The 255,132-nt window shown below is 40.1% G+C and overlaps 1 protein-coding gene, 1 long non-coding RNA gene and 1 pseudogene across 3 annotated transcripts; 1 reads left to right on the top strand and 2 right to left on the bottom strand.

Annotated features, from left to right (window-relative positions):
• Positions 1-19,396: 19,396 nt before the first annotated feature.
• TRIM33 (tripartite motif containing 33) lies at positions 19,397-140,160 on the top strand. 2 transcript variants are annotated; one of them, XM_513668.8, is made up of 20 exons: positions 19,397-20,050; positions 68,744-68,862; positions 69,576-69,720; positions 69,896-70,028; positions 99,320-99,436; positions 102,130-102,244; positions 105,161-105,307; positions 105,761-105,878; positions 107,328-107,602; positions 108,298-108,462; positions 111,387-111,587; positions 122,647-122,779; positions 124,227-124,290; positions 125,868-126,027; positions 127,211-127,560; positions 130,083-130,206; positions 131,508-131,582; positions 133,346-133,498; positions 134,949-134,999; positions 135,079-140,160. In XM_513668.8, the coding sequence occupies exons 1-20, from the start codon at positions 19,525-19,527 to the stop codon at positions 135,289-135,291; spliced, it is 3,384 nt and encodes a 1,127-aa protein (XP_513668.3). In that variant the 5' UTR covers positions 19,397-19,524; the 3' UTR covers positions 135,292-140,160. The 2 variants fall into 2 exon arrangements, with proteins under 2 accessions (XP_513668.3, XP_003308352.1); XM_003308304.6 differs by lacking the exon at positions 134,949-134,999 and having other exon boundaries at positions 19,398-20,050.
• LOC107967887 (eukaryotic translation initiation factor 2 subunit 2-like) lies at positions 63,853-64,850 on the bottom strand (annotated as a pseudogene).
• A 14,111-nt stretch (positions 140,161-154,271) lies between the features above and the next one.
• LOC107967888 (uncharacterized) lies at positions 154,272-177,590 on the bottom strand. Its single transcript, XR_008548608.2, has 4 exons — positions 177,493-177,590; positions 155,331-155,452; positions 155,084-155,257; positions 154,272-154,417 (listed from the first exon to the last, which is right to left on the bottom strand). It is a non-coding gene; the product is annotated as an uncharacterized LOC107967888 (long non-coding RNA).
• Positions 177,591-255,132: the final 77,542 nt, after the last annotated feature.

Raw genomic sequence — 255,132 nt, 5'->3', positions numbered from 1 at the left:
ACTGCAAGAGAATTCAGGTAGGCTGAGGGGATGTGGAGTAGGGTCTCACAACATCTGCTTCTCTCTCCTTTTGATATTACTATGAAATCATGGAATTAAAAGTTTTAAAAAGCAAGTGTGTCATAATCCTTTACCATCATTATGCATTTTGATCCTCATATTGACCTTTGACCCTGGCTCCTTTGTCCTTTCGCAATGTTCCCAAGAGTCTTTAACACTTCCTTGTTTTCTGGCACAACCAAACATTCCAGGCTCACCTTGTACTTTTTCTACCCCTGATCTGGACTCACCTATTCCTCTAAAGAGTTCTGATTCTACAGCTCTGTTTTCCATGGTGATGAGATGTCACCTCCCCATATTGTACGATCCCTTCTTACGGGATGAGGGATTGGGTATGCTGCAAGCATTGGGCAAAGAAAATGAGGTGGCTTAATGTTGCTGTGTTTCAGCAGCTGAATGTTTTTATTATTTAGCTGTGTCCTTTTTGGTGTGATTTTTTGGGGGGTGGGAGGTAGGTATTTGGTACCATGTAGTGTTCTCTCTTCTCCCAAAAGGATGTGTATGTAACTTTTTTTCTTTTTAGATGAAGTCTTACTCTGTTGACCAGGCTGCAATATAGTGGTGCGATCTCGGCTCACTGCAACCTCTGCCTCCCAGGTTCAAGTGATTCTCCTGCCTCAGCCTCCTGAGTGGCTGGGATTACAGTTCCCTGCTGCAATGCCCGGCTAATTTTTGTATTTTTAGTAGAGATGAGATTTCCCCACGTTGGCCAGGCTGGTCTCAAACTCCTGACCTCAGGTGATCCACCAGCCTCGGCCTCCCAAAGTACAGGGATTACAGGCATGAGCCACCATGCCTGGCCAAGGATGTGTATATAACTTAAGAAAAGAAAAATGTAAAGTGTTGTAAATAAGATGGCTCATGAAGGTACAGTGAGACTGACCCCATCCTATATGCAGGGCTAGGCCATCCCTTTCTGCATGGTGAAGAGACATACATTTATTTATTTATTTATTTATTTATTTATTTATTTAGAGATGCAGTCTCACTCTTTCGTCCAGGCTGGGGTGCACAGTGGCGCAATCTTAGCTTACTGCAACCTCTGCTTCCCGGGTTCAAGTGATTCTCCTGCCTCAGCTTCCCAAGTAGCTGGGATTACAGGCGTGCTCCAGCATGCCCAGCTAATTTTTTTTTGGTATTTTTAGTAAAGACAGGGTTTTATCATATTGACCAGGCTGGTTTCGATCTTCTGACTTCGTGATCCGCCCACCTCGGCTTCCCAAAGTGCTGGGATTACAGGCATGAGCCACCACGCCTGGCCAGAGAGACATTTTTATACTGTAATGCCATGTAGGGCTAATGCCTTCCTGACCCCCAGCGGGGAATTGTTACCCAGATCGAATATATTTTATTATTAAATCTTGTGGCTTGACACATCTACTGATTAAAATGGATATCTTAATCTAGACTATTATTTTTGTCATATGGAATTAAATAAAATGCAAGATGTACTATTTTTTTTTTAAAGACAGTTCTGGGTCTTTAGAGTGAAGAATGGTATTTATTGTAGAAATTATTCTGGATTGTCCTTGCTTGTAGGCCTTTTTAGTGGGCAAAACTGGTTAACACACTTAAAAAACAGAACGAAACAAAAAGCATGAATTAACACTGACCTCCAATTCAAATCCAACATCACAAGGCCTTTCCTGACTTCCCCCATTCGATATTTGTATTTTCCATCTCCCACAAAATCCTAGCTCTCAGTATCAATCATTTGTTCTTTGATGTATCACACATGCAAAAGAATTTCAGAGTTGCAACACCGAAATCATTACCAGCAACCAATCTAAGTAACATTTTAAGATTTCACTGTAGTTCTTTTTGTCTTCAAATCCTATTTCCCTAAATGTGTACAGTGAAAACCTGTGCTCGAAGTTATTGAATTAATTCTTTTTCTCTCTGAGGTTATATTATCTAATATACAGCTAAGTTTATTTATTTTTTCAAGACGGAGTCTCACTCTGTCACCCAGGCTAGAGTGCAATGGCGCGATCTTGGCTCACTGCAGCCTCTGCCTCCCAGGTTCAAGCGATTCTCCTGCCTCAGCGTCTTGAGTAGCTGGGACTACAGGCACCCGCCATCATGCCTGGCTAATTTTTGTATTTTTGTAGAGATGGTGTTTCACCATGTTGGCCAGGCTGGTCTTGAACCCCTGACCTCAGGTGATCTGCCCCCCTCGGCCTCCCAAAGTGTTGGTATTACAGGCATGAGCCACCGCACTCAGCCTTTTTTTTTTAATTCAAATTTGGGGTACGCTTTTTAAAAATTCACACAATGAAGTATTATGTGGCCATAAAAAACAACAAGGAAGATTTCTAAGTACTGATGAGGAGTGAAAAATCCAAGTTGCAAAATGGTATACATAGCATGCTTCCTTTTGTGTAAGAAAGGAGAAATATAAATATGCACACTTTTTTATTTCCCCTAAAAAACCTCAATACATGCACACAGCAAGGATAAACCAGAAACTAATGAAAAAGGTTATTATAGGGATTGGTGGGAATAAAGTTTAGCAGATAAAGATAGGAGCAAAACATCTCCAAATATACCTTTGTATATTGTTTTGATTTCTGGATCATGTAAATGTTTTTTTTTTTGTTGTTCTTTTAGTGTTTTTTGTTTTTTTTTTTGAGACGGGTCTTGCTCTGTTGCCCAGGCTGGAGTGCAGTGGCACAATCTTGGCTCACTGCAACCTCCGCCTCCGAGGTTCAAGAGATTCTCTTGCCTTAGCCTCCCTAGTAGCTGGGATTACAGGCACATGCCACCATGCCTGGCTAATTTTTGTATTTTTAGTAGAGACAGGGTTTCCCCATGTTGGCCAGGCTGGTTTCGAACTCCTGACCTCAGGTGATCTGCCAGCCTCAGCCTCGCAAAGTGCTGAAATTACAGGCGTGAGCCACAGTGCCTGGCCATAAATGTTTTATATATTAAAAAAAAAAATCATAGACTGGGCTTGGTGGCTCATGCCTGTAATCTCAGCAATTTGGAAGGCCAATGCAGGAGGATTGCTTGAGCCCAGGAGTTTGAGACCACCCTGGGTAATACAGAAAAACCCTATCTCTAGAAAACATTAAAAAATTAGCCAGGTTTGGTGGCTCATGCCTGTAGTCCTAGCCACTTGGGAAGCTGAGATGAGGAGATTGCTTGAGCCTAGGAGGTCGAGGCTGCAGTAAGCTGTGATTGCACCACTGCACTCCAGCCTGGGTGACTGAGTGAGACTCTGTCTCAAAAAAAAAAATTACAAATAATAAAAATGGTATTGAGTCATATCTACTGACTTGGGAAGATATTTATATTAAATGAAAACAGAATGAACATTATGATCCAATTTAAAATATATATATTTAAGGTATATTACATATATGTATATTTGGCAAGTACATACCAAAATGTTAATAGTGGTAATCTTTGGCTGACAGAATCACCCTATTTTAATTTTTATTCTTTTTATTTTTCTGTATGTAATCAGTTCTATGAAAAACATAGTTTATGTGTAACCAGTTTCTCTATAACAAACATATTACACTTATTTATTTTTCTTTCCCGAGACAGAGTCTTGCTCTGTTGCCCAAGCTGGAGTGCAGAGGCACAATCTTGCCTCACTTCAATCTTTGCCTCCCAGGTGCAGGCAATTCTTCCTGCCTCAGCCTCCTGAGAAGCTGGGATTACAGGCATGCACCACCACACCCGGGTAATTTGGTATTTTTATTTTTATTTATTTTTGAGATGGAGTCTCACTGTGTTGCCCAGGCTGGAGTGCAGTGGCACGATCTCGGCTCATTGCAACCTCCGCCTCCTGGGTTCAAGCGAATCTCCTGACTCAGCCTCCTGAGTAGCTGAGATTACAGACACGTGCCACCATGCCAGGCAAATTTTTGTATTTTTAGTAGAGATGGGATTTCGCCATGTTGGCCAGGCCGGTCTCAAACTCCTGACCTCAGGTGATCCACCTGCCTCAGCGTCCAAAAGTGCTGGGATTACAGGTGTGAGCCACCGTGCCTGGCCAATTTGATATTTTTTAATAGAGATGAGGTTTCACCACGTTGGCCAGGCTGTTCTCAAACTCCAGACCTCAGGTGATCTGCCTGCCTTGGCCTCCCAAAATGCTGGGATTACAGGTGTGAGCCACCTTGTCCGGCCTACATATTACACTTATAATCACAATTTTTTATGACATTGTGTAACACAGAATAATATGATTCTCCCAAAAAATGTCCGTTAATAAATCCCTGAAACCTGTTCTATTACCTGGCAATGAGGAATTAAGGTTGCAGATGGAATTAAGGAACTGATCAGCTGGACTTAAAATAGGGAAATTCTCTTGGATTATCTGATGGACCCAATGTATTCACAATAATCCTTTAAGTATGGAAGAAGGAGGCAAAAGATCAGAGTCAGAGAGAGAGTGGAAGATGCTCTATTGCAGGCTTTGAAAATGGAGGTAGGGGCTAGCATCCAAGGAATGCAGGTGGCTTCTAGAAGCTGGAAAAGCTAAGAACATGGATTCTCCCCTAGAGCCTACAAAAAGAATACAGCTCTGCTGACATCTTGATTTTAGCCAAGTGAGACCCATTTCAGACTTTTGACCTCCAGAACTATAAGATAACACATTTTTATTGTTTTGAGACCCTGTTTGTGGTCATTTGTTACAACAGTAATAGGAAACTGATAGAGACATATACTGGAAGCAGTAAATAGATGTATAATATCATGTTATTTGAGATACACACTAAGATTTTAGAAGATTTTTAAGAAAAATCAAGCCAGATGCGGTGGCTCATGCCTGTAATCCCAGCACTTTTGGACGCCAAGACAGGAGAATAGCTTGAGCTCAGGAGTTTGAGATCAGCCTGGGCAACATGGTGAAACCCCGTCTTTACTAAAAATACAAAAATTAGCCAGGCGTGTTGGTGTGTGCCTGTAGTCCCAGCTCCTCAGAGGCTGAGGTGGGAAAATCACTTCAGCCCGGGAGGCAGAGGTTGCAATGAGTCATGATCGTGCTACTGCACTCTAGCCTGGGCAACAGAGCAAAACCCTGTCTCAAAATAAATAAATAAATAAAAATAAATCAAAACAGCAAAAATTTGGGAGTTATTCCTATGTTACTAAGAAAACTCAGTTACCAAAATATACTTCACAAGCCCTCTAATGAACGAAGTTTCTGCTTAACTATATTTTAAGACAGCAAGTATAGTAATTTTTAAAAATTACTTCCTTAATTTTTATTTCATTATGTTGTGACTTTTGGATTCCAGGTTTTGATGTTCTTGATTTTCTATCCTTCTCCACAAAATGTCCCATAGCAAAGACAATTCAATTTATTTACTAAACCAGTTCATTTTCCTCCTGCACAGGTAGAAAGACTACATTTCCCAGTGACTCTTTCGGCTAGGTGGGGTCATGTGACTAGTTTTGCCCTATGGAATTCAGGTAGAAGTGCTAAATAATCCTTCACACACAAGCCTATTAATCTGTCTCCCCCTTCTCTGGGGTCTTGGAGGACAAATGTTGATGGCTGCAATATGAAACCAGGTGAATGTACTCCTACTTCCTGCCTTCCTGTCCTGCACTGTACTGAGATATGAAAGAGGAGAGATGCATATTTTTTGAGTTGGGCTATTGAGATTTGGGGATTGTTTTTTACAACAGTTGGTTATAATCTATATTCAACCATGCTAATCTATATTCTAGTATTATTTTAAATTCTTTAAAATATATACCATACACATGTAACATTGATTTATAATTTCTATATTAGTCAAAACTTCATTTAACTGAAAGTTACCAGAAAATTTTTTAAATGAGAAAGAGGTTGATTTGTTTGGTATGTCCATCTGTAAATAGTTCACAGCTGGTATTGGGAGTTTAAATTTTGTCCTCAAAGACCCAGGTTCCTTCTACTTTCCTGCCTTGCTTTCTTGCTAATGGATGCCACACATCAAATATTTTATACATTCCAAGCCATCAGGAGGAAAAGGAAGAGGCAACAGCAGCTGACTTCCAATTAAGTCTCATTAAGACAGAATTGAGTCACATGGTCACACTTAGCTACAGGAGAGTCTGGGAACATACTTCTCTATGTTAGAGTAAAGCAAGCAAAAAAGGGTTTGGAATGAAGGCTGAGTGAGCCAATCTACTGTATCTGCCATTATTTATGCAAACAGACAAGAATTTAAAGAGCTAGCAATAACATTTTTCCAAGTTGTTAAAGTAGTTGTAATAAAATCAGCCTATTTAGGAAGTAGAAGTCAGATAAGAAGAAAATTTGATATACTATATTTACTAGACAATGGATATCTATTAAAATTATTGTGTGACGTGTCTCTAATCTTATAAAAATTGATCAACATCTCTCTAGCTATATAGTTATCTATCTGCTTCATGCTTCAATTTATAACTACTAATATTGATGTCAATTAGAGCTGTTTTTCTCCCTCGAGCATGTTAAAAACATGGTATACATAAATGACTGCATGCCCTGGTTTTCCTAGGACAATCCCAGTGTAATTATTAATAGTATCCCCTTTCCTTCTGAACTGTTTTGGTTTAGATAATACATTATATGGTTTTCCTCCATATAAAGACCAAGGGCAGATGAACTGGTCCAGGTAGAGCTGTTATTTATGGTCTGAAAGGCTAGGTGTAGTGGCTCACACCTATAATCCCAGCACTTTGGGAGGCCAAGGGGGAGAATCACTTGAGGCCAGGAGTTCAAGAACAGCCTGGTCAACATAGTGACACCCTCATCTCTAAAAAAAAAAAATTTTTTTTAAATTATGACTTGAAATGGTTTAATAGTCTATTCTCCCAAAATGAATAAATCATACTTGCATTTCATCTGGAGCCCACAAGGATGCCTCTTGTGCATTACAGAAGATCAGGAGGAATTCTTCTGCTTGGGCAATCCTTATAGCCACAAAAAAAAGTCAAAATTTCTGGAGACTGAGAAATCTCAATTCCTCTCTTTGCTTTCCTTCTTCCCATTCAACTTTGATACTACTTTCTTTTGTACTTGTTAAGAATAGTTAACTGAGGCCGGGCACGGTGGCTCATGCCTGTTATCCCAGCACTTTGGGAGGCCGAGGCAGGCGGATCACTTGAGGTCAGGAGTTCGAGACCAGCCTGACTAACATGGTGAAATCCTGTCTCTACTAAAAATACAAAAATTAGCTGGGCATGGTAGCACACCCCTCTAATCCCAGCTACTAGGGAGGCTGAAGCAAGAGAATTGCTTGAACCTAGGGGGCGGAGGTTGCAGTGAGCCGAGATTGCACCACTGTTCTCCAGCCTGGGCAACAGAGTAAGACTCTGTCTCAAAAAAAAAAAAGAATAGCTAACCAAATTTCCTGCAGCTGAGGCATAGTTGGGGGTGGAAGTGGGTGTTGGGGGCAGTGGATGACCTTCTAACAATATAGGCATTAAACAGGCAATCTTAGAACTCCCATAAATGTGGAAGGCATAATTAATCCACTGTATACTTGAATCATATACATTATTTAACAATACTCAACAAAAGTTTTCATCTTTGGGAATTTGCCCAATTATTTCCTTATTTTTGTATTTTTTGGTAAAGACAGGGTTTCACCATGTTTGCCAGACTGGTCTCGAACTTCTGACCTCAAGTAATCTGCCCTCCTCCGCCTCCCAAAGTGCTGAGATTACAGGCATGAGCTACTGCGCCCGGCCTATTTATTTTCTTAAATTAAACAAATACACCATTAATTTTGTATGCATAATGCCAATTTGTTGTCCCTCTTACAGAATATGGAACTACATGTTTTCTCACATCTTCTACAACAATAAATAATGTTATCTTCTTTGATCATCTGATCTGTGACACATGACAGCCCTTTTTATTTGCATAGTTTTTTTGTTACTAGTGCATTTTAAACATTCTAAATATATTTAATGGTCATTTATTTTTATTCTTCTGCATTTGGTTAGTCACACTCTTTGTCCGTTTTATATTGAATGCTGTTTTTCTCCTTGACTTTTTAAGGAGTTCTTTCTATACTAGTGTAACCAGTATGATCTGCTCCACAAACTTAAGGAACAAATGTGGTCAGTTACAGCTGTTAACTTTCTCTATTATAGTTTAAGCCTCCCACATACCCTAATCAGAAGTCATTTTTCCCACTTGTGTTTTGCCCTCCTCTCCTCTGAATGTCCAAGAATCCTAGTTGTAGGGGGTGGGGCTGGGGCTTACTCAGCCACAGACTTCTCTTCTAAATGCAGAGAGAACTAAAACTGGTGTCCCCTCAGTCCTCCTTTGCCACTGGGCCTTAAAGATAAGATAAAGTCTCCTTCTTAACTTCAGAACTGGGTGAGCAGAAACTGGGGTCTTGGTCCCCTTTATCCTATAAGATTGAGCCTCCTGAGGCAAATGATCCACCTCCTCTCTGGTGACTAACTAGACCAAAGGATGAGGCAGTTTTTGCTAATCAAGAGAGAAACACTCGGTTGGGTATGGTGGTTCATGCCTATAATCCCAGCACTTTGGGAGATCGGTTGAGGTGGGAGGATTGCTTAAGGGCAGGAGTTCGAGACCAGGCTGGACAACAAAGCAAGACTGCCCTCCCGCCACCAATTCTTAAAAAAAAAAAAAAAATTAGCCAACTGTGGCAGCGCGTGCCTGTAGTCCCAGCTACCACCTGGGAGGATAAGGCGGGAGAATCACTTGAGTCCAGGAGTTTGAGGCTGCAGTGAGCTATGATCATGCCACTGCACTCCAGCCTGGGCAACAGAGCGACACCCCAACTCTAAAAAAGAAAGAGAAACACACACATTCTGCAAAAGGTTTTATTATTGTAGACTCTTCTTGCTAGGTTTGGTGAAGTGGATAGTCATGGAGAAGTATGATTGGATTGAAAAAGTATGACCTAATAATAAACTGGAGAGAAGTTACTGAGGTCTGTTTTGCTCAGATTCTTTTCTGTGTCCCTGTGTTTTCAGAGATAAGGATGTTCCTTTTTTCCAGGAATAGGGACAGCACCTCTTAAATGAGGTTCTTATGAGCTGCTTCAGGGGAGAATGAAGAAGCAAGAGTGACCTACCTGCTTTTGCTGTTTTCTCAAATGCTAAGGTGCTGTATTTGGGGGGTATCATGGCCGGAATCCCATTACTTTCAAATTATTCATTTGTTTTTATCAGCTTGGACTCTTTGTTTCCTGTTTTATTCACTGGGTTATAATCCATTAGAATCACTATTTATTTTGATACTCAAATTGTTCCAGGTTTGGCTAATGGGAATCCATTCAAGCTGACTTCTCTGACCTTTTAACTTGTTGTTATCATTCTATAAGGACTACCTTACCTTCTGTCACAACAAGATATCCCAGGCTCATCTTGCATTTTCCTTGCTCCAGACTTGGGATCAGTTATTTAAGCAAAGGGTTCTTTTTAAAGGAGGATAATATTTAAAAGCCAAGATCTGGGTACTGGTGTATTTGTTGCTATTGGGATATTGTTGCCCCTAAGCCTCTCAGTGGACAAGCCTAAGGAATATATGTATTTACATACATACAAACATACACATACATACGTTTACATCTATATTATTTCTATAACTATCTATCTATATATTGACAGCCATGAGGACACAGAGATACCACAATTCCAATCCAGCACTACAAGGTTCATTCTTTTTTTTTTTATTTCTGAGGCAGAGTTTCACTCTGTCTCCCAGACTGGAGTGCGGTGGCACAATCTCGGCTCACTGCAACCTCCGCCTCCCGGGTTCAGGCGATTCTCCTGTCTCAGACTCCTGAGTAGCTGGGATTACAGGCACCCACCACCATGCCCAGCTAGTTTTTGTATTTTTGGTAGAGATGGGTTTTTGCCATGTTGGCCAGGCTAGTCTAGAACTCCTGACCTCAGTTGATCCGCCCGCTTCGGCCTCCCAAAGTGCTGGGATTACAGGCATGAGCCACTGCGCCCGGCCTTAAGGTTCACTCTAATTTTCTCTTTCTACATTTGTACTTAAGAAGAATTTTTGTTTGTTTGTTTTGTTTTGTTTGTGAGACAGAGTCTTGCTCTTGTCGCCCAGGCTGGCGTACAATGGCTCGATCTCAGCTCACTGCAACCTCTGCCTCCCAGGTTCAAGTGATTCCCCTGCCTCAGTCTCCCAAGTAGCTATGATTACAGGCACCCGCCACCACGCCTGGCTAATTTTTTGTATTTTTAGTACAGATGGGTTTTCACCATGTTGGCAAGGCTGGTCTCGAACTCCTGACCTCAGGTGATCCACCCGCCTCAGCCTCCCAAAGTGCTGGGATTACAGGCGTGAGCCACCATGCCCGGCCAGGAGAATATTTTTCTTAAATCATTTGTTTATTTGATCAATCTGCCTGTGTGTAAACAATCCCCCCTTGTTGCTGCCACATCTCTCCCTTTGTGGATGTCCTTCTCATTGTACTGGGATTCTGATGTGTAATGAAAAGTCACACCTCTGCACTGATGACCTACTTGACCTTCTTGGGCTATCCGTGCTGGGTAAACCTTTCCCATGAAAGGCTGTTCCACTGGGCATCTTCCTTATCCTGTTCTGTTTCCAACACCCTGGAGGCAGTGATATTCTTCCCCTTAACCAAGGCTAATCTACTCATCTGTGTTCTACAACCCATTTTCTCCCAGATTCCTAGGGAGTCTGCTTTGTTAAAAGTTTCCTTTCTTTATTTTCAAATTCTGTATCATTGTTGGTTCTTTTTCTTAAGCAGAAACATGGTCAAATCTTTCCTGTCTTTTAAACAAAATAAACTCTCTTCAGAGGACTTGCACAATGAGTACAGAAAACATTTAATATGTGCAAACTCTTTTATCCACTTTAAAGAGTCTTTATTGTGGCTTGGCATAGTGGCTCATGCCTATAATCCTAGCACTTTGGGAGGCTGAGGCAGGCAGATTGCTTGAGCCCAGGAGCTCAAGACCAGCCTGGGCAACATAGGAAGACCTCGCCTCTACAAAAAATACAAAAAACTAGCTGGACATAGTGGAGTGTACCTGTAGTCCCAGCTACTCGGGAGGCTGAGGTGGGAGGATCACCTGAGCCTGGGGAGGTCAAGGCTGTAGTGAGCTGTGATCTCACCACTACACTCCAGCCTCGGCAACAGAGTAAGACCCCATCTCAAAAAAAAGAATCATTTATTAATTTTTTGAATATTTAATAAGCACCTATGTGCCCAGCACTGTGAATTTTATTCGCAGTAAAAGTAGATATCATCTCTGCTTTCATGGTGAGAGAGACAACTGTAAATCAGATAATAACACTTATGAATGCATTATTACAAATCTAGACATTAATGATAAAAGAAAATATTATGTGCTTCTATGTGTAAGGCCTTGTTCTAAATACTTTCCATGTAGTAATTTAATCATTAAACAGCTTATTATATATACTATGAATATAGTTGGTAACTATTATATACACTTTATAGATGATGAAACTGAGGCAGAAAGAGTTTACGTTTTCCAAGGTCTTGAAGCCAGTAGGTAACAGAGCTGGAATTTAAACTTAGACAGTCTGGCCCCTGCTCTTAACCACTAAACTCTACTGCTTCTCACAAATAGCTCTGAAGGAGACAAACGGGGATCTATGAAAACATCTAACAAAGAAAACTGATTTAGACAGGAGCTTTTCTGAAGGAGTACTACTTGAACTGAGACTCAAAGTTTGAGCAGGCATTAATTCTGTAACGTGGGTGATGAGGAGGGGGAAGGGGTGGAGAAATGATCATTCCAGCTAGAGGACAGTATGTGCAAAAGGCCCAAGGGAAGAGGGAACATAGCACAGTGAAGAAACTGAAGGCCAGTGTATCTAGAATGTAGAAAGCAAGTGGACAGTAGGGCTTGGTGTGGTTGAAGAGGCAGTCCAGGTAAGATAATAAAGTCATAAAGCCTTAAGGATTTTGTTCTTCGTCCTAAGAGCAATGGGAAGACATGGGAATGGCGGTTGGGGGAGGAGGGATCAGGGAGTCACAGTGCACTCAAAGATAAGGGGGTGGTATTTTGAGGGTGTTAAGTTGACATAGGGTGGTGATAGTGGACATGGAGACAAATGGAGAGATTTGGACAAATATTTAGGAAGTCAAATTGACAGGACTGGGTAATAGATTAGATACAAGGGGTCAGAAGTTGTAGGTTTCAAAGATGACCCATCCTATATCCAATCTGCCAACCTATATCCAAAAAGCCAGTTGATTTTTTTTTTTTTTTTTGAGACAGTCTCACTCTGTTGCCCAGGCTGGAGTGCAGTGGCATGATCTTGGCTCACTGCAACCTCTGCCTCCTAGGTTCAAGTCATTCTCCTGGCTCAGCTTCCAACGTAGCTGGGATTACAGGCATGCGCCACCATGCCTGGCTAATTTTTGTATTTTAGTAGAGATGGGGTTTTGCCACGTTGGCCAGGCTGGTCTCAAACTCCTGACCTCAGGTGATCCACCCGCCTCAGCCTCCCAAAGTGGCATAAGCCACCATGCCCAGCCCAGTTGATATGTTTTCTAAATATCTTTATTTCTAGTGCTGCTAAGAGAATGTAATACCATCCACTGAGGTAGGGAATGTGGAAAAAGATCAGGAGGTTTGGGGGAAGATTATTGAGTCTTGGACATGCTGAGTTTGAGATGCCTTTAAGACATCCACATGGAAACATTAAATAGGCAGTTGTCAAGATGGGCCTGGACCTCAAAGAACAGCCCTGGGCTGAAGATATACACTTGGGAGTTTTCATTGCATAGATGGTAAATGAACCTGTGGCATGGATAAGTTTGCCAGCGAAAGAAAATTGATTAAGAGAAGCGAATCTAGAGTTGAGAAAGCCCAACATGTAATAAGTTTATGCTCAGGAAAGGGTTAACTGGATTGCTCAAACCTTGCACATTCCAAAGAAAGGTTTGTCTTTAGAACTGCCTTTGACTAACTCCTGGGAAATAACTTCCAAGTCCCTGGAATACTCAGTCTAATGAGTATTTTTGTATGCCTGAGGCCTTGGGTCACATCGTATCAGTTTGACCTCTGAGGCATGGAGTCTGAGTAGCTGAGGTGAATCATGTGGGTGTGGCATGCATATGTGACTGACCCCCAATACAAAAACTCTGGACACTAGGGCTTAGGTAAGTTTCCCTGGCTGACAACACTTCATGCATGTAGTCACATGTCTTTTTTCTTTTTTTTTTTTGAGACAGAGACTTGCTCTGTCGCCCAGGTTGGAGTGCAGTGGCATGATCTTGGCTCACTGCAAGCTCTGCCTCCCAGGTTCACGCCATTCTCTGGCCTCAGCCTCCCAAGTAGCTGGGACTACAAGCACCCTCCACCACGCTTGGCTAATTTTTTGTATTTTTAGTAGAGATGGGGTTTCACCGCGTTAGTAGTAGATCGGGGTCTTGATCTCCTGACCTTGTGATCCGCCTGCCTCGACCTCCCAAAGTGCTGGGATTACAGGTGTGAGCCACCACGCCCGGCCGTCACACTTCTAATTAATGAGAATTAATGCTCATAGAGCTCTAATGGGAAGGGACATTTGAGTTTGTTTTCTCCTGGATTTTGCTTCATGGGCTTTTTCCCTTTGTTGATTTTAATCTGTATCCTCATACTTTAATAAACATAAGCACAGCAGATTTTCTGAGTCCTGGGAGTTCTTCTAGAAAACCATTGAACCTAAGTGTGGTCTTGGCGACACTGACAGTGCGTAAAAGAGAAATAGCAGTCCAAGGGACAGGAGGAAAACCAGGAGACAGTGGTGTCATGAGAACCAAGGAAGTGATTCCAGAAGGGGGAGTGGCCAACAGTGTTAAATCTCCCAAGAAAACAAGTAAGGTTAGGGATAAAATATGTTCACTGGAGGCCAGGAGCGGTGGCTCACACTTGTAATCCCACCACTTTGGGAGGCCTAGGCAGGTGGATCACCTGAGGTCAGGAGTTCAAGACCAGCCTGGCCAAAATGGCGAAACCCCATCTCTACTAAAAATACAAAAATTAGCCAGGTGAGGTGGCGGGCGCCTGTAATCCCAGATACTCAGGAGGCTGAGGCAGGAGAATCACCTGAACCCAGGAGCCAGAGGTTGCAGTTAGCCAAGATCGTGCTACCGCACTCCAGCCTGGGGGACAGGGCGAGATTCGACTATTAAAAAAAAATAATGTTCACTGGATATAAAATTATGGAAGTAATTAGTGGCCTTAGCAAAAGCTGTGTTGGTAAAGTGATGGGAGTGGAAGCCAGGCCAGAGTGGACTGAGGGATGAATGGGATGTGAGGAAATAGAGATTTTTATTTTATTATTACTTTTAGAGACAGGGTCTCAGTCTGTCACCCAGGTTGGAGTACATTGGCACAATCACAGCTCACTGCAGGCTCAAACTCTTGGGCTCAAGAGATCCTCCTACCTCAACCTCCCAAGTAGCTAGGACTACAGACAAGACATCACACCTGTCTAATTTTTAAAACTTTTTTTTGTAGAGATGGGGGTCTTGTTATATTGCCCAGGCTGGTTGCAACCTCCTGGTCTCAAGTAACCCTTTAGCCTTGGCCTCCCAAAGCACCGGGATTACAGGCATGAGCCACAGCGCCTGGTCATGGAAATAGGGATCTTTAGGAAAAAAAAAAAAGGAAAAAAATTGCATGTTAATTTCACTTATTTATTTATAGTAGCAAAATACATCAGAACAATTTAGTAATCCATATGGAATACTTTAAATTTACATATTAAAAACTTTTACAATGGGCATATTCTTTGAATCAGCAATTCTTTTAGGAATATTCAGAAGAAATAATTATAGATATGCAAATAATTATGCATCACAATGCTTATCACAGTATTGTTTATAATAGTAAAAAATTGAAAACCTTATTGTCTATGAATAGATAATACATTACAGTACATTCACATAAGGAAGTCTATTTATTGTTGAGCTATATTTTACTGGTTGCAAAAATTAAGAGATAATGTGTGTGAAAGCACTTTGTCAACTGTAAACTGCTGTTCAAATGTGGTGTTTATTACTAGAATTACAATGTGCCCCTGAAAGGCCTTAGAGACACAGAAAAGCCAATAGATAGTAATTAGACTCAGAACTCTGCTATCTGTCCTGCTTTTCTTGGTACTAATAGTTCTCATTCAGACAACAGAGTACCTAGAAGTCAAAGTGTACTTGGTACACCATGGAATGATGAGAACTAAACTTTACATTATTTTTAAAATTTGTATTAATAAATTTTTTTTTGTAGAGATGGGGGTCTTGCTATGTTGCCCAGGCTGGTCTTGAACTACTGGCCTCCAGTGATCCTCCTGTTTTCCTCCAAAGTGCTGGTATTACAGGTGTAAGGCACCACACCCAGTTGAGAAGTGAACTTTAAAAGATAAAATGTCACCTTTAGATCCTCTGGCCTCACCCATTGCTGAGTGCAAGTATTGTACATTTACAGAAATATCCCAGATTTCAGCTGCAGCTCAGCATCCTTCTGCTGGTTCTCATGTACTCTTCTGTTCCTGCTGTTCAGCATGGCTGCTCTGTCCAGAAGGTGCAGACCAGCCTTTGCAAATCTTCACGCTACCCTTGGGCTACTGCCTTGCTTTTGCCAACCTCCTGTGCCCAGATGATGGACACACCGTGTTCTCACCATTGCTTACCTACCTGGGTCACTCACCTCCAATGCCCTTTCTCTTTCCTAGACAACTGGAAAATTCCTTCCACTATTGTTTACCAGCAACTTAGAGGAGTTTTCTTCATAGCAGAACTGCTATGAACCTCCTAAGAGCTCTTTCCTTTATTTCAGAACTGTGTTTTTCTGATAATGCTCAAACCAGAGGAACAAGGGATAGTAGCCTATGTCAGGAAAATGGCTGGACACAGCCTCTACCTATACCTGCTGCTCAGTTTGGGCCACAGCATGATTCCTCTTCTTGAAATTTTCTCTCAGTGGCATGTGTTTCTCCTGCCAGTTCTGTTTCCTTCAGGCAACTTTGGGTCTACTTTAACATCCATGTTCACCATGTGCTGGGTGCTGTTATTAACGTTTTACAAATATTGTTTGTGAGGCGACCTTGAGGTAGGTCCTACCCATAGCAAACACCCTTTCATGACTGAGGGAACTGAGGCAACCTAAGTAAGTTTCCCTAAATCACATAGCTAGTAGGTGATGGAACCAGATTCAAACCAAGCATTTTGTCCCAGGGCATAATGAACCCCATGCTATGCAGTCTATTAGACAGGTTTGTGCATTATCGTATCTCAGCCTCATCTGTGGACTTATTTCATAGTTTCTCCTGCAAGATTTCTGGGCTCCCACAGAAAATCAAGGATGTAACTGGGTCTGTTTCAATGATCCTAAATATTTCATGAGTTATACTCCAGGCACTGCCTTCTCAGAGCACACAGTGAACTTCATGGGGGCTGTTTCCATCCTATACAAATTATATAGTTTTCAAAAACAACACTTTTATTCTAGATTTTAATAAAGGCAAATGTAGCAGGCATCAAAAGGTTAAGAAAACTCATGGAAGCAAAACTTTTGGTTGAGAAATTCAGTTCATTAGCTTATTTTTTTGAAGTGAATTTGAGAAGAAGTGTTTATGATTTATACTCCATATTTTTCACCACCTTTACAGATTCTAACCTGATCCAACCAACCGAGTTATTACCCTATTAGCCCCCTAACTGGTCTTCCTTATTCCACTGACCATTTACAGGTGATTCCTCTAAGAAGCAGCCACAGTGACTCTTTTCACAATTCTGCTTTGAGTCTTTGCTCAAAACCCATCCAAGCCTTCCTATCTGACTCAGTGGTCCTAAGACTAGGGTATGAGTACTCCTGGGGTACTTCAGTGAAGGAAAATTTTCCAAGGGGTACATAAAAAAGTAAGGGTAGTTTTAAGGGAATTAATCCATCATATATGTGAGTGTGTAGATACATACATGTATACATATATAGTTTTTAATGCAGTAAAGACTGTGGCAATGAAAAATGGAGTTGATACAGTAGGACCTTATCTCATTCTAGCAATGTTATATGCATTCATGCCTACTCGAAATAATTAGGGGAAGGGGGAAGACTCCCAGCCATATCATTAAAACATTCCCAATACTTTTCCATGTTTAAAAAAATATAACATTTTAATATACTTTAAAAAATGGATAGTATTAAGCCACTTTAGTGTTTACTTCCCTATTAGATTAAAAATAATTTTTAAATGTCAGTATTACAGAATGTCACAAATTAAACTCTGCAACTATTTAAACTTCTGAAAAAATTTAGTCAACTTACAATGTTTGAGGAAAGAAAACAGCCTTCCAAAATTCTTTCAAAGGGCACAAAAGTTAAAAAAAAAATTGAAGACCATTTCTGTACATGACCTGGCTCCCTTAATAACTCTCTTATCTCATGTCCTACTATTCTCTCCCTTGTTCAAGCCACTCCAGCCACACTGACTCCTCCTCTAACAAGCCAAGAATCCGTTTCCCTCAGGCCCTTTGCACTTGTTATGTGTTCCTCTCCTGCTCTTCTCCAAGACAGGTTCCTTCATCTGATCAACAGGGGCCTTCTTCAATCACCTCTAATCCCTTTTACCCCACTTATTTTTTTCTTCACAGCACTTACCACTCCCTGGCATGTATCTATTCTCAATCTTTCTCTATTAGATTGTAAACCCCTTGAATGCAGGGAGCTCCTCTGTTTTGTAATCCCAGTGTATCTCTAAAACACTAGGACAATAAAGAGGTCAGGAAACATTTTTGAATAAATTTTAAAAAGTTTTCAGGAGGCTGGGCGCAGTGGCTCATGCCTGTAATGCTAGCACTTCCAGCGGCTGAGGCGGGCCAATCGCTCTGGCCCAGGAGTTTCAGCCTGGGCAACATGGTGAGACCCCAGCCTCTTCGAGGCAAGGGGGGAAAAAAAGATCAGCTAAGTCATGGTGGCGTGCATCTACGGTCCCAGGTAATTGCGAGGAGCACGGCTTGAGCCTGGGAAGTCGAGGCTGCAATGAAATGTGATGACGCCACTGCACTCCAGCCAGGGCGACAGAACGAGGAGGTCTCAAAAAAAAAAAAAGTTTTCACGTGGTTTAAGGACTTACAGCACCTTTCTTGGGAACACTAACAGGAGACCAAAGCATTTCATGATCTTAACACTAAAACAGTTGTTGCACTACATAAAATCCTCCAAATACCTTTTTTTTTTTTTCAAATAAAAAGGCAACTTTCTGAAAGCTTTTCTTTTTTTTTTTTGAGACGGAGTTTCGCTCTGTCGCCCAGGCTGGAGTGTAGTGGCGCTATCTCGGCTCACTGCAGCCTCCGCCTCCTGCCGGGTTCAAGCCATTCTCCTGCCTCAGCCTCCTGAGTAGCTCGGATTACAGGCGCACGCCATTACACCCGGCTAATTTTTATGTTTTTAGTAGAGACGGGGTTTCACCATATTGGCCAGGCTGCCCACGAACTCCTGACCTGACCTCAAGTGATCTGCCCGCCTCGGCCTCCCAAAGTGCTGGGATTACAGGCGTGAGCCACTGCGCTTGGCCTGAAAGCTTCTACTACCATTGTTGTAAGGGCATTTGTCACCCAGCTCAACCCAGGACACTTAAAGTGGGACCTCAGAAGGACGCAGTATTGGTTATATCCGTGGCTCTCCAAACTGACATACTTAAGAATCAGCTGAAGGGACTTTTCCCCCTCCGTCGGCTCTCTCCCTCACTTCCTGATTCAGGTCTGGGGACTGGCCCTGGCATCTCTGCTTTGAAAAACTCCTCCGTTGATTCTGATACGTAGCAACTCCTGAGAATCACCTTAAGATGCCAAAAATAGCTGTTAAAGAGTTTCTTCCTCACTCGGTCTTTTCAGCCTATTTCTGATAGATCCTCAGTTCAAAAACAACAAGAAAAAAAAAAAAAACAAAACCAAAACCAAACAAACAATAAGCCCCGCTTTAGTGCTCCACGGCCACCCAAAGGAACGCGGGTGGTCTACGCACAGCAGAGACCCAGGAGGGCCCGGCGATCGAGCGGCGCGGCAGGTGAAGCTTCCGCGGAGACGCCCGGCACACGCTCGCAGGGACCGGAACCGTCCCGGCTTCCACCCTTCCGTATGCACCACCGCTGTGTCGGAGTTCATAACCAACCCCAGCCAAAGGCTACCCAGCGTCAACGGCCTCTGGCTTTACAAATCTCCCTTCGGGTTAAAGAGCCGCGGCACTGACGCAAGGAACTGGCTTCGAGGGTCCGGGACCGCTCTGCGCCCGCGCACCGAGTTCCCGCCTCCCTCGGGAGGTCGTCCGTGCGTACGTGCGCGTGCCGCAATCGCCCTCCTTCAAACGCGCGACGCGAGGGCGGGGGCGCCGCGTGCGCGCGCGCTCTCGTTGGTTCGCTCTCTCGCTAGCTCTCGGCTGCCGCTCTTGCTGCGGCTGCGGCTGGGGCTGGGGGCGGCGGCGGCGGCGACGCGGGCGGCGGGCGGCGCGGGGCGGTCCGGCGGGTTCAAAGAGGAAAACATGGCGGAAAACAAAGGCGGCGGCGAGGCTGAGAGCGGCGGCGGGGGCAGCGGCAGCGCGCCGGTAACTGCCGGGGCCGCCGGGCCCGCCGCGCAGGAGGCGGAGCCGCCTCTCACCGCGGTGCTGGTGGAGGAGGAGGAGGAGGAAGGCGGCAGGGCCGGCGCTGAGAGCGGCGCGGCCGGGCCCGACGACGGGGGGGTGGCCGCGGCCTCCTCGGGCTCGGCCCAGGCTGCTTCATCCCCTGCGGCCTCAGTGGGCACTGGAGTTGCCGGGGGCGCAGTATCGACGCCGGCTCCAGCTCCAGCCTCGGCTCCCGCTCCGGGTCCCTCGGCAGGGCCGCCTCCTGGACCGCCAGCCTCGCTCCTGGACACCTGCGCCGTGTGTCAGCAGAGCTTGCAGAGCCGGCGTGAGGCGGAGCCCAAGCTGCTGCCCTGTCTTCACTCCTTCTGCCTGCGCTGCCTGCCCGAGCCGGAGCGCCAGCTCAGCGTGCCCATCCCGGGGGGCAGCAACGGCGACATCCAGCAAGGTGAGCCGGAGGCCCTGCCTGGCATCTGGGCCGCAGGGGATTTGCGCAACCCTAGAGGAGCTGGGGACGGAGGTGCTGGGGCCTGGGGCTGCTCGGACGGGCGCCATCCCGAGGGGTGTCTAAGGTGAAAGACTCGCCCCTGGGACACTTTCCAGAGAAGCTGGACCGCAAGAGATAAGGGGAGCATGAAGGGAGGGGTGCCGGCTGCCAGAGGCTGGGGGAGGGGACACTGGCTGCGAGGGAGGGTTTGTGATGTGCGGAACCCGGCGGAGCGCTGGTTCTGGAGCTGGCAGACCCGTACAGTGAGAGAAGGGGGATTTGGGAAACACGTTGTGAGGAAGCGTTTTGGCTGAAAGGGCCCGGGCCAGCGAGGTGTTGAGGGAGTAGGTAAGAGGTAAGGGCAGTGAAGATGGATTGCTTTGGAGGGAGGGGACTTGGCCTGTTCACAGATAGGAGAGAGGAGGACTATGGATTAAATGGAGGTGGAGAGAATATGTTGGAGAGCATGGGGTCCAGAGAAGGCGCCTGGAAGAAAATTGTAAGATGACATGGGGAAAGAGAAACTCGGAAAGTGGACTGCATGGTTAGGGAAAATCCTAAGGTTTGGGGATGAAGGAGAAATGAACTTTGAAGGAAATTGAGAGTTAGGGAAAGCTGGGCATGAATTTGTTTTAGCTAATTGGCCGTTAATGAGCCCCTAGTGTTGGGGCACTGTGCTAGGATTGAACAAAGTACTCAATGAAGACTTCATTCATAGTCTAACAGGAGAAACATATAACTTGCAGCAGTGGAGGTGAGTCCTCAGTACAATGGTTGTGGCACAATAGAGGAAAGGTCAGGGAAATTTCACAGGAAGGGAAATCCATGAACAGGTTTCTTGAAGAATGAGTACCTCACTGGGTTGGAGGGTATTCAGGGCACAGGACACCCTTCTACATCCCTGGAACTAAAGACTGTGTAGGGTGATTGGTGGAAATTAGATTGGATTGATGGGCTGAAAAGATAAAGGTTTCACAGTCTCTTAAACTCTTGGGATCCAGGTGTAAGGACTTCAGAATATTTTGGGATTTTTCTTTTTTCTGGCAAGGTCTCTTGTGTGAGACTTTTATCAGGGTCTGAGTTAACTCTATCAAACACGTTAATGTTTCTACATTGAAACACGTGAATGTCACGCTAATGGGATAGACGATAAATAACCTCCCAGCATTCACAGTGGGTTCTGTTGCAAACCAATGAAAAAAATTAAAATTTCAAAGCTTTTGAATTTCGGGACTGTAGGTAAGCGATTGTGGAGCTGCACTAAAGGGCTTGGAATTCATCCTGTAGAGTGTATCCTCGACATTGTGGACTGAAGGATGTTCCTGGAGGGCTTTCATATCAAGAGGATAAAAGGATCAGATTTCTGATCCAGAAAGATCACTTAGGGCACTTGAGGGATGAGGGAAGGCAAGGCTGGAGACAAGGAGACCAGTCAGGAGAATCCTGGCGGTTATCTAGGAAAGAAATCAACATTTGGAATGGGTAGTAAAGGAATGATATATCAGGTATTACAGAATGAAGCATTTTGGTTTGGGGGAACGGTAGGGTTTGGAAATCTACTTTGCCATCTCCTACTTACGACTTGGGCAGATGACCTTTTCTTAGCTTCAGTTTTCTCATTTGTGAAACGGGAAAAAAGTATATAACCTCATAGGGTTATTGAGAGAATGAAGTAAGATAAAATGTGTAAAGTGATTAGTACGTGGTAGTTACTAATGAAATGGTAGCTAGTATATTAATAGTAGTAACTAATAGTGGCTATGGGAATGGAGGGATGGGGGGAGTGTATTGAGATTGGTGTGAGGGAGACAAACGTAGAATTCCACATTTTTTGTTTGGTGGATGGCAATGGTATTAATACATATTCAGACACTGAAGCAGGGCTGGGGTGAGGGTGAGGGCTGGGGTGTAGGGAGGATAAAATGTTTTCAGATTGGGATGTTTTGGGTTTCTAGCATTATTGGTACATGTAGGTAAGAATGTTAAGAGTAAGGCTTTGGTTGTTAGAGAAGCTACTAATTGTTAATAGGTGTTCAGAGAATAACTGCTGGTGGTCTATGCACCCATGAGCATAGTAAGACACATAGGATTCAGTGTTCTTGTGGGAACCTGGGTTAGGTAAGAGATTTAGAGGGAACCCAAAAATACAGATTGTGTTTGACTGATGTGGCTGAGGGACTGAGGTTATGAAATTGGCTCTCTGAAATTTATGAAGGAGAGAGAATAATATGTAAATCCCCTCTTCATTTCTTTATCCTTTCTTTTTGAAGGAGGGGGAGTAAGTGGAAGGGACTAACCAAATGCTGTCAATCTTAAGTAATATTTCTCTCTAACCAATATCTAAAACAAATTGAGTCTGGAATCCACCATGTTTTTGATTAAAAAAATTTTTTTTGAGACAGTCTCGCTCTGTTGCTCAGGCTGGAGTGCAGTGGCTCGATCTCAGCTCACTGCAGCCTCTGCCTCCCAGGTTCAAGCGATTCTTGTGCCTCAGCCACCCAAGTAGCTGAGATTACAGGCGCATATCACCACGCTTGGCTAATTTTTCTATTTTTAGTAGAGACGGGGTTTTGCCATACTGGTCAGACTGGTCTTGAACTCCTGGCTTCAAATGATCTGCCTGCCTCAGCCTCCCAAAGTCCTGGGATTACAGGCATGAGCCACTGTGTCTAGCCATCCACCGTGTTTTTAGATAGTCTAGAAAATAATTTGCCAGTATTAACTCCTATATACCATTCTGCTTTGCTCTTTAAAAAGATCAAGCTGTGCTGGAAAGAACACTAGATTGGGTGTTAAGGGACGTAGTTCAGCTCTTTAGCTATTTTACGCTAAAGGAAATTCATACTGTTTTTGTCCTTCAATTTCCCTCTAAAATGTAGCTGATAGTCGTTTACTTATATCTCACCAAGGCAAATAATAAATGTGAAAATGCTTTGTAACTGAGAAATGCTTCAACAATACAGGATATTATGATCAACCTCAGATATCATCTCTGGTCTGGAGATCATAGCTAGTGGTTTTAACTCACCATCTTTTTCAAGTGATTTTGAAACAATGATGAGTATAATGCCCTCCTGCCTAACTGGCCTTTTCCTGTTTCTCTTAATACATTTATTCACACCCTCTGGCTGTTATTTCTAGATCAACAGTTCTCAGAGTGTGGTTCCTGGATCAACAGCATCAGCATCATCTGTGACATTGTTAGGAATACAGATTCTTGGGCCGCATTCCGGACCTCCTGTCCAGTAGTCTCGTTTAACAAGCTCTCCAGGTGATTCTGATTCACGCTTAAGTTTGAGAACCACTGTCTTGAATGAAGGGCTCTCACTTCAAATGTCTCCTCAGACTTTGACTTCTCATTTTAAAGTAGTCCTCCAGGTCGCTCTCTGATAGATCATCTTTTTTTCTTTGTAGCACAGCTAAAATCCAAAATGTTTATTTTTGTTTACTTGCCCGTCTCACTTTGCACTAGGATATTGTAGACTGTTCAATAAATAAGTTTTGTGTAAATAAGAATCACTAGAGAGCTTATTAAAATGCTAACTTGGGAGTTTCTTCAGAGACAGGTTTAGTTGATTTGGTGATGACTCCATGTGCCTGCATTTTTAACAGGTGCCCTGTGATTTTGATGCTGGTGGTACCACCACACTTTGAGGAACACAGATTTAAATATTTTGAGGAGAAAGTACAATCTGTTTACCGTTGGAGTATTTGCAAAATCAAAATAGATAAATTAGTTAATATTGAATCTCAATAGTGAGCTTTTTAAAGTGTTTTTGTGATTTTTTGGGGAGTGCTTTTTCAGGTTGAGGCAGAACAGCTATCAGTAGTGGGTATATATACATTTATACTTTATCAATAAAAATACAGATTTGCTACTCAGGAGGCTGAGGCGGGAGGATAACTTGAGGCCAAGAGTTCAAGATCAGCCTGAGTAACATAGCAAGACCCTGTCTCTCAAAAAATCTTTTTTTAAATAGGAATCATATTGATGCATCTGAACAAACTCTCAGATGAACTCTTGAAGGAGTTGAGGCTGCCTCTGAGATGGCACAATGATGTGGCTGAAGAAATGAATCGGTATTAAGTTGCATTGGGTTCTGCTATTTTTTTTTTTTTTTTGAGACAGTTTTTTACTCTTGTCACCCAGGCTGGAGTGCAATGGTGCGATCTCGCTCACTGCAACCTCCACCTCCTGGGTTCAAGTGATTCTCCTGCCTCAGCCTCCCCAGTAGCTGATATTATAGGCACCCGCCACGATGCCCACCTAATTTTTTGTATTTTTAGTAGAGACAGGGTCTCGTCATGTAGGCTAGGCTGGTCTCGAACTCCTGACCTCATGTGATCCGCCTGCCTTGGCCTCCCAAAGTGCTGGGATTATACGCGTGAGGCACCACCTGGCCTGGGTTCTGCTGTTAGTTAGCTACGTAACCCTTGGGCAAGGAACCTAGGAAGTCTCTCCAGGTCTTTTGCAATACGAAGAGGCTGAGTTCCTATCCTGTTAGGTTATATGATTCTATTGTCTTTTATGCTAACATTCTGTATGTACATACGTTTAATGTCCTTATAGTTTGTGGGGAGGAATAGTGGAATCACCATGGAAAAATCATTCTGTTACTGAATTCTTCAACTTACTATGGACTGGGCACAGTGGCTCATGCCTGTGATCCCAGCACTTTGGGAGGCCGAGGCGGGCAGATCGCTTGAGGTCAGGAGTTCGAGATCAGCCTGGCCAACATGGCGAAACCCTGTCTCTACAAAAAATACAAAAATTTGCCAGGCGTGGTGGCAGGCACCTGTAATCCCAGCTACTCGGGAGGCCGAGGTAGGAGAATCACTTGAATCTTGGAGGCGGAGGTTGCAGTGAGCTGAGATCACGCCACTGCACTCCAGCCTGGGGGACAGAGTGAGAATCCGTCTCAAAAACAAAACAAAACAAAACAAAAAAACTTACTATGAAAAGTCTGAGATGGCAACAATCATGTGTAAGTGGGAGGGAAAACCTCTGAGTGTAGTGTGAAGAGCACTTCCTCATAGTGTTTCTGTCTGTTTATCACAGACCATGCTGAGCCACTCTGAGGAGTCTTCTGTTTGAGCCCTCGGAATTTCTTGTCCCTGGAGTGTGTATACTATATGACAGTTCTGGCCTCAGTGTGACTTAACTGGTTTGGGGACTTTTTAGGCTCTACTTTTTCTGACTCTCCTCTTCAACAGAAACAAGCTTGAGTGTTTGAATGATCATGTGGTACTACACCAACAACCAGTCATTAACGATGTGTCCAAGATTGCTGAAATACTTCTCACAACTTCTGTCTAGCATTGTGGTCAAACTACCTGAATTCATTTTTTTTTTTTTTTTTTTTTTTTTTTTTTTTTGGAGACGGAGTCTCGCTCCGTCGCCCAGGCGGGAGTGCAGTGGCGCAATCTCGGCTCACTGCAAGCCCCGCCTCCCGGGTTCACGCCATTCTCCTGCCTCAGCCTCCCGAGTAGCTGGGACTACAGGCGCCCGCCATCACGCCCGGCTAATTTTTTTTTTTTTGTATTTTTAGTAGAGACGGGGTTTCACCGTGTTAGCCAGGATGGTCTCGATCTCCTGACCTCGTGATCCACCCGCCTCGGCCTCCCAAAGTGCTGGGATTACAAGCGTGAGCCACCGCGCCCGGCCCTGAATTCATTTTTGAGCTCTACCATTTACTACTGGAATGACCATGGATAAGTTACTTAACATCTGTAAATTGGGAGTAATAATTACACCTACATCATAGAGTTTTTGTGAGAATTAAGAGAGTTAATGTGTTGCAAGGTATATTTATTGGGAGCTTACATGGGAAGCCCCCAATAAATTGTAGTAGTGTTATTTTGGTACTTTTTCATTTGTCCCCCCGTTGTCTTTGTGACTGTATCTCACAGTAAACAGAAAGAAGAGGCAGGGGGGTAAATTGTGGTTTTAAATGCTTTTCTGATGTCTACTGATATGTACAGCATGCATGATAAATCATTTGAGTTCCAAATCTTCTAGTTACCTAGATCTTGTAAAAACTTATAAACTAATGTCCTAAATCCTAAGTCTTTATAATGTCTAGTGTTTGTACATCAAAAGCCCTAGTTAGGGGACTTTAATTACTTTTACTTTTCTCATGGATTCTGCTCTCAGTGGGTCCTAAATGAGAATACCTTAAAGCAGTGATTCTCAAAGTGTGGGCCACAGAATGCTGGGGTGGGGGTGATGGTAGTGACCGTGTCACTGAGACCCTTTTAGAGGTGCACAAGTTTAAAACTATTTTCATAATTACACTAATTTGATATTCTCCTTATTCACTGCGCTGACATTTATATTAATGGTGCAAAAGCAATGATGGATAAAACTGCCATCACCTCTGCGTGAATTAAGATGGTGACTGACTCCATTTGGGAGGCCGAGGTGGGTGGATTGCTTGAGTCCAGGAGTAGGGGACTAGTCTAGGTAACATGATGAAACCCTGTGTCTACAAAAAATACAAAAAAATTAAATAGTCATGGTAGTGCATGTCTGTAGTCGCAGCTACTCAGGAGACTGAAGTGGGAGAATTGCCTGAGGCACGGAGTGTCGAGGCTGCAGCGAGCCATGATTGTGCCATTGTACTCCAGCCTCGGCAATGGCGTGAGACCCTGTCTTTAAAAAAATAAAAAAAATAAATAAAAAAAGGATAATGGCTCCAAGCCATACTATAAAAGTCATTGCGTATTTACTTTCACACACTTAGAGAAAAAACAAAAATAAACCTATGTCATTGTCACTTAATATCCTTTATGAAACAGTAACAATTACTATATTACATTTTCATCTTTAAAGCTCTGTGTGATGAAGTGGGAAATGTGCCTAAAATGCTTCTGCTGCAGACGAAAGTGCAAGAAGAGTACTTGTGCAGTTTTTTGAGTTCCAAGCTGAATTTGCTTTTTTTCATAGAAAACTGTTTTACTTGAAACTATGGTTTTACTTAAAAACTATGGTTTTTAGGCATGGGTATTTGGCAGCCATTTTCTCAGAAGTGAATGAATTGAGCCTGTCATTTCCAGGAAAACAACTGACATATGTTGCCAGTGATAAAAATTGAGATTTTAAATGAAAATTAGAATTTTGGAAAATTGGTATTTGCTGCCATGAGCTGGTCAGTTTCTCAGTATTTAAAGACTTTCCTGAAGAGATTGGTGGTCATATTAATGAACGTGAATTTTTTTGATATTGTGTAATGTCAACATTTCAAAGATCTGCGTAGCTTATTGCAATATATTCTAAATGAGAAATGCATGATGTTAAGTGCAAAACAGAGCAATAATAAATAGATTGTATTTTATTTTGCTATTTTTATTTTTTGAGATGGAGTCTTGCTTTGTCACCCAAACTGGAGTGCAGTGGCGCAATCTTGGCTCACCGCGACCTCCGCCTCCTGGGTTTAAGCAATTCTGCCTCAGCCTCCCAAGTAGCTGTGATTACAGGCACACGCTACCATGCCTGGCTAATTTTTGTATTTTTAGTAGAGATGGGGTTTTGCCATGTTGGCCAGGCTGGTCTTGAACTCCTGACCTCAGTTGATCAGCCCACCTCAGCCTCCCAAAGTGTTGGTATTACAGGCATGAACCACCACTCCCAGCCAATAAATAGATTTTAACGTGAGAGAGTAGTCAAGTTTATTTTTAAGGTTTGAGATGCCACATTGCAACTGATGTTTAAAAAATATTCTTCTTAAGTTTTTGTGTTATATCAAAGAAAAATATCCACACAATGATCTGAAAAGGGTATTAAAATCTGCTTTTCCCTTTTCTTAGATACTTAGCTGTATGAAGCCAGATTTTCTTTATATTCTTCAAAGAAACAACATATTGAAACATTAAATGCAGAAGCATATATCCAGCCATATTCTATTAAACCACATGTTAAAGAGATCTTTAAAATGTATCACAATGACACTCTTTATTAATTTTTTTTGTTTTAGGAAATACAGTTATTTCTGATTTTTAAAAGTGTTGTTTAAACCTGTCGTGCCGGACATGGTGGCTCATGCCTATAATCCCAGCACTTTCGAAGGCTGAGGTGGGAGGATCACTTAAGCCCAGGAGTTCAAGACCAGCCTGGGGAATATAGTGAGACTCCGACTCCAGAAAAAATAAAAAAATTATCCGAGTGTGGTGGTGTGCGCCTGTAGTTCCAGCTACTCAGGATGCTGAGGTGGGAGGATCACTTGAGGCTGGGAGGTTGAGGCTACAGTGAACTGTGATCATGCCGTTGCACTCCAGTCTGAGTGACAGTGAGACTGTGTCTGAGAAAACAAACAAAACTAGTAATAAAGTAAACGTCATTTTAACATTTTAAAATTTAAGATTCATTTTTAATTCATCTTGTAATGAATTAAAATATATTTAAAACATCCATTTTTATTATACATTTGATGGTCATACCCCATCTAAACAAAAGCTCTTTGTGTTCCTCGGTAACTAAGACTGTAAGAGAGGTCCTGAGACCAGGAAGTTTGAGCCCTGCTCTGTTAAAGGACATTAAGAACATGATAATGTCTCAGAGTCTTTGGGCCAGTAGGAAGAATGTCAGATCATAAGATAGTAGGTGGCAGATTTATACATTTATAGTTCTTCATTTTGGAGTACCCATAACAGTTCAGAAAAAGCCTCCCTTTAGTAAAATGTAAAAATGAAGAAAGTACTTATTAACTGAAGTTAAACTTCTAAAAATAGCTCACTATAGATCTACTGATTTTTTTCATGTTTATGACAGTCTATCTAAGCCAACTTCAGAGATTGGGCTCAGGATGGTAGATAAATTAACCTCTGTCTCTTCTTTGGCCACAAATTGCACATCTATCCCTAGCCATTCGACTCAAGGGGAAGTGGGAAAAAGAACAAGGATGGATAATCATAAATATACCATTTTTAGAAAAATCTTTAAAGCCTATGCCCCAGTGATGAGTAAATAGCATGCACTATATGGTACTAATGAGTACATTTGAATGCTTATTATATGCTATTTATGTTCCTTTTGTGAATTATTTGTCCATGTGTTTTATGTTTTTCTTTAGATTGCTTACATTTTCTGTTTTGATTTACAAGAATTCTTGACAAATTCTGTATACTGATCCTTTGTTGATGATGTAGGTTGAAGATTTATTCTGAGCCTATGGCTTGGTGTGGTAGCCAGCCTCTAAGATGGCCCCTTGTTCCTTTTCTCCTGTTATTCACACCGTTGTATGGTTGCTGTCCAGTTGCTCAAGGCTGGTCTCCGTGACCAAGAGAATATAATAGAATTAATAGTGACTTTATTAAAAAGTCATTAAAGGCATATATACAGTTTTTTCCTTGCTCTTTGAATCCCTTGTTCTGGGTGAAAAACAGCTGCCATTCTGTGAAAGATACTCTAGTAGTCCTTTAAAGAGGCCATATGGAGAAAAATTGAGGTCTTCTGCAAAGACCCAGCACCAACTTGCCAGCTATGTGAAAGAGCCGCTTTTGAGGTAGATTCTCTATCCTAATCAAGCTTTCAGATGACTGCAGTCCTTCCTGGCTGACATCTTGACTGCAGCCTTCTTAGAGGCACTAAGCCAGAACTGCCTGCCAAGTCCCTCCCAAATTCTTGTTTCAAGAAAGCTGTGAGAAATAATTATTGTTGTTTTAAGTCATTAATTTTTGAGGTAGTTTGTTACATAGCAATAGATAACTGATACACTTTTTAGAGAGCTGTCTTTTCATGTTTTTATATTAAAATAGTTTTTCCTCCTTTTTTTTTTTTGCTGTTCTTAGTAGCTTTATAATAATAAGCAGTAAGTTTTGTTCATTAAGGTAATTTCACTGCCCTCTCTACATATACCTTGGTCATCTTCAAGATTATCTCGACTGATCTTGACCTTTTGCTCCTTTTTTTTTTTAATTAAAAAATTTCTTTTTCCAAGACAAACCTTGGCCATTCACCTTTTGCTCACTCTTATACTAAAATGTATCATCTTGTGAAAGTTCATCTTGTGAAAGTTCATTTTAAAAACTTATTAAGCTGTGTGTGGTGGTACATACCTGTAGTCCCAGCTACTCAGGAGGCTGAGGCAGGAGGATGGCTTGAGCCTAGGAGTTTGAAGCTGTAATGTGCTATGATTGCACTTGGAAATAGCAACTGTACTCCAGCCTGGGCAACACAGAGAGACGCTGCCATCTCTTTAAAAAAGAACAGAAAAACAACAACAACAAAAAACCTGTCAGTGTTTTTGTTGGAATTGCTTTGAATATGTAAATCAATTTGGGAGAAAATGTCTTTATTGTGTCTGCCTATTTATACACATGGTATGCCTCCACATTTTCTTAAGTCCAAAAATGTTTTTGAGTGTATATTTTGAGACGGAGTCTCACTTTGTTGCCCAGCCTGGAGTGCAATGGCACGATCTCTGCTCACTGCAACCTCCGACTCCCAGGTTCAAGCAATTCTCCTGCCTCAGCCTCCCAAGTAGCTGGGATTAGAGGCGCCCGCCACCATGTCTGGCTCATTTTTTGAATTTTTAGTAGAGACAGGATTTCACCATGTTGGCCAGGCTGGTCTTGAACTTCTGATTCTGAGCTCAAGTGATCTGCCTGCCTGGGCCTCCCAAAGTGCTGGGATTACAGGTGTGAGCCACCGTGCCCGACCTATTTTTTAAATGTCTCAAGTATACTGATTTCATATTTATATTTGATAATTCCATTATCTGATGTTCTTGATGTCTTATTTTACTACTTGCTTCTGCCTGCTCATTTGTTGTGGGTGGTGTCCTCCTGTGTTTTATAGTTTTAGACAGTGAGCCTGTTCACCAGGGCTTTATGAAATCTGCCAGACTGGTTTTAGGGAACAAGCCTCCAGTGGGTATTTTGCATTTGCTTCTGTCAGGTGCCACCAACACAGAAATTACTGAAGCAGACTTTTAGTTTACTATATCTTAGTATTGTCAGATGTTGATTTAGCGTTTACCTTATAGGCTGGCTTGTATTTAGAAATTCTCAGAATTATACACAATGTGGGTGTGGGGAAAAAAAAAGGGAATTCTCAGGAGAAAAATTTTTTCCTTACCCCGAACCCAGACAGTGACAGATTTCTTCATTTCCATGGTGTTGGTCAGATTTTTTTTTTAATTTCACTGTTCTTTGCTTATGCACCCTAATAACTGAGGTTGTAATTGTTCAAGTCAGTTTTAGGGAGATGAGTCTTGATCTAATTAATACTTTACACAGGCCCTAGGCTCCCATGTCTTCCCCATTCTTTGTTTACGCCCTTGTTTGTACATCCTAAAGAAGAGTCACTTAGAGTATAATTTCTGAGCCTTTGCATTTTTGAAGTTTTCTTTATTCTACTCCCTTCTTAAATGATAGCTTGGCTGGATATGAAATTCTGGGTTAAAACTTTTTTCCTCAGAACTTTTAAGGCATCTCTTCCAGTGTCTTAAATCAGTATTGCTGATGCTACTCTGATTTTACTCCTTTGTACAACCCCAGTTGGGTTTCATTTGTTTATTTACCTCTTCTTGAGATCTTTTTATCTTTTTATGTCTTGGATCTCTTCATCTATTTATCAATTGTTTTGAAATATAGTGATATGCTTCTATTTTTTTTTCTAAAAGTTTCTAAAAGTTCATTATGCTTTTTCATTTAGTCTTGTAATCTTCATTTATAGTAAGAGAACTTTACATTTTTTTCAGAAGGTCCTTCCCCACCTGCCACTCTTATTGAACTATTACTATTTGGATGTTGGCTCTCCTAGGTTCATATTCTCCGCTGTCTTTTTCTAGTTTCCTTCCCTTTGTTTTCTTGCTCCACTGACATTCTGAAAGATCTCCTTGTCCTTGTCCTTGTCTCTAACCCTTTTATCCAATTTATTAATTACATTGTACATTTCTTTCTTTTTTTTTTTGAGATGGAGTCTCATTCTGTCACCCAGACTGGATGGCTCACTACAACCTCTGCCTCCCTGGGTCAAGCGATTCTTGTACCTCAGCCTGCTGAGGAGCTGGAACTACAGGCGCATGCCGCCACACCTGGCTAATTTTTTTGTATTTTTAGTAGAGACGAGTTTCACCATGTTGGCCAGGCTGGTCTCGAACTCCTGACCTCAGGTGATCCACCTGCCTTGGCCTCCCAAAGTGCTGGGATTACAGGCGTGAGCCACCGCACCTGGCCTACATGGTACATTTCTAAGAGCTTCCTTGCTTAGGTTGTATTTTTATAAGATTCTATTCTTTTTCTGTGGACTTAATATCTTCTTTCTCTGAGGATACAAATGTTTTTCTTCCCCAGGCAAAATATGTATTTTACCTTATTTTTCATTTGACTTTTTACTTTTGAAACATTTCAGGTATACTGATTCCTTATTTATATTTGGTAATTGCATTATATAACTTTTTTTTTTTTTTTTTTTTTTTTGAGACAGAGTCTCAGTCTGTCGCCCAGGCTGGAGTGCAGTGGTGCGATCTCAGCTCACTGCAACCTCCGCTCTTGGATTCAAGTGATTCTCCTGCCTCAGCCTCTGGAGTAGCTGGAATTATAGATGTGTACCACTGTGCCCAGCTATCATTATATAACATTTTTGACATCTTATTTTACTGTTTGCTTCTGCCTACTCTTGTTTGTCTTCTATTCCCTTTATTATCTGTTTTACTTTTTTTTTTTTTCTTTTGATCTTTGTGTTTCATAGGCTTCCTCAAGCAATAGATGATCCTTGGTTGTCTCCCCACTTGAATGAGGCAATACAGTTCTGATGGAAGATTCTGTGCTTCTGTGTGGGGCCTGTTAATTGTTGGGCATTGCTTTAGATCAGGGATTGGCAAACTGGCCCATGAACTAAATACAGTCAACTGCATGGTTTCGTATGACCTGTGAGCCAAGAATGATTTTTATATTTTAAATAGTTGGGAAAAAAGAATATTTTGTGACATATGAAAATTATTAGAGGCCAGGCACGGTGGCTCACGCCTGTAATCCCAGCACTTTGGAAGGCCAAAGTGGACAGATCACCTGAGGTCAGGAGTTGGAGACCAGCCTTGCCAATGTGGTGAAACCTCATCTCTACTAAAAATACAAAAAAAAATTCGCTGGGTGTGGTGACAGGTGCCTGTAATCTCAGCTACTTGGGAGGCTGAGGCAGGAAAATCTCTTGAACCTGGGAGGCAGAGGTTACAGTGAGCCGAGATTGCGCCGTTGCACTCCAGCCTGGGCAATAAGAGCGAAAACTCCATCTCAAAGAAAAAAAAATTTTAAGTGTAAATTTGTGTTTAGAAATTTTTATTTGAACACAGCCACGCACATTCATTTATGTATTGTCTTTGACTACTTTCATGCTATAATGGGAAAATTGAGTAGTTGTGACAAATACTGTGTACTGCTTTTTGGTACATTACAAATTGCAGTGATGCAGCTATAACTTGATAGGGATGTGTATGGCTGTAGCACAACATTTAAAATTTAAAAAATTGTCCAAAATATTGCATACCTATCATTTCAAAGAAGAGTGAGTGGATTTTAAATGTCATGCTTTTACAGCAGAGTACATTTTGTTTTGAGTTAGATGGCAAAGCATGGTGTTTATTATGTACTTATACTATAGCTGTGCTGAAAGAGTACAGTGTTTTGTTGACAACTCCAGAGTAAGCACTGATTACATTATTCCCAACTCACAGGAAAGTAAAAATCAGAAATAAGAAAGTTTAAAATGGAATATCTGATCACAGCAGAATTTCTTAAAAATAAAAAATGAAAATGAGGCTCTTCAAACATGGGAAGTTTTTGAGTGGCTCATTCGTTAGCCAAACAGGGATAGCTCTTCACCTGTGGTGAGTTAATTAAAATTTTCCCAATTAAATGAGAATTTTATTCTTCTCATTGGTAGACCTGTATTACAAAAAAAATTACTCAATTATTATATTTTGAATTTGTAGATAAAAATTGTGGAAATTTTTCTTTCATTATGTAAATACCTACATACTATCCTTGATACTTTTTTCCTAAACAACCTAAGTTATTTACTATGCCTCGCGATGCCACATCCCATGTTTTTGTTTGATGGGACATGTTAGGTGTTGGTTATGAATCAGATTTCAGGCAGTGTTGTGTGTACAGCCTGACCTGTTGTCCACAATAGATTTGGAAGAATGAGAATTTACAGGGTTCTACTTCTAACATCACAAATGACTGCCAGAATGAATTCCACAAATGAATTTTGGACCAGTTTGGCCTGTCATCCATGTGTGGTTTATTAATAGAATGCTAAAATTCAAATTACACAACTCATTTCTTTTCCCATCACTGAGAGTTGGCTTAAATACTATCCCTCACAAAGTAAATACTTAAGCAAAAAGCTAATGTCAGTCAAAAGATCCCCATCAGTTTTTTGTCTGCAATAGGGCAGATATGAGGGTAAGGTACTGAGAATCATTTCACTGTATTACTGTGCTTATGAATCTGAAGTATTGAAAGTAACAAGAGCACTGCATTTCAGCTGTCCTTCATATATTACATTTTCTGCTTTGTGTTGAACATTACCTTCATTTGTTGTGAGGCATATAAAAGGGATGTATGTAATGAACCTTGGACCCACTGAATCTCGCTGGAGAGGTAAGAGATTATATTAAAGAACAGTATAATACATTTTATAATAAATTAGTAGTAAATTCGATTTCAGTAAACCAGATATTTGTTGAAATATGGTTCAAAAGAATTAGTCATAGCTGAAATTTACTATTTCTGCTCTTAATGTTGGTTTGGAGGTGATTCCCTCTTTTTCATTTGTGTATTATATGATTTTAGTCCATATGCTTTTGGCTGTAATCTAGGCTGCTCTTGACATCCATCCAATTTTCTCTTCTCTGTTTTCCTTCCTCAATTTATGTTGAATGCTTTCAAAGTAGATTATCTGAATTAATAATGGCAGGAAAGAACTAGCTGTGGATAAGTTTATTTGAATCTGTCTAGACTTCTGTTCCTTGTCTGTAAAATAACATATTTTGTTATGTTTTATCTTATGTTAAAGATAAAACTTTTTCGTGTTATCTTATTTGCTTATAAAAATCCTCTCAGAGGGAAGACTCATTCTATTTTGCGGAATGAAGTTTTGCCCAATTAAAAAGAATTATTTCAGGGTGATAATATTATCCTTGTTTCTTTTTTAAACAAATGAGGCCACCGAGGTAATGTGGTAAAATTATATCTAAATGTGGCCTTTCCATGTTGAGCTGATAGCACAAACTCAGATGCCTTCAGGAACTAGGAAAGTAACTAGTATAAGACATTGAGAGTAGTGAAACTTGCCTAGCCTTCTTGCATTTAAAAAATACTCTATTTTGGCAGGCATGGGGGCTCACACCTGTAATCCCAGCACTTTGGGCGGCCGAGATGAGTGAACCACTTGAGGTCAGAAGTTCAAGACCAGCCTGGCCAACATGGTGAAATCCCATCTCTACCTAAAAATACAAAAATTAGCCAGGTGTGGTGGCACATGCCTGTAATCCCAGCTACCCGGGAGGCTGAGTCACAATAATCGCTTGAACCTGGGAGGTGGAGGTTGCAGTGAGCCGAGATGGTGCCATTGCACTCCAGCCTGGGCAAGAGAGTGAGACTGCCTAACAATAACAACAACAACAACAACAACTCTATTCTGGCCAAATAATACCAGTTAGGCTGCCAATTTTCTGTTTTTGTCCTGACTTGGTAGAATCTGATTAGTCATTTTTAAGGTGGATGTAATTAATTTATAGTTAGTTTGATTTCATAATTTTTAAAAGTTTATTTAAGTACTTAAGTAAACTAACATTATAGTTTAATTTGCAGATCTGTGAGAACCGGTAAAGTCCAACATCTTTTAGTACGGCTGTTGGCCTTTGAATATCATTTTTTGTAGTTGCCTGTTCGGGTTGTGCTTACATTTTCCCCTGTGGTTTGTCTACCTTTTTTCCCAATGCTTTTGTAGGATTCTTTATATATTCCAATCATGACTCTTTTGTCAGGTATATATCCTATTTTGTGGCTTGCCTAGCAATTGTGTTTTAAAATGTTAAATTTATTTTAGCTTTTGAGTAAACAGTACTTTCACGCTGGTTCAAAAGTTAAATAAGTATACGAAGCTGGATATTGAGAAGCCTCCCTCCCACTCCTTATCCTCATCCAGTTCCTGTCTCCCCCAACACATAACCTGTGTTAATACTTTATCTGTCCTTCCAGTATATCCAAGTGATACTGGACAGTGGTGCCAGATCCATTCAGTGGCAGAAAGATTGGTATCTTCAAAAAATGACATTGGGCCAGGCATGGTGGTTCATACCTGTAATCCCAGCACTTTGGGAGCCTGAGGCAGGAGGATCACTTGAGCCTGAAGTTCAAGACTCGCTTGGGCAACATAGTGAGGCCCTGTCTCTAAATAAAATTAAAAAAAAAAATGGCTGGGTGCAGTGGCTCACACTTATAATCCCAACACTTTGGGAGGCCAAGGTGGGCGGATCACGAGGTCAGGAGATCGAGACCATCCTGGCCAACCTGGTGAAACCCCATCTCTACTAAAAATAGAAAAATGAGCTGGGCGTGGTGGTGCATGCTTGTAATCCCGCTACTTGGGAGGCTGAGGCAGGAGAATCACTTGAATCAGGAGGCGGAGGTTGCAGTGAGCCGAGATCGTGCCACTGCACTCCAGCCTGGCAACAGAGCGAGACTCCATCTCAAAAAAGAAAAGCCAGATGTGGTTCACGTCTGTGGTCCCTGGTAGGTACTTGGGAGGTTGAGGCAGGATTGTTTGAACCTGGGGAGGTTGAGGCTGCATTGACCCGTGATTATGTCACTGCACTGCAGTGCACTGACAGAGCAAGACCCTGTCTCAAAACAAAAAAAGGATGTTGGTACAACTGGATTTTCACATGCAAAGGAATGAAGTCGTACCCCTACTTCACACCATATGCAAAAGTTAACTCAAAATATATCAACAGGCTGGGCTTGGTGGCCTACGCATGTAATCATAGCACTTTGGTAGGCTGAGGTGGGAGCATTGCTTGGGGCCAGGATTTTGAGATCAGCTTGGGCAACATAGTGAGATCCTGTCTCTACAAAAACAAAACAAAGACAAGTAACAACCTAAATAAAGCATGAGCAACCAAAGAAAAAATAGTAAGTCGGACTTGATCAAAATGTAAAACTTTTGTACATTGAAGGCCATTATTCAGAAAGTGAAAAGAAAACCTGCAGAATGGGAGAAAGTATTTGTAAGTCATGTATTGGATGATAGTGAAATATATAAAGAACTCTTACAGCCTGATAATAAAGACAACCCAATTAAAAATGGGCAAAAGATCTGAATAGACAGTTCCCCAAAGAAGATATGTATATATGGCCAATAAGCAAATGAAATGATACACTAGATCATTTGTTATTAAGAGAAATGTAAACAAAACCACAAGGAGATACCACTTCACACCTGCTAGGGTGGCTCTAGTTAAAAAACAACAAAGTGTTGGCAAGGATGTGGAGAAATTAGAGTCCTGTATTGCTGGTGGAATGTAAAATGGTGCTGCCACTGTGGGAAACAGTTTGGTGGTTCCTCAGAAAGTTAAACATAAAATTAGCATGTGACCTAGCAAATCCATTCTTACATATCTGTGACCCAAAAGAATTGAACACTGGGACTCAAACAGATACTTGCCAGTATTAATTGCAGCATTATTCACAGTAGCCAAAAGGTGGAAATAATGTTAAGTGTTCAACAGATGAATTGATAAAATGTATATACATGTAATGGGATATTATTTGGCCCTGAAAAGGAATGAATTTCCGATACATGCTGCAATATGAGTAAACCTTGCAAACATAAGTGAAATAAGACAGACATAAGAGGGCAAATATAAGATTATACTTACATGAAATGTCCAGAATAGGCACATTCATAGAGACAGAAAGCAGACTAGAGGTTACCAAGGGCTTGCAGGGAGAACAGGGAGGGAATAGAGAGTTGTTTAGGATGGGAGTGGGGGAGGAATGGGCGATTGTTGCTTAATGGATATAGTTTCTGTTTGGGATGATAAAAGGTTTTGAAAATTATGGTGATGGTTGGATGGTTGCACAACATGTTGAATGTAGTTAATGCCATATAACATACCTGATAGTTGTATACTTGTATACATAATATACATACATAATAGTTCAAATGGCAAATTTTATGTTATATGTATATACCACAATAAAAATGTTAAAATATGTTAAAAATGTTTTTCCTTCTAGAAATTTTAAAATCATGTATTTTAAAGTACGTTTTATTGTATGTTAAAAATTGATTCTCATTCATGGATTCTGTGTTTTAGAATTCACCTATATGCTAAAATTTATTTGTAACCCCAATATTAATAATAGCAGTGCCTTCACAGTCATCCCTACACATGGGCAGAGCAGCAAAAAATTTGACTCGCCCAATTCACATATTCCCAGCTGAGGTCAAACTGGGAGATGCTTTGCCTTCTTTCAGCACTCATAGCATAAATATGTGCCCTTGTTGTGGCCATGTTCTCATTGTGCTTTTTGTTGACTTCACTGCTTCAAATGGCCCTAAATGTAATAAAGCTGAAGTGCCCCGTAGTGTTCCTAAGTGCATGAAGGATGTTTGTGCTTTATGGAGAAAACACGTGTAAGGTAAGCTTCATTCATGTATGAGTTACAGTGTTTTGGCTTTGAATTCAGTGTTAATGAACCAGCGATATATTTTATTTATTTATTTATTTTGAGACAGGGTCTTGCTCTATCACCCAGGCTGGAATGCAGTGGCCCAGTTACGGCTTACTGCAACCTTTGCCTCCTGGTCTCAAGTGATCCTTTCACCTCAGCCTCCTGAATAGCTGAGACTACAGGTCCATGCTACCACACCCAGCTAATTTTTTATATTTTTTGTAAAGACTGGGTTTCACCATGTTGCCCAGGCTGGTCTTGAACTCTGGACTCAAGCTTTATCTACCTACTTTAGCCTCCCAAAGTGCTGGGATTATAGACTTGAGCCACTGCATCCAGCCCTCAGCAATATGTTTTAAAGTGACTTTAAATATAAATGCATATAAAAATGTTATGTATTGACTGGTTGATGAAAATTTTGTGACCAGAGGCTTGCAGGAACCTAATCCTGCATTTCCTCTAGGAGCAATAGTTTAGTTAATTTGTTAATTTATTGTTTGCAGCAACTGTATAGAATATAACTACTATAAATGATGAGAATCGACCCTAGGTCAATGCAAATAAAATTATTTCTTTTATATAAATGGCAACACCTCAAGATCTTTCTCTGAAAAGTACATAGTTTCCTTTGATTTTTGTTCTGAAGTCTATTTGATCTTATATTAATATAGCCACTCATTAAAACTTAATTCACAAACGATATGTTAATCACACATTTGAAGTGTATGGTTCAGTAGTTTTTAGTATATTCTGAGTTGTGTAACCATCACCATAATCAATTTTAGAGCATTTTTATTACTCCCAAAAGAAACCCTCTACCAATTAGCAGTTGTTACTCACTTACCCCCAAACCATTCCCCCCACACTTAGGCAGCCATTAATCTACTTTATTGTCTCTATAGATTTGCCTATTCTGGACATTTCTTACAAATCGAAATATACAATGTGTGGTCTTATGTGGCTGACCTTCACCTTCATCTGTGCTGTAGCATGTATCAGTGCTTCATTCTTTTTTTAAATACTTTTTTAAAAAACTAGTCAAGTGCAGTAGTGATATGAGGAGAGAGTAGAGCAAAGACTTAGATCTGTAACTGACTGAACAATCTGTTGAGATAACTCACTACCTTCAAGTCAGCCAGTACTTCACTATTTTTAGGCCTGAATAATATACTCTTTTATGGCTATACCACATTTTGTTTAACCATTCATTAGTAAATGGACACTTGAGTTGTTTCTCCTTTTTGGCTATTATGAACAGTGCTGCTATGAACATTTGTGGATACGTTTTTATGTGAACATATGTTTTCATTTCTTTTGGGTGTATACTTGAGAGTGCAATTGCTGGGTTGTGTGGTAACTTATCTTTAATCTTTTGAGGCTCTGCCAACTGTTATCTGAAGTGGCTTTAGCATTTTTCTTTACCATCAGCAATATGTATGAGGGTTCCAGTTTCTCTATAATGTTGCCAACAATTGTTATCTTTTTTATTGTAGCTATCCTGTGGGTGTGACATAGTATTTCATTGTGGTTTTGATTTGCATTTCTTTTGTGGCTAATGACGTTGAGCATTTTCTTTTGCACTTATTGACCATTAGTATATCTTCTCTGATGAAATGTCTGTTCAGACTTTTGTCCATTATTTAATTAGGTTATTTGACATTTTAAAGTTGTCAGTTCCTTATGATAGTCTGGATGTTCTACCCTTTTTCTTAATTTTTTTTTCTTGTCTTTCTTTTTTCTTTCCTTTTCTTTTCTTTTCTTTTTTTTTTTTGAGACGGAGTCTCGCTCTGTTGCCCAGGCTGGTCTTGAACTTCTGGGCCCTAACAATCTTCCTGCCTCGGCCTCCTAAAGTGCTGGGATTACAGGTGTGAGCCACCATGGCCAGCCCTGATGTGCTGCACCCTTATATCTGATTTAGCACTATCTTCTATTTGTGGGTTGTCTTTTACTTTCTGTCTGGAATTATTTGCAGCACAAAAGTTTTTTGTGTGTGGAAAAATAACATGTAACAAAATTTAACCATTTTACCCACTGTTAAGCGTGTTCATTGGCTTTAGTTATATTCACAGTGTTGGCAGCACATGTTTTTATTTATTTATTTATTTATTTTTTGAGACAGGGTCTTGCTCTGTTCCCCAGGCTGGAGTGCAGTGGTGCAATCACAGCTCACTGCAGCCTCAACCTTGTGGGCTCAGGTAATCCTCCCACCCCAGCCTCCCAAGTAGCTGGGACTACAGGTGCACCACTGCACCCAGCTAATGTTTTTATTTTTTTTTGTAGAGACAGGATTTTGCTGTGTTGCCCAGGCTGGTCTCAAACTCCTGGGTCCAAGCGATCCTCTTGCTTCAGCCCCGTAAAGTGCTTGGATTAGAGGTGTGAGCCACTGCACTTGGCCACAAAAGTTTTTAAGTTTGATGAGGTCCAATTTATATTTTGTGCTTTTGTTTTTGGCACCATATCTGAAAAATCATTTCGTAATCCAAGGTCATGAAGATGTATTCTTGTTTTCTTTTAAGAGCTTTACAGTTTTAGGTTTTAGATTCAGATTCTCTGATAAAGTTGGGTTAATTTTTGTATGTGAAATTTGTGTGTGAGGTAAAGATCTAGTTTCATTCTTTTGCACAAGGATATCCATTGTCCCTGTGTCATTTAGTGAAAAGACTACTCTGTCCTCCATTTAATTGTCTTAGCAACCTGTCTAAAATTAGTTGACTGGGTAAATGTGAGAGTGTTTTCCTGGACTTAATTTCATTCCATTGATCTGTATGTCTGTCTTTATGCCAATAACAAAATTAAACAACAACAACAACAAAAACAGGGTCTCACTCTGTCACCCAGGCTGTAGTGCAGTGGTGCACTCAGGGCTTACTGCAGCTTCCACCTCCTGGGCTCAGGTGATCCTCCCACCTCACCTTCCCCAGCTGAGACTACAGATGCGTGTCTCACACCACTACAGATGTGTGGCTACACCACACCCAGCAATTTTTTTATTTTTTGTAGAGATGGGTTCTTGCTATGTTGCTGGGGTGGGTTGTTCTTTTTCAAGATCGTTTTGGTTCTTCTGGATCCCTTGAATTTTTTTTGGTTTTTGTTTTTTAAAGGACAGATCTTGCTCTGTTGCCCAGGTTGGAGTGCAGTGATGCGATCATAGCTCACTGCAGTCTTGACCTCCTGGGCTGAAGCAGTTCTTTCACCTCAGACTCCTAGTAGCTGGGACTGCAGCCGCATGCCACCACGCCTGGCTAATTTTTTAATTTTTTGTAGAGATGGGGTCTTGTATTGTTGCCCAGGCTGGTCTTGAACTTCTGGGCTGAAGCGGTCCTCCCGCCTCAGCCTCTCAAAGTGCTAGGATTACAGGTGTGAGCCACTGTGCCTGGCCTCCATCTTCTTTTAATGTACTTACATTATTGTGTTTGAAGCTTCTTGTATTAATAGATAGCATTACTGTTAGATTATGGTTTAAGTTTATTCACTCTTCTGGTCTTTATTTAGTTCATGTATTTAGGAGTATTTAAGGTATGTAGGTATATTTAAGGTAATTATTGATGTGTTATGGCTTAAATATGTTATTGTTTTCTGTTTGTTTCCTTTGTTTCTCTTGACTTCGTTTGAGTTACCTAAAGTTCTTTTTAAGATTCCGTCTTTATTTATGGTGGTTTTGTGTAGTTTATAGTTTTTGGAGTGCTTTGAATAGCGTCTTAGATATCGCAACATTTATTTGTAACTTAAAGTCTTTGTATTGACATTTTACCATTTGGAGTGAAGTATAGAAGTTTTACTTCTAGTTAGGTCCCTTTACTCTTCCTAGTTTTAAAATGATTATCTTTAATTTTCTGTCTATATAGATGACCAGATAATATATGATCTTTTTTATAAGCTCTCACATGATTTAAGAAATCCATGAGAAGAAATCTATTATATTTACTCTCATTTTTATCATTCCAGTGTTCTTTTCCAAAGATTCAAGGTTCCTTCTGTTAACATTTTTTTTTTCTGTTACGGCAAATTTTCTTTAACCATACATGCTTTTAGGTGTATTAGTGACAAATTTTTATATATTTTTTCATCTGAGAATATCTTTAGTTGTCCTTCATTCCTGAAGGGTATTTGTTGAATATAGAATTTGCATTTCTGAGTTACTTTCTTTCAGCCTTTGAATGATGTTGAGCCAGGTTTTTTTTTTTTTTTTTTTTTTTTTGGCCTGCATGGTTTTACATGAGAAATCCACTGTCATTTGAATAGATGTTCCTCTGCAAGTAAAGTGGTCATTGTCTGCTTTCAAGATTTTTTTCTTTATCTTTCAGAACTTTTATGATGTATCTTGGTGTGGATTTATTTGGGTTTTTCTTATTTGGCATTAACTCAGTTTTTTTATATGTAGGTTTATGTCTTTTGTCAAATTTGGGACATTTTCAGTCATTATTTGTTTAAGTAATTTTTTTTTTTTTTTTTTTGAGACAGAGTCTTGCTCTGTTGCCCAGGCTGGTGTGCAGTGGCGTGATCTTGGCTCACTGCAGTCTCCATTTCCTGGGTTCAAGTGATTCTCCTGCTTCAGCCTCCCAAGTAACTGGGACTACAAGCGTACGCCACCATACCCGGCTAATTTTTGTATTTTTAGTAGAGATAGGGTTTCACTATTTTGGCCAGGCTGGTCTTAAACTCCTGACCTCAAGTGATCCACCTGCCTTGGCCTCCCAAAGTGCTGGGTTACAGGTGTGAGCCACTGCACCCGGCCTGTTCAAGTAATTTTTAAATTTTATGTACTCCTCTCCTTCTGGAACTCTGCAGCTCTGGTGACAGCAATGCTAGCTAGCTAGTTTTTTATTGTTCCACAGGTTCTTGAGACTGTGTTCTGTTTTTCTTTTCTTTTCTTTTGGTCTCTTGATTTTGCCTGAAGGTCAGTTATTCTGTTGCCTGTTATCTTCTCTTGTCTATTGAGCCCATTTATTGAGTTTTAAATTTTTGGTTATTGGGTTTTTTTTTTTTTTTTTTTTTGAGATAGGGTCCCACTGTGTTGCCCAGGCTGGAGTGCAGTGATGTGATCTTGGTGCCACGACACCGGCTAATTTTTGTATATTTTTTGGTAGAAACGGAGTTTCTCCATGTTGGTCAGGCTGGTCTTGACCTCCTGACCTCAAGTTATCTGCCCATCTCCACTTCCAAAGTGTATTTTTTAATCCTATAATTTCCATTTGTCTTTTTTTTTCTATAACTTTCATTTCTTTTCTATTTTCCATTTGTTTTAAGGACATTCGTATTGCCACTTTAAGATGAGGTCTTACTCTGTCGCCCAGGCTGGGGTTCAGTGTCACGATCTCAGCTCATTGCAACCTCTTCCTCCCGGGTTCAAGCAATTCTCCTGCCTTAGCCTACCAAATAGCTGGAACTACAGGTGTGTGCCACCATGCCTGGCTAGTTTTTGTATTTTTAGTAGAGATGGGGGTTTCACCGTGTTGGCCAGGCTGGTCTCGAACTTCTGACCTCAAGTGATCTGCCTGCCTCAGCTTCCTAAAGTGCTGGGATTACAGATGTGAGCCACTGTGCCTGGCTTATATTGCTTTTTGAAGCATTTTTATAATGGTTCCCTTAAAGACTTTGTCAGATGTTTCTAATATCTGATATCTGATCATCTTGGTTTGGGCATGTACTGATTGTCTTTTGTCAGTTATGATTTTCCTGGTGTTTGACAAATAATTTTTTGAGTATATTGCAAATATTTTGGATATCACATTCTGAGACTTGCGATTCTATTTAATCTTCATTTTTTTCCAGCAGTCTTTCTACTGAGGTATAACATAAAGGCCAGGTAGGGTGTATGTTCACCTTCCCCTTGGGCCTCCTGACACCACCCTGGCAAAAGTGGAGTGCTGACTTTCTCTGCCATGTTGCAGATAGGTGAGATGAAAGTTCAATTTCTCCCTTGGTCCTTCCTGATGAAGTGGGGTACCAACTCATACCACCTTGTCACCTCTGATTTAGGGTTTAAGTTCAGTTCCACTGAGCCCTTGTGATACCAGGGAGGGAGGAAATGTAGGGCTAACTCATTCCACCTGATTGCTACATAATAGGGGTGGAGTCTCAGCTTTCCACTTGGATTTTATCATACCAGGCAAAGGGATAAGAAGTGATGATTTGCCTGGTCTCTTACCCCCTTATTCCTTATTATTGCCAGGTGGGAGTAGAAGTTCAGCTTCCTGCTATTCCCTACTGATATTGAGGAGTAGGAGATTTTTTTTTTTTTTTTCAGTATTTTTAGTTTAAAAAAAAAATGGGGGCTTCAATTAAAGTCGCCTTTATTTAAGATCCCAGCAGTGGAAATACTGAGTTCTTTTGGTCCTAACATTTTACAGATTATAGTCGTGAGATTATGGAATCATGACTCACTAAATTCATGCTTTTAATTCCTATTCTCTGCAAGGCAGTGTTAGATTATCTCTGCCCCTGGGAGTTTGGAGTTTTGGAGACTTTAATAAACACGTACTTTTTTTTTTTTTTTTTTTTTTTTTAAAAAGACAGAGTCTCACTCTGTCTCCCAGGCGGGAGTGCAATGGTGTGATCTCGGCTCACTGCAACCTCCGCCTCCCAGGTTCAAGTGATTTTTGTGTCTCAGCCTCCCGAGTAGGTGGGATTACAGGCATGTGCCACCACGCCTGGCAATTTTTTTGTGCATTTTTGTATTTCTTATTTTTATTTTTGGAGGTGTAGTCTCACTCTGTCGTCCAGGCTGGAGTGCAGTGGTGCGATCTGGGCTCACTGCAACCTCCACCTCCTGGGATCAAGCAATTGTCCTGCCTCAGCCTCCTGAGTAACTGGGACTACTGGTGCACACTGCCATGCCTGGCTAATTTTTCTTTATTTTTAGCAGAGACAGGGTTTCACTGTGTTGCCCAGGCTGGTTTTGAACTCCTGAGCTCAGGCAATCTGTCTGCCTCGGCCTCCCAAAGTGCTAGGATTACCGGAGTGAGCTACCATGCCCAGCCTAATTTTTGTATTTTTAATAGAGATGGGGTTTCACCATGTTGACCAGGTTGGTCTCGAACTCCTGACCTCAGGTGATCCACCCGCCTCAGCCTCCCAAAGTACTGGGATTACAGGCGTGAGCCACCATGCCCAGCCTAAACACACATTTTTAAAGATGAAAAGGATGACCAATATAATTCTTGCAAATGAAACAATTTGCAAGTCAGAGTCTTGATGGTTAGTTAGCCAAGTTTTTTTTATTTTTTTACCAGTTCAATTAAAAAATTATTTAGAAAAAGTAAAACGTGGGCATGGTTAGAGTTTCAAACAGTATAAAAGAATATAAAATAACTCATTTAAGTCTGTAAGTTTCCAAAGTATGAAATGCTGACTATCTCATCTTTATTATAAAATTTGAAACAACACACTAACAAGCTCTTAAGAGCTCCTTGAATTTTGTCTGGCAGACCATTATTTCAAAATAAAACATCTTTTTGCAAACTCAGTTATGTACATTTTTATTTAGCACAACTGCCTGCTTAACATCTTTTCTTGAGTGACCCAGATGTGTCTCAAATTTACTCTCTAAACTTGAACTAATTGTAGTTTCCAAACCTCCACTTACAAACTGGAACAGTCATCTCATTGTTCTGGTTTCCTAAACCAGAAATTTGGGCATTGTTTTCATCTCCTCTTCTAATACTCCTCTACTCCTCAGTCTGTAGTTTTCTAGTAATATTTTATCTGTGATGTCTTTGTCTTATGTCTTTGGTAACAGGGTGATATTGGCCTCTTGAAATATGTTTTTTCTTCTCTATTTTCTAAAGAGTTTGTTTGAAGTTTGTATTATTTCTTCCTTGAGAGAATTCACCATTAAAACCAACTGGGGCCGGGCACGGTGGCTCACACTGTAATCCCAGCACTTTGGGAGGCTGAGGCGGGTGGATTGCCTGAGCTCAGGAGTTTGAAACCAGCCTGGGCAACATGGTGAAACCCCGTCTCTACTAAAAATACAAAAAATTAGCTGAGCGTGGTCGTGGGTACCTGTAGTTGCAGCTACTCGGGAGGCTGAGGCAGGAGAATCACTTGAACCCAGGAGGCAGAGGTTGCAGTGAGATCATGCCACTGCACTCCAGCCTGGGTGACAGACAGAGACTCCGTCTCAAAAAGAAAAAAAAAAAACCCAACTGGGTCTGGACTTTCCTTTTTGTAGATTTTAAATTACTGATCTAGTATTCAGATTGAGTTTTTCTATGTCTTCTTGAGTCAGTTTGGTAAAAAAATTTTTTTTTCAAGACAGGGTCTTGCTTTGTAGCCCAGGCTGGGGTGCAGTGGTGTGATCGCAGCTCTCTGCAGCCTTCATCTCATAGGCTCAAGCAGTCCTCTTGCCTCAGCTTCCTGAGTAGCTGGGACTACAAATGTGCACCATCGCACCTAGCTAATTAAAAAATTATTTTTGTAGAGACAGGGTCCCACTGTGTTACCCAGGCTGGTCTCGAACACCTGGTCTCAAGTGATCCTCCCATCTCAGCCTCCCAAAGTGCTGGGATTACCTAGCTGGTAATTTGTATTTTTAAAGAATTTGACCCATTTTGTTTTAGTGGTCTAACTTGGCATAAGAGGTTCATAGTTCTATTAGTCCATTCTGACACTGCTATAAAGACATACCTGAGACTAGATAATTTACAAACAAAAGAGGTTTCTCTGGTTCTTCCTGCTGTGCAGGCTTCTGCTTCTGGGGAGGCCTTAAGAAACAATCATGGCAGAAAGTGAAAGGGAAGTTAAGCACATCTTCATACGGCTGACAGGAGGAAGAGAGAGTGAAGGGGGAAGTGCTGCAGACTTTCAAACAACCAGATCTCATGAGAACTCAGTTACTATAATGAGAACAGCAAAGGGGAAATCTGCCCCCGTGATCCAATCACCTCCCACCAGGGCCCTCCTCCAACATTGGAGATTACAATTCAACATGAGATTTGGGTGGGGACACAAATCCAAACCATATCAGTAACATTTTGGCAGGATCTCTTGTTAAGTCTTATATTTCATTTTTGGTTTTGGCACAATGTGCTCTCTTTTCTTTTTAGATCAATACCAATCTGTCTTCTCTATCTCCCCCCATCTCCCTCCCTGCACTCACTTTCCCATCTAGGTAATTGTTTATCAGTTGTTTTCAAAGAACCAGCTTTGAGTTTCATTCCCCTTTCTTCCCTATTCATAGCTACTCTGATCTTTATTTCGTCCTATGTAATGTTTTCATTTGGTCTTCTTTTTCGAGCTTAATGAGGGGCATGTTGAGATGATTGCTTTTAGATGTTTTTTTCCTTTCTAATATATGTCTTTGAAGCTATACATTTCTCTCTAAGTTCATGGTGTTAAATGTGGTACCTAATGGCCATATGTGACAAAATTAAGCGTAAATGAAATTGATGATTTACTTCCTTAGTCACTGTAGTCACATTTCAGGTATTCAGTAATCATGTGTGGCTGATGGCTGCCATATTAGACAGTGCAGATATAGAACATTTTGTCATGGCAGAAAGTTTTGTTGGACTAATGGCCTGTAATCCCAGCTCTTTGGGAGGCCGAGGTGGGCAGATCACCTGAAGTCGGGAGTTCAAGACCAGCCGCGCCAACATGGTGAAACCCCATCTCTACTAAAAATACAAAAATATTAGCTGGGCATGGTGGCGCACATCTGTAACCTCAGCTACTAGGGGGCTGAGGCAGGAGAATCACTTGAACTGGGTAGGCGGAGGTTGCAGTGAGGTGCAATCACGCCACTGCCCTCCAGCCTGGGCAATAGAGTGAGACTCCATCTCAAAAGAAAAAATAAATGTTTAAGCACTCTTTCAGCTGTATCCCATGGGGAGGAAAAAAAAACCAATATAAAAAAACATATATATATATACACATATATATATACACACACACGTATGTGTGTGTGTGTGTGTGTGTGTGTGTATATATATATATATAGTTTTTTTTCTTTTTTTTGTTTTTCTTGGGTTTTTTTTCGGACAGTGTCTCACTCTGTTGCCCAGGCTGGAGTGCAGTGGCGCGATCTCAGCTCACTGCAACCTCTGCCACCCAGATTCAGGCGATTCTCCTGGCTCAGCCTCCTGAGTAGCTGGGATTATAGGTGTGTGCCACCGCACCCAACTAATTTTTATAGTTTTAGTAGAGATGGGGTTTCACCATCTTGGCCAGGCTGGTCTTGAACCCCTGACCTCGTGATCCACCACCTCGGCTTCCCAAAGTGCTAGGATTAGAGGCGTGAGCCACCACATCTGGCCTATAGTTTTAATTTTGTGTTTGGTTCATTTACATTTATAATTGTTACATGTATCTGATGTATTGATTCTTTAACACATAAAATGCTTCATTTTACTTAGTAATATGCTTTGAGAATCTTTTTTTCTTCTTTCTTTTTTGGAGACAGAGTCCTACTCTGTTGCCCAGGCTGCAGTGCAGTGGCGTGATCTTGGCTCACTGCAACCTCCGTCTCCTGGGGTTCAAGCTATTCTCCTGTCTCAGCCTCCCGAGTAGGTGGGATTACAGGCATGCGCCACCACACCTGGCTAATTTTTGTATTTTTAGTAGAGACAGGGTTTCACCATGTTGGCCAGACTGGTCTCAAACTCCGGACTCCAAGAATCTTTTTTTTTCTGATGTTAGTGTGACTACTCCAGCTGTCTTATGGCAACAGCTTTCATGATTTTATCTTCTCCTCTCCTTTTACTTTATCCCTATTTATTCATGATTTTATCTTCTCCTCTCCTTTTACTTTATCCCTATATATGTATTTGAATCTAAAAATGTTTCTTTCAGAGGATATATAGTCGGATTTTACTTTTTATCCAGTTTGACAATCTCTTCTTTTCATTGGAGTGTTTACTCAGTGATATAGTTGGATTTAGGTATGCCATTTTGCTAGTTGTTTTCCGTGTGTCATTTTTGTTCTTTTCCTTCTTTACTGAGACTTCTATGTTTACCAGTATTTTTAGTGTACCTTAAAATTTTCTTTTAGTTTTTGTTTTAGTTGTAACTCTTGCAATTATGATATATCTTTTTTTTTTTTTTTTTAAGGCGGGGCAGGGCCTTTTCACTTCTTTTTTTTTTTTTTTTTTTTTTTTATTTTAATTGATCATTCTTGGGTGTTTCTCCCAGAGGAGGATTTGGCAGGGTCATAGGACAATAGTGGAGGGAATGTCAGCAGATAAACAAGTGAACAAAGGTCTCTGGTTTTCCTAGGCAGAGGACCCTGCGGCCTTCCGCAGTGTTTGTGTCCCTGGGTACTTGAGATTAGGGAGTGGTGATGACTCTTAAGGAGCATGCTGCCTTCAAGCATCTGTTTAACAAAGCACATCTTGCACCACCCTTAATCCGTTTAACCCTGAGTGAACACAGCACATGTTTCAGAGAGCACAGGGTTGGGGGCAAGGTCATAGATCAACAGCATCCCAAGGCAGAAGAATCTTTCTTAGTACAGAACAAAAATGGAGTCTCCTATGTCTACTTCTTTCTACACAGACACAGCAACAATCTGATTTCTCTATCTTTTCCCCACATTTCCCCCTTTTCTATTCCACAAAACCGCCATCGTCATCATGGCCTGTTCTCAATGAGCTGTTGGGTACACCTCCCAGACGGGGTGGCGGCCGGGCAGAGGGGCTCCTCACTTCCCAGCAGGGGCGGCCGGGCAGAGGCGCCCCCACCTCCCGGATGGGGCGGCGGCTGGGTGGAGGCGCCCCCTTCCTCCCTCCCGGATGGGGCGGCTGGCCGGGCGGTGGCTGGCCCCCACCTCCCTCCCGGACGGGGCGGCTGGCCAGGCGGGGCTGCCCCCCACCTCCCTCCTGGACGGGGCGGCTAATTATGATATATCTTTTAACACCACAATTCACTTCAGGACAATACTACCTTCATTTTGTTAAAATATAGCAACTTTGTTCCACTGTAGCTCCATTTCTATCTTTTGTATTGTTATTGTCATGATTGTTACATTTATATAGTCTGGTTTTATTTCCTGTCATCCTGACAGACTTCCTTTAGATTTTTTGTGGTACAAATATGCTAAGTGTGACTTTCTCTCAAATTTTGTTTACCTGTGCCTGTTTTTATTTTGCCTTCATTTTTGAAGGATATTTTTGTTGCATATACAATTCTTGGTTTATAATCTGTAGTTTGAATATGTCATTTTATTGCTTCCTGGCCTCCATATTTTTAATGAAAAGTCAGATGTTGATGGATTGGTTTCCTTGATGAATTATTTTTCTCCTGGTTTTCAGCAGTTTGACTGTGATGTGTTTGGTTTGATTCATTTTGTGTTTATTTTGTTTGTGGTTCTCTCCCCTTTTTGAATCTGCAGATTAATGTGTTTCATCAGGTTTTGACATTTTCCACCATTATTTCTTCAAACATTTTTTCTATTTCTTTGCTCTTATGTCCTGTGACTTTTATTACATTTATGTTGGGAGCTTGACATTGTTCTACTGGTTTCTGAGGATCTGTTCTTTTCTCGTCAGTCTTTTTTCCTCTCTGATTTTTTTGATTGGATTGAAATTAAATTTTAATTTATCCATCTACAAGTTCACTCAGATCTTTTTTTGTTTTTTGAGATAGAGTTTCACTCTTGTTGCCCAGGCTGGAGTGCAATGGTGCAACCTTGGCTCACTGCAAACCTCTGCCTCCTGGGTTCCAGCAATTCTCCTGCCTCAGCCTCTGGAGTAGCTGGAATTACAGGTGCCCACGACCACGCCTGGCTAATTTTTTGTGTTTTTAGTAGAGGCAGAGTTTCACATGTTGGCCAGGCTGGTCTCGAACTCCTGACCTCAGGCGATCCACCTACCTTGGCCTCCCAAAGTGCTGGGATTACAGGAGTGAGCCACCACACCTGGCCTTAAGTGTATTATTGAAGCCCAGATATGTAGTGAATTTTTTGTTTTGCATGTACTTTTAATCTGTGTGGCTTCTTTTTATAGTTCGCTCTTGAGACTTCTTATTTGTTGAGGCTTTGCCATATTATTTTATTATTTGAACACTGGTTCCTTTTTATTCTTTTAAAATATTTATAATAGTTGCTTTGAAATCTTTGTTTTTATTCTCACTTGGCCTTTAGTTTTTTCAGGGCTTTCTTGTGTCTCCATTTGGTATGTGCAGTGTCCCAATTAGCCATGTCTGTATAGAGAGTTGATCTTAGCCCTTCTGTGACTCTCTCATTTCAAGTTTCTTTGTATTAATGTGGTTGGTCTGCTGCTTGCTGTGTGACCCTCAACCCAGGTATAGCAAAACCTGTTCTTTCCAGACAGATACTAATTTATACCTGGCAAATCTTAATCTTTTCGCATTCACCTCTCTCCCCAATTGATTCTACCGTGTGTGACAGCAAAGCTGCTGTTTTTATGGTCAGCCCCATTCTAGTAAAACTACTGATTTTTCAGACCAGACTTTTGGACTAAATGGGGACCATGGGAGCATCCTCAAGCAAGAGGGCCAGTGCCTTTCATTGCTTTTACCTGAAACTTTAGCAGTCTTTGTAGAATAAGTGTGTCTCATTTTGCATGACAGTAGTTGATTCCCTGTGGTCTGAATTCGTTGTTTGCTTTTTTTCTTTGTGACAGTTTTGTACAGTTTTATACTTTGTCTTTGAAGAGAGGATTTGCTTTCCCTTCTGCCATTATTGAAAGTGGTCCAGCTGTTAATTTTTTTTGTACCTTCATTTTGTTGTAAACTTATCTTTTAAATTTTAGTAGTCTTAAAAAATAAGTGATATCTCAGGTATCCTGTGTTTTCTAGAACTGCAGTGTCCTGTACCATAGCAACTAGTCACTGGTGGTGATTTAATTTTTAGTTATCTAAAATGAAATTTTAAAATTTAGTTTGTTGGTTCCACTAGCCATTTTGCAAGTGCTCAGTGGCCAGTGTTGTATTGAGTACTGCATTGAACAGTGCACATACAGCACATATCCATTATTGCAGAAAATTCTGTTACACAGTGATGCTCTAAAATCTTTGAGACGAATAGTAACTTGTAATAATAGCTTACATTTTGTGAGCACTTAGTGTGTGTCACATTTTATATGTATAAACATGTAGTCTTCCCAACAACCTTTGAGGTAGGTACTGTTATCCCTATTTTGCAAAGGGGAAACTAAGACTCAAAGATTAAGGAATTAACACAAAGATTAAGGAATTAACAGCTCTAAAGGGGTTGAGATTTAAATCTGTGTAGTCTGGCTCCAGAATCTGTGCCATTAATAATTTTGTATATTGCCTCTTTGGTAAATGATATGCCTGGTTTCTGACTTGAATAGAGAAGTGTCTTTTTTTTTTTTTTTTTTTTTTCCTTTAAGGTTTTGCTAGCTTTAAATGCCATTTAATATTTTGGTAAATGATTCTTTCATATTTAGGTTGTTTGCTTCTCTTTTTTAGTGTTCTTACTAAAAATGTCTGAATTTTATCATATGCCACTTTAACATCTGTTTATATAACCATATAGTTTTCTTCTTCCGTTGTTTTGATATGATTATTTTGTTAAATTTCTTTCCGTTGAATAATCCTTGAATTCTTGGTAAACCTTATTGATCATAATATTCTTTTGACAGATTGACAGAATGTTTGCTAATATTTCATTTAGAAATGTAGAGTCAATATGCTGGAGTGGTCTGCAGTTTTCTTCTTTTGCATTGCCTTTGGTAGGTTTTAATAGTAAAACAATGTCAGGCTCTATAAAATGAATTCGGATTTTCACTCTTTTGTTCTAGATTGGTTCAAATAATAATGGAATGCTGGTTTGTTCTTTAAGCATTACTCTCCTGTATAACTATCTGGATTTTGTATTTTTTTTAAAATGGCAATGTCTTCTAATCTTTGTATGCTTATATGTCTCTTCAAGTTTAATTCTTGTTTTGCTTTTGATGAATCATATTTTACTAGAAAATTGGCCATTTATGCTAGATTTTAATATTGCTTGCTTTAGAGTTACATGGAGTATTTTCTGATATAGGCTTAGTAATCTTTTAAAATTGTTTTGCTTTGTCTGTTTTCATTCTGACTTCTCTATGTTTTTTTCTCTTCATTAGATTCCTAAAGATTTATTTTACTTTTTTCTCAAAAAATTTTTAGGTTATCAATTTTGTTTTCAGTAATGTATATATTTCAGCTTTTATATTTAATTCTGTTCTCATACTTCTGTTTTTTTAAAAAATTTGTCAAGGAAAGAACTAAGTTTTATTAGTTTTGTTTTTAAACATTTAAGTCTACAGATGGAAATAATAGAGTTGAGTATGAACTGTTTCTGCTGCATTTTTTTCTAGATAGCTTGTAATTTAGGTTTGATTTCCAGATGGAGTCCATTTTTATTTTGGGTTGTGTGTAGTGACGTTTTTATTTACTTTCACTTTGTAAAGTTTTAAACTTTTATAGGATGTGGACTGTAAAATTCAGTATCTTTTTAATTGAAAGGTTTTTTTTTTTCTTATTTGTTTTTGGTAGCTGAATACAAGATCAAATTTTTTAAATATTACACAGACATACCCAAAAATGTATATATTCTATTCCAGGAATATATAATAAATAGCTCTGAAATTATTTCATCAATTCTTTTATGTTTTGGTTTTTTATACCTCACTTGAAAACTGTACTTCTATGTTTGCATGATCTCCTTTATTTTAATAATTTTTCCTTATTATTATTTTGAGACAGAGCCTTTCTCTGTCACCCTGGCTGGAGTGCAGTGGTGTAAACATGGCTAACTGCAGCCTCCACCTCCCGGGCTCAAGCAGTCCTGCCTCAGCCTTGCATGTAGCTGGGACCACAGATGCACACCTACACGCTGAGCTAGTTTTTAAAGTTTTTCTAGAGATGGGGTCTTGCTTTGTTGCCTAGGCTGGATCCTTTTATTTATTTAGTTGTTGTTTTTGTTGATAGATTTCTTTTGAAATTTTCATGCTGTTTTTTCTTGGTCATACTAAGTGGCATTCTCTTTTGCTTTGTTAAACATTTATTATTATTTTTATTTTGAGATGGAGTCTTGCTCTGTTGCCCAGGCTGGAGTGCAGTGGCGCCATCTCGGCTCACTGCAAGCCCTGCCTCCAGGTTCACGCCATTATCCTGCCTCAGCCTCCCGAGTAGCTGGGACTACAGGTGCCCGTCACCACGCCTGGCTAATTTTTTTTGTATTTTTAGTACAGACAGGGTTTCACCGTGTTTGCCAGGATGGTCTCGATCTCCTGACCTCATGATCCGCTTGCCTTGGCCTCCCAAAGTGCTGGGATTACAGGCATGGGCCACCGCGCCTGGCCTAAGACTTATCCTTTATTACTGTTTTTTAGCAATTTGATTATGATGTGCTTTGCATGGTTTTATTTAGAAGTGCTATCTTCAGAGATTATTGTGGTTCTTCATCTTTGGCTTATAGTTTTTATTAAAGTTGGAAAACTTGATCATTAGTTCTTAAAGTATATTTCTCATTGTTTTTCTTCTTCTGGGAATTCAGTTACACATATATTAGACCACTTGATAATTGTCCCACAGGTAGTGAGCCTCTCTTTTGTTTTGTGGGGGGGGCATATTTTGTTCATCTTCATGTTCATTTCTGTTTGTCTCCCTTCAGTTTTGCCAGATTTTTCTTCATGTGTTTTGAAGCTGTCTTGTTATGTACACATATGCATATAACTATATCTTCCTGAGAATGGATATCTTTATTATTATACAAATTTTGCTCTTGTCTCTAATGATTATTTTTGTGTAAGGGTCTATTTTATCTGATATTAGAATAGCCACTCCTGCTTGTTTTTTTTTTTTTTTTTTTTTTTGAGATAGAGTTTTCGCTTCTGTTGCCCAGGCTGGAGTACAGTGGTGGGATCTCGGCTCACCGCAACCTCCACCTACTGGGTTCGAGCAATTCTCCTGCCTCAGCCTCCTGAGTAGCTGGGATTACAGGCATGCGCCACCACACCCAGCTAATTCTTATATTTTTAGTAGAGACAGGGTTTCTCCATGTTGGTCAGGCTTGTCTTGAACTCCCTACCTCAGGTGATCTGCCTGCCTTGGCCTCTTGGCCTCCCAAAGTGCTGGGATTACAGGCACGAGCCACTGCCCCTGGCCTTTTTTTTTTTTAAATAGAGACAAGGTCTTGCTCAGTCACCCAGGCTACGGTAGAGTGGCATGATCCTAGCTCACTGCAGCCTTGAACTCCTGGGCTCAAGCAGTCCTCCTGCTTCAGCCTCTTAAGTAACTGGGCCTGCAGGCAAATACCACCACACCTGGCTTAATTTTTTTTTTTGTTTGTAGAAATGGGGCCTTGCTGTGTCACCCAGGCTGGCTTTGAACTCCTGGCCTCAAGTGATCCTCCCACCTCAGCCCAAAGTGCTGGGATTACAGGTGTGAGCCACCGCACCAAGACTCCAGCTCTTATGTAATTACTGTTTCCATGATTTGACTTACTTTTTTCTTTCATCCTGTATTTGTCTTTGATTTACGGTGTGTTTCTGGGCTGGGGGCAGTGACTTACACCTGTAATCCCAGCACTTTGGGAGGTTGAAGCGGGAGGATTGCTTGAGGCTGGGAGATTGAGACTCACCTGGGTGATATAGTGAGACCCTATCTCTACAAAAAATTTAAGCAAACTAACTGAGTGCGATGGTGTATGCCCGTAGTCCTAACTACTTGGGAGGCTGATGCAGGAGGACTGCTTAAGCCCAGGAGGTTGAGGCTGCAGTGAGCACCACTGCACTCCAGTCTGGGCTACAGAGACTATATCTGGAAAAAATAAAGTGTCTCTGGTAAACAGTATATAGCAGTATATAGTTAATTTTATCTGCTCTTTATTTTCATTGGGGTATTTAATTCATTCTCATTTACTATCATTATTGTTATGGTTAGATCTACGTTGATTGTTTTGCTCTTTGTTTTTTGTATAGCTCATGTATTTATTGTTGTTCATTGGTTCCTCCTTATGTTAGATATGAGTTCTAAATTTCTCTTCAAAGAATCAATGTCAGTGTGTTCAATTCTTTGCCTTCTACTTCTAAACTTCCTCATAAAGCAATCTTTTTCGATCACATGCTCCACCCTGACTCATTCCAATTACCTGCTCCACCCTGACTCATTCCGATTACCTGCTCTGCCCTGACTCATTCTCCACCCTGATTCATTCCGATTTCCTGCTCTGCCATAACCATTTTTCCTGCCAAACCACTCACCCCGTCACTCTCTTTAAAGTAGCCAGTCGGAATTAGTTTAGCCTGTGTGGTCTAACCCTCACCAATAGGGGAACAACACAGCAGCAGGGGCCATGTGCGTCAGGAATAAGAACCCCTTCCCCTCCCTTGTCCAGGTGTGTGCTCACCATTGCTCCATCTGTGAGGACGCACCCTTCTATAGAAGTAAATCATCTTGCTGAGAAGAAAAAAAGAAAATTTTATATTCGAGTGCTGTTTATTTTGCAGCACCGAAACTTTATTTGTAACACTTATTTGCCTTCTTTTGCGTTACATACATGTTTTCTGGTGTATCATTTTAATTCCTTCATTGATGTTTTTACTGTGATTTTTGAGTTGATTTCTTAGTGATTACAGTATGCATATTAATTTATCACGGTCTACTTCAAATTACTATTAACTTGACTTTAGTAAAACGCAGAACCTTTGCTCCAGTGTGGCTCTCTTCCTCCCTCCCCCACCCCCCACCCCGGCTTTGTGTAATTGTTATGTATGTTACATCGATGTGTTATAAACTCAGCAATACTGTGCTGAGTTACAGTTCTTTATACTTTTATGGTTTTTGAAGAAGTTAAGAGAAGAAAGGAAAAATATACTTGTAGAGTTTCTTACATTAATTAGCCTGCATTTATTTACCATTTCTAGTACTCTTCAATTGCTGTGGATTCCAGTTATGGTTTAGTGGCATGTTCTTGTTCTATTTAGTATACCTCCATTCCCTCTCCTGTTCTTTCTGCTATTACTGTCTGAAGCAATTTTCATTTAAATAATTTAAGAAAGTGAAAAAGTAGGTTTATATGTGTTAGACATTTACCTATATGATTAACCTTACAAGTATTCTTTCTTTATATCCATTTGATATGATCTTTGATGTCACTTCCTTTAAATCTGGAGAATTTTCGTTAGCGTTTTTTGTAAGGCAGATTGACTAGCAATGAATTGTTGTGGGAAGTCAGGGACCCCGAACAGAGGGACTGGCTGAAGCCATGGCAGAAGAACATAAATTGTGAAGATTTCATGGACATTTATTAGTTCCCCAAATTAATACTTTTATAATTTCTTACGCCTGTCTTTACTGCAATCTCTGAACATAAATTGTGAAGATTTAATGGACATTTACCACTTCCCCAGTCAACATTCTTGTGATTTCCTATGCCTGTCTTTAATCTCTTAATCCCGTCATCTTCGTAAACTGAGGATGAATGTCACCTCAGGACCCTGTGATGATTGTGTTAACTGCACAAATTGTTTAAACAATATGAAATCTGGGCACCTTGAAAAAAGAACAGGATAACAGCAATGTTCAGGGAACAAGGGAGATAACCTTAAAATCTGGCTGCCTGTGGGCCAGGTGGAACAGAGCAATATTTCTCTTCTTTCAAAAGCAAATAGGAGAAATATCGCTGAATTCTTTTTCTCAGCAAGGAACATCCCTGAGAAGGAGAATGCGTTCCCAAGGGGAGGTCTCTAAAATGGCTGCTTTGGGACCGTCTGTCTTTTACGATTGTGGATAAGGGATGAAATAAGCCCCGGTCTCCCGTAGCACTCCCAGGTTTATTAGGAAAAGGAAATTCCCACCTAATAAATTTTAGTCAGACTGGTTGTCTGCTCTCAAACTCTGTCTCCTGATAAGATGTTATCAGTGGCAGTACGTGCCTGAAACTTCATTAGCAATTTTAATTTCGCCCCAGTCCTAATATTTTATTACCTTGTGAAGCATGTGATCTCTGTGACCCACACCCTATTCGTACACTCCCTCCCCTTTTGAAAGTCACTAATAAGAACTTGCTGGTTTTACGGCTCAGGGGGCATCACGGAACCTGCCGACATGTGATGTCTCCCCCGGATACCCAGCTTTAAAATTTCTCTCTTTTGTACTCTTTCCCTTTATTTCTCAGACCGGCCAACACTTAGGGAAAATAGAAAAGGACCCACTTGAAATGTCGGGGGCTGAATTTCCCCCGATAATGAATTCTCCCAGTCTGTGTTTATCTGAGTATGTCTTTATTTAATTTTCATTTTTGCAGGTTAGTTTTGATGGATATAGAATTCTTGGTTGGCAGTGTTTTGTTTTACGTTTTTCTTACATTTTTAAATTGGTTTCCACTTAGGCCAAGTTACCAACGTTCTTAAATTGATATAGGCAGAATTTTAAAAACTACTTCGAATTATGTCATTCTACTTGTTAAATATGAGTTCTAAATTTCTCTTCAAATAATATGTCAGTATGTTCAATTCTTTGCCTTCTACTTTTAAACTTAACTTCCTCGTAAAACAACCTTTTTCAATCACCTGCTCCACCCTGACTCATTCCAATTACCTGTTCCACCCTAACTCATTCCAATCACCTGCTCTACCCTAACTCATTCTGATTACCTGCTCCACTCTGATTCCAATTACCTGCTCCACCCTGACACATTCTGATTACCTGCTCCACCCTGACTCATTCCAATCACCTGCTCTACCCTAACTCATTCTGATTACCTGCTCCACTCTGATTCCAATTACCTGCTCCACCCTGACTCATTCCAGTCACCTGTTCTACCCTAACTCATTCTGATTACCTGCTCCACCCTAACTCATTCTAATTACCTGCTCCACCCTGGCTCATTCCAATTACCTGCTCCGCCCTAACTCATTCTCCACCCTGACTCATTCCAATTTCCTGCTCTGCCATAACCATTTTTCCTGCCAAACCACTCACCCCGTCACTCTCTTTAAAGTAGCCAATCGGAATTAGTTTAGCCTGTGTGGTCTAACCCTCACCAATAGGGGAACAACACAGCAGCAGGGGCCATGTGCGTCAGGAATAAGAACCCCTTCCCCTCCCTTGTCCAGGTGTGCGTTCACCATTGCTCCATCTGTGAGGGCGCATCCTTCTATAAAAGTAAATTGCCTTGCTGAGGAAAAAAAATGAATTTTTTTTTTTTTTTTGAGACGGAGTCTCGCTCTGGCACCCAGGCTGGAGTATAGTGGCATGATCTCGGCTCACTGCAAGCTCCGCCTCCCGAGTTCACACCATTCTCCTGCCTCAGCCTCCTGAGTAGCTGGGACTACAGGCGCCTGAAACCACACCCAGCCAATTTTTTTGTATTTTTAGTAGAGACGGGGTTTCACCATGTTAGCCAGGATGGTCTCTATCTCCTGACCTCATGATTTGCCTGCCTCGGCCTCCAAAAAAAGAAAATTTTATATTTGAGTGCTATTTCTTTTGCGGCACCAAAACTTTATAACACACTGCCTTCTGAATTTTTTTTTTTGTTTCTGCTCAGCTCATTGTTAATCATATTGTTCCCATGTATGTCATGATTTATTTTTCTCCTAGTCTTTTCAAAATTTTCTTGTCTTTGACTTTTAACAGTTTAATTGCAACAGTGTATATCTTTAAAGTTAAATTCATGCTTGTGAATTTTTATAAGAGCCACAAAGGCCTTCCTCTGTGTTTTGTTTTTGTTTTTGTTTTCATTTTTGAGACAGGCTCTCACTGTCCCCCAGTGGCCCAATCACTGCTCACTGCAGCTTGACCTCACAGCCTCAGGTGATCCTCCCACCTCAGCCTCCTGAGTAGCTGGGATTACAGGCAGGTGCCACCATGCCTGGCTAATTTTTATTTTTGCAGAGACAGGGTCTTGCCATGTTGCCCAGGCTGATCTCAAACTCCTAGACTGAAGCGATCTGCCCGCCTCTGGCTCCCAAAATGTTGGGATTACAGGCGTGAGCCACAGCATCTGGACACCTCTGTATTTTGTTTTCAATCACTTTATTATGAAATGAGATACACTGTTATAAAGTATTTTCTATTTTGATAATTCTTAAAAATTCCACTTGAAAAATTTTCTGCTTGAATCACAGTATTGTTCCTTAATTAGCAATTATTTCACTTTGGGGAACTGGTCATTTTTAAAATTTTATTTCTTAGAGTTATTTGGATTATGCTCATATATGTTGTCATTAAAATATTTAATTTTGGAATTTAAGAAAATTGCAGCCAGGTTACATGATTAATGTGGACATAGGAAAACAAAATATTTATGTTTCTAAGTTTAAAAATTTTATTCATATATTCAGTGTTTGGGATGCATAAGTGTTCACATTTTAGGAAGGCAAGATGGTACTTAAATTTCCAGCATGGTCTGTGGTCGTACCCTATAATCAAATGCTTTAATATTTCTGCAGCAGTATTTACACTAAATAGCGTAACTAAAGATATATATAGCTTTATGACAGTTCAGGTCAGGTTTTTTTCACTAAATGTGTTTTGTAGCTAAACATACCATAATTTTCTGTATTTCAAAAACTGGATAAGGAAATGTGAGCTTGACAACCCTTCAATTTTTTATAAAATAACATGTTTTCCATTTTTGTTTTGCCTTTTGTTTGTGGCTACTATCCTGCATAAATTGCATAATTTGTTTTGACAATTTGTGGACTGTGTCCTTCATTGTTGTACAGTATTCCCACTATTCCTATTTAATGCTTTTTTAACTTTTACTTAGGTTTATCTAATGCTAATATTCTTCCTGTTTGTGTTTTACCTTTTCGTTTTGTTTTGTTTTTTGCAGTTGCTGCTGTATGTTTGTTTATCCTTTTCTTTTTCAATAGGTATGTCTTGAAGTTTCATTAGTAGCAGACTACTAATTTGCTTCTCAGGATTGCCATTTTTCAGGTCTTCTAATTTTTTTAATATGGAAATTGTGTTTATTTAAATTTAGCAGGGCACTTCTTTTTTTTTTTTTTTTGGAGACAGAATCTTGCTTGCTCTGTTGCCAGGCTGGAGCGCAGTGGCATGATCTTGGCTCACTGCAGTCTCTGCCTCCTGGGTTCAAGCAGTTCTCCTGCCTCAGCCTCCCGAGTAGCTGGGACTACAGGTGCGCGCCACCACGCCCAGCTAACTTTTGTATTTTTAGTAGAGTTTGACCATATTAGCCAGGATAGTCTTGATCTCTTGACTTCGCCATCCGCCCACCTCGGACTTCCAAATCGCTGGAATTACAGGTGGGAGCCACCATGCCCAGTCTGATTTGCTTTCTTATCATTCATATGCTCACTGGACTATCACTTTTAATTTCCTTCAAGAACTTTGCAGGCCAGGCGCAGTGGCTCATGTCTGTAGTCCCAACACTTTGAGAGGCCTATGCGGGAGGATTGCTTGGGCCCAGGAGTTCGAGACCAGCCTGGACAACAATATGAGACCCTGTCTTTACAAAAAATCAAAAAATTAGTTGGGCACGGTGGCATGAGCCTGTGGTCCCCACTGCATGGGAGGCTGAGGTAGGAATAACTTGAGCCCAGGAAGTCGAAGCTTCAGCGAGCGGTGTTCATGCCATTGCACTCCAGCCTGGGCGATAGAGCAAGACCCTATCTCAAACAAAACAAAACAAAACTTTTCCTTTGCATTCACAACTAGGCTAACTGGCACAAGAGGCCTAGCATTGGCCTGTCTTGGCTTTTGACATGCCTTCTCACTAAGCTTAACAATTTCTAGCTTTTTAAAATTTAATGTAGGAGATGTTTGACTTGTTGTTGTTGTTGTTGTTGTTATTGACCAAGTCATGCTGAATCGATTCTTCTTTTCAGTTGGACACTTTGAGGCCATTGCAGGGTTACTTATTGGCCTAATTTCAATATTGTTTGGTCTCAGGCATTAGGGTGGCCTGAGAAAGGGAGAGAGACAAGGAGTGGCCAGTCAGTGAAGCAGTCAGAATACATTTATTGATTAAGTTTGCTGTTTTCATTGGGCGCAGTTTGTGGGGCCTCAAAACAATTACAGTAGTAACATGAAAGATCAGAACTCACAGGTCACCATAATAGATAAATAATAATTTATAAGTTAGGAATATTGCAAAAATTAACAAAATGTAACAGAAAGACGCACAGTGAGCACACATTGTGGGAAAAATGGCGTCTACTAATTTGGTTAATGCAGGGTTGCCACAAACCTTCAATTTATAAAAGCTCAGCATCTGTGAAGCAGTATAAAGCTAAATGCAGTAAAACAAGATATTCCTGTATATCTTCAAGAATATAAGAAGCCCTAAGAATACCAACAAGCTTTATGATAATAGATATTAGTTATACTTAGTTTATTGTAAGATATTAGTGTTCTTCGTATATGATTGTATGTGCACATATGTGGCCATATATGACTATGACTTCACCTTAAGCCAGCTTCATTCTTAAGTGATAAAATTAACTTTGGAAATACTTACTGACATTATCTAAATATATGTTACTCTATGATATTATTTTATAGGATTTAAGCCATTTTTATTATAAATTATTTCAGTTACTTTCTGTATCATATCTCCAAGTTTTCCCTGTATAAAGCAGCATTCTTCCTTATTCTCCCTCCATTGACAGGTCATTTTGTCTCTTTTCTTCATTGCCAAGTTTTTTGTAAGAGTGGGCAACATATTCAGCATTTCACATCTTCAGTTCCCCACGCTCATGCTAATGTCTGTCTGCCGCTACCTCCATTGCTATAAAATTTCTTTAGTAAAGATCAGTGACCTGTTGCTCCAGAACATAGTTATTGTTTTTTTGCCATCATTCCTTTTTGGCAAATACATATTGCTTTCTAGGTCTCTATTTTTTAAATTTGATTTTCTTGCGCTGTTATAAGAACTAAATTATCTTACAGATGCCAGTGAACAATTTTGAAAAACACTTCCTTACCCCATATCACATCTCTCTGACAGAGAGAGAAGAGGCAATGATTATGTCAACAGTTTGAACAGCGGCATCTTGCAAGAATTTCAGACCAACCGACCACTCATCAAAGAACTTGGCAGCTTTTTAATCTTGTTTTTTTAATACAACAGTATATCCATTCTGATGACAAACCTGTCCCGCCAAATCTCCACAACACACATTGTAAAATCAGTGATTAGCAAATTAGTCAGCTTTGGCACGGAGCTGTGCTTGCTTGCCCATGACAGTCTGGAAACTGGTTTTGTACTTGCAACAGAATATCAACAATAAGTTGCTCACTGTAAGAAGTAGAGTTGAGTCTCTTCTGCAGGTGTGTGTCCAGTGATCAGCATGTGTGAAAAGTATTCCTTAATATATCTTCTGAAGACTTTTTCTGTTTCTGTTGGAATCTTCTTTGATTACAAGTTGGTTATTACCATCTATAGAACCACTTGTACCCAGTTCAGCCAACAAAAATGCAAGATGTTTGGGCTGATGATGTAATAGTTTACAAATATCTGTAAAGTTGACAAAATAAGTTTTCTTGGTTCCTACTCAAATGACCTGTAGAGGTTTGATGACAGATTTCCTTTTCAGCATCCACATCTGGATTCTTTTCCCTCGTGGTGTTGCACACTCGCTTCAGTAGCTCCTTATGTGTATTTGAGACTGCCCTAGCAGGGCCTGTATGATTATTGAATGAGATGCTGTCATCTTTTTTGCTGTCTTCATCTTCTAGAACTTTGTCTTTCTCTAGTATTTCATCCTCATCTGGGAACTTGACATTCTTCTTTTTATTCTTTTTATTGCCAAGCATAATATTAAGGTCATACTCTGGTTCAGCTGGTTCTTGAATTTTTTTTCAATCTTAAGATCCTTTACACCTTCTTCAGCTTCATCAGTATCAAATATCTTTTTTGTTTTTTTCTTTTCTTTCTTTTGATTAAAGACGTTCAAGTCATCTAGATCATCAGAAGCACCTTTTTCCCTACTGTTCTCTTCATCAGCTTCCAGTTCTTTGTCCCCAGTTGGCTCTGGCGCCACTTGTTTTGTTTCTAAGGGCTGGGTCTCCTCTGTTTGGGTATCCTCTTCCTCCTCTAACTAAAGGACTGCTGCTGCTGATTTTACTTCTTGGTCATAGTAGGATCAAAAATCGTCGCATCCCCAGACATGGCTGCAGCTCGAATGGGCTAGGCACAGACAGGAAGTCAGACAGATCAGCCCTAGCCCCCAGCAGCAGCGCTGCTCCTGCTGTTACCTCTCACACCACTGCACTCTCTAGCCCCTTATTAATGTGTGCACATAGGGTGGGAATAGAGATGAGTAAGAGATAGGTGCATGGTGGAGAGAGGAACTAGACTTAGGCATGGTTATACTTCTCCAGTTTGAGGTTTCTGGCACGACTTGACAATCTTTTTCCATCCAGCTTCTTTTTCCTATTCTTTGGATAATTCATTCCAGTCTTTCAACACTTAACTCACAGGACTCTCTTATCATTTGGACTGGGCTCTGACTTAAGTAATTAGAGGCTGTAGGTATAAATTCTCTCAACTCCCCTCTCTATCTGAAAATATATCCGTAATTTTTCATTATTTTCTAAGGGAAAGGAGAGTGGTGTTGATGACCAAAGCTTTGGAGTGACTGCTTGAGAATATTGGAAAGAGAAGCTAGGGCTAAATGAAAAGACTGTTAGGTCATGCTAAGAGTCAGCTGACTTTAATCACATTATGTAATTTTAAAAGTAAATTGGTACAGTGGTAACAAGTTAATCATAAATGGTTAATAGAAAAGTAGTTGATCCCTGTTTGACTCGTGTTTGTTTCAGTTACACAGACAGGTATGTATTTGTGTCCTGGCCTTTGATGTAAAGTGTACTTCTTGTGGTTTGCAGTTGAAAATGTTTGAAAGCTGTCTCCTAAATTTGAGAGCTCTTTTTCTTCTGCTTGACTTGTAAATATTGGTGTAACAAGGGTTATTGTCCTTGATAATATTCTTCCTCAGCAGTCATAACTGCATTTCACATTTGAGTTATTTACATGCTGGTAGCTCCCTCCACACCCTTCAGCTCCAGAAATATGCTAGTTAAACACCATCTATCCAAAACTTACTCATTACATTTCTGGCTAAAACACTTTTTCCTCATTTTTAGTAGTTATGTAATTATCTATGCATTACCCACACCAGGAACTTGGGAATCATCTAGAATTTCTAATTTGTTTCCTCATTGTAACTCTTAGTACTCCTTCATCATACAGTCATTTATTAAGTCCAATTGATACTCTGATTTATCCTCTACATTTCCTTTAATACTGCCTTAGTTTAGTCTCTTTTGTTACTGATAGACCAGCGTTTTAATTAGAGAAATAGTTTAGCATAGTTTTTAAGAGCATGAGCCGTAGACACAGACATGTTAGTTGAATTCAGATCTTGGCATTTACATCACCACATGACCTTCAGAATGTTTCTTGATCTCTCCGAACCTCAATTTTTTCACCTTTAATGTGGGGATAGTAATAGAACCTACTTTACAGGGCTGCTATGAGGACTAAATACACTTATACATATAAACTTCTTGAAGAGTTAACTGATCTGGCGGGGTGCGGTGGCTCACGCCTGTAATCCCAGCAGTTTGGGAGGCCAAGGCGAGCAGATCACCTGAGGTCAGGAGTTCGACGCCAGCCTGACTAACATGGAGAAACCCTAATTTAGTTGAAAGATACAGATTAAAATCAGCAAAGAGAAAAGGTGCATGGTGCAAAGCCCAAGAGAAAGCAGACCCATGCTTTCAGATGTCCCCAGCAACAATGTGGGACAATACACTGGGAGTATTGCCAAGTAGGGAATCTCACCTGAGCCTTGGTGTCTAAGTTTTGGAGATCAGTCTCATTGCCACGCAGCCCTCACAGGACTGGTAATCAGCTACTTGAACACCAGTGCACCCAGAGGTCAAACACGGTATGGCTTAAAGCCTCAGGTATACAAAAGTACTCTTACCAGGCAGAATTTTCCACGGGCTCAGAGGTCATCTCCCAGGAACGTGTAAAGGGCCAGTCCTGAAGATAGGCCTTTGTTAAGAAGGAATGTGCAGCATTTGAGCAACCCAGGCCTGCCAAGTAAACCCTTTCTTACACACTAGTATAGTCATGTTCATTCTTCAAGACCCTATCAGAAGTGTTATCTTTTTGGTGAAAATTTAACTGATTTACTCTAAGAAGAGTTAGTTGCTCTCATATCTTTGTCTCTACAGTTACTTATACTTATCTTCTTTGTAGTTTTATATAATACACTTTCTCAAGAGGTTTTTAAGTCATGCTTTCCCAAATGTGAAAATATTTTTCCTTTTCCCCTTTCTCTTCACTTTACTATGTTTCCCTTTGGTTTGAAAAGTTGTTTTTGTGTGTTTCCTTTGACCAAGATCTTTTTATTTATTTATTTATTTTTTTGAGACCGAGTCTCTCTGTCGCCCAAGCTGGAGCGCAGTGGCGCGATCTCAGCTCACTGCAACCCCCGCCTCCCGGGTTCAAGCGATTCTCCTATCTCGCCCTCCTGAGTAGCTGGGAATACAGGTGCGTGCCACCACACCCGGCTGACTTGTTTTTAATTTTTAGTAGAGACGGGGTTTCACCATGTTAGCCAGGATAGTCTCGATCTCCTGACCTCGTGATCCGCCCACCTCGGCCTCCCAAAGTGCTGGGATTACAGGCGTGAGCCACCGCGCCTGGCTCTTTTTATTTATTTTTATACCATGTTTTTGGTAAAATAAAGAGGAAATATTAATAAGAACAGTATTTTGTTTTAAATATATAACAGTAGTTATTTTTTAATTTTAATTATTTTATTTTAAAATTAGAGATGGCGTCTCACTATGTTGTCCAGGCTGGCCTCAAACTCCTGGGCTCAAGTGATCATTCCACTCCCAAAGTGTTGGGATTACAGGCATGAGCCACCTCACCCTTCTTTTAGAATGATAAGTTTTATTTATGTTTTCATTTTCCATCAGAATGACTATATATGGTACTACAGTTTGTGTACTACACAACTCGTGGGGACTTGGTTTATATCCCAGTCTTTGGTGCTTTCTGTAGTTGTGTACATTATAAACTATAAAAATTAGATACTAATCTAGAATCCTTCTTGAAGGTGTGGATTGTGTCATTTATGCTGTATCCTCTATTTCATGGCTGACATGTAGTCAGTTTGTTGTGTTGACTCTGGTGCTATTTTTAGTTATTTAGCCTCTATGTGTTACCTCAACAGTTTATCCATTCTGATAAGTCCTGGAACACTAGCAGGTGAAGGGACAGATGATCTTTCTTCTCATATTAGCATGTATTCAAGTATCTCTAACCAAGTCAGAATGTATAAGATGATAGATTGTATATTAGTTTTCTGTTGCTGCTGTAACAAAATTACCACAAACTTAGTGTTTTAAAACAGCACCTGTCTTACTGTTTTACCATTATGGAGGCCAGCAGTTTGAAATCCCTTTCACTGGGCTAAATTCAAAAGTGGTGGCAGGACTGGTCCTTCTGGTGTCTCTGGGAGAAAATCCATTTCCTTGTCTCTTTCAGCTTCTAGTGGTTGCCTGTCTTTCTTTTCTCCGGCTTCTTCCTTCATCTATAAAGCGCATCACTCTACTCCCTGCGTCCATTGTTATTATAATTGCCTTCCACTCTTCTGTAGTCTTACCTTCCTCTTCCTCCCCCTGATAAGGTCACTTGATCACGTTTAGGACCCGCTGGACAAACCATCTCCAGAGCCTTAATCACATCTGTAAAGTCCCTTTTACCATGTAAATTAATATTCATAGTTTCCGAAGATCAGGATCTGGATTTCTTTTGGGGCAATTATTCAGCTAACCACATATTGTAATGAGGAAGCACTTCTTGGGAGGCATCATAATGCTTGTTTTTTCTTTTCCTAAATAGAGTATCACTTTTACCCAAATGGAATAACTCGCTGGGTTATTTTACTGAGCTCTTGATGCTCATTTCTTTGGTCTTCTCTGTGATGAATTAATGTTTCTATATGGACATCATGCACAATTTCTTTATTCCTGAAGAATATTTTAAAATGTTGTTATTTTATGTTGTAGTTGGTGTAATACGGTGCCCAGTATGCCGCCAAGAATGCAGACAGATAGACCTTGTGGATAATTATTTTGTGAAAGACACATCTGAAGCTCCTAGCAGTTCTGATGAAAAATCAGAACAGGTATGCTTCTCAATTTTTCTTTATATTCCTATCTTGATATCAAACTGTAAGTTATAAGAAAAACATGTTTGGATAGTTAAGTCATTTAGGGTGGTTCTGCTATGGATTCCTGTTTCAAATAGAAAGTTAAAGATAGCTTTCTTATATACTCTCAAACTTAGTTAAATGAGACTAAAGCTATTACTTAAAATGTCAAATTTGGGCCAGGCATGGTGGCTCACGCCTGTTGTCGCAGCACTTAGGGAAGCTGAGGTATGAGGATTGCTTGAGCCCCGGAGTTCGAGACCAGCTTGGGCAACATAGTGAGACTCCATCTCTATAAAAAATAAAAGTACTAGCCGGGCGTGGTGGCATGCGCCTTTAGTCCCAGCTACTTGGGAGGCTGAGGTTGGAGGATTGCTTGAGCCCAGGAAGTTGAGGCTGTAGTGAGCCGTGATTGCACTACTGCTGTCCAGCCTGGGTGACAGAGCGAGAGCCTGTCTCAAAAAAAAAAAAAAAAAAGTCAAATCTGCACAGACTTTGTGTTCTCAGCCTTAGATTTTTACCTACATGAATGATCTGTAAGGAAAAGGATTTTGTTGAAGATAAATGGATAACAAAATAATTTTATTCTGTGTACAGTGAAATAGTATATTGAAGAACAAGTTTTTTTTTTTTTTTTAGATCTAGATTTTATGTATTTAATTTAGATTAGTGCTTATTTCTTCTTTTAGGTATGTACTAGTTGTGAAGACAATGCAAGTGCAGTTGGCTTTTGTGTAGAATGTGGAGAGTGGCTATGTAAGACATGTATCGAAGCACATCAAAGAGTAAAATTTACTAAAGATCACTTGATCAGGAAGAAAGAAGATGTCTCAGGTAAGATAGATGCATTGTAATCATTACAATGATTACAGTTAACCTCCTTCTTTTGCCCCTATTGAATTTTCTACTTATTCTTTATAAACTTTGGATAGCAACATCAATAGGAATTTAGAAAACTAGACAAAAATTTTATGTTTGGTTAAAAAATATTTGTTTTATTTTGCTACAGAGTCTGTCGGAGCATCTGGTCAGCGCCCTGTTTTCTGCCCTGTACACAAACAAGAACAGTTGAAACTTTTCTGTGAAACATGTGATAGATTGACATGTAGAGACTGTCAGCTATTGGAACACAAAGAACATAGGTACAGAAATCATAATTGCTTACCAGGAAATACTATAAAAAGTGCTTGTAAAGTCATTCTTCTTCTTAAAGCAAATATTGATTATATGTTTGTGTCTTAATCTTTTAAATCTGAATTTTACATATTTTAATTTCTTGAGCAATATATGTTTTGGTAAATTATTTAAAGATTTCCACATTTATATCTAATTGTCTTATGAATGTTTGTTAAAATGTATCATTTTGTAGGTTTGGGTTTACAAGAATGGAGTTATATTATGCATTTGTTTGCTACTCCTGTGATTCAAATAAGCTTTTTCTTGGTGTCCTATAGTATTTTGGGCTGTAATCTACAAAAGCAGTACTCTTTTAAACATCAAATCACAAATACACTGATTTCATGTTACATATAAAATTTGTAGAAAAGCTAGGGATTTATGAACAACTAAGCAGAGTTACTGACCCTCTAATACATACCTTTGTATTTTAGCCTTGTACCCTCAGAATTCAGTAGTATTCATTTACTAGGAGTGTGTTTCATATGAACGGTTTGGAAACTGTACAAAAATTTCTAGTCAGTTGTGTAACAATATCCTTCAGTAAATTTCTCCAGCTTGCATGGCATCTGTTTATTACAAGTAAAAAGATGGTGTCACCCATAGTCCAGAATTTTCCAAAGTGTTTTTCAAACAACAGTTTTTATGGCTGGATGGGAATAGATTTTATTAATCTATTGCCAAAAATGTATAAGAGAACTTGGGTTAACCACACTTAAATGTGTTTCTTAACGATATGATTTCTTAGAGTTTTTAGTTCATTAGAATTCATTGAAGTTTATTAGAGCCTTCTTAAAGAGGGGATACAGTAATCCCAATTGCCAACCATTATTGCAGCCTTACTTTGTGCCAGGTACATTTCTGAGTGCTGAATATGTATTTAATTCACACCAACTATCCATGAGGTTTAGGTACTAGTATTATGACTGTTTTAAGTGTAAGAGAACCTACTCACAGAAGGCTGTAGTAATCTGTACAAAGTCTCATAGTAATTGGTAGTACCAGGATTTGAATACAGGTAGTCAGACTCCAGATCTCTTCTTAACCCATATGCTCATTTTCTTCCATAGGGTATAGAGAATATAGAATGCAGAATGTCTCAAATTTGACTATATAAAGGTAGTGCTTTTTGTTCTTTTTCGAGGTATCTCTCACAGCTTTACAGTATATTTATTAAATTTTTGTACTCTTAATTTGTTCAGAAATGTCTTAACCTATAACTTGGCTGAAATTTTAGATTGTCTGCTAACAGTCTCAGTAAGACATTAGATTACCTTTGTCACAGCTGCAGTCAGATCTTTTTTTGAGTGTTAGATTTCTTATAGCTTTTTAAGTTGGTGGTGAGAGGCAAAAAGAAAAGGAAGATGTCATACTTTTCCTCATTAAAGAATAGCTTCAGCGGCATTGCCACCTCAAAGTTTAACCATTATCCTTCCCTTTCTTTTACCATTTTCCTTTACCACTTATATCTAAGTCCTTATTATCTCTTGTATAATTAAAAAAAAATGTTTTTTTCCTCCTCCTATACTCACACAACACACAGCACTTCTGTGACCATGTGTGTGACCAGTTTCCCCTCATATTGACTGATTCTCGCCAGCTTGGTGTCCAGAAATTCAGTTCAGTTCTGTCGCCGTCTACCTGGAGTTAGAGTCAGGTCCCACAAGTTAAGGGCTCAGTCCTGCAAACTGCCATTCCACTTCAAATACCAGTCGTTAAGTCCCACCTTCTGGTACTTAAAAAATATATATATATTTAAAAGACAGGTTCTTGCTCTGTCACCCAGGCTGGAATGCAGTGGCATGATCATAGCTCACTGCAGCCTCAAACTCCTGGCCTGAGGCTGTCCTCCCTCCTCAGCCTCCCAAAGTGCTGGGATTACAGATGTGAGCCACTGAGCTTGGCCCCGGCCTCTGGTATTCTGACTGACTTACTGTAAATTGGGGGTGGGGCGGGGCGGTTCCCACGACCCCTTCCTTGAGTTTGGTCATTTGCTGGAATGGGTCACAGAACTCAGGGAAGCATTTAACTTACTACTGCCAATTTATTACAAATTACAGCAATTACGACAATTTAAAGATCTTAATTGGTTTTATTTGTGATTTTAGATTTGAGCAATACTTCATTCCATAAAATAAAACAAGTGTTTCAGTGAACTGAGCAGAGGAGCTTGGTTTTATAGACAGAGAGGGACTGAGGAAAGCAAAAACAAAGAATAAAAAGTGGATTGGTCATTTCAAAGTTACTTTCCTAGTAAGGCTGGAGAAGGGCAGAACAATAGAGAAATAATTTATTGGCTAACATCAAGTTACCTCAGGTTACCTTTTGTTGTAAGGATTAAAGACATCAGCACCGTAGGAGAGGTTTACCAAAAAAAAAAAAAAAAAAAAAAAGGTTGCGGGGGGTGTTAAACACAGGGAGCCTCATTATCATGCCAATTGAAACAGGCTTATTTGGGAAATTAGGGTGTTATCTCTCTCCTCATTTCTTGGATGGTCTGATAACTCATTTTCAGTTTGATGAACTCAGCATGAAGGACTCCATTTTGATTTTTTTTTTTTTCTATTTCAACAGTTTCAATGAAAGTTTTTATATAAGATTACTTTATTCCTGCATCTTCTCAATTGTTTCTTCCTTGTATTTTGGCCTTTTCCTTTCTTACTTGGTGAGATTTGACTTTTTGTTCAAGGATCTTTTTGCGGTCTTTGTCCAGTTTTAACCTAGTGATAACCACTATGCTGGCGTGAATGCCTACGTGGACAGTTGTGCCATTAGCCTTTTCCCATGGCACCTGTTCAGTGTTGATGATATATTTCAAACTTCGACTAAATTGCCAGTTTGCTGACCTTTATAGTGTCCTCGCACAATCTGAAATTTATCATCCTTTTGTATGGGCATGGAATGAACGTTGTACTTCTGTCTTAGCTCTTAGGAAAGAGGGGAGGACATAATCTTCCTATGAATGTGGGAAGGTGCATTGAAACACCTTTTGTGGTTCTTGCTTCAGTCAGAAGTTACAAAGGGATTAAACTTTATTTTGGCCACTCTTGCTTCAGCAGTGGCCACAAAGGGGAAGAGAACTATATGCTACTTCTGGTTCTATCTGTATTTTGATTTTTAGGCTGATCTGTTGGGGCCTAGTGCAGGAGCTTAGTCCAGAACAATGTCCTCCTGTAATTTTTGTTTAACTGTATATATATGGAGAGAGAGAATTTTTCTTATTTTTTGAAGAGACGGGATCTCACTCTGTTGCTCAGGCTGGACTCAAGCTCTTGGGCTCAAGTGGTTCTTCCACTTCAGTGTCCCACATACCTGGGACTAGAGATGTGTACCACTAGACAACATTTTATTTAATTTTTTAAAAGAGGTTAGATCTTGCTATGTCGCCCAGGCTGGATTTAAACTCTTAGGCTCAGATGATCCTCCTGCCGCAGCCTCACCAGTAGCTGAGATTACGGGTGCATATCACCATGCCCAGCTCAACAATATTTTAAAGAATACAAATGAACAACTGGATGAAGAGATGCATAGGGTGAAGTATGTGGGAAGGGGTACAGAGTTTCCACAACACTCTGTGGTAGATGCCTTATCCTCCACGTGTTCAGTAACCTGGAAGCTCTCCAACCCTTGCTCTTTCAGGTTTTTATGGAGATTCATTATTTAGGGATGCGTGATTAAATTGTTGATCGTTTGTGATCATCTCAGCCTTCAGCCCTTCTCTTCCTAGGTTAGGAAGTAGGGCTGAAAGTTCCAACTGTTTAATTATCTGGTTGGTTCCCCTGGCAGCCAGCACCCATCCTGATGGGTCTGGGAGTCCCCAGCCATTGGTCATTTTGTTAACATACAAAAATATACTTATTTCAGAGATTCTGAGGGTTTTAGGAATTGTATGCCAGGAATAGGGACAAAGACCAGAACAAATATATACTAAAATATCACACATTTCTTCTCTTTTGTTCATGCTTTCATTTTATTTTCTCTGGATGGACTCTTGCAGAAACCATGTCATTGGACTTAAAAGCCAGCCTCCCATTACTACAACACATTTACAACTATTCTCCCTACTTTGAGTTTAACTCTGTTAAATTCATCCTGTCTATATTGCTGCCAGGGTTATTTTGCTAAAGTATAGTTGAGCCCCCATTAAAAAAATACTTAACAGTAACCAAAGTTTAAGTGTTCAGTATGTTATCACCCAGCCAGATTCTCCTTTTCTCCCTGTCCAGAAAAAGTCAATACACTGAGACAGCAGGAGGTGTAGCAGAGAAAGAGTTTAATAATTGCAGAGTGGCTGAGCAAGGAGGATGGGAGATATTTGAGAAATATTTCTCAAATTCCAACTCCTTGAGAATTTGGAGATGAGGGTTTTTAAAGGATAGTTTGGTGGGCAGGGGCTAGGGAATGGGTGCTGCTGATTGGTTGGGTCAGGGATGAAATCATAGAGGTGTCAAAACTGTCTTTGTGCAGTGAGTTATGCTGAGTCACTTCCTGAGTAGGGGTCACAGGACCAGTTGAATTAGTCTCTTGGTATGGATCACCAGCCTGGGTGGTAGCAGTTAGTCCAGCAGAATGCGGAGTCTGAAAAATATCTCAAACACTAGTCTTAGATTTCACAATAGTGATCTTATCTATAGGGGAAGTTAGAAATCTTGTGACCACTTGCTAGTGACTCCTGAGCAATAAGCAATTATAAAAAACAAGACAGGGAACAATGGTTGCTGTTTATGCCTAAATCTTAGCAGAATTTAGGCTCCTACTGTAATTCTAACCTTATAGCCTTTCATTAGCTTTACAAAGGTGGTTTCAGTCCCTGAACAAGGAGGGTATTAGTTTCAGGAAGAAACTATTATGCTTGCTTTAAACTATAAAATAAATTCCTCCCATAGTTAGGTTGGCCCACATATGGGAATGAGCAAAGACAGCTTGTGAGGTTAGAAGCAAGGTGGAGTCAGTTGTGTTAGATTTCTCTCACTGTTATAATTTTGCAAAGGCAGTTGCAAGTATAACATACATTATTGAATTTTACCAGTGTCTTTCTCTTCATTGTCTGTTCAAAGTTACGAAACAGTCCACAAGATCACCATTACTTCTGACACCAACTGCAGAGTTCCGTGAAAACCCAAACATAAGGGAAAATCACATGCCCGCTGAGTTGATTTTTTACCTTCTGTAAGCACAGTGGTGGCCCTCCAAACAAGATGCTGTCCATTCACCTTGGAATTGTCCATAAACCAAACTGCTCTTTACTGATTAATAGAAAGTAGTTTATAGTGTAGCACCCATCCGATCACAGGATCAGCAGCTCTTCAGGTAGTTTCAAAGTCAGCCTTAGGGAAAAAGAAGCTACCTGCTTATAAGTATAATGAGTACCTCTTTGCATTCTCCTGGTTGTAAATCCTGTGCAAACTATTTCTATTTTATAGGGAACTCTTCTGGACACTGCCTTCCTTATTAGTGTTTCTCCGACATCACCTAAGATATTATGGCTGTTTTGAATTTCAGGATTATTTTATGTCCTTCAGTCATAGATTCAGTCTCAGTTAATGCCTGTAGTAGCTATTTTTTTCTACAGTGTTGTACATTGTACTATGGCATCCGGACATCTTCTGGTCCAAAAATCCTAGTGGTTGCTGCTGGGTGGCACTCATAGGGTTTTGCCCATAAGCTGTAGTCTGCATTAGTATGTGTGGCTGACACTTCCCAAAATCATGGCGGAATGTCCATAGGGCCGGACATGGACAAAACCATGGCGGATCATAGGGCTGGAAAGTATTTAGAGAGACTACTTTCTGCAGTTCAGATACAGCCTGTCTTTGATCAGGCCTCATTGAAATGTAGGCCTCTTTTTGGGAGTTTTATTGATAGGAGCAAGCAGTATTCCCAGATATGGAATATGTGTCCTTCAAAACACGGATATACCCAACCAAACACTGGGCTTCTTATTTAGTGCTGGGGTAGGTGGCTACAGCAGTATATTTTTCTTTCTCTGTTGAGTGTCACAGGATGCTTCTACTCTGGTTATTTCTAAGGATTTTTTCACCATTTAGGCATGCCGTTAGACCTTTGCTGGATTTATCATACAGCTCCTGTTGGTCACATGTCATCACTGCTTTTTTCCCCTAATTCCCCAAACTTTTTATCACCATTGCATTTAAATTAGTCCTGCCTTGGTCTTCAGTTTCTGATAATATCATGACATCATCAGTATACTATATTATTACATGTGGGGACCCGAATCAACTCTAAATTTCTCCTAATCAAATTATGACAGTAAGCTGGTGAGTGGAAATAACCCTGTGGTGATAGAGTAAGTGTAAATTGGGATCTCTCCCACTCAAAGGCAAATTGTGGTTGGTTCTTTTTGAGGATGGAGGTAAAATAAAAAAAGAAATTCACAAGATTAGTCCCTGAGTACTGTTTTCCTTTGGCCTGCTATATATTTTATATGTTTTTTGTACTGTTGAGACCATATTAGGAACTGCTGATGCTATGGCGGAACTACTTCAGGCTTTCATAGTTCACTGTTAGTCTCCATGAGCCATCTACTTTTTTCATAGGCCACACAGGATTATTGTACAAAGAATTCATTGGCACCAGCACTCCGTTGTCTAATTCTTCATTAAAATGGTAATTTCTTTTTGTCCAACAGGTAATTTCATCAGGCAGTACCTTATACTGTCCAAAATTAACAACTTCTGAGGGCCTGGGTGGTTCTGGTGGTTCCTAATTAGCATTTCTCATCAACATTGACCTCAAGGTGAACTTACGTGCTTTCTGTTTTCAATATTAGACAGGTGTACTTTTCAGTCAAACATACTGTCTCTCCCAATAGTACATTCAGGTAATGAAGACGTAACCACCTCACATAAAGGCAGCTGAGACATTCTAGTTTTAATCTAAATGTTTACCTTAATCCCATTAGCTGTCACCTTTCAATTTAACCTTAACACCTGTTAGGACTTCAACAAGATTTAGAATTATGGTGCCTTGGGCCTCCCTGTCAAGGAGTTTTAGTAAGGTCTCTTATCTACCCCTGGCATTTTTACCCACACGTGTATATTGCCTTAGTTCCCCAGTTGCTGGTTGACCTCTCTGTCTTCATCTTGAGTAATCTGCCAGACTATTGCCCCAGGCAATTTGAGGTCAGGTTGCTTATTGTCATCTTTGTTCCCTGGCTTTTTAAATCTTCCCAAACTGGGGTAAAATACAGCATAGTTAGTTTAAGGCCCTTTAATGTTGGGAACTAGCTGGGGCTCTCATTGGTCTATCCAGTCCCATGGTAATGCTGCATTAAGACCTTTGTTTCAATTCCATCCGTGTTCAATTTATTCATCCCATTTTAAAACAACCATCTGTAGATTTCCATCTTCCTGGGATAAATTCCTTGACCTCTACTCTACTATTTCCCTGTTTTCTTATGACTTAACTCTGATTTTCTTAGCATCTGTTAAGACCCGTAAAGGGAAGCTTAGACAATACTTCTGATAAGGCTTCTCAGATTATTGCTAGATTTTACAGCAGTAAGGTTACATGGGGGTATCCATGCAAAAGGGGCCCCCTCAATCACAGTATTTACCATATACCATAAGGCATACTGAGTCATAGTCATGTCACTCATAGTCATCTCCTGACTATCCCATCATCATGTCAGTCCAGTGTAGCTTGCATAAGAAGCTTATCAGCTGCTTATTCTGGGGAGTTCAATTTGGCATTTATAGGAGGAGGAGGATAGTTGCCCTTTTCAAGGTAAACACACTTTACAGTGGCTTTTATATCTAGTCCACTGGGCTAGCTGTCCCCTTGGGAATAACCTGCTGGTGTGTCTTGTTAGCCTTGAGAAGCTACCTGCTTATAAGTATAATGAGTACCTCTTTGCATTCTCCTGGTTGTACAGTAGTGAGCTGTGGGTCTCGCTTCAACCTAGACACACTCTTCCATTCTACAGCATTAAAAACCAAAGATACTGTGCCTCTAAGTCAATCACTGTCACAGTCCATTTTAGTAAAGGTTTTTATTCCAGAAGCTGATAGTGTTGATCAACAAAATGAGACAATTTGTACTATAATCCCTGGTTTCAGTAGTTTCTTGGTTTTGTCTTTCTCATACCTAGACTACCTCGTTGTAACTGGAGGTCACAGACATGCTATCTAATGTTCCAGCATAATTTTTCCTTTTGGAGTGACCCTGAGACTAGTGACTGCAGCCCAGACTGGCTGAAGTCTGAGCTTGGCCCAGTGTCAGGATCTGTCCTAACATTCTCTTGTATTTTCATTTTAGCTAGTACAGGTAGCAGTAACAAAGGAATTGTTTCATTAACTTTTTTTTTTTTTTTTTTTTTTTAGAGAAGTCTTGTGCTATTGCCCAGGCTTCGAGTGCAGTGGCTCACTGAAGGCTTGAATTCCTGGGCTCAAGCAGTTCTCAAGCAGACTCCTGAGTAGTTGGGACTACAAGCATGTGCCACCACATCTGGCTAATTTTTTATTTTTTTTGTAGAGATGAAGACTTCCTATGTTGCCCAGGCTGATCTTGAACTCCTGGGCTCAAGCAGTCCTTCCTCCAGGACCTCTCAAAGTACTTGGTATATAGGCATGAGCCACCATGCCTGGCCTACTTTTTTTCTTATTAGTTTGCATTTCCTTGTTTTTCTGGTGGTTCAACTCCTCAGGAATTGGGTCTACCATTTCTAAATTCCATTGGTAATTTTTACCTCTAGTAACTGCAGCTGCAGTTATACAACCATACCATGACTGGGTACCCATCCAAGAATTAAAGGTTTATCAATTCCCACCTTCTCATCCTCCCTCTTCGCAAACCACCTGTTTTAGTAAGCCAGGGTCATTCAAGTGATCCCACTTCTGATGCTAACTATAAAATTAGAGAGTAATCCACGAGACTCCTTTCACTTCTGACGCCACTTGTAAGATCAAGATTCCCTAAAACTACACTCAGGTTTGATAATTTGCTAGAATTTACAGAACTCACTGCAAGCTGTTATACTCACAGTTATGTTTATTACAGTGAAAGGATACAGATTAAAATCATCCAAGGGAAAGATGCACAGGGCAGAGTCCAGGAGAGTTCCAAATGTGAAGTTTCCAGTTGTCTTCTCCCAGTGGAGCCATGGACATCATAAACACCTCCTGATAGTGATGTGTGACAGTGTGCACAAAATATTGCCAGCCATGGAATCTCACCTAAACCTTGGTGTCCAGAATTTTTATTGGGTCAGTCTCTGTCACATAGATGTGGTTCACCGGCCACATGGTAGACCTCAGTCTCCAGGACAGCTCCTCCTGAGGTTGATCTGAGACTGTGTGACCCAGAGCTCCCACTGTAAATCAGATTGTTGACACAGACTATCTAGCTTGGCTCAAGTCCCCAGGCAAACAAAGATAATTTCACCAGGCAGGACATTTCACGGGGTTAGAGATTACCTGCCAGGGACTGAAGGCAAAGGCTAGATCTCTCTTTGGGCAAAGTTAACTTTTTTACTAAACAATCTCTTATCTTCCACTTACACTCTAGTAGCAAGAACCCTCTACCTAACCCTCCAACTTTGTACATGCGGTTTCTTAGACCTCTATTTATTAGGAGAGCCATTTAACCTTAAAACGAGTTCACCTCTTTGTATCTTTTTTTTTTTTTTTCCTGAGACAGACTCTCTCTGTTGCCCAGGCTGGAGTGCAGTGGCATGATCTCGGCTCACTGCAACCTCTGCCTCCTGGATTCAAGTGATTCTCATGCCTCAGCTTCCCGAGTAGCTGGGATTACAGGTGGACATCACCACGCCTGGCTAATTTTTGTATTTTTAGTAGAGATGCAGTTTTGCCATGTTGGTCAGGCTGGTCTCAAACTCCTGGGCTTAAGTGATCTGCCCACCTCGGCTTCCCAAAGTGCTGCGGTTACAGGCATGAGCCACTGTGCCTATCCACTTCTGTGTGTCTTAACTAACGCTTTCTGCTCCATTCTTTTCCCTCCCTACAACACCCCCTCTTCCTCGCTCTGGACTTAAGGACTTTTAGGGCGAGTTCTTTAAGAATCTCAATTTCTTATATGCTTATTGATTCAGTCAGGTCCTCTGTCTCTTCTGGGTTGTTTGTTTTTAGGAGACAGGGTGTCTTGCTCTGTCACCCAGGCTGGAGTGTAGTGGCATGATCATAGCTCATTGTAACCTTGAACCTCCTGGGCTCAAGTGATCCTCCTGCCTCAGCCTTCCAAATTGTTATGACTACAGGTGTATACTACCATCCCTGGCTAATTTTTTTTTTTTTTTTTTTAAGAGATGGGGTCTTGCCATGTTGCCCGGGTCTTGAACTCCTGGCCTCAAGCAGTCCTCCTGCCTTGGCCTCCCAAATTGTTGGGATTACACTTATAAGCCACTGCACCCAGCTCCCATCTCTTCTTGAGTCAACTTTGCAATTGTGATAATTTATATTTTGTTAGAAAATTATTTAGTAGAGGTTAAAAAATGTTGAATTAAACATTAAGATTTTATGAAGATCTGTAGTTATATCTTACGATTGTTTATTATTATTATTATTTTTTTGAGACAGAGTCTCACTCTGTTGCCAGGCTGGAGTGCAGTGGCGTGATCTGGGCTCACTGCAACCTCCGCCTCCCGGTTTCAAGCGATTCTCCTGCCTCAGCCTCCTGAGTAGCTTGGACTACAGGCGCACACCACCATGCCCAGCTACTTTTTGTATTTTTAGTAGAGACGGGGTTTCACCATGTTGGCCAGGATGGTCTCAATCTCTCGACCTCGTGATCCACCCACCAGTGCTGGGATTACAGGCATGAGCCACCATGCCCAGCCTGTTTATGATGTTTTCTAGCTGAGTTTATTTCCTGTTCTTTATTAAATTGGCCATAAGTTTGTGGTCTTTATTGGTCATTTTAGTGACCCAGTTTTTTAATTCATTTATTCTATTCTTTAGAAGTGTTCTGATCCTCACAGTTTTCTTTTATCTTTATTAATTTTTTGCTTAGTTTGATTTTGCTGTATTCTTTTTAGAATCTTATGTGAAACCTCAGTTAATCAAAAAGATCTGAATTTTCCTCTGAATTTAGCTTCATTCCATAATCATCCATTTATACAGTCTAAAACTGTGTTTTGTTTTTTCTTGCCTCTCCCTGCTTTTTAAAATTTTTGTTTAAATTAAAATAATTGCTGCATAGTGAAAAAGATGAGCTGTGTTTTGTGTGTGTATCTTTTAAGTGAAATATACTGCCAACTTTATAAGGTTGTTGTGAGGATTACAAGTACTGAGAATTGTACCTATAAAGTGCTTAGCATAGTAAGCACTCAATAACAGTTTAGCTATTATTGGCTGTTATTACAGTTGCAGCCCACATGTTTTATTTTTTTCTCTTTATTTAAATTTTTTTTTTAATTGAAGTCTTCGATTTACTTTATGGCTTTAGAAGTTGTTTTGAAAAAGGAAAGCAGCTATAGAACTGCATGAAATTTTGTACCTGAGAACATTACTAGGTTTCTAGATAAACCATGGGGTTTTTCCATCTCCCTCCAAAAATTCTATTCACATTAAAGGAATTAAAAAATCTGTAGACTTATAAAGACTAAGAATGGGAGAAGAGACATCAATGGGGATTTCAGTCCTTTTTTTTTTTTTTTTTAAAGCAGGGTAATGAATGGAAGATTTGGTGGATCTAATATTTGGCCTAATGGGATTGAATGATCTAAGGCCATGCAAAGGAGATATGAAGGAAGCCAATCAATATATTTCTCAGGAACCTGTAATACCTAGTACCTAGAGATGATAGGTGTCACAAAAATTGGACCTATTCTCTGGAGAAATAAAATCAGAGAGGCACTGGACTTGGGGATATTAGGTCCACATGGGGAGGAAGTACCAGGCTGAAATCAGGGAGATTAAATCTGCCCATTAAGCTCTGGGGACCTTCAGTCTCCCTGACTTGCTTCCATATTGCTAGTAATGGCGCTTTTTCATTTCACTGTCCCTTCCTACCTCTCTTTTAGGATTTAGAGACCTTTTCACCCTCGGAAGAATATTTAAAAGAAAAAAATTACGAGTTCCAGCAGACCAGTATAAATTATAGAAAAAAGAAAACAAATGTTGGGAAATTATTAGATAACTATTGCAAGAAATTCATCTAAGAATGTAGAGTCACCAGGATAAAATGTCCCATTTAATGCCCAGAACAATGATTTTTAAAAAGACCCATATCAAGGTGTATAACATCATAAAATGATAGTATGCTATGGATTAAGGTTAAGATCAGTGAAGTTTCCAAAACCAGCAATGAAATAGGAATCAAAATAGGAACGTTAGGCCAGACATGGTGGCTCATACCTGTAGTCCTAGCACTTTGGGAGGCCAAGGCAGGCAGATCACTTGAGCTCAGGAGTTCAAGACCAGCCTGGGCAACATGGTGAAACCCCATCTCTACTAAAAATACAGAAAAATTCTAGTAAATTTTTAGTTTCCAAAGCCAGCAATGAAATAGGAATCAAAATAGGAATGTTAGTCCGGGTGTGGTGGTGCATGCTTGTAGTCCCAGCTACTCGGGAGGCTGACGCACGAGAATCACTTGAACCCAGGAGGTAGACGTTGCAGTAAGCTGAGATCATGCCACTGCACTCCAGCCTGGGTGACAGATTGAGACTTTGTCTCCAAAAACAAAACAAAACAAAACAAAACAACAGGATTGTTAAAAGAAAGTCGGGAGATGAAGGGCAAAGGTTTTCAATCTAGAATTCTCTTTTTTTGAGACGGAATTTTGCTCTTGTTGCCCAGGCTGGAGTGCGATGGTGCGGTCTTGGCTCACTGCAACCTCTGCCCCTGCTGGGTGCAAGCGATTCTCCTGCCTCAGCCTCCCAAGTAGCTGGGATTACAGGCGTGAGCCACCATGCCCAGCCTTGATCTAGAATTCTGTAGCTAAAGTATAAATCAATGTGAGAATAAAATGTAGACATGTATCATCATGCAAGTATTGAGAAGCTTTGCCTCTTATGTACCTCTTTTTGGAAAGCCATTAGAGAATGTGATTCACCAAAATAAGTTAGTAAACCAAGAAAGTAAAAGGTAAGGGAATGCCTAAAATGACAGCCATGGGGTAAGATAATTTAGAATGAGGAATGAAAACTGAGGATCCTATGAAGAAGGTCTCCAGGAAAAAAATGGAACCATGTTTATTAAATTTGTTATATTGGGTCATTTGAAAAATAATGCTGACAAGTTTGGCATGTGGTAGTTCATGAGAAACATTAGCGATTGCAGCATGGGGCAAGATGGAATAAATTTGGAGAGAATATATTTTGGAGAAATGTATTTATTTCTCCTGAAATGAATAGTCACTTTAAGACCACACTCTCTTACTCTTCAATCCTCGTTTGAGGTGGAGATAGGGTTGACTCGCTGAAACTAGAATTTCTTTTCCATTGACAGTTTTACAAGAGGAAGACCCAAACTGCATCCTTCATTACCACCACCATTTGCAGCCTCTCCATCATTATCAGCCTTGTATCTACTAGACTAATATTGTTACATTTTTTATCTGTATTTTTCTGTTACCCAAGAGAGTGCCACAAGTGCCACACTCCCAGACGTCCCCTCATCTGTCACACTTTAATTCCATAGGCTCTACATGTGCCTGATTCTGCCACTTTGTCCTTTGGAATTGTTGGCATGTCATCAGAATCCGCATATCCCCAGCCTCTTTTTTGATCCTTTCTTTGCTTTATTTGGCATAATGGACACTGCTTCTCTTGCAACTGTCGTGACTGGTGACTTTTTTTTTCTTTCACATCTCATGTATGCCTGGAGGTATGAGATACGTCTTTTTACCATTTTTTTAGACCATTCTTTCTTTTTACTCCCTGAAATATCCGGATTTTAATTTCATGTCATCACCCATAACCTCTCATTGCTGCTGTCATCTAAAAACCCTTGGGTCATTCCCCTTCATCTCTCAAAGGTTTTTTTCCCTAACTCAGTGGTAAACTGTAGAATGCTACTATTAAGTCCTAGCAATTTTAATATATGTGGATTTGATCCTTCAGACACTCTAGTCTTTGTGTTCTTTGACCTCCTTTCCAGTGTTCTTGTCATTTACACTGCTGTAGCCACTCATATGCATAGTCATATACTAGATCTTATCATTTGTAATAATTCTATTCAATTTTAAGCATTCCTCTCTGTGGCCACATCTGTTACTCCAGCTCATTCTGCTTAGTACGAAACTTCTACAATTATTCAACCACACAGTGACTTTTATTTTAATCCATTGATCCTACTACCCTTTCACTTTACCTCATCCCTTTGTGATCTCATTTAACTCCTTCCTTATTTAATGTCATGGCTAATCAGTTTAATCACTCCCTTGCATTTAGCCTTGACTCCCATATCCCACTTTTTGAATTCACTTGGCATAACTACAGTCCTGATTAAACTCGACTTCCTTCCTATCATATTTTGTTTATCCAGCTGAATATCACAGGAGAAAAACACATTCTAGCATAATGATACCAATAGGTCACATTCTCAATTCCTGACCACTTCCCTCAAGTAGACCCTTAATGTTGTCTGGAAGTCATATTGTATATTCATACCTTTCCCTCTTTTAAATGTCAAATACTTCATCCTCACTCTGAAATACTGGCATTTGCTTCCAACTTCACTGAGAAAATTGAAGCTATCAAAAGAGAACTACAGACTCCCTCTACCACATCTACTTTTCCAACAAGCACCTGTACCCATATTTCTACATTTCTGTTATCTTAGCTGAACTCTCTTCCTTTAGAAAGCTAATTTCTCTACTTATACACTGAGTTCCATCCCCTCTCATGTAGCCAATGACATTGTTTCAGAAATTTGCCCTTCTTTCTGCTAACCTGTCAGTTTTTCAGTCTCTAACAATTATTCCTATATTTCAGTATGCTGCTGTTTTTCTTCCGTTTTTAAAAATGAAACACGAATCCTTCTCTTTAACTTCCTTTCCTTGCCATCAGAGCTGTCCCTGAAAAACTTCTTGAAAGAATTGCTTGTAATTATGGTCTCTAATTCCTCCTGTCCCATTCTGTCTAAATTTACATACTTTTGACTGTCAGCATTGTACCAACATTGCTCTTTTCAAGGTCATGAATAACCACTACATGACTAAATTTAGAGGTGATTTCTCAGTTTTCATCTTGATACCTTATTGTATCAGCAATATTTCACATGTTTAATGTTCCTTTTAACACATTTATGTACTTGGCTACCAGAAGAACACATTGTTTTCATTTTCTTCCTACTAATTACTGATTACTTTTTCTCAATCTCATTTGCTTATTTTGTTTGTTCTTCTAGGTTGAATATACGAGGGTTTACACCATTATCTATACATATAGTCTTAGGGCTTAAAATGCCATCTATATGTTGTTGATTTCCAAATTTATATTTCTAGCTCATTGTTTATTCCTGAACTTTCAGATTTGTCTGCCCTACAGACTCTGACATCTCCCACTTGAATGTCTACTTTTTCAAACATAACGCTTCCAAAACTCAACTACTGATCACTCTCTCCAAACCTTTTTTCACTGGCAGCCTTTCCTCATCTCAGTTTGGCAGTTGCATTTTTTTTTTTCAGTTGCATAGGCCAAAAATCTTGGCACCATCCTCGACTCTACTTGTTTCTCATACCCAAATCCAAACTTACCAGGAAATCCTTTTGGCTTCACCTTCAAAATATATCACCAACTCCTACCACATACTACCTCTGTTGCCTCTAGCCTGGTCTCTGCCACCATCATTTCTTGCCTAGATTACTGCAGTAGTCTCTATGCTTCTAATGCTACCTCTCTTCCATTTATTCTTAATACAACTGCTAGAGTGAATCCTAAGTTGGGCTGTATCACTCCCCTGCTCAAAACCTGCAGTGACTCTTCAGTCAATCTTTATAGTGGCTTTAAAGACCTTATACACGCATTTTATCTGCTACTACTCTGCCTATCCCTCCATCTCTGCTACAGCTACACTGGCTTTCTTGCTACTTCTCAAACATTTCAACCTTCTGGGTTTAAGCAGTCCTTCTGCCTCAGCCTCCCAAGTAGCTGGGACCACATACAGCTAATTTTTGTAATTTTTATAGAGATGGGGTCTTGCCATGTTGCCTGGGCTGGTCTCGAACTCCTGGGCTCAAGTGTGATCCTCTCGCCTCTGCCTCCCGAAGTGTTGGGATGACAGGCATGAGCCACCATGCCAGGCTCCTTTCTCTGTTTTTTAATTGGAATGTATAATCTTGTTATATTTAATATAACTTGTGATATGGTTAAATCTGCCATTTAGTATTTGTTTTTTATTTCTCTTTTTTTGTGTTTTGTTCTTTTGTTGTCTCTTTGCTGCATTATTTTAAGTTTATAAATAGTTTTTGGTGTTCCATTTTATATCTACTGTTGGCTTTTTAAGCTGTACTTTATTATTTTTAGCGATTGCTGTGGGGATAGTGATATGCAATTTTAACTTAATGTCTACTTAAAATATTGTATGGTTTTAGTAACTTTACAAAAGGATTATTCATTTTACTCAATTACTATCCTTTGTACTATTGCCACATCATTTATTCATGCATTATATACCTTAACATACAATACTTAAAAAAAAAAAAGCTGTCTTTTAAGGAAGTTATGAGAAGAGAAAGTAAAAGCTGGTGTTTCATATTTACCAATTTATTACCATTTCTGTTTCACTTTATTCCTTCCAGTATATATGAGTTTCTGTCTCTTATATTCCTTTGGTCTAAAGAATATTCTCCAGCATTTCTTGTTTTGCAGGTTTGCTGACAATGAATACTCTCATCTTCTTGTCATATGAAAATCCTCAATTTAAGCTGGGCACAGTGGCTCACTCCTGTAATCCCAGCACTTTGGGAAGCTGAGGCAGGTGGATTGCCTGAGCTCAGGAGTTCGAGACCAGTCTGGGCAACATGGTGAAACCCTGTCTACTAAAATACAAAAAATTAGCTGGGCGTGGGAGCATGTGCCTGTAGTCCCAGCTACCTGGGAGGCTGAGGCAGGAGAATTGCTTGAACCCAGGAGGCGGAGGTTGCAGTGAGCTGAGATCACCCCACTGCACTCCAGCCTGGGTGATCAAGCGAGACTCTGTCTCAAAAACAAAAACAAAAAAAATCTTCAATTTAGAAGGATAATTTGCTCTAGAATTCTGGGTGGGCAGTTTTTTCTTTCAACATTGAAAAGATATTGATATTACTACTTTGTATTCTGGCTTCCATTGTTTTGGATGTCGCTCGTATTGTTCCTTCCTGAATGTTTTATGGCTTTTCTCTGGCTGCTTTCAAGATTTCCTCTTTTTCTTTGGCCTTTCCCTTTTGACCATGAAGTTTTTAGATATGTTTGTCTTTCTGTTTATTCTCTGTGGCGTTCGCTGAGCTGATTTTCATCAAATTTGGGAAATTGGCCATTATTCCTCAAAACAGATTTTCCAGCCAGTTGTGGTGGCTCACGCCTGTAATCCCAGGAATTTGGGATGCTGAGGTGAGAGGATCACTTTACCCCAGGGGTTCAAGACCAGCCTGGGCAACATAGTAAGACCCCATCTCTACCAGAAAATTTTTAAAAATTAGCCAGGCATGGCAGTGCATGCTTGTAGTCCCAGCTACTTGGGAGGCTGAGGTGGGAGGATCGCTTGAGGCCAGGAGGTTGAGGCTGCAGTGAGCTGTGATCATGCCACTGTGCTCACTCCAGCTTGGGTGAGAGAGTGAGACCTATCTCCAAAAACAAAAAACACCCCAAGTCTCCCAGGACTTCAGTTACACGTATGTTAGACTATTTGATTTTGTCACAAGGGTCCCTGATGATTGTTCATTTTTCTTGAATTTATTCTCTCCCTCTCTTCTTCACACTGGATACTTTTTATTGATGTATGTTCATGGTCACATACCCTTTCTTCAGACATCTCCCATTTGCTGCTAAGTCCATCCAGTGACGTTTTTCATTTCAGTTATTGTACTTTTCTAGAATTTCCTTTTTTTGTTTTAGTAGTTTCCATCTATCTATTGAGATTTCCTGTCAGTTTGTTCACCAAGAACCTATGTTCATTTAAAGGTTTGAATAAATATACAATAGCCCATTTAAACTTTTAGCTCATTACAGCATCTAGATCATCTTGGTGTCAATTTGTATTGAGTACTTTTTTCTTTGCTGTGAGTTAGGCTTTCCTATTTCTTTGAATGCCTGGTAATTTTTTATTGTGATTTGGACGTTGTGGACAATACACTGTAGAAATTCTAGAAATTTTATCTTCCTCTGAAGACTTGATTTTTCTTGTAGGCATTTAAATTACTGTAAGCTTGTGTATGCTTGGTTTTATGCTTTGTTAGGGAAGATCTGTAGAAAGCCCAAGTCATTTCCCAAGCCTTTCTAAGTTGGTGGTACCCAATTTCTGAACCTTGTTTCTTAGACGATCTTGTCAAGGCTTGGTTTTATTTAGGTTTTGTTAGGACAGGACAGGCCTAAGGTACAGCTTACTCCAGGGTATAGTCCTTTAAGGGTGACCTTTCTGGTTTCTCAGGTAGATCCCAGGGAGATTAACAAAGTCTTTCTCCTCTGAAGATAGAATTCAAGCTGAGTTCTTCTAGAAATCCATGACCTCTAGTTCTTCTCTTCCAGTGTCAACTTTATAGCAACGGCAGTCTGCTAAACTTTGTGTAATCTCACCCTGTCATATATAGCCCAGACTTTGACCAAGGACTTGTGAGGAATTCACACATATTCAATATCTTCTCTTCCCTCTATCTACCCTCTGTTCCCCATTCTCATCCTACATCATTCCCTCCATTCCAGTGCCCTGCCCCGTGGATTTCAGCCACTCATGAGCCCACACCGTGATTTTTGCCTCTGCTTTACTTCGCCTCTAGCCCCCTGTTCCAGTTATCATAAAATTGTCTACAGACAGAGAGGTAGGATGATTATGATGCTCTTTAAAGGAATGTAGATTTTTGTCTACATGTGGTTCAGTGACTGAATATAGTTGCCTCATGTATTTCTGTCTTCTTTTATAGTTTTTGGTGACAAGGGCTAGTCTGGTACCAGTCACTGTGTCCTGGCTGAAAGTGAAAGTCACCTTTGTTCCACCTTCATACATTAATTTTTTTTTTTTTAAGAAACAGGGTCTCACTGTGTTGCCCAGGCTGGTCTCGAACTCCTGGCCTCAAGTGATCCTCCTGCCTTGGCCCCCAAAGTGTTTAGATTACAGGCATAAGCTACCACACCTGGCTCCACCTTAATATTTTTTATACCCTATTGCAGTTTTGTGTATAGTTAGAGTAGAGTAATTTTAGATTGTTTTTGAGGATACTGTTTAAGAGAGAGTGGCTACTTAAAACCTAGTATCAGATATTTTTATTAAAGAGTAAGATAGTTTATGATGGTAGTTACTTGAATGATACAAGTGAGGTTTCTCTAAAATATTTTCTTAAAGAAATAGCTTTTCATCAGGGTGCAGTGGCCCACGCCTGTAATCTGAGCACTTTGGAAGGCTGAGGCTGGTGGATCGCTTGAGTCCAGAAGTTGGAGACAAGCCTGGGCAACATGGTGAAACACCATCTCATTCATTCATTCATTCATTCATTCATTCATTTTGAGATGGAGTCTTACTCTGTCACCCAGGCTGAAGTGCAATGGCATGGTCTCGGCTCACTGCAACTTCTGCCTCTTGAGTTCAAGCGATTCTCCCACCTCAGCCTCCTGAGTAGCTGGGATTACAGGTGCGTGCCACCACACCTGGCTAATTTTTTTGTATTTTTAGTAGCGATGGGGTATCACTATGTTGGCCAGGCTGGTCTTGAACTCCTGACCTTGTGATCTACCTGCCTCAGCCTCCCAAAGTGCTGGGATTACAGGTGTGAGCCACCGCACCTGGCCCCCATCTCCATTATTTAAAAAAAAAAAAAAAAGAGAGGGAGAGAGGAAGAGAGAAGGGAAAGAAGAAAAGGAAGGGAAGGAATAGCTTTTCTTAGAATTGGACTTTTGAATTAAGATTTTGTGTGGATAAACTTGAGAGCAGATATTCACAATTCTAAATTTATATTAAAACTAGGGAGATTTAAAAAAATATATTGATGCCTCATTCCTATTCCGGGCTAGTTAGATAAGAATCTTATGGCCTGGATATAAAAAATTGTTTTTACAATCTTTTAAGAATACTGGTAAATCATCCCAGGTAGTTTGCATTATTCATTGCTTTAAAAGAACCTTTGCTGAAACTCACTTTTTTAGTTCTTCCGTAAATTCTTCTAAGAGTTTTTTTTTTTCTTTTCTTTTTTTTTTTTTTTTTTTTTGAGACAGAGTCTTGCTTTGTCGCCCAGGCTGGAGTGCAGTGGTGCGATCTTGGCTTACTGCAACCTCCACTTCCTGGGTTCAAGCTATTCTCCTGCCTCAGCCTCCCAAGTAGCTGGGATCACAGGCGCCCACCACCATGTTCGGCTAATTTTTGTATTTTTAGTAGAGACAGTTTCACCATGTTGGCCAGGCTGGTCTCAAACTCCTGACCTCAGGTGATCCACCCACCTCGGCCTCCCAAAGTGCTGGGGTTATAGGAGTGAGCCACCATGCCCAACCCTAAAAATTCTTTCAGATGCAATCCAAGTAGTTGAAGAATCTGAATACATTTTTGGTAGAAGTGATACGTAAATATCTACTGTCAGTCCTCTTAGGGAGCTAGATTCAGAGCTATGGCAACAAATGAAGATTTCCTATCCAAGCATAATTTTTTCATGGGGTACACTTATTGTCAGACAAAATGGTTGGTTTATTGAACTTCACTCAACAAATGAGTATTCATTGATCTCATTTGTTCGGTAGATATTCAAGTACTCATTGTATACCAGGTACCTTGCTAGGTGATAGCTATACAATAATGAAAAAATGTGCTCTGTCCTTGCTACCTTGGAGTTGTGTAGTCTGTATGAGACTGATATTGAGTATTTGGTTCCGTAATAGCTCATCTCTTGAGTATTCTTTAAAATTTGAATTAATTCATTTGGGTATTGCTGAAACATAGCCTCATTAATTTTCATATTATAGTTTCTGATCCTATTGGGATATCAAACTATCTGAAGAGCCCATAGGTTCAATGAGTCAGTTACCCAGCAGAATCATTGCTTATGGCTAGAAGGAGAATAATTCCATATGGCTAAGAGTTAACTTGAAAGAGAAGAATATCAGGAGAGAAGACTTGAGGAAGAAATACATTCAGAGTCGTTAGTTCCACAGATAAAAGTTACCCATTTGGCAAAGAGGGCAGATGGGTTGAGAAGTATCCCATGTGAAAATTTTATTAAATGGCAAAATTATTGCAAAGAATAAAACCAATTGGTCATTTTCGTTTGCAAAAATGCAGCTTTACCTCTGATTATTTACAGCTCATCTGTTATCTCTCTGTGCATGCCTAGTTCCTATCTTTGAAATAATTGTACGTTGTCATCACGTCTTCAAGAGTTCCCTTCTGTGCATGTATCCAATGTAGAATGTTTAGCCACTTAACGTCCTCTCTATCACATCACCCTATTCAAATTTTTGTTTTCTCCTTAATTAAAATGTAAGGAAAGGAAGAACAGGACCTTATTTTACCTTATTTACTGTGGTATCCCTACCCTTTGAATATTTCCTGGCAAATAGGCAAATTTAGTTCACATAAATAATGACTACATACTTTTTTATTTTTAAGGGGATGAGGTCTCACTCTGTCACCAAGGCTGGAGAGCAGTGGTGTGATCATAGCTCACTGCAGCCTCAAACTCTTGGACTAAGGTGATCCTCTCAAGTAGCTGGAAGCACAGGCATGTGCCACCACCCCCAGTCATTTTTTAAAATGTTTTGTCCAGACAGGGTCTCGCTTTATTACCCTGGCTGGTCTTGCACTTCAGGCCGCAAGCGATCCTCCCACTTCAGCCTCCCAAATTGTTGCGGATTACGGGGTGAGCCACCATGCCTGGCCTTTGTATTTTAAGAGTCTTAAAAGTCTTTTAAGAGTCACAAGATACGTAATTTATACACAGAAGTATACCTAAAGAAACTGTGTAAAGAATAACAAAGATGTCTTTAAAAATATGCGTTATGATTGTGTCTTTCAATCAGTAATCTCCTCACATATTCCATGTGTTGCATTCTTTGTTGGTCCTTCTTCTGGAATTCCAGTTAGATGTATGTTAGACTCCCCTCAATCCATTCTCCATTTCTCTTAATGTTTGTATTCCCCCCCTTTTTTTACATTGAAAATGCAAAACAGGGAGACACTTTTCTCTGAACAATCTCAGTTCACAAATACTCTCTTTATGTCTAAACTGCCATTAAAACCCATCCATTATAATTTAAATATTTTAAATCAGCCAGCTCCTCCCCCTTTTAAAAACTTTATTTTTAGATAGCAAAAAAAGTTCAAAGAGGTCTTTTGTATACTTCATCTAAAATTTTAAATAGTTGCCTGAACATTTTAGCTGTGTTTTATTCTTTAAATAGAGTACATGTATTTATTTTGCCTCTGTTAGTGAGTCAGTTCTTCCTGTTATTTCTGTTGATTCTTGCTTAGGGTGCTGTTTTTCCTTATATATGTAGTCTTTTAAAACTATGAACTTTCCTCTTTCCTTGAAAAATTATGCAATTTTTTTTTTTTGGTCTAAAATTAAGATACTTTCTTTCCACAATAAAGGATTGAATTTCCTGTTGCTATTGCCTAGAAGCACTACCAGTTTCCGACAGTTAAATTTCCGGAATGAAGTTTTGAACCACCAAGATGATGTGCACTTGGTCTGAAAATTCACATGTGAAGTGTTTTGTGGATACAACTTCTGAGGGACCCCCCTCTCCTCTTCCACAGAATCATTGTTATTGTCATTCAGTCTTTTTGAGGTGATAGAGGGGCAGGTTACTCTTAGTATACCCTTATGTTAAGGTCATAACACTTTTGGATCTCTGCTTTGTAGTGGTATAGGTTTTAGATCTCTGCTTTGTGGTGACGGACTGTGAATCCATCATCACAGTCAAAATAGTGAACATCTTTATCACTCCTAGTAGTTTCACCTTCATATTAACTTTTCTGGATAAATAATTCAAGGCTGAAAGTTTTCTTTAAGTAGTTTAAAGATGTTGCTCCACTCTCATTGTTTCCATCAAGAAATCTGTTTTATTTTTGTTCATTTGTATACAGTGTATCTTTTTTCTCTTCTGGTTGCTTTTAATATTTTCTCTTTATCACTGGTTTTAAACAGTTTGGAAATTATATACCTTAGTGTAGTCTTCTGAATGTTTCTTGTGCTTGGGGGATGTTGAGCTTCTTAGAGCTATAGATCATCAAATTTGAAAAACTTTTATCCATAACTACTATTTCTAATATTTTTTCTCTTCCTCTGTTTTTCTCCTTTGGGGATGCCAATTATACATGTATTAATGTACTTATGACTTTTCACTGCTCACTGTTTTTTTTTTTTGATGGGGGGCTTCATTTTGGGTAGGATTAACAGAGATTAGATTTTTTTTTTTTTTTTGATACAGAGTCTCTCTCTGTCGCCCAGGCTGGAGTGCCGTGGCGCAATCTTGGCTCACTGCAATCTCCACCTCCCAAGTTCAAGAAGTTCTCCTGCCTCAGCTTCCTGAGTAGCTGGGATTACAGGCGTGCACCACCACGCCCAGCTAATTTTTGTATTTTTAGTAGAGACGGGGTTTCACCATGTTGGTCAGGCTGGTCTCAAACTCATGACCTCGTGATCTGCCCACCTCGGCCTCCCAAAGTGCTGGGATTACAGGCGTGAGCCACCGTGCCCAGCCAGAAGATTAGATATTACAGGAGAAAAGATAAATGATTTTGAAGACAGCAATAGAAAGTAACATCCTGTTCTAATGAAGTCTTAGGTAATTGAAATATCAGGTGATGTCACTGTGATTTTTGAGATTTAATTAGAGTTAGCTTTTGCTCCCTGTTCTATTTATGTGAGGATTTTAATGTCTTTCCCATACTTTGTAGAAATTTCTACCCTTTCAGATTTTCCTCACAGTTGCTCACGTTTCCTACTCTCTGTCCCTTTCCTGAACTCTTATGGTTGTTATCATCTCCCCTTCATATAGAGCTTTAAATAAGGAACAATATACATTTGCAACAAGATAAATTCTAACAGTATAAATCCTTTAAAATTACTGCTAAGAATAACAGTGATAGCAAGCATTAAATCCTTAGTATGCCTTAAGTGCTTTGCTTTGTGTGTTTTGACCAGTTTAATTCTTAGGACAGTCCTGTGCATGTATATATGATGATTGTTCTATATTTTACTGGAGAAGAAGTGAGACACAGAGGGTTGTCAAAGTCATCTAGCTTTTAACTATGAAAATAGTAGTAGTATCTAAGTCATTAAGTTTTTCTAAAGGTTAAATGAGAGAATGCATATTAAGATACTTAGCCCAGTGCCTGAAAATGTAGTAAGTTATCAGAATAGGCTATTGCCATCTATAGATTGAGAAATGTTTAGATAAAGTATGATGTTTGGAGTTTTCTTCACAGTAGTCTAAGGGATGGAGTGAGTGGGTGTACAGATAAAATCAGCTATGAATGGATACTTCTTGAAAATGGGTGAACGATTCAGTGGAATTAGATTTCTAATACATGTTTGAAATTTAATGTAATTTTAAAAAATGGAATAACTGAAGAAAAATGAAACTGGGTTTTATTAAAAAGGTTCTCTTATTCAGTTTGGATATAAAGCACTATGATGCATTTTTCCCTAGATGTGCCAAAATCAAAACTTAATATATACAGTGACAATTACTAAGAATAATACTGTATCACTTGGCAAGTAGAGTAGTAGAGCACAGGACTTAGTAAGACCATAATGTACATTCAGAAGTTTGAAGTTATTAGCTAAGTGATTCTCGGCCTTTTAAAAAACACCCATCCATGTATATTTGTATGCATGTTGCCCAGACTGGCCTTGACCTGGGCTCAAGTGGTCCTGTTACATCAGCCTCTTCAGCCTCCCGAATACCTGGGACTTACAGGTGTGGGCCACTGTGCCCAGCAAAAAACACCCTTTTATTATTTATCTCCTACCCTTTACTCATGAGCACCATATTTTCATAAACTTCTTACAAAACTGTATTAAATATAATTTATATCTCAATAATTCAAAAAAGCTAAGCATGCTGATTAATTCTGATCAAAACCAGATAATTTTACCAGGTTTATATAATTCTAGCCAGAAGCACAAAAAGTTTTACTTAGTCTGTCCTAACTAAATCCTGGGCATACATAATTTTTACTTTATTTTACTTATTTTGAAATGTGGAGAATAGTTCATTGTGACTAAGAAAGCCCACAAGAATTACTACTTTAGACTGGGTGCGGTGGCTCACGCCTGTAATCCCAGCACTTTGGGAGGCCGAGGTGGGTGGATCATGAGGTCAAGAGACTGAGACCATCCTGGCCAATATGGTGACGCCCCATCTCTACTAAAAATACAAAAATTAGCTGGGTGTCGTGACTCATGCCTGTAGTCCTATCTACTCGGGAGGCTGAGGCAGGAGAATCGCTTGCACCCAGGAGGTACAAGTTGCAGTGAGCCGAAATCGTGCCACTGTACTCCAGCCTGGCAACAGAGCGAGACTCCGTCTCTAAATAAATAAATAAATACTACTTTAAAATGCAAGATTAAAATCTAAGAAATTACTTTGAAGTATTTATGTATTAATCAAAACTACATTTAGTTCATTTGTTGGTTATTCTTTCCCCACATTTCAGCTGTAATTTTGATTAAAGAAAATTCAGTTTACCTAGGTATATCATATTTAGGAAAATAGTGTGTGTTTGCTTGTTTCTTGTTCACATGAATGTAACAAGATATATTTAGAAACAGGACTTTGAAAAATATTTATTTTGGGATAAGGGGAATTTGTACCTGGTTAAATTTTATGAGTTAGAATTTTGTGAATTTTGATACTAGTTAACCTTTCTATCAAATGCGTATTTGTTGACATCATCAAATTCTCCTTCAAAAAGATTGTTTTTCATCACAATGTAAATAAAGCTAAGTCAAAAGGGTTAGCATGGAATCCTCATATTTCTGCTTTATTTGTTCAGATTTAACATAGTAATAGTTTTTATTGGATGTAGAGAAATCATAGTATGTGGGATAAATCAAATGTTGCTCTTTCACGAAGGAACAAACTTCGGGTCCCCTATCTAACAGTAAAGCCTCTTTAAAAGCCTCTTGCCAGGAGTGGTGGCTCACACCTGTAATCCCAGCACTTTGGGAGGTCGAGGTGGGCGGATCATCTGAGGTCAGGAGTTCGAGATCAGCCCGGCCAACATGGCAAAACCCCATCTCTACTAAACATACAAAAATTAGCCAGGCATGGTGGTGTATGTCTGTAGTCCCAGCTACTCGGGAGGCTGAGGAGGAGAACTGCTTGAGCCTGGGAGGTGGAGGTTGCAGTGAGCCGAGATTGCGCCACTGTACTCCAGCCTGGACGACAGAGCGAGACTCCGTCTCAAAAAAAAAAAAAAAACTCTCTGAAAATACTCACGTGCTTTTTTGTGCTATTAGTATCTTTTGTTTTTTTTTTTTTTTTTTTTTGAGACGGAGTCTCACTCTGTCACCAGGCTGGAGTGCAGTAGTGTGATCTTGGCTCACTGCAATCTTCGCCTCCCCGGTTCAAGCGATTCCCCTGCCTCCGCATCTCGACTAGCTGGGACTACAGGCGCACACCACCATGCCGGGCTAATTTTTTTGTATTTTAGTAGAGACAGGGTTTCACCATGTTGTCCAGGATGGTCTCGATCTCCTGACCTCGTTATCCACCTGCCTCGGCCTTCCAAAGTGCTGGGATTACAGGTGTGAGCCACCATGCCTGGCCTGTGCTATTAATATCTTATACAAGTTATAATGTTGCTCAACATTGTAGACAGTTGAGCTTTAAAAATATTCTCCTTAAAAATGGTTAAATTGGGCTGGATGTGGTGGCTCGTGTCTGTAATCCTAACATTTTGGCTGAGGCAGGAGAATCACTGGAGACCAGGAGTTCAAGACCAGCTTGGGCAACATGGCAAGACTTCATCTCTACAAAAAAGTAAAAAAAAAAAAAAAAAAAAAAAAAGCGGGTGTCTATAGTCCCAGCTACTCGGGAGAATGATGCAGGAGGATTGCTTGGGCTTATGAGTTTGAGGCTGCAGTGAGCCGTGATGGTTCCAGTGCATTCCAGCCTGGGTGATAGAGTGAGACCCTGACTCAAAAAAAAGTTCAGACGGATAAATTTTACTACGTATATTTTACCACAATAAAATCAGTGCACCAGCAGTTTTCTATAACAAATTCCCATATTGATCTACGTTTTCTCTCCTACTGTCCTCCATTCTTCTTGTACCTCTTGTATCCCACTACTAAGTAAACTTCCCTTTATCTTAACAAACTTTCCTTTATGTTAACAATTTCATAGTCTTTCCTCTTGTCTGCCTTAGCTGAGACTTTCATTGAAGAAACAATGGACATTTAGATGCCCATAGTATTATTACTTTTGTGATTTTAGTGCCCATATAGACAATTACACAGTAATTGTGAACTCATTTGCAATGATTTGTTTCTTGACTGTGCCTTAGCTAGGCATTTAGTTTTCAGGTTGTACCATGGACCTTGCCATAACTGACACATAACCTCTCAAATCTGCTGATCTCACTGATAAAGTCAGTTCCAGCTTGTTTGTTTGGCTGTACCAACCAGTACTGTACCCTGATCTCTCATATGAGTTACTGTCTTAGAGTTTTAGCTGGTCTTTCCCTTCTATTCCCTTCTTTGGGTCTTTTATATTTCTGTATGTTGATTTTCCTAGAATGTAAATGTGATTATTACATTCTGGTTAGAATTCTTCAGAGGTTTTCCATTACTTAGAGAATTAAATGCACAAATAGTGTGCTATACTTGGCCCTTCACGGTTTGCCTCTGGATTTTATCAGTTATTGTCTCATATTCTGACTTTTGTATATTTTTCTTTGGCCATATTGAAGTATTTATGTGTGGATTTTATCAGTTGTTGTCTCATATTCTGACTTTTGTATATTTTTATTTGGCCATATTGAAGTATTTACATGTCTCAAACATGCCTCTGTACCTAGCATAAGATGCTGTTCTTCTCTGCTATGCTTTTCTTGGTATTGAGGCCGATTTAGGCAGTGGTTTCTTGTAAATTATATATACCTGAATTTTATCTCTTGTCACAGTATGGTATCATTTTGTATTTGTGACTATTTGTTAGTAGTACAAACAATAATGGATTCTTTAGTCCATGTAAAAAGGACATAGAAAAAAACTAAATAATATTTGTTGACTTAATAACTTAAAAACCTAATAAATAATTTACAAAAAGGAAATAAAAGTAGCAAAGAAAACTATTATTCTAGCTTCCTAGTAGCCAAAGAATTGTTATTAGAGTCTATATTTGCACTATTATGATTAGAAAATTTTAACATATAGCATTCATGCTGACAAAGTAAAACTGGTGTTGATGTGATGTTTTATATTGATTTAACCCTTGTGGAAAGTTTGACAGTACATGGCATCCAGAACTGAAAAATTATTTTAAGTGTAATTATAAAGACAAGATAAAGAATAAAAGTCAGATGTAAATTTGCATGTTCATTATTATTATAATTGCATTTAAAAATGCATAGTTAGGCCACATGCAGTGGCCCACTCCTGTAATCCTAGCACTTTGAGAGGCCAAGGCAGGAGGATCGCTTGAGACCAAGAGTTTGAGACCAGCCTGGGTAACATAGACCTTGTCTTTATTAAAAAATAAGTAAATAAGTACATGTATAATTAAAAGATTAAGGAACTATATATTACAGTGGTAGCAGTAATTTTGTGATGTTGGAACTATGGGTGATTTCCCTTCCTTTTATAGTATTTTCTATAATGTGGTTACGCTTTATGATTTAAAATGTATACAACTTATGCCAATATTTGAATTTTTAAAAAGATGTAATCCTGAATCAACACTCTAATATAAGAGCACTCAACCATTATCTGAGTAATTTTTTTCTTTTATAATGGCCTTTCAGGGTCAGAGTTGGAGGGAGATGGGTGATTGCCAGTTAAAAGTTGCTGTTGAGATAAGGTATGAGTGGCCAGCATAGAGTTGATCACTTAATTAAGGTTTCAAGATTGACTTATTTAGCTGTTCTTTATTTCCAAAATCTTAATCATAAATGTTTTGTTTTAAATGTAGTTTTGTTTTGGTTTTAAGGTATCAGTTTTTGGAAGAAGCTTTTCAAAATCAGAAGGGTGCAATTGAGAATCTACTGGCGAAACTTCTTGAGAAGAAGAATTATGTTCATTTTGCAGCTACTCAGGTGCAGAATAGGTAAGTTTGTTGCCTTAAAACCATAATTTTAAGAATTACTAAAGAGAAGTGGGTCCAGTTTAAATCTGTTTTTCTGCTATATTAAGCATATAAAGAAAACATTTTTTTGAGGGGGAAATGGCATGAATTTGGAATTATAATATTTGTCAATTAAACAAAATTTAATTGACCAAACTTTTGTATACCCTTTTAGGACACATCTTTGTCTATTTTAATAAGACTGTGGTCTGTGTTAAACCTTAAATGTGGAAACAAAGAAATTAATATGGAGAGAGTTGACTTATAAAATTTAAAGTGGGGATTGTGTGGAAGATACAGTATAGAGAAGAGAGTATCACGGGTGGACCAATTATTTCCCCATTTGTAAAACAAGCATTGAAAACAGTGCTTATCTTATGAGTAGCATTATAAGATGAATACATGATATAGTTTCTGGCACATAGTAAGCAGTTAGATTTTAGCTGTTGCTATTGTATTTATAATTATCATCACCATTTATTATTTAAAAAGTATTCTACTTTGGTATATTTCTAAGTAAATTTATTGATAAGTGAGAGTAGGTTCCATAAGAGAGCAGATTAACAAAGTTATGACTCTTACACCAGAAAGACAAACACTTTGAGCTGGCATAATTAAAACTAAAATTCTTCAGGGTATGAATAAGGTTAATATGTGTTTATAGACTCAAAAATATTAGGACTTCTAATGAATATTAAAGTTCATTAATTTATGATTTAAATGACACATAGTAGATGCTCAGAAGTATTAAATAATTGAATGAATGAATGAATGAAAATAGTACTTTACACATGGTAGAAATTTTTTTTTTTTGAGACGGAGTCTCGGTCTGTCGCCCAGGCTGGAGTGCAGTGGCACAATCTCGGCTCACTGCAAGCTCAGCCTTCTGGGTTCACGCCATTCTCCTGCCTCAGCCTCCCGAGTAGCTGGGACTACAGGCGCCCACCACCATGCTCGGCTAATTTTTTGTATTTTTAGTAGAGACGGGGTTTCACCGTGTTAGCCAGGATGGTCTTGATCTCCTGACCTCGTGATCCGCCTGCCTCGGCCTCCCAAAGTGCTGGGATTATAGGCCTGAGCCACTGTGCCCGGCCAGAACTTTTTATCTTAAGTAACACCAAAAGAAAATAAAAGGCTCCTTAGAGCTTGTAGATTGTACACACCCACACACTCCATTGGTGGGTTTTTGTTTTTGGAAATGTTCAGTTGTTTTAGGTTAAACTGGTGATACGGTTGATTTGGAGAAGACTGTTTCTCAGAAATGATAGATGGGTGTCTCTTTCAAAGGAAATATAGTGAGTTGATTCATATGGCAGTCCCATATTTTTATACAGATGTTTTGTGTGTACATTGTATAAGTATTTTTTAAATATATTTTGTACACGTGTTCCAGAATCTGTATACAAAAGTAGAGCAAGAGGTTTACCTGTTACAAGATTGCACGGGGTTGAAGAGATTGATTTCATCTGTAGAAAGTTTTTAAAAAAACAGTATTAAAATCTCTGATAACTTCCCCTTTTAGACACATTTTTCACTGACCTATCTCCATTATTTTTTAATGTACATTTTTTTCTTTCTTCAAAACTGAACATACAGTAGACTTAATTAAATCCAATAGGAGTCTGACTGAGACTAGCTACTCTCTGTTTTCAGCATGCTTAGTGATTTCTATCTTTGGCCCAATCATTTTATATTTGAAACCTATATTTCTTATCACTAGTTATTAGTACCTTTATATATTAAAAATATCTTCCACTCACCTTAGTAAGATAAGGACAAAACTCAAAATTTTCAAGTAAGTGCCAAACGATGTACAGAGAAGGAAAAAAACTACATTATTTCTTGGAGTGTATTAAAGTTAACTAAATTCGAACTTGGCAAATGAAAGGCAGTTTAGGAGCTGAAAGCATGGGTTATAGTTTTTACAGAAGTAGAATGTATAACAATTGAAGCTATGTCTTATGGTTGGTCGTTGACATTTTATATATTCATAGTGGTGGGATTCTCCACTTCCTGTTTTGTAAATACCAAAGTATCAGCCACTTCATATTTGCACCTAAAACTTCCGTAACTGCTTTGAGTGCTTACACCTACTTATAAAACATCTAAAGCTATTCTTAAAAATGGATTGAAAATGTTTTATGCCCTTTACCGTATACAAAGGGAAACCATTTTAAGAGTAATTTTGAAGGGAGTGTATCAGAACCCATGTTTGAAGTGGCTAAGTTATAAATGAAAATAAATGCTTCTATGTTTAACTATTATCCTTTCAAAAGATAATTATTGCTTGTGACATTGTCCTTTTGCACGTTGTTCTTGGAAAACGTCAAGGTTAAGCAGAACCAATGTGCCACATTTGACACTATCCAGAAGTCACTGGTGTTTGTGCATCACATTCATGTCATAGTTACTTAAGGAGATTGCCATCCAGCTTAATAAACTGTCCTTTATGAGCATAATTTAAAATTACTAAATATTAGTTTCATTATTTGTCTATGTACATAACTTGTTTGGACCAAATTGGTCAGGTCTGCTGAAACATGAGTTGTACATTTTGACAAAGTTTTCATTTTAATTACTCGGTTAAGTGCCCAGTTGGATGAATTTCTGTAACAGTTGATGATTCAGAGACCTAGGATAAGTTGATAACCTAATGATGCATTTCTCTTATTCAGGATAAAAGAAGTAAATGAGACTAACAAACGAGTAGAACAGGAAATTAAAGTGGCCATTTTCACCCTTATCAATGAAATTAATAAGAAAGGAAAATCTCTCTTACAGCAGCTAGAGGTATGGTTCAAAGCCAAAATAAAACAAAAACTGCTTCTCTTGCTCTTTAGCTGTTTTTAATGTTTATTGAAAACTATTTTAGATGGGTTGGGGGGTATGGAAATAAAGTAAAACTTAAAATAAGGTTTTTAAAATTTACTTTTGGAAAAGAGACCTTTTCTAGTTAGTTACTTTGCGGCCCAATTTAATAACACTGACTTTAGCTGTATACCTTAGGAAATAGTGATGTCCTCTTAGAAATCAAATAATTGTTACTAAGACTGGGTATGGTGACTCACACCTGTAATCCCAACACTTTGGGAGCCCAAGGCAGACAGATCGCTTGAGCCCCGGGGTCCAGCCCAGCCCAGGCAACATGGCGAAACCTGCCTCTACAAAAAATACAAAAATTAGCCAGGGTGGTGGCATGCACCAGTAGTCACAGCTACTCAGGAAACAGGTGGGAGGATCGACTGAGCCCGGGAGGTCAAGGCTGCAATGAGCTGTGATTGTGTCCTGCACTCCAGCCTGGGCAACAGAGTGAGACCCTGTCTCCAAAATGAAAAAAAGAAAAAGAAAAAAGAAATGTTACTAAAATGTGATGTACATAAAGGCAAAGTAGTCCCACCACATTTCTTCCCCACCCCCTTAAGATGGGGCCTCAATTTAATTTTACCATATAGATTCATGTTGGGCTTCTGCTTGAGTCATTTGTGTGTTTTACCTTATTTTAAAAATATTTCCATAGTTTTGCAGAAAATGCTGCTCATTTTGAAATTTATAAACCTTAAACTTAGTGAAAATTTTGTGATATTAGGTATTTATATTGCATATTTTGAAGTTTATTTGTAGGTGTAAGTTTCTAGATGAAAATCTAGTCAGTTCATGAAATCTAAATTTTTAATCAAAGTCTCCACTGCCGATTTGATTTATTTTTAGCAAATTTCAAATAGGAGTTTTCTGGGAAATTGAAGTTTCAGAAAGAGAAATGTTTCCTGATTGAAAATTTCATGCTCTGGAAAGTTGAAATTTTGGAAAGAGAAATATTTTCTGATTGAAGATTTCATGCTCTTAACTAGGTTCAGATGATATGGGGATTATTTTTTCTGCACCATTGAATAGTAATAATGAAATGATTTATTTGATTACTTCCATTAACCTCAAATTGTGAATAGTTTTTTTTTTTTTCTGTCCCATCTCTTCATAGAATCCTTTAAAAATATTAGGTGCATAGTTACATAAAAATGAAATGATGTCAGTAGAATGTTATCTCTGAATGGAATACATCTTTCCAGTGAAACACAATTTGTGAGATTAAAAGTACTCTTGGCCGGGTGCGGTGGCTCACGCCTGTAATCCCAGCACTTTGGGAGGCTGAGGTGGGTGGATCACAAGGTCAGGAGTTCGAGACCAGCTTGGCCAACATGGTGAAACCCCATCTCTACAAAAAAAAAAAAAACAAAAAAAACAAAAATTAGCCAGGCGTGGTGGTGTATGCCTGTAATCCCAGCTACTCAAGAGGCTGAGGCAGGAGAATTGCTTGAACCCAGGAGGTGGAGGTTGCAGTGAGGCAAGATTGCGCCTCTGCACTCCAGCCTGGGCGACAGAGCGAGACTCCGTCTCAAAAAAAAAAAAGTACTCTTGTGCAGATTGTTAAAGTTGTGGGTCCCTTTTCCTACTGTACACCAGTCTGTTGCATTTAACCCTAATAGGTTTTTCCCCCCAAAAGGACCCATGTGAATAGAGAGCACTTAGTAACTATTTTTGATACACTTAAACTTACTGTAATACATTTCAGCTGTACGTCTAAAATAGTATTTGTAAAACCATTTCAAGAGTTTCTGAATTAAAAGATGCTTCTTAAGATCCCTTGAGCCTGGGAAGTGGAGTTTGCAGTGAACCAAGATTGCACCACTGCACTCCAACCTGGGGGACAGAGTGAGACTCTGTTAAAAAAAAAAAAAAAAAAGCCTCTTAAGGCTAAAGTGTGTACAAATACCTAATGGTAAATACGCCACATACTACTAACATGATGATAAATTTAAAATAGATGTTTTCTAGTGTAATATGTTCTTATACTTTGTAGAAGAAACGTTTTTCTAAGCTTTATAAAAGAAATGTAGTAAACCAGACTTCTCTCAGTTGAATACTCTTATCCATTGATTTACATTATAAAATGAACAGCTTCTTTCCTTAGGAAAAATATTGTCCAGAAAAACCAACTTGAGTCATTTTTGGGAGAAAGTTCTTAAGAAAGTAGTAGATGAGTTGTTTAGCATGCTGAATGTCAAAAGTATGTAGGACATTACCCATCCCTTCTGGGGTGATTTTACTTCCCATAAAGCAGTTTATTTTTCCTTTGCAGTGTTTCTCTGAAATTGGTTTTTGCAGTTTGGTCAGTCCTTACTTCTTTGTTCTCTGTGAACTTCTCTCATATCAAAAGTTTCCCTAATTCTACTCTTAGAACTCTGGAAGTTATCTTTTTCATTTTGTCTTATATATTTAAGAGAGATTTTAACTTCATTCTCATGCCATACCAGGAGGTGGCACTGGTGACACAAAATTTTTTTGGCCTTTAAAGTATATTAAGATTACATAAATTTATTTCTAAAGTTAGCTCCTTATGCTATAAATACCATATATTAGATTAATCTAATAGGAAGACACTATTTTTAACAGACATGTTGATAGAAAAGTGACATTAACTAACATTCATTTCTATATGTGGAATATCCTTTTTAGCTTAGAGAACTGACTTTTAGTCCCACTTTTGTTAGTGGCTTTTCCTCTGATGATAGGCTTGCTAAATAATCATGGAGCTTATTCACTTAGCCCATTTTTAAAGGAAGTATAGGTATTGTGCCCATTTGCATTAGAAATGTGGGGTTGATTTTTTTTCATATGGAATTCTACAGCGAAGCTCTTGTTCTGTTTCAGAATGTTACAAAGGAAAGACAGATGAAGTTACTACAGCAGCAGAATGACATCACAGGCCTTTCCCGGCAGGTGAAGCATGTTATGAACTTCACAAATTGGGCAATTGCAAGTGGCAGCAGCACAGCACTACTATACAGCAAGCGACTGGTGAGACACATACTGTTTTTATTTTTCTTTAATGGACTTTATTAAGATATATATTCAGTGAATTGCACCTGTTTAAAGTATACATTTTAATTTTGGCAAATGTAACCACCACCACATCAAGATACAGAAAACTTCCACCACCCCCCAAAGTTTCCTCATTCCACTAGGCAGCCACTAATCTGATTTCTGTCATTTTTTAGAATTTCATATAAGTGGAATTATATAGTATGTACTCTTTTGAAGATACCTAGTATCTTAATGCACTTTATTACCCAAAATGGCAGAAATTCAAGTATGTATGTTTGATTTGATTGCTAATTTAAATGTTGATGCTGCCTAATCTGAGGCTGACACTGTGGGAATATATGTGCTTTTTTTTCTTAATGTCTTTATCTTATGTTTTCCCAATTGATATTTAATTTTGAGACTAATGTGGATTTTTTTCCCTTTAAGATTACTTTCCAGTTGCGTCATATTTTGAAAGCAAGGTGTGATCCTGTCCCTGCTGCTAATGGAGCAATACGTTTCCATTGCGATCCCACCTTCTGGGCAAAGAATGTAGTCAATTTAGGTGAGAAATAATGAGTTTTATGAATATAACTTGGAACACTGAATTAGAAGGAGAAAATACTTAAAGCAAATTTAGATAAAATTTTTAACTTTATAAAACTAATGTTTTACATTTTATGTAAAAATATGTTGTTATTCATTGGAAACTCACTTTAGCTGTGGTTTTGTGTGGCTGTTATTACATCTTAAGAAAGTTGAGAGTCTACTCTGTATATTGTTTTTTAATGTGTGCTGTTTCTAGTCCCCCGACCCTCCATCTTTTAAATTTATATTGACTGTTTCATATAGAAATCTTAGCAAATGATTCATTGTCTGGAATAATTTCACAGATTTTTAGTTGTTTAATTAAGCCAAATTGTGCATTAGCGACAGACTTTTAGGATGCTAATGTGTCCAGTAGTTAGGTCCTGAGGAATGTTTGAAAGATAAGAGTAGCTCTTTTCACATGGAAGAGAAATGGATTTTGCTTTTGTTACAGCATAGTATGGACCTAAAGACCATAGATGAAAGTTACAGAGAGCTCAGTTAAAACACATGCACACAAACTTCCTAGCAATTAGAGAGCTATTTACAGATTGAGTAAACTCACTTTCAGAACAGTTAAGTCCTAAACAGTGGGAATTGTAAAAGCAGAGGCTGGTTGCCCTTGTGTTTAAAAAAAAAAAAAGTAATCTTTGCATAAAAGAAAAAAAATTATATTCAAATTTAGCTATAGCCTTAGTTCTGACATCAGCCAGCTGTTTTTGTGTGACGTAGTAGCTAAGAATGGTTTTTACATTTTCAACTGGTTGTAAAAGCAAACAAAAACCAAGGACTGTGAGACAGATCTTATGTGGCCTGCCAAGCATGAAATATTTACTCTATAGCCCATTACAGGGAAAGCCTGTCAACCTGTGCCTTAAATCACATCTTCCTAAAATTTGGCTTCTATCCCTAGAAAGCAATGGCTCCATAAAAAGCAAGGAAAACCATCACGTCTAAGGATATAAGTTGTTTAAAGCATTCAGTATTTCCACAGAAGACGATTTTGTGACATTGTAATGCTCTGCCTTGCATATTTTGGCAATTCAAAGGCAGATGGAATCAGTATTGGCAATCTTGAGTATCCCTGAGTAAGTCTTGTCATGGGAGAATTGATTTAGATTGATTAGATAGGCCTCTTCTAATAGATAATCTCTTTTACTGTCTTAATTTTCTGTATGTCTAAGTAAAAAAGAATAAGGACAGAGAATATATTTTTCTGAATAACCAAAAGTTATTTATTCAGCTTTGGAATGTATTAAGTTTCTGATCATCATCATCATCTTTAAACTGACTCCATTCCCTGCTGTACTGTTGGAGCTTTGAGGTGCTGATAGTTGTCAGAGGAAAGAGGAAAACATGGTGATTACTCAACAAAGTAGATGATTTAGTTGATTATATGCAAATTCTCATTTTTTAAATTTTTCAGGTAATCTAGTAATAGAGAGTAAACCAGCTCCTGGTTATACTCCTAATGTTGTAGTTGGGCAAGTTCCTCCAGGGACAAACCACATTAGTAAAACCCCTGGACAGATTAACTTAGCACAGCTTCGACTCCAGCACATGCAACAACAAGTATATGCACAGAAACATCAGCAGTTGCAACAGATGAGGATGCAGCAACCACCAGCACCTGTACCAACTACAACAACAACAACACAACAGCATCCTAGACAAGCAGCCCCTCAGATGTTACAACAACAGGTAAGTATCGTGTTACTACATTATTGATAGAAATTATGAAGCCCTCAACACTACACTTTTTCCTATATAATTAAGTTACACATTTCAAAGTTACTAGCAAGACTTTGAGCAGAGTTCAAAAGTCAGAGTTTAAATATTTGCTATGGTTATGATGGTGATGTAAGGGAGCTGTGAAGAAAGGCAGTAAGTAAATTGTCTTGGGAAACAAAATTAATTCACTAATACTCTGAAAGGATGTAAGTTCTCATCCTTTCACATCAAATCTTTTTTGTTTTCCACGTATAATTTTGTGGACCAAAGGACCAGACTGTTTCTGCCTAGGATCTGATATGTTCCTTAGGCATTTGTTCAGATCTTTCCTATACCTGTGTGTCTTTTGCTCTCTCCACTGCCATCCCAATCAAAACTATTACTCCAGGATGGGATACGTTAATGTTGATACGCTTTAAACACACATATAGAGAAAAAGGGGGAACGGGAAAGAGAGAGAGAGAGAGACAAGGGAAATTAGGGAGTGATATACAAACTAGTCATTACCAGTCCTCTGGGGATTGGGGCTAGCGATAAGAATTATTTATACTTTTTACTTTATACCCTTTTATCTTGACTGAATTATTTTTATGATTACATTTTATAATTAAGAGATAAATTTATTTTAAAATTATTACATAAATTGCAATTTCTACTTTTTGTAGCCTCCTCGATTGATCAGTGTGCAAACAATGCAAAGAGGCAACATGAACTGTGGAGCTTTTCAAGCCCATCAGATGAGACTGGCTCAGAATGCTGCCAGAATACCAGGGATACCCAGGCACAGCGGCCCTCAATATTCCATGATGCAGCCACACCTCCAAAGACAAGTATGCCTAGAGTTACATTTGTAAGAATCCTACAATTTTAAAATTAAAAGACACCATTTTCTTAATCACTTTTTGGGAGCAGGTCATTGATGTGTTTGAGAGTTTGATTAATGCTGTATATCCTCTTGTCCCAGAAAAATAAACATACACATGAGATTTTGTATTTAATTTTAAGAGCTTTTAAAAAATGCTTTAAGTGCATCATATACTGTGGGTTAAGAAACCCTGATGTAATTAACCCATTCAATTTGCAGAAGTGAAAAAAATCTAATGAGCTGGTGATTTTACCCACAATCACAAAAAGCAATGATAAAATAGCAAGAACATTAGTTTCCTGAAAATGCTGCTCTGCTCTTTTAATGTGGCTTTTTGATCCTAATATATAAAAAGGGCTTTGAGAGTAACAGAGCTAACTATATGTATTATTATTATTTTTTTTTTTTACCTTTTCTCTACTCAAATATTCTTCCTTTTAGGATGTAGATACGCTTTAATAAGTGTGTTTAGAGACGTGTTTTATAATCTTTGCCTGGTTATGTTTATATGGGAGATATGAGTATACAGTGAGGCCACTTTTTCATAGGATTTCTAGTTATAATAGAGTTTATTTTTTAACTCTTAGAATGATGTTTCTCAAAACATGTTTTAAAGACCATCAGAATCACCAGTCAGCTTTGGTGGAGTGGGCGACCTTGTCAGAATGGATTCCTAGCCATAACCACTGAATCAGAATTTCTAGGTGGGGAGTACTCAGTAATATTTAAATTTGTATTAAGTCTCTCAGGTCAATCTGCGTACTAAAGTTGGAGAAACACTGTCCTAGAACAGTGGTCCTTCAACTTTTTGGTCCATGTACGCCCAGAAAGAGCTTTTTAAAATAATGCGCTTCTTGGCTGGGAGTGGTGGCTCACGCCTGTAATCCCAGCATTTTGGGAGGCCAAGGCAGGAGGATTGCTTGAGCCCAGGAGTTCGTGACCAGTCTGGGCAACATAGCAAGACCCCGTTTCTATTTAACAAAAAAAAAAAAAAGAAAAAATATATACTCGCTCACATTTGAAGGCTTTCATTTAAAATTTCCATTATAGGTTTAAGTTTAAATAGTTTCAAAAGCTATACTTTATAGCATATTGTAAATATTGATGCTATAAAGTTAAAAAAACCTTTGCATTATTTTAAATGAATCCGCTGGAATTCCAAATACCCTAGCAAGCTCTCCTTGGACTTGAATTTCACTTCTACTTCTTCAACAGAGTTTTATCTTACTGTAAGATAGCTTTATTTGATAGATATAGATTAGCCTATTGTAAATTTCTGCAGGAAAAAATTTTTTTTATAATAAATTGTTAAATTTCCAGTGACAATAGAGTTATTATTAAGATTTGAAACTTTTTCTGTGGACTGAATTATCGTTATATCTCCACAATTGTTGAAACAAAATGGGTGTGTTTACATGGTTTAAGACTATTAGAAGATACAAAACTCTTTTGGATATACATTTCTTTGAGCTAGATGGAGACTTTTTACCTCCTGCTTCTGGTTATGTATGTTTGTATGCTGTTACTTATTTTTAAAATAAGTCAGAATTCAACATTGGTTTTTATTACTAGTTTTTTGGGATTTGTTTTTATGTAATGCTTAGGAAACATGTTTACAAAATTATGTATTTGGGAATTAAAAGAATTTTATTATAGTAATATCCCTCAATTCTTTGAATTTTTTCTAGGTTATAGGCTGAGAAAACGATCTATCAAAACTATTTAAAAACTTTTTGTCAGTGACAACTTCATTTTTGTTAATCATCAAATATTCGAACCCATTTGAAGGTTTGTTACCCAGGTTTTGGAGTCAGACACCCAACATCGTTATTTCCAATTGTACCTTTGATTATTTCTACAGGTTTTTTTTTTTCCTTCCTGGTGCAGTGTGCCTAGAATAAGATTTAGGAATGGTCAAAGGTGTGGTGTTCTTTTGTCAAGGGTGGAGGAAGGGCAGTTGCGAAAGTGGTGGAAAAGGAGATCCAGCAGAGCATGGCACATTCCCAGGCAAATCAGATTTTTTTTTTTTTCTTTTTAAAGAGCACATAGAAAAGATTGAGGGTCTGAACATTTATTTCCTTCACACTTTTCACATAATCATGTACCCCTTAGTTCATGGAAGGCCTTCAAGTATTTCTAGGGGCCAAGTACACCTTGTCAGAGCGCAGAAGCTACACAGTCAGACTAATGAATCATCTCAGAACATTTTCCTTAGACTTTGGGTATACCTCTACAGAAATCACTGGATATTATTAAGCCTTTTTAGTTTTTAAATATTTCAAATGATTTATTTATATGTGTAGAATTCGTTTTCTTAAGATTTTCTTCTATATTGTCTTAGATGATCCTCATAACAGCCCTCACAACGAAACAAGTGAGGTATTGTTATCCACATTTCTAAATGACTGAGATTATGTGATTTGTCTAAGGTCACACAGTATTAGAGTCAGGACTTGATGCCATTTTTCTTTTCTGTACATTCATTGTTCTTTCTACCACTTCAAGCTGCATTATATATCGTTTTTATTGGAAAAATGACTAAGGGTCGAAGAGGAATAATGACCGAATGGTAGTTCTCTTACCCCGGTGTTTGAAAATTTGGAGATTTACAGATCCTCTATTACATACTTCCTTCTTCTGAAATAAGATCATATCACCAGGCTGATGTGTTGGGAAATTATTGGCAAGTCTGCCTTTCCCTAGATACTATACAAAAATGAATAGAAAAATGAAAAGGCTGAGTTTGAACTGTTCTTCTCCTGAATAAGTTTGAAAGGGCCCACTTCTTTGTTTCTTCTGTTTCCTTCCTAAACTAAAAATTATAAAGGTATAGTTTATATTCAGCGATTCTGGCAGATCAAGTAATGATAATGTCTTCTTTCTTATTAGCACTCAAACCCAGGGCATGCTGGACCCTTTCCCGTAGTATCGGTACACAACACCACAATCAACCCAACGAGCCCTACTACAGCAACTATGGCAAATGCAAACCGAGGTCCCACCAGCCCATCTGTTACAGCAATAGAGCTAATCCCCTCAGTTACCAATCCAGAAAACCTTCCATCGCTGCCAGATATTCCACCCATACAGGTTTGTATTTAAGTTGAATGAGGCTTCATTAAACTTAATGTTAATTACAGAGTTAGAGTATTTATTTCAGAGTTTTTTTTTTAATTCAGGATCAACATTTCCTTGAAATTTCTGAAGAGTAAAGTCTAAATCACTAAAAGTCTCCTTCCAGTCTAAGTGAAACTTTCATCAACATCCTCTCTTTCCGCATTCCCCGCCTACCCTCTCTAGCCTCCAGTTAACCATCTTTCTATCCTCTGTTTCTATGAGATGGACATTTTTAGATTCCACATGTAAGTGAGATTAGTCAGCATTTGTCTTTCGGTGCCTGGCTGATTATACATAGCATAATGTCCTTTGGTTCCATTCATGTTGTTGCAAGATGACAGAATTTCCTTCTTTTTAGAGGCTGTATAGTATATTCCATTGTATATGTCTACCACATTAAAAAAAAATCCATTCATCCATTGATGGACACTTAGATTGCTTACATATCTTGGCTATTGAAATGAACATGGGAGTGCAGATAATTTCTCTGATGTAACAATTTCAGTTCTTTTGGATATAAATTTTAGTGATCTCTTGCATTGCATGGTGACAACAGTTGATTGATAGTGTATTATATATTTCAGAATTCCAAAAATGGATTTTTAATGTTCTCACCACAAAAAAATGATGAGTTAGTGGAGTTAGATATGTTCATTAGCTTGATTCAGTCTTTCTATAACATAGATCAGAACATTACATTGTATACCACAAGTACACACAATTGTTATTTGCCAGTTAAACAAAAAAGAGTTAAGTATAAATATTTGAGTCTTGAAAAGTTATTTAGCTAAAACCAGCATTCCTCAATATTTTAAAGTTCTGGGGAATTGAAGGTCGTATGAATAGCAAATTATGGGAATATCTAAACAGAAGTACAATAATGGTGGATTAATATCACTTTTGCTAAAAGGCTAGTTACTCCCTTTCTACACCTGCCACAGGCAAACGTTGTTCAGATGATGCACTCCTGGTATGAGTTTGGAGCCAGAGAGAAGACCCAGGACCAAAATGTGGTTAGATCTTTGTTGTTCTTCTGTTAGATCCAAAGGGGTAGTCAGTTGGGCTGAGAAAAGGATGGGGTTAGAAGGCCAAGATAGTAGACACTTTGAGGCTTATACTGAGAGGGGGAAATGATGGAGAAGAGGAATAGATGGAATGTGAAGGACCTTTGAGTGAGGCCTTTTGCCCCTTTCAACCGAAGAAAAGTATCCTTTGGATCCTTCTGAAATTTCACCAATTTGTTTCAGTTAAAAGCATTTTCTTTTAAAACGTAAATATAATCTGCCAGCGTTATACTGAATTTAGTTTTATGCATTGTATGCGTTACTTTCATATCTTGGAGTCCGGGGTCACCATAGGAACAAGGAGCAATGAAACTGTTGTAACAGTAGCACCCTTGATTCTTTCTGTGGCTGCAGTTTAATATTTTGTTTTGTGGGTTTTAATGGGCTTATGTAAGAGTTTTAAAAGATATTTCTATAGCTTCAAACTTTTTAAAATTTTATTTAAAGTAAGTGTGTATATTTAAGGTAACAACATGATGTTAAACATATACATAGTAAACTGGTTACTATGGTGAAACAAATTAACATATCCCTCATCTCACATAATTACCCATCCCCCTGCTCCTGTAAGAGCAGCTGTAATTTACTCATTTAATGAAAACTTTGAATACAATGCACTATTAACAAAATTGTTCAGAAATCACTAACATATTGTGAATTCTCTTAACCTGATTGCTTCCCTAATACTAGGAGAAGTCTTTTTTGGCTGAGGGAATGGTAGTTTTATTGGTGATGAGAGGACTGGACCATACAGAATGGAAACTTTTTAAATATAAATTAAAAAGTAACATTTCTAAGTTAACAGCTTATAGTTTGTGAAGCGCTTTCACAGGCAATATATGTTTAATGCTTAAAATCACCTGATATGTAATATCCCTGTTTTATGGATAAGAGTAAGAGAGGTTCATATAACCGCCTGACGGGTTATCTGCCCACCACACAAACAAAATCAATTCACGGAGACCATGGCACTGCAGTAAAGAGTTTAATGACGCGAGGCCACTCACGCCACGCAGGAGGCGGAGTTATTACTCAAATCAGTCTCTTTGCAGGCTTGTAGTTTAGGAGTTTTTCTTTTTCTTTTTCTTTCTTTCTTTCTTTTTTTTTTTTTTGAGATGGTGTCTAGCTCTGTTGCCCAGGCTGGAGTACAGTGGCGCAATCTCGACTCACTGCAGCCTCTGCCTCCGAGGCTCAAGCTGTTCTCCTGCCTCAGCCTCCCAAGTAGCTGGAAGCACACGCCCCCAGGCCTGGCTAATTTTTGTGTTTTAGTAGAGACGGAGTTTCATCATGTTGACCAGGCTGGTCTTGAACTCCTGACCTCCGCCTTGGCCTCCCAAGGTACTAGGATTACAGGCGTGAGCCACTGCACCTGGCAGCTTAGGGGTTTTTCAAAGGTAGTTTGGAGGAAGGGGTGGGGGCAGTAAGGCAATGGGTGCTTGCTGCTGATTGGTTGGGGAATGCAGTCATAGGGGTGTGGGAAAATCCCCCTTAATTGCTGAATCGCTTCTGGGTAGGGCCACAGGAGGGCTTGTTGGAGGGCTTGTTGGGTCCAGGTGGAGCCATTGTCAGTGTCAGACATGCGAGAAACCTCAAAAGATATCTAAAAAGGCCAATCTTAGGTTCAGCAATAGTGATGTTATCTGCAGGAGTAATTAAGGAAGTTGTCTATATTATGACCTCCAGAGTAATGGCTGGCAGTCCTTTATGTCAACACCTTAGCAGAATTCAGGCTCCTTTCCTCCTCCTAGCCTGGTGGTCTCTTTTTAACTTTACAAAGGCAGTTGAGTTTTGGGGAAGGGCTATTACGTAAACCATAAACTAAATGTCTCCCAAAGTCAGCTTGTCTCAAGCCCAGGAATAATTAATATCAGCATGAAGGTTAAGGGCAAAGAAGAGGGAGGTTGACTAGATCAGATCCTCCCCGACTCTTTCTCACTGATACAATTTTTGCAAAGGCAGTGATACAGTTTGGCTCTGTGTCCTCACCCAAATCTCACCTCGAATTGTAATCCCTACTGGTTGAGGGAAGGACCTGTTAGGAAGTGATTGGATCATGGCGGTGGTTTCCCTCATGCTGTACTCACAAGATCTGATGGTTTTTAAAGTGGCAGTTTCCTCTGCACTCACTCTCTCTCCTACTGCCTTGTGAAGGTGCCTGCTTCCCCTTTGCCTTCTGCCATGATTGTAGGTTTCCTGGGGCCTCCCCAGCCATGCAGAACTGTGAGTCAATTTAAACCGCTTTTGTTTATAAATTACCCAGTCTCAGGTAGTATCTTTATAGCAGTGTGAAAACGAACTGATGCAGTTTCATTGGTGACTTTCCTAGAGTCACATGATAGATAGAAAAGTTGGAATTTTAGGCTGGGTGCAGTGGCTCATGCCTGTAATCCCAGCACTTCGGGAGGCTGAGGCAGGCAGATCACCTGAGGTCAGGAGTTTGAGACCAGCCTGACCAACATGGAGAAACCCCATCTCTACCTAAAAATACAAAATTAGCCGGGCATGGTGGTGCATGCCTGTAATCCCAGCTATTTGGGAGGCTGAGGCAGGAGAATTGCTTGAACCTGGGAGGTGGAGGTTCCAGTGAGCCAAGATCGCGCCATTGCACTCCAGCCTGGGTGACAAGAGTGAAACTCTATCTCAAGAAAAATAAATAAAATAATAAGAAAAGTTGGAGTTTTAAGTCCAGACTACTAATTATAAATCCAGTTCTTTCTCCACACTACCTGTAACAATACCAGGGAGGTAGTTTGGGATTGTAGGCCTGGAAACACATGGTATTGACAGCTTTGGGCAGCCAGAGGTATGTACAGTATAACAATGTCATTCAGTTTTTACTAAGCACTTACTGTATGCTAAAGTCCTCAAGCATTGAGGATAAGATAAACAAGACTTGGTTCTAGTTCTTAAGAACCTTACAAAGGGAGAGGCAAGTATCATCTACTTTTTTATTGAAATACAATTCATATACCATGAGATCCACTCTAAAAATGTACAGTTCAGTGGTTTTTAGTGCATTCACAAGATTGTACAACCATTACCACTAATTCAAGAATATTTTCATCACCTCAAAAGAAATGGTACTCATTAGCAGTCACTCATATCCTTCTCTTCCAGCCCCTGGAAACCACTAATCTACTTTGTCTCTGTGGACATTCCACATGTGAATGGAATTATATTTGGCCTTTGATGTCTGGCTTCTTTTACTTAGCATAATGTTTTCCAGGTCTATCCATGTTTTAGCATGTATTAGGATTTCATTTTTTATGGCTGAATAATATTTCATTGTATACATATATCATTTGTTCATCATTGAACATTTGCTTTTCTTCTCTGGCTGTCAGGAATAATGCTGCTGTGAGCTTTCATTTACAAGTTCATACAAGTATGAACGTAGTGTACCAGGCTGTTGTTGCATTGCTGTTTATAAAGAAAAGAGGTTTAATTGTGTAACTGTTCTGCAGGTTTACAGGAAGCATATTCAGGCACATTTATGGATTATTTTTAACTCTTTTTCTACTGAATTTGGCTAGATTAAGAATTCACATGGAGAAAACCTAGCATTAGCATTAGTTTAAGCTGGTGAAATAGCCAAGACAGCTAAGTTTAAGACTCAAATGTAGAGGTGAAGTCTCAATTTTCTTTTGCCTAATCAAGAAAAACTTCCTCAAGGACTGAATTGTACTTTAGTGTGTAGATATGAGATATATTTGTTGGTCAAGATAGAGTATGGTATATGCAATGGCTTGAGGGAATGAGAAGGCACAACTGGAGTAATATAGAAGTGAGTTGTTATACCAAATAGAATAGATGAGGAATTATTTGTATAGCTTTTGATTATACTAAGTCAGATGTATTAATGGTGATATAGTTAGGTAACTAGAAGAAATATATTAAAATGAAGAATTTTAGCATTTACATTTTATTTATGCAAGAAGGTAATAGGAGATAGTAAATGGAAAACAGGGAATGTTTTGTAGTATATTTAGTGTTTCACTTATGGTACAGTACATGTATCTCATTAATCAGTTTTAGAACATTTCTGTTTGTTGGTAAAATGTAATATTTTCCTGATAATCAGTAGAACAGCACCTAAATATGGAATCCTTTTATTAGGTTCAAGGCCAAGTCTTCAATACTGCATAACACTAGAGCATTTCTGGAAACATGGATCACTATTAATGCACTTGTATATTTTCTTTAACAAATATCTGAGAACTTACCATGTATTAAGACCCTAAGTACTGATTATAGAAGGATCAAACGGAAATGGTCCTTGACCTCAAGGAGTTTCTTATATAATAGGGAGACAGTTTTCTTTTGTTCTTTTTTATTGCTGTTGTGCTTTTTTTTTTTTTTTTTTTTTTTAGATGGAGTCTTTCTCTGTTGCTCAGGCTGGAGTGTAGTGGTGCAGTCTTGGCTCATTGCAGCCTCTGCCTCCTGGGCTCAAGCAATTCTTATGCCTCAGCCTCCAGAGTAGCTGGGACTATGGGCGTGCACCACCCCGCCCGGCTAATTTTTTGGATTTTTAGTAGAGACAGGGTTTCACCATGTTGGCCAGGCTGGTCTCGAACTCCTGACCACAGGTGACCTGCCCACCTCAGCCTCCCAAAGTGTTGGGATTACAGGCGTGAGCCACTGCACCTGGCCGGGTGACAGTTTTCTAAACAGGATCAAAACAGTGAGCTTATTGGTACAAATGGATGTGTATAGATGACAGTGAAAGAATAGAGGCAGAAGATCCTACATCTGCCTGTGGAAGTCAGAATAAACTTTATATGAGATAATCTTAAATTTGGACTTGAAAGATAAGTAGGCAAGTGTTAGCTAGTCAAGGTTAGTTAGAAGGCAGATATTCCAGATAGGAATTATGTATGCTGAAGCAACAAAGGGCATGAAAGGAGTGTGAGATTCAAAGCAGTTAGGTATACTGTAGATGATAATTTCAAATCTGAGGTCAGATTTTGTGATTTTTCTTTTTTATGCTGACTTTGTCACTGTTTTATTTTAAGCTCTCTTAAACCTGGGTGCAGTGGCTCTGCCTGTAGTCCCAGCACTTTGAGGAGGCCAAGATAGGAAGAGCACTTGAGGCCAGGAGTTCGAGACTAGCTTGGGCAACATAGCAAGACCCAGTCTCTACAAAAACAATTAAAAATGAGCCGGGCATCTTGGCATGGACCTGTATTCCTGGCTGCTTGGGAAGCTGAGGCAGGAGGATCCCTTTAGCCCAGGGGATCAAGGTTGCAATGAGCCGTGATCGTGCCACTGCACTCCAGCCTGGGCAACAGAGTGAGACCCTGTCTCAAAAAAAAAAAAAAAAAAAAATAGAATCTACCTCATGGATATGTTGGTAAGATTAAGTTTGGTGCCTGACATATAAGTATTTAATAAATGTTAGTTGTTATGATTATTTTTCTCTTCCTTTTTCACCAGCCCTCATTATTAAAAAGTAAGCTTTGGGAGGAAGGACCCCTATTACGCTTTTGTATTATGCTTAATAGGAAAATTATAAGCATTCATCCAAGTGTGTTGAGTACTTTGTACTTGTCTTGAGGAACAGTAGGGATAAGAGAGACCTGCTGTCATAGAGTTTACAGGCCAGGAGAATGCAGACATTTATAGATTTTTTAAAACCCTACCTATAATAAATTGTACAGCATTACTCAAAGGGGAAATTATAAGGCATCAACCTAAGGTGAGTATATACCAGGAGAACCCAATAAAACTTAGTGGATTGTTAAAGCCTCTTTGAAACCTGGAAGCTGGGTAAGAGTTAGTAGGGAGATGTCATCAGTAAATTTTATTAGGAAAAAGGGCAGAATTTCAAATCCCACAAGGTCTGAAGGAACTGGGCACTTTTGAAGAACAGAAAAAAGGCCAGTGCAGAACAGGAAAGAGAGAAGGGCCTAGTTCTGTAGAGGAAAATGGAAACTAGATCAGGTAGGGCCTTTGTAAGCTGCATAAAGGATTTTGGATTTTATCCTAAACTCAATGAGAAACCATTTTTGAAGGGTTTTGGTGGGGTAGGATCAGTGTACATGACCTATCAGATTTGCCTACTTTTTAAAGGATTTTATGAGCCATATAAAACCATTGTAGCTTTTAAAAAAGAAAAAGGAAAAAAACAAAAATAGCTGTCTACCCCATTCTTTCACCTGACTAAATCCCAGCACTATAACCAATTGGTGTACATCCTTTCAGATTTTTCCCTAGGAATATGCAAACACGAATTTAAAAACGTGTGTGTGTGTGTGTGTGTGTGTGTGTGTGTGCGCGCGTGTGCCTGTGATTTATTTTGGTTTATTTTGTTTTGTTTTGAGACAGGGTCTCACTCTTTTGCCGAGGCTGGAGTGCAGTGGTGCTCAAGGGATCCTTCTGTCCCAGTCTCCCCAGTAACTGGGACTACGGGCACATGCTACCATGCCTGGCTAATTTTTAAATTTTTCGTTTGTAGAGATGGGGTCTTGCTACTAATAGTTGACTAGGCTGGTTTTGAACTCCTAGTCTCAAGTGATCCTCTTACCTTGGCATCCGAAAGTGTTGTGATTACAGATATGAGCCAACCTGGCCATCCTGTAATTTTTTTAAGTAACAGAAAATGAGATTATACCACATGTACACACCTAGTGCTATAAATACTGTGTTGCAAGTTTTACCTTTTTTTTTTTTTTTTTTTTACAGTTTTGCTTTTGGACTTTTTCTTTTCTTTTTTTTTTTTTTTTTTTGAGATGGAGTTTCACTCTTGTTGCCCAGGCTGATGTGCAATGGCACGATCTTGACTCACCTCAACCTCTGCCTCCCAGGTTCAAATGATTCTCCTGCCTCAACCTCCCGAGTAGCTGGGATTACAGGCATGCACCACCATGCACAGCTAATTTTGTATTTTTAATAGAGACGGGGTTTCTTCATGTTGGTCAGGCTGGTCTCCAACTCCCAACCTCAGGTGATCTGCTCACCTCGGCCTCCTAAAGTGCTGGGATTACAGGCGTGAGCCACTGCGCCCAGCTACTTTTGGACTTTTTCATGTCAGTTCTTAGAGCTTTCTTGTGTTTTAATCCATATGGTATTCCATTTCATTGGATGTTTTTTTAGCCCTCTGTTGGTGAACTTTTGGTTTATCTCTCATATGTTACTATTAAAAACAAAGCTGCATTTGTGAAAAGATGTTAACATCATTAGTTATTAGGAAAATGCAAGTTAAAACCACAGTGAGATGTACCACGACATACTTATTAGGATGGCTAAAATTAAATAGACTTAACATTAACCATAGCAAGTATTGGTGAGAATGTGGAGGAACTAGAACCTTCAAACACTGTTGGGATTGTAAAATGGTACAATCACTTTGAAAAAAGTTCAGCGGTTTCTTTAAAAGTTAAACGTGTATTTGTCATAATGATTCAGCCATTCTGCTTTTATTTGCCAAAAGAAAACAGGAAATATTTCTATACAAAGATTCGTACTCAAATGTTTATAGCAGCTTTGTTTGTAATAAGACAAAAACTGGAAACAACCCAAATGTCCACCTGCAGATAAATGGATAAACAAATTGTGTGTTCATATAATAGAATAGTAACTAACAGTGAAAAGGAATGAACTGGATCCAACAGCAAGGATAAATCTCAGTTATACCAAGTGAAAAAAATAGATGAAAAAAGCGTACAGTATATAATTCAAATTATATAAAACTCTAGAAAAAAAAATTAAAGCTGAAGGAAGCAGATGAGTGGTTGGTTGAGGACAGGTTGTTTGAGAGAGGGATTGATTACCATGGGGCATGAGGAATCTTGGGGGTGATAGATATGATCTGTTCACTATTCTTGATTTGGGTTTCCCAGTTGTAGACTATGTGAAAATGTGTTAAACTTTCACATCAGATACTACACTTTGAATATGTTTAGTTTATTGTACATCATTTATACCTTAATGTCATTTGTAAAAAGCTGCATTGAGGCACAATGACTGTATAGTTTTAAACACATATTTCTGTAAGCGAAGTTGGTAGAAGTGTAATTACTGGGCCAAAAGTAATTACACATTTAAATTTCACATAGGTATTGACAAATTGCTCTACAAAAAATATTGTGCCAGCTTATATATTTGAAAATGCCCATTTTTGCATTGTCTTCCCAATACTAGGTAAATTAATCATTCTTCCATCTTTTCCAGTGATGGATTAAAATGACGTTATTGTTAACTTTATTTTCATTTCTTTGATTGGTGAAATTGGTTTTCTTATGTTCATTGATTATTTTTATTTCTTCTGTAAATTATCTTTGTCTTTTGTGAAATATCTTTGCTCATTTTCCTATTGGACTGTGTTTTTACTTTTAAATCATGAAAATTATTTATATAATACTTATATTTCCATGTACTTATTCAGGGATGCTCAAAAAACATTGCTTTAATGAATAAATGAATTAATGTCTTTCCAGTTAGACTTTTAACTTTATTTATGGTGACTATCCATGTCTAGTGAAACCCACAGGTGAATGCTTCAGTTAGCACCTATCTGTTGGAGGTTATAATGACATCAGGGATGTCCTTTAATGTACTTCCTGTTTGCCTCTCCCTGACCTGTCCATCCTCTACCCTTAGAGTTATCTTTCTAGCAAAAGATACAAATTGCAGGTGAGGAGTATAAAAAGGAGTGGAAATAGGTAACATGGGATTTTCATGTCAGTTTTGAATCATCTTCCTCCTTCTGTTTTTAGGTGGGATGCATCCCCATTTTCATCTCTGGCCCATATTAGGTACTCCCCCCTCATAACAAATCTTCCTGTTGACTTGAGTTGCAGCTAGGGATTCACCTGTAGTCACAGCTTTGCAAGTGCATCCTTGGCCAACAGCTATGACCACAGGGTAACACAACTGCTATTGTCCTTTGATTATCCCTCCAACTAACCTACTGCCTACTCCTACCTTCAGCCCTTCATGTCTCTGGCATGGGTTTTGTTTTGTTTGTAATCCCAGTACTTTGGGAGACTAAGGTGTGCAGATTGCTTGAGCTCAGGAGTTGGAGACCAATCTGGGCAATGTAGCAAAATCCCATCTCTATTAAAAAAAACCACAAAAATTAGCCAGGCGTTGTGACGCATGCCTGTAGTCCTAGCTATTCAGGAGGCTGAAGTGGAGGGCATGGCTTGAGCCTGGGAGGTGGAGGTTGCAGTGAGTCAAGATGATGCCACTGCTCTTCAGTCTGGACAGCAGAGCCAGACCCTGTCTCAAAAATAAATAAAAGAAGAATATGACCATTTCTTTTATGAAATAGTATAAGATTTAAGGTAATATTCATACTTAAATAATTTTTTTTACTCTTTCTTACACATTTTGTCATTTAATCATCGGAGTTCTGCAATATAGGTGGCATGTTTTAAAGATAGGAAACTGACGTTCAGGTTGAGAACCAGCCCAGAATCATAGTTATGGGTCTTCTGGCTTTATCGTACTGCCTCTAAGTAAGGGAAGGGCTCATATGTACTGTTGACTGTGCCCTTTTTTTTTTTGTAGTAAGGGGCCTTATGTGTCAAGCTAAGGGCCTTCTGTGGGCTATAAGAATTTTTCAGAGTTTTAGAGCTGGGTACTAACATAATTACATTTCTATTTAAGTGAATGATTGTGGACATTGAAATGGAGGGATACTGGGGACAAGAATACTGATAAGTAGGTCCTGCAGCAATTTTGAGAAACGGCAGAAGTGTCAGAGCATGTCAGCTATTTTCATAATAGAACATATAGGATTTGTTTTGCTCTGAGCACCTAGTTGTTTGCTGAATAATACAGTTTTATCTAAATAAACTTTATACTGTGTGGGCCCTCAGTGGACCCTAAGGAAGCAATAATAAGGCTCAGCTTGATATTGGATAATCTGTTAGTTTATTAATAAACTGAGTATAAGCAGTGACATAAAATTAATAACTTCTCTGCTTTAATCAAAGCAAATTTGTCTTTATCTTCTTTCTCTTCAGTTGGAAGATGCTGGCTCAAGTAGTTTAGATAATCTACTAAGTAGATACATCTCAGGCAGTCACCTACCCCCACAGCCTACAAGCACCATGAATCCTTCTCCAGGTCCCTCTGCCCTTTCTCCGGGATCATCAGGTAAAGCAAACGGGTATTACCTTATTTTTTTAACACCTTAAAAAAACAGTGTCAGTATCTGTCTTAGTCAGAATTCTCCAGAAAAACAGAATAAGTAGGAGGTCTACTTGAAGAGAGAAAGGGAGATTGAGAGAGATTTATTTTAAGGAATTGGCTCATGTGATTGTGGGTGTTGGCAGGGAGGTGAGGCAGGCTGGAGACCCAGGTAAGAGTATTGTTACAGTCTTGAGACAAAATTTCTTCTTTGGGGCATGAGGAGGTAGGGGAGAGAACAGGGCTCCGTCTTCTCTTCTCTCTTAAAAGGGCTTTACCTGATTATATGGGGCCCACTTGCATTATGGAATATAATCTACTTTTCTCAAAGTCAGCTTGTTGAAATGTTAATTAATCCCATCTAAAAAAATGCCTTCACAGTACCATCTATACTGATGTTTGGCCAAACTGCTGGGTGTCATATCCTAGCCAAGTTGACACAATAACATATTTTTTTCTTGACTGTTCTTTGTAATTATTTTTGTTCAAATACTATTGGTACTCTTTCAGTAACTGAAGCCATATTAATATATATCTGTAGTCTACACTATTTGGAACTCCAAATTACTCAACCCTTAGTATATTCACAGTCTTTTATGGGTTTAACCTTATATTTTACAATACAGAGAGTCAGTTGAAGAGTTCTTTGGTTCCAAGTCAACTTTAAAACACTTAGTAAAATAATGAAACATTGAAAAATTATTTAAAAAAATAAGAGCTAAAGAAGGGCAGGTTAATTTTCAAACTGTAATTTTAAAATAAACATTTTGCTGAAAACTATTAAAATAGCCATGACATGTAGCTCTCTTCCAAAATCCCAGTGGTTTTATTAACCCTATTACTCAGTGATTCAATTGGGACTCTTGAATACATGATTGAAGCAACTCCAAACAGGTTAACAGTCTAGAAGTGTTATTGAATGTATTTTTCTGACGTAAATTAAATGTTATTTTTTTCCTACTGAAACACACCACCTACTTCTTTCTAGAGGAAGAACAGTTCACATGTAAATATGGATTTTCCATGAGATGCAACATTAACATATTTTTAAATCACATAATTTTTAAGGTTTAATAAGAATTATTTCAGGACTTCTGAAAATAATTAATGGGAACCTAAGTAGAATATTTTATCAAATAACTTGTTGAGGGATGACAGATAACGTTTTCTTGGTCTGTTTTGTTGACTGGATAGTGGTGCCCTGAGGAGGATTCTGAGGTGATGTCTGGACACAGCTGAGAGAAACTGGTTGATGTCTGCTAATGGTTACACATGCGTCCCTGACTTTGTGACTAGGTCTGATTTCCAATAATTTTTTAGCTGGGTTATAATAATCTTGAGTTCTGTGACCGGTAGGTAGAATTCCAAATATTCTTATATGCATTGATATTCATTTTGACTTACTACTTTTTAGGTTTATCCAATTCTCACACACCTGTGAGACCCCCAAGTACTTCTAGTACTGGCAGTCGAGGCAGGTGAGTATATTAATAATTATTTTTTTCCTTTTTGTTAAGAAAAATAGCAAATATGTATAATAAAAGTAGAATATTACAATGAACCCCTTTATACTTAACACTCAGCTTTAACAGTGATCAAATAATGGCCAATCTTGTTTCTTCTATACTTCTGCCAATTCCTTTCTGGTCTGAATTATTTTGAAACAAATCTCAGTCATTTCACTTGTGACTGTTTCAGTATATATCACTTAATGAAAGGAACTTTAAAAATTTATAACCACAGAACCATGATCACACCTAAAAAAATTTAACAACTCATTCTTTAATATCAGTAGAGATCCAGTTAATGTTTAGTGTTCCCAATTTTTTGCAACAAATGCCTTTGAAAAAAAACCAGGTGATTTCTTTGAATCAGATGCAAATAAGCTCTATACATTGCCATCAGTTTATTTGTTTACATCACTATCAATTAATTTGTTGTAAAAATGTAGTTTCTCCTACAATGTTTTCCCGATTTCTCCATCTTGTCATTTAAGTACATTGCCTCCTGTTTTTCTGTCTATTTTGGTATTTAGGTCAAGAGGGTTGATCAGATTTAGGTTTGATTTGGGGGAAGGGAGAGCAAGAAGACTTGGTAGTGTAGTGGTGGCATATACTTCCTTTGGGGCGAATTATGCCTGGTTGGGGGTTTTTGTGATGGCAACCGTTAATAATCATTGTTTAGCTCTATTATGTTTTCTGCTGGTTGAAATATTATATTTTAATTATTGTATCATTCTTTATTTCTTTAGAATATTTCTGTAAAGAGAAGCTTTCTGTCATCAACTATTGGGTTATAGGAAAGATAGGATAAATTCTTTCTGTTTATTTCCCTGCTTTTGTGGTAATGAATTGATTTCCAACACCCTCCAACAGTGACAGTTTTATTGTTATTACCTTTATGGACTGAGATATTTAAACATACTTTATATATTTTAATCCATTATATATGTTACGTATGTATGTATGTATATTGAACACTGAACATTATTCCATCTTTGTCCTGTCAAAGCTTTCTCAGGCTTGCTCCTTAGTCCTTTTGCTATAATCACAGCAGTCTTTTTTAAGCTTCCGTGTTTCCTGTGAAACAGCATTTCGGGTTCATGTTGTACATTGCATGCTTCAGACCTGGAATCAGCCACTTTCCCAGGAAGTTCTGGTAGTGTTAGCAGGAAAGCAGGAAAATAGTGTTTGAGGATAATATTCTAGTACTAATAGCACTCATTGCTACTGAATTGTTCATTGTTTCTTAGGCCTTTTCAGTGGACAGAGCTAAGAAATAGGAGTGTGTGTGTGTGCGTGTGTGTGTGTGAAGATAGTGCTTCAAACCATAAAATGTGTTTTTAGGGTCTTCTGAAAGTTGCTGCATAACTTTAAAGAGTTTTAAGCTAGGCTTTATACCACATTCCCCTTAACTACATTATGAGGTATCCTTATCTTCTGTAAAGTTAATTGTCTATTGTCTTCACTTTAGTGAACATTACTTTTCATATAATTGTTTTCATTTATACCATATAGTCAAACGTATGTGATCTTTATTTGTTGTTTCTTATTAGCTGTGGGTCATCAGGAAGAACTGCTGAGAAGACAAGTCTTAGTTTCAAATCTGATCAGGTGAAGGTCAAGCAAGAACCTGGGACTGAAGATGAAATATGTAGCTTTTCAGGAGGTGTAAAACAAGAAAAAACAGAGGATGGCAGGAGGAGTGCTTGCATGGTAAGCTCCCACTGGGGTCTGACAGGGACTTAAGGACATCACTTCATTGATTCTTTCAGCTCTGAGTACATTAAGACTAAGTAGTGGGTCTAGAAACATTTATTTTTGAAATTTCATGCCTGGCACAAGCCAGATATCTCTTTTTCTAACTCAACTTTTTTGTCTAAGAGTCAGCTGTAATTAATCAGAAAAGACTTAATTGTATTAAGTACTCATTTGAAATTATCTTTGAATTTGTATTTAGTCAATATTCTTCCCATGATGCTAAATCAGATTGTATCTTGTCCTGAAATTATTATTTCAGTAGTCACATTGAATCTCAGGCCGCAAAAGATCTTTGGGATTCTCCTGGACCTGTGAGCTCAGCATTAAGATTGCTGACATGAAAGAAATTTATTGATCAGAGTTTTGTGATAGGAAGATTGTCTTTTGGCTTATGTATTACTAATCATTCTGGAGTTCCTTGAGTGGAACATTTATAAAATTTCTAATACAGAATGAAGGAAGGCCAAGCCCCTCTTGGTTTAAATATTTTGATTTTTGTTTTCTCTTTCTTGACCGGGCTTCTTTTTCCTTTTTTATATGGTTGGCACATAGGAATTCATCTCAAGGTATTGGTATATTTAACACAGTATATATAGATTAAGAGAGCAAGAGATTCAGCCTTGGTTTTGGAGTATTGTTACGTCTTCATCCAGAACTTGGTTTAGAAAGTACCCCCATAAAAAAAAAATGGGTGCCAAGTTGGTGAACAATTTCTTTTATGTTGTTGCAGCCTTCCTACAATATAGTAGAATGATAGGTGAGCAGAAGAATATTATAGAATGCTTCTAAAATGCTATGCAAAAGATTCTGGGTGTGAAAAGGGGTGTGCCATAATTAGCTCTCTCAAGGAAAAGTATAACCCTATGCTCACTTCCCAATCAATAGCTTAACAGTTTAATTAATTTACTTATTATTTGAGTGAGACATTATCAGAGGAGCAGACCCCTTAAAATCATATGTTAGCGTGCCTGAATAATTTTGGGGTTATTGTCATTTCTTTATGGCACTATTGTGATCTATAAAATAAATTTGTTACGTCAGTATATCTATATGCATATTCACATAACTGTTAAATACACATATGGCATACAATAAAGATTAAATGATTCTTCAAGAATTTGTCATCGTTTTGTTTTAGTTGAGCAGTCCTGAGAGTAGCTTGACACCACCTCTCTCAACCAACCTGCATCTAGAAAGTGAGTTGGATGCATTGGCAAGCCTGGAAAACCATGTGAAAACTGAACCTGCAGATATGAATGAAAGCTGCAAACAGTCAGGGCTCAGCAGCCTTGTTAATGGAAAGTCCCCAATTCGAAGCCTCATGCACAGGTCGGCAAGGATTGGAGGAGATGGCAACAATAAAGATGATGACCCAAATGAAGACTGGTGTGCTGTCTGCCAAAACGGAGGAGATCTCTTGTGCTGCGAAAAATGTCCAAAGGTCTTTCATCTAACTTGTCATGTTCCAACACTACTTAGCTTTCCAAGGTACCAGTGAAATAATTGATTTTTGGTGTTGATTTTCATAAGCTAAAAATAAATAACAGAAGATTGTTCAGGGCAGATGGCCCTCTAACCAGTGCATAGTATTTCTATAAAACAGGGAGCCTGTTATTCTTTTGGTATTAGCTTCCAGAGAAACTAACAATAAAATATCTAAGATCTAAGTAGTACATGAATGTTAAAGAGTAGATTTCATCTCCTGGCCTTTAGTTTATATTCAGTATAAGGAAAATAGATAAAACTCTAAATTAATAGGGGGCTAAGGTTACAAAACCTGCAGTCTGGTTCTAATTCTGTAGTAAGCTTGAGCAATTCACTAATTATCAGGGATCAGTTTTTGCATCTACAAGTGGTAGGTTTTGGTTTAGCAGAGCTGTAGTTCTTCCCTTCCATTTATTATTTTATGTTCACGCAACCTCTTGTCTCTTGATTTCAGAGACCATAAAACAGTAGAGTCATACTTGTTTTTTTCAGTCTTCTCCTTCCTCTCTTGTCCCCCAATTTCTTTTTGGTGAAAGTAAATCAGTATTCTTGGGGTAAACCCAGCTTTTTTCTTGCTATAAATTGAAAAAAAAAAAAAAAGATATATCTTCTCAAATTCCTGAGAAGCAGTAACTTTAATTGAATAATAGTGCCCTCTTTGAAAGCGTTAACCTTTTGGATTAGAAAACTAATAGATATTTAAACAGTGCCAGAATATTTTTCTGAAGAATTGTAATTTCTTACCTAAGTCTTTGGAGATAGAGTTATTTGCTAGAGATGTAATAAGGGCCTTCTTTTTCTTTACTCTTATTTAGAAAAGAAAAGCATTGGCACTTTGATCTTGAAATTAAGAATTTTCTTTTCTTTGGGTAGTAATATTTACTGGAATGTCAGAATTTTGCCACTGAATGCCTTCTTTCAATAGCAAATGCTTTGAAAGGATTGTAAAATGTTGGCGTAAATTAGCCAGGCGTGGTAGCTCACACCTGTAATCCCAGCACTTTGGGAGGCTGAGGCAGGCGGAGCACTTGAGGTCAGGAGTTTGAGACCAGCCTGGCCAACATGGCAAAACCCCATCTCTACTAAAAATACAAAAAAAAAAAAAACTTAGCCAGGCATGGTGGCACACACCTTGTAGTCCTAGTTACTCGGAGAGCTGAGCCAGGAGAATTGCTTGAACCTGGGAAGCAGAGGTTGCCATGAGCCGAGATTGCACCACTGCACTGTAGCCTGGGTGACAGAGCAGGACTCCGTCTCTAAAAAAGAAAAACAAATAGATTGGTTAGTACAATCCCTAGATTTAGGATCTATGTATATATCTCTCTATATATCTCCATGTATCTATTTATATAGAGAGAGGGAGTGAATCATTTTAGAATTCATAGTTTGATAAGAAATCCTGATAAAAACAAAGTAGATACTTGGCAGGGTTAAAAGATAGGAGGTAGCCGGGCATAGTGGCTCACACCTGTAATCCCAGCACTTTGGGAGGCCAAGGCAGGTGGATCACTTGAGGCTAGGAGTTTGAGACCAGCCTGGCCACCATGGTGAAAAAACCCAATCTCTACTAAAAATACAAAAATTGGCCAGGCATGGTGGCGGGTGCCTGTAATCTCAGCACTTTGGGAGGCCAAGGTAGGCAGATCACCTGAGGTCAGGAGTTGCCTGGTCAACATGGTGAAACCCCATACAAATATTACAAAAATTAGCTGGGCATGGTAGCAGGCCCCTGTGATCCCAGCTACTTAGGAGGCTGAGGCATGAGAATTGCTTGAACCCGGGAGGCAGAGGTTGGAGTGAGCCAGGATCGTGCCACTGTGTACTCCAGCCTGGAGGACCCAGTGAAACTGTGTCTCAAAAAAAATAGAAAAATCTGCCGGTCATGATGGTGCACGCCTGTAATCCCAGCTCCTAGGGAGGCTGAGGTACAAGAATCGCTTGAACCCGAGAGGCGGAGGTTGCAGTGAACCAAGATTATGCCACTGCCCTCCAGCCTGGGCGAGGGGGAGATTCTGTCTCCAAAAAAAAGGAGGTATATATACATGTGCTTGTGCCTGTAGGTATGTGTTTGTGTATTCTATGTTTTGACCACGAAAAAAGAACTGATTTACTTGTGGCATTTTAATACATGCCAAAACAGTACAAGATACCTGAGAAACTCTGTAACCTGTGCTCTTCTTCTTCATAAATACTGAGTCCACATAATGGTGATACTGGGATCTGAGAGAATTGGTCTTAGGCCTTATGCTGCAAGTACTGCTCATCACTACTAAGAGACCCCCTTTTAATGCAGAGGTGCCATTTTTATAATGCATTCTAGAAAGTAATCAATTGATGCGTGACTAGGAAAATTTAGAGGAGTTTTTAATCACATGACTTCACCTGACGAGATTTCACAACTATAAAACCTCCCTTTTTTCAAAAAATTATTAAGAAAATAAACCAGACCCCAGTCCAGGGAAGTAGCTTCTCTAGAGCAGGCTTTCTTATAATTACGTGGACTAATTGCCTATTTCCCTGTCTAGTGGGGACTGGATATGCACATTTTGTAGAGATATTGGAAAGCCAGAAGTTGAATATGATTGTGATAATTTGCAACATAGTAAGAAGGGGAAAACTGCGCAGGGGTTAAGCCCCGTGGACCAAAGGGTAAGTGTCAAATAAGTTGATTTGTCACTGGGATTCAGTAGTTGTCTGCCTATATATACACCTTTTTTTTTTTTTTCCTGTGTAGCATACACAAAACCTGATAACATTTAATTTTTAATCCTGTCATCTGATGGTATATTGATGATTTCTGAAGTCTTTTTTTCCTCTAACCCTGAACTACAGACCCTTCTATCCAGATTCCTCAAACTTAACATGTCCCAACTAAAATCTTAATTTCTAATCCTCTCCCTCCAAGCACAAAACCAAGCAAATAACAACATAAAAAACTGTATTCCTCCCCCAGTATTCCCCTTAATTGAATGATACCACCATTCATTTCTGTTGCTCAGGTTAGAAACCTATTAGAAATGAAATAATAATAACTATAATACGATTTTCTTACCTTACATCGTAATTTCTCATCTGGACTATTGTAATGATCTCTTAACTGCTCTCCCCGCTTCTGCTCTTGACCTTTGTAGTTTGTTTTCTGTATTAAACAGTGTTCTTTTTAAAAAAGTAAACAAGTCTATCATTTCCTTGCTTAAAATCCTCTAATAGCTTCTCATCATATTAAAAATGGAAACTCTCTCCTTACTTTACTCAGATTTTTACCAATCTGGCCTGTAGTCTGATTCCCAAAGACAGAATCTTTTGCATTGTCGTGCGGTCATTAGAGTTAAGTTTGGCTCTACTCTGGTGTATATACTGGTAAAAACCCTCATCCACTATCTGTGAAGACAAAATACGTGTTTAGGGTATACAAACTTGTATTAAAAGAAGTTTAGATAAATAGAAGACTGTGAATGTAAAATGCATTTCAGTTTACTCATGATTGGGTAAAAAAATATTTTTGGAGTTAGACTGAGAAGGCCATTTTCATTTTGAACCTGACTGGAATCATTTGAAGAAAGGGGATAATAACTTTCAACATTTGTCTTGCCTGTCTAAGGAATTACCATGAGGAGCAACAGTGATAATTTATTTACTTATTTATTTATTACCAAGTAATTTATAAATTTTTGCACAAAGTGTTAGATGTTGCTTTTGTGACTCTCTTCCATAAATTACCTTAGTTATCTTCCATTCTTACTTAAAGTAGAACAAAAGATAGTCTGAAAACAAAATGAGAAGCAAGGGAATTTTCTTTGGGTGTTTATGTTTAGTTGAGTATCTAGTAAACAGGGGGCTTGTGTTCAGTTTGTTGTAATCAAACTTTGTTGTGATATAGTTCTCATTCTCGAGAATGTTTTATTAGGAGAAAAATATTTCATGTGCTTTCCTTTCCTTGTTTGGGCCAGAAATGTGAACGTCTTCTGCTTTACCTCTATTGCCATGAATTAAGTATTGAATTCCAGGAGCCTGTTCCTGCTTCGGTGAGTTGCCTACCTTAGTAGCTCGGTGGGGAAGTCTCATAATACTTAAGAGTATGGGCTCTGGCGGCTGGGCGCGGTGGCTCACGCCTGTAATCCCAGCACTTTGGGAGGCCGAGGCAGGCGGATCACGAGGTCAGGAAATAGAGACCATGGTGAAACCCCGTGTCTACTAAAAATACAAAAAATTAGCCGGGCACGGTGGCGGGCACCTGTAGTCCCAGCTACTCCGGAGGCTGAGGCAGGAGAATGGCATGAACCCGGGATGCGGAGCTTGCAGTGAGCCGAGATCGCGCCACTGCAATCCAGCCTGGGCGACAGAGCAAGACTCCGTCTCAAAAAAAAAAAAAAAAAAAGAGTATGACCTTAGACTAAGTTGTATTACACCTCAGCCTTCTGGAATAAGCTCTTCAACCTCTCTAAGACTCAAGTTTTCTGACACGATTTTTTACCTCATTGGGTTGTTCTGAGGATTATATAAAATAACCTATGTAAAATATTTAGCATAGTCTATAGTCATTGAGTTTTGTAAGGAATAAAGGCTCTAAAATGCTGCAATAAAAGGAAGATTAGAGGTGTTTGGTGCCTAATAAGTGGGGTAAGAATATTCTACACACATTTTATTGCTAGCCATCAGTTGTTGAATAGTACATTATTACATACCAGGCCTGTTAGAGAATATTAAATGGTAGTTGACTTGTTTACTGGGTAGCCTGAGAAATGAATTTTAAATCACAAAAGGTATAGACAGAAGGAAGATGTTTTGTACAAGCAGTAATCATCTGTTTCTGGAAAATTTGTCTCATCTTTAAGTGCAGGGATTTTAAAGTAGAAAATGACTTTCAAATGTTTTCTTTTTATGGACTATTAAAGTAGCTTCTTGGCCGGGCATGGTGGCTCATGCCTGTAATCCCATCATTTTGGGAGGCCTGGCAGGCAGATCACTTGAGTTCAGGAGTTCAAGACCAGCCTGGCCAACATGGTGAAACCCCCTCTCTACTGAAAATATAAAAATTAGCCGGGCGTGGTAGTGCATGCCTGTAATCCCAACTGCTAGGGAGGCTGAGGCAGGATAATTGCCAGGGGATGGAGGTGGCAATGAGCCACAGTTGCGCCACTGCACTCCAGCCTGGGCGACAGAGCAAGACTCCATCTCAAAAATCAATTAGTCAATCAATCAATAAAATAGCTTCTCTAACTTTACTTTTATCCCAAGGGTAGAAATTTTTCGCCAGAGTTGGGGTCAGAATTCCCTAGCGTGAACACTAAATGGTTAATAAAGTTAGTAAATTTTTCTTATGTTCTTAGTCTTACTTCCTCTGTTACTAAGTCAAGACTTCGTGATGTAAATGATATTCCTTGTTATGTTTTCCAAAAGACATCATATTCTAATTGTAACATTAATATATTTTGTAAATTTTTTTCTTTAAAAAAAAAAGAAAAACTCCTAAGGAGTCATAAAATTCTGGTAAGTCAAATGTTGCCTCAAGGCTACTGGTTGGTTACCCTTGCTAATTGCTTTCTTTCCAAATCTTATTATTAAAAGTAGGACTTTGGGGACTTGGACTAACCATGAAGATTGGCACATATGCCACATAAGATTTGGTTTTCATGAAGATGTAAAGTACATATGTCTATACTCAAAATTTGCAAGCAGCTGGCTCTATAATAATTTTTTTCCCTAAAATTAATATGCTATGCATTTTCAAATTAAACAGTTTGGCATTTTTGGAGAATTCTTATTTGCCATTATGTGCTTATTTTAGATACCAAACTACTATAAAATTATAAAGAAACCAATGGATTTATCCACCGTGAAAAAGAAGCTTCAGAAAAAACATTCCCAACACTACCAAATCCCAGATGACTTTGTGGCCGATGTCCGTTTGATCTTCAAGAACTGTGAAAGGTTTAATGAAGTATGTTAACTTCCAACCTATAGAGTCTTGATTTGTTAGTTTTTGTTTGTTTCCTTGTTTTATTTTTTCTGCTGACTTTAATTTTATTAAAATTTTTTTTTCTGCTAAAGTCCTGTCAAAAGTAACATCTGATTGTATTAACAGCTCCAGTGAAGAAAATTTATTGTGTATAATTTGGAGTATATACTTAAATATAATAAATTAAGAATATTATCAAATATCCTTTTCTAAATGAGTTGAGGATTGTCATAAGTATGGAAAGTACTGTCAGTAGTTACGTATATTTTGTGGCATATGATTATAAACAGCTTACGTTTTGGGTACTATTAGGAAAGTTAATCTGTACCCATGTCCTTGCATTTTATTATTGACAACATGAATGTAGAACCTTAAAATAACAAACTAATCTCTGGTGACCCATCTTGAATAGTAGCCCAGAGTATATAATACTAAGTTTTCTTATTTCAGCAGTGTGACTTTGATTAATTTTGGTTATGTTTTTTGGTTTGGGGAGTTTTTTGTTTTTTTGTTTTTGTTTTTTTGAGGGTAAGTTTGAGTTAGCCATGCCTTGAGAAGAAATGTATTATATACCTGTTTCAGGGAAATTGTTTTTATTAGGGATAAAATCGATTCTATTATTGTTATGGAAGAGTTTCATTGTAGGAGAAGAAAATGGAATTTAATGAGAATCCACAAAATCTTTTAAAAGATTAATACTAAAGTCTCTTTATTGCTGATGTAATTTGGGTGCCATATGATTATTACTAAAATAAATCACATTGGATCCTGTAACGTATTCCTATAGCTGCCTCTGGAAGCATCCAGATGGCATTTTAAAATCAAAAACAAAACAAAATCCTCATAAGGTGAAAATTCTAAGTCACCTTTATAGCAGTATGGCACAGAGTATATTAGTAAAATCTCACTAGTTTGAAGTTATATTTAGTCCCAAATTCTGTCTTATTTTTCAGTGCAGTTAAATTATTTTCAAATAAATATGCTTTCATGAACTATAGTTGATAGGAAGACCCATGTTTCCTGCCTCAGTAATAAATAGTTTATGATTAACATATTGCTATACAGATAGAATTTTTATTAAGTGGTTTGTTGAAAGTTTGTCAGTTTTTTAAAGCAACGTTTCTTATATAATATGCTTCACAAATATTTTTCTCTTGGATAGATTGATGTGTTCAGACCAATTCCTATTCAGATTGACCTTGATAATTCAAAATAAGCCAATTACTGAGGTTTCACAGTAGCTTTAGTAACAGGGCTTTGTAAAGAAAATGGTTCCATGTTCTGTAGAATTTTAGAAAAGCACTTTATCTGGTTATAGCAATTTGTTCTCCCTAGTATGGCTGACTTTTCGTCGCCAATCCTATGCAGTCTCATAACTTTAGAAAGGATTATAATTTCCCTTTTTTTTTTTTGACTCTGGTATCCTTTTTAGATGATGAAAGTTGTTCAAGTTTATGCAGACACACAAGAGATTAATTTGAAGGTAAGCTTTTCAGACCATGCAAACTTGGTGAAGGAATATGCATTACCAATAGGTGAATATTCCTATCTTTTGCTTGCAGGCTGATTCAGAAGTAGCTCAGGCAGGGAAAGCAGTTGCATTGTACTTTGAAGATAAACTCACAGAGATCTACTCAGACAGGACCTTCGCACCTTTGCCAGAGTTTGAGCAGGAAGAGGATGATGGTGAGGTAACTGAGGACTCTGATGAAGACTTTATACAGCCCCGCAGAAAACGCCTAAAGTCAGATGAGAGACCAGTACATATAAAGTAAAATGACATGGATTTAAATCAATTGTTTAAAAAAAAAAAACGAAAAAAAAAAAAAAAACACAAAAAACCCAGAAAACTTTTAAGTGTTGCTGGAATATCCTGCCTACAGTGGGCACCTCCTTGAAGAAGCTGATAGCTTTTACACAGTATTAGATTGAAATAATGGACAGAAACACATTCTTGTCAAGAAAGGGGGAGAGAAGTCTGTCCCTGCAAGTTTCAAAGCAAAAAGCAAAAGTGAAATGATTTGAGGATTTCTGTTCTAATGGGGATGATTCTCTGATTGTTAGAAATGGCAAATGTTGATGATTGTGCGCTATTGATTGGTGCAGGATACTTGGTATACGAGTAAATACTTGAGACTCGTGTCACTTGATAAATTTTCTTTTTGGACTAGGTCGCACAGTTATTAAAACAACTTTTAGCCCTCCCCCTTCACACACATACATATCAGGTTGTTTTCTAGTTAAAAACCCAAGTAGCTCAGATTCTACTTTAATGTCAGTGCAGATTTGCATTGAATCATGCCATTATATTTTTTCTCATTTTTATGCTGTTGGGTCTTAGTTTTTAAATTGATATAAAGAACTCAGCAGTGGTTTTATTTTCTACTCATACTTAGGGTTTAGGAAAGACTACCACTAGTTATCATTTAATCAACTTCAATGGTCTACTGAAACAAAAATGGTAACTTTTCACTAGTGGATTATTTAGAGTTATAGTAGTTGTTTCCAGACAACACTTCCTCACAATTGTACTTCCCAATCAAATCATGTGATCATACAGTTATTCCCATGAAAGGCAGAATGTTTGTTTCAAAATTAATCTAGTTTTCTGTACATTTAAATTTGAGAAGGTGACAACTGGCTCTTTTCCAGTCTTCCTTCATGTCAGTTTTCTGATAGACCACTATTGGCAAACAGTATCTGTCAACTACCAAATGTGTAAAATTTTCTGTATTTCACTTTGTCTTATTTGTAAATAGTGAACTAAAACTTTTGGCAGATCAGCAACATTTGCTGAGCCTGTTTTTTAAGCTAATGTGTATTCTTACTAATGTTCCTATCAAGAATGGATTTGTAATATATGCTGTCTATTTCTAATGTTCACATTCATATTTTGAGGTTCTATCTTATTTTAATAGAGAACAGACTTCTCAAAAAATCTTCAGAAGCAGCTTATTATTGAAATATCGAAATATTGAAATAAACCCGGTGGGGTTAGATTACTCATCTGTCCACCAAGTGGGACATTTGCATGGACTGGGGGCTTAAAGGACTTAGAAGAGACCTGTAAGTAAATCCTGAAAATGAGCCAATCCCCACTTGAATGGTTACTGGAGTAAACCCACCTTTACCACCCGAATTACAGCACCCGAGGCCGATAAACCAACTTGGCTCTGGTTCATTTTTCTTTTCTTCATTTGTGATGCTCAGATTCAAAATGTGTGTTCTACACTGTTACAGGCTTCTCTTTTGTTTGATTAAAGATTTTAGTCCTACTTTTGTATGGACACATTAGAATATTCAGAGACCAAAATGGAAGAATTTGCTGTTAGATATTTTTCAGAAGTCAGCAGATTTGTGGCAAATCATTTATTTGCCTTTTTAAAAATTCATTTAAGCAGTTCAGAGAGTAGACTACTCAGAAAATTATTTCACGTAATTGTCTAAGAGGTCAATATTTTTTAATGCATATTGAATCAAATAAAGTGCTCTAAAGAAATTATTATACAAATTCCTTTGGGTTGTTTTTCTTTTCTTAACAAGGGGTGGGGGTAAACAGGAATATGATTCAGGCTTTCTGGTTGTGTATTTAAAGAGTATTGATTTTATTATTGCTATTGATTTACTTTCTTCCTGGCTTCCTTTTCACTTTTCTTTCAATTTTTTAAAAATAATTTAAGCCGTTGAAAATATACCAAACTGTTGAAACATTTTACTCAAATTTTAAATTCCTAAAAATGTTTTTTAATAAGAGGGAGAAAATTATTTAAAAATACTTATGCCTGTGCCAATTTCCCTCTTTTTTCACAAAATCCATGATTTCAGTTTGTAAGTAGACATATATCTAAGGGCACATTTTTGGAAAGTGAGGAATAGCAGCAGTATAACTTCATTTTGTCAGGCCTTTGAGTTCTAATATTTTGTATTGCTCTTCAAATGGATCCTTTTAAAAAAATTGTAGATAATGAGTCATAAATAGATTCTGCCAAATGAGGGGAGAAACATTTTAAGTAAATATTTTTCAGTATTTGGGGCCTTAAAAAATAATTGTGTTTCCTTAAAATTACATGTTAGATAGAGTTTTTAGGTTTTTTTGGTTTTAATTTAAGATTGGTTAAAGCAATTTAAAAGCTACTTTTTTGTCAACATTTAATAGCCTCCACTTCTGTTAAGATAATTTATACTGCTGAGGAATTACTATTAATAGCTATCAACATACCACCATTAAATTAAGGTATTCACTTTAGATTTTTTATTAAAGCTTTTTTCTTGCACACTGATCTTTGTGTTTCTAAGCTGATTTTTTCAGCTCTAATATACCTATGGTTAAAAAGTATAAAAACTTAAATTGATATTTAGATATATGTTTTCCTATTACTTTATGTTTTAAAAAGACAAAATTGTATCTGTCAGTCCCTGAAGGCAGTTTGTGTTTATACTCTCTCACATTTGTATTTGTTTTTTAAATGGCAGTATTTTAGAAGATTTGGAGAAAAGTCCACATAATAATGTTTTCTTAAAAGCTTTTAAAGTTTTTGCTGTACATCAATTTACTTCTTCCATCAGAAAACTAAGAACAAAGTGTTGCTCAGTCTGTTCCGCTGACCTAAATTTGTGTTTTCGGCACTTGGCTCAGCCAATTCACTGAGTGAAGGAATTGCTTTATAAGGCAAAGCATGTGAAAGTTCTAAAGTGTGGTTAGATTGTAGGTCGTGCTCTATATGGAAACATCAAACCATTACTACAGAGAAATGATAAGGCATTGGATCCACTATTGAAATTATTGTTTTTGGATCAACAAGTTGGTACTTTCTGACTTCTGTATCTTAACATAAGGGAATTTTAGGTAATGCTAAGTCAGTTGTCTCATTTTTTGTGATAAGTTTTGGAATTTTTAGTTAATTGAAATAATGCTTTTAAATAGAAGTAAAAGGTTTATAAGTGTGCAAATTGTAGATTTATCAATTACCTCAGCAGGTATCCTGCCATGTAATTATTAGTGATTAGTGTTAATAAGATAATAGATTCAGGTCTTCCAACTATGCCCTTGGATTGTGGCCTACTGTATGTTATTAAATGGTCTCTTACTATCCAAAATGAGAGTAGATGCTGTGGCCCCGTCTCCCTTGGCTTTTACGTCCCATACCCACCCCCATTCATGTACAACATGTGAAATATAAAAATCTCATTTCTTGTCAAAATCAGCACTGCTTATTTGCATACTCAGCATCGGATCAGTGAGTAGTTTTATAAAAAATCCACGCACCCAACTCCCTTAGTTAAAACAGATTCTTAATTCATACCATGAATTCTTAATTTCTGTACCATCTATGTTAATGATCTGCTGAAGGTGACTCAAGATTTTCAAGGTGTAATACAGTTTGATCATGTACCGGACCTGGATATCTAATTTTTTTTCCCTCACAGTTAATCTCCTCCTTGATAAAGCAATAACACTGCTTTGAGTCTGTTGCCTAATAGCATGTCAGAATCCTCTCCTGGATGGTGATTTTATAGGAAAGTTTGTATGCATATCACCCAGTCTATCTTTTAAAAATTAAGAAATTTAAATGTATGCTGGAAGTAATGACAATATATTGTGGCATTTTATTTTAAAAATTGGGGAAAGTTGCATATTTTTTTAAAAGTAAGTGTTTGAGTAAAAAAATTGAAGGTACTTTTTTAAGGAAAAAAATTTATATGCCACAGTTTACATAGACATTTCAGATTCAACACGTACTCTTGAATATAATGGTTTCTTTTACTTGGTCAAAATGCATGTATAGCATTTCTTTCATCTTAGTTCCTTGTGTTTGCCTATGTGGTCCTTTATATATTTTTTATTGTATCAAAGAAACAAAACTATCTTCAAAAATAAGTTAATTTGGATATATTTGTCATATCAAACTACAAAGTGTACAAAGTTAAGTTTAGCCCTTTTCTAGAAAGTGATCTTTAAAATTAAAAATGCTCCTCTTTTAAATTCACCAAATTTATGTGTGGGAAGGCACCAAAATGATTTTGTAAGTGCCACTGCAATATTCCCTTTCAAGTGTGGCCTAAATTTCAGTCTTAAGGATGGAATGCATGTCTGCTCCTTGTTCTGAAAAATGTAGACATCTACTACATTTTAAAACACAGTGAAACATATACATAAGCCTATAAAAAAAGATCTGTGCAATTTGAAAGCCTGTTAATTTTTTATGTAGACATACCTACACACGAAAGGGTTAAATTCACAGCCTTACTAGTTCCTTGCTTCCAGTATTTCAATTGGTCTCCTCCCCTCATTATTATTATTACTACTAGTACTATTATTTTTGCACATAGTTAACTGCCCTTCAATATGATTCTTAAAAAGTGCTGTTTCTGTGGTATCGTATTCTCTAAATAATCATATTTAATTTTTTAAAACAAGGTTGCAGTTTCTAATTGTTTCATTCCTGTGTTTTTGCTGGTGTGTAATAAAAGCAAGTTTTTTCTTTTCATGGTTATTTAATACATTAGCTGCCTGTAAATAATTCTTGTTATAATGCTCTGGAATGTGTTGTAGAAGTTGTATTAGATTAGTTTTAAACCCTTGTTTGAAAGCCACATTGTTTTGGTTATTTCTATTAAATTAGAAAATTGAAAAAGTTTTCAAATGAATTTCTTTTTTTCTTCTTCTGTGAGTTGAAACTTAATCATAGTTTTAAATCATTTTAAAAATTTACACTGTGTGCCAAGCACCAAAGATACAGTAGTGAACAAGAAGATATAGTCGTTGCCTTCACAGACTTTAGACTCTGTGTTAGAGTAATCAATGTTATGATAGGGATTAACAGAATATAATTGTAATGCGTAGGAAAGGATCTAACCCAAACTTTGTTGCCAGGAAAGCAATTTCTTTCACTCATAAAAGGACAGTGGACAAGGAAAAGAGAGAGTGAAAAGAGAATACAACATGTAGAAGACTGAGTGAGAGAGAACATGTATGTATTCCAGGAACTGAAAAGTTAATTAACTGAAAGTTAATCTGAAACAGTGTAAGTTGGAGTGGTAAAATACTACACTCAAAAATTGAGCAGAGTCCTCTTCAAGCAGAGAGTCTTGTAAGTTATATTAAAGGGTTTGGGAATTACGCTGAGGCCAACAAGGAGTCCTTGAAGAATTTTAAGCAAGGTGGGGACTGGAGGGGTGAAATAATCAGATTTGCCTTTTTGAAAGATCATTGTTGCAGTGAAGAATGAGTTCTGCAGAATATTAGAGGTAGAGACCCAATTGTATGCTCTAAGTAATTCAGGTGAGCCCTTAATTAGCTATCTGGCAGTAGAATGGGAGAATAGCAGTCAAACTTGAGAGACTTAGTAAAATGGACCAGTAATTGAAGCCATGGAGTTGCTAGCACCTATTAAAATTAGGAAGAGGAGGAGAAGGGAATAGGTTATGAGTGAAGCGGGGGAGTGAGTTCAGTTTGGGATGTATTGAGTGTGACCTACTAATGGAAAATTAAGGTGCAGGTTTCTATGGTTCTGGTGCTCATGAGAAACCCTTGGGCTGGAGATAGAGCCTGTGAGATCCATCAGTTAGGTATCATATTTGTTTTTATTCATCACTGAATATGTCTAGTGCATGGTGGCCATAAACATCTAAGTTTAGCTACTAGTATAAGTGGTAACTAAAGCAGTATAAGAATATGATACTGTCTAGGAAATTTATAGAATGGGAAGAGCAGAATAGTTACAACAGCAGAGGAAACAATATTTAAGAACTAGGAAAAGAAAACACAAAGGATTCCTGTGGATTAGTCAGGAAAGCCAGGAGAGTGATGATAGAAGATGAAAAAGAGATTTCAAGTTGGGGTGTTGGGGGTGTTGCTGATGTCAAGTGTTGAAGTAAAGATGAAGTGGCCATTGAATTTAACAATATAGAAGTTATAGATGATCTTGATAAAAGCTGTTCCAGTTTGAGCAGCAACAAGTGTACAGTGGGTTAGGTGAATGAGACATAGAAGGAATGATTGAATATAGACTATTTTTTCAAGAAATGGTTTTTAAAAAAATTATACAGAGCTTAAGGCCTTGAATAACCAAGTAAAACATCAAAATGGGAATTCATAATTGTTACCCTTCTAGAAGGATTTTATATAGTGGAAAAAAATACAAGTTCTGCCATTGTCCAGATTTGGGGTTGAACCCTTGTGTTACCAATATTACTTCTCTCAGTTTTACTTGGCTTATTTGTGAAATGAGGATAGTCATATCCAGCTCATGAAATTAATATGGAGATGAATTGAGATCATTTATAGCACAAGGTTGACACACAATAAATTCTCAACAGATATTGTTTCTTTTTTCATATCTTCTGTGCCATGAAAGGGTAGGTTCAAAATGTAATTTCTACCTAAGAAAAGGCTTTCATACTGGAACTCAAGTCTTTCAGGTCTATCCTCAGCCCTAAATATTAATGTAATCCTATATTAATTGATCCTTAGACTGCAAAACTCAACAACCACCCATATTAGGCTCCGGACTTTTAGGGAACAATAAATGTAAACATGAATTAGTAGGATAGAACATCTTATGGAAGATTTTGTCTCAAGCATCCCCTTATTACCTTACCTCAGTTGGTGGTAAATGTATCAGCAGTCTTTCATTTGTGAACATGTTACCGTTAGTGATCTGGAAAGGCAATAGTACATAGGGGCATGCATTTCTGGCAGTATGACAGACTGCATGCCCTGAAGAACCCTCCTGATGGTACAAAATACCTGAAATGCTGGGTGAGATTTCTTTAAAAAGCGAAAATCTTTAAACTCATCGTAGAGCTAACAAGGAAGATACTCTAAAGCTCCACTTCACCACCTGTGTAGTGTTTTTGCCAAGAACATTTGACCTGAATCTAATCACGTGGAATAATTAAACAAAATCGGAATGTAGGACATTTACAGGACCACTGGTTTGGATTCTTAAAAAGTACAAAACAAGTGGGGAGGCTGTTCTATATAAAAATGCAATATAATCAATATGCAATGAAATACAGTATAATCAAATGTACTACATGAACTTTGATTTCATTTTGAATTAAACCCAGCCATTAAACATATTTTAGGAACATTTCAGAAAATTCGTATATGAATTCTTACATGGAATAGTTTTCTTAGGTGTGACAGTGGTTTTGTGCCTGAATAGAAGAATGTCCCTTTTCTTCAGAGATGTATGCTGGAATAATGAGAGCTGAAGTGTCATTCTTTTTGCTGTTTTCCAGTAGGCAAAACTGTTGTGGGTGTATAAAGCATATGTGAGATAGTGCAAATGTAGCAGAATAACAGCCGGTGAATCTTAATGTAAGGTAGATAACTGTATTTTGATGTTGTTTCAACATCTTGGTAGATGAGAAATTTAAAAATAAAAGGCTTAGTGTGGAATTGAACAAAAAAGCATGAATCCAGAGAAATAACAATATTAAAGGGGACATTTTCCCTGACAGTTATCCTAGTCTTTTTGTTTGTGACGACTTTGGAATGGGCTAAGCTCCAGAAGAGAAACAAAGCCTAGTGGCCAACATTAATATGAACTCAGAGTGAGACAGTCTTCCAAAACCTGGAACCTCAAAAGATGATACACTCAGTGAAAGAATGCACCAGAATATGCTACCTCAGAGTGGAAAGTAAGAAAACTGGATTGAGAGAAGGAAAAAAACACCTGATAATTTGTATCTACAAGCTGACAAATCAATTTAGAGCCAAACTCATACTACCAATGTGGTTAGAAAAATTAAGCTAAGAACTTTAGGAGGCCAACATGAGAGGATTGCTTGAGCCTAGGAGTTGGGTACTAGCCTGGGCAACATAGACCATGTCTGTACAAAAAAATTTTAAAAATTAAGCCAGGCATGCCATTTTTAACAAAAATATTAGGTGCATACCTGTAGCCCCAGCTACTTGAGATGCTGAGGTGGGAGGATTGCTTGAGCCTGGCAAGTCAATGCTGCAGTGAGCAATGATCACACCATTGCACTCCAGCCTGGGCAACAGAGCAAGACCCTGTCTCAAAAAAAAAAAAAAAAATGCTAAGAAGTTAAAGTGGTCAGGTTTGAAGTATTCTGGGCACTTAACAAAAACAAATGTTAGTACACTCTTGAAACATTTTAAACAATCTCAAAAAACTTCCATAGGTAGTATTCTGATAATTTTGGACTCATACTCAAATTCACAAAGTTTTGAAAAGTCATTGTGAATACATTAAGAGAAATAACAGAATCTGACCTGCAAAGACTGCAGATTTTGGAATTACTGGATTAGAGTATTCAAAGACACACAAAATTTTTTTTAACATCTCTAAAATTCGGATGACAGTGCAGCATTAAATTGGCACAAAGCGATGTGTTTTTCAGTACTTGATGGCTTAGATTTATTGAAACACAGTATGTGTAAGGAATGAAAGAATATCCAAAGATTGAGAAGGAACAAGACAAAAAATGGTGGGGGGTGGAGGATAAGCAAGAGCATATGACAAGAAAAATAAGATTTGGAAACAGTGAAACATCTAGACATGAAAAGCAAAACAGATAAAATGAACCAGAAGACCAAGATGAGGAAATTATGTAGAATGTATGAAAACTCAACACCAGGGACATTTTGAAAGGTCAATGAACATCTAATAGACTACCAGAAAGAGATGATAGAATGGTTTGGGATGATATTTGAGGGTATTTTAGCTGAGAAATTTTCCAATTTGATGAAAGTCATCCTTGCATTTGAGGAATCAAGAAAATAAATCAATCTGTAGACCCATTGAGCTAATTTGTAGATGACAGACAACGTGGGAAACCAGAGTGGTGAAACTCTTGATAAGCAAACCACTAAAAATAGTCTCTAAAATTAGAGCAAGAGAAAGAAAGCATTATCTACAAAGTAACAGCAGTTAGTGTGACAGCTACTTGATAACAATGAAAAACAGAGGAGAGTGGTATATTTTATGTGCTGAGAAGTGTCAATCTAGAATTCTGTAGCAAACAAAACTATCAGGAAAATGGGCCAAAGACATTTTGGATAAAAAGAGTTTACTACCAACATGTCCTCATTAAATGAACGTAGGAAAGGTTATTCCAGGAATCAGAATTAAGATCAGAAAGAACATGTAAGATGTAAGAAGAGATGGTGAGCAAAGAAAGTGGTAAATGAGGCCAGGCACAGTGGCTCACACCTGTAATTCCAGCACTTTGGGAGGCCAAGGCGGGCGGATCAACTGAGGTCAGGAGTTCGAGGCCAGCCTGGCCAAGATGGCGAAACCTCATCTCTACTAAAAGTACAAAATTTAGCCAGGCGTAGTGGTGCTTGCTTGTAATCCTGGCTACTTGGGAGGCTAAAGCAGGAGAATCGCTTGAACCCAGGAGGCAGAAATTGCAGTGAGCCGAAATTGCGCCACTGCACTCCAGAGCCTGGGCAACAAGAGCAAAACTCCATCTCAAAAAATATATATATATATATATGGTAAATGAGGGTAAATTAATAATGAGGCTGGGTGTGGCAACTCATGCCTGTAATCCCATCACTTTGGTATTGTCGAGGTGGGAGGATCAATTGAGGCTAGGAGTTCAAGACCAGTCTGGGCAACATAGTGAGATCCCATCTCTAAAAAACAAAAATGTAAAAATGACGATACTGATTTTTATGCGTTAAAAGAAAACTGGGCCGGGCACAGTGGCTCATGCCTGTAATCCCAGCACTTTGAGAGGCTGAGGCGGGCGGATCACTTGAGGTCAGGAGTTCAACACCAGCCTAGTCAACATGGTGAATCCCCGTGTCTACTAAAAATACAAAAATTAACCGGGTGTAGTGGTGGGTGCCTGTAGTCCCAGCTACTCGGGAGGTTGAGGCAGGAGAATTGCTTGAAAACTCAGGAGGCAGAGGTTGCAGTGAGCTGAGATGGCGCCACTGCACTCCAGCCTGGGCAACAGAGCCAGACTGTGTCAAAAAAAAAAAAAAAAAGAAAACTGAATGACTGGCGTGATAGTGTGAAGAGCTGTGCTTACCCCCTCCTCAGAGAAACTGGTGATAATTATTTTCACCAGTTATTTATGTAAAACAAAATATATGTAAAATAAAATATAACCATGTAAAATAAAGCTATTTATTTATGTAAAGCCTCTGTAAATGATCTGTGAGCAAACAGCAGATGAGAAAAACAGCTATTCAAGGAAATGTGAAAATTGTGTAGGAAATGGGAGTTTGTGATATTAAACCTAGATTGCTTCCTTGCTTCCTCTATGCTTATTAATGTGGAGACTCCAGACTGCTGCAGCCAAGAACACAGGGCTCCCTTTTCCTCACCTCCCAGTTGGAGAACCCTCTTCTTGGGAAAAGCAGGATGTTAACAATTCTTGGTCTGCCCCCAGCTGCTTTTGCTGAGGTTAAAACCCAGGGGAGTGCAGTTGAACATTATGGGTTCACATCTTCCACTCAGCTCCCACTTTGCCACCAGAGGCTTTACGTTGGGTGTGGCATGTTTAGAATACTGGGACACAGATGATCTTTCCCCTGGCTCATGAGGTGATAGTTCTGTGCCAGAAGAGTTAAGCTGAGAAGGCTTCAGGCTGCTGCCCAACCCCCTCCACTAAGCACTCAGTTTCTAGGGTGGAGATAGAGGTGGTGGTGTGTCACACAGAAGCTTGCCATTGTTACAGTTCCAATGCCCTGGTTTAGAGATTTTGCCTGGGAACTGAACTAGATGAAATAACTAACCCCTAATGTCTTCCAAAACAAAGGGACTTCATTTGTAACACAGCACAGATAATTTCAAATCTCAGGGCATACCACTAGAGGTTGTGGTAAAAAGCAACTGAAGAGATTCAACATCTGTATAAACTGTAGACCAGCTAGTTTGCAGGAGAACCAGGGAATAAGACAGCTCACAGGACCTCTCCTGGGATTAGAACAAGTGTGAAACCTTTTCTTCAAAGGAGTCACAATATGATAGAATTAGCTTGTAGAGCAATTTATGACTCAGAACATTGTTGAAAACAGTAGAGCTGGCAGTTATTGGAGATCAACAGCTAGACATGGTCGTGAATAGAGTAAGCTGGGCCTAGAAAAAAACACTGTCATCCCAAGGAGACTGGGCATACCCAGTCATGACAACCTGAGGAGCAGCAACAGAGGCTTAATACTGGTGGATGGGAGGGGCTACACTAAAATAGCCAGTCACTAAGCAGTGACAAACCCCAGGGATATGAGAAGGGAACGACTGGTATCCAGAGTTGCTACAACATATTTAAAATATCCAGTCTGTAACAAATACAAAAGCATGCAAAGACAGGAAAGTACAACTTATACACTAGAAATAAAGCAAGGAACAAAACAGTGACTATGAGGCCAGGTGTGGGGCCCATGCCTGTAATCCCAGCACTTTGGGAAGCCAAGGTGGGTGGATCCCTTGAGGATAGGAGTTTGAGACCAGCCTGGCCAACATGGGGAAACCCCATTTCTACTAAAAATACAAAAATTAGTGTGGTGGTGCACACCTGTAGTCTCAGCTACTTGAGAGGCTGAGGCAGAGAGTCACTTGAATCTCTGGTGGTTGCAATCTAGGGGTTGCAACGAGCCAAGTTCACACAACTGCACTCCAACCTGGGCAACAGAGCAAGACTCTCAAAAAAAAAAAAGATTGAGAGTGACAGGATGTCAAGTTATGAGAAAAAACTTGAAAGTTGCCATTAAAAACATTCCCAGAATTAAAGGAAACAATAATTGAAGAAGTAAAGGAAGGTGCAATGACATTATATCAAATATCAAAGAGATACCGAACTAAGTAGAAATTCTGGAGTTGAACAGTAACTGCAATAAAAAATTCATTACAGAAGCTCAGTAGTAGAATTGGCAGAAGAAATAGTAAATGAACTTGAAGAAAGATTGATAGAGATTAGAGGAAAAAGAATTTTTTAAAAGTGAACATGGCCTCAGAGAAATATGTGTGACCTTTAAGGACACCAACATACACATCATAGGAGTTTCAGTAGAAGAGGAGAGAGAAGGGAGCTGAAAATACATTCAAAGAAATGACAGCTAAAAATTTTCCCAAATTTTTTGTAAAACAATAACTTACATATTCAGGAACCCATATGAATTCCAAGTAGCATAAACACAAAGAGTTTAAAAAACAGACATGTCCTAACAAAAACAAAAAAGCTAAAAGACAGGAGAAAAGCTTGAAAGTAGCAAGAGAAAAGCAACTTGTTACTCTCAAGGAAATATCAACAGCTGACCATTTTAGGAGAAACAACAAAGCCAGAAAGTAGCAGATCACTTTCAAAATGCTCAAAATAAAAAAAAAAAAGTCAAACAATAATTCTATATCCAGCAAACTACTTTCAAAACTGAAGGTGAAACACAGACTTTCTCAGATAAAAAGAGAATTTGTTGCTGGGAGACTTGCCTTGCAAGAAATACTAAAAGAGGACTCCAGGTTGAAAGCAAGGGACTCCAGATAGTAATTTGAATACATACCAGTAAAGGTAATTGTGTAATTATATAGGACAGTACAAATGAATATCTCCTCTTGATTTTAAGAAGAAACAAATTATATAAACACTATAATAGTGGCCCTATAAATATGAAATATTTCCTATAAATATGAAAATGTAATGTTTATGAAATTTTCTGATAATGGTACAAAGGAAATGAGCAGGAAAGAGCAAAGGTGTACGGAGCTAGAGAAACTGCAGTTGGTAAAGTAATAATAGCAATGTGTTGTTGAGTTTGTAATGTTAATATGTATAACTATCACAAAAAGGAGAAAATGAAAATAGAGATATATAAGAGCAATGTTTGCATGTAATTAGCCTAGTTCTGAAAGATGCATATGGTAAAGCCTAGATTGACTTAAAAATTCAGGACGGTGCAGTGGCTGAGATTATATGCCTGTAACCTCAGCACTTTGGGAGGCTGAGATGAGAGGATCACTTGAGGCCAGGAGTTCACAACCAGCCTGGGCAACATAGTGAGAACTTGTCTCTACAAAAATGTTAAAATTAGCCAGATGTGGTGGTGAGTGCTTGTAGTCCCAGCTACTTGAGAGGCTGAGGCAGGAGGATCACCTGAGCCTGTGAGTTAGAGGTTACAGTGAGCTATAATTATGCCACTGCACTCTAGCCTGGGCAAGAGAGTAAGACCCTCTCTCTCTCAAAAAAAAAAAAAAAAATCAACAAAGTTTCTCTTGTAATGAGAAACTATTAAAGAAATGAAAATATGACCAGGTGCGGTGGCTCACGTCTGTAATCCCAGCACTTTGGGAGGCCAAGATGGGCAGATAACTAGGTCAGGAGTTCAAGACCAGCCTGGCCAATATGGTGACACCCCCTCTGTACTAAAATTACAAAAATTAGCCAGGCGTGGTGGCACGCACCTGTAGTCCCAGCTACTTGGGAGGCTGAGGCAGAAGAATCACTTGAACCCAGGAGGCAGAGGTTGTCAGCCGAGATCGCACCATTGCACTCCAGCCTGGGCGGCAGAGTGAGACTCTGTCTCAAAAAATAAAAAAAAATAAAAGAAATGAAAATACTACATTAGAAAATAGTCACAAAAAAAACTTGGTAAGACATGGAAAACAAAAAAGCACATAAATCCAACAAATCAGTAATGTTAAATATGAATAGGTTGAACAATCCAATCAAAAGACTGACTGAATTTTCTGAAAACTTTTTTTAAAAATTTTTTATTTCCGTAGGTTATCAGGGAACAGGTGGTATTTGGTAACATGAGTAAGTCCTTTAGTGGTGATTTGTGAGATTTTGGTGCACCCATCACCAAGCAGTATACACTGAACCCAATTTGTAGTCTTTTATCTCTCACCGCCCTCCCACCCTTTCCCCTAAGCCCCCAAAGTTCATTGTATTGTTCTTATGCCTTTGCATCCTCATAGCTTAGCTCCCACTTATGAGTGAGAATATACGATGTTTGGTTTTCCATTCTGAATTATTTCACTTAGATAATAGTTTCCAGTTCCATTCAGGTTGCTGCTGCAAATGCCATTAATTCATACCTTTTTATGGCTGAGTAGTATTCCATTATATGTATATCACAATTTCTTTAACCACTTGTTGATTGATGGGAATTTGGGCTGGTTCTGTATTTTGCTGTTGAGAATTGTGCTGCTGTAAACATGCATCTGCAACTATCTTTACATATAATGACTTCTTTTCCTTTGGGTAGATACCCAGTAGTGGGATTGCTGGATCAAATGGTAGTTCTACTTTTAGTTCTTTAAGGAATCTTTTAGTTTACATTCCCACCAGCAGTGTAGAAATGTTCCCTTTTCACTGCATCCATGCCAACATCTATTATTTTTTGTTTTGATTGTAGCCATTCTTGCAGGAGTAAGGTGGTATCACATTGTGGTTTTGATTTGCATTTCCCTGATCATTAGTGACGTTGAAAACCTGATCCAACTGTATACTATGTACAAGAGACACAGTTTAGATTCAAAATAGAAACAGATTGATGAAAGTAAAAGGATAGAATAAAATATGCAAATAGCACCTATAGAAAATTAGAGTGGATATACTTTAAGAGAAAATGGATTTTAGAACAAAAAATTATATGAAGGGACATTTTATAAGATTAATCCCTCAGAGAGATATAATAATTATAAATATATGCACCTAATAATGGAGCACCAAAATACATGACACAAACACTGACAGAAACAGAGAAATTGACACTTCAATAATAATTGCTGGAGACTTCAGTACCCCACTTTCAATAATGGATAGAACCACCGGACAGAAGATCAGTAAGGAAACAGAAGACTTGAACCACACAATAAACCAACTACCTAACAGACATCTGTGGAATACTGTCAACAAACAAGAGGATATACATTCTTTTCAAGTGCTAATGAAACATTCTCTAGGATAGGTTTATATGTTAATCTGTGAAACCTCAATAAGTTTTAAAAGATAGAAATGATACGGCTGGGCGCGGTGGCTCACGCCTGTAATCCCAGCACTTTGGGAGGCCGAGGTGGGCAGATCACGAGGTCAGGAGATCGAGACCATCCTGGCTAACACAGTGAAACCCCGTCTCTACTAAAAATACAAAAAAATTAGCCGGGCGTGGTGGCGGGCGCCTGTAGTCCCAGCTACTCCGGAGGCTGAGGCAGGAGAATGGCGTGAACCCGGGAGGAGGAGCTTGCAGTGAGCCAAGATTGCGCCACTGCACGTCCAGCCTGGGCGACAGAAGGAGACTCCGACTCAAAAAAAAAAAAAGAAATGATACAAAGTATGTACTCCAGCACAATGGAATGAAATGAGAAATCAATAGCAGGAAGAAGTTTGGGAAACTTGGAAATACGTGGATTATTAAACAAAATGCTCCTAAGTTAAGTAATGGGTCAGAGAATAAATGAAGGAAAATCAGAAAATACTTTGAGATGAATGAAAATGAAGACACAACGTAACAGAACTTCAGCTAAAGCCCAGCTTACGGAGAAATTTATAGCCGTAAATACCTATGTTAGGAAAGAGTTAAAATAACTTAACATTCCATCTGAAGATAATGGAAAAAGAAGAGCAAATTAAACCTAAAGCAAGCAGAAGGAAGGAAATCTAAATCAGAGCTGAAGTTAATGAAATAGAAAATAGAGAAAACCAAGAAAACCAAAGCTGGTTCTTTGAAAAGATCAACAAATGTGACAAACGTTTAGCTAGACTGACCAAGAAAAAGAAGACTCAAATTACTATAATCAGAAATGATTAAGACATTACAGAAATGAAAGTATGAGAATAAAATGAACAATTGTATGACACTGTATTAGATAACCTAGATGACATGTATAAATTCTTAGAAACACATAAACTACTGAAAGTGACTTGAGGAAACAGACAATCTGAATGGACTTAAAACAAGTAAAGAAGATAAAACAGGCTGGGCGCAATGGCTCATGCCTGTAATCCCAGCACTTTGAGAGGTAGAGGCAGGCAGATCACTTGAGGACAAGAGTTCAAGACCAGCCTGGGCAACATGGTGAGACCCCCCCATCTCTACTGAAAATACAAAAAGCCAGGTGTGGTGGCACGTTCCCATAATCCCAGCTGCTGAGTGGCTGAGGTGTGAGAATCGCTTGAACCTGGGAGGCAGAGGTTGCAGTGAGCCAAGATTGCACCACTGCACTCCAACTTGAGTGACAGAGCAAGACTCTGTCTCAAAAAAAGAAGAAGATGTCAAACTATGTTTTTGCAGACATGGTCTTATATCTAGAAAATCCCAAAGAATCCACTAAAAACTATTAGAACTAATAAATGAGTTTGAGATTGCAGGATACAAGATCAATATACAAAAATCAATTGTATTTCTACACACTTGCAATAAACCAACTGAAAATGGAATTAGGAAAATAATTTCATTTACAATACCATCAAAAAATTAGGATAGAAATAGTTTAACAAAACAGGTATAAAATTTGTACTCTGAAAACTACAGAGCATTACTGAAAAAAGAAAATCTAAATATTTGGAAAAATATCTGGTGTTCATGGATCAATACTCAAACTGATATACAGATTCAGTATAATCCCTATCCAAATCCCAACTGACTTTGTAGAAGTCAGTTTGTAGGGTCCCGCACTGTCACCTAGGCTGGAGTGCAGTGCTGTGAACATGGTTCACTGCAGCCCTGAACTGCTGTAGTTGGAACTACAGGCATGCACCACCACACCTGGCTAAATTTAAAAAAAAATTTTTTTTTATAGAAATGAGGTCCCCCTGTGTTGTCCAGGCTAGTCTCAAACTCCTGAGCTCAAACAGTCCTCCCACCTCGGCCTCCCAAAGTGCTGGGATTACCTCACCCAGCCTAACTATCCACTTTAAATAGATACATTTTATATTTTATAAATTATATCTTATAAAGTTGATTTTAAAATAATATTTATTTTATCTCCCTAACTTGGTCCATTACAGAGGGCTAGAAACTACAAGCAAGCTATTACCAATTCTTAGGTTATAATATGGTCTTGTGACTGAAACACCGGTCAGTTGCTAGCTGCACAAAGTTCAATTAACAAGAGTAAGTTCTAGTATAATGAAAGTGATTTATTCCAAAGCTGTCTTTACTTTTGGAGCAGAAAGCAGACACTTGTAAAAGGCAGAGGAGGAAGTGAGCAAGGTGGGTGTCTGTTAGCTAGCTTGGTGTCTTATCTTCTGAGCAGTTGGGTTGACATCTGTGGGCAGAGATAAGTTGTAACTAGGTAGTGAGAGAGTAGTGGGTGTATGCTTTTGACTGTTACCTCTCCAGATAACCTCCTGATGAGTGGGAGTTCCACAGAGGGCATGCTTTGGTTTGTAAATTGACTGTTAACTCTTGAGAGTTCTGTCTTGGAGCACATAGTTGAACTTGCCATGTAGAGAGTATCTGGTGAATGGGGAGGTAAATGGTAAAAGGCTTTATTTGTATTTCTTTTTTTATTTTTATTTTTTGGAGATGGAGTTTCACTCTTGTTGCCCAGGCTGGAGTGCAATGGCATGATCTCAACTCACTGCAACCTCCGCCACCCAGGTTCAAGTGATTCTCCTGCCTCAGCCTCCCAAGTAGCTGGGATTACAGGCACCCACCACCAAGCCTGGCTAATTTTAATTTTTATATTTTTAGTAAAGATGGGGTTTCACTACATTGGCCAGGCTGGTTTTGAACTCCTGACCTCAGGTGATCCACCTGCCTTGGCCTCCCAAAGTGCAGGCATTATAGATGTAAGCCACCATGCCAAGCCTTTTTTTTTTTTTTTTTTTTTTTTTTTTTGACACAGGGTCTCTCTATCACCCATTCTGGAGCATGGTGGTATGATCACAGCTCACTGTGACCTTGACTTCCCAGACTCAGTAATACTCCCACCTCAGCCTCTTGAGTAGCTGGGACCACAGGCTTGCGCAACCTTGTGTTGCTATTTTTTTTTAAATTTTTTATACGGAAAGGGTCTCATTATGTTGCCCAGGAGACCATCCTGGGCAACATAATGAGACCCTTTCCCTACGAAAAATAAAAAGTTGCTCCTTCTGCCTTGGCCTCCTGAAGTGTTGTGATTACAGCTGTGAGCCACTGTGCCCAGCTCTATATTTGCATTTCTAAAGGGCTAAGTAGGAAGTGGAGAACCAGATTAAAAAAGGATAAGAAAAGATAAGAACACATAAAAAAATAATTAAACTATATCTTAGAAAAATGGGACTACTCAGTTACGAATCTCCACTGCCAAGTTCAATTCCATTTTTATGGGATTTGGACACCATATTCATTCTGGCTATTCCTGCTAAAATGGGGCATAGTCATTGGGAATCAGAACGGAAGAGGTCTACTTGGAGTTGGAAATATTCACGAGTACCCAGACTTACAGATTATGTTGGAGCAATATGGTGCAAGGTCTCCAGAGTCCCTGGGAAAGCGTGTCTTGCATTCCCACACAGAGGGTGCAATAGCAGTAAACACCGCAAGAGAGGGATATGCCTATCCCTGCAATTAAGGCCAGTGTTACAAGCAGCTTTTGCCACCAGGATGGTCCTGACCCAGATTTGGATAGTAACCACTGGTCTAGGGACAATGTGGGGTCAGATATAGCTTTGATTTGTTGGTGCACATCTTGCAGGGCTATCTGAGACATTTCCCAAATTATGTGGGATGTATACACAGCAGTTGGTCTTAATTATCATGCAGGGTCCCCACTGCCAATTGTAACCAGATATGATGACAGGTTAGCTAAATATGTATTTAGCAGGCTACAGAAAGTATGAGTACCCATGAAGGTAGTCCCAAGCCATGTCTAGTTCTTGAGAATGGACCAGTTTAGGTGAATAGCTGTGCCTCATCCAGGAGGTGGCATTGCAGATAGGCTAGGCCTCTGCATGTAATGAAGGCAAACAGATTTTTAATAAGAGGCATTCCTATGGAAACAGAAGAAAAACAAATCTTAACGTTGGAAACAATCTATCCAGATGTTAGACTAAAAGCGTCTTTAAGTTATAGAGGAGACAGTGGCAGTCTGACATGTCTTACTGTACTACAAGGAATAATGAATAATGTAGTAGTAATTTCATTGAGTCCATATTAGAAAAATGGAAGAAAAAATTGAAAGCATTAACTTGGGACTTGTAGCCTGGAAAGAATTCAGGATTTAGTCCAAATTTCAAAAAGATAATAAAAACTCAAAAACAATGGACAAGACTGGAATCTAACAGGAGAGGTACTATGATCTTTTTCTGACACAATTTTTCTCCAGTGTCCATGTTTACTAAAGATAAGTCGTAGTAGGACAAATGTATGTGCAAAATTAAGTTTTAGTCTTGTTATACTTGGTCTGAGTATTTGCATAAAGTGCAGCAAGAACAATTATTTGCCATATAGGCTGTTTTTAAAATTAAAATTTACTTTGCTGGAACTTTGATCCATAAGGAATTTTAGATTAGATTTTTTTTTAAGCCTTAAGCTCAGCCACATATTTATCTGTGCCCGGAAATACTTCTATGGATTTGAGTGAAGTCCTATCCTCTTGAGGTGCCAAAATAGCTTTGAGTCCCTGGGCCTGTCAGAAAATGACATTTGTTACTTACCACAGATCAGGAAACCCTGTATAGAGACTATGTAGACAAGGTGTGAAGCCAGTTTTCCCAAGGGGCTTTTTATTGGCTGTATAAGTCAACTTTGATTCCTTAGTCTGTTTCCATCTGAAAGTATGCCATTCCAGTCAGAGCCTTGGTAAAATAACCAGTTTCTCCAATGGTGTCCTGTCACAAAAGAAAACAGATTCTTATTGAACTTATGCAAATAAGTGTACTCCCATAAATTAAGTATACTTACAAATAGTTTTCAAATTCTGGGGAAATCAGGTAGAGAGAAAGAAATACACTCCAATTTCTAAGAGTTTACTTTATCCAACTGTTAAAAGCTGCACATAGCTTCAAAGAAGGGTTTTCTCAACTCTGAAAAACAAAATAAAAAGAATAATCAAATGCTTTAAACAAAAAGTAGTAAAAGATTACTTCAATCTTTTGTTATTTCATTCCATGCAATTAACTCCTGTGCTGCTCAATATGGAATCAGCAATCCTCATGAATATATCAGCTTTCCATGAGAGTCCTGGAAGCTTTTCTCTCTATTCAGTCCAATGGCACAATCTCTAAAGTTATCAGAAACCTATATTTAAGAGTACTCCTCAGAGTTCTATAGCTGATTATAAACTGCCCTATGAAAGGATCAAAGTAAAACAACCATTGTGGATGACAAAAGTCTTAGAATGGCCATGGTTAAAGACATAACTGACTAGAAATTTTGGTTACTTTTATGGCATACAACAATTTTACATAATAATCACTACTGATAATATTAAGATATATCAGGATCATAAGAATCTCATGCAAGTTTGGAACACATACTGATAAAACATTTATATAAATGTAATCTAAAGAAGGTTAAACACCATTTCATATTTCACAGTGCTTTCTGTATGATTTTAATATGCCAAATCAAATATGCCTCTTTTGGACTTTAGGGTACCGAATATCTAAAAGGAATAACCAGAGCAAAAAAAAGGCTTAATTTAGAAATTAACTTCAGAAAGTTTGTCAAATATCAAATGTTTAAACACTTGAGATTACAAAATAGAATTCCAGGTCATTGTAAGAAAAAGGGAAAAATCTCTGCTCATTGATAGAGGGTAGACTCAGCTTTCCAAAAAACCCGATAAAGACAGCATGAGGCCAACTAAATCTGTCTCTATTCTCTTCCCTTTTTTTCTTCTGTCACTTGTTCAAAAGGCAAACAAAAAGCTTTTGTTATCTTTTAATATTACATGAAAATTCTGTTCAAAACAGAAAGCTGGCCAGGTGCAGTGGCTCACACCTGTAATCCCAGCACTTTGGGTGGTGGAAGAGGGAAGATCACTTGAGGCCAGGAGTTCAAGACCAGCCTGGCCAATATGGCAAAACCTCATGTGAACTCCAAATACCTGAGACAGGTCTTAGTTAATTTAGAAAGTTTATTTTGCCAAGGTTGGGGATGCGCACCCGTGACACAGCCTGAGGGTCCTGATGACAGGTGCCCAAGGTGGTCAGGGAACAGGCTGGTTTTATACATTTTAGGAATACGTGAGACATCAATCAATATATGTAGGATGTACATTGGTTCTATCCAGAAAGGTGGGACAACTCAAGCAGGGAGGAGTCTTCCAGGTCACAGATAGGTAAGAGACAAATGGTTGCATTCTTTTGAGTTTCTGATTAGCCTTTCCGAAGGAGGCAATCAGATATGCATTCATCTCAATGAGCAGATGGATGGCTTTGAATATTAAACAAAATGGAAGGCAGGTTTGCACTAAGCAGTTCCCAGCTTGACTTTTCCCTTCAGCTTAGTGATTTGGGGGCCCCAAAATTTATTTTCCTTTCACATCTCCCCCCTTTAAAAAAATCTTTTGGAGAAAGCATTTTATAAGAAAATGAGCCTCTGGTCTCAGGTTTTTTCTGATCTCTCATGGCTAGGATGGTTTATTCTTAGAGTTATTAGGAAAGCTCATTTTTAGCAGGTTGAGAAGTCTCATGTCCTATGAAGAGAAAATAAGGGGAGGAAGGGAGAAAGACAACAACAAACAAAAGAACAATCCTGGAAAATCAATATAGGCCACATTACTCTGAAGTCCATACATCATTAGGCAGTTATGAAAGTGGCTTATATATGCAAATAGATGGCTGTTATTTTCTACTTAAGTTTAAGTTGTCTAGATTCAGTTCACAGGGATTTAAGAAAACATAGCCTAGTTTTCAGAGATTTAAAATTGGGAAAAATGGGGGGTGAAGGAAAAGAAAGGAGAAAAAAATTGAAAACATTGTTTTGGAGACTTGCAGCCAGGAAAAATTAGAATTCAGACCGTACTGTAGAAAATAATAAAAATTGAAAAACATTAGGCAAGACTAGAATCTAACAACAGGTGTACTATACTTTTTGAAACATAATTTTTCTCTCTCTAGTTTCCCATTTTTACTAAAGAGAAATCATGGTAGGACCAATTTGCTTTATTATACTTGGCCAGATTATTTGTATAAAATGCAGCAAGAAAGGCCAGGTGCGGTGGCTCACAGCTGTAATCCCCACACTTTGGGGGGCCGAGGCAGGCAGATCACAAGGTCATGAGATCAAGACCAGCCTGGCTAACACAGTGAAACCCCATCTCTACTAAAAATACAAAAAATTAGCCAGGCGTGGTGGCACGTGCCTATAGTCCCAGCTACTTGGGAGGCTGAGGTAGGAGAATTGCTTGAACCCGGGATGCAGAGTTTGCAGTGAGCTGAGATTGCACCACTGCACTCCAGCCTGGGTAACAGAATGAGACTGTCTCAAAAAAAATGCAGCAAAAATAATTGTTTTTTTGAGATGGAATCTCGCTCTGTCACCTAGGCTGGAGTGCAATGGCATGGTCTCAGCTCACTGCAACCTCCACTTCCCAGGTTCAAGTGATTCTTCTGCCTTAGCCTCCCAATTAGCTGCGACTACAGGCACATGCCACCATGCCTGGCTAATTTTTTTTGTATTTTTAGTAGAGGTGGGGTTTCACTATGTTGGCCAGGCTGGTCTCGAATTCCTAACCTTGTGATCTGCCCACCTTGGCCTCCCAAAGTGCTGAGATTACAGGTGTAAGCCACCATGCCCATCTAAGAATAATTATTTTTTACATAGGCTTTTAAAATTGGCTTTGATGGAACTTTGTTCCATAGAAGGAATCTCAGATAAGACTTTTTAAAACCAAGCCCAGCCATAGATTTGTACCATCAAATACCTGTAAGTTGGGTGAATTTTTCTCCTCTTGAGGTCCCAAGATAACTTGGGGCTCCTGGGCCTGTCAGAAAGTGACATTCCTTACTTACCACAGGTCAGGAACCCTCTACAGGGACTGTGTACAAAGTATGAGGCCAGCTTTCCCAAGGCACTTTTATTGGCTCTGTAAGTCAAGTTTGATTCCTTACAGGAATGCACACCATTCCAGTCAAAGCCTTGGTGAAATAACCAGTTTCCCCAATTGTGTCCTATTTCATTTACAAATGAAAACAGATTCTTATTGCACTTATGCAAATAACAATATTGTCATAAGTTAAGAATGTTCACAAATAGTTTCTAAATTCTGGAGAAATCAGGTAGAGAGAAACAAATATGCTCCAAATTTTTTTCATAGGAGTATATTTAATTGTTAAAAGCTGTCAGTAGGCTGAGCATGGTGGCTCACACCTGTAATCCCAGCACTTTGGGAGGATGAGGCAGGCGGATCACTTAAGGTTAGGAGTTTGAGACCAGCCTGACCAACATGGAGAAACCCTGTCTCTACTAAAAATACAAAGTTAGTCATGGTAGTGCATGCCATAATCCCAGCTACTTGGGAGACTGAGGCAGGAGAATCGCTTGAACTGGGGGGGCAGAGGTTGTGGTGAGCCAAGATTGTGCCATTGCACTGCAGCCTGGGAAAAAGGAGCAAAATTGTGTCAAAAAAAAAAAAAAATCTGTCAGTAGCTCAAAACAAAATTTCCTTGACTCTGAAAAACAAAAGGATCAGCAACGTTTTCAGCAAAACGTCAAAAAGATTACTTCAGTCTTCTTTTACTTTAGTCCATGCAGTTAATTCCTATTCTGCTTGATATTCATGAGCATTTCAGCTCTCCATGAGTCCTGAAAGTTTTTCCTCTATTCTGATGTCACAATCTTCAAAGTTATCAGAAACCTGCATTCAAAAGTACCTGTTTGAGTTTTATAGCTGATTATCAAACCACTTTCTAAAGAGGACCCAAACAAGACAATAATTGTTTGTGGATGACAAAGAGTTTTAGGGCAGCCATAGTCAAAGACACAATTCACAAGGAAATTTGTTGCTTCTGTGGCACACAATAATTTAACATAACAATTATAATTATTACTGGTAATGTACAGTAAGTCATATCAGAATTATAGGAGTTTCTCCACAATTTTGGAACACATACCAATAACATATTTATACAAATACAGCCCAAAGAAAACCAAATACCATTTTATATTTGACAATGCTTTCTGTAAAATTTTTATACCAAATAAGCCAAATATATCATTTTTGGGCTTTAGGGAACCTAATATCTTAAAAGATTAATTAGATCAGAAAAACACATAATTTATAATTTGATTTTGGAAAGTTTGTCAAATATCAAAGGTTTAAAACACTTGATATCACAAAATAGGATCACAGATCATTGTAAAATAAGTCATTAATAAAAGTGATAAGGATTTCAACAAAAGACAAAAACCTTCATTCTTTGAGAGAGGAGACTTAATTTTCCAAACAATAAGCCCTAATAAAAACAGAATGAAGCCAATTAAATTTGCTTTCCAAAATTTTATAAACAATCTCTAAAATTTTAATATTGACTACAAGACATAACTTCCATAAGCCTTTTATAAACTTTATAACATTTATTAAGGAGTTGGTTAATGCTTCAAGAAAACTTTGTCAATCTGACACAGGGGCCCATATGCTTGCATCAGTGTCTTGCATCAGTGTGCCTTTGACATTAATCATTAATTTATAGAAAAACTGAACTTATTTTATCTGTCAAATTGGCCCTGACAATCTCACACACCCATCTCTTCTGCAATAGTCTCTGGGCCCTGAGGAGTTGAATAGCTTTAATTTCTGGCCCTGTGTCTCAGGAATGCAGTTTATTTTGATTGGCGTCTTCTACCAGGCCTGAAGATGAGACTTTAATTACTGTCAGGGTTTAAAATTTAGCAGGACTTGGTGTCCTTTTTAGACCCAGGAGTCAAAGCCCTGTAACTGAATGTCACAATGACTTTAAAAGTACATACAGAAAGATACACAGATGCAATAACCTTAATTTTAAAAATGTTTATCACAGTTTTTTTCTAAGCAAGCCAAAACTTCATAATAATGGCATAGAAAATATTTTGATAGAATGTAAAATGTGTTAGGCCAGTTACCAAAAAGCAAAAGAAAAGACTTTCTGCAGTGTACAGAATATTATGTTGAAAGAAAACATTTCCTTTAGACCTTTAAGAAAACATTGTTAGTATCAGGCCACAACAAACATAACTCGAGGGAAAAAAAAATTTATATGAGCTGAAAATGAGTTGAAGGAGAGCATTTCTATTTCATGCCTTTTAAAAGGGGAGAGAAAACTAAGCTTTCTTACCAAAAAATACCTCTTTATTTCTATAACTTTCTTTACATCTCTGTTATTTCCTTGTTCCCTTTACATTGTTTTATACATAACCTTTAAATAAGCTTTGAATTAGACACGAATTGTTCACCTTTTTAAAAAGGACACTTTTGTGTTTTTTGAGATGGAGTCTCAGTCTGTCACCCAGGCTGGAGTGCAATGACGTGGTCTCTGCTCACTGCAACCTCCGCTCCTGAGTTCAATCCATTCTCCCGCCTCAGCCTCTTGAGTAGCTGGGACTACAGGCACATGCCACCACACCTGGCTAATTTTTGTATTTTTAGTAGAGACGGGGTTTCACTATGTTGGCCAGGCTGGTCTCAAACTCCTGATCTCATGATCCACCTGTCTCAGTCTCTCAAAGTGCTGGGATTACAGGCGTGAGCCACTGTGCCCAGCCAAAAGGACACTTTTTTTTAAAGAAAGGATGTTTTCCTACAATATATATTTTTATTGAGATATCTATTATTTAATTTAATATACCTTTAGATTCTAAATTACGAGAAGTTTGTCTACAAGTATTTATCCCATTATGTTTACCTAATTATTTTATTTTAATTGTTTATCTAGATTATTTATGAAAACTGTGATAGTCATCATTTAAACTTATGAAATTTGCCATTGCAAAATTATAACTGAGATAGTGAAAAAAGACATGACCTGAGTCCATCTTGCTTCTAACCTCCAACCTGTCCTTGTTCATTCCTGGGCATAAGTCAAATTCACTTTGAGAGAAAGAGAGTTTATAGTTAAGCTTTGAAACAAAGATGATAAAAGTCTTTTCCCAAAGAAACCACCTTACTGCCTGTGGACTACATTGCCTAAAACCATAAGATTAGAAGTTATGATAATTTTACTAAATAATTCAAGATGTAGCTGTTTTCATTAAACCAGTATCAATATCTTATTTATTAAAAATTACACAAGTGGCTAGGTGCAGTGGCTCATGCCTGTAATCCCAGCACTTTGGGAGGCTGAAGTGGATGGATCACCTGAGATTGGGAACTTGAGACCAGCCTGACCAACATGGAGAAACCCTGTCTCTACTAAAAATACAAAATTAGCCATGCATGGTGGCGCATGCCTGTAATCCCAGCTACTCAGGAGTCTGAGGCAGGAGAATTGCTTGAACCTGGGAGGCGGAGTTTGCAGTGAGCCAAGATCACACCATTGCACTCCAGCCTGGGCAACAAGAGTGAAACTCTGTCTCAAAAAAAAAAAAAAATTACACAAGCAAAGATCATTCTGTTTTGGGCTGGATTTATAGTTTCATAACACCTGTGTTAAAATTTGACACCTTATGGTATTTGCCAGGGAAAAGTATGATATTGCTTGATCAATAAATGCAAACAAAAATGTTTGCTGGCAATTCCTAAGACAGTTCTAATATTACTTTACCAATACTTTTAAAGCTAGCTTATTTATTAAAGATTTTACTTAAGTTACATAAACTTGAAAGAGTATTTGACTAGTCTTTCCTTTTTTCTGAGGAAGTATTTGATTTAAGTGCTTTTATTTTTCTTTAAGCCAATTAATTAGACTTCTTTTCTATATTTTTAGAAGTGAAACATTGTGTACACAATACATAAATACATAGCTGTATTAGGCATACTGATGGAAGTACATCTTAAAGAGTCCTAAGATCTCCTTTTTTTTTTTTTCCTATCTTAGACTTGCAAACTCTTGATAACCTGTTTCATTATCCTGGCAGTTGTCAGCTAAATAGCTGTAAATCTGCATATTGAAGGAAACAACTCTTAGATGAAAAATCAGATAGCAAAATTTACATCTCAAGGTACGGAGAGATAAAGTCTGGTGGTGCTAGAGGGAGATTAAAGATGGATGTCAAATCAAACATAAAATTATAGAAATCTATCATAAGATTGTATGAGAAGCCCAATTTTATTTAGATAGGGATTACCTATCTTTTAAATGGATCTCTGAGCTCTAGGCAGAGTCCACACTGAATTCTTTGTCTCCAAAAAGGGAGAATTATTATGAGGCTAGACCATGTGATGTTTTTACAGTGCACTTAAATTTTTTTTTAAACATAGACATTTCTAAGTGTCTAAACTACACTCTTCCTTAAAAGTCCAAGAGTAGTCTCTGTTGCAATAACTATTTTAGTCAGTAAGTCAGGTGACACAATACAAAAGCAAGCAGTTTAAGAGCTGAGACAAACTTGTCTGTTTACACTCTTGGGGTTCCACAAGGAAAAAGGAAAAACATGTTTCTCCCTCAAAGGGAGCCTGGTGCCTTCTCCATTTTCTTTAGGGAACCCCAGGCTATTATAAACTATTTTACATCCCTCATGCAGCAGAGGGTGCAAGAGAAAGGAGAGACAGCAGAAGTAAATGAAGAAAACGGAATTCAGTCAACTAAGAAAAACTTTTTTTCAAAAAAGAAGAAAAGACAAGGTCCTAGAAGAAAAAAAGACAAGGCCCTAGGAGAAAAAAACAAAGCAAAAACATGAAGACCTTTTAAATACAAACACACACACATGCACACATATACACACACATCTTGGATGTTAGCTTTTAATTAAGCTGACTTTTTACCATTGAGCTCCTTTAAAAGAACCTTTTTAAATCTCATTACCATATTTAAGCCAGGACAAATTGCTGCTATTAAGGGAGGAGACCACCCCTCATATTGTCTTATGCCCAATTTCTGCCTCCAAATAAAAAAGAAGTAAAAACTAAAAGGCAGACAGCCCAGCGCTGCGCCCTGGGCCTGGTAGTTAAAAATCAACCCCGGACTTAGCTGCTTGTGTTATCTATAGATTCCAGACATTGTATGGAAAATCATCATGAAAATCCCTGTCCTGTTCTGCTCCATTCTGATTACCAGTGCATGCAGCCCCCAGTCATGTACCCCCTGCTTGCTCAATTGATCACGACCCTCTCATATGGACCCCCTTAGAGTTGTAAGCCCTTAAAATGGACATTAATTGCTCACTGGAGGAGCTCAGTTTTTTGAGACATAAGTCTGCTGATGCTTCCGGCCAAATAAAGCACTTTCCTTCCTCAACTTGGTGTCTGAGAGGTTTTGTCTGCGGCTAGTCCTGCTACATTTCTTGGTGCCCCGACCAGGAAATGAGGTGATTAGCGGACGGTTGAGGCAACCCCTTAGGTGGCTTAGGCCTGCCCTGTGGAGCATCCCTGTGGGGCACTCTGGCCAGCTTTAGCGACACAAATCCTGAGAGCACTCCCGGGTAGGCAATTGCCCTGGTGGAATGCCTTGCCAGAGCAGTGCACAGTAGGCCCCCATGGAGGATCAACGCAGTGGCTGAACACCCAGAAGGAATTGGCGCTTGGACTCCAGACATCTGGAACACAGTAAGACTGGTCTTGGAACTTGCCCACTTGGAAACATGGCCTGATCACCCATGGCGTGCCTTTATCAGCGACTTGGTTTTGGTTTTGATTTTGACTAGATTTGCACTGCTTTGGTTTAGATTTTGGTACTGGCTTTTGGATTTGAACTGTTTTGGCTTTGATTTCAGTTCTGACTTGGCTCAAATTGCTTGATGAATGAGTAACTCCTTATCCATGCTTTGGTTTTAGTGTAAATTGCTTGGTGAGTGAGTGGAGTGAGTGACTTTTTGCCCCTTTTTCCCTTCCCTCTTTGTGGTAAGAGCGTTGTTCTGTCTCCTGAGAGAGGAAAATGTGTAAAACACAAAGTAAGCCTACCCCATTAGGAATTTCAAGAAAGAAATTTCAAGTTAAAGGAATTTCAAGTTAAAGAATTTCAAGAAAGGATTCAATGGGGACTATGGAATTGCTATGACACCTGGAAAGCTTAAGGCTTTGTGTGAGATAGATTGGCTGGCATTAGAGGTGGGATGACCATCAGAAGGAAGCCTAGACAGGTCCCTAGTTTCAAAGGTATGGCACAAAGTAACTGGTAAATCAGGACCAGATCAGTTTCCATACATAGATACTTGGTTGCAGCTGGTTTTAGATCCCCCACAGTGCTTAAGAGGACAGGCAGCAGTAGTACTAGTGGCAAAGGGACAGACAGCCAAGAAGAAAGAGTACCTCCACTCCCGCTGGTCCCTCCCCTACAGGAAGAGGAAGGAGAGAGGAGAACAGCAGCATAAGCAGCTGGCAAAGGCAAGGAAAGACCAGCAGAGAGAAAAAGAGACAGAGAGAGAGACAGACAGAGAGGAGAGAAAGAGAGGGGAAGAGAGAGAGAGCGAAAAGAGAGAGAGAGGAAAGAGAGAGGAAAAGAGGCAAAGAGAGAAAAGAAGAGAGAGAGAAAGAGACAGACAAAGAGGGAGTCAAAGAGAGAGAAAGAGAGAGGCAGAGAGAGAGGAAGAGACAGAGACAAAAAGAAAGAGAGACAGAAAGTCAAAGAGAGAAAGAAAGAGAGAGATATACAAGTAGTTAAGAAAAAAACAGTGTACCTGATTCCTTTAAAAGCCAAGGTAAATTTAGAACCTATAATTGATAATTAAAGGTCTTCTCTGTGACCATATAACACTCCAATACCACTTTGTTGTCAGTGTAAACAAGGGCGTAGCGTGGAAGCACTGAGGCCACTGACAACCCATAGCCTTCCTATCAAAATTCCTGAACCCGGTAACCTGCAGATGGCCCAAACACATTCAATCTGTAGCGGCAATGGATTTGCTAATAGAAAAAAGTAGAAAAATAACTTTTAAAGGAAACCTCACTGTAAGCACACCTCACCAGTTCAGAAGTATCCTAAGTTAAAAAAAAAAAAAAAAAAAAAAGAGAGAGAGAAAAAGGTGGGGGAGAATTTATGTAAAAAGAATGTTATATAGTAAACTCTTGTCCTAAAATAAATTAACTGGTTGTTTAAAGAAAGGGATGTTTGCAATAAGTCAGAAAGTTGAGACATGTTGAAGAATTGTCTGTGAAAGTAGTGAAAGAAGAAAAAAGTGTGTTATAAAAAAGGAATTTTTGCAAGAAGTGTTGTATAATTGAAAAGTAATTAGGCCTCCTGAATGTAAAACTATTGAAGAAACACTTTATGTGCAAGGTGTATAAGAAAAGTAAAATATACTTTTAGTAAAAGGATTATAAGGAGGCATAAAAATGTGGATTTTTACCTATATTAAAAGGTTAAAAAAATTTTTTTGTTTTGAAGGTTTAAGCAAGTTTTAAAATGTTAATTGTAAAGGAAATTCTGTGTGTAAACATATTGGCTAAAGTTAAAGGGGCATCATCCAGTTTTTCTGTGAACTGGACATTAAAGTAAAAACAAAATGGGTTTTTCTTAAAGCACTAACCTGCTCTTTAACAAAAATTATAAAAGGTTAAAAAGAGTCTATAAAAATCTTACCTTATGGTCAGACATTAAAAATTGAATAAATATGTCTACAAAGTTTTATTAAAACTAAGTTTAACATTAATAACACACTAATATAAAGGTGAAATTTAGCTTATCTGGTTTGAAAATCATACAGAAAGCATTGTCAAATATAAAATGTTGTTTGGCTTTCTTTGGTCTAAAAACTAATAAAAATAGGTGCTAAAGGAAATTTCCCAGTAAGAAGGCACCAAGAACTATGAAGTCTGCTGCTGATGTCCCCACATTTAAAACAAAAGGTCAATTTCTTAGAAATTATATACTTGGTTTATCTTCCACTTTCCTTTCCCTCAAAACTAAAAGTCTTTTAGCACATGTACCACCCCTAGAATTTCCAGTAAACCAGCACCAGCCTGAAGATTACATTCTCATCAAAGGGTAGAAAGAAGAAAAACTCAAGCCAGCCTGGGAAGGACCCTACCTTGTGCTGCTAACCACTGAGACTGCTGTTCATACAGCAGAAAGGGGATGGACTCATCACACCTGAGTCAAGAAAGTGCCACCCCCTCCAGAGTCGTGGGCCATAGTCCCAGGAGAAAACCCAACCAAACTAAAGCTAAGAAAAATTTAACTCTTTCATCTATTATATTATACTTTCTTCTTTCCTCGCTCTATTGCTGACCATCTAGTTATTAACACAACCAAGTCAATTTTGCCTCAAACTATTGCATTTAATGCTTGCCTTGTTATACCCTGTGGGGACTTGCCAAGTCAAAGAGAGCTCTCTACTTTAGAAAAGTACCTCTCTCCCTCCTGACTCTCCTCAGACTGGGCATTAGTAAATTGGGACCATTTAATCCAGGGAGATTTCGATAAAGACCCCAGTGACAACCAGGAGTCTTGCCCCCTGATGTAGAGCTTTTATGCTGTAGTTGGTCCAACATTCTGTGGACCACTAAAAAGCAAGGATGGACTGCCCCAACTGGTTTTTGTAATTTCCTAAAACCATACATTCATTTTACTAGAGGATCATAGAAGTTAAAGACTTAAAACAAACTTTGGCAATTAAGACAGGATACCAGGATGCAAATGCCTGGTTGGAATGGATCAAATATTCCGTCTGCACATTAAACAAAAGCAATTGTTATGCTTGTGCATGTGGCAGGCCAGAGGCCCAGATTGTCTGCTTTCCACTAAGGTGGTCTTCCAGTCGACCAGGCGTGGGCTGCATGGTAGCTCTTTTCCAGGATTCTATAGCCTGGAGTAATAAGTCATGCCAAGCTCTCTCTCTGCTATATCCTGAAGTTCAGCACCCTGCGGGTCAGCCCCCAAGGTCCATCCAGCTTCCATCTCCCAACACTAAGTTCACTTCATGTCTCTCATGACAGGGAGGAAACTTAGCATTCCTAGGAGACCTGAAGGGATGCAGTGAACTTAAGAACTTTCAAGAGCTCACCAATAAGTCAGCCCTTGTTCATCCCCGAGCGGATGTGTGGTGGTATTGTGGTGGACATTTACTGGACACTCTGCTGAATAACTGGAGTGGCACTTGTGCTTTAGTCCAATTGGCTATCCCTTTCACCCTGGCATTTCATCAACCAGAGGGAGGGCAGGTGATAGAAAAATGGTGGATCTGGTTATCGGATGGAAGAATAGCCATGCCACAACTGCTAGGAGCCGCAGTCGTACTAGCTGTGCATGAGACCACCCATCTAGGCCAAGAGTCTCTTAAAAAGTTGTTAGGCCGGTACTTCTACATCTCACATCTGTCAGCCCTTGCCAAAACAGTGGTGCAGCAGTGTGTCACCTGCCAGCAGCACAATGCTAGGCAAGGTCCAACCGTCCCACCTGGCATATAGGCTTATGGAGCAGCCCCCTTTGAAGATCCCCAAGTAGACTTCACTGAGATGCCCAACTGTGGAGATCTCATCCCTAGGTTTGGACTGCCCTTACAAATCAGCTTGGACAACAGGTCAGCATTTGTGGCTGACTTGGTACAGAAGACAGCAAAGGTGATTGGGTGTGGATCAAGGATTGGAATGTAGCCCCCTTGCAGCCATGGTGGAAAGGACCCCAGACCGTTGTATTGACCACTCCCACAGCTGTGAAAGTAGAAGGAATCCCAGCCTGGATCCACCACAGCCATGTGAAACCCGCAGCACCTGAGACCTGGGAGGCGAGACCAAGCCCAGACAATCCTTGCAAAGTGACTCTGAAGAAGACAACAAGCCCTGCTCCAGTCACACCTGGAAGCTGACTGGTCCACGCACAGCTGAAGTATGAGGAAACTCACAGTGGGACTTATTTTCCTTAAATTTTGGACCTGTACAGTAAGGACTTCAACTGACCTTCCTCAAACTGGGGACTGTTCCCAGTGTATACATCAGCTCACTGAGGTATGGCAAAAAGTTAAAACTGTCTTTTTGTTCTATAGTTATTATAAATGTGCTGGAACTCTAAAAGGGACTTGTTTGTATAATGTCACCCAGTACAAGGTATGTAGCCCAAAAAGTGACCAGCCTGATGTGTGTTGTAACCCATCTGAGCCCTCTATGGTAACAGTTTTTGAAATAAGATTAAGAACGGTCACCTGGTGGGGTCTAAACCATACTAAGAAGCATCCATTTAGTAAGTTTCCTAAGTTGCAAACTGTTTGGGCCCATCCAGAGTCTCACTGGGACTGGCCAGCTCCAGCTGGACTATACTGGATATGCAGGCATAGAGCCTACACCAAGCTACCTGACCAATGGGCAGGTCGTTGTGTCATTAGCACCATTAAGCCGTCCTTTTTCCTACTGCTTGTAAAAACAGGTGAGCTCCTAGGCTTCCCTGTCTATGCTTCCCAAGAAAAGAGGAGCATAGCCATAGGTGATTGGAAAAATGATGAGTGGCCCCCTGAAAGAATCATGCAGTACTATGGGCCTGCCACATGGGCACAAGACAGCTCGTAGGGATACTGAACCCCCATCTACATGCTCAACTAGATTATATGGTTAACAAGCTGTCTTAGAATAATCACTAATGAGACTGGCAGAGCTTTGACTGTTTTAGCCCGGCAAGAAACCCTGATGAGAAATGCTATTTATCAGAATAGATTAGCCCTAGACTACTTGCTAGCAGCTGAAAGAGGAGTTTGTGGGAAATTTAACCTTACCAATTGCTGTCTACACATAGATGATCAAAGGCAAGTAGCTGAAGACATAGAGATATGACAAAACTGGCAAATGTGCCTGTGCAAGTGTGGCATGGATTTGATCTTGGGGCCATGTTTGGAAAATGGTTCCCAGCGCTAGGAGGATTTAAAACCCTTATAATAGGAATTGTAATAGTAATAGGAACCTGCTTACTACTCCCTTGTTTGCTACCTGTACTCCTTCAAATGATTAAAAAGCTTCATCACTACCTTAGTTCACTAAAATGCTTCAGCACAAGTGTACTATATGAATCACTATCAATCTGTCTTGCAAGAAGACATGGGTAGTGAGGATGAAAGTGAGAACTCCTACTAATGAGTAAAGTTCTCAAAGGGGGGAATAAGGAAGGAGACCACCCCTCATATTGTCTTATGCCCAATTTCTGCTTCCAAAGAAAAAAGAAGTAAAAACTAAAAGACAGAAATGAAATCCACAGGCAGACAACCCAGCACCATGCCCTGGGCCTGGTAGTTAAAAGCAACCCCTGACTTAACTGCTTGTGTTATCTATAGATTCCAGACATTGTATGGAAAAGCATCGTGAAAATCCCTGTCCTGTTCTGTTCCATTCTGATTACCAGTGCATGTAGCCCCCAGTCATGTACCCCCTGCTTGCTCAATCGATCATGACCCTCTCATGCAGACCCACTTAGAGTTGTAAGCCCTTAAAAGGGACAGGAATTGCTCAGTCAGGGAGCTTGGTTTTTTGAGACATAAGTCTGCTGACACCCTGGCTAAATAAAGCCCTTTCCTTCCTCAACTTGGTGTCTGAGGGGTTTTGTCTGCGGTTCGTCCTGCTACACTATTAATATTTATGATATACCAAGTATCAAACTAGAAAGGGCTTGATTTAGGATCCAAACCCAGGTTCTCATGGCGGGAAAAAAGAAGGCAGAACCCTTAGCTATGGAACTTCAGCATGATGCAACAGCCATTGCTCTTTCTGTTCAGCCTGGCTAACAAAAGGGTGGCCTCGTTATGTAAATAAAGCCTGTTAAGTAGTCAAAAGCAAAAATATTTCTTTTTTTTTTCCTTTTGCTGGCTGTTTATCCCCCCCACCACACCACCTTTTTGTGTGTGTGTGTGTTGGGGTTGGGGGGGAGTTTAGCCACTTCAGAGGCCTTGTTCCTTGTAATTTGGAACTTTCCTTTGGATTTGATCAAGTCAAATAGAGTTGATCAAACCCAATGGGAAAAAGATGGAAACAACAACAAAAACAGAAACAAACAAACAACAGCAACAACAAAAAAGTTAAGCAAAACAAATGATGGCACAATTTATTATTATTGTTGTTGTTTTATTTTTTATATAGTTTTTGAGATGGAGTCTCGCCCTGTCACCCAGGCTGGAGTGCAATGGTGCCACCTTGGCTCACTGCAACCTCCACCTCCTGGGTTCAAACGATTCTCCTGCCTCAGCCTCCTAAGTAGCTGAGCTTACAGGCACCTGCCACCATGCCCAGTTAATTTTTGTATTTTTAGCAGAGACAGGGTTTCACCATGCTGGCCAGGCTGGTCTCGAACTCCTGACCTTGTGATCTGCCTGCCTCAGCATCCCAAAGTGCTGGGATTACAGTCGTGAGCCACTGTGACTGGCCCATGATGGCACGACTTACATGATCACTGAGTGCTCTAATGGTAGGGAGAAATTAAGACCAGCTTCTTGTTAATCTTAACTTTAGCCAAGACAAACTCCAGTTCAGTTACTTAACTAGAGATGGGTCTCAGGCTGAAGACTGCCTCCAAAGAGGCATTCTTTTGAGTTTCTGAGAAGCATGAAAAAAAACTCAAATTAGTCTTCCCTGTTGGAAATGAGTTCAAACTCCAGGAAGGAGTTACTTGCCTTCCATTGTCATGGAAATAGGAAAAATTTGCCTTCCTTTTGTTGGAATCAAGTAAAACTCCAAAAAAAAAAAAAAAAAAAAAAAGGAATTGTACAGCAAAATAAAGTTTAGATTTGGGGACATCTGGGATTCTCTGGAAGGGATGCTTCTGGGCCTCAGCAAATTGTCCTATTGGTTTGTCCATAAAGATAGCTCAAGGTGGCTAGGCGCAGTGCCTCATGCCTGTAATCCCAGCACTTTGGGAGGCCAAGGCTGGCAGATCACGAGGTCAGGAGTTCGAGACCAGCCTGGCCAACATGGCGAAACCCCGTCTCTACTAAAAACACAAAAATTAGCTGGGCCTGGTAGCAGGCACCTGTAATCCCAGCTACTCTGGAGGCTGAGGCAGGAGAATCATTTGAACCCAGGAGGCGAAGGTTGCAGTGAGCTGAGATCGCGCCATTGCACTCCAACTTGGGTGACGGGGTGAGACTCTGTCTCAAAACCAAAAAACAAACAAAGAAAAAGATAGCTCAAGCTGCTACCAAATACTGATAGGAGACTTGTCAAAGGTCAGGAGCACCTCCACTTAGAATCCCTTTATGGTTGCCAAAATCTGAACCCCGAATATCTGAGACATGTTTCAGTTAATTTAGAAAGTTTATTTTGCCAAGGTTGAGGACATGCATCCATGACAGCCTCAGGAGGTCCTGACTACGTTTGCCCAAGGTGGTCGGGGCACAGCTTGGTTTTATACATTTTAGTGAGATATGAGACATCAATCAATATATGTAAGATGTACATTGGTTCCATCCAGAAAGATGGGACAACTCAAGCAGGGAAGGGGCTTCCAGGTCACAGGTAGGTAAGAGACAAAACGGTTGCATTATTCTGAGTTTCTGATTAGCCTTTCCGAAGGAGGCAATCAGATATGCATTTATCTCAATGAGCAGAGGGAGGACTTTGAGTACTAAATAAAATGGGAGGCAGGTTTCCCTTAAGCAGATCCCAGCTTGACTTTTCCCTTTAGCTTAGCGATTTGGGGTCCCCAAGATTTATTTTCCTTTGACACCCATCTTTACTAAAAATACAAAAATTAGCCAGGTGTGGTGGCGCATGCCTGTAATCCCAACTACTTGGGTGACTGAGGCATGAGAACCACTTGAATCCAGGAGGTGGAGGTTGCAGTGAACTGAGATGACACCAGCCTGCACTCTAGCCTGGGCTTGTGAGACCCTGTCTCAGAGAGAGAGAGAGAGAGAGAGAAAGCCAAATTTCACCTTTGCATTAGTATCCTGTTAATGTTAAACCCAATTCTTAATAAAACCTTATAAATAAATCTATTTAATCTTAATTAGTTTGACCATAAGGTAAGATTTTCATAACCTTCTATAATCCTTTTCGATTTTCTGTTAAACAATAGGCCAATTCTCAAATACACATTATTATTTAAACACATGGGCCCAGGTTCTGGCCCTACATCAGTGTGCTTTTATGTTTAAATTATGGAAAAACTAAGTAATCTCCTTCAAATCTTAGCCAACTTACACATACCCACAGAATTTTCTTTATAAGATCAATCTTTCACAAATCTTTTACAACTTGTTTAAACCTTTAGTTTTGTCCTATTACCCTTTTAGGTTAGGACAATCCTTTAAAACCTCTGAACTAGAAAAAATTACATTCCTACAACAAACACCATATTTTCATGCTTTCTTATAGCCTTTTGCCAAAAGCACATTCTACTTTCCTTATACATCTTGCATGTAAAACTTTCTCCAGTAATCTCAAGTACATGTTACAATGTTAACTCTTAGCAACTCTTATTTTTGGTGAAAGATCCAGTATGTAAGCAATTCCAGACAGAAAATCAGAAGCTGTCCATGAAGGGAGAAAGAATCAATAAATGGCAAAAGTCCCACAACTATCAACACAGAAAGGGCTTATTCCCAAAGCCAGGAACTAAACCTAGGCCACCAGTGTGAAAGTGCAAAACCTTAGCTACTGAACTATAGCACACAGTGACTGCTATTGCTTTTCCCAGAACGAGTCTAGAGCAGTTATTTTTGAGCTTGCAAAAGATTTTAAGTATTCAAGAGAATTAAGTCTAGACATGACATTATCATGTGCCCTTTTTAGACTGAAGAGTCAAAGCCCTGTAAATGTAACATCACAAGGACTTTAAAAGCAATACAGAAAGTTACATGGATGGAATAACCTTTTCAAGTCCGTAATTTGAATTAACTTTTCGATAACCTTTGAATTAGACAAAACTATTCTGTTTCTCAGTAAGAACACATCTTCTTTGGCATATTTTATATGAACCTAGGAAGTAAGAAATGTTCAACTGCCTGTCAGATGTTAGCATTTTATAGATGAGAACCATTCCACAATTTTTGGAACATATTTTCCATCTAATAATGCTTTTTAAATTAATTGATTTTTTTTGAGACCATGTCTCACTCTGTCACCCAGGCTGGAGTACATTGGCATGATCACGACTCACTGCAGCCTCAACTTCCTGGGCTCCAGTAGTCCTCCCACCTCAGCCTCTTGGGTGCCTGGCTAATTTTTATATTTTTGATATAAAATATAAAGATATAATACATTTTTTATAGTGTAATTTTGATATAAAATATATAATATATAATATAATATAATATAATATAATATAATATAATATAATATAGAGACAGGATTTCACCATGTTTTCCAGGCTGGTCTCGAACTCCTGAGCTCAAGTGATCCACCAGCCTTGGCCTCCAAAAGTGCTGAGATTACAGGCATGAGCCACTGTGCCTGGCCATAACCCTTTTTTTAAAATTGCAAATGACCCAGACATCCCATAAGCATCCAAAATGATTTTAAGATTTTAAATTTTATAAAAAAGCTTACTTACAAACATTTATCTCATTTATATGTACCCATTCTTTCCATTTTTCACTGTTTATTTAGACTATTTATGAAAACTGAGATACCGTACAAAGGTGGTCATCATTTAAAGTTATTTCCCTGCTAAGCATTTTTAAAGCTTTGTGAACATCAGATGTCTATCCAGATAAGAAACTTAAACATATGGGCATTTTTTCAATAACTCAGAAGATTTAGTTGTTTTCTTTAAACAATATTAAATGTCTTGTTTATAAAAAATTACACAAACAAAATCATTCTGGTTTGGCCTGGGTTTATAGTTTTATAGTTCTTATGTCAAATGTTGACACCTAATAATATCTGGCAGAGATAAATATGAAACCGCTTGATCAGTAAATCCAAGCAAAAATATATATTGACAATTCTAAAGGCATTTCTAATATTATTTTACTACTAATTTTAGATCCATCTTATTTATTAAAGATTTTACTTAAGTCACATGAACTTGGAAAGCATTTGGGCTTATTAATTTATGAGTACTCCTTTAAGCCAATTTGGTACCTTGTGGCCACAACACATAACAAAATATATAAATGTACCTATAAACACACACTTAACATACTCATATAAAGCAGGCAGAAGAGAAAACAGAGGAAGATAGAGCCTGGCCAGCCTTTGTGTAGGAGCCAGGTCTTACAAGCAGGGTGTGAGGAAGAAAGGAGGGGAAGAAAAAAAGGTAACATGATTGAAAGGAAATTCCAGAGCCTTCCAGCCATTACACAGTGCAGGAAGTACCCCCCCACCATTCTTGCTTATCTTCCATTGCAAAGGAATCAGGGCCCATACACAAAGTCATACGTTCATATATGCAAACAGTGTGCTTCCAAATGAGTCCCCCGTGAAGGGGGCTGGGTGAGGTCCTGAATCCTTCTCCCCCATTCCAAATGGCTCCATGGGCCAGTGAGTCCAATCTAAGCAAACTCTCATGGTGCCACAAATACAAACAAATACAAACGTATAAAATGTTAAATGGTGGCACTATTAGCCAAGTAGGGCAGGACCCCAGTCACACCCCAAAAGTGGCAGAGGGTGATTGGTTGCACTTTCAACTAACTCATCTACTTCCAAATTTTGCTGGCTGTTCAGAAGTCACTTCCTGATTAAAGAATGCAACCCAACCTATCTACAGTCTTGGCAAAGCATTACTTTGAGTCTAAAGCCTTTACATCCCACTACCAATCTGTAGAAATGACAGAACACAGAGAAACATATTGAAATGCACCATAATTATGCAGTCAACAAATTTCAGAATTCAGGTTGTGCGAAACTCTACAGGTAAAATGCCCTGTATTCTTCATAATCAGCAGAAAAATTGCAAGGCAATAAAAGTGATGGAGGAGGGAAACATGTGCATTAAAAGAGGCTTAAAAGACATGCCGTTAGGCTGGGCGTGGTGGCTCACACCTGTAATCCCAGCACTTTGGGAGGCTGAAGTGGGCAGATCACTTGAGGTCAGGAGTTCGAGACCAGCCTGGCCAACATGGTGAGACCCCCGTCTCTACTAAAAATACAAAAATTAGCCGGGCCTGGTAATGTGTGCCTGTAATCCCAGCTACCTGGGAGGCTGAGGCAGAAGAATCACTTGAACCTGGGAGACAGAGGTTGCAGTGAGCTGAGATCGCACCACTGCACTCCAGCCTGGATGACAGAGGGAGACTTTGTCTCAAAAAAAAAAAAAAAAAAAAGGCACGCCTTAAAAAAATACTGAATAGAATGCCTTCAGGTTATAAATTCTATTCAGAATACCTGAATAGAATGCATTCAGGTTATAAAATCTTAAAGAAACACAAAGAAGCGATTAAGTCACAATGGTGGTTACTTTTGGAGGAAGGGAGTGGGCTGTGATAGGAACATGTCAGAAGGTGGGACTTCTGGGGTGGCCAGCAGAGTTTTATTTCTTGGTCCAATTAATAGTTATGTGGGTGTCAACCTAATCAAAATTCACACAACTACATTTGTATGATTTTTCTGTATCTGCACTTTATTTTACAATTAAAAGTTTAAAATGAATTTTTGTTTTTATTTTTATTTTGAGACAGAGTCTTACTCTGTCATCCAGACTGGAGTGCAGTGGCATGATCTCAGCTCACTGCAACCTCCACCTCCCAGGTTCAAGTGATCCTCAAACCTCAGCCTCCCCAGTAGCTGAGATTACAGGTGCACACCACCATGCCCAGCTAATTTTTACATTTTTTGATAGAGATGGGGTTTTGCCATGTTGGCCATGGTGGTCTTGAACTCCTGACCCAGGTGATCTGCCCACTTCAGTCTCCCAAAGTGCTGGGATTGCAGGCATGAGCCACGTGCCTGGCCTAAAATGAATTTTTTTTTTTTTTTTTTTGAGATGGAGTCTCGCTCTGTCGCCCAGGCTGGAGTGCAGTGGCACGATCTCAGCTCACTGCAATCTCCGCCTCCCAGGTTCACACCATTTTCCTGCCTCAGCCTCCCAAGTAGCTGTGACTACAGGTGCCCACCACCACGCCCGGCTAATTTTTTGTATTTTTAGTAGAGACGGGGTTTCACCATGTTAGCCAGGATGGTCTCGATCTCCTGACCTCGTGATCTACCTGCCTTGGCCTCCCAAAGTGCTGGGATTACAGGCATGAGCCACCGCACCTGGCCCTAAAATGAATTTTTAAAAAAAGATTTTTCTCTTCTTTTCTTTCTTTCCTTCTCTCTCTCTTTTTTTTTTTTTTTAAATTTGTTGAGACGGTCTCACTCTGTCACCCAGGCTGGAGTGCAGTGGCACGATCTAGGTTCACTGCAACCTCTGCCTCCCGGGTTCAAGTGATTCTCTTGCCTCAGCCTCCCAAGTAGCTGGGAGTACAGGCAGCTACCACGCCCAGCTAATATTTGTATTTTTAGTAGAGACAGGGTTTCACCATGTTGGCCAGGCTGGTCTCAAACTCCTGGCCTCAAGTAATCCACCCGCCTCAGCCTCCTAAGTGCTGCGATTACAGGTGTGAGCCACTGCACCAGGCCTAAAATAAGATTTTATGGACAACTTTATGCCAGTAAATTGGAAAATTTAGATGAAATCAACAAATTTCTAGAAAAATTAAAACTGATGCAAATTTTTATAACTTTTGAGAAATGCATCTATAGTTAACCTTTCATTAAAGAAAACTCCACAGATAAATGGCTTTCTAAACTAATTCTAAGTCAGACATGGTGGCTCACGCCTGCAATCCCAGCACTTTGGGAGGCCGAGGTGGGCAGATCACCTGAGATCAGGGGTTTGAGACTGGCCTGGCCAACATGGTGAAACCCCATCTCTACTAAAAATGCAAAAATTAGCCAGGCGTGGTGGCAGGCACCTATCATCCTAGCTACTCAGGAGGCTGAGACAGGAGAATCGCTTGAACCTGGGAGGCAGAGTTTGCAGTGAGCAGAGATCGCGCCCTTGCACTCCCACCTGGGTGACAGAGTCTCAAAAACTCTGTCTCAAAAACAAACAAACAAAAAACCAAAAAAACTAATTCTACGTATATGAGGAGGAAATAATACTTATTTTGCCCAATCCCTTCCAAAGGAAGTGAAAGAGGGAGTACTTACCAAATCATTTTCTATTCCCCCTTTTCCAAGGCAAGAAAACCCAACTGATGAAGTGTCTTAAACCTTTCATGCTTTGCTGGTTCCATAGACTCATGGACTTTTCATACACAATCTCTCCATTCATCAGACCTCATCCTTTATTGCCTCATCACATTCTGTTCCCATTCTTCCACTTCCATATTCATAACCTTTTTGCCACGTTTCTTTTCTCTCAAATCAAACCAGACCAGATGTTTCAGTCAGCGCATAACTATTCGCATCCAAATTTGTACAAGAGGTCAGCTAACTGCTGAGTCTCAGTCCTACAGGACACCTACCCAATTTTAGTGGGGATGAACATAGTGGAGGTCAGAGGCTACCCATCATGACTGAAAGGCTGATTCCTTTTCAATTCACCAACAAACTGCATTTATTTATTTATTTTTTATATTGAGACAAGTTCTCACTCTGTTGCCCAGGCTGGAGTGCAGTGGCATGATCATGGCTCACTGCAGCCTCAACCTCATGGGCTCAATGCATCCTCCCACCTCAGACTCCCTAGTAGCTGGGACCACAAGCATACATCACCACTCCTGGGTAATTTTTTAGTTTTTTGTAGAGATGGGGTGTCACTATGTTGCCTAGGCTAGTGTCAAACTCCTGGGCTTAAGTGATTATCCAACTTGACCTCCCAAAGTGCTGGGATTACAGATGTAAGCCACCACATCTTGGCAGCTTCCATTCTCCTGGGCATCAGGACTCTATCACTCTAGCTATCTCTAATCTCTTCAGCTGTCTACTAAACTCCTCTTCAACTGGCCCACATTAGGAGGATTTAATGAAAGTCTTAAACCATACATTTTGTGGATTCATCAATGCTGAATTGTAGTAGCTGGCAGGAGAATTTATAATTGTGATAAGCGAACTGCTATCACTGCTTCTCCTGGAATTATAAAGGGAGACTGAGCTTGGGGCAACCTGAGTGATTTCAGAGACATGCAATATCTCATAGGTGGTGAGGAGGGAAAATGCTCGGTTTGTCTATGACAGACGCTTTCCTGGGTTTGAGACAGCAATAGTAGCCAGTCCCTATCTTGAAGTGTGGGTAGTGGGAGGATGCCTACTGTTGCTTGGATATTGAATGTTTCTGTTCCACTGAAGTGGCTGCTGAAGTATAGAGTGGTATCTCCTCTTCATCCTCTTCCAAATCTGAGAGTTGAAAGACAGCATCCCCAGGTGATTGGGTAAAACCTTTAGAGACAATACCAGGTTGCGGGGTCAAGAACAGTTCTCAAGTTCGGTTAAACAAGCCATTGCCAATGGTGCAGTTTGTGATCCTTTGAGGGGCTTGACTTGGAATTTTTCTGGCACAAAACCTGGAAGGGATCGGCACTACTGAAGCCTGTGATCCCTACCTGGTCGGTGCAGAGAAAGGCAAAGCTGTCTGTGGCCAGGCCCTTCTTTCTGGCCATTCAGAATCTCCATCTTCTGTTTCCATTCTTCAGCAAGACTAAGGCAGCAGCAGGACTAACTCTAAGACAATATAGACCACGTTTTAAAGATATTTAGCTACAGTGAGAAAGTGACAGAGAAGAAGTAAGCATGAAAGGGGATAGTTTGTTTATTAATGAGATAGTGGATCAAGTTCACAGATGGTATGAGGGACCAACAGAGGAGAAGTTCGAGATTGAAGAGAGCTGGGATAATCAATTGAGTAAGTGTCCCAGGGTGGGATCAGCAAGGAGATGTGTGGGAGATGGGATCCAGAGCACAATGGTAGGATTTGCTTCTTACTTCCCCCACCCCCTAACCACGTTCTATTTTGGATGAAGAAAACTTCCCTTAAGCAAACCAGACTAAAGGGAAACCAAGGATGGCCTTGCATGTCTTAATATTTCTTTATGTTTCAGATTGGCTTTTGCACTTTCCTGCAAGCTGACTCACACAGTCAGAAGGCCCTACCTCCTCCATGTGAAAACGGAGAGTTAATTTGCATGCTGCTGCCTTTGCCAAGCCTTCCTGTCTTACGTCCCCTCCCAGTTCCAGTGGCCCTCCCTCCTCCCCCACAGCAGGCCCACTGCCCACCTGTACTGTGGTACTGTCTGCCTGGAGTCTGAGGTCTTGCCTGCTCTACTCCCTGACTGAGCTTCCCCTGCACGGCACAGAGGTCCTTCTCACCTAGCATCCTACTGAGGGCCTGCCACGGAGTAGGTATTTAATGAATGCTTCCCAATTCAGATGAAAAGAAATCTCATTCCATTAAGTTATTGATTTTGAATTGAAATTTTATCATTAATTGTGGGAGGCAACCCTGACTTCTTAGGCCCAATCCTCTCCTGTAGGTCTCCTAGAGAAAGACATGATTGGGAAGCAGAAAGGGTTTGATAGCTCAGCCTTCCCCATCTCCCCTTGGCTGCTCAGCGGAGCTGCCTCTTGAGAAATGCTGAGCTGCCTGCCAGCCCGTGCAGCCTGTCAGCTCCCATCTGCCAGCCCCATCTGCTCTTCCCCAGCCACACTGCTGTTCGCTGCTGCTGCTGGGCCCTCTCCTATCATCTCTGGCTTGGCCTCTACTTGCTGCCTCTCAGCTTCTCCCCAGGGAGCTGGTTGCCCTGACTTCCTTTGCACCTATTCTCCTCCTCCTGCCAGTTTTGGCTCAATTACCCTCCCCACACCGACTCATTCCTCCTGCAAGGGGTCTGAGGCTCCACTATCGAGCAGTCAAAAGGAAAAAAACATGGAGTCTTGCCTTTCCACCACACACACCACCTCCAACTCAGGCAGGCAGTCTCCCTGCTGAGGTTGAGGAGGGCAAGGCCTGAGGGTCTTACAGCAAGACAGGTCTCCTTAGGTGGGCAGCAAGCTCCTAGGCTGGGAATGGATAGAATCTTACTGCTCAATGGAATCTCAGATATCAAGTCCAGAGGCAGATGGGGAAACAGCAACCCTGGAGGAGAGGCATATTGACCAGGGTGACACTGCTGGCTCCCTACAGAGCAGAGACTGGAACACAGGTTTCCTGACTTCATCCAGCCAATATTTACTGAGCATCATCTGTGTGCCAGGCAATTGATTAGATCCACACCTACCTCAAGAAGCTCATGGTCTCGTTTGCACTCCCAGCACAGGGCTCTTCCCAGTCACAGCTGCTGATATAGGATAACTTTTAAGGCATTGCTATAAGCAGAAATGATTGCCATTTTCCTAACTTCATGCATGGCAAGGGCTTAAATGTCCTCACATCTTTATCCAACAAATTGGTCTCACTTTTCCCAGCCCCAGGTTTACAACAGCAGGGTTCACACAACCATCCTTGTTGCTTGTGGGGTGAGATTGTCCTAGGGGTGCTGGAGAATAACCTGGGTTTTACGCAGTGGTGATCAGGAGACCCCAGAGGCTTTGTCTCTGCAGCCTGCCTGCCTCCGACATGTTAACAGCAATCAGTATGATTTTGACCAATTTTTCTGACTTCACAGTTCCCGGGAAGCCCTTTTCTACATCAGACAGTTCCCTGTGAGCAACACCAGCTTTCCCAATGCCCTAAAACTATGTCCCCCACTTCTGTGACTTGATGTGTGGGAGACCACCATTAGTGTCTTTCCACAAGGTCATGTATTGTCATATTGATTCATTGAATCCAAAGACCTCTAGAAAAGTAACAATAGCCAACATTTATGAAATGCTCATTTTGTTCTAGGCCCTGTTTTAAGCACTTTTGGTGTAACAATTGTTTTAGTCTTCCTTGATGATTATGAAGTGTGCTACCGTTATTAGTCTCATTTTAGAAATGAAGAAACTGAGGTTTAGAGGAGTTAAATAATTGCTCAAGATCCTAGTTGCTGGGAAGTGGTAGACCTCAGATTTAAACGCAGCTAACCTGACTTCAAGTCTATGCACTTCACTGCTATACCTCCCTGTGTTTGGTGCATGAAGTCACTATGACCTTGGTACCAATTCATTCCTCTGGGGCATTCCTCCATGGCAACTATAGAACAAGCTTTCGGGTGGGATGTCTACAATAATTGTGTAGGTGGGGAGGTGGTGATCCATCTTGTCCATCAGTTCCCATTGCCTCTGGGCCTGGCCTGACATGAGTTGGGACAGCGTCCACCACATCAGGAATGTGGCACTTGCCAGGGCCCAGGAGCCAGTGGCTGAGGTGTGGGGTGGGTGGATGCCTGGGAGCTCGGAGATGCTGGAGCACGTAGGCTCAAGCTTGCAGTGCTGGCCTGTCTTCTACTGCTTTGCTCTGGACATGTAAGAAAACTGCGTCCCCAGCCTGGCCAGTCAACAAGCCAAGAGAGTGGCATAGGTGGGTGGCAGTGGATGGAGGGTGCTGAGCACAAAGGCCAGCACAACCTCAGTACCCTCCACTCTCACATGGTCCGACTCCTTTTAGCCCCAAGGAAGGGAGAAGAGAACATGCTGTTTGGAGGAGGCCGGGAAGAGCCCTGGAGGCACCGACTGGCTTCAGGATACTCCCATGCTCCTGGGGCCCTGGAGCAGTGCCTCCTCTACCTACCAAAGTTCTTTGGAGCAAGGCAGGGGATGGGCAGGCATCTGAAATTGAACACCAAATGACAGGGGTGGGCAAGGGGGCTGGGCGGTGAAGGGCGCTGCAGGGAGGACTCTGGTGGAGCAAGGGCCACTGACAATGTCTCCTCACCATCAGCACGGAGATCCCTGCCCAGGATCTGCAGTCCTGTCCCCATTGGTCTGCACGCAGGGGAGGCTCAGATGTTAACATCTCTGGTTCTTTTAGAGACTAGGACAGGACAAAAGAGGAAGGGACGCATTTGCCTGTGGATGGAAGAGGCTAGCCAACAAGAAGGGCACTGTCTCTAAGTGGTGGGTTAGGAGAGGGTTGACAGCTCCTGCACGTGGCCACCAAGTCAAGTCTCTTTCCCAGCCTCCCTTACCTGAGAGCAAGTCCTGCGAATGACAAATGAGCTGAAATCATACACCTTAGTTCCCAGGATGTTATATTCTTGCACTTAAGAGGACTGAGTGTGTGTTCCCATGTCTTTCCCGGCCTGCTGGCTAGGCATTGGCAAGGACTGTACTAGCCATTTGCAGCTGCAAACAGAAGCCATGCCTGAGGATGGCAGAGCCACACACCAGCCCTGGACCACTTGCCTACCTCCGGACTGTCATCTGGAGAGAAACTTCTTTCTTGTTTAAGCAGTTTATCCTTTGCCGGAGGACACGTGCTTCCACGTGGAAAGGCAGAGTGGAGCAAGGAGTGGTGGGTGGGGATTGCAGGATGCTTCCACCCTGACCAAGTAGACTGAATGAGGGACTTTACCCAGCTCTGGAGCTGGAGCTCCCATTTTCATGTGGAATTCATTCAGCAGGACACCGGCTATGTCCGCAGCCCCTTCAGGAGAGTGGCCTGAAGGACAGCCTTCTTCCTAGTGTCACTGATGAGACCTGGGCTGGGGGAAAGCGGAACCCAAGGACACCCTGTGCCTGAGCTGGGAAGCAGCCTGCAAAGATAGGCTGGGCCAAGCAGATGCTCTTTTTGAACATAAGAAAGAAAGAATCTGCCGGCCAACTATCGTGCCGGAATAATGACATGGATAAAGTGAGCTGCAAAGTTCACAGAAAACATTATTTTCCCCAAGGACACAGTGCAGCTGTAAAATGTCGTAACTCTCTTCTTTGAGTGACTACTGTTTTCTCACTCACTGAGAAACTTTGTCCTCTAAAATATAGACTATCAGAAATTTCACTGTTTGAAATTACATCAGTAAGAATAAAACACCTCTCTGTTGCTTAGAGGATCTCAGTCATTGACACAGGGAAGTAGCCTTAATTTACAGTCCATGTGCAGAGCCTCAGGTAAGGGGTTTCTGGACACATCATTTTACATATATCCTAACTTTAGATTCCAAGGTCAGAGGTCCTTGGATTCACTTTGCATTCCAGACCTGACATTGCCCCTTCACATTCAGCTTTGCCTTGCTGTGAGCCTAGTAAGACACTGATCATTTAAATGTCACGTAAACACCACCTTCCCCAACAATGTATAATAATCAATCTCCTACATTTGGTGAGATGCCTCATGGTTCCTCTGGTGTGTGGCTCTTTCACTGCAACAAGTCAATAAACCTGGCTTTGTCAGGTCACCCTACATTTGTCCCTGGGGGCCTGAGGCTGTTTGGTCTAAGATGGGCATTGGAATTTGTGAATATGGAGAAAATCACGCAGCATGGGGACTTCAGCTGAAGGATCCTGCTGTAGGGCAAGACCAAGAAGTTGAGTGAGGGTCTTGGAAGGCTAAAGTTACAAGGAGGTAGAAACTATCTAGAGGCAGAAGCTATAGGACAGAGAAAAGGTAAATAAGGGAGAGTAAAAGAAGCAGCAGCGAGTCTTAGTTTGAGGAACGGAGTAGACATTCAGGGCTGAGGCCGGCCGCTGAGCACGGTGGAGTGCTTGGCTGGTCCCAAGAGCCACTCCTCCCATCCCAGCTCCAGGGCTTGGAACGTTATGGTCCTGGGTTAGTCTGTAACTCTCTATGCTCCTTGCAACCCAAGTAGCTTAACTGAAACCTATCACCTCTCCTGTGCTACCAAAAATCTTAGGTTGTTGCAAGTCAGGACCGGGCAGCTTCAGAATGGTTGGACCCAGGGGCAGAGAGCAGGCACTGTTCCTACAGTTGGCAACACCTGTGGAATGGTGGCCACGCAGATCCCTGTTTGGCCAGGATTCCTGTGCTCAGGCTGTCTTGGTTCAGCCTGGTGGGGACACTCGGTGCCCAGCCCACAAGGTGGGCCTCCCACTCAGGGCAGTTAGGCATGGCCTGAGGACACCCGAACGTTTCCCTCAGGAGCCTGGGAGCCTGCTGAAGACTGGCCAACAGGCCTCGTGTCTGCTCAACCCATCCTCCCACCTTGCCATGTGTCTGCCTCTGCCCAGCCCCCAGCCCTTCAGGCTCTGAGCCTCCTCCTTCAAGTCCGCCTTCATCCTGAGTTTTCAGGAGAGACACGTCTCAGGTGTAGGCACAGGGGAACCATCCCTGAAGGACAAAGAGAACCAAAGCAGTTTTGACAAAGAGCACTCAGGAAGCTGAGAGGAAAAACATTCGAGATGGCAGATGAAAGATGTTATGTGAATGCAACACATTAGAGTGGTTATGGTTGTCAGAAAAAAATAATAAATGAGCAAATTTGAAAGCCAACTGACTAAAGTCTTTGAACCACACCACATATACCAGTAAAATACAAATAATATTGGATCTTGAAATATGTACTCTTTCCTTTAGTGGGGAGTCTATTATTAGGTAGAGCTTCCCAGAAATTCCATAGGGTCTTCTCTATTTCTTTAGTAAAAACACCATTTTGTAATTATTTGATAATTACAATGGATTCATTTATTATATTTCCAAGTCATCAGGTGTGGCATCTGGGGAGAAGTCAAACAAAGGAAGCTGGGAGCTCCCCCACGGTATGAGGCCCTGTGGAGAGAGGAGGCTAATGTAATATTAATAGAACTGGCAGAGCAGGGCAGCATCGGGAACGTATTCAGGGCCTGAGGCTGAGTGGCTGCCTGCAGAAGCTGCTTTGGGGTTCCTAAGGCAGGTCATTCAAAGATGACATTCCCTTAAGAAATCATCAGACCACACCTCTCAGTTTGGGGCTTGGAGAATGCAGCTCCTGAGATGGGGTCTGCAGGTCATGATGGGGAGAGGAGTGGGATGGAGCTCAGGGCTGGTTTGGGTGGAAGCTCAGTGCCCAGGGGTTGCCCGTCCACGGCAACGCTCACACCCAACACAGCACCTGGTGCCTTCTTCTTGGCAATGGCCCTTCTGCTTTCTGTACAATCACAGTCCAGAAGCATTAGAGCTGCACGAAACCTCAGAGATGCGGTCAGTCGCCTCCTCAGGGGAGGCACCCAGGGCTAGTGCCCTGCCTAGGGTTTCATAGGTGGTGGCAGGCCCAGGCCCAGAACATACATCTCCAGACGCTGGTCTGAAGTGCTTGCCATCAAGCCTAGTCCTACATCTGCTGGGACCCCAGTGCTGTGGGGAAGGGATCTGGTGCTGTGGGGAAGGGATCTGGTGCTGTCCGGAAGAGATCTGGTGCTGTCCATACCCATCCGCGTGTAAATGTTGTGTGGCTGGTACAGTTTAGTAAGGAAAGTGTCAAAGAAAGGCAGTGTGAATATTGGTCTGCGAGTTATCAGCGAGCCAGTAAGCAAAGAACTTGGGAGGTGCGTGCTCTCTCTCTCTCTGACACACACACACACACAGACACACACACACACACACACACACATAGCAAATTTCGGGAGGCAAAAAGCTGTGGGATTGGAGTTGGAGAGCTCAATTTCTGTGAGATCTTAATGAGATGGTTCTGAGAATCTTCAAAAGCTAGACAATTACAAGACACTGGCAATTAAAGTTTTGCAAATACCTGAGGGAGAATACTAGCTCAGGCCCTCAAAAGGTAATCACCTGTCCTGAGCAGCCAGGACCGGAGGGTCCTGGGCCAGAAGACCCTCAGGGCAAGGGGCCGTTGCAAAGACGATCATGACCGTGATTACCGTCATGATTGTTATCCTCGGAGAGGGGCTGCCTGCCACAGGGAATGTGCGATGGTTTCAATCTGAAAACAATCCCTGAGCTGCATGTTCAGGTAAACTCATGCTCTAGAAGCAAGGTGCTGTCGTGCAAGTTGCTGGCACAGCCTTCCGCAGCCGTCTTGCAATTCCGGGCTGCACCCGCGAGGGCTAGCGTCACGGTCCCTCTTCTGAGGCGCGCTGGCGCCCTCTAATGGACACTGACGAACAGGACGCCACGGCGCTGCTGAGGCGCGATGGCTGCGAGGCCGCTAGGGGCGCTGCAGGCGGCACAGACTTGTGGAGCCGAGTGACGCGGCCGCCAGAGGTTTGGGCCGATTTTGGAGACCGGTGATTAGGTTTCTTTCTGCCTGATTCAGTCCTGCTAAGTTAAAACGTGCAATAATCCCTTATTGCCAAGGCACACGTTTCTCTGTGTTTCAGGGGTATCAAAAGCATTTGCTAAACAAGTCAAACCCGTCGTTCTTTCGGTCTATTCTATCAGTGCCTGGAGAGGAATCTGGAAGAAGGAGGTGGAGAAGGGAGGAAGGGCGTGGAGGATGAAGACGGCCTTGTGTTCCCCTGGGCTGGCCCGGCCCTCCTTTCCCAGAGCTTTTCCCCCTCTCGCCGTCACTCCCGGGGGCCCTGGGCCAGGAGGGAAGGCGGATGGAGGGGGGGATGGGATCCCAGGGGAGGGTCTGGATGCGCGCCCCCCCCCTGCAGGGCAGGTGACTTCGGAGGCGCTGGAGCCAGCGGAGCGCAGGCCTGTCCTGCAAGCCGACCCTGCGGTGGGAGGAAAAGCGGTCTCTCGGGGGAAGGCTCCTGGCAGAGGCCTTTCCCTTGATCTGCTCACTTGGCTCTTCTGGCAATGCGGTGCCCTTCGCAGGCAACTTTCCAGGGGTCAGAATCACAGTACGCCAGCCCTGGTTTACTCCCCACAAGCGTCTCAGTCCATCACTCTGCTTTGTGTTGTGCTTGCTCTGAGGCCCAGGCTCATCCTGTACAGGCCTCATCCAGTAGCTCAACATCTGTCTCCATTCCCTCTCCCTGTCCTTTCCCCAGAACCTCCCACCAAGAACGCTGGTCTCCTATTGCTTTCACAATAGGTCTTGATGGCCCAGAAAACCCGAGCGCAAATCTATGGCATCCAAAAATGGGTTCCCCATTACTCCAGGCAGGGGAGGGCTGGGTCTTTAAACACCCTGGAGGTGAGGGGCATACACGTGTGCCTTCCTGCCTTAGAGTAGGCGGAATCCTAAGACATTAAAGAAAAGAAAACAAGACAGCTGATTTCTGAATTAAGCCGGATTAAAATTCATACTAAGCTGTACTATTAATTTAAAAAGCTCTTATTTACGGTCTACTAGACACTGGGCACTTTAAATTCAATAAATTATCTCTCTCTCTTTTTTGTTTTTGTTTTTGTTTTTTTGTTTTTGTTTTTTTTGAGTCGGAGTCTCACTCTGTTGCCCAGGCTGGAGTGCAGTGGCGCGATCTCGGCTCACTCAGCCTCCACCTCCTGGGTTCAAGCGATTTTCTTGCCTCAGCCTCCTGAGTAACTGAGATTATAAGCACGTGACCCCATGCCCCATGGCTATGTTTTTTTTTTTTTTTTTTTGTATTTTTTGCAGAGATGGGGTTTCGCCATGTTGCCCAGGCTGGTCTCTAACTCCTGACCTCAAGTGATCCACCCCCCTTGGCCTCCCAAAGTGCTGGGATTACGGTGTGAGCCACCACACCCAGCCTAAATTTAATAAATTCTCACAACAAGCAAGTTAAGTACTGTTTTCTCTGTTTTCTACATGAGAAAACTGGTAATCAGAGAGGTTAAAGACTTGTGCAAAACTACACAGCTCTCGATGTCAGTTGAAATAGGTAGGTTATGCTGCCTTAATAAATAGCCCCCATATTCCAGTGGCTCATGTTAAACCAGTCGTGGTTTATTTCCCATAAACATTCCATGTGCCTCACTTGCTCTGTGCTGTGCTTGCTTGGAGGCCCAGACTAATTGGGCCGCCAGTTGTGGGACATTGCTGGGTGCTGGGTCAGAGACCAGAGAGTTCTGGCGGGTCCCATCAGCAACTGCAGGCTCTGGCCCAGGGGGCAGGTGGGCTTGGCTCACAACTCCCTGCCTGAACAAGATTCTCTACCCTTTCAGCCTCATGGGAGCCCAGAGATGCAACTCTACTAAGTGTCCAAGCAGAGACCCCCTGATGCTGGTGGTTAAATACTTGGTGATTAAAGACGGGACAGAGGGTGGCTTCCCCTCCCTACCTCTGGGTCTCACTCGTCTTCCCCTCCCTTCTCCTTTCCTCCCTTCCCCTTCCTGCCCATGTCTCTCCCATCTCTGCTTCTCTCTATATCATAAAACCATTCACAGTTTTCTCATGGGTTAACCCATGAGAAATACAAATAGATGCAAGTTCTCAGGGTGTATTCAATTCATTCTAAATATCACTAAATGAAACTGTCAGTGATGGAAACTACACTGGATAAAATTTGTCACTGAGTAAAACAATAAATCTACTCGACCAAATTTACAAAATTTGATTGGAGAAAAAATGGTTACGAAAATTCCCAGTTGCAGATGCTGTAACTGGTAGAATCCATGGGCCAAAAGCTGATGATGAAGCATCTTAGAATTTAAATGAAAAAAATTATTGCCAATGAGAATAATTTCAATAATGTGAAAATGAAAAAATGGAGAAAATTGGAAACTGTTTAACTGCACAGTGTGGAAAATGGATTAAGAAATTAAATTGGGGCCAGGCGTGGTGGCTCATGCCTATAATCCCAGCACTTTGGGAGACCCAGGCAGGCAGATCACTTGAGGTCAGGAGTTTGAGACCTGCCTGGCCAACATGGTGAAATCCTGTCTCTACTAAAAATACAAAAATTAGCCAGGTGTGGTAGCACACGCCTGTAATCCCAGCTACTAGGGAGGCTGAGGCAGGAGAATTGCTTGAATCCAGGGGACGGAGGTTGCAGTGAGCCGAGATCATGCCATTGCACTCCAGCCTGGGTGACAGAGTAAGACTCCATCTCAAAAAAAATAAAAAATAATAAATAAATAAATAAGATAAATAAAATTTTTTAAAAATAAAAATAAGTAAAAATTTTTAAAAAATAAAGTAATTAAATTTGGCCAGGCACAGTGGCTTATGCCTGTAATCCCAGCACTTTGGGAGCTGAGGCTGGAGGATCCCTTGAGCCCAGGAGTTGGAGGCTGCAGTGAGCCATGATTGTGCCACTGCACACCAGCCTGAGTGAAGAGTGAGACCCTGTCTCTAAAAAAATAACATACAAATAGGCTCAGGAGCAGTGGCTCATGCCTGTAATCCCAGTACTTTGTGAGGCCAAGGTGGGGGAATCACTTGAGGCCAGGAGTTTGAGACTAGCCTGGGCAACATGGCAAAAACCCGATTCTATGAAAAATACAAAAATTAGCTGGGTGTGGTGGCGTGCACCTGTAATCCCAGCTACTCAGGAGGCTCAGGCAGGAGAATCGCTTGAGCCTGGGAGGTGGAGGTTGCAGTGAACCAAGTTTGCACCACTGCACTCCAGCTGGGCAACAGAATGAGACTCTGTCTCAAACAAATTAATAAATTACTTAAATTGGATTAAAGGAGTTCACTCTGAAAAACGTGACCTCCATGTTCATGTCAATGACCCTTTACTGGCTTATAGCCCTTGGTGGCATCTGTGAATGTCACCAACCCACTTTGTATCTTATTTACACATAGAACAATTCCAGCTCCAAATACTGAACTTGGAGCTCCATCTCTGTACATATCTCTTCACTTTGTACTTGTTCCATTCTCTATCACTCCCCTTTTATACATCACTTTCTCTCCTTCCCTTAAATGTTTCTGTTCCCAGAGATTCCACCTCCAGCTTATTTCTCTCTCTCTCATTGAGAGCAATTTCAAACCACCTCATAGATTTAGCTACTACATTTGTGCTGTGGCCACAAAATAGTTATCTGTAACTGTAACAGTTACAATTCTTGGCTTCAAATAACAGCAAGAAGAATGACAGAAGACTGATTAACTTAAGCAGGAAACAGAAATTATTGGAAAGATACTAGGTTTCTCATGAGTGGACAAGAAAGCTGAAGAGACTAGGCTTAGAAATCGGGCAGGAGTGTGGGGGAACCATGGCCAGGACCCCCTCCAGGGTCACACCACAGGGCAACCTGACTGAGACCTACTGTACGCTCTGAGGGCACAGACACTGCTTCTGGCACCACTGGCGCTGGGCAAAGGCCACACCACTGAGCTGCCTGAGGGAATTCTAACTTCCCTGCTTCTTGGTATCACTTGCCCAAGAGCTGGGCCACATGTAGGTCCCCTGCCCATGCTGTGGCTGCCAGGGGGAGGGGAAGGAAATATTTGTCTTAGTGGAGGAAGGGGCCTTCTTCTCACCATGATTCACACAGTGACAGGTTCTGCAAACATAGGAAGTGGGTTCAGAGGCATGGGACCCACAAAGCCCAAGATATTTACCGGCTGGCCCTTTCATCAGTGCTGTCCCACCCCCTTTTAAGTAAAAAGGTTGAATGGCCACAAACTTGAAGGTTGACCAGTTACAAGATTTTTCAGGCCAGGCTGTGTATCTTTGGCCATCTGTTTATTAAAAAGTTTTTTTTTCTTTTTTTCTTTTCTTTTTTTTTTGCTTCTGGTTGGTTCAAAGTGCTAGTAACAACAGTGAACCATCTTGTCTAAACATAGATTTTTAAGCCTGAAGGCTCTGGCCATTTGCTCACTGACCTTTGTGCTCAACTCGTTCCTCACCCCACTCCCAATTTAACGGTGGTTACCTTGAGGCCAGCTGAAACAACAGGCTTGGAAGGGAAGTCAACACCCTTAATCCATTCTTGGCTGCTGGGAACGGTTGAGAAAGGTTTAGCACCAGAGCCACATACTTATTTCCTGCTACAAGGGTGGCTCTTAACTTACAAATGCTTAGTTTAGTGACTAGAAGCAGTTAGCTTAGTTTTTTGACCCACAAAGCCCCATCTTTGACTCTTAGGCAACTTAGATTGTGGGGTGCAGACAGAGAAAGGAACGTCTCAGCAGAGTTGTTCCCTCTTCCACCCACCCTTGCAGACTGGCTGCTCTCCCCAGCATCTTCTCTCCCTGGGGTTATTCAAGAATAATGATGACAATTATTATCATCCTTTATTGAAATGGGGTCTCACTCTGTTCCCAGGCTGGTCTTGAACTCCTGGGCTCAAGCAATCCTCCTGCCTCGGCCTCCCAAGTAGCTGGGATTACAGGTACACACCACCACATTCAGCTCATTGGGTTATTCTAAAGGGAGCAAAGAGCACCCAAAATATACCAATGTTCTTATTTTTGTCTTAATCATTTCCTGCACAACCACAAGCTTGGTTCATACCTCCCAATGTATTATAGGTGACACTGTGACCAAATGTTTTGCCGTGGGAAACCAACCAGCATCACCATTTCCTAGCCCACAATGATTGTTTCCTGCCACCTGCTAACTCAATGCCACACTTTTAGCTACCAACTTCTAGATAACATAGATTTTGCTGGGTGTAATGAAGACCTCAAACAACAATGACTTAGACAGAAGAGACCCAGCTTTCATGTAATGGTCTGAAGATAAACAGTCTAAGGCTGGTATGGCAGCTCCGCATTCCAAAATTGTCCCAGACTCTCTCTGGTTGCTCCACCATCCCTCAGGTGTCCCCCCAACCAAAGACAACTTGCCCCCATGTTCCTTCCACACAGTAGGATGGAGGAAGGGAGTGAAGATGGTATCCTCCCCACCTCCTTTAAGGGCATGTCCTGGAGATGACCCATGCTGTGGTTTGAGTGATGGTGTCCCCTCCAACATTTACATATTGAAACTTAATCCTCATAGTGGCAGTATTAAGAGGTGGGGCCTTTTGGGAGATGCTTAGAACATGAGGGCTTCTCCCTTGTGAATAGGAATAAAACCTTCATAAAAGAGCCTTCACAGAGAGTCTGGCCCTTTTTTGCCCTTCTGTCATGTGAGGACATAGCATTTTTCACCTCTGGAGGATGCTGCAACAAGGCACCATCTTGGAAGCAGAGAGCAGCCCTCACTGACAGCAAACCTACTGGTGCCTTGATCTTGAACTTCCCAGCCTCCAGAACTGTGATAAATAAATTCCTGTTCTTCACAAGTTACCTGGTCTCAGGTATTTTGTTATAGCAGCACAATGGATGAAGATAGCCCACCTTTCTTCTTTCACTTCATTGGCCAGAGCTGGTTATATAACCATATCAGCTGAAAGGAGGCTGGGTTAGAGAGAACAAGAGAGTGGATATTGATGGAGAACTTCAATTTCTACCCCAGACTTCATCAGTTAGCCCCCATCAAGTCAGGTTGGATCATTTTTATTACCATTCCAGCCCTCTTGTCTATTATAACTACCATGATTATCTTGTCTTTTGTAGTTAAGTGCCTGAAATCAGCTTCTGCTATTCTGGTATCTTTCCTTTTCCATTAAAATCAGGGATCCCATTTCAACTGCTTACAATTGCATCTTTAGTTTACGGAAATCAGTCACAAGACTGCTTCTCAGAGATAGAGGTGCTCCCTCACCAATCCGGACCCTCTTCTGGGCCCTCTTGAGAGAGAATTAGCAGATGAATGGGTAGGTGACACATGATAAATCCTCTCCAGCACTTCTATATTCCGAAATTTTTGGATTATTTCTTCCATTGTTTCATGGAATTTCATTTCACATGAGACACTATTGAGCCCACATTTCAAAACAACTGACAGGCAGCAATTAGGGCCACTTGCAATGGCTGGAGATAGCACACTGTCTCCTGATTTCTGGTGAGCATACTCCTGATTAATTTCAGGCTGATTTAAAATAATGCACGGTGCTGGACACTGTGGTGCACCACTGTATCCCCTCTCAGAAATGAAGGACTTACTCTCCCAGCTGCTGGGAGTGGGCCCTCAGCCAGGAGCTCACTCTGGGGATGCCTTGAGTGAAGAAATGTCCCTAGCCCAAGGTCATGTCCCCATCATGAAGCAGCCACATCCAACGACTGGTCAAAGTTGGGTTAACAAAGGCTGGCTCCTTGGTTCCAACTCAGAAGAGCTCTAAATGACCATCTAGCTCCAGAGCTGTGCTAATTGTGCGCACAGCACAACTGCTTCCTTGCCCAAGGCTGCTTCTGTCCCTTCTGCTCCACAGGGGTGGTCTCAAGCTCACTTCCTGATAAAGGTCTTGCTTGCTAATCTCCACCTTAGAATCTGCTTATCTGAGTCTTTTGGTGGGGATTTAACTTTTTAAGTAATCAAAAGCTCCACTTCCTGCTTCCAGGTCATGCGAGAGTCTGACTCTATTTACAGACTTATGAGCCATGAGTGACGGCGTGGAGGAAAGAGGCATGAGCAGAGCTGGCTTCTTTCTGTGAGGAAGTCTGTGCACAGAGTTAGAGCATCTTCAAACCATGCAGGAGCAGCCTCATCAGACAAGGGAGGGACATGCCTTTTAGCTGGCAAGAGAGACCCGGAGGGTTCCATGTTTGGTGTTCTATGAGTCTCCGAGATCTTCCCAAATGTCCTTATTACAATTTTGGGGGTCGCTGTCTTTTTTTGGGGCGGGGACATGGTTTTTCTCTGTCGTCCAGGATGGAGTGCAGTGGTGCGGTCTTGGCTCACTGCAGCCTCAACCTCCCAGGCTAAGTGATCTTCCCACTTCAGCTTTCTGAATAGCTGAGACTACAGGTGTGCAACACCATGCTCAGTTGATTTTTTTTGTAGAGATGGGGTCTCAGTATATTGTCCAGGCTAGTCTTAAACTCCTGAGCTCAAGTGATCCTCCTGCCTTGACTTCCCAAAGTGTAGGATTATAGGCGTGAGCCATCGTGCCCCATGTAGGGGCCACAGTCCTTTCTGAACAATGCCCTATCCTTTATATAACATACCTAGGGAGTTTTGATATAGAAGTTAAGAAATTACTTAGGCAGATAGTGAGGGTAGGGAAGTCCTCAGTAAGATTTTCCTTTTAATGAAAAACAGCCCCAAATCATTTTCCCTTCTAACAAAGAGCAGCCTGTAAAACTGAGCTGATAGATGCCGGCAGTTGTGCCAATCATGTTCAAAATGGTGGCACCATCTTCCCTTCTCTTTATCAGCCACGTGTACAGTAAAAAGGAGACAAGATGGCACGGGTCAGCAGGAGCGTTTATTTACATAATAAGATTAGGGCAGGGTAGCCAGCCTTCCCCGGGGCTGTGTAAACATCATACCTGATCCAGCCAATCTGTGAGCCCTACGTAAATCAGGCTCCATCTCCTCAAGCTGGACTATAAAACCCAGTGCCTCCTCCACCAGCTGGTCATTTTCTGTTGGGAGACCCCTCTCTAGAGAGAGAGCTGTTTCTATTTCTCTTCTCTTCTCTCTATTAAATCTCTGCTCCTAAACTCCTCGTGTGTGTCCCTGTCCTAAATTTTCCCGGCGCGAGATGACGAACCCCAGGGTATATACCCTGGACCATGTAGCTGCTTCAGTATGTCACCTCAGCAGATGTTGAAATTTGGCAATGCACTTCTGTGCTTGGCTTTCAGCTATGTTAGCCTTAAAAGACTGTAAATAAGATATCATTTTAGCACATTACTGGAAAGTCTTTGAGTTGGACATTTAGAGATTTAAGCTTGTCTTCTTTTTTTTTTTTTTTAACTCTCTTGTTCTCTTGGGAAAAGCTACATTTACAACAGTCTGTATGACTCAAGCTCTTCATTTCATTCTATGCAAGTAGCAATATGGTCTTCAAAGTTTTGCCTTAATGAATTCTTCATTCCAGGTGACTATAAGTGAGCATTTAATTTGAGCAATTTACCACTGTGAGCCACAGACTGCCAGATTCCCTGAATATCAACTGGATTTTAGTATTCTGACTAGACTTATAACCAATCTGCCAGCAAACTCTCCATTTCCTTGCGGTTCTGTCTTGTTGTAAATTTCTTTACTAGTTGGGGTTCTTCAGTGCAAACACCAGTAATCCACTTTGGATGACTTAATCAGAAAAGGAATTGATTTAGGGAGGATATTGGATAGCTCACAGAGACTGCAGTGGGGCTGGAGAACCAGGTTTAGAAAATGAGCAGGAGCCAGGGTAGGATGGGGTGGGGTATACTATGGCCACCCCCACAGGATGCAGATACCCCTGCTTGGACCAACACAGGACGCTAGATGTTACCACTGGCGTCATTTGAATGAAATTTCAGCTATCCCCTGCTTTTTTGTTTCACTAATGAAACAAAGCATTGAGCAGAATTAGCTGATTGGCAATACTTGGGTCATGTGACTCATGACCTCAGATGTCATGGAGAGTAAGTATCTGGCCTTTTGGACTTTTGGAGAATTAGTGGGGGTGATGTCTCCCACCAAATTCATACAATGGGAGAGCCTCTGGCATATAAAGTAGGTTCATAAGATGCAGAGCAGAAACCAAACCAAACCAAACCAAGTTCATTACATCCCTCTCCCTCTTTTCTAATAGGTTTCCAGTCATTTCCACTTGGATACCCGACAGGCTACTCAAGCTCGCCATATCAAAACTAGAGTCGTCATCTTCTAACCGAATATGCTTCTTCTTCATCCCTCTTACATCCCTCAACTCGGTGACATTTGTCTCCATTCATTCAGTTGTCTCAGCTAGGATCCCAAGAGGCTTCCTTGCGTTACTTTCCATATCCAATCAGTTACCGTGTCTTTTATTATTTATTTATTTATTTATTTTTCCCAAGACAGAGTCCCGCTCTGTCATGCAGGCTGGAACGCAGTGGCACGATCTCGGCTCACTGCAACCTCCGCCTCCCGGGTTCAAGCAATTCTGCTTCAGTCTCTCAAGAAGCTGGACGACAGGTGCGTGCCACCTTGCCTGGCTAATTTTTGTATTTTTAGTGGAGACAGGATTTTACCATATTGGCCAGGCTGGTCTCGAACTCCTGACCTTATGATCTGCCCTCCTCGGCCTCCCAAAGTGTTGGGATTATAGGCATGAGCCCCGCGCCCCGCTTACCCTGTCTTTTAGATTCTACCTGTTAGGTGTTTCATCGATTTACTTCTTTCTTATCTTTATTGCCATTACCCTATTTTAAGTCCTTATCATCCTCTTTTTTTTTTTTCTTTTTTCTTTTTGTTCCTCTTTCAATACCTTCTTAACTGGTATGTAAATTAGTTACTGAAGCAATAATTCTTGAAACTAACCACCCCCAAACCCAGGGATTTACAATGACAAGCATTTCTTCCTCATCTGAGTGCCTACAAGTTGGCTGTGGTTCAATAACCTTGGATTGGGCTTGGCTGGACCTGCCTCAAGTCCCAGCTGCATGTTGGGTTTAAGTTTGCCCCATTTGTCTGTCATCCTTCTGGGATTATTGACACCAGAGGCATGCAGCGACATGTTCTTCTCATCGTGGAAGGCAGGAGCACAAGTGCATTAACTCAAACATGCAGGCACATTTCAAATCTCTACTTGTGCTATGCCTGTTAATATCCTACTGGCCAAATTGAGTCCAAAGACAACATGTGGGAAATGAATGGCACCCACCATGAGGACATGGAAGAGGTGTGGATGTGTAATGTTACTATAGTGAAGTGAAGAATTAGGACTAATAATTCAATCTATCACACATGGTTTCCCCGCCTCCAGTCTTGTTCCCCTCTCACTGCTTCACACTGCTTCCAGTGGTATCTATCCAAAATGCCAATATGAATTTATAATCTTATTGCTTAAAACTTTGGTTTTTATAAGAAAATTGTGAAGGTGTGTCAATAGGTCCTTCATAATTTGACCACTGGCTGCTTCCTCAGTCTCAATTCCTGCCCCCTCCACATCGCCACGTCGTCCACTCTGCAACTTGATCTTTAAGATTCAGAAATGGCCTGGTGTGGTGGCTCAGGCCTGTAATCCCAGCACTTTGGGAGGCCGAGGTGGGTGGATCACGAGGTCAAGAGATCGAGACCATTCTGGCCAACATGGTGAAACCCCATCTCTACTAAAAATTCCAAAATTAGCTGGTCGTAGTGGTGCATGCCTGTAGTCCCAGCTACTCAGGAGGCTGAGGCAGGAGAATGGCTTGAACCTGGGAGATGGAGGTTGCATTGAGCCAAGATTGCACCACTGTACTCCAGCATGGTGACAGAGAGAGACTCTGTCTAAAAAAAAAAAAAAAAAAAAAAAGATTCAGAAATATGCTGCTATCATGATTTTACCTTCATGCCTTTGCTCATGCTGTTCCTTTGTCTAAGGTGCCTTTATGCCTCCATTCAGCAGGCTAATTCCTATCCTGCCTTCAGCCCTTAATGGAAACATCACTTCCTTCAGGATGCTTTCTCTGTAATCCAGTTGCTGGGCCCCACAGTGGCACCCCAGATATATTTGTGGATTTACTGGTCATTCTCTAAGGCCATAAGCCTTTTGGGTCTTCATACCTGATATGATGTCTGGCCCATAGAAGGCATTTCTCACACTTACTGACTTCTTGTCCACTCACCACCTGTCCCTCAGAACTCCTGCTTTCTTATTGTTGGGGGATACTAGACCTGGAAAGGAAGAAATGGAGCTTTGTGGCTTCCTCAATGAGAGAGGAGGAGGGGAGTCCTATTGTGGATGAAAAAATGATAATTCACTGAATTATCATTGGGTTATTAGTGTGGAATTAAAATTAGGGCTTATTAGTGTGGAAGTGATAATGAATTTTGTTTTGGAAAGTTAGTTAATCAGAGTTATCTAGATAAACACAACCAATGGGATAGATGGATGGATGGATAGAGTGAGAGATGATAGATAGATAGATAGATAGATAGATAGATAGATAGATAGATAGATGATAGATAGAGAGGAGATTTATTATGGCTTATGTGATTACAGCAGCCAAGAGGTTCCAAGATATGTAATCTGCAAGCTGCAGAACCAGGAAAGCCGGTAGTGTAATTCAGTCCAAAGCTGAAGACCTGAGAACCCAGGGGGACCATTAGTGTAAATCCCAAAATCTGAAGGCGTGAGAACCAGGAGCTCTGATATCTGGCAGTAGAAGGAGATGGATGACCTAACTAAAGAGAGAGAGAGAGAGAGAGAGAGAGAATTCACCCTTCCTTCCTGTTTTTGTACTATTAAGGCCCTCCATGAATTGGGTGGTGTCCACCCACATTGGTGAGGGCCACCTTCTTTACTCAGTCTGCCAATTCAAATGCAAATATTCTCTAGAAATACCCCTAGAAACACACCCAGAAATAATGTTTCACCAGATATCTGGGCATCTTTTAGCCCAGTCAAGTTGACACAAAATTAGCCATTGCAGTTAGGTTTCAGCTAATTGTAGCCTAGTGAGAATGACCATTTGGAAGCCAGAGATGAGAATGCATTATTTAGAAAAAGAGGCCAGAGCTGGAGATGTATATTATGCATTTTCACATTTTCTGTTTTATGGTGAGAATGGAAACCACAGAGCTACCTAGAGAGAAGAGCAAAGCACTAAACAGAGGGGTTTAGAGCAAAAATTCTTTGCAGTGTGATGGGGACCCATGCATAGTGAACCACTAACTGATCAGATAAACAAACATTCAATATGTTGGTGCATTTTAATATTACTTGTGCAGAGGTGGCAGGTGAGCTCTAACAGGAGCCTTCTGAAGAAAATGTCTCATTCAAGAGAGTAACTGATGAGGGACAGTTTGATACTGTTAGGGCTTTTGTGGCCCTCTCAAATCCCATCATCTAGGTAGCTGCCTGTCATAAACATTCATGAAGGTGCCTATGATAATAAGATATGATATTTAAAGTCCATCCCATGTGGAAATTGGTTTGGATTTATTTTTAATGACATCACGCATCCAGTATTGGCATTGGAGATTTTCAAGAAGACTGAAAACAATCTAAGACTAGCAATAGGTTCCTTCAGTAATCAAACTACAGCAATTTAGTGAAAAAAATAAAAATCCCAAATTTTCATTAACTAGAATGTTTAGGGGAACTTCTGTGAGTCTTCTGTGTTATCGTCTAAAAATCTATATTGCCAGCTGTTTCCCGTAACAGGAATAGATGTTCTGAAAAGTTCAAACAGAAGAAAAATCATGGTTAACCTTGCACCTGATTTCCTCAGAGTGCTATGAAAGTCTCCCCTGAATCTATAGCAGACTGGAATGCTTGTTAAAGTTGCATCGATTGTGTTCACAGTTAGATGCTCTAGTCAAAGTTTGTCTTCCAACTGCTTTATTAGCCATGAAATGATTTCCTTTTCATGCATTATTGAAAGCCCCAAGTTTAATAAAGTCAAACACATAAAGATGTTAGAAATGGGTAGAGTTGCTTTTCATGATCGGGGGGAAAAACTTTCAGAGGAAAGCCTGGGGAACAGGGAGGCTGTGCAGCTTATCTCTTTGGTGAGTGATGGCTGCATCAGAGATGAAAATGGGAGCTGGACCAGCCTCTTGGTTATACCTCTCCTTTCAGCACTAGAGAAAATAATCTTTTTGGTTCATATCACTTTTCTAATTTGTTTCAGCCCTGCACTGAGATTAGAGAACAAGACAGAGATAAAAATTGAGGGAGAATGTAGAAAAGTGGGAGTTTAAATTGTTATTTTACATCAGCTTAAGAGAGAGGAACATGCAGACAAAACAGACTTTAAGACAAAAGGTATTATCAGAGATATAAAAGAGACATTTCATAATGATCGGATGGATTCACCAGGAAGACACAGCAAATGTAAATGTGTATGTGCCTAATAACAGAGCTTCAAAATATAAGTATAAACCCCTCTCTCAGCAATTGATAGAACAATTAGACAGAAAAGCAATAAAGTTGTAAATGATCTGAACAACACAATCAACCACCTTGACCTAATTGATATAGAATATTACATCTTACAACTGCAGAATCTATATTCTTTTCAGGTGTGTAAGCTGTGTTCACCCATATAGCCCATATGCTGGGCCACAAAACATAAAACAAGTCTCAATAAATGTCAAAGAATTGAAATTATATACAGTATGTTCTCTGACCACCTTGTAATTATATTAGAAATCAATAACAATGCTATACAATTTAGGAACTCAAGATATTGAAATTAAACCATATACTTCTAAGTAATCTATGTATCACTGAAGAAATCAAGAGTGAAGTTAGAAAGTATTTAAGCTGAAATGATAATGCAAATATAATTTATGAACCTGTCAATGTTTATAGAATGCAGCTAAAGCAGGGCTTAGAGGGAAATTTGTGGCTTTAAATGCATACATTAGAAAAAAGAAAGGTCTAAAAAGGGTACTAGTTATAGCCCTATTCTCCTTAATTTTTAAAATAAATTAATATTGAGCGCTTCCTTGTTGGGTATATAGTACTGAGCAGAACAGACATGGTCCTGCCCTCCTGGTGGCCATGATCTACTGAGAGAGACAAATAATAAAGAAACACACACAGATAAATATAAAATTAAAATTGTGATGAATGCTATCTATGAAGGGAAAGGACAGGGTACTGTAGCAGAGGAGGTGACCTAATTTAGAGTGAAACCTGGAAGAAAACCTCTTTGAGAAAGTGGTTTTTAAGCTCAGTGGGATTTGAGTTGAAAGCAGGAGATAGCTGAGCAACAAGTGAGGGGGATGTTCCAGGTAGAAGGAGGTGGATCCAGGGTAGGCTGGATGTGGGTCAGGGGCTGAGAGGAGCATCCACAGACCATCTGAACAGTCAGGGTTCTGAATTACAAGTGCAGCTAAGTGTTATGTGAAATATTCATGTACTTTCTGTGCATTTTCTGACCCCTCTGCTTTTGGGTCCCATGTAGTGGTTTCTCTTCCTCTAGGCCACCCCAAATAGAAACAATAACTCAAAGATGCAGCAAAACTCAATGCCAGATAAGAATGTCTGTTGAGTGCCTGCAGAGTGAGGTTTTCTGCTTTCAAGAACTAGTTAGCACCAGTGTTAGGAAGGGTGAGCAAAAGGTGAAAGGCAACTTGGTTAGGAGAGGAAGGAGTGGAAGGACTTAGGGTCTTTGTAAGAGGGAAAAGGCTCTTCTCTTGGCTTGCAAGGACCAGGGAGTGAAAACACAGAACTGTCTACGGTGTGGGCCCTCACTGAGCTAGGGCACTACCCACAGCCGATAGTAATGGGGACTCCTAAGCTCTGTGAACAGATGGTGGGGGTCTTGGGCAGAATGTGAGGCAGCAGCACTTACACTTTTTGTGTATTAAGAGTCAAGATTTAATAAAATTAATATTCCTTACTGTTTCAAAAAGGATATTCCTAAACAAAACTGGCTTTTTTTTTTTTTTTTTTTTTCTCCAAGGGCACAATGGTGAAGAACATGATGCTATGGTTACAGTTCCATGCCACAGCCTCACACTACTGTTTGTATCCTTGCTGGAAATGTCAACACTGTGAAAAAGACAAATAATGTCTTAGTAATTTTATGAATTAATGAAAATCATTTTGACTTTGCAGACCTCCTGAAAGTGCCTCAGCAACCCCCAGGTGCCTAGGGACCTGCTATTTAAATGTTCCTTGCAAAACTTGTGTAGAAATTTAATTGCCAATGTAATAACATCAGAAGGTGGGGACTTTAAGAGGTGATTGGGTCATGAGGGCTCTGCCCTCACACATAGATTAATGCCATTACCATGGGAGCGGGTTAGTTATTGCAGGAGTGGGCCCCTAATAAAAGGATGAGGTCTGCTCCTATTTCTCCCTCTCACAGAGTGTGTCATGCGCTTTTGCCCTCCCTTGCTTTTTCTCATCATGGGTTGTCTTCTTCCATGTTGTGATGAAACATGAAGGTCCTCACCAGATGTGGCCCCTTGATCTTGGACTTGCCAGCCTCCAGAACCTTGAGTCAAGAAAATCTAACTTCTATATAAAAGAAATCTCTTTATACCCAGAGATTTTTTTCTTTTTCTTTATACCCAGTCTGTGGTACTCTGTTAAAGCAGTAAAAAATGGACTAAGACAGGACTACATCTTGAAAACAGCTGATGTAGGGCAATTGGGTGTGAAGATGGAACAGAACAGAGCCAGTTGGAAACTTTTCTCTGAGTTGGGCCACCATCACCAGAATGGATGCTGATTTTGGCTTATTTAAGCAGAATAGGGATTTACTGAACAGATATTGGGTAGCCCACTGAATCACCAGGGGTCCTAAAGAGCCACGCTTATAAAATGGGCAGGAAGAACCAAAAGGAGGCTATATGTCCAGAACCTGGGCCAATATCCCACCTTGGAAGCAGTCAGGTGACAGGAATATACTGCTATTTCCTCTGCAGCTGCTGTTGAACACAGGATGTGGCATCTTACATCACAGACACCCCAGCGCTGGTCTGTGGAGGCTGTTGTCCCAGCTGTCATCCTCACTTTGTCACCTGGACAGATTTAGACTGAGTCTCTAAGTGAACCTTTGATTGGCTGAGCCTGGGTTTCTTGCTTATGTCCTAGCTGTGCTGTATGCTGGGGAAGTTATTATTATACACCTCCAGCTCCTATCGTGGAATGAAGCTCTGCTCCCTATGAAGACTTGCAAGAAGAGGAATTCTCCGTGAATAGGAAAGAGGTTTGGATGCTAAGCAGCCAAAACATGACAACTGCCTGAGCCTTCTTCAGCTGGAGCTACACTTTTGGTAGTAATCACCCATGAGCTGATCACTGGAAAAACGGGGTTTAAGAAAATTCCAAGGAAGAAAAACATTGAGTGAGACAATAAGGTGATCTGGGAATGAGCCTTGAGACCTCCTAGCATTTAAAGGCTGAGTGGAAGAAGATGAACCTTCCAAGATGACTGAGAAGGAGCAGCAAGAGGAGGTGCAGAAGGGTGTTGTATTTCAGAAGCCAAGAGGGAAGGGTGCTTTGAGGAGGAAGGAGTATTTTCGGTATTGAATCCTGCCCAGAGACCCAGAAAGCTGAGATCTGAGAAATGTCCATTAATGAATTATCAAATGCCCACCAATCAACTCCTTCCCATTTCTTCTCTATTGCACTGGAGTGTGAATTATTGTTACTTCCCAAAAAGTCAGGGGAGATGGGAATATCCTTTATTCAAGACAGAGTTATTCCAGAACAAAGGACGTGGCCACCATTTGGACATCATTCTCTAAGCACAAGGCAGTCCCTTCTGCAACCAGGGGCCCAGGCTGAGTCCTTTGCTTCCAGGCAGCCTGACAGACTGCACATGGCGAGCTATAAGAAGATCGTTCTGCCTCAACAAATTAGCAAATAGCTATAATCTATTCACCAACATGTCATGGAGCATCACCTGTGCTTACTAAGCTCTGTGTTAAGAATTGGCTCTTATAGGGAGGATAAAACAATATATGAGATAGAATGCAGACGTAAATTCAAAAGCACACACAAAACAATATGAAAAGAGACCCACACGAGTAGAGCCCCACCTCCTCTCTGGTGCTTGTTCTAATTTGCTAGGATATGGTCTCTGGAGCCCCTGGCCTCCCTGAGGGTCACTCCCTCCTCAAACCCATCCTCACCATGCTACTCTGGACCTGCCTAAGGCCCACTCACCTCTTAGGCTTCAGTTTAGACATTAGCTCTTCCATGAAGCCTCTCTGACTTACAAGTCTGCTAAAGAATTTTACTGTGCATCCCTGTAACATCTTCGTTTCTTTATTTTTCCCTTTATGTGCCTGTTTACTGATCTTCTTGATTAGATGGAAAGTTTTAAATGCAGGACCTTGTTTATCTTATTTACCATTGTAGGGCTTTCTCACAATTGCCTCCCCCGCACCTGGCATATAGTAGATGCTCAGTAAATATTTATGGAATGAATATGTGAATCAATGGCAGATTGAATAAATCAAAGAGTCTGTGAGTACTGACAAGCCACAATGTAGAAGAATATTATGAGCTGTGTGGAGAAGCCAGAAAGGCTAGCTAGAAGCTGAAGTTCTGTGCAGGATTAGGAAGGCAGAAAATCCAGATTTGCAGGAGTCAGAGGTGCCAGATTAGACAGTTGATACCTTTTGAGTGGGATGGGGAAGGATTTGCACTGCTGGAGGGAAATGTCTATTTTGGGTAGTAACTAAGAGTTTTCTAAGTATTCTAGATGCTGCTGGGAGAGCATGCTCCTTCCCAGCCCATGTCATAGCTTGTTGCAGTAAATGCTGAGGCACAAGAAGCCTGACCTTTTGTACCCTTCTCTGCCACCATGCCTGTGTCAACACCACAGCCTTGGGTGGCAGTGTCAGTGGCAGTGGTTGGAGTGGGATGCAGGTGCCCTACAGGAAGGACCCAGCCCCACTGGCTGAGGGGATCTGTGATGTGAAGGATCCAGCCAACCCTTGGCCACGTGACAGGAACACCATCTGCACCCTGGGCGCCTAGATTTTGCAGCTGCCACAGCCTACTCAGGCATATTTGACACAAGCTTAGCAAATAGCTTTTCCAGGAGGTTTGCAAATTTCCAATCTGCTGTGCCACGTTTTCCTCTACAACTGCCACCAACCAAATGTTAAATTGGATCCAAGACCTGCGGGGTAATCAGCAAACGTACGGGCTCATTGCAGAATTGGAAAGGAGACTGGGGCTCAGGTGGCCCTCTGAACGGACTCTTCCTAGAAATTATACTGTTATTATGGCAAAAATTATGATGCCATATATAGGAGTAATTGTCAAATCTTTACTAGCGTATCTGTCTTTACAAGTCGATGTATCCTTAAGACATTACATATAAATTGAACTTTTGTTACTTTAATCCAAAATCAGTGCAATTTTTAATGTTATTTTAAGGAATTCTCCAGAAAGCATTCCTTTTGCCAAAGCAAAAAAAAAAAAAAAAAATGACCCTCAGTTTGTTTTTACAAATTGTCTCTAAATGTGGATGTATTTATGTGTGTGTTTGTATCTTCTGTGTGCCTGTGTTGAGGATCATCAGTCTCTTTTGAGAAATGCAGAAAAAGTTGGCTTTAGCACTTCCATGATTAATTTAAAGAGAGAGGGAAAGATTGTTATATATACAAGGTAGTTGGCACTAAGATTTCATCTTCATTGTTACCCACACAACATCATCCACACAACAAAGACATAAATGCAAAATTGCACAGCATGCTGGGATGAATACATTACAGCTCAGATCTGCATTTCAAATTCAGCTTTTTGATATCTTAATATCCATGGGGGTTAAAAGTACTAACTAATTGAAGAACTGGGGACTTCATTGCTGTTACTGAACAAATCTAATTATAGAAAAGACAAATTTATAAACATACAATAGAAATTGTCTGGGATGATTAGAGTGTCTCCAACTCCTCTTCTCTTCAGCTGAAATGACCATTTCTCCTCTCATTCCCACATTGGTTAACAAACAACTTTTGCAGGAATTTTCCAAATGATATTGAGTGTGACTTTGGGAGTCAGAGTCATAGTATCTTAGAGCAGTGGTCCCCCAACCTTTTTGGCACCAGGGACTGGTTTCTTGGAAGACAATTTTTCTGTGGACCGGGGTAGGGAGGATACTTTTGGGATGATTCAAGCGCATTACATTTATTGTGAACTCTATTTCTATTATTATTACATTATAATACATAATGAAAGAATTAAACAACTCACAATAATATAGAATAAGTGAGAGCCCTGAATTTGTTTTCCTGCAACTAGACAGTCCCATCTGGGGGTGACAGTGACAGATCATCAGGCATTAGATTTTCATAAGGAGCATGCAACTTAGATCCTGCACATGTGTAGTTACAATACTGTTCATTCTTCTATGAGAATCTAATGCCACCACTGATGTGACAGGAGGCAGAGCTCAGGCAGTAATGTGAGTGATGGGGAGCAGCTGTAAATACAGATGAAGCTTTGCTTGCTTGCCCACAGCTCACCTCCTGCTGTGTGGCCCAGTTCCTAACAGGCCACGGTGGCTTGAGGGTTGGGGACCCCTGCCTTAGAGTAAGTCACTTTAAATGTTCAAGTTCACACAACTGTGTGAGGTAGAGAGATCAGCTAATTTAGGCCCCAAGGTATCTGGGGGTACCTGTATAATTGTGAGCCAAGAGAAAAGTGGGTATATTTTGAAGTTCTTGGAGGAATTTGCAGCAAGTGAATATTTTTTCTCTAGCGCATATCACTACTGATGCTCCCGGTGGTCCCCTGTTCCTAGGCCTCATTGGAAGTTCCCCTAAGGTAGAAGTAGCTTTAAGTGTAGAGGGGCCCTCTCTGCTGCCAGGTATATAAAAGAAATACCACTCACCAATGTACTCTTCTGCATGTTAGTTGCGTAGCATATGCCACATGACTTTCCTGCACTGCATGGTACTGGGTGCCCATTGCCCCTCTGCCTGGAGAGAGGGCTGCATTGCACGCACACAGCCTAAACTAGTCTTCATATAGCTATTTGTTCTTTTATTCATTTACTCAGCAAGCAGCCTGCACTGTGCCTTGTTCTGCTCTAAGTGCTTAGAGTACAAGATTATATAAAGCTCATATGGATATCCGTTAGTTCTAGCACCCTTTGTTGAAAACACTGTCCTTTCCCCATTAAATGACCTTACTAACTTCATTGAAATTCAATTTCTAGATTCTATCATGTTTTATCATTCTATCCTGTGCCAATAGCACATTGTCTTGATTACTGTGAGTCTTGAAATCAAATAGTGCATGTCCTCCAACTTTGTTCCTTTTTTTCAGAATTTCTTTGGCTATTACAGGTCTTTGCATTTCCATATAAATTTTAGAATCAACTTGTCCTTTTTTATAAAAAAATCCTGCTTTAAAAAATTCTGATTGCATTGAATCTATAGCTCAATTTGTGGAGATGTGACATCTTAATATTGAGTCTTCTCATCCATGGACATGGTATTTCTCTCCATTTATTTAGATCTTTTAAAATTTCTCCCAGTTATGTTTTGTAGTTTTCAGTATACAGGTCTTACACATATTTTGTGAAATTTATCTCCTAGTATTTTATACTTTTGATGCTACTGCAAATTTTAAATTTAAAATTCCAGTTTCCAGTTGTTCATTGCTATTTATAGGAATACTGTACAGTTAATTTTTGAATATTTATCTCATATGCTGGGACATTGCTAAACTCACTTATTAGCTCTGGGAAACGTTTTGGTAGATTTCTTAGGATTTTCCATGTACATGAACATGTCATCTGTGAATAAAAATAATTTATTTCCTTTTTTCCAATCTATAAGCCTGTTAATTATTTTTCTTTCTTTATTGTTCTGATTTGGAATTCCAGTACAATGTTGGACAAGAGTGGACTTCTTTGTCTTATTTCAGGTATTTGAGAAAGCATTTAGTCCTTCACTACTGAGTATGATGTTAGCGTAAGTTTTTCATAGGTGTCCTTTATCAGGTAGAAATTTTCTTCTATTCCTAGTTTGCTGAGAACTTTTTAAAAAATTATGTGTGGGTATTGAATTTTGCCAAATGCTTTTTCTGCATCTATTAAGATGATCATATGGGTTTTCTCTAACTTTGTCAATGTGGTAAATTACATAATTTGATTTTTGAATGTTAAACCAATTTTGGATTCCTGGGATAAGCTCCATTTGGTCATGGTGTATTATCCTTTTTTACTGTTGGATTAGATTGGATTTTATTAAGAATTTTTACCTTTATGTTCATGATGGATATTGGAGTATAGTTTTATTTATTGTCTTTTCTGTTTCTGATATATCAAGGTAATATTGGCTTCAAAAAATAAGAACTGCTTCTATCCCCTTTTCTTGTGTGTAGAGGCATTATTTCTTCCTCAAATATTTGAAATAATTCACCATCTGGACCTTTATTGCAGGAAGATTTTAAATTATGAATTACATTTAGTTGATATAGATATTTTCACATTTTCTAATTTTCCTTGTGCCATTTTGATAATTCTTATCTCTAAGAATTTTTTCCATTTTATCTAAGTAATCAAATTTATTGGCAAAAGTTGTTCATAATATTTCCTTATTCTCTTTTAAGGCCTTTCAGATCTATAGTGACATCACCTCTTTCATTCCTGATAATGGTCATCCTACTTCTCTCTCTCTCTCCCTCTGCCTGCATTATTAGAGTGGATGATCTGGGAACACAGGAAGCATAAAGTGTACTGTTCGACATAAAGTGTTCAACATTGTACTGGAGTTCCAAATCAGGGCAATAAAGAAAGAAAAATAACTAGGAGACATACAAATTGGAAAGGAAGAAATAAATTATTTTTATTCACAGATGACATGTTTATGTTCATGGAAAATCCTAAGGCAAAGGATGAGAATGCTTGCAATCATGAGCACGGAGGGGTGCAATCATCGGTGACGACAAGGACTTCAGCCATGGGCATGGGCGGCTGAAGTTTGCAGAGGAGATGGTCAGTGCAGGAGAGGAGGCCAAGGAGCTGAGAGGCTGGGGTTTAGAAGGGAATCTCTAAGAATAATGATGGGAGGAGTGGGTGGAGAGAAAGACAACGAGCCCAGTGCTGAGCTCTTCAAAGAACGGAGCCACTGGGAGGTCTGAGTGGGAGGAGTCACTGGATGATTTATCCCGCAGGAGAGTCACAGGAACTGGGAGTTTTAGGGAGGGGTTGGGGAACAATGATCTGGAAATTTTGGCGAGGAGTGAGACTCCTGTCCCTCCCCTATGCCCAGTGGGAGGACTGCTGGGGAGGCCAGGTCCTTAAGGGAAAGCCAGGTACCCACCACAGTGGGAAGGTGAGGAGGCTGTTCAGGGAAGAGGGTAAGGAGCTAGGGTCGTTTGCTGAAGGGAGACTGAGATGGCGAGTGAGGGAAGGGAATGAAAGAGTGTTTCATGCACCACGCGGGGATGAGAGCTGGGTGCTTAGGGTGACCTGGGGTTTTGACCTTGTGTGGTGGCTGAAGCGGGGTTGCGGCTTGGTGGGCTGTGTCCTGCTGGGCACCGTGACGATGAGGCTGTGGGTGTTGAGGAGTGCTCTTGGGCGCTCTCGGGCCCTCTCGTGGGTGTTGGAGTTGGTAAACATTTGAGTGCCAGAGCACATTGCTAGGGAAGATTTTCTCTTCATATCCACATTTGTTTCAGCCTTTAACCGATTGATCAACTGAAGCTATGGTTAATTTTCTTAAGTCAGTGTCCCAGGGCCCACTGAGGACCCATGACCACGTAAGTCTGGCCCAGTGAGTCCACACCTGGACATCTCAGTGCTCTGGGCCACAAAGGGCCTAGGCTGCCTTGGCCACAAAAGTGCCTCGTCTTCAGCTCCATCTTTCCCCAGAGTTTGTGTGTTATAGCATTTCTTTCTGCTCCACATTTTTAAATAGAGGTGCAATCTGCTGTTGGTGTCTCATTTGCTTTCCTCTTCACCTACTCCTCTCAGGAAGGCTCAGTGAGTTTCTAACAGTTTAACCTTAAGCATCTATTTCCTTCTCTAACCATGTAGGGCTTACACTTACTGCTGCAGTTAAATGTTTTCTTCCTTTTTCCTTTTTCTTTGATTTCTGTCACAGACATTTAAAAGTACTTATTCCTCTTGATTTTGTCTCTTAGAGGAAATCAATGAGGTCTGAGTGTGCCCAAAGCACCCATTGTACACCAATCATCACCATCCCCAGTTTCCTGTGTCAGATCATCCCAACTGGAAGATGTCTCCCATCAGACCAGCATCCAATGCAGGGCTGGTCTCAATCTATTATTGACCTCTGTCACGCTCCTGTTGTTGGTCTCATCTTTGCAGCATCTTCCCATAGAGTCCCATAAATAGCAATTCCATAAATTGATATATGCACTCTCTCAGGACACAGGCCCTATCGCATCTCACCCCATAATGACTGCATCATCCTGAAACTCAGTACTTTACACGAATTCATAGTCTTCCACTCTTATATCGATCCAGATTTGTCTGGCTCCTTGGTCCAGTGGTTCCAGTCTGCAAGAGTGGTTCCCCCTACTGTCTTTACTACAGACATTTTATCTGCAGGGTTAAGAAGGGACTTCTCAAGCATTTCCTGGATTGCAGCAATTTCTGGGAAGTCTTTCCAGCCATTTCTCTCCAATCTTGCCTTGCTTTTTCTGTTATATTTCACTAGGCCCAATTCATTCTTTGTGATGTAGTCATGTGCAAAATATTCCCTCCGTTCCATCATCGTCTTTCTAAATCAGCCCATCTTGTCATCTGAGACCTCAATTTTCCTTGGAAGGAAATCTGTCTCCTTCTACAGATTAATTGATTTTCACTTTTCTTTATATTCTTTAACTGCTCACATCCTAAGTGTAAGAATGAGTCATATTTTTCAAACTACTCCAGTTTTTCTTGATTTCCTGAGTGAATATGATTCCTAAAGTCAGACTATTCCATGCATAGGCCTTAAATTACCTTTCTATTTGGGGGGTTTGTAATAATTTCACTAATTTTTTTAACCTAACCGAAGAAGATGCTTTATTATCTTTAAAATATGGTTTCCCATTCCTCTTAGTTCCTTCCTTAATAAATTCTATCATGCTTCTAAGGGTGAAACCATAGTTTTGTTCTCTGAAATCCCAAGCCATAGTTGGAGTTTATGTCATCAAGAAAGCAGACTGAACTTGAGATCACATTGAGCCTTTTGAGCCTGTGGTGAAGCCACAAGAAGTTAAGTTTGCTGCTTTCACAATTCAGTCTCGTGGCACTGAGGGCAACTCGAGACAATCTAAGAGGGGAACCCAATGCAGGATGGCCGATCTTGTGTTGCCTATGTCTGGTACAACGATTTAAAGCTAGAATCTCATGATAACATGAGATCAGCCATGTCAGGGCACATGGGGAAATGAAGACCCTTAGGGATGACTGGTTTGGGTATAAATTGGCTTGGCCATTCTGGAAAGCAAAGTTGCAGTATGTGTGCATATTAAGTGTGCATCTGCCCTTTGACACAGTAGTTACAATCCAGATAAGTTATCATGTAAGGGAACATTAAAGCATTGCTCCTAGTAAGGAGTTGGAAGCAACCAAGAGTCTTCTATTAAGGGATGGATAGATCAAATACAGCCTAAAAAAATTATACTGCACCTAGATGCTACATGCCAAAACTAGGTAGTTGTTATACTGCAAGGTGGCTGGATCTTCAAAAGTGTTGAATGAAAAAAGTAAGAAATAGAATGAGATATATAGCATAATACTACTTATGCAAATTGAAATCACATACATTCATAAAACTCACTTCATATTTTGCAAATATGTTTCTATTTCCAAGGATATATATTTACATTTTCATATGTATATATATATCTCCCTTGGATATATATCAAATACCTTAGAATGGGTTTGTATTGTGGTGAGGAGCATGAGAGTGGAAATTAGGGATTGTATTAAGCATATCTTTTGATTCTTGTAGATTTTGACATCTGAGGCCTTGCTGACCCCAGAGAGATTGCCTCTCCCAGGGCTGGCTAACTCCCAGACATAGCAAATAACTTGCCAGAGAGTGCACCTTTCATATGTAAGCCAAGTAATTCGAAGCCCATAGTCCAAACCACCTCCTTTCTTGGGCACTCATAGGGAACTTACTCCTTGGGCCACTATCCACCTGCCCTAATCACCCCAGGGCCATCTATAGCCTCTAAGCCCCGGAGCCAACTGAAATTACTCAAACTGGCCAATCTTAAGCCCACTTACCTTGTCTTGCCTTTCCTTCCTGCAAGAACCACAATAAAGCCTTTCGCCCACATTCCCCCACCCCTACTCTCTCTGCCTCCCCACTAGCCCTGTGCCTCCCCATGTGGCCCTGGATTTGTGAGAGTAAGACCTCCCTCCTTATAATGGTCATTTCTGTGTCTGTGTGTCTTACCATATCTGATTAAGACAAATTTAGGTACATTTAAAACAGGGCTGAATTTTAAAAAAAAGCAGAGAGGAGTGTTGCTTTGACCATTGTGAAAATCGGTCATGAACTGAGAAGGACGAGAAACCCAATCTCTGCACCTAAGAACCAAACTAGAACAACTTCACTACAGAAACCATCCCTGCCTGCTCCTGAATGCAGGCTCTAACTCTATTCTCTGCAATGTCTTGTCCTCATATCTTGAAGCAGATTGTCCAGAGTTCATTAGATAAACCAGTGGTTCAGCCACATTCTCAGAACACTAAGGCTAGGTTAGGTTAAATAAATCATGCAAGGTCATTTATTGCAGGGCTTCTCATAGCCTAACTGCATTGTGCATCTCCAAGAGGACCACATAATATGAAGCATTTCTGAAACATGTGTATCTTGGAATGCTTTATTTTCATGTAAATCTAGCATTCCGTGAATCACACTTTGGGGAATGCTGTGGTAGATGAGGTTACACTGATGCATGGGATGAGTGATAAGATGTTAGATCATACAGACATGTACAGACTTCAGGGATTCTTCTGCCCAGCCCCAAATTTTCATTAAGGGAGGTGTTATTATCTCCATTTCTGTAGTTAAATGACACATCTTAAAAATATGTATTTAAAAGACACATGTATTTAAAAGACAAGTTTTTAGATATGTATTAAAAAGACACATATAAGAACTGAAAGACCAAATTAAGATCTTGGTCTTCTATCATGTAGGGCAGTGTTGTATGACATGGTGATATTTTCTCTAAATGCTTTAATGAGCATTGTGAAAACAGTATTAACGCCACTCTATTAACTCTAGTATATAATCTGTAGCATTGCCTTTCATGGTATATTTATGGCAAAAGTTTCTGAAGTTTTGATAAAATAAATACCAGCTGGTTAGCTTATATGGTTGGGAGTTAGTCTGTTTTTATATAAAATTTCTCAAACTACAAGCTCTATCAAAGTTAAATATTTCCTTTTTGGATGCTTTGGTCTGTTATTTCTCTACTGACATTGATCCCCAAATAATATTTTAAAGGTTTACTCTTCCTTTCTCCATTTCTATCTGCTTGGGATGATTCTAAAAGACAAAAAGGCTTAAAATGAATCGCAGTCCTATCCACAGCAAAAAATACTGCTACCTTGAATTTTAAGAAAAAGAAGAAATTATCAAGAAAATCTTATCTGAGTATTCTAAGGATTAATGGAGTTCATAAGTGTAAAGTGCTTGGTGCAGACAGTATATATAAATGTCTGCTAAATAAAAATTTAAAAACTAGCTAGACATTGGTGTAGGGATACAAATTTCTTCCTATGTGAATACAAATTCCACAGAGGACTCAGAAAGAATAAGCAGTTTTCTCCTTTTTATAGTAAAGAAAGAAGTAAGAGTCTTTCAATGCTGACTCTTTTTAAGCCAAGAAAACAAGAAAAACAATCTCAAAGCTTTAAATAAAACTAGTTTCCTTGAACAAGACTTGTTATTACTTGGACAGAAAAACCAAATGGCTTTCATTACTCACCAGCAGAGAAACCACACGATTCGAGGGTATAAAATATGTCTATGAATAGTGAGTTGCTGGCTGTCTCTCTTACTTTGAAGTTGTTGGCTCAGCTAGCTTTACAAATCACATCTTTTTCTTCCAAAGAACCTATATTTTCTTCATTTGTCAGGAATGACATTGGGTGGAGAGCTTCTGGGATTTACTCTATGAAATCTTGCAAGCTATATCCTAAACTACTCTCTGTAGTGAATTCTAGTCTAAGACTCATCAGTTCTTGAATAATTGTGTGCTTATGGCATAAATAGTAATTGAGAAGGAAGAAAACTCCAGAGGTCATTTTCTATACAAACATAAAGATTTGTGGAATGTCTAAAAGCTGGACTGGGAATATAAAATCGTAATATAGATCAGTTATTTTTGCTGTCACCTGGGAACTTTTTTTGGTCACCATAAGATGTTTAATGGCAGGTTTTCATAAATAGATGCTGGGAAATCAGGAGGCAGGGTTTGATGAATATTTTATTCTGTGCCCAAAAAAGGTATTTTTAAACCACCAACTCTTTCCGTGAGAAAAAAATTCCACTCTGCCAAAGAGAACATATTTCAGAGAGAATAATTTAGGGAGTCCAGGGACCTCAGAAACCATCAAAAGAGGCAAAACAGAGTTGTATAGTGGCCACAAAATTCCTCATTGCTTTAGAGAGAAAACAGTAAATGCATTTTATAAGGAAAATTAATTTTAAGATGTCAAGTTTTCCCTCAGCACATCTTGCTTATTTTTTCATGTTTAATGTTTTATGGAGTTTATTCTGCAAAAAAAAAAAAAAGCTTTTCTTAAGTGCATAATATTTCTAAAACCTTCAAGGAGAAAGATAAGTCGTTTCTAACTCACGAATCTAGGTCCAACATTCCATTTCTCATATGATACTACATGTGCTCATAATTTTAAAAAGTTTATTGAACGTGGAAAGTTTGACAGCAGATAAGAAGGTAAGAATATGATAGCTCTTCTTAAACATGAATGAAATATGGCGTTAAAAATAGGCATTCTCAATCTTTTTGGAGATGGTACACCCAATTGGTTGATTTCTCATCTCTGTCTCATGCCTAGCACTTAACTGCTTCTTAGAACAGCTTTCTGATATTTTTCAAGTTAATTTTGTTTTGATAGTACTCTTGATATAATAATATTTTTCCATATTTATTATAATTGTTGAATATATTCTAAATAGTTTACAAGATTAAACCTGGATGCAATCGGCCCATGTCTGTACCAATGCTTTCCTTATTTACCAATGCTTAGTTTAAGGATCTCAGAGACTTCTTTAGCCTCAGCACTTTGAATTGTGAGTATTCTGCTCCTTTATTAGCAAAATTATTTCGGCTTGTATTTCAAGTGAAGTGCTGTTCTGTCTTTAGAACATTTATGCCATACTGCAGAGCTTTCCTTTTCCTTTAAAATCTGGTGGTACTATTTTGATTTTTAACAGCAATGATAAATTCATATTATTTTTTAAGGTCCTAAAAATAATATTTGTGTATTTTCTTGATTCTAAGCTACCTCAATCATTTAATGAAAACTTTTTGGCAACCATACTTCTCAAATATATCTCCTAATTTCAGAAAAGTTAAATTGTGGGGGAAAACTATATCTTATGAGAAATACAGGATAGCTACTGACATAGAAAAACGTTCCATATATATATATACACACACACATATATACACACATATATGCTTTGTCACCCAGGCTGGAGTGCAATGGCACGATCTTGGCTCATTGCAACCTCTGCCTCCCGGGTTCAAGCGATTCTCCTGCTTCAGCCTCCTGAGTAGCTGGGATTACAGGCACGCATCACCATGCCAGGCTAATTTTTATATTTTTAGTAGAGACGGGGTTTCACCATGTTGGTCAGGCTGGTCTTGAATTCTTGACCTTATGATCCACCTGCCTCAGCCTCCCAAAGTGCTGGGATTACAGGCGTGAGCCACCACACCCGGTCCGTTCCAGATATATTTTTAGGTGAAAGAAACAAGTTGCAGAGCAATATTGCTAGCTTGTACACAAATGTACACAGTAGAAGTACATTTGTTGTTCATATAACAATCTAGAGCCGGTAAACAGGTTCTTGGGGCTACTTTCCTCCAAGTGATCCTGCAGAGCTCAAGCTGAAGGAAGCTCTGTCATCTCTGACATGTGGCCGTCTTCATCCCGATGAGCTAGAAAGAGAAAAGAGCTTAGAGTAGCATGTATAGGAAGTTTTCATAGCCAGGTCTAGAAGAAATGTATATCACTGCTATTCATGCTCCATGGGCTAGACTTAGCCACATGACCACAACTAAACTGCAAGGCAGGCTGGGAAATATATTCTGGATGTGTTCTCAGGAGGAAGAGGACACAAATTTTACTCTAGCAGTCTCTAATATATATACACACACATATTGGTGTGTATTTATGTCAATTAGAAATAGAAATGCTAGCATATGCATAGAAACAAATGTGGAAGAATACAAACAAAATTACTTATCATGACTTTCTCAGGAAGATGGAATATAGAAAACACTTTCTTTCCTTTTCTTTCTTTTTTTTTTTTAAACTAAGTCTCGCTCTGTCACCCAGGCTGGAGTATAATGGCGTGATCTCGGCTCACTGCAACCACCACCTCCTGGGCTCAAGCGATTCTCGTGCTTCAGCCTCCCGAGTAGCTGGAACTAGAGGCGCATGCCACTATGCCTGGCTAATTTTTGTATTTTTAGTGGAGACAGGGTTTCACCATGTTGGCTGGGCTGGTCTTGAACGCCTGACCTCAAGTGATCCGCCTGTCTCGGCCTCCCAAAGTGTTGGGATTACAGGCGTAAGCCACCGCACCCAGCCTATTTTCTGTTTTTTACTAATGTCTTAAAAAATAACAAATACATTACTTTTGGAAGCAGAAAATATTGCTAGCTTTTTGTTTTGCTCATGTAAAAGGCTACAAGGACCTTAGCAGTGAGATGAAAATACCTTCTCCCTAAATGAGGTTTCTAAGGCCTGACATCTTGTTGGAACTGCAAATATGTTTACTGATTTTCAAACAATATTCTTGTCTCTGTCTGTCAAATAGGTAGGAAAAATCAGTGTCAGTTTTCACATTGCTGTAAATAACTAGCTCAAGACTGGATAATTTATAAAGAAAAGCGGTTTAATTGACTCTCAGTTCCACACGGCTGAGGAGGCCTCAGGAAACTTACAATCATGGTGGAAGGTAGAGGGGAAGCAAGGCACTTTCTTCACGTGGTGGCAGGAGAGAGAAGTGCGAGCAGGGAAAATGTCAGAAGCTTATAAAACCATTAGAACTTGTGACAACTCTCTCATGACCGCAAGAACAGCATTGGGGAAGCCAACCCATGATCCAGTTACCTCCACTTGGTCTCTCCTTTGACACATGGGGATTATGGGAATTACGGGGATTACAATTGAAGATGAGATTTGGATGGGGGCACAAAGCCTAACCATATCAGTCATTCTTCTCTGAAACTTATTATAATTAGTACATATGTGCATTTATTATTTCTCAGCTTGATTCTTTTGGCCCCAGAAGGGGGCTTCCCCCACCGGAAGTGACATGGGGGTATGAGCACTATCACATGGCAGCTTACTCACAAGTTTCCAGATAAAGAGAACCTGATACAAAGAAAGGACTAAGGTTATGAGCCACTTACCAGTTCTAGTTCAGTGGCTTTAGACAAATCTCTTAACCCTCAACCCCACTGTGTTTCTCAACTTCAGTAATGTTAATGTTTTAGGTTGGAAAATTCTTTGTTGTAGGATCTGGTCCTGTACACTGGAGGATTTAGCAGCATTTCTGGCCTCTACATACCAGATGCCAGCAGCAATCCTTCCCCTCTGGTTGTGAAAACTAAAAATGTCTCCAAACATTGCCAAATGTCCCCTGGGGAGTAAAATTTATCCTGGTGAGAATCACTGACTAAACCCCTGTGAACTTTAATTTCCACATTTGTAATTTGGGGATAATAATGCTTTTCTGATATAATAGGGAAGATTCGCAACACTAACTTCTATAATAAACAATTCCACAATCTGAGTGAAATTTGTTTGCTTTCATTCCACCAATGTGGGTATTTTTGGTCTGGTCATTTTCCATGTAGAAAATTCAGGTGCTAGGCCGGGTGTGGTGGCTCATGCCTATAATCCCAGCACTAAGGGAGGCAGAGGTGGGAGGATAGGGTTTAATAATAATAATAATAATAATAATAATAATAGAAAATTCAGGTGCTAGGCTACTTCCAGAGTCTTTTGGCTCTGACCTCCTTAAGTTCCTTGGAGTCCTCTCTATTCAGCTGAGGGATGAAAACAGGGATAGGTGGTAACAAGTGGGAGATTATTATGAATCTGCCTTGAAAGAGGCATATATTCTTCCTGCTTTTACATTCCATTTGCCAGGGCTCGGTCACACAGACACCTGGCTGCAAGGGAGGCTGGGGCATGTAATCCCACGGACATGTAGTGTTCCCAGGAGCCAGCGAGCCTATCTCAGCATAGAGGTGTTTTGTGTGTGTGTGTGTGTGTGTGTGTGCATAGTGATAATTTACATACTGATTATGGAGTGTGTGTATCTGAATGTCTCCATTTCACTAGTCTGATGGAACAAAAGAGATACCATTGACACTGACATTGAACCCTCTCATGGAGAATGTAGGATTTCAACCACCAGCTATTCAAAATCTCATTGCAGTATTTCTGTGAGTCTCCAGGGACCCCTAGGTACTCAGGAATGAGCCTCCTCAAGTTCTTTTGCTTGATATTCTTGTGGAAATCCACGGCACACAAGCGCTTGAGGGAGGCCACTGACCTCTGCTGCCACTGCTGGTGACCTTCATGAGACAAGGTCCTCTGTCACTATTCCATGAAAATCATACCAGTCATACTTCAGCTGCTCTTTGTGGTTTTTCAGACCCTGTCGGACCCTGCTGCTATGTTGTGGCACCAAAATAAGAGCAATGACCCCTCTCCTCCAACTTGGCTTTGCTTGGTTGCCTCCGTCACAGTGGTGCCCAGAATCTCCCTCGGACTTTCATGAAAGCTGCTCCTTTGGCTTTCTTTCCAATCCCCTATCCATAGGAGGTCAAAGGTAATCAATTAGCCTGCACAGTGGGCAGAGCCAGCCAAGGAGAGGTGACTGTGGCAGGGACAGAAACTGCCCCTTACCTTCCTTTTCTCTGCTCTATTAGTACCTCTGGCCCCCAGGAACCCCCACCCCACCATGCGTATCAGCTTGTGCAAAAGACACCCACAGGGCCATCAGCCCACAAGTCTACAATAGCAACCCAACTGGGCTCAGCCAGGATTGCTACATATCTACTAGCTTAAGCAGCATCCCTCCTGAAATTCCAAGAGCACATGGTCACACAGCACAGGCACCACTCTAAAAAGCAACTAAATGAAGTGGAAGACATTATGGAGTGATATGGTTTGGCTGTGTCCCCACCCAAATCTCATCTTGAATTGTAGCTCCCACAATTCCCATGTATTGTGTGAGGGATGCAGTGGGAGGTAATTGAATCATGGGGGTGGGTCTTTCCCTTGCTGTTCTTGTGAAGTGAATAAGTCTCATGAGATCTAATGTTTTTATAAACGGGAGTGTCCTTGCACAGGCTTTCATTCTCTCTTGCCAGCTGCCATGTAAGACGTGCCTTTTGCCTTCCACCATGATTGTAAGGCCTCCCCAGCCACATGGAACTGTGAGGCCATTAAACCTCTTTTTCTTTATAAATGACCCAGTCTCAGGTATGTCTTTATCAGCAGCATGAAAATGGACTAATACATGGAGTAAGAAGGCGACACATACTGTGTCTGCCAAGTGACATGGACTCATTGTTCATGTAGTTCACAGAATTTAAGGGCTCTTTGAACATGGTGATACTTGGCTACAACATGTTATGCACACATAATAAATCATATGCTACTCATACTTAATTAAAGATGCAGCTTTCTAAAATAAATCACCACCAGCAGCAGATCTCAGGGAAACTAAGCCACCTACCCCACCTGTGTGCTCACTCACAGTACTCCAACTTAGAATGTGTACTTAGCTCAGTCACCTAATTAGGTTAACAAGCATTTTTAGTGAACTTAGCTTCCACTAGCTGAGTAAAAGATAATTTTTGAGATTTGCAAAGCTGAAATAAAAAATTTGGGATTTGGCTTTGTACTTATTCAAATATTTTCAGTAGACTGTAGTTTTAGTTACTTTGGTAAGAAAGGATGAATGAGGTTACTCTCGTCTTCTCACCCAGACTGGTTTCTTGACCTCTGGAGTTGGCTGCCCCTGCATTTAAATTTGATTGGCTACTTTGCAGGCCACTGTTATAACAAATAAGATGACATTGCAGAGTATTTTTATGGCTCTGGACATACCATTTCTTTCTTTCTTTCTTTCTTTCTTTCTTTCTTTCTTTTTTTTTTTAGACAGAGTCTCACTCTGTCTCCCAGGCTGGAGTGCAGTGGCATGATCTTGGCTCACTGCAACCTCTGCCTCCTGGGTTCAAGCGATTCTCCCGCCTCAGCCTCCTGAGTATCTGAGATTACAGGCATCCACCACCTGTAAAATTAGCCATGCCAGGCTAATTTTTGTATTTTTAAGTAGAGACAGGGTTTCACCATGTTGGCCAGGCTGGTCTTGAACTCCTGACCTCAAGTGATTTGCCCGCCTTGGCCTCCCAAAGTGCTGGGATTACAGGTGTAAGCCACCATGCCCAGCCTTGGAGATATCATTTCTTGATGCTAAAGAATGGGAATAATTTTTTTCTTTTAATAAAGAGAAGAGTTTAACAGGATTGTGTGTATGAGTTAGTGAGAGTATGCATGTGTGTGGGTGCATGTATGTATGTTACATGAAAGGGCTGTATATGCAAAACAACCCCCAAACACAGAAGGAGCCAAGAAACCAAAGAGCAAGGCAGATAAATCCAGTTTGTGAGAATAGGATGGAAGTGTGGTCCTGGGGAGCACACAGGTAGACAGGTAGATCTCTGCACTGTTACTCCCCAGACCCAAGACTTACGTACCATAGGGAAAGGTGTTGCTGCTCCAGCAAGACAATCAAAGGCAACCCTCCAGAACAGGCAAGAGGGCCCCATGCATCACAGCCTATGATTTGTGTAATAACAACAAGGTTGACTTGTTCTTACACTAGGGACAGTAAATAAAGCAGGAATCAGGAGGCATCCATGGGACTGTGGTAATCAGAAGTTAACATGCTGGATTGGCATCCAAGATGGAGTCATTTTTATCTCCACAATGTACAGGTAGAAGGATGTGCCTCTGATGAGTATGTATGTGAATATATGTGTACATGTGCAAATGTGTGTATGTTTGGGAGAATGTGTGTAGATATGCTTGTGTGTCTGCACACTTGTGAAAGTGAGTGTGAACGTGTATGTGTATATTTGTGTGTATGTGTGTGAGGGCTTATATGTGTAAGAATATGTGTGTGTTTTTCTTAGAGAACTTAAAAATAAAGAGCTTTTTTTTTTTCTTATTTGGTCTTGAGGTCTGTCTTAGGAGATTTCCTATAAACTCTACCCCTGTCCTGATAGGGCTCCAGAGAACTTGGTCATGGATGCTTACAGCTGACCTTTCACAGGACACTCCTTTATCTTGGTGCACGGTCCAATTTTTGACCAGGTGTCCCCCACACAGGAAACTTGTCTATACTGGCAGATACCTTTGTGGTTCTTGTCTGACTTGTGTCTACTTTGCTCTTACCAAGATAGCCACTCTCTAGGCAAGCCCTGACCAGGAAAGAAATTAGGTTCAGGTGTGTCAATCTGGTGAGAAACAGAAGAGGTGACACAACAAAACACATAAAATATCACAAGCAGTTTATTACTTACGGGTCCCAGAGAGAAGAGGGGAGCACCCTTCACAGGGCCAACAGGAAGGGAGCTGACCAGGACACACACACTCAACCAGTGGGCAGGAAGCAAGAGAAAGGACACAAAGGACCCGAAGGCCAAAGACTTTATTGGAGTCCACAACACTACCCAAGCAGGTTTCCCGTGAGAAGTTCTAATTGATGGGTTTAGAGCAAGGAGGCATGAGTTCCCTGCACCATGCTGTGACTGAGAGTGGCCACTGTGGCACATCTGTGCAATCCTTGTGGGGTGTGGGGATCAGTGGGGTGCATCAAGCAGGTTGTAACTAACTGTGCCAAAAGGCGTTGATCACCAGGAGGCGGTTCTATAAAGCAGATAAATCATCAACTACATTGAGGAACTGGGAATAGGTGGAGAACTGGAAACTGTCAAAGATAACTAAGCCCTGTTTCTGGTGTGAGAAAGTCCAACTCACATTCAAAATGGATGCCTTGGCAACATAAAATCATAGGAATTCACTGAAGCTGACTAGCTGCAGCAGGATCAGTCACTCCTGCCTTGGAATGGCCCCAAATCAAAGGCTTTAGATATCTTTCACATGTTTTGACTCAGTTTTCTCATTAGACAATTCTCTCTGGACAAAAGTCGACTTAGGGAGTGAAGAGCAGAACTCAGTGGAGACAGAGCGACTGCCAAGTTTAGCCATGTGATCTTTGCAGCCTGAGAGAAAAATGGAGAGAGAAGTCAGGACAATCATAACCACGGACAGCTAGTTCTCCCCAGCAAGGAACAGGAACTTAACATTACTCAGGGCAAAAGATAAAATAAATAAGACAAGATGCCCAGGGGATCAGGAAGCCAGACAGAAGAGGCACTGGGAAACTAAGGCCAAATTCCTCTCCCTAATGTGTGAACTATTAACAACAGGGTGACCACACAGACACCCTTACCTCCTTCCCCTCTTGTCTTCTCACTTGGCAGGGGGTGGAAAGAGATGTTTGGGAAGATAAGAGAGTGAACTGGGGAAGTGAGTAATTTGGGGTTGACATGGAAGTATAGGCTCTAGGATTCCCCCAACCAGTGATAAGATCCACCAGCTGGGTGGACTGCAGGTGTGGTAGAGATTTTAAACAAAATCTCAAAAAAGGAGGCCAGAGTCCAGATGCTTTAACAAGATAAAGAACAGTTTTTCCTAAAGGCCATGGATTCATGTATCACAAACTTAATTTTTGACATATTTAAATGTTACTTGTTCTATGATATATGTAACATTTTCTTTTTTTTTCTTTAATTATACTTTAAGTTTTAGGGTACATGTGCGCAACATGCAGGCTTGTTACATATGAATACATGTGCCATGTTGATGTGCTGCACCCATTAACTCGTCATTTAGCATTAGGTATATCTCCTAATGCTATCCCTCTCCCCTCCCCGCACCCCACAACAGGCCCCGGTGTGTGATGTTCCCCTTCCTGTGTCCATGTGTCCTCACTGTTCAATTCCCACCTATGAGTGAGAACATGTGGTGTTTGGTTTTTTGTCCTTGCGATAGTTTGCTGAGAATGATGGTTTCCAGCTTCATCCATGTCTCTACAAAGGACATGAAGTCATCATTTTTTATGGCTGCATAGTATTCCATGGTGTATATGTGCCACATTTTCTTTTTTTTTTTTTCTTTTATTATTATTATACTTTAAGTTTTAGGGTACATGTGCACAATGTGCAGGTTAGTTACATATGTATACATGTGCCATGTTGGTGTGCTGCACCCATTAACTCGTCATTTAGCATTAGGCATATCTCCTAATGCTATCCCTCTCCCCTCCCTGCACCCCACAACAGGCCCCGGTGTGTGATGTTCCCCTTCCTGTGTCCATGTGTCCTCACTGTTCAATTCCCACCTATGAGTGAGAACATGTGGTGTTTGGTTTTTTGTCCTTGCGATAGTTTGCTGAGAATGATGGTTTCCAGCTTCATCCATGTCTCTACAAAGGACATGAACTCATCATTTTTTATGGCTGCATAGTATTCCATGGTGTATATGTGCCACATTTTCTTTTTTTTTTTTCTTTTTTTTTCTTTTATTATTATTATACTTTAAGTTTTAGGGTACATGTGCACAATGTGCAGGTTAGTTACATATGTATACATGTGCCATGCTGGTGTGCTGCACCCATTAACTCATCATTTAGCATTAGGTATATCTCCTAATCCTATCCCTCTCCCCTCCCCGCACCCCACAACAGTCCCCAGAGTGTGTGATGTTCCCCTTCCTGTGTCCATGTGTTCTCATTGTTCAATTCCCACCTATGAGGGAGAACATGCGGTGTTTGGTTTTTTGTCCTTGCTATAGTTTACTGAGAATGATGATTTCCAATTTCATCCATGTCCCTACAAAGGACATGAACTCATCATTTTTTATGGCTGCATAGTATTCCATGGTGTATACATACCACATTTTCTTAATCCAGTCATCATTGTTGGACATTTGGGTTGGTTCCAGTTCTTTGCTACTGTGAATAGTGCCGCAATAAACATACCTGTGCATGTGTCTTTATAGCAGCATGATTTATAATCCTTTGGTTATATACCCAGTAATGGGATGGCTGGGTCAAATGGTATTTCTAGTTCTAGATCCCCAAGGAATCACCACACTGACTTCCACAATGGTTGAACTAGTTTACAGTCCCACCAACAGTGTAAAAGTGTTCCTATTTCTCCACATCCTCTCCAGCACCTGTAGTTTCCCGACTTTTTAATGATCACCATTCTAACTGGTGTGAGATGGTATCTCATTGTGGTTTTGATTTGCATTTCTCTGATGGCCAGTGATGATGAGCATTTTTTCATGTGTTTTTGGCTGCATAAATGTCTTCTTTTGAGAAGGGTCTGTTCATACCCTTTGGCCACTTTTTGATGGGGTTGTTTTTTTCTTGTAAATTTGTTTGAGTTCATTGTAGATTGTGGATATTAGCCCTGTGTCAGATGAGTAGATTGCAAAAATTTTCTCCCATTCTGTAGGTTGCCTGTTCACTCTGATGGTAGTTTCTTTTGCTGTGCAGAAGCTCTTTAGTTTAATTAGATCCCATTTGTCAATTTTGGCTTTTGTTGTCATTGCTTTTGGTGTTTTAGACATGAAGTCCTTGCCCATGCCTATGCCCTGAATGGTATTGCCTAGGTTTTCTTCTAGGGTTTTTATGGTTTTAGGTCTAACATTTAAGTCTTTAATCCATCTTGGATTAATTTTTGTATAAGGTGTAAGGAAGGGATCCAGTTTCAGCTTTTTACATATGGCTAGCCAGTTTTCCCAGCACCGTTTATTAAATAGGGAATCCTTTCCCCATTTCTTGTTTTTGTCAGGTTTGTCAAATATCAGTTAGTTGTAGATATGCGGTATTATTTCTGAGGGCTCTGTTCTGTTCCATTGGTCTATATCTCTGTTTTGGTACCAGTACCATACTGTTTTGGTTACTGTAGCCTTGTAGTATAGTTTGAAGTCAGGTAGCGTGACGCCTCTGGCTTTGTTCTTTTGGCTTAGGATCGACTTGGCAATGCGGGCTCTTTTTTGGTTCCGTATGAACTTCAAAGTAGTTTTTTCCAATTCTGTGAAGAAAGTCATTGGTAGCTTGATGGGGATGGCATTGAATATACAAATTACCTTGGGCAGTATGGCGATTTTCACGATATTGATTCTTCCTACCCATGAGCATGGAATGTTCTTCCATTTGTTTGTATCCTCTTTTATTTCATTGAGCAGTGGTTTGTAGTTCTCCTTGAAGAGCTCCTTCACATCCCTGGTAAGTTGGATTCCTAGGTATTTTATTCTCTTTGAAGCAATTGTGAATGGGAGTTTACTCATGATTTGGCTCTCTGTTTGTCTGTTGTTGGTGTATAAGAATGCTTGTGATTTTTGTACATTGATTTTGTATCCTGAGACTTTGCTGAAGTTGCCTATCAGCTTAAGGAGATTTTGGGCTGAGATGATGGGGTTTTCTAAATATACAATCATGTCATCTGCAAACAGGGACAATTTAACTTCCTCTTTTCCTAATCGAATACCCTTTATTTCCTTCTCCTGCCTGATTGCCCTGGCCAGAACTTCCAACACTATGTTGAATAGGAGTCGTGAGAGAGGGCATCCCTGTCTTGTGCCACTTTTCAAAGGGAATGCTTCCAGTTTTTGCCCATTCAGTATGATATTGGCTGTGGGCTTGTCATAGATAGCTCTTATTATTTTGAGATACGTCCCATCAATACCTAATTTATTGAGAGTTTTTAGCATGAAGGGTTGTTAAATTTTGTCAAAGGCCATTTCTGCATCTATTGAGATAATCATGTGGTTTTTGTGGTTGGTTCTGTTTATATGCTGGATTACATTTATTGATTTGCATATGTTGAACCAGCCTTGCATCCCAGGGATGAAGCCCACTTGATCATGGCGGATAAGCTTTTTGATGTGCTGCTGGATTCGGTTTGCCAATATTTTATTGAGGATTTTTGCATTGATGTTCATCAGGGATATTGGTCTAAAATTCTCTTTTTTTTGTTGTGTCTCTGCCAGGCTTTGTTATCAGGATGATGCTGGCCTCATAAAATGAGTTAGGGAGGATTCCCTCTTTTTCTGTTGATTAGAATAGTTTCAGAAGGAATGGTACCAGCTCCTCCTTGTACCTCTGGTAGAATTCGGCTGTGAATCCATCTGGTCCTGGACTTTTTTTGGTTGGTAAGCTATTAATTATTGCCTCAATTTCAGATCCTGTTATTGGTCTATTCAGAGATTCAACTTCTTCCTGGTTTAGTCTTGGGCGGGTGTATGTGTCGAGGAATTTATCCATTTCTTCTAGATTTTCTAGTTTGTTTGCATAGAGGTGTTTATAGTATTCTCTGATGGTAGTTTGTATTTCTGTGGAATTGGTGGTGACATCCCCTTTATCATTTTTTATTGCATCTATTTGATTCTTCTCTCTTTTCTTCTTTATTAGTCTTGCTAGCAGTCTATCAATTTTGTTGATCTTTTCCAAAAACCAGCTCCTGGGTTCATTGATTTTTTGAAGGATTTTTTGTGTCTCTATCTCCTTCAGTTCTGCTCTGATCTTAGTTATTTCTTGCCTTCTGCTAGCTTTTGAATGTGTTTGCTCTTGCTTCTCTAGTTCTTTTGATTGTGATGTTAGGATGTCAATTTTAGAACTTTCCTGCTTTCTCTTGCAGGCACTTAGTGCTATAAATTTCCCTCTACACACTGCTTTGAATGTGTCCCAGAGATTCTGGTGTGTTGTGTCTTTGTTCTCGTTGGTTTCAAAGAACATCTTTATTTCTGCCTTCATTTCGTTATGCACCCAGTAGTCATTCAGGAGCAGGTTGTTCAGTTTCCATGTAGTTGTGTGGTTTTGAGTGAGTTTCTTAATACTGAGTTCTAGTTTGATTGCACTGTGGTCTGAGAGACAGTTTGTTATAATTTCTGTTCTTTTACATTTGCTGAGGAGTGCTTTACTTCCAACTATGTGGTCATTTCTGGAATAGGTGCAGTGTGCTGCTGAGAAGAATGTATATTCTGTTGATTTGGGGTGGAGAGTTCTGTAGATGTCTATTAGGTCTGCTTGGTGCAGAGCTGAGTTCAATTCCTGGATATCCTTGTTAACTTTCTGTCTCGTTGATCTGTTGAATGTTGACAGTGGGGTGTTAAAGTCTCCCATTATTATTGTGTGGGAGTCTAAGTCTCTTCGTAGGTCACTCAGGACTTGCTTTATGAATCTGGGTACTCCTATATTGGGTGCATATATATTTAGGATAGTTAGCTCTTCTTGTTGAATTGATCCCTTTACCATTATGTAATGGCCTTCTTTGTCTCTTTTGATCTTTGTTGGTTTAAAGTCTGTTTTATCGACTAGGATTGCAACCCCTGCCTTTTTTTGTTTTCCATTTGCTTGGTAGCTCTTCCTCCATCCTTTTATTTTGAGCCTATGTGTGTCTCTACAAGTGAGATGGGTTTCCTGAATACAGCACACTGATGGGTCTTGACTCTTTATCCAATTTCCAGTCTGTGTCTTTTAATTGGAGCATTTAGTCCATTTACATTTAAGGTTAATATTGTTATGTGTGAATTTGATCCTGTCATTATGATGTTAGCTGGTTATTTTGCTTGTTAGTTGATGCAGTTTCTTCCTAGCCTCGATGGTCTTTACAATTTGGCATGTTTTTGCAGTGGCTGGTACCGGTTGTTCCTTTCCATGTTTAGTGCTTCCTTCAGGAGCTCTTTTAGGGCAGGCCTGGTGGTGACAAAATCTCTCAGCATTTGCTTGTCTGTGAAGGATTTTATTTCTCCTTCACTTATGAAGCTTAGTTTGGCTGGATATGAAATTCTGGGTTGAAAATTCTTTTCTTAAAGAATGTTGAATGTTGGCCCCCAGTCTATTCTGGCTTGTAGAGTTTCTGCTGAGAGATCAGCTTTTAGTCTGATGAGCTTCCCTTTGTGGGTAACCCGACCTTTCTCTCTGGCTGCCCTTAACATTTTTTCCTTCATTTCAACTTTGGTGAATCTGACAATTATGTGTCTTGGAGTTGCTCTTCTCGAGGAGTATCTTTGTGGCGTTCTCTGTATTTCCTGAATTTGAAGGTTAACCTGCCTTGCTAGATTGGGGAAGTTCTCCTGGATAATATCCTGCAGAGTGTTTTCCAACTTGGTTCCATTCTCCCCGTCACTTTCAGGTACACCAATCAGATGTAGATTTGGTCTTTTCACGTAGCCCCGTATTTCTTGGAGGTTTTATTTGTTTCTTTTTATTCTTTTTTCTCTAAACTTCTCTTCTTGCTTCATTTCATTCATTTGATCTTCCATCACTGATACGCTTTCTTCCAGTTGATTGAATTGGCTACTGAGGCTTGTGCATTCATCACATAGTTCTTGTGCCTTGGTTTTCAGCTCCATCAGGTCTTTTAAGGACTTCTCTGCATTGGTTATTCTAGTTAGCCATTCGTCTAATTTTTTTTCAAGGTTTTTAACTTCTTTGCTATGGGTTTGAACTTCCTCCTTTAGCTCGGAGTAGTTTGATCATCTGAAGCCTTCTCTCAACTTGTCAAAGTCATTCTCCATCCAGCTTTGTTCCGTTGCTGGTGAGGAGCTGCGTTCCTTTGGAAGAGGGGAGGCACTCTGATTTTTAGAGTTTTCAGTTTTTCTGCTCTGTTTTTTCCCCATCTTTGTAGTTTTATCTACCTTTGGTCTTTGATGATGGTGATGTACAGATGGGGTTTTGGTGTGGATGTCCTTTCTGTTTGTTGGTTTTCCTTCTAACAGTCAGGACCCTCAGCTGCAGGTCTGTTGGAGTTTGCTGGAGGTCCACCCCAGACCCTGTTTGCCTGGGTATCAGCAGTGGAGGCTGCAGAACAGCGGATATTGGTGAGCAGCAAATGTTGCTGCCTGATCGTTTCTCTGGAAGTTTTATCTCAGAGGAGTACCCGGCCGTGTGAGGTGTCAGTCTGCCCCTACTGAGGGATGCCTCCCAGTTAGGCTACTCGGGGGTCAGGGACCCACTTGAGGAGGCAGTCTGTCTGTTCTCTGATCTCAGGCTGCTTGCTGGGAGAACCACTACTCTTTCAAAGCTGTCAGACAGAGACATTTAAGTCTGCAGAGGTTTCTGCTGCCTTTTGTTTGGCTATGCCCTGCCCCCAGAGGTGGAGTCCACAGAGGCAGGCAGGCCGCCTTGAGCTGAGGTGGGCTCCACCCAGTTCGAGCTTTCAGGCTGCTTTGTTTACCTACTCAAGCCTCGGCAATGGTGGGCACCCCTCCCCCAGGCTCGCTGCCACCTTGCAGTTTGATCTCAGACTGCTGTGCTAGCAGTGAGCAAGGCTCTATGGACATGGGACCCTCCGAGCCAGGTGCAGGATATAATCTCCTGGTGTGTCATTTGCTAAGACCACTGGAAAAGTGCAGTATTAGGGTGGGAGTGAACCGACTTTCCAGGTGCCGTCTGTCACCCCTTTCTTTGACTAGCAAAGGGAATTCCCTGACCCCTTGCACTTCCTGGGTGAGGCGATGCCTTGCCCTGCTTCGGCTCACGCTCAGTGCGCTGCACACACTGTCCTGCACCCACTGTCTGACAATCCCCAGTGAGATGAACCCAGTACCTCAGTTGGAAATGCAGAAATCACCCGTCTTCTGTGTCGCTCATGCTGGGAGCTATAGACTGGAGCTGTTCCTATTTGGCCATCTTGGCTCCACCTCCATAACATTTTCTTTAAATCAGCTTGCTTTTTTAGTCTAAGAAATTTATTTCAAAAGGAAACTTTATATCAGCAGTTTGTGGAAAACCAATATGACTTGTCAAAAATAGAATAAAATTAAATATAATAAAAATAAATTATTTTTTCTCCTCTTCATTCTAGAGAAAATAAATTAATGCTATTAAATTTTAGCTATACATTATTGCCTGTGAAAGGCACTAAACCTTAAGGCCTACTCTCTTTTTGTTAAAAAGGAGAATTAGATAAGTTTGGGAAGATGTTGAAGACATTCTAGCACCAAATTGAGACTTTTTCCTTTATTTAAACAGAACTGAGAGAGAGTGAAAAGACAGTGACTTTCTTACACTGTGATTCAATATTATTTAATTCTATCTCCATGTACCAACTGGGAAAAGTTGACAGAAAGGGAAGACTTGAGATAACAGTAAATGAAAAAAAAAAAGACAAGGAGATCAAAACAATTAGAGAAACAATATTTGATTTGGAGAATAAAGTAAAGTGAACCAGTAAATGCGTAAATTTTCTTCTCTAAAGTAGAAAACCCAAGAAATGGATCAAAATCATATTAGAATAGGAACTGAAGAAAAAGTTTCTGAAATAAAGGAATAAATGAAGCTGAAAAGGCTGCCATGTTTCAGGGAAGGTAATGTAAATATAACATTTACCTTAGATCTATCCTGACTGCATTGCTGAATTCAAAAGATAAAGGAAACCAAACAAATGTCAGGCAACCAGGTAGAAAACGCAAATCAATTCAAGAGAAAGAAAATCAGGCTGGCCTCAGACTTCTTTAAACAACATAAGAATACTAATGACAAAGAAGCAACAATTACTGAAGAAAATTGTGACTCAAGAATATTACAGTCAACCTGGGCAACATGGTGGGAAATTAAACAAAATTAGCCAAGTGCAGTGGTGTGCATCTGTGGTCCCAGCTGCTTGGGAGGTGGAGGTGGGAGAATTGCTTGAGCCCAGGAAGTTGAGTCTGTGGTGTGAGTCTGTTGTCACTGCTTTCCAGCCTGGGCAACAGAGCGAAACCATGTCTTTAAAAAAAAAAAAAACACCAAAACACTCACCTAAGTTATTAACCAAGGAAAAAGGTAACAGACATTTTTTTTTTTTTTTTTTGGTGAGACGGAGTCACTCTGTCGCCCAGGCTGGAGTGCAGTGGCGCGATCTCGGCTCACTGCAAGCTCCGCCTTGCGGGTTTACACCATTCTCCTGCCTCCGCCTCCTGAGTAGCTGGGACTACAGGGGCCCTCCACCACGCCCGGCTAATTTTTTTTTTGTATTTTTTGTAGAGACGGGGTTTCACCGTGTTAGCCAGGATGGTCTCGATCTCCTGACCTCGTGATCCGCCTGCCTCGGCCTCCCAAAGTGCTGGGATTACAGGCGTGAGCCACTGCGCCCGGCTGGTAACAGATAGATATTCTTAAACATCAGTTAATGTAGGAAAAATAGCACCCATAAACTCTTTTTGGCTGGGAGAATATCTAAGATTAAAAGCTATTAACCAAGTGTTGAAACCAAGTAATAGAAATTAGGAATTAACAAGACGTGGTGAAAAATCTCCTGGTAAATATTTTACCATTTAAATATGAAACGAAGACTAAATAACCCTGGGATTTTGTTTCAGAACATAACATAAAGATTACAAAACATGTAAACTTGTCAATGTAACAACATACAGGAAAAGCAATAATAGGAAAAATAAAAGTGTGCTTTTTTTTTTCAGCTAGGGTCGATTGAAACTTTTGAAGAGTGAAATCTGTAATTGAGAAATTTCATCTCTTAAATTTTTCATCTTTTTTCTTAATTGTACAGAGATTTTGTTTAAATGATCTATTGTTGCTTAACAAACCATTCTAACACTTAGTGGCTTAAAATAATGATAATCACGTATTTGATTACAATTTGGCAATTTGCGCAGAGCTCAGGGTAAGGATAGTTTGTCTCTAGTATACCTGGTGTCAACTAGAGTAGTTCATCTGGGGCCAGAGGGGTCACTCCCAAGATGGCTTACTCACATGGCTGGCAAAGTTGATGATGGCTGTTGTTTGGGAATTCAGTTGTGACTGTTGACCAGGGCCTCAATTCTCCCCTATTGTTGGCATTTCTGTGTAGCTGCTTTGTATTAGGTTTTTTTTGCACTGCTATGAAGAAATACCTGAGGCTGGGAAATTTATAAAGAAAAGAGGCTTCATTGGCTCATGGTTCTGCAGGAAGTACAAGAAGTGCGGTGCCAGCATCTGCTTCTGGGGAGGGCCTCAGGAAGCTTACAATCATGGCAGAAAGCAAAGGGGGAGCATGTGTCTCACATGGTGAGGGTGAGAGCAAGAGTCGGGGGAGGTGCAACATACTTTTAAACAGCAGATCTCTTGAGAACTCACTCACTATCTGAAGGACAGCACCAACCCATTTATGAGGGATCTGCCTCCACAACCCAAATACCTCCCACCTAGCCCCACCTCCAACATTGGGGATTACATATCAACATGAGATTTGAGGAGGACAAACATCCAAACCATATCAGGCTTCCTTGCAGCATGGTGGCTGGGTTTCACGAGGAAGGAAGGAAGTGGAAGCTGCAAGTTCTCTTGAAGCCTAGGTGCAGAACTGAAACCATGTCACTTCTACTATATTCTATTGGGTAAAGCAGTGACAGGCACAGCCTAGATTCAAGGGTCTGGAGAAATAGAGCCCACCTCTCAGTTGAAGGAGTGGTAATGAATTTGTGAACAAATTTTGCCACTATGTCTGTCACTACCTCTTTCTTGTGATAGAATATTTTCAGTTTTACTTCAATTTCTTTTTCATATTAAGCTCAAAATAATATTAAATTTGATATATTTGCCAAAAATAACATATAGACTATTATCCAGTTTTTAAAAAATTAGCTCTATCCATCTATCCACCTTTGCATCTGGATATATGCATAAGGAGACATATAGAATGATGTTTCATATTAATTGTGGTTACTTCTAGATAATGATATTTAAAATTTTTTTTAAAAAACTTGCTTTGGTTACTCTTCTATTTATATGAATTTATTTGTATCATTTTAATAAAACCAATAAAGTCATTATTTTATTAAAACCTAGAAGGAAGAAAGTTGTTGGAAACCTAAATCTTCTCCTAGTCAGATAGGCAATACTCACAATGTCAGTGGGTTGAAAGTGCCCTTGGGAACCACAAGTGCCACTTACTGTGTGGAGGAGGAAAATGACGTCCAGAGAGGGACTTGCTCCAGCTCACACATCTAGTCTCATTCAGTCCCACAGGAAGAAGAGGCATCAATTACCTGGTCAATTACTTGCTGCTGGGGAAACACTCAGGGAGCTGTGTGATACAGGCTGGCCAAGAGACAGTGAGTTGTGTGTCACAACTTCTTCCTAAATATGAAGGAGGGAATTGGCTTGGATTTATCTAATATGAATCTATGCATTTGGATGTACCATGTGGAGCCATATATGTGGCGGGAAAATTCGGTTACCAGCTTGATTTCTGGGCACCTTAGCAGGAACTTAGATTTCTCCTGGTCCTTTAAATTTAAATTCCTTTTCTGGATGTCTACCTTAGGCATGAACTGTCCAGAGGGGTGGTCTAGTCCATCTGTGGCCTAAGACCTCTGTGACACATGGATATTCCCGGCGTAAGGATTTAAAAGTCCCTTTGAAAATGGAAGGTTCTGAGGTGGAAGGTCTGGCTTTCCAGACAAAGGGAAAGTATGTTTCAGAGGAATTGCTTATGCAGAGCTGAGTCTATTTCAGATTAGGCTCCACGTTGCAAATTGCCATTGCTCCTGTTCCATCACTGAATAAATCACAGTTGGGTTTTGTGAGTAATTTCTGGGGTGCAAACAGAAATGGCTGGGGCTCCTGCTGTTGCTGGGGAGCTGGTTATAGGGATGGTCACAAGATGGACTGTCACTGCCGCAGGCCTCTCTCACTTGGTGGAGCTCCCAGGAGCCTATTTCTTGACCAGAGGATTTGATCTTCCAGGACTGGTGCAGCCTGCCCTTGCCTTTGCGATCCAGCACCCGACACCACGTGTGTGGTCTTGGCCAGCTCTGCTCCTTACGGAGGGGCACGATGTGGAGTTCATTTTCACTAAATCTTCCCCGACATTTTGCTGAAGTTACTATTTCCCAGCGTTCAACTGCTCTCTGGTGACCTTAATGGGAAAGCAGCCAGCCTCCAGCAAATCTCTTTTTTGAGGAGAGAGAAACATGCCCAGGAAGCCAGCAATAAATAAAGACCCAGTGCAGTGAGTGAAGCAAGGATAGAAACCTGCTGTTTTGTCCAATTGCATCAGGAAAAAACAAAATATCCAGGAATCTATCTGGTCTGATTTGCTTTGCTGTTTCTTTTAAAGGACATTTCCCCGAGAGGCTAATTCTCCTGTTTTCGTTCTTGCTTTCTCTGCTGCCGCAAGAGGGCTGGAGAGGTTTGTCTCTATAATCCTTCTACCTCTTCCTGTCTCCCATCATGAACAACAGAGAGTACTTCAGGAATTAATGTACTGTCTTTTGAAAAGTCATGTCTCATTCAGAACACTTTTGAGAAGGACGACAAGGAAATAAGATTAGGAGGGTTTTGTACAGTTCAGGAAACAAACCATCCTTTTAACAACCAACATTCCAAACACTTTAATTGAGCACATTCTATGTACCAGGTATAGTGTTCAGCTCAGGGCAAACAGCACAGAAAGGGGCAAGGAGGCATGGAGAGCTTATTGCATTTGGCGAATCTTAAGTAGTTCTGAGTAGCTAGAGTGAGAGATGCATAGGATTTCTCACTGTTTTCAGAGATGAAAAAGACAAAAAGATCTCCCCTTACAGACTTCTTATTTTAATGAAAAGGACAGAAAAGAAAACAACCAATATGCTTGATGCTTTAATGAAAGGATGTGTGCCATGGTGCCCTGGGAACTGAAAAGAAACAAGGATGGAGTTAAAACAGCCAGGGATTATTGGCGGAGATGGAGGTTGGAGTGGAGATCAAGGAGGGTTCACAGCACAGGAGAAACTTGGGCTGAGTGTTGAAGGGTAAGTAGATTTTTCTCAAGTCCACAATGGATGAGAGGGAACACCAGACAGTGGAAACAGGATATACAAATGCTTAAAGGCCTGAGGACATGTATTGCAGTAGGGAAATTACAAATATAATGCAATGGTTCTGAACAGCCAGCATACAGAGTATGGAGCGGTTGGAGTCCAAAGAAACCAAAAGGAGGCTGGCTGACACCTTCTGCCTTGGGCTTCTAGGAGATTGGATTGACCAGGACTCATGGCCATTCCAAGCACTGACATCTCAGCTCCAGATACTTACATACTTAGGATAACCCAGACAAGAAGCTGTCAGGCCTTTCCATATTTTAAAGGGTAGAAGTTCTTCTGAAAATCTAATGAAGACGCAGACTGCTACCCAGATAACTGCACACTCAAGTCAGACAATTTCAGAGAGTTTGCAGACCTTTCTGAAGCACATGCCCCTGATTAAGACCACTCTTAAGGTATAATCCGATAACTTCACAAGCAAACCAAACATCATCTCCAGGGAATGCAGACAGGTTTTCCTGACAGCAGCACAACACCATCCCTTGGTTGCAATTGCCCTTCTAACCTCATATTTTCTGCGACTCAGTCACCCAAGAAATGCAGCCACGAAGAGCACCAGTTCTCTCAGCACCTCTCATGATGCTGCTCCTTTGCCTCTTCATTCAGTTTTCTGAGTGGCAGAGGTGCACATTAGGTCATTTGAAATGATTTCATTTGTGCACAGCAAGTGATGGGCAGGAAATCACTGAGCCCGCGGCAGCAGCCGAGCGCAAGCGGCCGGCACAGCAGATCGATGCAGAAGGACGGGGTGGAATTGACCTCCCTTCGTGGACTAAGGCGGCTTCACTGGAAGGAGTTTTAATTACAACGCTGAACTGTATTTGTCATATAAAGCACATCAGGGATAAAATATTAAAAGGGCACATACTCCCTTCCAGGAGAATGAGTTTTTCTGCCAGTGTATTTTATTGGAACAATAATCCTGACGAAATCAAAGTAACACCGAGCCGCTGCCAGGGAGAGCTGATGAAAGCAAAGGCATCTTCTCATGAAAACACTTACCCGTTATTCAGCACCGACTCTGCACCAGCCTTATTCTACATTCATCGGTTTATTCAGCTCTCCTGCTGACCCATCAGGACCCATCTGACACATGGGGAGACTGAGGCTCAGAGAGATGTGAGGGTCACAGCCAGTAAAGGCAGGGATGGAATTTAAACCAAGGCCACTTGGTTATAAAGCATATCATCTTTTTCTTTTTTGTTGTCTTTTAAATTCAATCTTTTTCCTGCAAGGTAACAAATACACATAGTCTAGAAGATCGAAAACTATAACCAGGTTCATAACAAAACCCTGAAATCTTCTACCTGGTGCCTTGGAAAAACAACCAAGTGGGTGTGTGTGTGTGTATACAGAAGGCAAGGGAGAGAGAGGTATCTATTTTAAGGAATTGGCTAATGTGATTATGGAGGCTGGCAAGTCCACAATCTGTATGGTAGGTGGGCAGGCTGGAGACCCAGGAAAGAGCCAGTGTTGCCCCTCGAAACCAGAGGCTGCCTGTTGGCAGAATTCCTTCTTGCTTAGGGGAAGTCAGTCTTTGTTCTCTGAGGCTTTCAAGAGATTGGATGAGGCCCACCCTCATTATGGAAGGCAGTCTGCTTTACTCAAAGTTCACCAATGTAAATGTTAATCTCATTTTAAAAGCACCCTCACAAAATCATCCAGAATAATGTTTGACCAGATATCTGGGCACCGTGGCCCAGCCAAGTTGCTTCATAAAACTAACCATCGCATCCACTTTCAACTCTATTAAGTGTTTAATCTAGTACTTACATCCACATTTTTTTTAGACACGCTTTTATTGTTCTTTCTTTTTCTGTTTTAAGTGTTAACTATTGAGTTTTTGTGATGACACTTGCAGATTTAGCTTTCTCACACACCTCGCCGTCAGTCCTGTCTCTGCACCATCCTCTCAACACTGTTAAATTACCCTTTAAACCAATTTCAGAGTTCACATTATCATGATTGCTGAACCACATGGTGTACTTCACTTGTGTTTCCTTTCTCATTCATATTTTTGTTCCTTTTGGGAGTTGAAAATCATCCCACGTTTTGTTTGCTTAGTTTACTGCTCAGTGGCTATTACTGATTAATCCCCAAACTCCGACAGCACTGAAAAATCTCTCAATACACTGACCTGTCTTGAGTATTCTGTCTATTCCTCCCACCTGTTCTTTTCTTTCTCCTTCCTTCCTGTGTGTTGCTCCTGAGCCCTGTGTGTTGCTCAGATCTGTATTGGCCTTTCCCTAGGCCTGCAAAGCTGCAGTCCCCAACATCCCTATGACCATGCCGTGGGAATTCAGTTGCCTCCTTTCTCTGTGTTCATCCCCGACTACCTGGATCCCATGTTTTCTTCTTTCTTGATTTCTTCTTTTTTAAAACATTTTTATTTTGGTGGAGCACATTTTCTAGTAGCTTCCTGAGAAAGACTGCCTGCAAGTGAGTATTTGAGGCCTTGCATGTCTGAAAATGTCTTTCTTCTATCCTCACACTTCACTGACAGCTTGAATAGGCATAGACTTCTATGTTGAAAATGATTTTCCTCCAGAATTTTGAGGCCTTTGTTCTATTATTTTCTGGCTTTCACTTTGTTGTTGAGATGATTGTTGCCATTCTGATTCCCGATCAGCTTCAGAAGTTTGTATTTGATCTTTTTAAATTTCCCCTCTGGAAACTTTTAGGATTTTTCTTTAACCTTAGTTTACTGAAATTTTATAATTATGAGCCTTGGTGTGGGTTTTTCTTTCTTCATTCATTAGACACTTTTCAGAGGCCCTTATCTTTCTGTTTTGTAAAATTTTTCTTGTATTGTTTCTTCAGTAATTTCTTCTCCTCTATTTTCTTTTCTTTCTCTTTCTGGAATGTCTATTATTTGAAGGTTGATTCTCTTTATTGGATTCTCTAGTTGTCTTATCTTTCCTTTTTCTACTTATTTTTTATTCAACTTCCTAGGAAATTTCCTCAATTTTATCTTCCAAACTTCCTATTGAGTTTAAAATTTTTTAATTTTATTTTTAACTTCTGAGAACTCTTCATTATTTTCTGAATGTTTATTTTTTAGAGTCTCTTATTCTCAAATTCATGGATGCAATTATCTAACCCTATTATAAGGATAACATTTACAGATTTCTAAATGTTTTCTTGTTTTCATTACTGTCTCCCTCTAAGTTTCTTTTATCTACTGGTCTGTTTTGATTTCTTTCACATTCTAGGTACTCTCCAAATGTCTGTTAATCTTTGTCCATTTTTAAGACACGAAGGCATTATCAGCATGGAAAGGCGCTAAAATGCTGATGCAAAGCTCTGTGTGCATATAAAGGGCTTATTGTCTGGTGACAGTAAACAGTGGTGATCAGATGGGAACCAGGCTGTTTTGTTAAAGATCTCCCAAAGCAGCATCCGTAGACATTTCTCTTGAGCTGGCCAATTTCCCTATTGAAGAATCTTTGAGGAATATAAGGTTGGCTTCTGATATTCTGGAGCAGAGTGTGGCAGTGCAGGGTGGTGGGAGTGGGCGGGGCTTGGGTTCTAAGTATTCACACAATCCCCGTTTTCGGTAGGGAGGCTAATAGCCATCCTCAGTTGGACCCAGTCTCCCCATGCTCCCCAAAGAGCCTGAATGGTTCATTTCTCCAGGGAGTAAATCCCTGGTCCTGCTAAATATGAAAAAAAAAGAAGCTAGACCAAAAAAAAAAAAAGAAAAAGAAAAAAAGACTGAGTGGCTAAAAAGTCAGCCTGGGCAAGGCAAGAGGAGGGATAGGTGGCTCTCATTGCTTCTTTCAGTCTTTTGATTGCCTATCTTTTTTCCAGCCCCAATATGTACTTCTATCTTTTGAGGCACATAGTGTCTTCAATTCCTGAACCTTTCTAGAGATCTGAAGTATAGAGAGTCTCGCTTCATCTTGATTTCCTCCATCTTGCTGGCTTTGTTCCAAATTATCTCTGCTCATCTGCTTCACAGCTTCCAAATTTTTATAGACATTTATTATCTGCTGAATTTCCTCCCTGGTCTCGTCTTTGTAGTCCGTTTGTTTTTTAAATACTATACTATCATCTTAGTGGACTTTTGGTAGGAAACAGATAAAAGCATGTGTTCTAGTCTCCATGTTTAGCCAGAAGCTCCCCAGAGCAGCCATTCTTAACTCCTGGGCTTAGAAGAGACTGTTGGGGAAAAAGCCTCCTGATTGTGGAACTTGAGCCATTGAATTCCAGGCTAGCCACTGCTGCTTTGGTTCACAGTACACACAAGGTATGCTATACGAACTAACCTTTTAGCAATGCTCTTTATGGCTGTCTCCCTGGAGAGCTTCAAGAAGTGAGGCATTATGCACCAGGTGAGCATCTTTAGTGGGATAGGAGTCATTTGGCCAAGTCGGTTGTAAAGTAAATCCCTTTCCCCATTATTCTTTTGCCAGTTGGCTTCACTTAGCAAACGTACGGTTAAGCAGTTAAAGTAGCCGGTACAATATGAACAGCCAGCAGTCAGCCTCCTAGGGCTTCTTGGTGGGTTCACAACCACCACATTGGTTTGGTTGCAGGGGAAATTCAACTTTTGGCTTAGCTAAGTACAGATTTATCTCTGATAATGTAAAATCATATTGAAATGCCTGTTTAAACACTGCTCTCTCCTTTCCTGCTTGTCATCTGAAACACTTTCCACTTTTAAGGCTCAGATGAAATGCCAGTTCTTCTGTAACTCTTCTAGTGCTCATCTCCATGTTCTCAGGGTGCTTTTGATGGGACTCTGGGATTACTTTTTCTAAGAATTGCATTCACTTGCTTAGTAGTTGCCTTCTGTGGTTGGACAGGGAGCTCATCAAGGCCAGCAACTCTGTCTCCCTTCTACTCTAGTACCCAGCAGGGTGCCTGACAATACGTGGGAGCAGCCCTTGCGTATTTATTGACTGACTGACTAAAGAGTCTTCTATTAGTAGAGCCTGTGTATCCTTTTACCAGGGATGGTAAAAGGACATCCCAGTGATGAGTTTCTAGTGAGCTACCTTTTGGCTTCACATTATGGCCTCTAGAGACAACTCAAGGCTTTCCTTGGCAATATCCCTTCCCCTAAGCCCCCTGCCAGGAGAAGGGGCTCAAGTGTGAGTCAAGAACAAAGTAGAATGACAAGACAGAGTTAGTCTCTGCCTTGGGGGTGCACTTCTGGAGGAAGGCTTGGAAACTGGGGTCCACACTCTTGGCTCTCCCCTTGGATCCTGCTGCTCCTTTGGGCTGTGGCTTGCTCCTGGCTGCTGGGGTGACGTGAAGGGCCCATGTCATCTGGTTTTCTTTGTCCTGGTCCCTCCTGTGGTCATCAGGGTTACACTGTGCCCTGCAAACATCCTGTGCAGGTTCTAACCCAATGGAAGTCATCAGCCCTATGTATCTACTCCAGTTGGAAAATTCCTTTATTTCAAGGCATCAAGTACTGGAAAGCGAATGATTTTCCTAGTTCAACATTTGCGTTAAACACAGGCTGTGTTCTCACAGGGGCCCTGCAGAATGTGTTTCCCAGTTCTTATAACAAAAGAATACTGCTGGTAAGGATTAACAAAGAATGTCTTCAAATAATAATCAAATAAAAGAAATAGACAAATTCCAAATAAAATTCCATAATAATGGAATACTATGTAGCAATGGAAAGTAACTGCCACTGGTATATGCAAAATTATCATGCAGAGTGAAAGGAGCCAGATGTAAAAGACTACATGGTGTATGATTCCACTTATATGAAATTTATGGAAAAGACAAGTCTATGGAGATGGAAGGCAGATCGGTGTTTGCCTGGGGCTAGAGGGGGAGTGGAAATTGACATGGGCACATCATATCTGTCTGGAGTAATGGAACTCTTCTAAACTGGGTTGTGGTGATGGTTGCACTGTTGTATAAATTAACTAAAAGTCATCAAAATGTGCATTTATACTGGGGAATTTTGTGATATGTAAATTATATGTATATGAAGCTGCTATAAGTATAGAAAAAAAGGAAGCCAGACCCCACCCTCCCACACACAAAAAAGACCGAAACACTCTTCCTTCAACTTAGGAAATGGTTGGAAAAGATTTGCTAGTGTTCTACACCTCTCTATTGATGTAGATTTTAGGCATGCATCAATGTTAAAGTCTTTTTCCTTTTAATTTAACAACTCTGTCTTCCTGTCCTTGGAGGGATGGAAATGGCACAGAATCCTCCTACTGCTAAAGACAGTGAAACCAGAAAGCGAGGTGCGAGGAAGATACTTGGCTCCCCTGAGCTGTCTCCCCCACATATAACCTCTTCAGCTCACCCGGCCCAGCAGCTTCTTCATCTCCTCTTTTAGCTATTACTTTAGTCATCCAAGCATAGAGCACAAAGACCCAAATTGTCAGTGTCAGCAAGTTCAACCTACACAGTGCAGCTCCAGCTCCCTCAAGGCCCATGCACTTCCTTGCAAGACAGTCCCGAAGAGGCAGCTCTGAGCAAAGACGTGAGGAGCCAGGAGGGGCGCTGGCTGGCCTGAGGCAAGCAGCTTTGCTGACCAGCTGGCAGGTCAAGGGACCAGGTCTAAGAAACCCAAACCACCCAGAAAGAATCAGGTGCACCAGGATGGAGAGGTGAAAAATAAGAAAAAAATAGTAGGATAGAAAACATCCTCACAATAATAGGCCACACTTGTCTAGACTTTTAAATACTTTGCAGAACTCTTTCACATTATCTTATTTCATCCTCACAGGCTCCAGACAAGATTGCCATTAACATCCCCAGGAAACTGAGGGAGACAGGCAAGATAATCAGTGACAGAGTTGGGGTCTGAATGTCAGTTCTTTTGACTTAAATTAATTATACGCACCATACTATGTACATGTGGGTCCCTATATTCACTAATATATATATGTGCTATGTATACATAGTATAGATACCATATTTATGTATGCATCTATATACATAAATGTTTATGTGTGTGTGTGTGCACATTGAATACCCACTGTGTATTAGGCCCTTTTTGAAGTCCTTCACATTATATCCTCACCACAACCCCATGAAGTAGATACTTTTTAACAGATGAGGAAGCTAAGGCACAGAGCAATTTCCCTTGCCAAAGGTCACACAGTGTCCAAGTGGCAGAGCTGCGATTTGAACCCACATCATCCAGTGTGCTTTCATGACACCACATTGCCTGTCTCTGGGTCCACCGCATGGGTGAGTTTTGGTTTTGATTTCAGGGTACAGATTGCAATAAAATTCTGGCTTTCCCAGCTCAAGCCGGTCTGGCCCGTGCTGCCTTCACCTGCAAGGACTTCATTTCCTGCCATCATGGCAGCTCTGTCTCATCAGTGTCCCAACTGCTTAGTGTTTCTTTCACTCTCAGGCTTGGTTTCTGTTTCTGCTGCCACCAGCCTCATGGTACAGGCCCCGGAGGAGCTGAAAAAGCATGTGGATTTTGTGGGCCTATGGATTTTTGAAATATTATGAATGTTGATTTATTATCTTCTCTGCATGTACAAAATGGCCTTCTAAAAATTTTATGGATATATTTACATGGGAATTTCCAACTACAGAATGTACTGTAATACCAAGAAATTTGTTGCCAATATTGGTTCATTTCCAAGTGATATTGAATCAGGTCTAAGTAAATATTTATGATTTATCTTGAAATGTGACAGACTCATGACACAGTAATTAATTTTACTGTAGGCTGCATTCAGAATGGCTTTGGTAATATGTGAGTAGGTGTGTAAAATGTTTATAGGGTTTTCAAAAATAAGCCCAAGGCTTAAATGAAACCTTAATCAGACAACCGAGGAGGAATACAATTGCAATTCTAATTTTGCTGATAGAATTTCTGTGGGAAACAAGGAGTTTCAGAGATTGATATTCATGGCAGAGAACCAGCACACATCATATATTTTATGTACTGCTAAACTATTTGGAAACTTCAAATACATTTACTTTTCAAGAAATGCATGCTTTGAGCAATGGTTACAAAGGAAAGGATAAATTTAGAAAATTGGCTTTGGTTTAGGGCAAATGCAGAGAGGAACAGATATTTCAGAACTCTGCAAGAAGCTAAAGGGTAGTGTCTCATCTGAGGCCTCCATTTTGGGGTGCTTCTTTTTCTCATCCCCACATCTAATCAGTCAACAAATCTTGCATTTTCTACCTTAAAAACATATCCAGAATCTGGCTGCGTCTCGCCACCTCCACTATAACCACATGGTCCACCCCCATCATCTCTCACCTGGATTATTGTGGAAGCTACTGGCCTGGCCTCCCTGTGTCCAAGCATCCTCCCTTCCCCACGGAGTCTGGCATGATGCCTGTGAGAACATAAGTGAGTTCACACCACTCCTCTATTTCCACTGGCTTCCAGTCCCACTCAGACTCCAAGCCAAATACATAGGGAGCCTACAGGCCGACAGGACTATATAGTCAGGGTTCCCTAGAGGGACAGAACTAATAGGGTATATATATATAAAGGGGAGTTTTTTAAGTATTAACTTACACAATCACAAGGTCCCACAATAGGCTGTCTGCAAGCTTGAGGAGCAAGGAGAGCCGGTCCAAGTCTCAAAACTGAAGCACTTGGAGTCCAATATTTGAGGGCAGGAAGCATCCAGCACAGGAGAAAGATGTAGGCTTGGAGGCTAGGCCAGTCTCACCTTTTCACGTTTTTCTGCCTGCTTTATATTCACAGGCAGCTGATTAGATTGTGTCCCCAGATTAAGGGTGGATCTGCCTTCCCTAGCCCAGTGACTCAAATGTTAATCTCCTTTGGCAACACCCTCACAGACACACCCAGGATCGATACTTTGCATCCTTCAATCCAATCCAGTTGGCACTCAGTATTAACTGTTACAGGGACCCGACTCTGCCCTACTCCCAGCTCACTCCTCCGTGTCATAGGCACCCTCCTGTCTCAGGCCTTCACATATTCTCTTCCCTCTTCCCTCTGTCTGGAGAGCTCTTCCTCGAGTATCTGCCCCTCTGCATCCCTCTCCTCCTTCAGGTTTTATGCACATGCCACCTTCACCGTGAAATCTCAGCTGACCACCGTTTTAACATGTGCAGCCCACTCCCCACCCCGCCAAATTCCCCACCCCCTTTTTCTGCTCTACTTTTTTTTTTAGTGCCTATCACTGCCAACACTACATATTTTACTTATTTTATTTAAAATGTAAGCTCCATGAGGAATTTGTGTCTGTTTTGTTTACTTCCATATTCCCAGCACCTACAATAATGTCAAGTACATAGTAGGCATAAGAGAAAATACGTATTTGTTGGATGGACAGACAGGGATTGACATCACTGATGTGTGAGGAACAGGAGTTCTGAGAGAGCAGCTGGACACTTAGCGGAGGCTCCAGGGGGGACTGCCAAGGCAGTGTGGAGACCTCTGGAATCTCAATGTGGAAGCAGCTGAACGATGAGCCGCAGCCAGATGAACTAGGAAGGATGCTGTAAAGTTGATCCCAGAATCGCGGGTGCAAGGGGAGAGGGAATAATACTATGTGTCTTACATCCTACCCGGGTAATATTCTAATTCCACGCAGCTTCCTATATGCAGAACTGAGCCCCCACCCAGTGCCTTTCTCACCCCCAGAGTGGAAAGGGGCCCGTGCAGGCTCAGGACTCTTGGTATTTCTCAGAAGATTAGTTTCTACTATGGAAACCGGGTAGTTCAAAAGCATAAATCAACATGCTGTTTTGTAGTTTACAAAGTACTGCTGTACGATATAATAGCAAAATTGCTCAGAGAGCAATTATATTATCTCATGCAGTAATATGTATATTTATTGAGCAATTATCCTGTGCTATGTGATTTACCTACAGTATCTCCTTTGATTCTGACAGGTTATTATTGTTATCCCCAAGACTGTATTCATCCAATAACATTTATTGAACACCTACTATTTGTCAGGCACTGTGCTATGTATTGATGCTGTAAAACTGTACTGGTCTTGCTTCAAGGAATCTACGTTTAATGAAGGACAAAAACACACAAAAAATCAATTATTGCAGCCCTATCAGCCCAAGGTGATATGTGTTATGGAGGGCGGTGGAACAGGAAGAGGTACAGCTACATCACAAGATCCACAGGAAAAATGAACTCACAGCCTTTTTTTTTTTTTTTTTCAATTACTTTCTGGGCCGGACAAGCTGGCTCATGATTGTAATCCCAGACCTTTGAAAGGCCAAGGTGGGAGGAATGCTTAGGCCCATGAATTTGAGACCAGCCTAGGCAACATGGTGAGATCCTGTCTGTTGAAAAAGGAAAGAAATAACCAGGCTTGGTGGTGCACGCTTGCAGTTCTAGCTACTGAGGGGGCTGAGGCAGGAGGATCACTTGAGTCCAGGAGTTCGAGACTGCAGTTAGCTATGATCATGCCACTATACTGCACTCCAGCCTGGGTGACTGCAAGATCCTGTCTTGGAAAAAAAAAAAAAATCCTACTTTCTTCTTCCTTAATCATGTAAGGCTCTTTGTTAATTTCCTCCTTTGACTGATGAATGGACTTTTCCAGAGAAGTCAATTAGTCTACAGACACTATTTTTATTTACAATGACCAGAAATCAGGTTAGGTTAGAGGCTGTCCCTGGGGCTGGTTCAAGGGAGGGGTGATGGAAAATCTTGTGTATCACTCCTTTCCCTTTCAGAGTCTCTCCAAAGAAGTCTTTGTTGCCATCATGCAAGATTTGAAGTCTCTTTTCAGGGGGAACAAAACCCCATAAATCTACCCACACACATAGACCCTAAGAGTCTTATAAAGATACTGCCTCTAATATCTCAAAGTGGGGAGTGGGCAGCCCAGAGAATGCAGAATGATATGCTGGGGAAATGGGAAGCAAATATTGAGGTGTCTGCTACTAATGTTTTATCTAAAAATGTGAAAAGAATTAAGCTTCACTTAATATACAGGTTGATGCATGCATGCTTGCTTGGTCTGTCGGTTGCTCCCATGTCACATACAGACCTCAAGGGGTATCCTGAGGAACACTGAGTGTTACAGTTTGACGAGTCACTCATTGGCTTTCAGAGTATTGTAGCTTATTCGTGCCACTTGAGAGGATGGGCAAATTGGATTATTTAGTCTTAACTAAACAAATCCTCACAAAACAGAGTGGCTTAAGAAGAGCTCTACAAAGAAAGGAGTGTGATGATAACACCCACAATGCAAATGCAAATAAACAACAAGAAAATGGCACTGTCCCTAATTCAAAAGAAGCTCATTGTCAGACATATCATGAGGTTAGAAACCATAACAATCTAATCAGATCAGACAAGATGTTGACAAAAACAAGTTTAGAAGTTATCAAGGGGACAGTGCCTTTACTTCCATTGGCATTTGTGATAAACCTCATCCTAAGTGTATATGAAGCCTTGAGACATTGGCTAATAATAGAAATGCATCAATATAATAAGATAATAATATAGATAAGTAAATACACTATATTGGAGTGTATGTTCAACATTTTTGCTGCTACGGTTATATGATTTTTTAAAAAATTGAAGGCCTCTGTTTTAGGGACCTAGCACTGCTTTAACAAGTCTCGGACCTTTAAGTTAATATTCACTGTCATTTGGGCAGAACTGAGGTAGCAGGTGGGACTAGACTCTGGAGGTGGGGCTCAGACACAGGACCAAATTGAGGACTACCTAAAACAGGTGCAGTGTGGAAGCACTTCTCCATAAGACATGAAAACCAGTATGCCATGTCAGCTTACCATTGCCATGGCAACACGTGAAAGTTATCACCCCTTGCTGTGGTGACAACTCCACAGAGGCTACTACCCTCATCCTAGAAATCTCTGCATAAACTGCCTCTTACTTTGCATATAATTGAAAGTGGGTAGGAAAATGATGGCAGAACTGCCTCTGAGCTGCTACTCTGGACACACTGCCTGTGGGGTAGTCCTGCTTCGCTGCTGCTGCTGTACACTGCTGCTTCAATAAAAGCTGCTGTTTAACACCACCAGCTCACCTTTGAATTCTTTCCTGGATGAGGCCAAAAACCTTGGGCTAAGCCCCAATTTTGGGGCTTGCCTGTCCTGCATCAGAACCAGGTGGCTAGTGTGTATAGACCTAAGATCAAGGGCTTGTTGCTTATTCACTTACAAGCTGCATTTCTTAAACAACACTATCAGAATGCTGATGTTCTCTGAAAAGCTGTCCTGTGTGCTGTGAGCCTTTGCAAAAATAAATCATATTTTATAACAAATAACCATTTTATGCTGTACAATAGTGGAAAATACTGAAATGTAGTTTTATAAAATCTTTTCTTCATGTTGTGAAATTTAACTTATAAAGTTTCCTGTCACCCATATGTATTATTTTTGTTTGTGTCTTTTCTTAATCTGACAATGATTTTTCTTTTGGTGGAAGAAAATTTGCATAGCTACTCCACATGTAACAGTGTTGCTTGGTGAGTCATGGTCGCAGAAAGTTTAAGAAATGTTCCTTTAGAGCATGTGAATAAATCTTGCCTCAATCAAATTCTTTTTCCTGCAGCCTCCCCTGCTGGGCTCCCTTCCTTGACCTCTGAGCCTGCTGCTTGCCTTGACCCCAAGTTCAGAGGCTCCCAATGACCTGGCCCTTTGCTGTCTTTGTAAGGCCAAACCGAGGGATGAGCCTCTTCCTCACAGGTTAGGGGCTTTCACCACCACCTCTGGGTTTCAGAAAGTGAGGAGTGAGAACAGACCTCTGAGAATGGGCACCCCTGGGACCTTGTGAACAGGTGCTGCTTAGTTCCTAGAGGAATTCAGAGGGAGAACTGCATGGCTGGCTACCAGCTCCTTGCCTCAAGATGCATCTTTCCAGGGTGGTGGGTAGTTCAGCGGCGAGTCGCTCAAACCGGGCTCTGCTGTTTGGACACGTTACTTAGCTTCATTGTATGTCCATTTTCTCATTTGTAAAATGAGGATAATAATAATGCCCACTTCTTGGACTTCTTGAAAATGAAATGAGAATCCTATAGTCTAATGCACTTGGCCTGATACATAGTAAGTCGTCAAAAAATGTGAGCTACTGTTATTATCAAGCATTATTTACTTATATTCAGTCCCCAGCTGAATAATGGGAGAGAACTTCATGGCTAATGTAAAATTGGACTTTGACCACACCTACTTAGAGGGTTGGCACTTCTCCCTCCAGAAAATAACGGGACCTCATACAATTTATTCTAAGTAGAACAACTTAAATACAGTTTATAGAAATGGGATTTGGGAGCAGACAGATTTGGACTCGAACACCAGCTCTGTCACATGTTGCCATGATCTTGGGCAAATCACTTAGCTGTTGTGGGCCTCATCTGTGCAGTGGGTATTTGCACAGTAATACCGAGTTGTGAGAACATGATGTAAGCATAGGATTCAGGAGAGTGCCTGGCACTTAGTGGGATCTCAATATCTTGTCCCTCTCCCCTTTTCTTAATAGCCATAATAGACACTGATAGAAGAATTAACATTTGCTTAACGCCTACTGTGTGCCATGCACTAGTTAGGATTTTATAATCTTACATAATCTCCTGTATTCATTAAAATGATGTAAAGTATATATTAATAACACAATTTTGTGGATGAAAGAACTAAGTTCAGAAAATTTAAGACCTTTTTCAAAGTCAATAACTTGACTGCAAAAGTCCATGCTATTCCTCCTTCCCACTGGCTGCACCATCTCAGATCTCTGGACCAGCAAACACTATACACTATTCTCCTCTAAAGGAGAATATCTAGTTTCACCTCTAGTTCCAAATGTTGGTAATTAAACCAGAACCAGCATGAAGGAGTTGTTGTTTGGAACTTTTACCATAAGCCTGCAAGACACTTAATGTTACCAGCACAGCCCCTGGTAAGGGGAATATGGTTTGTTTCCCTCCAACCCCTAATTACTGTGACTTCCAAGACATACTCATCCTTGCCAAAGCTTCTCTCTAACTCTCCTCTTATCAACACAGTGATGGCCCTCTCCAGTTGATCCCTTAGGGGTGGAAGATAGGGGCACAGAACCTTGCTGTCAGGACTTTAGACAGTGGTTCACAGGCTATCACTGATGAAAGTTCAGTTGGCAATCCAGGTCAGTCTTCATCAAGAAGAAAGATGGAAAGGTAGCCCTCTGTAATAACCACTAGCTGTTAAATTTGACCACCATCTGAAATTGATAATCCCAGACTAGCTGGATCAGTTACAGTCAACTAAAATTTATGTCACAGAGGAGCCCCTGGGAATGGTGCAGGGCAGCAGGTGTGGGAAGGTGATGAGCACAGGACCACATCGGAACCCAGGCAGGTCGTTCCACACTCCCAGCATGGTTGCAAGACAGAAGCCCCAGACAATGTCTTTTCAAAAATAAAGATACCTTTATTTTCTTCTGATTTTAAAATAATGCATGCATATCATTATTATTTTAAAAAATCAGACAATATGAAAAGGCTTAAAGAAGGAAATGAAAATTCCACTCTTAATTCTGCCACCTGGTGATAACATTCTGTGTAAATCCCTCCAGACTTTTTTCTGTTCTAGCCCCCAACAATTGTTCTGAAAAAAAGCAAACTTTCCAAAAGAATATAGATTGGTGTTGCTATATTTAATGGAATTATGATATTCCATTATACAGATGTGCCATTCCATTATAGAGATTCCATTATAGAGGTGTAATATTAAATATAGCCATTCTTTTCTTTTAAATTGTTTCCAATTTGTCATTATTATAAAGAAAGCTGTAACAAACACCCGGTACATTTTTGGTATTTCATCCTGTGGTTAATCCTGACACTGAAATTCCACAAGATTTCAGGAATCTCAATATCACTTATGTATAAATACTTAATAAATTATGGCTGAAATATTCATTTATTCACTCATTCGCTCAATATATATATACGTGTGTGTATATATATATACGTGTGTGTGTATATATATATATACGTGTGTATATATATATATACACACACATATTGGGTGACCATGTTGTTCCAGACACAAACCTATGTTCTGTGGATATGCAGTGAATAAAACAGGCAAACTCTTTGCTCAGAACACTCACATTTAAAGAGGGGAGACAAATGATGAAATAAATGACAGTGTGTTAGAAGGTTGCAAATGTTAAGGAGAAAAATGAGGCAGAAAAGTGTGGTTTTCTCTTATAGTCATTCAGTATTTATTCCCTGTTCTCTGTCATCATCATGCTATTTAGTTTAATTCACTAAATGCCTGTTAAGTCCCTATGCTGTGCCATAAACTGTGCTAAGTATTGGGAATGGGGTGGAGAGTTGTGTGGAATATGCGCCCTAGCATGGACAAGCCCACATGTCATCATTTTCTTGCTCGTGACTTCACCATTTCATATGTGTATATTTTGTCTTCGCAACTACATTAAAAGGTCTTAGAGGGTAGGAATCCATCCACATTCTTTGTGTTCTCCTGAGCTTTTAGTGTAATATTTTTGTACAGAGTTAGTGTTCAATAAATGCTTGTTCCATACTTGTGACATAGAAATAATGCAAGTGCTTTTGAGAGATGGAAAACTGGGTTCTGATAAGCCAAGAAATGGGTAAAAAAAAAAAAAAGCACTGATTAATACCCAAGGTTAATGAGAAAGCTAGCTATTTAGCTCATAGAATTGGCATTTTAAAAAACTCGTTCTAAATCATGTGCCATCTAATCAAATATAGTGATATAAGTATAGTAAATATAGTAATTTTAGCAAATGTTGTGCAAATCTGGCTGAATAAGTAATACTATTTTTTTAATAGAAAAACACAAACCAAGCAGAGAAGCATGCTGAGTTTTCAGCCGGCTCTGTGTGGCTCATTTACGCTGTACCCACATCCTACTAACACACACCCAACTCTGCCTGCAGGGGGAGCTCCAGCACTCATTTGAGTCCCAAGGCCTTAGTTGCAAGGGACTGTCAACCCTCCCAGCAGTACCCTGTTTTGAACTCTCTCCCACCGTCCTGGCTAGCAAACAGCTGTTTGATCTGCCATTAAAAACAACAACAACAACAACAAAATATTTGCTATCCAAATGTAGGTAACTCTAAAAGTATGATGTAGTTCAGAGTAAGACTTCGGCTTTAGAGCTATCATGATTGAATACCTAATATTTTTCAGGGATTGTGTCCTGCATGTTACATATATTATTTCTAACTCTCAAAACAAACTTGCAAGAGGGGTCCTATTATCCTCACTATTACCCTATGCAGACAAGGACTCTGCAGCTGAGAGAAGTTAAGGAACTTGCCTGAGGTCACAGTGTCAGTGGTGGAGGCAGGTCTGCCTAAATTAGGGCCTAAGCACTTCTACCTTGCACTCTGCTCTCTGTAGCTGCCCTTATTTACCTGTTTATTACTTGTTACTATCATCATTATCATCAGATTATTGTTACAGTTGATGTCTTTCTGGCAGAGGCAGTGCAGTTTTTTTTGTGTGTGTGACCTGGGCACACTTTGTTTTTTGACACGGTGCCTTGCTCTGTTGTCAAGGCTGGAGTGCAGTGGTGGGATCACAGCTCACTGCAGCCTTCACTTCCCCAGGCTCAGGTGATCCTCCCACTTCAGCCTCCCGAGTAGCTGGGACTACAGGCGCATGCCACCACACCTGGCTAATTTTTTGTAGAGATGGGATTTTGCCATGTTGCCCAGGCTGGTCTCAAACTCCTAGGCTCAAGCTATTCTTGCAACCCCCGAGATGTGGTTTGGCTGTGTCCCTACCCAAATCTCATCTTGAATTGTAGCTTCCATAATCCCCACATGTTGTGGGAGATAATTGAATCATGGGGGCGGTTTCCCCCATACTGTTCTCGTGGTAGTGAATAAGTCTCACAAGAGCTGATGGTTTTATAAGGGATTTCCCCTTTTGCTTGGCTCTCATTTTCTCTTTCCTGCTGCCATATAAGATGTGCCTTTCACCTTCTGCCATGATTGTGAGGCCTCCCAAGCCACGTGGATCTGTGAGTCCATTAAACCTCTTTTTCTTTATAAATTACGCAGTCTCGGGTATGTCTTTATCAGCAGCACGAGAACAGACTAAAACACCCTCCTTGGCCTCCCAAAATGCTGGGATTATAGGTGTGAACCACCGCACCTGGCCTGTTTTTTAATTTTAAGACTAGTTTTTTAAAGAGTAGTTTTAGGTTCACAGCAAGACTGAGAGGAAGGCTCAGAGATATCCCATAACTTCTTCCCCGAAACATGCACAGCCTCCCCCATTATCAACATCCCCCACCAGAGTACACCCTGTACAGAGTACATCAGAGTACACTGTCATATCGTTATCACCTAGTGTTCATAGTTTACATTAGAGTTTACTCTTGGTGTTGTACATTCTATAGGTTTAGACAAATGCATAATGACATGTATCCACCATTATAATATCATAGAGAATAGTTTCGCAGCCCTAAAAATTATCTGTGCTCCACCTATTCATCCCTCCCTCCCTGTAACCCCTAGCAACCACTTTTTTTTAACTATTTCCATAGTTTTGCCTTTTCCAGACTGTTTTATAGTTGGAATTGTACAGTACGTGTAGTCTTTTCAGATTGACTTCTTTCACTTAGTCATATACATTTAAATTTACCCATGTCTTTTCATGACTTGATAGCTCATTTATTTTTAGCCTTGAATAATATTTCATTTTCTCGATGTACCACAGTCTATTTATCCACTCACCTACTGAAGGACAGCTTTTGACAACTGCAAATAAAGCTGCTATATACATCTGTGTGCGGGATTTTGTGTGGACGTAAGTTTTCAACTCCGTCAAGTAAATACCAAGAAGCATGATTGCTGGATTGTATGGGAGGATTATGTTTAGTTTGTAAGAAACTGTCTTCTAAAGTGGCTGTACCATTTCCCATTCCCACCAGCAATGAATGAGAGGTCCTTTTGCTCCACATCCTCACCAGCGCTCAGTGTTGTCAGTGTTCTGGGTTTTGGCCATTGTAATAGGTATGTAGTGGTATTTCATTGTTTTAATTGACATTTCCCAATAACATATAATGTGGAGCATTGTTTTATATGCTTATTTGCTATCTGTATGTGTTCTTTGGTGAGGCATCTGTTAAGGTCTGTGGCCCACTTTTTTCTTTTCTTTTTTTTTTTGGTAGAGACAGGTTCTTGCTCTATCACCCCAGAGGGAATGCAGTGGCACCATAGTAGCTCACTGAAGCCTTGAAGCCTCAATATCCAGGGCTCAAATGAGCCTCTCGCCTCAGCTTCCCACGTAACTGGGACTATAAGTGCATGCCAGCACTTGTGAATCAAGTCCTTGCCCTAGCTAGGACTTCAAATACAATGCTGAAAATCAATAGTGAGAGGAAACATCCTTGCCTTGTTCTTTATCTTATTTGGAAAGCTTCTAGTTGTCACCGTTAAGTATGATGTTAGCTATAGGGCTTTTCGTAGGTATTTTTTTTTTATCAAGTTGAGGCAATTCCCCTTTATTCTTAGTTTGCTGAGAGGTTTATCATGAATTGGTTTGGGTTTTGTCAAATGCTTTTTTTACATCTACTGATAAGATCGTGTAATTTTTCTTCTTTAACCTGTTGATACAATGGATTACATTAATTGATTTTTGAATGTTGAACCAGCCTGTATACCTGGGATAAATCCCACTTGGTTGTGGTGTATAATTATTTTTATACATTGTTGGAGTTAATTTGCTGATATTTTGTTGAAGATTTTTGCATTTATATTCATGAGAGATATTGATATGTAGTTTTCTGGTTTTGCAATGTCTTTATCTAGTTTTGGTGTTAGGGTGATGTTAGGAAGTATTCTCTCTGCTTCTATCTTCTGAAAGAGATTGTTCAGAATTGGTATCATTTCTCCTTTAAAATGTCTGGTAGAATTCATGAGTAAACCCATCTGCACCGGATGCTTTCTGTTTTGGAAGGCTAATAATTATTGACTCAATTTCTTTAATAGATACAGGCCTATTCAGACTGTCTATTTTCCCTTGTATTAATTTTAGCAGATTGTGCCTTTCAAGGAATTCATCTATTTTATCTAGGTTATCAAATTTATGGGCACAGAGTTGTTCATAGTATTCCTTTATTATTCTTTTAATGGCCATAGAATCTGTAGTGATGTCCCCTCTTTCATTTCTGGTATGTGCCCTTTCTCTTTTTTTCTTAGTCTGGCCAGAGACTTATTGATTTTATAGATCTTGATCCTTTCAAAGAACAAGGTTTTGATTTCATTAACTTTCTCTACTGATTTTCTATTTTCTATTTCATTGATTTGTGCTCTACTATTTATTTCTTTCCTTCTGCTTACTTTGAATTTAATTTGCTCCTCTTTTTCTGGTTTCCTAAGGTGGAAGCTCAGATGATCTATTTTAAATCTTTCTTCTTTTCTAATGCATGCATTTGATGCTCTAAATTTTCCTCTAAACACTGCTTTCATGTGTTTTCCTCTTAACTTAACTAAAAATATTTTTAAATTTCTTTTGAGATTTCTTCGTTGATCCATGTGTTATTTAGAAGCGTGTTGTTTAGGGACTCTTCCTGTGGATGCAGGCACCATGTCCTTGACTGCCCTCCTCTGCTGCAATCACATTTCTGGTAGGCAGTGGATCAGGGAAGCACCAGCAGCTGTGAACCATGTGGAGAAACACTACTGGCCGAGCATGCCCTACCTGACTGTGGGACAAGAGTACAGCAGTGCTGAGGTGCACTTGGCAGAGCCCCTTGAGGCTGTGAAAGCGGCCAACATTTCCAAGTTGCCTCTGTATAGATAGATTTGTTGTAAACCAGCTCAGTCATCTCAGTGTCAACAAGAAGTTGTCATCTTCTTGTTGAATCGTCAACACCTTGATGGTCACCTTGAATCATCATTCCTTGATTTTGTGGATCATGGGGTTGCCATGTCTTTACCTGGTCTGGTGCTGAAAAACTGTAACCGCTATAAAAACATGAGGCTTTGGACCAGAGTCTTATTAAAACAAACGTGAGCATAGTGGTCTGCATATGGAATATCTAGGGCTCTAAACAGATGAATACTTAAAAGTATAATTAATGTCCTATTGTTTTTCATTTCTTTACCCTGACAGGAAGATATCAGGGATTTCCTGGGTCACAGATGATATAAAACACATTTTGGATGAAAGCTGCAATAAAGCTACTAAGTATAATTTGGGATTTTTTAAGTATGAGATACTTAATGGGGGCTTTATCATGCATTAGTTTGCTTATCTTCTGTCAAGAATAACTGGCTAAACTTAAATAGAAATGTGAGGTTTTTCAGTTACACATTCTCCTAAAAATAGCATTTTCTTCTGGGATTTGACTACTAAATGAAGACATTTAAATGAAGTAAAGGTTATTTATCATAACTTTAAAAAAGTGTGCTGCTTAATCTCCATGTATTTGGGGATTTTCCAGATATCTTTCTATTACTGATTTCTAGTTTAATTCCACTGTGATCTGAGAGCAGGCATTGCATGATTTCTATTCTTTTACATTTGTTAAGTTGTGTTTTATGACCCAGATTGTGGTCTGTCTTGGTGAGTGTTCCAGGTGAGTTTGAGAAGAATGTGTATTCTGCTATTGTTGGATGTAGTCGTCTGAGTAGTCTGTAGATGGTCATTATATCCAGTTGATTGGTGGTATTTTTGTTGTTGTTGTTGTT

The sequence above is a fragment of the Pan troglodytes genome, chromosome 1 (genome assembly GCF_028858775.2).
Source record: "Pan troglodytes isolate AG18354 chromosome 1, NHGRI_mPanTro3-v2.0_pri, whole genome shotgun sequence".
Classification (NCBI taxonomy): domain Eukaryota; kingdom Metazoa; phylum Chordata; class Mammalia; order Primates; family Hominidae; genus Pan; species Pan troglodytes.
The sequence above is the reverse complement of the archived record's forward strand: the minus strand, read 5'-3'. Positions and strand labels throughout refer to the sequence as shown.

Excerpts from the sequence above, each read along its gene's own strand:
- TRIM33 (XM_513668.8), top strand. The coding sequence starts at position 19,525 with ATGGCGGAAAACAAAGGCGGCGGCGAGGCTGAGAGCGGCGGCGGGGGC. Across the intron at positions 111,588-122,646 it reads CAGATATTCCACCCATACAG|TTGGAAGATGCTGGCTCAAG; the intron begins GTTTGTATTTAA and ends CTTTCTCTTCAG. Across the intron at positions 127,561-130,082 it reads ACACTACTTAGCTTTCCAAG|TGGGGACTGGATATGCACAT; the intron begins GTACCAGTGAAA and ends TTCCCTGTCTAG.